The sequence below is a fragment of the Cyclopterus lumpus genome, chromosome 19, assembly GCF_009769545.1.
Source record: "Cyclopterus lumpus isolate fCycLum1 chromosome 19, fCycLum1.pri, whole genome shotgun sequence".
Taxonomy (NCBI): Eukaryota; Metazoa; Chordata; class Actinopteri; order Perciformes; family Cyclopteridae; genus Cyclopterus; species Cyclopterus lumpus.
This window is the reverse complement of record NC_046984.1, coordinates 9,693,982-9,970,366: the sequence shown is the minus strand read 5'-3', so window position 1 is coordinate 9,970,366 and position 276,385 is coordinate 9,693,982. Positions and strand designations below refer to the sequence as shown.

The 276,385-nt window shown below is 39.7% G+C and overlaps 19 protein-coding genes across 33 annotated transcripts in view; 7 read left to right on the top strand and 12 right to left on the bottom strand.

Annotated features, from left to right (window-relative positions):
- Positions 1–38,477: 38,477 nt before the first annotated feature.
- LOC117748571 (G protein-activated inward rectifier potassium channel 1-like) lies at positions 38,478–47,765 on the bottom strand. Its single transcript, XM_034558458.1, has 3 exons — positions 47,097–47,765; positions 39,530–39,746; positions 38,478–39,151 (listed from the first exon to the last, which is right to left on the bottom strand). Exons 1-3 carry the CDS (start codon positions 47,763–47,765, stop codon positions 38,478–38,480), a joined length of 1,560 nt encoding a protein of 519 aa, XP_034414349.1.
- A 2,567-nt stretch (positions 47,766–50,332) lies between these two features.
- znf281b (zinc finger protein 281b) lies at positions 50,333–56,852 on the top strand. Of its 3 annotated transcripts, none has more exons than XM_034558457.1 (7): positions 50,333–50,481; positions 52,657–53,178; positions 53,326–53,439; positions 53,606–53,729; positions 54,624–54,707; positions 54,807–54,925; positions 55,112–56,852. In XM_034558457.1, the coding sequence occupies exons 2-7, from the start codon at positions 52,729–52,731 to the stop codon at positions 56,726–56,728; spliced, it is 2,508 nt and encodes an 835-aa protein (XP_034414348.1). In that variant the 5' UTR covers positions 50,333–50,481; positions 52,657–52,728; the 3' UTR covers positions 56,729–56,852. The 3 variants fall into 3 exon arrangements, with proteins under 3 accessions (XP_034414348.1, XP_034414345.1, XP_034414347.1); XM_034558454.1 differs by having other exon boundaries at positions 54,615–54,707; XM_034558456.1 differs by having other exon boundaries at positions 50,342–50,449; positions 54,615–54,707.
- Positions 56,853–62,695: 5,843 nt separating this feature from the next.
- Positions 62,696–65,574, top strand: LOC117749005 (melanoma-associated antigen E1-like). The gene is made up of 2 exons (XM_034559186.1): positions 62,696–62,798; positions 64,419–65,574. The coding sequence occupies exons 1-2, from the start codon at positions 62,744–62,746 to the stop codon at positions 65,540–65,542; spliced, it is 1,179 nt and encodes a 392-aa protein (XP_034415077.1). The 5' UTR covers positions 62,696–62,743; the 3' UTR covers positions 65,543–65,574.
- Positions 65,575–65,662: 88 nt separating this feature from the next.
- On the top strand, positions 65,663–69,856 carry muc13b (mucin 13b, cell surface associated; the record flags this gene model as incomplete). The annotated part of the gene is made up of 10 exons (XM_034559313.1): positions 65,663–65,780; positions 66,263–66,372; positions 66,868–66,926; positions 67,046–67,209; positions 67,822–67,950; positions 68,060–68,105; positions 68,310–68,347; positions 68,841–68,925; positions 69,090–69,369; positions 69,598–69,856. Coding segments are annotated over 10 exons (1,248 nt in total), but the record flags the coding sequence as incomplete, so codon positions are not given.
- A 2,554-nt stretch (positions 69,857–72,410) lies between these two features.
- On the top strand, positions 72,411–113,338 carry lrp2b (low density lipoprotein receptor-related protein 2b). The gene is made up of 80 exons (XM_034559312.1): positions 72,411–72,477; positions 73,334–73,444; positions 73,658–73,780; positions 73,986–74,102; positions 74,314–74,424; positions 75,189–75,305; positions 75,826–75,942; positions 76,221–76,364; positions 77,059–77,175; positions 77,548–77,676; positions 77,941–78,110; positions 78,339–78,562; positions 78,897–79,103; positions 79,232–79,434; positions 79,765–79,905; positions 80,180–80,389; positions 80,569–80,761; positions 81,670–81,795; positions 81,903–82,033; positions 82,502–82,639; positions 82,889–83,167; positions 83,259–83,498; positions 83,633–83,755; positions 83,943–84,059; positions 84,330–84,707; positions 85,047–85,295; positions 85,626–85,834; positions 86,002–86,186; positions 86,365–86,593; positions 86,877–87,054; positions 87,520–87,648; positions 87,749–87,915; positions 88,161–88,304; positions 88,573–88,682; positions 89,214–89,391; positions 89,680–89,730; positions 89,773–89,902; positions 90,660–90,896; positions 90,999–91,190; positions 91,345–91,817; positions 92,463–92,910; positions 93,080–93,245; positions 93,337–93,495; positions 93,590–93,879; positions 94,271–94,474; positions 94,807–95,049; positions 96,107–96,232; positions 96,379–96,498; positions 96,918–97,049; positions 97,330–97,531; positions 97,641–97,936; positions 98,506–99,022; positions 99,366–99,521; positions 99,874–100,044; positions 100,176–100,399; positions 100,492–100,669; positions 101,605–101,801; positions 101,966–102,211; positions 102,767–102,895; positions 103,270–103,389; positions 103,733–103,849; positions 103,934–104,050; positions 104,498–104,635; positions 105,055–105,177; positions 106,338–106,466; positions 107,325–107,456; positions 107,648–107,773; positions 107,947–108,090; positions 108,205–108,370; positions 108,646–108,774; positions 108,913–109,133; positions 109,360–109,542; positions 109,970–110,089; positions 110,964–111,129; positions 111,351–111,384; positions 111,896–112,036; positions 112,358–112,438; positions 112,717–112,800; positions 112,921–112,977; positions 113,297–113,338. Exons 1-80 carry the CDS (start codon positions 72,411–72,413, stop codon positions 113,321–113,323), a joined length of 13,653 nt encoding a protein of 4,550 aa, XP_034415203.1. The 3' UTR covers positions 113,324–113,338.
- A 9,098-nt stretch (positions 113,339–122,436) lies between these two features.
- Positions 122,437–130,978, top strand: LOC117748813 (MAGUK p55 subfamily member 3-like). Its single transcript, XM_034558901.1, has 19 exons — positions 122,437–122,547; positions 123,737–123,855; positions 124,135–124,212; positions 124,371–124,451; positions 124,891–125,028; positions 125,752–125,833; positions 126,031–126,116; positions 126,222–126,296; positions 126,385–126,581; positions 126,704–126,768; positions 127,323–127,340; positions 127,620–127,661; positions 128,705–128,770; positions 128,993–129,151; positions 129,303–129,383; positions 129,605–129,698; positions 129,775–129,883; positions 130,150–130,269; positions 130,417–130,978. The coding sequence occupies exons 1-19, from the start codon at positions 122,511–122,513 to the stop codon at positions 130,594–130,596; spliced, it is 1,827 nt and encodes a 608-aa protein (XP_034414792.1). The 5' UTR covers positions 122,437–122,510; the 3' UTR covers positions 130,597–130,978.
- A 28-nt stretch (positions 130,979–131,006) lies between these two features.
- psmc5 (proteasome 26S subunit, ATPase 5) lies at positions 131,007–135,228 on the bottom strand. The gene is made up of 12 exons (XM_034558902.1): positions 135,165–135,228; positions 134,225–134,296; positions 134,057–134,126; positions 133,840–133,937; positions 133,692–133,748; positions 133,201–133,431; positions 132,583–132,709; positions 132,287–132,477; positions 131,752–131,850; positions 131,555–131,665; positions 131,387–131,473; positions 131,007–131,158 (listed from the first exon to the last, which is right to left on the bottom strand). Exons 1-12 carry the CDS (start codon positions 135,186–135,188, stop codon positions 131,105–131,107), a joined length of 1,221 nt encoding a protein of 406 aa, XP_034414793.1. The 5' UTR covers positions 135,189–135,228; the 3' UTR covers positions 131,007–131,104.
- Positions 135,229–136,108: 880 nt separating this feature from the next.
- On the bottom strand, positions 136,109–144,989 carry smarcd2 (SWI/SNF related, matrix associated, actin dependent regulator of chromatin, subfamily d, member 2). Its single transcript, XM_034558361.1, has 13 exons — positions 144,417–144,989; positions 142,980–143,176; positions 141,435–141,477; positions 141,210–141,332; positions 140,841–140,960; positions 140,150–140,245; positions 139,540–139,641; positions 139,272–139,433; positions 138,900–138,997; positions 138,487–138,622; positions 138,232–138,354; positions 137,452–137,553; positions 136,109–137,329 (listed from the first exon to the last, which is right to left on the bottom strand). The coding sequence occupies exons 1-13, from the start codon at positions 144,561–144,563 to the stop codon at positions 137,276–137,278; spliced, it is 1,503 nt and encodes a 500-aa protein (XP_034414252.1). The 5' UTR covers positions 144,564–144,989; the 3' UTR covers positions 136,109–137,275.
- A 1,501-nt stretch (positions 144,990–146,490) lies between these two features.
- Positions 146,491–149,934, bottom strand: si:dkeyp-118b1.2 (uncharacterized protein LOC559983 homolog). Of its 3 annotated transcripts, none has more exons than XM_034558533.1 (9): positions 149,826–149,934; positions 149,246–149,293; positions 149,013–149,138; positions 148,748–148,880; positions 148,379–148,550; positions 147,966–148,066; positions 147,837–147,859; positions 147,668–147,713; positions 146,491–147,415 (listed from the first exon to the last, which is right to left on the bottom strand). In XM_034558533.1, exons 3-9 carry the CDS (start codon positions 149,061–149,063, stop codon positions 147,336–147,338), a joined length of 606 nt encoding a protein of 201 aa, XP_034414424.1. In that variant the 5' UTR covers positions 149,064–149,138; positions 149,246–149,293; positions 149,826–149,934; the 3' UTR covers positions 146,491–147,335. The 3 variants fall into 3 exon arrangements, with proteins under 3 accessions (XP_034414424.1, XP_034414426.1, XP_034414425.1); XM_034558535.1 differs by lacking the exon at positions 149,826–149,934 and adding an exon at positions 149,755–149,782; XM_034558534.1 differs by lacking the exon at positions 149,826–149,934 and adding an exon at positions 149,644–149,720.
- Positions 149,935–150,197: 263 nt separating this feature from the next.
- Positions 150,198–155,293, bottom strand: LOC117749189 (nucleolar transcription factor 1-A-like). Of its 4 annotated transcripts, none has more exons than XM_034559429.1 (16): positions 155,049–155,293; positions 154,776–154,951; positions 154,314–154,391; positions 153,918–154,073; positions 153,749–153,813; positions 153,579–153,651; positions 153,326–153,369; positions 152,570–152,711; positions 152,436–152,477; positions 152,285–152,353; positions 152,109–152,164; positions 151,837–152,026; positions 151,674–151,721; positions 151,519–151,596; positions 151,114–151,179; positions 150,198–151,026 (listed from the first exon to the last, which is right to left on the bottom strand). In XM_034559429.1, exons 1-16 carry the CDS (start codon positions 155,068–155,070, stop codon positions 150,982–150,984), a joined length of 1,350 nt encoding a protein of 449 aa, XP_034415320.1. In that variant the 5' UTR covers positions 155,071–155,293; the 3' UTR covers positions 150,198–150,981. The 4 variants fall into 4 exon arrangements, with proteins under 4 accessions (XP_034415320.1, XP_034415322.1, XP_034415321.1 ...); XM_034559431.1 differs by having other exon boundaries at positions 152,294–152,353; XM_034559430.1 differs by having other exon boundaries at positions 153,326–153,366.
- A 1,123-nt stretch (positions 155,294–156,416) lies between these two features.
- On the bottom strand, positions 156,417–165,389 carry slc4a1b (solute carrier family 4 member 1b (Diego blood group)). The gene is made up of 18 exons (XM_034559470.1): positions 165,301–165,389; positions 164,204–164,244; positions 162,824–163,004; positions 162,064–162,199; positions 161,533–161,605; positions 161,004–161,046; positions 160,728–160,912; positions 160,165–160,375; positions 159,849–160,052; positions 159,620–159,768; positions 159,243–159,437; positions 158,890–159,138; positions 158,677–158,766; positions 158,088–158,254; positions 157,757–157,998; positions 157,472–157,641; positions 157,102–157,275; positions 156,417–157,013 (listed from the first exon to the last, which is right to left on the bottom strand). Exons 3-18 carry the CDS (start codon positions 162,978–162,980, stop codon positions 156,933–156,935), a joined length of 2,526 nt encoding a protein of 841 aa, XP_034415361.1. The 5' UTR covers positions 162,981–163,004; positions 164,204–164,244; positions 165,301–165,389; the 3' UTR covers positions 156,417–156,932.
- Positions 165,390–173,780: 8,391 nt separating this feature from the next.
- On the top strand, positions 173,781–202,765 carry ngfrb (nerve growth factor receptor b). Its single transcript, XM_034559489.1, has 6 exons — positions 173,781–174,113; positions 178,134–178,275; positions 183,233–183,589; positions 195,442–195,676; positions 197,731–197,891; positions 198,762–202,765. The coding sequence occupies exons 1-6, from the start codon at positions 174,060–174,062 to the stop codon at positions 199,103–199,105; spliced, it is 1,293 nt and encodes a 430-aa protein (XP_034415380.1). The 5' UTR covers positions 173,781–174,059; the 3' UTR covers positions 199,106–202,765.
- A 16,443-nt stretch (positions 202,766–219,208) lies between these two features.
- Positions 219,209–220,991, top strand: LOC117748931 (neurexophilin-1-like). Its single transcript, XM_034559079.1, has 3 exons — positions 219,209–219,268; positions 219,645–219,721; positions 220,328–220,991. The coding sequence occupies exons 1-3, from the start codon at positions 219,209–219,211 to the stop codon at positions 220,989–220,991; spliced, it is 801 nt and encodes a 266-aa protein (XP_034414970.1).
- Positions 220,992–222,891: 1,900 nt separating this feature from the next.
- On the bottom strand, positions 222,892–235,671 carry LOC117748827 (speckle-type POZ protein). 6 transcript variants are annotated; one of them, XR_004611665.1, is made up of 11 exons: positions 235,560–235,671; positions 228,805–229,008; positions 228,606–228,727; positions 227,775–227,926; positions 227,512–227,639; positions 227,232–227,409; positions 227,026–227,081; positions 226,120–226,242; positions 225,438–225,580; positions 224,148–224,495; positions 222,892–224,029 (listed from the first exon to the last, which is right to left on the bottom strand). XR_004611665.1 is itself a non-coding variant. In XM_034558921.1 (10 exons), exons 2-10 carry the CDS (start codon positions 228,880–228,882, stop codon positions 224,351–224,353), a joined length of 1,125 nt encoding a protein of 374 aa, XP_034414812.1. In that variant the 5' UTR covers positions 228,883–229,008; positions 235,560–235,671; the 3' UTR covers positions 222,892–224,350. The 6 variants fall into 6 exon arrangements, 5 of the variants coding, with proteins under 5 accessions (XP_034414812.1, XP_034414816.1, XP_034414815.1 ...); XM_034558921.1 differs by having other exon boundaries at positions 222,892–224,495; XM_034558925.1 differs by lacking the exons at positions 228,805–229,008; positions 235,560–235,671 and adding an exon at positions 228,148–228,198 and having other exon boundaries at positions 222,897–224,495; positions 228,606–228,718.
- A 2,453-nt stretch (positions 235,672–238,124) lies between these two features.
- Positions 238,125–243,826, bottom strand: cenpt (centromere protein T). 2 transcript variants are annotated; one of them, XM_034559188.1, is made up of 13 exons: positions 243,513–243,826; positions 243,101–243,221; positions 242,877–243,021; positions 242,696–242,789; positions 242,355–242,491; positions 242,121–242,187; positions 241,887–242,023; positions 240,516–241,604; positions 239,949–240,260; positions 239,759–239,858; positions 239,403–239,573; positions 239,147–239,251; positions 238,125–238,494 (listed from the first exon to the last, which is right to left on the bottom strand). In XM_034559188.1, the coding sequence occupies exons 1-13, from the start codon at positions 243,596–243,598 to the stop codon at positions 238,365–238,367; spliced, it is 2,694 nt and encodes an 897-aa protein (XP_034415079.1). In that variant the 5' UTR covers positions 243,599–243,826; the 3' UTR covers positions 238,125–238,364. The 2 variants fall into 2 exon arrangements, with proteins under 2 accessions (XP_034415079.1, XP_034415081.1); XM_034559190.1 differs by having other exon boundaries at positions 239,403–239,570.
- Positions 243,827–244,636: 810 nt separating this feature from the next.
- Positions 244,637–247,530, bottom strand: ndufa4 (NADH:ubiquinone oxidoreductase subunit A4). The gene is made up of 4 exons (XM_034559191.1): positions 247,379–247,530; positions 245,857–245,945; positions 245,652–245,712; positions 244,637–244,964 (listed from the first exon to the last, which is right to left on the bottom strand). The coding sequence occupies exons 1-4, from the start codon at positions 247,418–247,420 to the stop codon at positions 244,908–244,910; spliced, it is 249 nt and encodes an 82-aa protein (XP_034415082.1). The 5' UTR covers positions 247,421–247,530; the 3' UTR covers positions 244,637–244,907.
- Positions 247,531–249,373: 1,843 nt separating this feature from the next.
- fam117ab (family with sequence similarity 117 member Ab) lies at positions 249,374–256,353 on the bottom strand. Its single transcript, XM_034559196.1, has 8 exons — positions 255,673–256,353; positions 254,663–254,808; positions 253,930–254,025; positions 253,454–253,570; positions 252,712–252,840; positions 252,344–252,548; positions 251,331–251,493; positions 249,374–250,327 (listed from the first exon to the last, which is right to left on the bottom strand). Exons 1-8 carry the CDS (start codon positions 255,794–255,796, stop codon positions 250,141–250,143), a joined length of 1,167 nt encoding a protein of 388 aa, XP_034415087.1. The 5' UTR covers positions 255,797–256,353; the 3' UTR covers positions 249,374–250,140.
- Positions 256,354–258,906: 2,553 nt separating this feature from the next.
- rundc3ab (RUN domain containing 3Ab) lies at positions 258,907–267,546 on the bottom strand. Of its 2 annotated transcripts, none has more exons than XM_034558651.1 (11): positions 267,157–267,546; positions 262,932–263,047; positions 262,309–262,436; positions 262,033–262,118; positions 261,858–261,947; positions 261,669–261,749; positions 261,375–261,540; positions 260,934–261,091; positions 260,702–260,821; positions 260,164–260,264; positions 258,907–260,046 (listed from the first exon to the last, which is right to left on the bottom strand). In XM_034558651.1, exons 1-11 carry the CDS (start codon positions 267,261–267,263, stop codon positions 259,904–259,906), a joined length of 1,296 nt encoding a protein of 431 aa, XP_034414542.1. In that variant the 5' UTR covers positions 267,264–267,546; the 3' UTR covers positions 258,907–259,903. The 2 variants fall into 2 exon arrangements, with proteins under 2 accessions (XP_034414542.1, XP_034414543.1); XM_034558652.1 differs by having other exon boundaries at positions 259,958–260,046; positions 260,127–260,264; positions 267,157–267,463.
- A 3,740-nt stretch (positions 267,547–271,286) lies between these two features.
- The window catches only part of pth3r (parathyroid hormone 3 receptor), a 6,934-nt gene continuing 1,835 nt past the window's right edge, over positions 271,287–276,385 (bottom strand). Inside the window, exons 2-13 of the mRNA XM_034558943.1 lie at positions 275,760–275,865; positions 274,209–274,319; positions 273,942–274,066; positions 273,661–273,755; positions 273,388–273,541; positions 272,953–273,106; positions 272,808–272,868; positions 272,652–272,718; positions 272,467–272,561; positions 272,214–272,355; positions 271,846–271,887; positions 271,287–271,763 (exon numbers count right to left, since the gene is read on the bottom strand). Coding sequence (XP_034414834.1) covers positions 271,287–271,763; positions 271,846–271,887; positions 272,214–272,355; positions 272,467–272,561; positions 272,652–272,718; positions 272,808–272,868; positions 272,953–273,106; positions 273,388–273,541; positions 273,661–273,755; positions 273,942–274,066; positions 274,209–274,319; positions 275,760–275,865 — 1,629 coding nt within the window. The remainder of the gene's footprint in view (positions 271,764–271,845; positions 271,888–272,213; positions 272,356–272,466; positions 272,562–272,651; positions 272,719–272,807; positions 272,869–272,952; positions 273,107–273,387; positions 273,542–273,660; positions 273,756–273,941; positions 274,067–274,208; positions 274,320–275,759; positions 275,866–276,385) is intronic.

The window sequence follows — 276,385 nt, the reverse complement described above, 5'->3', positions numbered from 1 at the left end:
TGTTCAGCGTCATTGAAATATGATATCTATTCAGGTGGTTGCACTTACAACACCATAGGGCACGACCGAAAGGGTGACGTGCCGATGCACGCACCCGCCCGATCATTCCGCAGGGGAAGGATCTTTCCTCTTCCGTGTTCCCTTGTTCGCCTGCTGGTTGTCTTTGAAGATCCAATCCCGTGCAGAGCCCTCACCCGTCCACGGCCGTACTAATGTAAACTCCCATCTGAATCGGATAGGTATTCAATGACAACCCTGCTGAACTCAACTAAAAAAACACAATGTCTCTAGGTCTAGTACCTAATGGCACAAGCCTTCTCAGTCACAGTGCGAATATTTTTAATATTTTTATTATTTTTGTTCATGTTTGTGATATATTTTAGAGATCAAGGTCACTTCACAGAGACTGTTCTCACATTTCAAAACGCTTTAGTTTTAAAGTTATTAGCTTTGATGTGGCTGAGGCGGCTGCCCCTTGGAATTGTGGGTAATGGTAATGACCAATCGGATTAGGGCTGTGCAAAGTCAACGCACAGACGCGTTTAGGCGCGAATTCGCGTCGGGCAGCGCGATAGACGCGAATCGGGCGAAAGCCAATCAGTGTTGAGATGCTCCGCCCGTCACTGTCCTGCCGTTGTTGAATCAGAAGAAAATGGAGGACACGCTGATCATCGCGGTTTGCGGACACCCCAAGCTCTTTAATACTACTTTGGCACCGATCAGAGCCAACAGGTCATCAAACTGGCTACAGGTTAGCCTGAAAGCTAACCTGTAGCTGGAAGCGGCAGTCATCCAGACGCAGTTCCTGGAGAAGACGGTGAAATTCACGGAGCTGTGTGCGGCGACGGATGATGTTATGAACCCAAATACGAGGGCGTCTGGTGTTCCGACGTGTGTGGTATTTCCACAACAAGTATAGAGTAGAAATAGTGGATATTTATTTCATGGCGGACGGCGGAGGTTATAATTGTTTTTACCGAGATAAGCCACGCCCCCTTTTCGCGTTAAACGCGTCTGTGCATTGACTTTGCATTGGATCTGGAACACAGTATACAAAGTATTTTATTACACTTTATCGATATCGTGCTTATTAACTAGTGTTCGATAAGTATAACATATTAGTGTGATATATAATAATACATATCATATTATACTATTATATACTATGTTACCCACTGTATATTTAATGCATTGTTATTATATATTATATTATTATATATAGTGGCACATTTACCGATTTTTTTTTATTAATGTGCACTGTCCCTTATTAAATAAACAACTATAAAAAGTATATATAATACATATTATATTATATGTTACCCACTGTCTATTTAATACTGTCTATTTAATTCTTCATGATCTTGAAGTATTTACTGCTAATCTTCCTCTTTATGTTTAGATGGAACATCCAACATTCAGGAGGGCCCCTAGTGGGACCCTCATGCTGAAGGCCTCTCCAGCGGCCAAGGCAAAGAAGCCCGAGGAGGTGGATGTGGAGGCCTGAGCCCACGTCGCCTCCGAGAGTAGCGACACCACCAACGCCACCCTTGTCCTGAGCCAGTGTAAGATCCGGTTTGATCGGTACCAGGGCGAGACCTTCCACTGGATCTTGGAGAACGACGTGGGCTACTGCGTGAATCTGGTCTCCTACCACCAGAAGGAGCAAGAGAGGAACGGGTCTAAGTCCCCACTGATGGCCAAAAAGGTGGAGTCCTTCAGTACAAGTTCATACGATAAAACAAACACCAGTAGCACCAGCAGCAGCAGCACAGCCTCTGTCCCAGCTGCAAGCCAGAGAGCCAAGAGTGCATCACAGTAATGTGAGTATTTGTAATGATGGTGGCCCCTAAGCATGCCTTTACAGGCAAGTCCAGCCTAAATTATAGCGTTAATTCATCTTTATTGAACTTCCTGTGTGCACTGTTTATTTCCTGTTCCTTCTCACCGTGTGTGTGTATAATGGGTCTGGAGACACCTACTGTAGCAAGAACTGCCACAGAAGTGGATTTGAGTGCTTGGGGACAGATTTTGTTGCCACGGTAATAACCGTGCTAGAAACAGTTATGAAACTGTACAGGTGTGTGAGATCAAAAATGAAGGACGAGTTTGAAGATGGGTGTGCTCTGAGTAGAAGTAGGGGGTGAGGAGATGGGGAAGGAGTCTTTGGCTGATTTGGATGTGATCTCGCCGCAAGATGGTCTCTAGTTATAAATGTACTTGATCCCCAATGAACAAAATGTAAATGATAGTTTTTTACAGCAGACATGTATATTTAAAACTGGCATGCAGAATCATGTTCAGTGTAAAGTCAGTGAAGAAAATAAAAAGTGTAAAGTATAAATTCTACAGAAGACAGTGAAAAGATTTTAAATGAAATAAAACCAGTGTCATTTCAGCCTCAGTAAATTGCACAGCGCCGTAATACTTCCAGCAGCAATGATCCATGTGGCCATATCATGTGGCCATATCTGTTATGTACCATGCATAATTCTTTTTTTCACAAAGAGGAAACTGCAATTGTTCTGTTTGTCATTTGTTTACACTATGAAAACAGTAAAAAGCCAAAACAGTAAATCTGGGGGCATTGAAAAACAGAACTATAAATAAAACGGCGCTGAAAAGCTTCAGAGCAGAGGGGAACTAACATAAAAGCTTTGTGTGATACTTTCTGTGGGTTTGTCACAGGGAGTGACCCACATCCCCTGCAAAGAGCCAATGAAACATGCCACGTGCAACAATCTCTGACTGTGCTGCTGTGTATTGAGGGGAGAACATATTTGTTCACATTTTTCTGAGGACCTTCTAAAGCAGTAATGCTTCTTTGCAAGCTCACACATTAAGTCGACAGTAACAGTGGTGTTGATATTTAACCACCAGGGGGCGATGTCTGTCCAACCTCTAGATTCTGCAAAGCTCCTCCAGCCTTTTGGGCCGTAAGTAATCAATAAGTGATGAGAAGAACATCCAACATATAAAACAAACACACCCAGGGTCACTGACATACTGTTAATACACAGAGATAGGTGTGTATTAAGTGTGTATTATTAAGAAAGAAAACACATTTTCAAACATGAACTGCTCTCTGTTCTGTCACATTAATGCCATCAAACATGCAGCAGCAGAGTTATTTCCACAACAGATGGCAGGAGGCAACCGCTGCTTCCTCGAACAGCAAATGGGCAGCTTGTCTGTTTATTTATTACCTACTCTCCGTCCTGTGAGTATTAATCACCTGCATCGCTCATGCCTTCTGGCTCAGGTGCCACGGCGGCCCACAATACAACTGACATGCAGGCAAACAATGAAGCTGCCAATATAAGGCCGATTACCTTGAGTAATAACTCTCTGGATATGAGATGATGGAGCTGAATGAGCAGCGCTGGAAGAGAAAAAAAAGATCCAAATGTTGACTGAGCATGAGGCTGAATTCATGCCTAAGTAATATTTTATAAACTAAACCCAATTAAAAAAGAATTCTCCCTTCTACAAATTGGCACAAACCTAAATGTTGAACAAGTCACCAGTGCATCTGGCTGCATTGTCCTCATAAAGTGGCTCATGTACATTGTTGTCCAAGTTAAACCAGCTGTCACTGTTGACCGACATCATGTGTGTTTGTGTTCACCCCATTTCACTCTAAATGGGGTGAACTAACACAGCGGAGTACATTCTAATGCGGGGAATGGGTTTAAATATACTGCCTGTCCCATTGCATAAGCTGGGGCTCGACTGGTTTGGTTTAGGTGGCCATGGGTGTACGTCCTGCATTACCAATTAGAGGGGTGGATATCATTCTGGGTAACGAGCTGGCTGGTAACCGTGTGTCAGCTGACGGTCCGCCACCTCCTATAGTAACATATTTTCCCTCGGTACCTGATGAGAATGAGCAGTCGTTCCCACTCGACTATACAGCGCAACACATTCAAACGCACGCATAAGTGTTTTCACACTTCCACCACAACAAACAAACCAGAACTAACACATTCATAACCTACACATTCCTAAGCCACCCTCTGACAAAAGTGGGTACCTAATACACACACACACACACACAAAGCCTGCATGTATCGACCATGACATCAGTCCTGTTTCCTGCTGATGAGGGGAACTACGGATGGCAGATTGATTGAAAGATCGTCCTTCCTCACTTCAGCCTGTTGATCGTCTTCTTGCAGTTCAATCCATCTGCTGGAGAGATAGAGAGATCCATTTAGACCAGGCCTGACTATCAAGTCACCCAGAGGGGGTTTAGATCAAATATTGCTGTGACTCTGGCATACCTACTCACATGGGACAAGAGGTCCACCATTTGTTTGGCTTGAATTAATACAAAGTGGCATTTACTTGACCATGGCTTCCTAAATAAGGTAGCAGACGTCCATTATTGTGGTAGTTGAGCTATACTTGATAATCAAATGCCACGTGTTCTGTATCTGATTCAGTTTAATAAAAGCCCAACATTTAATCTGAATTCTCAGCTGACTTTATTTAACGCAGCAAATAATAATGTTGCTAATGTATTGGACAAAACCATTACAACATGAAACATCATGTGTGTTTACCCTGACCACGTGCCCACACCCCCAGCAGACTCTTGGTCGTGGCTTGTCCTGCCTCTCCTCTCAGAGTGGCAGCCCTCACAAGCTGGGTTAGCTCCCCCACCCAGGCAGACTGCGCCAACAACTCCATTTCAGTCTCACAAGCAGTTCTCCCCTTTGGTGATATTTCAACCACTTATGGAGTGTTTGGATGAGCAGGTCAGCAGGCAGCAGGGCCTGGGGGAAAAGGTCCCTCGCTAGCTCGCTCTGGATGGAAGGGGGCATGTGGGCGGTGAACAAGCCCCTCAATAGTTCAGAGCGGAGCAGGCTCGTCATATCTGGGGCTCTTCATTGTGGCCGGAACCGCTTCTGTGTGGCTCAGGGTGTCATTCCCATTCCTCTACGGCCGCTACGTCCACCACCGGCGCGGCCCGAGCGGGTCTAACCACATGGTCTGTGCTCCGTCTTCCGCCAGGCCTCGGCTGCGCCGTCCCGTCCTTGTCCGTCACTTCCTTCTTCCCGCTTAAGCGCGAGACGAATCCCCGACCGCATGTTTCTCACCGCTGATGAACGTTAGCCACTTAGCTTCTGCGCTGCTAGCCTGCGTGGCGATGTTGATGAACAGCGAAAGTTTGACTTCTGACACCAAATATAGTGACCCTGGGTCAGGAAAGCTACGACACGTTATCTTGTTTATTCGGGGACCGTACACAGGCTACTGTGGGCCGACAGTCAAAACCGTTAGACATTATACTCCGTCTGCTAACGGTCACAGACGAACTCTCAAGGGCCAGTAACACAAACAACGACATCCCAAGTACGTTCATGTCCCACCCCCATAGGTAGCTAGGATGATTGACAGGTTTCACAGCTATACAGAGGGCATGATACCTTCACTGACCTCCTGAACTCAGTAATTGCCATAACCAATCTTCTTATTACTTATTATTATACTTTTATATGGACCGTATATATTATAAAAGCATTGAACAATGGAAAAAAATAGTGTTGTGTTCAGCGTCATTGAATTACGATATCTATTCAGGTGGTTGTACTTACAGCACGAAGAGTGACGTAAGATGCCCGCCCCCTTTAGATCACTCCGCAGGGCAGAAAATTTACCATGCAGAGCCCCCACCGGTCCATGGCCGTACACTGTAAACTCCCATCTGATTCGGATAGCTATTCAATGACAACCCTGCTGAACTCCACTACAATAACACAATGTCTATATGTGTAGTGCCTAATGGCACAAGCATTCTCCATCACCGTGCAACTATTTGTATTACTTTTGTTCATGTGTGTGATATATTTTAGAGATCAAGGTCACTTCACAGAGACTGTTCTCACATTTCAAAACGCTTTAATTTTAAAGTTATTAGCTTTGATGTGGCTGAGGCGGCTGCCCCTTGTAATTGTGGGTAATAGTAATGACCAATCGGATTAGGGCTGTGCAAAGTCAACGCACAGACGCGTTTAGACGCAAATTCGCGTCGGGCAACGCGATAGACGCGAATCGGGCGAAAGCCAATCAGTGTTGAGATGCTCCGCCCGTCACTGTCCTGCCGTTGTTGAATCAGAAGAAAACGGAGGACACGCTGATCATCGCGGTTTGCGGACACCCCGAGCTTTTTAATACTACTTTGGCACCGATCAGAGCCAACAGGTCATCAAACTGGCTACAGGTTAGCCTGAAGTAGCGCTGGAAGCGGCAGTCATCCAGACGCAGTTCCTGGAGAAGACGGTGAAATTCACCGAGCTGTGTGCGGCGACGGATGATGTTATGAACCCAAATACGAGGGCGTCTGATGTTCCGACGTGTGTGGTATTTCCACAACAAGTGTAGAGTAGAAATAGTGGTTATTTATTTCATGGCGGACGGCTGAAGTTATAATTGTTTTTACGGAGATAAGCCACGCCCCCTTTTCGCGTCTAAATGCGTCTGTGCATTGACTGTGTGAACACAGCATGAGAACGGTGAGGCGTAAGTATTTTACTTACGTTTACACCTGTTATTCACATGTTATTCAGCTCCTGGCTGCCAAAGGACCTGATAACATACCACTGTCTGTTCAATGCACTATTTATTATTAATTATTTTATATTATATATTATGATATATAATAATACATATCATATTATTATATTCATTTCCTGTTCCTTCTCTCTCATTATGTGAGTACAGCCTCTCTTTTTAGTCCCTTTAGACCAGCTCCATCCTCCTCGAGGTCGTCTGAGGAGCCTTTGGATGAAGAGTTGGTGAAGGCACTCGTTGGCTTGGAGAAATTTCAGTAAAAAGTAAAGTTATATTCAGGTAACAATTTGTTAATAACAGAAATACTTGACTTTATTGTTGACCTTTCTATTTGCTCTCAAAGGTTTCTATCGTCGGCTGTAGACGACTGGTAAGTTTGGGTTGAATGAATAGCTGATGTCTGCATGGTGCTGATCTCAGATCACTCACCCACCTGCCGGCCCAAACATCACTAATGGTGCACCTGTAGAGTATTAGCTCCTTCCCCACTCTTTCCCTCAATCCTCTGAGTGACTCTGTTGCCTGCATCCCTCATCATGTCTGATCTGGTCTCATCGTTTTCTCTTCACCACCTTCTTTGCTCCTCTAGTTGTAATTGCAGCTTGGCTCAATGTGTGTCTGTCTCTCAATATTAACAAAAACCCTCTCATTGTGTCATCCCACTGAAACCTTTTATTTCTCTTTAAGCCTCAGATGTACAGCCAGGCCACTCTCTCGCTCCTCCCTCCTCCTCCAGCTTCCACCTCCACCACCTCAGCATCACATCCTGGAGCTGGTGACTCTGCTGTGCTGAAGTTTCCTTTATTATGTCTGCTCTGTCGTTGAAGTCTACCAAACACCATATGAATGGTGATGACACAACAAAAACGTCTTGCTCACAAAGCATGGTAAACAAGACAGGGTCAGTGCTTCAAAACCATTCCTTTCACTCCCCACAGGAAGAGAGGGGAGTGACACGGCCCTAGGAAGCGGCAAGGTCTTGGCGACGGTTGCTGTGAAGCTGACAAAGCCGCAAACCACTTTCCCAGCTTAACTATAGCCGGTCACAGAGACTGCCAGACAGGTTGAGTGTAAAAATATTCTCGGTTTATCATGAAACTCTCGCGGTAAAAAAAGACTTTTATGGGCCGCCAGAGTCTGCAATTAATGGGAAACAATGGACATCACTAAACTGTTGATCCAACAAGCCCTGGATGTCTGCAAAGTGAGATGAACAATTTTGGTAGTCGATGGCATTCGAAACTCCCATTGAGCACAACAGCAAAATAAACCACAAGCTCAAGAGCACCGATTGAGACACCAGTCTGAAAGAAATGCCAGGGCCAAGGCTGTAGATGTAAATGCATGTCCCTTCATCCTTGAGCATAAGGACGAAGGATTGTCAGTCATGGAAAAGCCTTGATAAAGAAAGTTCAGTTAGAGCTTAGAGCAAAGTGTGTATGAAACAAAAATACGAAAGAACATTTTAAACATTGGCATCTACACTGGTTGGTAACAAATCCACGTAAATGTGGCCTTTTAAAGAAAATATCACTTGTTATATACAAGTCTGCAACAAAGTATTTTATGCTTTTGGAAAAAAACATAAAAAAGAGAGAAACATGACTCAATTCTAAATATATTATATTTTCAAAAAACATTGAATATAGAACTCTATGTTTGATTTACAGTAGATTAAAGTAGAGCGAAAACAGAGAAGACGGAAAATTTAATTTTAAAAGAGTGAATGGAAAGAGTAAAAACCTTTCAGAGATGAGGTTTTGTATGGTCAGGCTTTTCATGTTCTCATATATATACACAATCACAACATAGTTAATCCCTTTTCGGGTGAGTGTTGTTGGTGTTGTGCTTGATGATGGGGATGGTGACAATGATGATATCAGTGATGTTTGTTGTGACAATGTTTCATGATGTCTACGATTTTTCTTGGTATTTCACTGTAACAGGTTTGAGTCTCGGGCAGGCACCAAAGAGGGCAACACACACAATCGTGAGGGCAGTAACAGGTTTTATTTGTTTCGATTACGCTTCTGGTAGCGAACGATCCAGGCATCCGCTACCCACTCTTCTCTCCTCTCCAGCTACTCCTGCTCTTATATGGAAAACAAAACACACACACAATTGATCCCAGCTGAGGCTGATTTACACATCACGACATCGTTCCCTGAACCACACCCCCGCTCCACCCACTCTGCAGCTGAGCCTAGCCACACCCCGCTGCCACATTCACTTATATATGTTTGTATTTATACTGTTGATTTATCTATTGACATTACTAATGATTGGTGGTTTTAATTGATGTTCCCAAATTTAACGTTTTTATTCTGGTATTTTCTAATTGCTGGCACCTGAGTAGGACCTCAAGTCCAAAATATTCCATCCCCTGGCATTGTTAATTTTTTTATATTGGGTTTATTTAATAATGAATCTGACAGAACATTATAAATGGTAAATGCTAAGTACTCGTACAGCGCTTTTCTATTTGTCCAATCACTCAGCGCTTTAACAATTTGAACATTTTTAATCTGTGAGAATACAAAATAAACTTGTTGTTTTCTTGCAGAATGGTATTTGTTAAGGATACCCAATACATAATACAAAATACAAAAAAGAAGAAAAAGAAAAATACACAAAGTGCAGATAGGAGGTTCCCCCCACTTTTCCTGGATACTTTTGCAGATAGGCGGTTTTGCACTTTGGCCATTGACATGTCATCATTCACCCATTATTCACATCCATTCATACGGGATGGCAGGGGTCACGCAAGGTGCTGCCTGACCATCAGGACAAACTAACATTCATACCACATTCACAAACTGCAGGCAAAGCTTTGGCAACTTTGGCGTTCAGTGTCTTGCCCAAGGACACATCGATATGGACTGAGCTGGGGATCGAACTGCCGATCCTCTGATTGGAAGACAAATAATGGTAATTATTATAATATTTTTAATTGTGGTGAAAACCGAGAATGTTTTACAGATATTTGTTGGACTCTGGAAGATTGAAACTCGCTCCAAACATCCACGGGCTCTTCTGAACCAACACGCCCTCTCAGCCAATCGGCCACGACTCGGCTCGCACATAAAATGGAGTAATCTTAAAAAGCTTCTTATTTAAATCACTATGATCAGAATCAGCAGCCTCAGTTACGGTGCTGTGGGTCGGTCGTGGGTCTTTCAGAGAACATAGTCATCGTTAACATCACTAGGCTTTTTGCTCTTTATGTCTTGGAGATTTTAGCAGGAGGGGAACGCTTTGTAATTATATAATGTTATACTTTCAGTATGATGATGGGACTCTGTTCTGGCTGTACTTATTACACATTCTCTGTAGCAAGGGAAACAGAATCAGGTCTGCAAGGACATGGGCTCTGTCCTGCCATTATTATACTCCTTTCTTCCTCACTTCCTCACTTCCAATCTCCATAATACCTCCTCTCCCGTTTTTTATATCAATGATTAGCTTCTATTCAGTGTACAAACGATGTGCACATCAATCGAATTCACTTTCGGCAAGAAAGTGAATCAGTGTATCTCCTAAAAGGTTGAACTCCTCCTTTGAGTTCACTATTGTTTAGGATGTACCACAATATTTGTGATAAATACTTGATTATTCAAACTTTCTCACGGAAAGCTCATCTCATTTGAATAAAAAACCTTAAAATCCAATTCCTCTGAACCTCTCTAAAAACCAATCTGCAGCAGAGAGTTTGATGAGGAGCTCATATTGGACCGAGATTTCATCAAGGTCAGCGACACACCGTAACATGGAGTGTGGAAAGAGGATACTGAGTGGTGTGTGCTTGTTCGAGTGAGGGGGGGCTTTGGCCTTCAGTCATGTGTTTTGTACTCCAAAGCTGGGATATATTTCCCTAGATCAGATATTTACCCCAGAGTATCTGGCCAGGTCCTATTTCTATGCCTCGGCACTGGCAATAGCTGTGGCTGGAGGCCTTGTGTTTTCGGGTTGTGCATCTGTCCAATTCTCATGAACAAGATATCTCAGGAATGTCTGGACGAAATGTCTTTCCATCTAAAGTCCACTTAGGCTTAAGAATGAACTGATTTTTTTTTCCTTGTTAAAGATCGAAGTTTAAGGTCACTGTGACCTGATGTCTGTCCCATTCTTGTGAACGCGATGTCTCAGGAACACTTTACTTTTGCCCAAACATTCACATTATTTCAATAAACTGATCAAAATGTGTCAGTCAAAGGTCACTATAACCTCACAAAACACGTTTTTGATCATAACTAAAGAATTCATATGCTAGTTATGACAATTTAGGATAAAATGCTAAAGTGATGACAATTTAGATAGACATGGCTGTAAACTGCTCCATGACTGGTTGGCAAAGGCAACCAACCGCAAGGCAGTAGTTCTACTTTATCCCTTTTACAGCAATCTTCATAATAATGTATCTCAGCTATGTGAGCCTTATGTTTTATACAAACTCATTCTCCTACGCAGATGCTGTAAAATTGCTTTTATAGGTGTGTTTACCGTTGCCGGTAATGCTTCCTGCACTCACACACACACACACACACATTAACATACATATATTTTTATCAATCAGTATCTTTGCAGATGGCTTTCAGTGTCACTGCAGGTGTTTTTGCAGTGCAGCACGTCTATCATTTTCAAAACAGTGTTTCCTCCCTCCCCCTCCATTTTTTCCCTCCATGTCTATCTTTTCTTCCATTCTTTCTCTCTCTCTCTCAATATGTCAGCCTCCGTTCCTCTCCCTCCCTCCTCTCCATACTGCTCCTCTTCTCCATCTTTTTTAAATCTGCAACAATCAGCACCTGTGGAAAGGCTTTTGTTACAGATGTTTGCCAATGCCGGCATCTGCAATTTGAGTTAGAGGTGCTGTTGTATACACCTTCTCGCACCAATAATGTAATGCGACATTGGTTGGTTTCCCCATCGAACTGAATATTTATCAGTGGAATTTGATTCATTTTGTTTGAATAAAGGAGTCTATGATCTTTATCTCTAATTGTCTCAAATGATTTCCTTTAACAGGCGTTTCGTATTTGTGAAACACATTTGCAAAGTCACAAGCCACAATACGTATAAAAGCGTATGCGCTATTTAGAACGGTGGTGACTGTATTTGTGATGAATGTTGTGTGTCAGTGTGAGTGACACCGATGGAAACGCGAGCCTCTGTGCAAACTGACCAGCTAACCCTCCTCAATGGGCCGGGCCCATTGCCCAGCATGTGTTAGCACGCACACATGTCACAAAGGATTTTATATAACATATATTGTGATCCCTGTGCGGCCCCATCTTCTCCCTTTTGCAGTTTCCCCCTGACATTAACATTTCCAGAGACAAGTCAAAATAAAATTCCTCATCTTCACATATCTGCAGAGCAAAGAGACAGTTAAGTGTGTTCACAGCCACAGACCACACACAAGAGCCGTCTCCTCCTCTCAGTCCCCAAACCGTCTATTTGTTTCCTCCACTGAACTTCAATTTTCTTCAGCAACGTAATTGTCTGTGAGCAGCACGATGCCTTGCCTCTCATGTCTGAGCTAATGTTGTTTGTAAACCCAGTCTGTGTGTTTAAGTAGAAAATGTGACCGTGAAATGTCCAGAAGATGATTTAGATTTTTCATTATTCACTTTCTCCTCAATATCTACAAATGTTCAGGGTGATTTGTTTTGGCAGGATCTAATACAATATCAGCAATTTTCTCTGTGGTGCTGGCGATAGCTGCAATTTCTGTTCTGTTTTTCTTACATCTCACCTCACTGCAGTCCATTATAAGCATTTGTTTTCAAGAGAGTTTATTACAGCGGAACGAATCCCCCTGATGCCTCCATTTCCACCCGCTAGCATATGTGTTACCCATAATAGCACCCATGCGCTTTGAGATGTTTGTAAAATATGTTGTATCTTGCTGACAAGGGGTTATGAGCAAAACCATTTCCCTGCTGTTTTACAGCCTCCCCGATGGTTTGCGCTTCTGCTGTGCCCCTGATCCGTCTCAGCATCACCCCGAGGTCATCTTATTATGCTACGACAGCGTTTTCACCCACAGAAAAGAAGCCCAATCGGTGTGTTTGTTGTGCTCAGTTAGGTTTACTTTGATGGATGGTATGCAGGGCTTGAAAAAGACTGTCAGTCCTGTAAAGTGATAAACCACAGTTGTGCAATTCATCACTCGCATGTGAACACATACACACATGTATTGGAACTCACATTCACTATTGCTATCCTCACTTTTTTCCCCCACAACCTGCAAGCAAGCGATTGATGAAGTAAAATTATTCTTTCTTTCACAATTTCCAATTACAATTATTATTGTGGTGCTGTGTAGCCAACAGTGTCCTTATGATACACATTGCATAACTCTTAAACTATAGTTTACAGTTAGCAACGGTCCACCTTTTGAGCTGAACCTTGAAATTATTGAACTGAAATGTCAATTTCTTTAAATAAAACTTTGAATGCACTAAATGGGGTTGGAAGTGCTTATAAACGCATGCCATCCACTCATAACGCCATACAACGTCAAATTAGGAGCAAGCTCTTCTGCTCAAGCCGGATATTTTATACACATTTGTCTGACCTAAAATAATTAAATTTAAATTACTCTGAAAGTACATTACCGGTGATCCGAGCACCCAAGGCTTTTTAGAGCGATTACCCCACAAAACCTTTGCAGCCAAGTCAAGTGGGCCTCCTCCATCCCTCCTCCCACGGCATCGTCAGTTCCAACGATTATTTTAGTCACCCTCTGAGACCAGGAGGATGTCTGGCTTCAGGGTGGTCGTGGCGACGTGCAGCGTGCACTGTGGTTTGGCCTGCCAGAGATCAGTCCGTTTGACTTTTCGTTCTATGACCTTGTTCAGCCATCCTGCTGCAACGGTTCTGCTGGAGCCTCTCCTCCTCAACTGCTGCCCTCACTTCCTCTTGGACCAGCCTGTGCCCCTCTGTCCTTGCCATACTGGGGACCATTCTGTCCAGGAAATACGAATTTGATCAAATGTGCCTTAAAGGGAGATTTTATATCATTTACACAATAACAGCGTCTCTCTCTGTAACTAATATGTCATATTTTCCATCTGTGTAAAGTGAACTGATCCATTACAGGAGCTGCAGTGTTCCACCTCGCAGCTCCTCGGGCTCAACGGCTTCTCTGCTCCTCCGTTCGTCTCGGCCATCGGGGCGCTTGGACTCCTTCGTCGGCCCCGTTGCATCCACAGAGCCTCCCGCGGAGGGTTTGTTTGCTCCTGGCCTGATCGCTCCACGCTTTCCATCCCCTCCCTCTGGTCGGCCGAGCGCATCGCTGCAGCTCGTCATCACAACAACAGTCCCCAAGAGCGAGATGGTGGCACGAAATTAGGAACTGTTACAGCTTCCCCAGCACCCTCTACTCTTCCTGCTGACTCCACTCCCCAAAACCAGACTGGTACACCTTTTATTACCTCCAAGATTTTGTCTATTTATGCAGTTCTTTGGTTCCCCTATTTTAGTTTGTCTGTTCTGCTTTATTTTGTATTTGTAATTTTCTATTCCTCTATTGTGTTCATTGCCTAAATGGCATTGTCTCCTTTGCCTCATGTATTTTCTGAAATGTTTACTTGTATTGATGTTATGTTGTTACCTTGCTTCTATGTAGAGCACTTTGTAAACCCTGTTTTTAAAGGTGCTATATAAATAAATGTATTATTATTATTAGTATTAAATGTCACCTGCTCATGCATAAAATGCGGTCATGCTGGATTTCACTGACAGCTCTCATGGACACCTCATTCCCTGTGGTTAGCCACTGATCCAGCCATGGGAGGTTCAGTCCTCCCACAACACATGTAACACACACACACACACACACTCACACACACTCACACACACTGGGAAATACACAAAACACACTTCACTGAACACTTCACCTCCTGTGTGGTTCTCCGCTGAGGCGTCTTCTATCCTCTCCATGCTGAGATGCACACAAACACACACAGGCAGTACAAAATACATTGATGCAACTGGACCCATACTGTATCCACAACACACACATACACACACACACACACACACACACAAACAGAACATACACTTACTGCACTTAAATAGAGAAAGACTCCCCATTCACACATATTCTGTTTAAAAATGCATGCACGTGCGCTCTACACGTCTGTGACTCTGCAGGTACACTACAGTAGCGCAGTATAGGTTCCGGGGGAGTGGGGGTGGTTCGAGATTTAAAGAAATACACCACGTTTTAAAAGCATTGGCCCATTTCTTCAGATTACTGAGAGAGACAAGACAGAGACAAGCAGTCATGCATGTGTCCCCTGGTAGCTAAACTGATGTTTTTAGGCACGCTAGCAGCTCTCGGGTTGGCTATGTTGGTTGGTCGGTCGATCACTTTGGTGCAGACTGAAATATTTCAGCAAGTGTTGAATGGCTTTCATTTAAATTTGATAAAGACATTCATGGTCACCATGGGATCAAAACCACTGACTTTGTTGATTCCCTGACGTTTGATCTCGCACCACCATCAAGTCAAAATTGTAATTTGTCAAATAAATCTAATGACGTTCTAATTAACTAATTTATGTTTAGTGCTAACTTTCAAATGTCACCATTTTAAAAGGTTGAACTAATATACAACTTCCCCTTACATCACCATGAGTTGCCACATTTTTGGTTACTATTGAAATATCTCCAATATTTGGATGCATTGTCGTGAATTTGGTATAGATGTTGATGTCAGCACCCAACTTTGATCCCTTGACTTGTCATCTAGCACCACGGACAGGTCTAATTTTCAATATGTCTAATATTTTGTTTATGACCAAACATAGTCGATGCAGTCCGTGTAGTCCTTGAATTGCTGATGATTGTTTCTGCTCTTTCACTATCACAGAACTCTATCTGGACCTACAGGTGGCTAATACAGCCTAGGTGACAGATAAGTGGCACTTGTCATTAGAAGTTATATAATTTATTTATATAATTTACTTATTAATTAATCAGTCTCCTATCCAATGTTATTTAGCATCTAGTTCTAGCTTGATTTTATTTAATTGTTCTTATATGACATGGAGCAGATTTCAAGGTGCCTCAGAATTGCTGGGTGCTGACACATGGATGATTTATTCTGATCACTCAACAATCACATTTTGTAGATCAATCATCATTTGGCAAAATCAGCTGTACTCGGGATACACTCTGGCATTCTGGGATATTTGGCTGTACCAAGTACAGACAAGTCACCTTCGCTGCGTCCCTCATAAATCAGGCGGAGCAAGTTACATCAAGCGAGTTTCAAGCCTTGCATATTGTGTCCCCTCTAGTGGGCGTGGTTTTGTCAGTATGACACAGCTTTCTGTCTATTTACAAGCCTTGTGCAAACTGTCATGCCATACATCTAAAGCCAGTTCTGTATGTTTAAGGGAAATTGACTGAAAGGGATTTATCCCCCCAAAAACTTGATTTCATTAACGTGTGTGTGTGTGTGTGTGTGTGTGTGTGTGTGTGTGTGTGTGTGTGTGTGTGTGTGTGTGTGTGTGTGTGCCAGGCTTGACGGATCCTTACATGAACAGCAACATGGGCAGAGTGTCACAGCCATATGGTGGCAATGAAGGAGCTGGTTAATAGCTCGGCTGTGTGAAAGAGGAGCGTTTTTTTTGTCGGAACTACTGACTGAGTGAGAGAGCATGCAGCGGACGTGTTGGTCTGTGTGTCCGTGTGGATTCTGAATGGCAGTATGTGTGCGTCGACATGAATGTGTGTGTCATGTGTCTACCAGATGGAGCTCTTGACAGTGAACTATATGGGGGGGGCGCGACATTGAAATGATGTTACTCAGTCCTCTTCCTGTCTCCCCCTAATGAAATAAGCTATCTCTCCCTGTCTCCCTCTACCTCTCTCTCTCTCACTCTATCTCTCTAATTCCATCAGATCTGTATCCCCTTGCGTATATTGCAGGGGCAGGTGGTGTGTGTGTGAGTGTGTGTGTGTGTGTCTTAGGAGTGCAGGGGGTTAAACATGCGGATAAGATAGCGCCTGCTGTAAATTAATGGCCTTTCCGGTTTGACAAACGACTCTGTCAGCCTTCCGAAGGGTAGCGGCCCTCCATCGACCCTCAAGGTGCCCTTCCACTCAGTCAACAGTGACTGAGAGGATCAAAACCATAAGTGTGATGAACTTAATGAACAAGTACACAGCTGCTGCCTCTGAGGAGCACACTTAATGCATTTCATTGTGTCCCGCAGTGCCTCCATCTTCGTCATGGTTGACTGCAGAGAGAATCAAAACTGTTTCAGTTTATGCTGACTTCTCCAAAGCGAGAGCACTGACTAGGCGAAAGCGGCTGTTGCAGAGATAAAACTTGTGTCCACTCAGAATTAATAAAAATGCACTTGTTGCTGGGTTCTGTGGGTTGAACTTTGGGCGCTTGCGCCGTGCTTGACGCAAAAAAAAGCTGTCATTGCGTGGTGCACGGCATGGGAAATAATGGGTTTCTTGTTTTACTGCAGATAATATAAATATTGGTGTACATTTTGAACCTGTAATGAAGTCACAGCCTTTTTCTTGTTTTCCTACAAAACTATTGACACTGTTCTTCTCCCGGACTACTTAGTAAAATTAATCACTTTCATTCATCACTTTCCAAAACATTATTGAAGAACGTGTTTTCGCTGATGACATTTGGGAATGAGAATCTAATCAAAATCATCAAAATGCTAAACTCTCTAATATTGACTTTTTACACCCTTCACATAAAAAGAGCGGATTGGATTTTCAATGCAAAATGTAGCTGTTCCATAACAGTATGTGGTTTAGGTGAGTGAGGGGAGGCGGCCTGGCTTCCATTAGACACTGTGAGACAGCTGGGGAAATGAGAGTTGGATTTGAGTAGGCGGTCGGGACATGACTCCCCTTGTTGGAGAGGGATGAGGAGCGACATTTGATAGAGTTTGGTCAAAGCGGGCCGGTATAGTTGAGCTTTACGGTTATGAAAGCAGCACCGAAATGGAAGCGTGTGGGTGCCAAGGGCCTTGTCAAACACTGGTTTATCTAATTGCATGACGAGTAGAGTGCATAAGAGAAAATTAGCTAAGTGCATATGTGTGTGTGAGTCCCGTGCCTATTGTAATCCCATCATATGAAATCCTTATTATTACCTGTGTGTTTTGTGGTTTCCAGTGCAGCTCGTGCATATGTTGTCACTTGCTTTGAGAATGTAATTCGGCAATTTATTTATTCGTGTAGTTTTAGTGTGTGTGTGTGCGTGTGTTTGTGTGTGTGTGTGTTTGCTTCAGCTCTAACCATATTTTCATGTGGATAAGCTCCCTCTCTCTCTACTCATCAGTGTAACTGACTAGGATTGGAGGCCTCAATAATTGCTGTGGGGATTCAACACAACAACTCCCCCGTGGAGGGTGCCAGGTCAGATTGGAGTTTTACACAGCATTGAAAAGACATTGCTCTGCTTTCATTGTCAAACTAGAGCTGACCCTCGCTCTTAATGCTCAATGCCTTAAGGGAGCCCAACTAGTGCCTCAAACTAAATTAAACTAAAATGCATCCAAAACGACACAGTTAAGGACTTGTGGATGGGATGCAACATATTGGGGAAACAAAAAATGTTGTCATTGGCTTCTAAAATAATTTAAATAACTTTAAAAACCAAATGCAGATTTAGGCACAAAACTACGTTGTTGAAATTACAGTTAATGAAGCATGGCGTTCAGGCAGCTTCACGCTACTTTTTTACAAATAAACATAGGAAAATATAAATATAGCTTATTGAATCTGAGTAAATGCAGAAAACATTAATGGGACGTAAAAATTCATTTTCAAAATGTGTTCAAAACCTATGTGGGCGTGGCTGTGAAGAGAATGAAGATCCTTAATACATATGCTATGACACTGCCCAAAAACAAGACCATTTTAGTTCCAGAGATGTTGTGTTTAATAATAAATGCAGATGTATCGCTAAATGCCCAGTAGTGCGTCTTTTGGGAGTGGATGACCTGAAATCTACAATAATCATGATACAGGAGTTACAATTCAATATATTGCTAAATATTGTGATAGTGTAAGCAAGGTGATATAATAAAACATTTTAAAGTAAAAATCTTTGAATAACTCATAGTATAAAGATCACACCAGCATTTTGAGAATCAATACAGTATCACAAAACAAAGGAAACAATCTTTTAACTTTTAATCTGTAACATCTAATGCATGTGTTCTTTTTCCTTTCTGTTTTGTAATCAAAATGTAAATAAGTATGAAACATTTTTGAACAAAAAATGATTTTGGAATATTATAATGTATTTTCCTAATAGACAGATTATGTAAAACTGTCCAACAAATCAACAGCAACTGATTCAAGGATTAGGCCATTGACTTCTTCTGTGGAGATTAATGCTGAACATTTGTGCAGGCATTATTATTCTTATAATTATTAATAATAATAATAATAATAATAATAATAATAATAATCCTTTATTACAAGGAAAGATATAGGAACCATTGGCTGACGGGTCAAAGAGTATTCACATGTATGTGTGTTTCAGTGTGTGTATTTCTTTCTTGGAAAGGACCAATTTTAGGAGAGTGATGACGATTTTGAACTTTTTCAGAGGTTGTTGAAAAGTTCAGAGGTGGGGTTAGGATTACGTTTTATGTTAAGGTTAGGCGGAGGTTTGGGGTTATGGACTAATGCCTTTTCTCAATGCCGAGTGTAAAGATCCCAACACGGGTGAAGGGCGCTCATCTGTAGAATATTCACACTGATGAACAGTATGCTATAAGTCCTCTGCTGTGAACAGTATGTGTGGCACAGTGTGCACCTGCTGCATTATTAACAAGCAATATGCGGATGTGTGTGTGCACACTTTTAATGTTTCTACCTTTCTAATGATATAGTCTGGGTTGTTCAGTGATATTGATAAAATACATGAATATCTTTACTAAACACAACACACAGGAGTCAGTATGTCTCTCTGCATCGTTAAGTCAGTCAATGCATTTCCAAAGGTTGCATTTTGCACTGAAAATTAGAACAGAGCATATTATAAATAAAAGCAAATATAATATAGTACAAAAAGTAGAGAAAATATCGAAAGCATTAATTGCGTTCTTTTTCAAATGCAAATATACGTTTTTTTTAAAACAGGTCACTTGCTGCCATATTGGCTTCTATTGTTGTGAACAGGGACTCATCTGTGGTATTTTTTATAATGCTTAAATCCTGATTGATGAGTCGACAGTTATAAACAAAATAAACGATGTGTTGGGATACTGAAGCGTTTATTTTTCATTTATTACTATAACCAGGAGCGAACAGGAAGAGCAGGAGATCAGGTGTTCATCTATGTGCTCTTTATGTGTTTGAAGTTCAAGTTTATGCATCTGCTTTGTGCCTCGGAGAAAACTGTGTTTCATATGCGCATGAATGAACAGTGGTCGACAGGAGCTAAACCCCTGGGAGGAACGCTTGTGTGCATGTATGTGTTTTGCATGAGTGCACATTTGTGTGTGGATGCTGTTTGTTTAGCTTGGCTGCACGTAAGAAACACACATGCAAGCGTGTTGTGTTAAGGCTTGTGTTGTTTGAGTAGCACTGCTAAGCCCTCGGATCATTCGTCTTATGGAAGACGCGTCTTGACTCCTTTTTTAATTAACCACTGAAGGATTGATCTAGGACAAATCTCCAACTGTCATTTATTCATGAAATCCTCAAAGCAAAACTACAGCATACAATTTAAAGTGATACCCATATCCTGTCTTTTAAGCATTAAATACTCATACTACTTCGTAAAAATAGGTTTCCCTGTAGTGAAGTGTCTTTGGAAACTGGTAGTGTCAAAGAAATCCCATTCTACTTCAGTTCAGGACATTTAACTGGACTCTTTGATAGTTTACCTCCTTAGTGTTCATACTAGTTAATATCATTGAAGAAGAATATCAGTTGAGACAGCTTTTTGCACTTCATTTGTATCTGTGTTGCATTAATAACTGCAGGGTATCCAATGTCAACATAGGTAAACCTCAATATAACCATGAAACATTACATTTTGGGCTCATCTCCTGTAGTTGAATATTGAACTAATGGAGCTCCAGAATTCAAGTGAGCTGCTTCAAGCCTGCATGGTGAATGGTGAGTGTGCCTCCGGGCTATTGGCTGTATCTGCAGCTGACAGTGAGACATCCTAAACTAAAAGTGTGTGTTGTTCTGCTACAGTTTAGCCTTGATGTGTGTGTTGGGTTCAAAAGGGCTCTTTGATCGTCTCCTGACTTCTATGATTATTCCTATTCATTATGTCCAATGAAACAAGAAATTGAGCTTAAAGGATGAGTTCATCCAAATTAATCCATTCACCAACATCCAAAAGAAATATCCCACTAGATATCCCACTAGATATCCATGTATCTTATCTTAGTAAATAACATGTATATGTTGGTCATTAGCAAGTATGAAAACGAAATAATTGATATCAATAGGATTATTTACATATATTAAAAATAACGGTGCACCAGCCTGGAATCAGGGACCAATAACCAAACTGTGGATAAGTCTCAAAATGTGTACACTCAAAATGTCAATAGTCAAAGTACTATTCCACATTCAGAGTGAACAGTGAAGGTTTGAATTTGAGCACTGACTATCAAATCCAGCTATTAGTACAACACACAGAAACTGCTCCAACCGTGTGTGTGTGTGTGTGTGTGTGTGTGTGTGTGTTTGTGTTAAGTGACTACACTGCGCAAAACTCTCACTTGTGAGCTTACGCCACAGTGGAGGAGAGAGCAAAAGGGGGGTGGGGTAGAATTTATCCCCCAAACCCCGCTGAGCAACGTAAAGGTCCTGAAAAATACATATGTAAATGTATTTTTCATGTTCTTTCTGGGTAGTACTGCACAATTATAGGAAAGTACAGACACATGATTTTATACATTCTTTTCATATATTAGAGAGAATGAGATGAGAGAGAGAGACATGACATACTACCACATAAAGGATGTTGCAGTTATACGCCTTATGCTGCTATTCCACAGGGGCACCGTGAAAAATTCCCCTCATCAACCGCACTGTGTCTTCTTTATAACGGTGTCCCAGTTACTCAGGATAATCCACACGACTCGCTGTGGCTGACTTCCACTGGCATTATCATACAGTTCCTCTAAAAACTGTTGACAGGGTGTGTGGATTATGCAAAGTACATTGTTTATGGAAAAAGATGTTGCTGTTGAATTGTATGTGTAATGTTCCAAACAATTAATTGTATTTGCGAGGATGCAGGAATATCAAGAGATAAATGTCTAAAAACCTGAGCAAATAAAACCAAAATAATCTGCATGGCTAGATAACACAGGAGGCAAGAGAGAAGAAAAGGGAGTTTTGTTGAGCTCTGGTTAAACTTACACTATAATATGTGTTTCTACCACTTAACATCTTTCAGCCTGATGGTGACATAACACAATATAGTCGTTGTTATGTAATACTTCTGCCACCTTCACCTGAAGAAGATATGAATTAAAGTAATCTGTCTTTCAATTGAACTGATCCTCTTTAGTGGCGGTTTGAAACCTCAAATACTTTAACTTCAGCCCCAGGTCTGGGCCTAGGTCCAACCACTGCATCATTTTGAAAGAAGTGGTTAAGGGGCAAAGCGATGAAACCACAGCCACTTATGATGAAAACCTAGACACAGCATCAACAAATATGACAGATTCAGAAAATAGCTTAGAAAATAGCGATATGAGGCACTGAGCTTGATTAATTTATTGTTTATCAGACCGCAAATAAGACAATAATTACACCCCGCAGCCCCTCCACCTCACTGGGGGACTACTTTGCCGGGAGGAGAGTGGGTGTCAGCTTCAGAGACAGACCGTTGCGGCTGTAGAGGCTTGTATACAACCAGTGTAACGTCAACGTATCCTCATACGAAAAGTTACACCTTATTTTTCATGCGCTTCCATACGACAGCCAGCAGCAGGTGTCAATTTACGCTCACTGCATGCATATGGTCTTTGTAAAATATACTTCCGTCTTCACAAGAAAGTCATCAGTTAGGTTTAGGCAACATAACTCTAGTTAGGTTTAGAAACTGATTGTTGTTTGGGTTAAAATAACCACGAAGTTACATGACAAATAAATCAACATTGACTTCTTGTGTTAGATGGGGAACAAGCGGTCTCCTGGCTAAAAGATCTTTGGTTGTTGGAGGCTGATTTAAAATGGTTAATGGCATTTTTGACCATTATTTTTAATAATGTATTTAGTGTACAGCGTTGTCCCCTCTCATTGGCCCTTACTACAGAGACACATCTGCCCTGTTTCACTTCACCACCTTACAGAAACCCAGCGGTCGACTTACAAATAGATGTTCTTGATAGAATGAGACAAAAACAGTGTCAGCTGAAATTCAGCTGGAGCCGATGATTTGCTTGAGCAATCGTGTATTATCTCCGACAGGGCCGGAGCAGCACTGCTCGCTGTAAGCTTGCAGCAAAATATTTTTGTATTCTCAAGTCAGAAGGTACAAATGAACATGTTTTACTTAAATGGCTTATGCATTTTTAAACATGTCTTGTGCTGAGTGCAAGAGTGTCCGCATGTATTATTTTGTTGGACCATCTCTGTGTCCTGCAGTCCAGTTCAGCAATTTCAAATGTTGTGGAGGAGAGCAGAGAAACCTTTCTGTGTAATGTTTACAACATGCACCAAGCGTTGAAGAGGATCTCTATGAAATTCTATACACACACGGTGCCTGGACAATGAATCCTACCAACTCTGATGATTCCTTGACTTTTTTCTCAAAGTTTACATTTGTGAAATGCCATTTTTTTAAAACATTGCCATATTTTGCTTCCCTGTTGTATGTGAATGGGTGAATTAATTGATTTTGTTTTTAATATGATTCAACTACCGCTGGCTCATTGAAATGTAATAAAGTCTTTTAAATGATTCTCTGTCTTCCTCCTTCAGCCTCTTTGAAGCGTATCTTGCCCAGTCCTCAAGGACGTCACAAGATCTGTGCACTCACCAGTGTAGTGATTCAGATATTAGCATGCTAATAGCATATTGGAATAAGGCTCGGGAAATGAATAGTGGACAGAAACCACCAACCAACCGCCACTAGGCCTTGAGGGAAGAATGGTGACCTTTCTCTCGTTTAGCCAACCCAGGGGATTTTTACCTTGAAATTATAACAATTGTGCTATGTGAGCACCTCTGGGAGGTCACCTGGGGCACACATTTGCTGCAGGCAAAATTCTGAAAATATCCTCAGACGATCTGCACAGTGTGGTTTTAGTTAGAAAAGGTTGTTTCTGAAATGAGACACATGTGGAAACAAAATGAGGATACGGATGAGGTGACTGAGTCAGTGTCTGTACATGATAGGAATACAAAAAAGACATTAAGTTAATAAATGTTATATAACAAAATATGGGATGCTGCATAACTTACAGACAAAGAAAGAAAAAGAAAAAAACAGATGAAGCCCCCACCAACATAAAAGTGAGTGCAGCCAGACTAAATGCTGCCCACATAGGCAAAGGATTCAATTCCCCCCAATCCAGGGTTTGCAAAAGCCTTTAAAAGTTGCGGCTACATGACTACAGACGTTTGTGTAACTGTTTGACCCTGTTTTACTTTGAATATACGTACTTCAACGAGGCAGTGAAGCTGTTTGGCTCGGGTTTTGTGGGGAATTAATTTCCTTTATTGAGAAGAGTTGTGTCAGACTGACCTCAGAGTCTGACCTCATGATACTTATTCAGCGGGTTGTTCCTGGCTTGTTACTTTGACATGGTTCTGTCGTACATGTTGGTGAGAGAAAGTTTGGATTCAAGAAAGAACTTTGAAGGTGAAAATTATTAATCACATTGCTGGTTGTTTCATTCAATTGACTTTAAATATTCATAGTTATTGAGATTTATTTTTCTTAAAGCAGTTGCATCATTGTTCCAATGCACATGGAAAAATACTGACACTAATGAACGCTATTTCCTGCATTGATATACATTTTTATAAATATATTTTGTTTGCGTTCTATAACAATAACTGTCTAAAAAGATTTGAATTGAAATAAATGGCTGTATTATTAATTTACTTAAATTCAGATGTGCTTTAAAAGGATTAATTACGACACAAGCATTGGTTATATAAGGTTAATAACTCAAGTCACCTATTTGCAACATATTTACCACATCATGACTTCCACTGACTTTTAAAAAGGAAGTAATGAACTAATTATCATGCTGAGCTCACAGCAGTGCTTTCAGTTAAGTTAGTTCAGCTTGAGGTTGTGCTGTGAATTTGTACATGTACGTTACATCTTTACAAATGTGACCTCGTTTTGTGACCAGTTCATTATTCATCAAGCTTTGCATGCAAAATGCTCTTTTACTGCAGATACTCCTTAAGTAAATATTGAAAGATCACTTTCCACAACATACAGAGTGACAATGAGTCTTAGAACTATGCAATTTTATACTTTAAATTCACTTTTGTAAAGTTTTGGAGAGACATTTGTGATTTGTGTTACTATTGAAGTGGGACTGAACCTTTCTGCACTGTGTGTGTCTTCATTCTGTACGTGTGTTGCTTGCTATACTCAGGTCTTTCTCTCAAAAGAGATCTTAATCTCAGTAAGTCTACCTGATTAAATAAAGGTGATTTACTGTACATACTTTGTTATCTGTCTTCCGACATAAACCACAACATACTTACTCATGATTAGAAGTGTAGTTTTAGGTTTGAAGCAGGCAGAAAACAATTGCCTTTTAAGGAATATGTACTTTGCAGTCACCTAAGGACAAAATAAATAATCAAGTTATCCTTCTTCTAAAAGGTAACAGTCATAAATATAAGATTGAATTATGTGAACATGTAGGTTCATGCAGATGGTAGACCAAATGTTAATGAGTCTTTTATCACGCTACAGATCTTTATACATTTGTATTTATTAGGCGCCAGAGTCAAGGAGAGCTTTGACAAGCTAAACAAGTGTGCTAGTTTCTTTGTGGTTACTTAGTTGACTAAATCAGCGAGTAATTAAATCAATCAAGTAATCAAATCTAAAAAGTCCCTCTATTGATGGAGCACACGGTTGCATAAGAAACCACAGAACACCACAGAACACACAATCAGATTAAGCCCCGCCCAAACACAATTTGCCCGCTGTTAATGAAAATGAATGTAAACAGCCTCCACTGTTTCAACAGCATGATGGTAAGGATGCAGGGCACCATAGTTTCTCCAATCACGTTTACTTCAATGTAACACATATCCCTGCTGTCTGCATAGAGTCTAAGTGTCAATATTGCCTTATTTATATTGTTCTAGTCTAGACTCGAGGCTCTTTAAAGCATTTGACTAAAACAGACACGGGGAGGAGGCCGTGCTCAGGATTATGTGACCGCTGATCCTGGACGTTTATAGGGGTTATATGTTGGATTCTGTTTGTAGAAGTATACCTTTAACCACCAAGTTACCTTAAAAATCATGTCACTGACTTGTATCTTCCTTGTCATAATGCCGATGACACACTTTTCAATCACAGGTAATGACACCACAAAAAGAAGTCAGTCAGCAAACGTCCCACATCACAGATTTTACAGACTCTCTGGGGAGCTCTGAAGGACCCGTTGATGTGAGGAATTACCTCTCTGAGTTGTGAACAATGCCCTGAAACATAAGGTAATTATGCCGATAATTCCCACTTTATATTCCCAGTCCAAAGAGTACAAAATCTGTTGTTCCACCTGCTGTCATTGTACAGCGCTTTATACAACTCACTGTGAGATTTACATTGACTTATCAGTATGGAAAAGGTGCTGGGCTGCAGGCTGATTTTATGCATTTGTGTTTACACAGTTCTGTGTTGAGCTCTAACACGAATAAGCCTACAAAGGATTCTCATAAAAAGTGCAGTGTACATTTCTATTTATTGGAGCCGTTGCTTGTGTGCCTGTCAAGCTTTAAGTTCTCGCACAGCACACATGCAGTTCACACAGAGATGTAGATCCATGTAGAAGGCATGAAATGAAAACGTATTATTTTATGTTGCAGTGAATAGCTAATTAAATATATTAAATATATAATAAATATGACCAGGGAAAAAGAAGTCATTCTAGACTTTCATCTTGTTCCAACATAACCGTATAGTTGAATCTGAGCATTTTGAGAAACCCAAAGACAGGCTTTGCCGGTTATGATTGGGAAATATGTCTTAAGAGGCACAACAGTCATGCACAATACATGGCCCTGGCCTACCTAAATTGAACAGGGCCATCATTAATGTTATTGATTACACCTGTGTTCGGCCTGCAACGTCATGTCAAAATGGCTTCTGTGAAAAGGGCCTATTGGTTGCTTGTTTTATACATGCAGTCTGAACCTGTCTCTCCTCTTATTAGTGTGTGATAGTTTTAACCAATGGGTTTTAAAATCACCACTTTATGTTTACAGTAGTTCAAAAGGTCACCCTTGGAATAAAAAAAAAAAAATCAAACAACCAACTTTAGTGGAATATTGATTTGTCATGGGAATGATATTCTGAGGAGCAATTGTATCCGCCTGTTTCCCCTCTGTGGTCAATTAGAGCGTGGCAAGTCTTATCAAGTGCATTTCAGGACATGAGACTCATTGTGAATACCAATGAGAGAGAGAGAGAGAGAGAGAGAGAGAGAGAGAGGGAGAGAGAGAGAGGTGTGTAACTACTCCACCCCAAAACTAGAGCAGAGTCATACGTGCATGTGGTGGCTCAACTAAAATGTATGATAGACTTAGTTAACAATGCCTTTTTCTAATCTGCTATTCGCATCTGTTAATATGTTCATTGGAATAACTAGAGATGCATATTTGCATACCATGCATATATGCTCTCGCACTGTAAATGTGCAAATCTATGAGCTACAAACATCTGCAAATCAGTAAAAGCTAAAGCTAAAAGCTCGTTAGCAGCCATATATGTAATACATGCAGTAACCTTGAGTAAAAACCTCCTTTATCAAGCAGCACAACATAACATTCAGGTTGACATTCACGCCTCCAAGCTGATGGAAGTGGTTATGAAAGACAGCTGATTTGATTTACAGAATTGCAATGTGATTTATAAGCTGTAACGTGCATATGTGCTGTAGGCCATGGTTACACAATTTAAGTTTGGCAAACATCTTAATTGCACAAACCTGCTTCTTTGGAACAATTACCGTACAGTTCAATAGAGCCAGATGGCAAATAACCACCATTTTTCACCCTAACAACATCTCAGCTGACATATTGTCTTGTTATAAACTCTCGTGAGCATACTGTGCATGCAGCATTTTAGTTTTTCCTCAAAGGCATTTAACGTATAAGCCACTCTCCTCTTCTGATGGTAATTACCATGATGTACTGTGCCGAAGTAACATTGACACAAGACTCAGGATTGGAAAATATGGCATCAAATCCTGGTGTGAGCAGATCACCCGACCCACTTTACTGCCACTAGATATTAGACATTGTCACTGAAGCTCCCTGAGGACATATTTTAATGTTATTTTAAGTTGTATTAAGTCCCCTGCAATAATCTCACCTCAGCAGCAGATATTGGGTTGTAACAGGTTGTAGCTGCCACACTCATATGTTATGCTTTAGCTGTTATTTGCTGTGGGGCTTTGGGATTCATGAGCTTAAATATATTTACCAATAACTCCATTAGTGTCGTGCACTACATGGTCACTTTTAAGAGGTCACTCTGCTCTGCTTTGGTTTTCATAAGAATAACATTTGATGAAAATAATCAGTTAAAAGTAAAGTAATGCTGGGTTTTGTGCTCTCGAGTAGTTTTGTCACAATGTTCCTCAATGCCGGAGGACACGACACATTAAGATTTGCTTTCTAATCACAGATGGCCATCTCTCTCACCAACTGGGGACTAATGGTATTCCCTTGAGTACAAGTCTTGTCACTGCATTAGTTGCTTTTGCATGGCCCCCCTCGTCACGGCTGGCAGTGTAGTCACAGATGGCCAGTGCAAGTGGATTATGTGGATTATTAACAACACGTAGCCGAGAACAGTCTACGAATAAGAAAATAAATGTCATTCTAAATGAAAAAAAAAATCAAAATAGCTTTTTGCTAAATGTTCCCTGAGGATAAATATCCCTTTTAAATGCAATGTCCTGTGTGCGCAAGAAAATGTTTGCTTTATTCAAGTTTATTACAAATTACAAAATTTTCAGGATGATACTCCTGTAACTTGGCAGACTGGTTAACAAATAATAAATGATATGCGCCAAGCGGGAATCATGTATTAGCAATCAGTTTTCCTGCCAGAGCACCAGGAAGAGGACGACAGATACAGTAATTGCTGTTGTCCGAGTGACTCCCATAGGGACTCGCTAGGGAAATAATGCATAGATAATTGATTTGAGCGACTCCCAATTGATTGGGATACTGGAGCCAGTGTAATGAAATAGAGACGTCACTTCCATTGCTGAGAGACATTAGGTTAAGGCTCAAAAGAAGTGCCGGTTTCCTTTAATGTATGTTTATTGCAGTACAAAGAAGCAATAGCTTGTCAAGCTTAAAATTCCCTTTTCACACCTGCCTGATCTCACATACCCGCTCACCAAGCTGCTGGCCAAACAAATAAAACGGGCTGGCGTCACAGTGTCACCTCTGTTTGAGAAACGATTACCCTGATAAGCGAATAATTTGCCTTGTCAAGTAAGACTAGGATGGAAAGGTTAGTACCCATGGTACAAATGACTCACTTTCCTGCCTTACCAATTTGTCCCCAAACCATGCAATGATTAACCTCACCCAGAGGCTGTAAATCTGCCTGGCAGGAGTTCAGGACACAGATGCAGCTTCTGCACAACTTATGTGCTGGCTAGCGCTGCATGATTTCTCTGGAAGACAGACTGGCATTGTGGTCTGGGACATGTGCACTCACCATTTGAGTGTTTGCCAGATTGGAGAGTGTGTTTGCTCAGCTGCTGTTTTGTCTTGAAACTGGCGAATGTGCAAGACGGCATTTTTATTGGTCATTATTATGCTGCACTGCTGGCAAATCTGTTCAGAGTTTTCAGTTTGGCAGTCAAAGGCTTGTAGTCATGACAAGTATTGTGTCGAAAAAATTCACAAACCAACTTTTTGACATGAATATTACTTTGTTAGTTGTTTTCTTTCCTTTCATGTGCCTTCAGATATGAACTACAACTTGTGTAATTGATTCTCAAATATACATGTACCACAGAGGGGAATTCATTCTGCAGTTTTGCCAGGGGGGTAGATGGAAAAAAATAGTAGACCAACTAATTTGTTGAAATAAAAACTATTTGAAAATATATCCAAATAATTAGTCAGCAATGACCCCTGGTACATGTTGCATTTACCATAAGATGATGTAAAAATGAGTTAGTAACGAGCAGGGAAGTTGTAAGTTAACGCATAAATGGTTGAAACAGTAAATGAAGAATGGTTGAAATAAATAGCTAAAAGTAGAAACAAATTAAATGGTTTGCTAAAAGTAATAGATAAACAGTTGAAATAGTAGAATAAACTGCTGAAATAATTAGCTTAAAGTAATGGATAAAGGTTGAAAGAATCAGATAAAAGTAACACTATAGATAAATAGTTAAGATAATATGCCAAAAAGTAATGGATGAAAGGTCCACCTTCGGCCGCTTCAAGTTAAGTATAGTAGTAAGAATGCAGCCAATTGACATTGACAGTACAAATGTATTAATGTTTTTCTTAACATTTCGGGGTACTTTAAATAACGCCACGTTTTTAATTAATTAATTTCAAATGATTGAGGGGTTCATCTGTCATGACCATGGGAACCACTGACCTGTAGGATTTCACATGTTTTAGTTAAACTCTTCAACACTTCAAACTGAACAGCTCAAAACATACACGTTGCTTTTCACTTATTGAAGACGCAGTCGGTTGCAGCCTCCTCACTTTCAATAGTAGTTAGTCATCATCTCATATCAGCTCTTCTGGGAATTGCTTCCTTGCATCTGGAAATATAAAAAGTTTTAATTATTTCTCAAATTTAGTGTGCATGAAACATCCAACTCTCAATCAGCTGTCACAGCACTGTGCTAAATAAGTTTGTGTGCTCAGGTAATCCGATTTATTTGTGTTGGAGACAATTTAATTTGATAGGATACACCTGAACAAAGCTGGGAAATACTGATCAGTCAATATTCAGTCGAAAATATTTAAACCAATTTAAATTACCACCTTGATAAATAGGAGGGAAGTTGGAGTCAAAAGTTTGAAAAACAACCAGCAGTGTTTAGTATTATTTGAATGCTTCTCATTTGCAGATGTTTGTGTGCATCTTATAATTGCTGAAGATTATTGCATTTTTAGTAAATAAAACATTCACTAACTAACATCTTATGTCACAGACAAAAATATCCTGTCTTAAAAGTTATGAGAATGATGGAAATCAAGAAGAGGAGCTGAGAAATCTTCATGTCCCAGAAAATATGTTAATCTTTTGAAGTTATGTTAATGTTCTGGGCCATGAACAAGTTTTCATTCTCCAGCCTCTCTTTGAAGATTACTAAATTATCCCACACAGTATTTACTGAATGTATTACTTAGGTAATCCAGAGAGGGAAGATGAATTAATATGATGAAGACCAAGATCAAATATTTTAGTCACTCACCGAAGGTCTCACCTGAATGAGGGCTTGAAGCAGGGTTGCTGTGTGGGAGAGTGACATAAAAAGTGCAATTTTAGATGAATTCATGATGAATAACACAAGTTTACAACTTTGCAAAGAATCAATAGACAGAAACTATATTCTTAAGTGTGAAAAATATGTCAAATGATCTCTCATTCATTCATCTATGCCCCACAAAACTCTCTGAGGCATTGCACTCAATCTAAAATATTCAATCTTTTTTATTTAGTGGTAGACAGATGAAGTCACACATTACAGGAATGCCTTCCCCAAGCAGTGCTTTTCACTTATTAAAGGATCAATCAAATATTTATTAGACAAGCAGGCATTTTCACAAGAGAGATTAACATGCTCATGCATTTTCAGTCGCGTAGCAGTTTGATTCAGACAGACCATAAATGATTCGGTCTGCTTCACTAACTCTTCACTAAAATCACAAAAGAAGGGATTTTTAAAGAAAAGAAAGACACTCAAAGCAGCAGCCAAGGTTAGCAGCTAATGTGTTGAGTGATTTTGTATCCACAGTAGGATTGTAATTCAGAAGGTTTGAAAATGTCTTGGTGGGAAAACCCAATTAGGATGGCAAGAGGGGGCATGTAATAAGATGCTGTCACTGTAATGGAGTGACAGGGCTCGTAATAAGGGCAGCCATGTTGAGCTCTCTCTCTGAGCAGATTTCAATCAGGCTCATCCCGGGAAGCATGACCTGCTTTAAGAAGAGGATACAACCCCCTCCCCTGCTGGATAGATTATTGTGAAAAAGCGCACAGTATCTTTTTAAGACAACTGATTCATTGCACAGTTATACAGTTCACAATAAATGTATAACAATTAGCTAAAATGTCCACAATCTACATAATATATTGATTGATCTAATGCTGCAATGATTAGTTTATCAATTAGTCAGTAGTCCAAAGTAAATCAAGGAAGAAATTCATGCATAAATGACTCATTTCTGTTTTGACAGTCCATTAATGATTTATGTGTTGAGTGCTAAACAATGAGAAAATAATAATGAGTAGGGCTTGTGATTTTTTCGTTGATTGTTACTTATTTGATCATAAATATTTTAACCTGCATTAACCAATGATTTAGCAGCGGACACCAAGACTGACATATTATCCCCTTATAAAGTTGATGTGGCGAACTTATTAGCAAACCATTCCCTATGTTCACAAGCAGCCGATACAGAGCAACATTAGCATTCATTTGGAGTCTCATTTCCGGTGACCTGCAGACCAATATTTACTCTCCTTTTAGCTCTGTTTTTGGTCTCCTCTAATTCCTGAGGGCTATATCTAGCTCTTTAGCTGCTAACATCTCCACTATGTTCACTAGCTAGTTGCTAACTGTGTCTGAGTGTTGTTTGGTTCTGTGCAGGTTGTGTACGGTTGTTTTTTTATAAGATGTGTCACTGAAAACAGCTGCAAGCAGTGTCTGAAACAACCCTGGGAAAAAGAAAAACATAAAGTCACTGGCCCGAAAATCAAACTGAACTGGGGCGACTATGGGTCAGTGGTTAGCATGCCCATCTTTCAATCAAGGGGTTGGCAGTTCAATCCCTGCCCTAGTCGATGTGTCCTTGAGCAAGACTCTTAACCCTGCATTGCTCCCCGTAGCTGTGTCTACGGTGTATAATGTAAAGTGTCTTTGAGTATCTTGAAAAGCACTATATGGATTATTATTATTAACTATAAAAGCTCCGTAGAGGGGAACCGGTTAGTGGGGTGATACTTGTCTGTGGCTTCGGAACTATGAGTGACCTCTTTCACCTTACACGTAGTGATGTGATCCAGCTAAAAACGTTTCTCTTTATTAATCAATTTTTTTTTAAATGAGGTTATAACACTGCAGACAATTCAATTCAATTTAGTTTATTTTGTATAGCCCAATATCACAAATTACAAATTTGCCTCAGAGGGCTTTACAATCTGTACACATACGACATCCCTGTCCCAGGACCTCACATCGAATCAGGAAAAACTCCCCAAAAATAACCTTTGACAGGGAAAAAAGGGAAGAAACCTTCAGGAGAGCAACAGAGGAGGATCCCTCTCCCCAGATGGACAGATGCAATAGATGTCATGTGTACAGAATGAACAGCATTACAAAGTTACATAAACACATTACATGAATATGACAATGTATGAATGGAGCTCCAATCCATGAAACAGAAGGAGGTAGAGAGGAGGGGGGGGGGCGGGGCATCAGCAGGGCCAACGCGAGACCGGCTCACCAGGCATCAGACACCTCCAGGTCCAATGGACCCTATGAGACATGAAGTCACAACGACTCCGGGGAGGAAGCAGAGTTAATAAGGTGCAATGGAGAGATGTACATTCATCCATAAGGAGAGAGAGAAGAGGAGATAGGTGCTCAGTGTATCCTAAAACATCCCCCAGCAGCCTATAAGCCTATAGCAGCATATCAAGGGGCTCGACCAGGGCAAACCTGATTCAGCCCTAACTATAAGCACTATCAAACAGGAAAGTCTTAAGTCTATTCTTGAATGAGGTGATTGTGTCAGCCTCCCGGACTGAAAGTGGAAGCTGGTTCCATAAAAGAGGAGCTTGATAACTGAAGGCTCTGGCTCCCATCATACTTTTTTTGACTCTATGAACCACAAGTAGCCCCGCATTTAGTGAGCGCAGCTCTCTAGTGGGGCAATATGGTACTACAAGCTCATTAAGATATGATGGTGCATTTTAAATGTGATTCTTGATTTTACAGGGAGCCAGTGCAGAGCAGCTAATACAGGAGTAAGCTAATACAATGTAATTAATTGGTGTAAAAAGACCTGAGATTGCATTGCTTTCCGTGTATGTAAAGTTAAAGAGCTGAGAAAATGAATCTTGAAATAACCCCTTTTCCAGTTAAGAATGCCTTCTTTTTATGAAAAATAATTATTATATCTCTGTCTGAAGAGAAATCATAGAAATAAAGAGCACTTGAATTGGTATATGGTGTCTCACGGAGAAAGCAAAGAAGGAAAAGCAATTGGGAGAGCTGAGCACTATTTACCTAGGCTGCCCAGAGCTAGCCTGTGGCCACAACACAGCTGATACCACATGTAAATAAGGCAGGCTCTCACATAGTCATCAAAAGGAAAGTTTAAAAATCTGGTAGGTTCTCTCATGACCTTTGGGACATTTTCTGTTAAATTAAATAGCATGTGGACATTTGGGAATTACTAAGTTTTATACCCTGTGATATTTCTGTCTGTTTTGAAGGCACATTTTTCTGATATTTGTGAACAAAAGCGTGCTGTGCATTTACAGTAAGAGTGTCCAGGGAAACTCCCACTCCACCTTAATCAGTGGTTTGAGCAAACTCGCTTTACTTTTTTAAAGTGATATTAGCTCATAGATACAGATTTATTTATAGCTGCTGGTATCTGTAAGTGACTGTATCAATGTCAAGAGGTCAAAACCCAACAGAGCTGAATCCTCACAACCCGATGATCACATGATCGACCCGGCTCACGTAGCTAGCTAATGGCGCCGGGCTTTAGAAAAGCGACAGTTTTCTGTTCTCATTGACTATGGATGAGCATCTGGTCAATATGGATGTGTGATCTGATCACTGCGCTCCCTCGCTGTGATTCCCTATGCACACAGATAAACATGCAGACATACAGAGCCCAGAGTCACGCTTTGCACTCACATCTGCATCTCTGATGGCTTACAAATGCAACTTTAGACTACAGGCCTACGTGACATTGACTCGAACTCTTGTAAACAAAGGTCACAGTGATAATTTATGGTTTTGGACTGGAAAGGTTTGTGAATAAGTGTCTTTACAGTGTAGAAAAATTACCATTATTCAGACCACGTTTGATGCAGCTGTATCTGATAGACTTAATTTCATACTGCTCTGATAATACACTCAAATTCAATTCAGATTAAATGGGATACAGCTGCTTGTTGTACTACCTAATGCCCCAATCTGCAGTGAATCTATAAAATTGAAACATCTGGACATATGCACTGTGAAGAGGAACCGCTCCGTACGTATAAACATCATATTCTACGCTAACGATTCTTATTTCAGGTGATTATACTACTTATTATTTAATTTCTGCCAATAGATCTCCTTTAATGCTATACACTTCCTATAATGTTGATTATTTGCACTCAACACATTTTCCTTGAGTGGATGATAGCCTTTTAATAGTTTTGAGTGTTTGCATGTGTATGTTTGTGACCGTGTATCAGTCGCATTGTAATGCATATACAGACTGATCCAATGGTCCATAATATGTTCGTCAGTGAATACGAGTTAGTGAACTTGTTCGTTCCTCCATGATTTTCGATAGTGTGCTAAGGAAATATTTTTGCCCACTTGCTTTATAAGTGCTCAACAGTTTATGCAAATGATGTCAATGGTTATAGGTGATATGGTAATGATGCACATTCTGGATGAATCAGAAACAGCACAGTGCGCTTAGTCAGAGGAGAGAGCTCCAGGCTCAGTGTTTTATGTTAGTTTCGGTTTTCCACCTCTGATGAAGAGTAGCGGAAAAAAGTTTTGGGACAGATAATCACAAAACGTTGTCTTATCCAGAGAGTCCCAAACAATGTTTGGTTTCTGTCAGAAGCTCTGAAGGGGATATTACATTATCAGCGGAGCAATGACGTAAAGCACAGCAGACTATAGGGCAGGTCGATTTCTTTAGGGAACATAGACATGTGCAAATGTTTTGAATTTGCAGAAAGGGTTGAGCATCATCCAAAATCTTGTTGAAACACATTTGAGTTATTAAGGTCCAGGGGTTAATACATGAATGAATGTATCATTAAGGTGAACAGGTGCCACATGATTTAAATAGGTCACTTCCCCAAACAAAAGACACAAAAGAGGATGGTAGACCAAATAATGACGACATGTGTGTTGACTCAGCAGAGATAACGTTAAATGAGAAGCACCCATTGTTCCATTTACAGGATAATAAATATTTGAAAACAAAACAGAATGCTTGAGAGACAGTCTTACTGCATGATATTCCATTATATTTTTCACCTGGTGCCTGAACTACACAAACAATATGTGGAGTAGCTTATGCTACTATATATATATATATATATATATATATATATATATATATATATATATATATATATATATATATATGTGAAAATAGTCCAGACTCACAAACATATTTTTTTTTCCTAATCTACAATGACCTTCATTTCACCTAGGAAGTACAATTGAAGTGGAAATTAGATTAACCCAACTTAAAGCTCAATGTAATGATAGAGGGCTGAGCTAAACAGATTTAAATCAACCGTTTAAATCCATAATTATACAGTATTATGTCCGTGTGAACAATGGTCTGTGTTTTATTCTTTCCCCCCTCATTTATCTGAGTTAATTGTAACTTAAGCCTGACAGAGGTCATTTTGCAATGTCAACGTTTTACAGAATCACAAAACAATATTCAGTTTTATGCTATTTTTGACTAATTAGCTCTGGATATCCTCTTCTGTCTTCTGTCAGCAACAGGAATACTAAAATGGTTAACTGGATCTGCAGTCATAGAAAGGCTCAGCTTTGATTTCAAGTGAACTTACCAGCCACAGTTTGAATACCACAAGAGATTTTGGTCTAGAGTTTTCTTTCTGACCTCTTGACCTCCTGAAATTTGCTTCAAAATAGACTTTAATAATTAATGAACGTTGGTTTAACTATCACAGCAGCTGAAGTACCACAGGGTGTTGAAATGCTGAACTCAGTCCCACAGAAAAGCATTTCTATATGGAAAAAGAATATATACTCACATTTCTGATTTCAAATCATTTATTATTCAGCACTTGCAGTGTGAAGTTTTATCTTGACTTTATATTAGCAATAATACATGTGTCCCCTGATGTCAACCCTGCATTCCCAAATATTTATTTTTTACATTTTAATAAATCAGTTCTTAATTTTCATTAAGAACTGATTTATTAAAATGTAAAAAATAAAATCTTTCCAAAGTCCAAAATTGATCTCTCTTATATTTTGTCACCCATGAATATTATAGGCCAATAAAAATACTACATCCAGAGGTAAAAAATAGTCAGAATTGTACAGTAGTTCAAATAAACAAATATTCAGTACAGTTGATAGATAAATTATGATATCTTTTAACCATTTCAGGTTGATTGACCGTTAGCTAAGCCCAGTCTAACTTAGTGACTGTTGATACGCCTGTCAAGTTCACATGGCGTGTAAGCAGTTTACAATGATAACGGTGGCAGATTTACCACTCAAAATAGTTTTTTATTATTTCTCACAGAGGTAAACAATGAAGGTTTCAAATGTTCTAGTCAGTAACCATCGACTTTGCCAGCTGTTGCTTAGCTAGCTAACTAATTAGGCTAAAGTTAGCTCCACGAGTTGGCTTTAAACCGCTTTTAAAATGATATAAAAGCGGTCATAAATATACACTTGATGGCTAAAACACAGAGGCTAAAGCTAACAGGTCTGCATACAATGTCAGCATCCTCACTAGTTGAGCAAGACATGTTTAAATGGAGAGGGATCCACTGAGCGAACCAAGCGAGTGTTGCCAACATTTACATAAAGTTGCAAAAGTTTAACTTTCAAACACTCAGTTTTTTTGCATCGCTGGTCAGTCCTGCATCGGCAAGAAGCCCACAACACCTTGTGAATCGATTTGCTTGTGTCCCCTAGAAAATGATTGAGGACCAACTTAGTGTCGCACTGCGTTCAGTGGGCCTTAAGTCACACTAAAGCCCCACATACGCTGCTTGAGGCATGTGGAGGAATCCTAAACTTGACCGACCTGCCAGACCTTACAGTTGAGAAGCTATGATAGGACAAGGGGTTTAGCAAATGGTCAATTCAGGTCAGTCTTAGTCAGGACTGACACTTTGGTGCCTGATACAAAAAATAAAAACTGGAGTTGTTTGAGATAATAAAGTCTTTGAGGAAACTCTATGAACAGAAGTGAAAGAGGGCCGAAGTGTTAGAAGTCAGTGGGTGGGGGGGGGCACAGATGGTGATCTATCAAAAATGACTCACAGTATGAGCGGATGGATGGCTTATTGGTGTTGTCCTTCTACTTATGGCAATAGACAACTTAGTAGAGAGCCCATAAGTAAATGTAAAATACTGGCAAAAATCGGCAGAAAAAGATTCAACTTATATCACAGTAATCTTTATTTGTATGCAATGCCCATATAGCCTGATTACATTTTCAAAAGTCTTAAAGGTAGTCTGCAGAAGTCAGCGGTCAGCATTCATTCTGCGTAATTTGGCGGGCAGGTTGTCTTCTGGCCGACTCCCGACCAAGGGGATCTGAACTCGGGTTGGGGTTGGAGCACCGATGGTGCTCATGGCTGTTGGCAGTCTGTGTTTCTCCAGCTCATCCTCCTGGGCATTTCCATCCAAGGACAGCAGCTGGACCTGCTCATCCAGCTGTCCTTGCCTCACAACCGGGATGGAGCTTGACCTCAGCCTCTGAATACTAAGCGGAAGGTCTCCTGTGCTGGAGGCCTTCCCCCCAGGCAAGGCTGGCCCTGTCTTCAATCCCCTCCAGTGGAGGTCCTCCTTGGTGGAGTTCATGCGCTGGAGTTTGCTGGGCAACCTGAAGGCTTGGTCTTCTGCGTGGTCTGCATAGTCAGCTGACAGTAGTCTTTCCCTGCGGCCTCCGCGGCCACCGTTACCCAACTGAGGGGAGGAGGGGGTGGCTGCGACAGAGAGAGAGTTGGGGGACGTCAACGAGGACTTCTCCTCCTGCTCTTTGACGCTGTAGGGAGGCGTATTGACCTCAAAGGTGTTGTGGAACTGAGAGTAGTCGACTCTGAAGAAGCCCTCCTCCAGTGACATGACGGGGAGGAAACGATGGGCCCACAAAACTTCATCTTCAGTGTACGATGTCCTCGCCTGGCATGTCATACCTACGATGGAAAACAGAGACATAACTGCTGAGAAATATTTTAAAAACAGACAAGAAAAAGAAGAAAACACTGACATTTGGAAGAAAATTGTGGAAAGAATTCAAACGGACAGACAGCCAGGAACAGAAATTAAAAGTGGAGAATGGGGAAAAAGACAGGAAAAGACAGAAAGCTAAATGAAAAAAGAAATATGTCATATATAAAAAAAGAGCTTGTGCTATTGAATAATTAATGAATATGAAATGTAATATTGTATTAGATATTATTGAGACATGCTCTTTACCACATGCTTAGTGATGATGAAATAAATGATTTGGGGAAAGTGTATTAAAAGTTATTACAAAAATATATATTACAAAAATCATAATTGGCTCTAACCAGTGGTTTCCACGATGCCCTCCAGAATGACAACAATCTCAAACTGCTCGTTCACTAGTGAGCGCTGCGACAGATCAAAGAACGGGCTCTTGGTGTTGATCTCATGGCAGATGGTTAGAGGCGACACCAAGAAGAGCTGGTCCGCTCCTGTCCCAAAACCCACGTCCAGCTCACACTGGTCCAGGGGCAGGAACTCGCCCTCTGGGGTCTGCCGGGACTGGAAACACAAATGATCAGGACATATATAACATTTACATTCATATTAATGAGGATCATTTAAGATCATTCTTCAATTTAATTACCAATACATTTGTAGCATTTCATTATTTAATAATAAAAAACAATGTAAAAATGATTGGTAAATGTAGTATATGGTTTAAGGTATCCTCTTTAAAAAATGTAGTAGTCTAGTTTAGATCATTTGTTTTTGATTTATTTTTTGTTTTAAATTTTCATCTTGAATTCTCAACGACTTGATCTGAATTTATTCTCATATCTGGTTGATAAATAAAAGGCCATAGTTTTGATTCTTTCATCTGACTTTCAGCAAGAAAGCAAATGAGTATATTTCAACGATACAATGCAAAACCCCTGCGTTGACATTCACTTTTGCCACTCTTTTATATTTAGATTAAGTTATACATTTCTGGGAAAAACAAAAGTAAATAATGTGTTCCCGAGTTTGTCACACCACAGAAAAATGTGTAGTTTTCCCAATTGTTGTAAAAGAAATTATCAAATAAACTCAACTTGCGTTTCTTTCTTTTTTTATGATTCATGCCATTCAAAAAAAGTTATTGATTTGTCTCTATAGCCATGGTTGTGTTGTTGAATAAATAGAGGTGCAGGACTTATATATTGCACTGAAAATCAAGGCCATGGAGACAAAAATGTGACAAATTACGCCCTGAAACTGCTTGAGGCATAGAGGGTTAAAGGACAAGCAGGTGTTATGGCTTTTTACAGCTTTTCTTCTCGACATTTCATATTATTTCCCCAGGCGTCTGTTTAAAAAAAATCTGCCTCTGGCTTTTGGAGTTTAATTTTCAGTTAGGTTCAGTGAACATGCGACATAGGCTCTCTGTCTGCATATTCAGGGAGCACCCATAACTGATACAGCATGATGAGGGACACCAAGCCAGGGATCGGTGAGCACAGACTTCTTCTTGTGATATGTCACACCCTTCTTTCCTCAACATCCCTGTGAATACAAATTGACAGTTTGTTTGCCATCTGTGGACCGAGTGGCTCTTCACTCAATGGGCCAGGGAGGCTACTCTGTATACAAGTTATCATGGGGCAGCAGGAGAACCATTTGAATTTAAAAAATTGCAATTAAAAAAAACTCATCTTGACCCCACTATCCAATTCTTGTGGAATTGGATAGTGGGGTTGGAGCAGGGATTTTATTTGTGGCCTGCTGGGTGAAACAAACATATTTTCCTTTGTAAATCATTCACCCCTTACGTATCAACTGCAGTAAGAGGCTTGCAATTGACAGGAAAAGTGCTTTTTTAAGCTCATTGAGAAGTTCAAGGCTCCCTAATTCCATGTTTTAATTTACCGGCTAAAAGAGTACTTTATTTGATTGAGCTTAGTTTCCCAAGAGCGAGCACTAGTGTCTTCTCCATAATCTAATGACACTTGCCTTAGAGGCTACCACAGAGGGTTTTAAAGTGCTCTAATGTACTGGCAATGAGAGTGAACGATTAGTGTCTCAAAGTATAAACGTTACCAATGCTAGTGTTTTTAAACCCTCTTTATCACCTTTACCCTGCAAATCTAACAGTAAGTGCACCGAGAGGAACATCAAGGTCCTATAACACCTTTTAGTTTTGTTGCCTCCCCTGGGTGTATTATCCTGGCAACTATCATGCCAAAAATATGTCCAAATATTCATTTCTTTTCTTTATGGTTTTACATTCAAATCCATCCACGTCTCTGCAAGGTTCTTTTGTTGAAAAAACTGAGTCTCAGAGGCAAATACATATTCCATCCAGTAAAATGTCATCATAGATTTTTGGGGAAATTCAGCCGTCTCTCCCCATTTTACAAAACATGCATGGTCGGGTAAACGAGCATTAAAGCAGCTGGTCGGCGGTGTGCATTTAGGCACCATCACGTTGCAGGAGCATAAGACACAAACATGACCCTCTTCTTCTCTCCACCGCTTGTTTGAATGATGGAAGCAATCCTGAACAATTACAATGACTTTTCTGCCTGCTTTTGTGCTCTTAAATTAACTCCTTCTTCACTTTAACTCCAATCCTAAGATCCCATTTCATGTGGAACTACGTCTAATCACAGAGGGAAATTGCCCTCTTAAAGCTATTATAGGGATCCATCGCACAGCTTCAGATGCATTCCCATCAGGGTAACACCTGCAACAAATACATCCACTCATTAACTGTCCTGGCTGGCCATGGGGCCTCGTAGACTGCACACCAGTCATTCTCAGGGTCAGAGGACCACTGAAGCCACATGGATACAACTTTTGTTTTGCAAAACTAAAAGACAGAGTGCTTGATGATGACACCAGCTTCCTGGCCCATCCCCCCTGCAGCATCTCTTAGACAGGCAAACGTGACAGTTTAATAAAAGTGTAATATATTTCCATATTGCCATGGATCTCCGCTTTCGGTAAAAGCTTCCTCCGTTTCCTATAAGTGGGAGAAACACATGAAATCATTTTTTAAAAGCCTGATTATTTATTTATTTATTACCATAAATCATTCCAAAATGTTAATTGTCATTGAGATACTGCAGGCAGGTGTCCCATTTGTCAGCAATGCTAATACAAGTTAATGAGTTTGGAAACCAATTTCCTGGGAAGTCATTTTTAAGACAATTGTAGTCATTAAATTGAAGCTGCAATTTTTCACATACCGTTCAAGGCTCCATTGCAACAAAATGATACCTCTGCCAAGGAAGGAGAATCCTGCTTGGCACTGAGTGGTTTAAACAAGGTGAAAGTTTGGTGTGTTCTCTTAATGCCGTTAAACAGCCAGTGCAACAAGGGAGGAATTAATGGCTTTTAGAAGATGTCCTTATAAAGAGGCAGCGCTTCATTTACCAAGCCCCCTGAGATTCAGGTTGAATGAAAAGCAGCAAGAACCTCTCCCTGCGACTCGCTTTCTCCTCAGTGACAGCGCGCACGCGCACATGTGTGTGTGTGTGTGTGAGAGAGAGAGCGATGCAAAGAAACACACACACACACACAAGCAGTGATGTTGAAAGTTAGAAAGAAGTGCACATTGGTCCCTGTGTCTTTAATGTAGCTGTGTGTTTTTTGTTTGTGTTCGCATATATGTCCGTGTGCATCCAGCTGCAACTTTTGAGCTGGAGATCAAACGTAATGCTCACACAGATTTCACATCTGAGCTCCCGATTCCAATCTCTCGACAGCACCATTAAAGCTAATTCAACAGTCTTTCTCCTCTACTCTCTTTCTGCCTGTCCTTCGGAGGCGTTGCAAAGGAGGCGAGTCATGCTGACATGTCTGCCTGCCTTCTGGCTAAACGCCTGCATCCATGGATGTCTATCCACTACAACGAGCCCTTATCACGTATCACCTGCTGCGGACCAAACTACTGAGACAAGCATCTATTGACATTGACAAGCACCACTCGTATGTCCCACTCTCGCTCTCTGTCTTTTTTTGTTTTAGCATTTTTTTTATTCTCCAATTGTAACAAGTATGTTTCCTCCATGCCCTGCTGGCATACCACATGTTCTTTTATTTGACAATCATATTTGCCAGTGCTGCAGGGGTCAGTGCACCACTGCATTCTATTGATTTATTAATGAAAGCTGCGTTATAAATAATTCATACTCAAGGACAGTTATCTTTTTAAGTTGATATACATTATTGATGTAGAGAAATGTCCTTCCAAAGAATAATGTTTATGCCAATAATTACATTTTTAACGCAAGTCACATATTGAAGTGTAGGCTCTAACTCAGGGATGGCTGGGTCCTGCCTGTTCTTTTGAGGGTCAGTGCATACATCTTTACAAATTTTGTGAATAAGTGCCTTGAATTTTTTTTTTTTCACAAAACATTTCCTCGTCTGTATTAATTACAAGAAAGATCTTTCACTCCAAAATTGTTTGTATTGTCGTATGTGATCATAAACTCCCAATCCCTTGTAGCCAACTCATTTTATAGAGTTGCAAAGTGAAAGAAGTTATATTGGGCACCCCTGGAAGTTGAAGTCCTTTTCCTTTTTCACAAAGCCAGTCTTACAAAAGATTAACAACTGTGTTAGAAAATATCTGCTTCTCTAAATAAGTTGAAGGTTTGAGCCCAGAAGAGACAACTGAATTTACGTCTGGGTTCTGGCTACATGTTGGATTCATTCAGCAGGAACTATGTTTTATTTAGCTCAGATGTGCTCCTCTGACTGGCATCTTCACGGGTGTTGTTGTTTTACATCATCCAGGAGAGTCCTGCGTTTCCATATTAAGTAACATCGAGGATATCGTGGGAAGTTTTTGAAACTTGTCAAATTCATGTCGTAAAACCAGCCCAGACGTCATCATATATATATATATATATATATATATATATACGAAAACATAGCCCACGGAATAGCAGCACCATATGGATGCTGATAAATTGAGTAGGCAGAGTGCAGGATGTTTTGGTTCTTACAAAATATTTAATAAAATTTGGCAACATCAAGGGTGACACTGATGTTGATAGCAAATGGAAACATACTGCAATGCGAGCCTTTAGAAAACAGTCTTCTATGAGCAGTTCCTCAATCATTATGAAAAAGTGGGAACAAAATATAGAAGAAAAGAGTCAGAATACTGCACCAAAGTATGCTTCACCATAACGTTCTTACTGTATGTGAGGATTTTATTACGTACAACCCGTCTATTGTGAGCAAGTTTCCTGAAAGGTTTTCTGTTTTAACAAATGCTAAGAAGTTAGAGACACAGTCCTGCTTAAAAACCATGTTGCAATTGAAAAAAACACGAGTGCTGATCAATCATGTGACACAACTTCATATCCAAGTATCCAGGTCCCATAAGAATTTATAACCCAAGCCTTTCCTGGAAAATAGATTGCAGTAGCCATGTCAGAGTGCGTTTATACAGCTCCATCATTAGGATTTACTGCAGCATGTCTCATGTCTCCAGTCAGCTTTGTGGGCAACCCATCTGACAGTGACCTTGAGCAGTACATTACCTGTACACAAGCCGTAGCATTGTTCCTACGGTGTATAGTCCTACGGGGTGATGTATAGTCAATCTACTCTACAATAGCCCGCTGTAGCTTTATAAGCTCTAATAGATCACTGTGTCTTTAAATATATACTTACAAAGACACATTAGCAGACAGCATCTATTCAGCAGCAGTATAGCCTTCTCAACAACACATTCAATCTGGAATCCAAAGAAATAGGGGTTTGATCTATATTTAAAGTATCATATATTTATATGTGTGTCCCACTGTCCAGGAAACATATGAAGCTGCACTGTGAAAAAGTGAGATTGGAAAGCACAATTTGACAATTTAGCAGATAATTAACAAAGTCCTGGATGTCTGACCTTCCACCAACACATGCATAACTGCTTAAAGGTGATTTAATGAAAGAGTATCATTTACTGGCAGAAATCCCAGATCAGGTTCATGACATAAATCTAACTGATCTTTGAAAGAGAGCCACGGATACATATGAGTGAGAACCCTTCAGACAACAAACGTTCCCCTTTCCAGTGATTAGATTATTCTCATGCAGGTTCATTTACTTCTTAAAAAAGACCTTGGAGGTAAAGGCAAGATTGAGTGAGGTGCAGTGTAGCCAAAGTACTGGTTATGTATCTCCTCTGCAACAGTGCTGCAGCAGCTTGTTCAGCTTTTCATGTTGTAAATCAGACTACAAGTTTACTCCTTTTTACTTTAAATATAGACCATAAACTAAACTATCCCAGCAATTCTTCTTTAATAACAAATGTGTTGTGGCTCCATGTGCTAAAAATTGGTACATTTTACTATGGCGATATATGTAATATTGGCACACAGACAATTTTGACCAAGGTCAAACATGAAAGCATGCCCCATGGATAAATGTGCTACTGCTTTCATTCTGTTTTAAATCATCAATTGAAAGCATCATGAGTATTAGAGGATATTAATCTCTCTCTATGTAACTTTTAGTCTCTGTAGAGGGAGAAAACCTGATGATATAGCATTTTGTGCTATATCATCAGGTTGATTGTTATTTTCTTTGCCTATATAGGCTTTTAATTCAAAAGTAAATGATAGTTAAATTAAATTAAATTAAATAAAACTTGTGGAAAAAGCTGAAACATTAGTGATAATAAGTTATTGAGTCCTGGCTTTTAATTTGTTAAACTGAGCGACACATCTCTCATGGAGACTTTTACACTAATCAGATTATAAATGAATGAACAGAACACATTTAAAATATGCCTGGATGAAATCTAAGAACAGAACATATAGCCATATACTACTGGGAGCTTTCTGATGGTTCTCCCTCCAGGTTGAGAGAGTTAACTGTCACTAGAGATCATCTCGCTAGTCCGGAGAGACGACAAAACCACCACTAACTCTCCCTGTCACAACAAAGCACCGCTGTCCTTCAGATACCCACTACATGTTTGGACTGGAGAGAAGTAGTTTCCATGTTGCAGACCTTCCTGCTACAGTGAGAAAATGTGTTGCTGGCACATAAAAGACTCAAAAAGATCAGCTTCTGATTAAATTATATGAGACTTATTAGACGTTGTAGATAATGGGTGCTGTCCAGCTATCGGCCACGAAGTCTGCAGAGAACAAAAACATGTTGTTTGTTGAGCCTTCAGAAACACATTTGGTGAATGAACAACCAGGTGTGATCCAACCGTTTCAGTCTTTTAGTTGTCAAGTTGACACAAAATGTTTCCCTCTTATCTTAGCAGCAGCTGCCTCAGCTGCTTTCATCCTGAGGCTTCCCTCAGCTCTGAAACCCACCGACATTTCATACAGAGGTACATCACTGTCCGCTCTCAGTGCTTCCGATTTGTGGCATTATGTCTTTCGGCAAGACTATCCTCAAGAAAAAAGTATTGTCCACTCAGTAAAGGAATCGGTTCAATAGATCTTTTAGTCTATATGCTTAGAGTTTCCCACATGCTGTCCCCTGGAGGCCAATTCATCTCATCTGTGTACAGTTGGAGGGGGGTACCCTGCAACACACTCAGCAGAAACACTGTGTCCAGGACAAATCTACTGCTGCAGGGGGCAGATGCAATGTAACTCATTAAAAGAGCCTATACGTATTATGTTGGAGCCTCATGTAAAACCATAGCCCCAGCAAATCAGAGACCCTCAGGGAATGCAATCAATTCTGGAGATTAATGGATATTCAACGCATGACTTGAAGAGCACTCATAAAACACAATCAGCAATTTCAAAACAAATCAAGTGACTGTGTCCAATAGCCTCATCCTTGATCCACATTCCAAGAGTCCAAACGCTAATTGTGGCCAAAGTGTGCCGAAATACTTTCATTGTGATTTGGGATGTAATGCGCACCTCGGCTGCGTTAACGTACCTTGATGAGTTTGCACCTGATCTGCGCCGACACCATATGGCTGTTCCGCAGGTTCCCCACGCGGAACATGAGGCACAACTTCCCGTCCCGCTGCGAAATGACCGCGTCCTGGCTGAACATCAGCGTCTCCGCGCGCTTCTTCGGCTGCGACATCTTGATGAACATGCAGCCGATGAGAAAGGCGTCCACGATGGAGCCCAGCAGCGACTGGAAGAGGAAGAGGATGATGCCCTCCGGACACTTCTCCGTGATGTAGCGGTAGCCGTAGCCGATGGTCGCCTCCGTCTCGATGAAAAACAGGAACGCGGAGGGAAAGTTGTACACGTTGGCGACGCACGGGGTGTAAGACGAGTCGTGGCCGCCGTGGCTCAAGTCGCCGCGGATGTAAGCGATCACCCACCACATTGAAGCCATGACAAGCCACGCGACTGTGTATGTGAGGATGAAGATGAGTAGGTTCCAGCGCCACTTGAGATCCACCAGCGTGGTGAAGAGATCAGAGATGTATCGGCTGGTCTCACCGCCAAGGTTACCGTGCTGGACATTGCAGCGGCCGTTCTTCTCCACAAACCGCTGCCTCTTTTTCTTCGCCGGTGGGGAAAAAGTCATGTCCCGGTCGGTGTTTACCACCTGGTAGTCCACGCCAAATGTCCTCCGTAAGACTGACATGGTGTCAATCACCTTGCGATAGGCAAGTCAATACTTGAGAAGAATCGGGCTTTTTTGCGCAAGTTTGGTACCCCGTGCCCAAAACCATGCGGTAACATTCAGAGCGCGACTGGCATCCTGTAGGTGGAGATGCGCTTCTCTCGTGTAAATCATTCGTAAGTGAGCAGAGATTATGCGCAAAGCATGATTCAGACTCGGTCCTTTAAGCAAAGGAGTCTGCTGCAAGTGCCAACTTTTTGTTCAGGTGTCATCCATGGAGGAGAAGAAAACAGCTTTAACATTACATTAAATTTTTTAAAAAAAAGCTGCTTTCAAACCGCTCGATTGAATGGCTGTGTCCTTGGTAGGTCCAGGAGCTGCTTCAATAGACCTGACAACGTGAATAGAGGCTCCAGTGCTCACTTCTGCTCAAGGGAATTGCGCTCTGGCAGGAGTGACTCGAATTAAAGGCTGGAGAAGAAGTGCAGCAAGGTTGGGGGGGGGGGGGGATTGTGGTGATTTGCAGCTATCTGGTTCCTCCTAGTGTTACTTCAGGGGAAGTAGTTGTTCAGTATAAGTAGTGTAGATGTCAATGGAAACAAATGAAAATACAATTTTGGCTGTTTTGGGATTTTTACATAATGATAACGGTGTGTTTTTTGTATGAACATAATACATGGGAATTGAACAGAAACCGAATGGCTGCTCAGCTATCCACTATTTGTGTTACCACCATACCATAATGGACGCATCATGGAAGTGTCAGAAATATGCTATGATTCACCTGCTGTACATGACAGGTCTGTTTACTTGTATTTGTAATAAACAAGGGAGTGATCTGATGAGTCAACTCAATGTAATATGCCACATCACATGTAACTATAGTTTTGTTTTTTGGTGTTATTGCATTCAGCTCCTCCGAAGCACATGCTATGGCATTAATCGGATAACTGGTAATTACAAGTTGATAATGAAAACCACACATGTTTGTTCAGTTAGTGATTTTAAATTAGATGTTTTGCTTTAAGACTGTTTTTGCTCTCACAACAGTGTACTCATTTTGTTAATACTTGCTGATATGAAAATGTTTAATGAAAATGCATCAGTGGGAAAAAGAACGCTCTCAAGAGAACCAATTCTGTCAAGCCACAAATGTTGTGCTTCAACACTTAATTAAAAGGAAGGATACACTCATCAGAGTGAATCCATCACCCACCAACAGAACATTGTCTATTCAATCCAAGGACTAGAACAGTGAGAGGGCAAACATTGGGACCCAATTTACCAACCACAGTTATTTATGAATATGCACAGTGTGAAAACAATATAAACATCTTATTAGATTTTGACACAGGAATATTCTACAGGAATATTCTACAATGCATCATAAGGTCATAATGCAGGACTCACTTTAATTGATTTTTACTACAATTCCCTGAAGAAATTTAGAAATAAATCAAATGACCGAAAATCAATTCACAGTGAAGCTGTGTGAGAGGTCTGGGGCTCTGGGTGGTTGTCTATAATCCAGTGCTGTACCTTTGTGTGGGGATGCAACAATCTGACACACCTGATTGGTTTTGGCACAGATACTGACTTTTTTTAAAAGAATAAGGCAACTGCAAAATGTGACTATTGCACATTACAAACAGTTCCTTCATTATGCAGTCTGGTGTTTCCACTACCATTCATTCATGGCCGGCCACTATCTCAAAATTGTGTTTTTGTTTGTTGTGATTGTGGCCCTCAACAATCCCTGACATTATGTTACCTCAGTTGATGAACATTATGATTGACATAATGAGTACACTGGTATCAGATTGTGAATCTGAATCAGCAGATTGCGTTGAGGTATCTGAAGTTAAAAGTTGGATCGTTGCATTTCTAGTTTTGTCTCTGTGAAACAAATCGGTGCAAGCCTCAGTAGGATGTGAGTTTAGCTAATCTGTGCTGCCCCTTTGACAAAAGCCTATTTATGAACAAAGAACATTAAAAAAGTACAAAATACAGACTACATTTCCACCACAGTTCATTCAATACCTGTATGATACAGTCTTAAAATATTAGAACAAAGATAACATTGGTGGCATTGTATTTTGCTTTTTATTTTATTTTATCAGGGTCCCCATCAGGTTCATAAAACAGACACTCAGACACTCCATCAACAGAAAACAGAAAATCTTATTCTAACACACCATAACAACTACTCACAATGTACAAAACCAGAAAAAAAACAATGATAACAAACAAAATCACTCCAATAACCAATATTTCTAAGTATCTGACTAAAGGATATTATTCTTTACTAAACCAGCACTTGGAACAATGTAGGCATGATACTTGCGTTTACAACAACTGTTTTAAATCTATATTAGAACATTGTAAATACCAGTTTTAACGTTTTAGATGCTTTTTAGGGAGAAATGTCAATGTATCTTTTCTTGTGTTCTGAATTACGCCATGTCTCAATTAATTACAGTATCTGTCCTCGTTGATGTGTCGTTACTGTAGCGCAAAGGACTACTTGAGCTGTCCGATGAGGCAAACCTCTGAAACCTCAGCAGCCTTCGCCTGTCTCCTCTCACGACCCGTCCGCTACACCCACAATTCCCCGCGCCAGGACAAGATGGACGAAAGCAGCGACCGCCGGAGAACAATGTTTTGGCAATAAACCCCCAAAAGCTGCGAATACGGAGCGAATACAGGCACGTTTAAAACCAACTGCGGTCATGTGTAGGTGAGTGGGGGAACTCAATTTACTTTGTGTTCGTGGCAAATGCGTTGTGCTTTGTCGAGATCCACGCGACGGGATTGTGTGGCTCGGCGCAAAACGGGGAGATGCACCGAGACTCAGCATCATTGTTTCTGTTGCATGGGCCGTAATGCGGGCTTTGAGACGGAGCGGCTAGCAGCTAACCAGCTAGCTCGTGGCAGCTCGATTGTTATAAACACAGCTGCTTTAAAGCGAACAGTTTTATTTAGCCAGGTCACTGGATATGAAGTCCACGCGTACCGCAGTTGCGGATGCGTGATTGCTCGCTAAATGTACCGGTGAGCGCCGTCCGGCTGTAATTACAGCTAAAGTTAGCTAACAATAAATAGAGCGCCAGCGTTGCTCGCAGCCAGACAGGTTTGATTTCACGAGCGTCATCAAAGCTTGGGAATAGGAGAATGAGCAATTTATGGCGTTGACCTGACCCTTAAGCTAACTTTTCGGTTTTTAGTTTCACTTTATCCACAGTTATAACATTTTTTTTTTTTAATCCGCTGGTGTATTCGTGCGGTTGTGGTTTTCAGGGTGCTTCCTCTTATAGAAGTGTCGTTTAAAATAGCGAATAAATCCGTGAAATCATGGATCCTGTTTTAGCGTAAGCTAGCTTTTATAGCACCACTCCGTAACGAGCTAAACGGCACGTCGCATTGGTCATAACGGTTCAAATTAGACGTTCATTGACTCCATACGCGGCTAATTTGAGACCACGCGACTTAACGTGTTCGTGTTACTTTATTTGAATGACTGATATTGGCTTTTAAGGCGTCTTAGCCTCTTGTTTTGATTGAGGACGTAAAGGTGCGTTGATTGTGTCTCATTGTGGCTAACCAACCAACTAGCTCGCTATGCTAACTAGCTTGCTAACTATTATGCATCACAAAAGCTCATATCGGTGTCACGTCGCCAAATGGTCGGCGGGTCGAGACTAAACAATGCCTTCTCGCTCCAGTCTTCTGTGCTGGTTTCGATACACGCACCACTCAAGTCACCCGACTACGCCTTCCCAATTTGACCGAAATGTCTGTCTGTGTTTGACCTAAATATCGTTTGTTTTAGGTGTAGTGAAGCGGTTCATTTGACAATATTGGAACCAGTGCCTCCAGCTTCTTCTTTCATGTTGGCTTATTAGCGAAAGACGCCGAGCGGTGTCGTCCAGCGAGCATCAGAGTGCGAAAACAATAGGAATATCTTACTAAAAGCTATCGAGCCACTGCACATATTTTTAGTTTGGCTACTGTCCAAGACACATGTGGTGCTAAATGCAACTAGCAGAACAATACGGGATGGGATTGAATATTTCAGAGGCAGTGTCTCTTCTCTCTCCCCCCCCCCTTCTGTTGAACTGAATTTATATAAATGTTCCAGTGCTGAAACCTGTATTTTGTAGTGCAGAGCGTCACACTCTTACATTAACAATCACTTCATCAAACCATCACACAATATGGATCATTGGTTTATTGCATTTATAATAGTGCGTCTCTCTGGAACTTTTACCACATTTGATTTATTCTAGACCTGAATTTACCTTCCATTAACGATGAAGGAAGATACGATTTGTTATATTGTCTATCATTAATATAATGAATCTTGTATGTTGATGACATATTTGACCTCATTCTTTTAATTTGGGGTTTTATGTGGAAATGTGACTGTTGTTCATTCTCCAAGTATTTGTGACATATTGATTGGTAATAGCATTTAATCGTAGGCATGTTAAGTAAACTGTGCCAAAAGTCTTTTGCTCATATTGAGAGAAATGGTTTGCCGCTGATTGCCTTTATTTATTTAGTAATGTGTACAGTATATTGAGTATTGTGTATTATCTCTTCTACACATTTAAATATATTTTAACAGATAGGCTTATATGGGTTAATATGCTCTGCTGTATTTCATAAACTATTAAAGTTCCATTTACTGTAAGCAGTGTTTCCATTATGTAAGCGTAATAAATCCAATTAAGTAATTAATGGGCGACAAAGAACATTGCAGTTCACATGCTGTAAAAGCTATGTAGTTTACTTCACTGGCAAGAGATGAGGTCCTATATTAAAAACATGAATATGACATTTACTTTGAATTGTAAACTTATTCATGTCTAAAATCATCAATTAACATGACTTTATTTTATGTCTCTTTCAGGATATTCCTCTCCTGCATTCCTCTTTAGAATTATTGCCCTCCTTCTTCCCTGCACAAAGCAGACCCACCACTATGAGTATTATCCAAGACAAATTAGGCAATGAGTTTTTGCGCAACGGTGGCATGGATCCCAATTTTGCACCAGGTATGCTTATGTTCAGCCACCTGCCGCCTGTCACCAGCTTTACGCGACTGTCCTCCCAGTCCGTTATGGGCGAGCTTCCTCAGGAGATGATCCTGAAGAAAGAACGGGATTCGCCACCAGAACACCAGGGTGCCACTGTGAATACAGGGGGCTTCCTCCACAGCATGGGCATCAAGCAGGAGCGTCTAAATGAGCTGGATTACCGTATGCCGCTCTATGGTGGGAGTGTTGGGGTAAACTGTGCTGGAGGGGGCGCGGGGAAGAGTAGTACTGACATGCAGGACATGTCTTTCGGCGACCACCACCACCACCAAAATCACCAGAACATGCTCCTGCATGACCTCAGCCTCAGCAACGTCCGTTCCCTTGGAGAACAGGTGAGAAGAAATTGTGGTTCTAAATATTGTTTCAAGTGGCATAAATATATATATTTAACTATTATCTGTAGATACTTGTTTCCTCTTATAGTAAAGTTTTTATGTCCTTATTTGCCATTTTATAGACGTTAACTTGTTTGTCCATAGATGCCTGGAAGACCGGGTAAAGAGCCAAAAGAGCCCTCAGGGAGAAAAGGGAGAAGGAGCAATGGCGATGGGCAAGGAGGCAAAGCACGAAGAAAACGCAACGATGCTGCAAAGGTCATATCTGTTTTACTAATTTTCTTCACCAGAAAATATGTTTTCTTTGGACGAAAGATATCTTTTCTTCTATCTAGTTTGACTTTTACACATCTGCGCTAAGATTATGTGTAAAAGTCAACAGTATCTTACATATACTCATGTATTTTTATTTTTTTCCTTGCAGGCCATGATGTTGGATGCAGATGGAGCCTGCATGTCCCCCAACTCAAAACCACATATCTGTGAGCACTGTAATGCTGCCTTCCGCAGCTCTTACCACTTGCGCAGACATGTGCTCATACACACAGGTGAGAGACTTTCGCTGCTTGTCAATGCTTTACTTTTATCTTAAGCTTTTATTTTACTAGAATAACATTTAAAGTTTAAAAGTTAAAATAGGTTTTAACCAGCTACTCCTACTACTTATTCTACCAAATGCACTATTTCTCCTATGCTGATAAAAGTGGTCTAAAATGCACTCGGGATATGTTGGGATGGAAGCAGAAAAGATTCAGCTACAGAAGGCGATGTCTGTTCTCGCTCTGCTGTCGGACTGTAATGTAGCTGGAAAAATCTATATTTTAATGAAAATATGCCCCAGACGCATTTTCATGGAATCTGCTATACCACACTGTTCACGACCCTCCACTTTTACTAAGTTCCCCGTCACCATGAGTGCCTGGGGCCTGACTTGAAACCAGACAATTGCTAACGCCAGGGATGACTCAATGATGACTCATGTATTTCTGTGTGTCTTAGTCATTCTTCTTGCTGGGAATTCTTCACTAGGCTCTTTGAACTTGAACTCGTACGTTATTTAAAGGAACACTTTAAACTCACTTTACAACCTCCGTTTATTTAAAACTATTTCCATTATGTTATTTCTTAAGTGTAACTATCTGACAAAGGTGTCCAATATATTACAATTTAGACATTGGAAATATGGTGTTTCCATTTAAATAAAACATCTGTAAAGCTTCTGTGCTGTGGTAAATACACAACGTATGTCTACATACTATTAGTGTTGGACTGCTTATTATGCAAGTCTCAAACATCTTATTTTGATGTATATTTGTGCACCAGGTGTTTGATTAAATGCCACAGGTTCATGTGTCATGGCGACCATATGGTAAACACGGTTATGTGACAGGCTGGGAGTTAATTAATGTGGTGAGCGGATTGTTGTACTCTTGATCGCACAGGTGAGAGGCCTTTCCGGTGCAGTCAGTGTAACATGAGCTTCATCCAGAAATATCTGCTCCAGCGGCACGAGAAGATCCACAGTGGTGAGTTTCAGCACCTGGAAGTGGTTTGATGAATGCTGTCACTAGTATCGGTTTATATAAACTGCTTGTGTGAAACATAATCTCGTATGTCTTTTGCAGGAGAGAAGCCTTTTAGCTGTGACCAGTGTAACATGCGCTTTATCCAGAAGTACCATATGGAGCGACACAAAAGGACACACAGTGGCGAGAAGCCATACCGCTGCGATACTTGCCAACAAGTAGGTTATATGTAATCTGTACCGTAGCACTGTTTTGTCTTTTTAATATGAATTTTGCTAGTTGGCTCTATAAACTTTTAATAACTTTTAAACATCCGGTTTTGAATAATGTGTATGAGTAACATGCTTTATTATTATCATCAGCATGTGGGCACTTCTAAAGTTTGTCGTTTTTTTTTGTTTTAGTTTTTCTCAAGAACAGACCGGTTACTGAAGCACAAACGGACTTGTGGAGAAGCCATAAAGAAGGGCATGGACCCAAACATGCTGGAGCTCAGCGAAGCAGAGCTAGGCCAGGGAAGCTATGCACTCACTCAGGGAATCTCTACCGCCTCCGGACGTAAGAGGGCCAAGTCCAAAAACGGTGAGGGCGGTGAGCGCAAGAGGAAGAAGAATGCATCAGCAGCTTCATCCTCTGGGGGGATGGCCCGTGACCTGGGCCTGCAGGACTTCAGCATGGAGCACCCTTCAGGCTCTGGCCCCACCATGCAGGGACGTTCTCCTAAGTTGGTCTTTAAGAAAGCTGGCCGCAAGGCCCTGGACAAGGGCCTGCTCTCCCTGGACGACAGTGCTGATGGACAAAAACAGCTGTGCCAGAAGCCTGGCTCCATGGATCATGTGGAGGTTTCTGGCCTTGATAACATGGGTCTCCTCCAGGGAGGCGGGGTGAACAAGCAGGAGCCTACCACCAGCAGCAACTACGATGACGCAATGCAGTTTGTGAAAAAGCGGCGCTACCTCCATGCAGTTAACAATGACTATGGAGCTGGCTCACTGCACATGGCATCCCAGGTCAGTAGTGTCATCCAGGGCTCCCTGGGGCCTGAGCCCACGCTGGCCATGCTGGACTCCTCGCCTTTGGAACTCAAGCACGACAAGTCGGGCATTCCAGATGAAGTACTGCAAAGCCTGCTAGAGCATTATAGCCATAAGCCGGATGGGACACACCACCATGACGTGACTTTTGACCTGTCAGACCACCCTCATCATGTAGACCTCCAGCCTGCAGCCCCTGTTACCCCGGAGCTGGAGGATGACTCTCCCAACGGTGGTGATAAGACAGCTGTGATGAGTGAGTACTCAAAGTTCCTCCTGCAGGCCCTGGAGCGCACCAGCCATAGTGGGCCCTTCCCCAGCCTTGGCCCTACAGGGCCTTTCCCACTCCTGTCCAGCAGCTCCAGTCCCACAGGGCCCCTGTTCTCAGACAAACATGTGTACACCACATCCCCACTGGACTGCGTCTACCCACCTGCTGTCTCCTCCCCACTGCCCATCGCCGCCCCTTCATCAAACTCCTCCTCATCCTCCTCTAAGTCCCACTATGGCATGCTCGTCGGCTCCCCCTCCCAGGCAGGCTACCACCTCAGCTTGGAACCCACTAGCCACCAGCAGCTGACTCCATCTCAAGAGCTGACCGAGCAGTTGGAGAAGCAGCACTCCCCCGGTACTTTCAACCTACCTCCCCAGGACCTGACTGCCTCGGCAGAGGGCTCCAAGGGGCAGCAGCCAAAGGCCGGAGGAAGCGCTGCACCCACCAACGGTTCCAGTTACCCTGACCTGTCCCCACTGAACCCCCCTAAAGAAACCACATACCAGATCGAGAATTTCGCTCAGGCCTTTGGCTCCCAGTTCAAGTCTGGGCGGGTGACCCCTCTGGGCTATGGCAGTGATCCTGGGGCAGAGGTCGACCATCGAATACGGACTCCAGTGTCAGAATTCTCAGGGTATACCAGTTTGTTAGCTGACGTCGGTGAGCCAGTGAGTACAGGATCAAAAACCCAGACAAGCCAAAGTTTCAGATAAGGGTCAAACGAGGTGAATCCAGTCGGGGGCTGTTCTGTTACTGTCCATACAGTCCCATCCTAATTTTGTTCTTGTAGCAAAGTTTGTTTTTAAACACTGCCATTAAATGTTGATACAAAAATGACCAGGGAGGGTCTTTCATGGCCTCAAATGCAATTTTTTTTAATATTCTCATTTTTATTATGTATTTTTGTTTAAGAGTAGTGATTTTGATATGAACGTACCGTAGATTTAAATGTAATTTAAAACATTTAGAGGGTAGCTATAAACTTGCTTGACTTTTTTTCTTTTTCTTTTTTTCTGAACCAGTGTTTTATCAATCATCAAACCATTGTAAAGTAATAATGTTGATCATTTCAATAATACCATTTGTGGCAGGGAAAGGCCCAGAAATCAAATTGCAAAAAAGTATATATTGTCTGTTACAAGAAACATTAACTCAGGAAAATAGGCAAAATTGTGTAATAAGACTTTGTATTATGAGATGCAATTAGCACAGTTTTTACAGGTGTACTTTGAGACTACAAAGCTTTGATTTTGTTTTTGTGTTTTGTTTTGTTTTAACTTGTCACAACAACAAATTACTATAGATGACCATGTTTGGTTTCTACTGCATGTAGCTTTGTTGAGATTATGGTACTGTTGTGTCAATGTGAAGACATCCACATTTCTTTGGAGAGCCACATGTACGTGAGGTAGTATACATTGTCGTGGAGTTCAGCACGCAGCATGTTCTGAAGTGACGGCGATGTTCGAGCATAAGTAACCGTCTTGTCTGCATTAAGCTTCAGTTGATGAAGTCTAACCATGCGCTCCTCTGGTTGTGACCATGAGTGGCCAGTAGAAAAGACACGGCTTCGACAATATTCAACCTATTGCTAATACGGCCGTCTCAGAAAGCAACATCCATCCCGGATGTTTTTATCATGATGTTGCTGAAGGGATTTTTTAAATTTAATTTAAATTTTTTTTTTTAAAATAAGTCACCACTTTTCTACTCTACTCCACTCCTTCCCGTTGTCAGTGGAATCAAACAAGCACTTTTTAAAAAACAAATCATCATTGGAAGCAAAAACAACCCATTCAATTTGCATATGTGATACGTGATTATTATGCTAATGCTTATTATTATTTTAAGAGGAGAAAACTGTGAACTGGTCTTGGGGGGGGGGGGGGATTATTGTTTGATAGGGGTTGACTTGGCATGACCATGGGCATCTAAATGTATTTTGTTGCTTTTTCTTAAGGGGAGGGGGGATTGTTTTTCTTACGGTTTGTTGGGTGATGTTGTAAAAAGATGATTTGCCATAATTTTGTTATACAATATTTTGAGTACCTCTTTGTATTTAAGTGTTTTGAGACACGGGCTGACATGCTGGAACCCTTATATCTTTACCCCTGGGTATGTTGGATGCACACCCAAACCCCTTTTTTATTTATTCTCCACTAGCCACATCAGAACTCAGTAGCGGATATCTTTGGCAAGTAATCACCGGACCTGTTCCTCTGCTCCCTCTTCATCTACTTTTTTATGATTTTCTTTAACCTCACTATTGTAGTAATTGCAAGAAACTGCTTCAATAATACAGTTAAGAAACAAAAAAGTTAAGTTATACCCACCCCCTCGCCCCAAATTGCAGCCCTGCACTCGCAAGAATAAACAATGGCCTTCTTTGTCTTCCGTGGCTAAAGCCATTCTATCCCGGCAGCCAGGGTTGATATTTAATTTAGTTGATTTCCTGTGAGCCAACTTCCCCCACCCCGCCGCTTTCCCTTTCCTATGTCTGTGAGCTCCACAGCCAAGAGACTTTGAAGCTGCTCAGATCACAGGGAACAAAGACTGACCCATCCACCTCACTCCAAACACACACACTGTGCTTTTAATGGAGAGAAAAAGAGTGGGTGAGAGATGGAGAAAAAACAAGACAATAAGATTGACCTAAATATACCTCATATCACTAAAGCGTAAAAGCAGGGACACACGTTTCATGTATGTAGTGGAAATATTTGTAGTATAGGTTCGACATATTGTATAATCATTTAACACTGCCTGTGTTTACAATTATAGAGCAAATGACTCGTCAAAATGCAAATGTGTTTTCTTTTCTTTTTCTGTTAAACATCCACGCCAAGCAGTGTTGCATTCTAGATGCCTCATAGAACATTCATTTTTCTCAATTATATCCCTTATTTTTGTTACTTGCCATAATGTGTTTTGATATGATCTCTAGAAGGATATTGTTTACAAAATGTACAAAAACACTAAAAATGTGTGTTCTCAATTTCTTTTGAGTTTTTCTCCAGTATGCATGATAAAGACATTTTTGTATGGCTTTTTCTGACTGTCACCTCAATACCAAATTTTGTAGCAGAGGCCTCCCCATCCCTTTGTCTTATTTGTTCTAGACCCCTTGTGATATGATTTCCCAGGCTGTACCTGTTATTGAGATGATGAACGAATTAGAGAAGCCAATAAAACTTTTTGTTAAAAAAGAAAGTACACTGTGTGATTGTTGTCTTTCAACAGCACTGATTCGCCAAGAAACCATCCAAGATATAGCGGAAAAAATGGAATATAATTGTTTACGTAATTTAGAAAGGGGAGGGGGGAAAGCACATTCTCCAACACTAAAATATGATACAAAGTATTGTTTTTTGCAATTACTCGATAATAGTAAACATGTTAAAACAATTGTTGTTTATAAGCTTGGGTGTCCTGGTAAAGATAGCAGCATATGAGACAGAAAGCAGTCTGTCAATTAGATTATAATATGAAGAGAATAATGAATTAGAAAACACAAACTAAAAAGGATAATGTATTGATAAAGTAAGGCAATAGATATATAATAACAAGATAGTTAAAATCATTCTGTACATTCGTAAAAAATATTTTTTTATATGTGGTGTTTCAGGGAACAAACTTATTCGGCCTCTTAAACGTTTTTCTATTTTTGCGTTACAGACAGAACGTTGATGGATAAAAAGATGACGGTGAATCATCTTATTGTTTGGACACGAGGCCGTGCAGCCAGAGGATGGAGCTGTAGTCCACCAGTTGTGATCTTCAGACATAAAGTAGAGTTCTTATGGCCATTGGCTCTTTGTCTTCTGTTTGGTAAAGACCAGCAGCTTCAACCGTTTGCACTGTTTGACATGTTTCAGTAGCCTCAAATTAGAAGTAGTATCTCCAGATAAGTTAGAAACAACGTCTATCCCAAGTGTTATAGTTTCCTGGCATTATCCATAAATTAATCTGAGTTTATTTGCCATAACCACAATCTTGCCCTGATCTAAACCACACACTAGTTGTCATGTGCAAATATTGTAGAAAGGCATCATTTTAAAAACATTGTCATTCAATATATTTTTGGCTTTTAAGCATTTAAGAGCAGGCAATCTCAGGCAATCAACCACCAAATATGCAAAATGTGCTTACACGTAGGCAAGTTAGATATTCTGCTGATAACCACTGAAGTTGGAAAAAAGTAACCGAGTACATCTACTCAATTACTGCATCGAAGAACAATTTTGAGAAACATGTATTTTCTGCTACTTAATATTTCTAAGTTAGTTTACATGTTCAGATGAATAATATAAAATATAATCAACATATACATAAATGATGATGTAATATTTCTACTCTAATATATATATTTATACACGCACACACACCACTAAAGTGGTTTATTATTAATGCAGCAATAATTATAATGTAATAATATAATATACATTAGTCTAAAATGGGCCAATCTGTATAAGTATTTAGACTTTTGATACCAATACTTTAGTACGCTGACTTTTAACGTACTTTTATGTGTCACCCATTTTCATAACTGAACCATGACGTTGCAGTGCAATTGGTGTGAACAAATATTCTCCTCCTTCTGCCCTTGTTTACTTTGTGTCGTCTCTCCTTGTAAAAGCCTTGTGTTCAGAGTCAAGGGTCTTCAGGGGAATGACTGGCACTGCCACTTCTCCAGTCTTAGTCCTCCCTCCCGCCTCCTCCTCCCTCCTCCTCCTCCCTCCTCCTCCTGCCTCCTCCCTCCCGCTCACGAACATCATGTTGAAATTGTAATCACAACCGTCATTGCCTTGAACAGCAGGTTGGGTGGGGTTGAGGGTGGTCATGACACTTTGGACTCACAGTGTGCAAGAGGACACAGAGGCAGTTATTGCGTTTTGATTGCACCGATGGTGACATATTCATAAAACTTCCAGGAATTAAGGCGGTATCTGCTCTGAAACAAAAAATAAAAAAATAAGTGATAATAAGATGAACCCAAGTTACAAAAGTATTATTTAAATGATGTATTTATATATTTAACTATATGATTTGTTTCTATTTGCATTATTTAATTCAATAATTTGACATACAGATTAAAAATAAGTTTAGGCTCCAGCGCCCCCGCGACCCTAATGAGGATAAGCGGTATTGAAAATGGATGGATGGATGGTTCCAATCCAGACATTTTTCAAAAGACTCTTAAATTATTATTATTATAAAAAAGTATTGTTATTTTAGATACATGTGGAAGCCCCAAATTGTGTAAACAGACTAGTTTCTGTTTGTAAAACACACCTGTTTTTATCTTTAGTTAATTTTAGCCCTTTTTCCACTGACGCATTATCACACGGCTCATATACCTGATGGTGCTGAAGTGGAACAAGACTTTAGTCTTGTGTTCATTCAGATTTGCATCTGGGATCAAAGTCAACTTGAAGATAATATAATTGTACTGGTGGTGATGGAACGATAGCTCACTTCTCATTGAACCGTAAAATATTTTTTTGCAATCTTAAGGGGAAGGTGTAAAACACACTTTGATTTTCCAAATGTTCCAAATATCACGTTGATGTCATGTCAACCTTATTTCTTTGGCTGTTAAACTGTTTAACACCAAGATCTCACATCCTATGACGTCATTGTATCAAAGGTCACGTTATCCTTTGTCCCACCCAGTTTTATTGGCCCCCTAGTTTTCGATAAGGCAGCTCTAAGTGAGTTGAATCATTTTCATAAATTCATAAAATGACTGGCAAGGAATGTAATCTTTGTCCCTCTCATTCATTACGCCCTCCATAAGTTACGTATAATGTCCGAGGCCGAGATGTAAGAAAAAAAGTGCTAAATGCTCGAGAAAGAAGCACAACATATCCTTTGTATTTGAGCAAGTAAACGTGCACTGTTTGCCATTACAGTGAGGTAGTATTTTAGTTTTTTGGTTCTTTTTGTACAAATCCTCCAATTCAGTTTTACATGCTTTCAGCTATGCAGATAAATTCAGCCAGGAAAGTATGTACTTTATTTAAGATGTAAATTACATTTGAGACATATACATAATTAAGATGTTTGTTGCAACCTCTTTTCCAATGATAGCAGCGAGCAGCACAAGGTCCAAAAGTTGCTAAATCTAGCAAGAAAGGGGCAAAGTCTGCAACACTGACAGCTGTCAGTCTTTTTTTTCGTTTCGTTGAGACTGAAAGCTATTCAGCGAGCAGCTTGTGGAAGACTCTGGTGATGAGCAATGAGTTGACTGGTAGAAAACACATTGTTTTAGAAGAACTGATAGCTTTAACACAAATCATATTTTCATCATAATCCAAAACCTCAATGGTTATTATGTTATGTTATTTAAAGTTGTTGTTTGTTATGTTACCATCTTCTATTGTGTAATTTTAAGATGGTTCCTGGTGATTCAGTAAGTGGTTGCTAAAATAATTCCATACCAGCGCTTCTTTGGATTATATCTGGCACACTTTCTGGAGATTAACAGAAACAACCAAACAGATGGAGATCTATACGACGATTAATAAACAAATAAAGGGCTTGTTAGTAAGTAGGCCCACGAGTCTTCCTTTCTGGGGGTAAAGGTACTTTGGCACACAGTGCCGCCCTCGGAGGAGTGGCTAATGATTACAACTTCCAGTTGATGACACCTGAGCCTTCAAGCCTCGTCTACTCAGAGCCCTCTCTGGCTTGCTTGTGGTGAAGGTTTGTCATTAAGTTATTTTGCAATGGCTCGAGAATTCAAACTGCTCTTTGTCCTTTGGCTAGTTGGGGCCAGTTTTGGTAAGTAACATTTACTCTAAATACCTAAACATTTAAAAGAATCTTTGTCAGTCGTTAGTCTCTGAGAAGTGGAATAGGGGAATACAGGAGCATTTTATTATCATCGAGGGAAATATTCCTGTCTTTTAGAACATAGAGGCAAAAAAGATTCATCGTATGGTTTATTAAATCTAAATCCAATGATACTCGTGCAAGTGAAAAATGGAAAGTGATAATGCAGACTGAGATCTGAACATTGTTCCTCATACTAGTGTACCTATTCTCTCAATAACCTGTTGTTTTCATATTTAATGTTTTTTATCTCAGTTTTGTTACAAATAATAAATCCAGACATCCAGATCCTCAGAAACCAATAGTTAAAAAAGTGCACATCAAATGTTAATATTTAAGTATTGTGCAGACAATCTGACTGTACTTTATGACTTTGTTGTTATCTTCCCATCCTTTAGCAGTCTATTCCAATAAGGAAGTCTCATTGTTCCCCTAAAAACCTCAAGTCTAGTTCATGCTTTATATGTTTAAAGCCTAAATGAGAGTTATGAGGCAGACATGGAAACAGTTATTTTTAGTTTTTGGGATTCATATGAAAGGACCTAATTAGTGTGAAAGATCATATTTGGCCCCTTTGTTTGTATGCAATTTGCATACATAAAAAGGAAAAATGTGTTTTTTGTGTCTTTGTTTGATATGTTTTCAAACATGTCCTTACATCCTCAGTATAAATGTGACATACTGCTCAGAAATCCTTGATGTTTTTTGGAGTTGGCACACGCTAATAAACTGGTTCTAAATGTGTCATTGAACTGACACTTTTGTATCTGAGAGCTAAATCACTGTCTCAACATCAACGTATGCAACATTTGTCTGTGGCACTAGTTACTATTGAAGCCACTAACCTAATGATCCAATTATATTAACTATAATAACAATGAAACCACAATGCACAGTCTTTCACATAGTAAACAGCTGGATCTTTAAGCTGTAATTATCCTTTGCTGTGATTAGTCCTTTTTAGCTTCAGGTAAATAAAAAGCAATGCCTGTAAACCTAGTGCCTGAACTGGACCAAAAAATCCCACTTCAAATAAATTGTTGTGTACATTTCATTAAATACATTAAGCCTACGTTCAAAATATACTTCCACAATTTGTACATAAAAGTTAACTTGGTTTCTTGTAGCTATTGATACAAATTAAGTTGTACAAATATACAAATATATATTTTTATTTAAATTGACAATGACTACAAATAACAAAGGCATTTTGAGGGCTGTTCTTTCAGCATTCGGCTTTGTGTTTACACTGAGACGCAAGTACACAGGTGTTTGGGGGTGGCATGGCGAAGGCATGATCCGATCTACTCGGCTTACCCTGATATTCTTATTTGAATTATAACCAATCCTCATGCCTAAACCTAATTAACACAAACAACAAAGACAATGGGTATAAATAAGCCAGTCAGAGTAGGGCGGGTCATGACTTCGACATCCTAGGAAAAAAGATAATAATTCATGCTGCTGTATTGTAAAGATGTGTATGTTTCTATTTCTGCATATTATTTCATGACACCAGGATGGCTGGCATTAGCAGTTGCTAATAAGTTGCTGTTTTAACCCAAACAGGTGGTCCAACAATAGCTACAATAGCAGGTGAGCCCACTACCAACATAACACCTACACTAGCAGGTGAGCCCACTACCAACATAACACCTACACTAGCAGGTGAGCCCACCACCAACATAACACCTACACTAGCAGGTGAGCCCACCACCAACATAACACCTACACTAGCAGGTGAGCCCACCACCAACATAACACCTACACTAGCAGGTGAGCCCACCACCAACATAACACCTACACTAGCAGGTGAGCCCACCACCAACATAACACCTACACTAGCAGGTGAGCCCACCACCAACATAACACCTACACTAGCAGGTGAGTCCACTACCAACATAACACCTACACTAGCAGGTGAGCCCACCACCAACATAACACCTACACTAGCAGGTGAGTCCACTACCAACATAACACCTACACTAGCAGGTGAGCCCACCACCAACATAACACCTACACTAGCAGGTGAGCCCACCACCAACATAACACCTACACTAGCAGGTGAGCCCACCACCAACATAACACCTACACTAGCAGGTGAGTCCACTACCAACATAACACCTACACTAGCAGGTGAGCCCACCACCAACATAACACCTACACTAGCAGGTGAGCCCACCACCAACATAACACCTACACTAGCAGGTGAGCCCACCACCAACATAACACCTACACTAGCAGGTGAGCCCACCACCAACATAACACCTACACTAGCAGGTGAGCCCACCACCAACATAACACCTACACTAGCAGGTGAGTCCACTACCAACATAACACCTACACTAGCAGGTGAGCCCACCACCAACATAACACCTACACTAGCAGGTGAGCCCACCACCAACATAACACCTACACTAGCAGGTGAGCCCACCACCAACATAACACCTACACTAGCAGGTGAGTCCACTACCAACATAACACCTACACTAGCAGGTGAGCCCACCACCAACATAACACCTACACTAGCAGGTGAGCCTACCACCAACATAACACCTACACTAGCAGGTGAGCCCACTACCACCATAACACCTACAATAGCAAGTGAGCCTACTTTGGATGGTCCATCCATAACACCTGCTAGAACAACAACACCAGTTCCTACAAAGCCTCAAGGTAATTCCATCTGTTAAAACCGTTATTTCCTCTGTTTCCATTATGTCATTGTTTTAGTCACTGTGCCATGCTGTAAATACTAATTGTTGTTGTGTGCGTTTTGTGTTTTTTAACATTAATTTGACTTTAAAGGGCCTTGTGATGGAAACCCATGCAAAGATGGGAGCGCCTGTGAGCTTCGTAGCAATCAAACCTTTGTATGCTTGTGTTTGGCTGGGGATGACTATGATTATCTTAACAGAAAATGTGTGATTGGTGAGTATTTGTTTGCGTACCACCATAAGATTGTTACTCCATGAGAAAGGGATTTAAGAAATGATCATACCAAATTGTAGGCCTGTATGTATCTGTGGGATTTATAAGATCCCTGTTACACAAGTTACTGTAGTCAATTATTTGTAATTTTCTCAGATGCATGAAGTGTATCTTCCAGCGCCTCTTAATTAAGGTGTTAGAGTCTGTTTATTTAATCAGCAAAGAAAATGATAAAAACCTGCTAGTTGGGACTATATCGTCGACAGAACCATTGACATCCTTAAATCAAGAGAGGGTGTCATACATGTCTTACGTCTAAATGTAGCCTGTATTCATTAGACAGATATGAGATTGGGTGTGTCTTCTCATCTATAGTATTGATCAGCAAGAAAGTGAATTTCCTAAATTGTTGAACTATTCAATGAAAGGTTTTGACAGGAGTGTATCTACAACCTCTCTAACATGATATTGTCCTTTTCAAGCCAAAGTTTTCCCTGGACAACTCGGTCTGCCGGACTTACCATACGAAACAAATATGTCGTTCAGTGATTCACCAGAATTTCAAGAAGTTTCGTCAAAAATTACTATATTGGTAAGCAATACGTTCTCTCCTCTTTTTATATGGCTGTTATTATTAGTATTATATTTTAAGGCCTTTTCAGGTAATGCAACCAATTGCTTCTGTGTTTTTCATATTCCTCATCTTCTTTACTAATAGTGATACATATATTTAATAATCATATATTTTATTTGTGTAGCGCTTTAAAATGTATTCACAGGAGTGAGTGAGAATATCTAAGGGGTTCCCGGAGAGAGTACCAGGTGGAGGAGGCAGCAATGAACACCAAGTCCCCCTGGGATTTATGCACATATTTAATTTTAAACCTACAGGAAACTATAACTAAAGTCTATATGCCAGTTGTATCATAATAAGAATTCTTAATGTTCCTCCTTTAAACACATTTTGATATTTTTCATGCAAAAATACCCTAAAAAACTGTCTGTAGAGTTCAACTGACAAGCTTTCTATTCCCGATCAGATGATGTCCTAAACAAAATTTGATTTTCTTCTCCTCCTCAAACACAGCTCAATAAAGTTTTCAACAGCTCTGGTGGTTTCTCTCGAGTGGTGAGACTCAGTGAGCTGTAAGTCACAATTTTTTTTATCATTTGTCTGTCAATATAGAACCTGCAGCACACTGTTAGCATATTACACTTAATTATGGCAGAACATAATCATGATTAAGTGTGATTTGTGTCTACAGGGTCTCTTATGAAGGGAAATTTGGGTTGAGGTCAAAGAAAGGGGTCAATGCAACTGTAGACATCATCTTCAAAGAAAGTGCTGACATCAATACAGAAGAAGTTGAAGAAATGTTCAAAAATGCCACAGGTTGTAAATGTCTACTGTCAAATGCAACTTTTAATAGTAAGTTTATCTTTCAAGTACGTCAGTTCTTTATCTTGTTTGAAGGATGAATTGTATCTAGATAATACTCAAACAAGACGTAAATGTAATGTAAATGTCACTGTTAGGGCTTTGAAATGCAGAACAACCATTCAGCACAATACATTTCATTGATTATTATTATTATTATTATTATTATTATTATTATTATTATTATTATTATATTATGTCATTTGTTTAGTTTTTGTTGTTGTGGAGTGTACTTTTTATTTCCTTCAGCAGTTTCTTGGTGCTTAAACGTAAATCCTCCTATTGTTGTGACATCGTGGCCCATCATTCTTTAACATAATGTAGGTTATTGGTGAAGACGACCAAAGAGTTGAAACTTCTAAAAACTGCCAAACTGATGTTAAAATCTGATTACACATGCATTTCAAGGCCCTCTAGCATTTTACATATAGAGTATCATAACAGAGCCAATAATGTCTTACTGACAATGCCATTTCTCAACTTCTACCAGCATACTGAACATTCATATCTGTTTAAATAATGTGGTTATTTTTTATTTTGTACCTCTGTAAGACTTATTTGAGTTAGGTGTACTGACTGTCTTCTTTCCCCCTTAATCTTAAGGCACGGACCAGTGTCTTAACAATCCCTGTGATGATAAGACTTCAACTTGCAAAGCAGGAAATGGATCCTATAGCTGTACCTGTCTTCCGAATTACATTAAGACACCCTTCAGTACCAGAATGTGCATTGGTAAGGGTAATTCATTCGTGAGAAAGAGATACGGTGTGGGTTTGTGTGTGTTATAATAACCTTTGTTCATCTAAAGCTTAAACTCTATCAACCTTTTCTACTTTTGCAGCTTGTGCTAGCGGTTCAACTACTAGCGACTCCATAACATGTGAACGGTGAGTGTTTAAATTTCACATCATGTTCTGAAAATATAACAATGAGTGTCAATCTAATCATCTATCTAATTATATTTTGACAACACATCATGTAGATCATAGTGAGAAGTGGGAAGATGAGAGGCTCTGCAAATATGATCTGTGTCTATAGAAAGCTTGGTTATAAATGAAATCATAAACCGAATCATTCTTCCTGTCTTTCAGATGTGATTTTGGTTTTTCTGGTGTACACTGCAAAGAATGTGAGTATACAGTATAAATGTGTTTGAAAGTAAAAGGCAAAAATGGCAAAGAAAAAATCACAAATAGTAAAATCAATATTTGATAAAAGTTATACAAAATGCAATGCACTGTATGTACTCGCTGCAATACAATATTGCTACATATTAGACGTAAGAAAATGTACGTATGCATGCCCAGTGATGTTTGCATATATTCTTTATCTATAGCAACTGTATTTGCTGTTAAATCATTTCCATGCTGTCAGAAACCAAGGAATTTGTTTGCAAGCCTTCTGCGATATTTTTAAATGCTGACTAAATTGAAATCACTTGAGGCAATTTCTCAAATTTCACACCTCTCCCTCTGGAAAGGCTTTATAACTGTCATATGAGAAGTGTAAACACAGTTTGATGGTTGGCCTTTATTGTGAATCACTTTATAGATTTTGTTTGAAAGGACATATTTTATTAGCGTAGCCTTGTTATTGACGTCCTTGTCGTTGTGTTCTGTTAGCATGGAAGCTGGCGGTGGTCATCGTCGGCTCCTTGCTTGGGATAATGCTGCTCATCACACTCATTCTTCTGCCATATGCATGCAAGTGAGTTTCTCATCTATTCATTTACCCATTCATGATTGCCTGTGCCATTTCTTTGTCATGTTTCTTACGCTACACATTAACTTTTATGCAACACATCAGATTAATTATGATAATGCAGATAGTAACAGTAGAGAGTCATGTGTGCTGTTTTATTATCTTGTTAGATCCGTAAAGAAGAGCTCCAAGACACAGGACACAAACGCTGACATGGGTAAGCCTTACGTCAGCCACCCTCCTGCCCAGCAATCATTGGTTAATAGCAACTTTGCTAAAAGCCAGGCGGCCTCGTTTAATGGGCCAACCAACGGGCTGTCAGCCTTTGCCAATGCTGGGGTGCCTAGGATCCCAAGGGCCACCACCACAAACAACTGGGACAGCAGAACCAACCTGGAGATGAATCTGAGTAACAGCCGACAAAACCTGATCCCTGCGGGGAGGAACTCGGTGAGAGAAGCAACTCTTGTGTTTAAAAACTTATGTTATTACTTAATGTAATGTAATGTAAAAACTTGAGTTTCTACAATTCTCAAAGTTCTGTCTAAAAACAACAGAAAGTAGAATGCTGAGCAGAAAATAAATTCAAATATTCAGCAGGGTAGGAAAAGAGAAAATCTGGGACATGCATGCTTGGTATTGCAATTCTCTGATGAAGACATTTTCTTTTCATTGTAGCGGTTCTACGACGACCATGATGACATGAAACCAAATGCTCAGGTTCGACCTCAGGGCGGCCAATATGCTCAGGCTCGCCCCCAGAACAACCCCTATGCCCAGAATCAACCTCAGAACAACCCCTATGCCCAGAATCAACCTAAGATCAACCCGTATGCTCAGAGCCAAGGCAACAGCAACCCTTACTACATGCACGACAATGGAAGACGGTTCAATTAATGGGGAAGTACAAAGATTTATCCTAAAGTGACATTTGCCCAGATCAAAAACTGGCTGTGGTTTTGTTGGAAACACCTCAGAATTATTATTTTTCATCTTGTATGCATAGATAACTGAATACCATTAATACACCATTATGGTCAGAGTTGTATACACAGATGCAAAATGGTTGCATAGGTCTTGTGCGAAGGCTGAAGAAATGTGCCGTAGTGTGAACTTTATTCAACCAATTATAAGATGTCATAAATAATTCCTGTCCTTTGTTAAAGTTAATGATATGAGATATAGTGTAGGTCTTTTCCCAGGTTTATTATTATATATTTTAATTGTTGATCAATTTAAATATCACTCTCTTAAGAATGTTTAATTATTAAATGGCATTGAAACCCAGAAATTATGAGTTGTTAGATATCATTGTCTTGCCCAGACTATGTGTCGCTCATTGATGAATTTACAGGTAGTAATTGTGTCTGTAATATGTGTTGTGTTTATAATGAGTAACAATTTTCTGTTGCACTCTTCTTCTTCTTTCACTGTAATTTGATGAGTTATACCTTCAAATTAAGGCATTTTAGAGCCTTCTATATATTTTAGTATAATTTGTGTTAAATGTTTACATTAAAATAGTTTGATGTTCAATTTTGTACAACTGAATGTATATTTTGTTTATTTGTAACCACTTTCATGTCCAAATGATACCAAACTCGTATTCAACAAGAATAAAAATTAAAAATGTATACCACTTATTGTATTGTATAAGTTTGTCATTGTCTCTCATATATATGATTTTAACCATAACATGCATAACCAGTACATCATTTATCATAAAAAGGGCTTTCCACTTTTTCATGGATTCTGTCAAATATTTTCTTCTTCTTTTTGGGTGGGTCTCAGAGCGCCATCTATTGGGCCACAGATGATAACATTAAATTGAAAACATATATTTGTAAACCTTACAGCTGACAGGGGCATGACACATATTTCCACCCCACTTTCTTTTTTACTCTCCTTTTTGTAATGTTTTTTCTTCTTCTTTCTTTTCGCCTTAACAATTAGAAGTGGGCCTTCCGTGCAATGCTGTCTGTTATATTGTCACTGGAGGGCGCCAGAGTATAACCAATACAAGTAATCGTACAGTGATGACAGGATCATCACACAGTGTGATGCATTCTGGTTTGTGCGTCCACGGGCGTGAGGTGCCTCAGGTTGACCAATGTGTTTATCTGCAGATTACATTTTTAATGGCATATAGTCCATAAGAAGGGACAATGCTTTAAAGAAGTAGACATTCAGAGTGTCTCTTTGTCCAAACATATTTTGTTTGACCAAATGCTGTTTTTTTCTTAAATCACTGAATCGTCCAAGTCTATCTCAAGAACAACCTTAATCTACAGTAATCAGGGTACTTGAGTTAAAAGCATATCAAGAGTGTCAGTTTTCAAAGCATTGGAACAAACCATTTCTCAGTAACATGCAACAAGAGATATTTCTCAGTACAACACACAATTTTAAGCCTCAGTGTCTGGGAACACCACCGAATTTGTGTTGTAAGAAGTTAACATCTGATTTGTTGAATTGTTGATATACCCCTTGCCAGAGCAGATAGAATATATAGAATATCCCTCTCTCTCTCTCTCTCAACTCTCTCTCTCTCTCTCTCTCTCTCTCTCTCTCTCTCTCTCTCTCTATATATATATATATATATATATATATATAAATATATATATATATATATATAACCAAATGTTATTATGCTTTAACTGTAGCTCGTCACAAGGTCACACATTATAACATGTAATAAAGAAGCCAATAGAGGCTGCTATATGCAGTTTGTTTGATGTAGCTCTGATAATATCTCAGTAACGTGACATTTTAAACAGGGTGGAATGTATGTTTACCATGATCATAAACATCTGAATAAAATAAATTAAGCAATGAGAAAGATACAACATGTGGTTGTGCAAAAGAAGTTTGTATGTCGCATTTATATAAAAAATATAAAAGTAGTATCTACAACTTATTATTAAAACCAACCCCTTACCTGTATGCAATTATACATGTCCTTTCAATAGTACAATCAATTTGTTGCAGAAATAATGTATTTGGTTTTAATTCTTTAAATGCCCATCATACCACATTTCTTTCCATATACACTATATTTACCTGTGTGTACACAACGCTTACAACTTTAATACATTGTGTTCTTAAGGGCCCTTTATAGGATTTAAAGAACTGATGAAAGGCAGCTGAAAAACACCTATTAATACTGTTCTCAGGAACTATATAGTGTGTAGTAACACTGGTTTTAGCTGCAGACATGTTAACTTCCTGCCACAGTGTTACACAAAAATGTGTGGTTCAATTTTATTGCTGATGCAGACAGCAAACCTCCAGGTAAAAGTTAATCTTAGATGATATTTATGTAAAGGAGCCAGCCATAAAAAGCTGTATTCCTCCATGTCACATTATTGCTCTGCTGGTTACTCTGGGTTATACATCTCCGTCCCAAAGGCAGTATCTTCCCCAGGGTTATTAACAGAGTCAGATTTAGCATGAGTGTACACACTTTGCCAAACTAATACCGAAGTTAAATGATGGGCCTTAAAGGTCTTCTTATTCTGCTTCTTGTACTGCTGTCCCAAGGAATTCAACTTATTCAAGGTATGTGTACACTTACAATATGTTTTCTAGTCACAAATATGTTAAAGCTATGTAATGAGAGAATAATACAAATGCTTGACAATGGTCAGTTGTGTGTATTTTTGCATCATCACAGTGTAATATTGAGTTTTAAGGGATTTCATCTTTCACAATGATGCTCATTTGTGAGTTGCAAAAATGCAAATAGATTTTTGCTTCTATGACATATTAATAGTTTGACATACCAAGAAATTATTACAAAAACAAATCATCAGATGTATTGGAATTATATGACCTTAAACAATTGATATAACAAATATAAATGTTGTGATAATAATACAATGTTGTTTCAAGTATAAACATAAGCTTCTTATAGCATTTGCAAGGTTTTCATTTGTTATACATTTACAATACAAAATAAAAATGTTGTATTGTGCTGCAATCGAAATTACACTATAAAATACTGAAAAGTTATGAATGCAGAAGTGATACAAAGTAGCCGTCTCTCTGCTGTTTCCAACTTCAATTATATATATAAAATGGTTGATTGTCTACTTCAAGATAATGGAAATGGCCTGTTCAATCATAGTGAAGAATTAACTATCCTTTGATGGCCGAATCACATGTTTGAAAGTTCAAATGTTGCATACAATGTGTCAGCTGTCATAAACATGGTAACTCATTTGTCAGGAAACTGTAAAAAGCACTTTTTCATTTCAGCAACATGGACATCTGACATTGTATCTTAAAATATTAAATGTGTTAATGAACTGTGTTAACATAAAAGGATGAATGATCCTTCTGCGTGTGTGTGTGTGTGTGTGTGTGTGTGTGTGTGTGTGTGTGTGTGTGTGTGTATGTGTGTGTGTGTGTGCAGGAAGTTGTAGCAGTGGGGAGTTTCAGTGCACTAGTGGACAATGCATCAACATAGCTTGGAGATGTGATGGGACTAAAGACTGCACAGATGACTCAGATGAGCTGAACTGTCGTGAGTATTACGCGTAATCCTTGGAAACAAAAATAGCACCAAGCAAAACCATTCTTAAAACCCAGTGTTTCCAATGATTGTATAAATTCTGTCTGTATAATAATCTGTTAACCGGGAAATAAAGTTTGCCAGGAAAAAATCAACAAAGAGAACAGTCGTACATAACATAAAGTCATGCTATTAACTCTTCAATGGTTTTGTTATTTGTGGCAGCAACTCCATCATGCACCTCGCAGGAATTTAAGTGCGTGACGAGCAGTGAATGCATCTCTTTGGGATTTGTCTGTGACGGAGAGGAGGACTGCCTCGATGGTTCGGATGAAAGAAGAACCTGCGGTATGCAACGTGATTGTTTATTAGCTGTTGTTAACAATGAGAGAAACACAAACTTGTTCATGACTTTCCATGTCAGAGTGAGATAAGTATTCAAGACAAACAAATTTGACTTCTAATAAACTGCCCTCGAAGCATTTTGTAATTTTATATTCCAAATTGAGAGCCCTTTCATGCATTTTGACTCACTCGCATGCTCTTGGTTCAGATGGACGGACCTGCAGCCCAGACCAGTTCACCTGCCAGGAGGGCCAGTGTGTCCCCGACAAATACAAATGTGACCATGTAAAGGACTGCGTGGACAACTCTGATGAGAACAACTGCAGTAAGACTTTTACATCTAGAGTAAACCTGAGGCTCTGTACTTTGATGTCAGTCATGAATTCACAATACAGATGTATGTCACATAGTCCCCGCCCCCCTTTTTTTTGCATACCTTTACTATCTATAATAAGTTGTTTTGGTATGGATCATTTTATTAGTATTATTGCCAAGGAAATGTATCGTTCTTTTAATGAATACACTTTTTTTTGCAGACTATCCACATTGCACTGAGAAGACGTGTGCCAATGGGGCCTGTTACGAACACCCTCAGCACTGCAACGGACTGCAGGACTGCCGAGATGGCTCTGATGAATTCAACTGCAGTGAGTAGAAGAAACTTAGAGCAAGCCACATTGTTTAAATATGGACAATAGGTCACACATACTTGGACCACAGCCTATCACATAATGTTTCCTGGAAGCTATTTTCTTATTGCATTAGGTTAAAAATGAATAGATAATTTTGTTTGTATATTGTATTCATTATTTTCCATTTTATTCTGTATCACAATTCACATTTTTCTTGAGTTGTACAATCAATCTGATTGAATATGTGGTACAAGGTAGGAGGGAGAATGTCACTTCCCACCGCCATCTTTGTTTGGTTAAAGTTAGCTAGCTAAATCTGGGAATAGCAGCTGTAAGTGTTGTCAAACAATTGTACTTTTTTGGGTTCGCTTTTATGTTTTTATAAACGGTTTTGTCTATCTTTTGACACGTAACATTAATTTGACTGTATCGTCAGCTAGCTAGCTAACGTCAATGATCAGTGCGGATTAGGGGCACAAACTAGCGTTGAAAATCGCCATATCATGTCTATCTATTTGTTCAATGCGTACCTCTTATGCGGTTTTATTTTTCACATACATTTATGGTAACAAGAATAGTCTAACCTTAACGTTAGCTAGCTACATTATCGTTACTAAAGTTAAAGCTCAACCATAACATTAACATCACCCTTTGTGCTTTTTATTGTTTCATTGTGACACTGATACATGGTCTACAGTCGCTTCAGCCCGTAGTTGTTTCAAGTGTTGTTTCACTGAAAATGTGACCTCTTCTGATTTCGGTCTGTGTTTAATTCTCAGCTACACAGCACTGTCCCATCCACCAGTATCAGTGTGTAAATGGCCACTGCATCCCACATTCCTTTGTGTGTGACCACTGGAATGACTGTGGAGACAACAGTGATGAGGAAGGCTGTGGTAAGGATGATGTGACTTAACATTTTAATTTTAAAGTTGATTGTGTTTTCTCCTTTTGTCTGAAACCAAATTCAGTGTTTTCTTATTTTCACATCCAATGGAGTACAGTATCTAGTTATTGCATATTGAAACTATTCAAACATATTTATTAATTGTAACATCAAAAGTAAGATATGGCCCTGTTTTTAGTCACTGTGGATGTATAAAGATGGACAACAGTTATTTCTATTTAGAGGACACACTGCTCATTATTCTGAATAGATTTACACATGTTTATGTCAATATGACAATCCAAAATAATGTTATACCTTTCTGTTGTACATGTACAGCAAACAATGGCCAGCAAACAATGCTTATCTATTAATGTATTATTGTGTTTTTATGGCCAATTTGATTGTCATCCCCAGGAGCTATATAATAATAATCACAAATATAAAATGTCCATAATACAAAATGATATTCTATAGTTTTTTGTGTGGAAAATCAGATTAAATCAGATTCCTATCTATTTACTCTTAAGTGTACCAGAGCTGTAGTGGCAGTGAGTTCACATGTTCCAGTGGCCGTTGTATTCCTCAGCGCTGGGTGTGTGACCATTTCAATGACTGTGGGGACTACAGTGATGAGAGAGGATGTGGTGAGAAAACGTTAAACATTAACAGTTGTTATCGAAACAATGCACACGAGTGAGTCGTGTTGGTATATTTCATTCATAAATGTTGAAAACACTATGAGAAACAAGTAACAAATGAATTCTTGAAATTAATGGAATTACTTATTTTGAAAAGCATGCCAGCAGGAAACTTGAACGTGTAAAGACTAGTCTAAAAAAAAAGAAAACTGCATTTTGCATAACTTAAAGAATAGCATGTGGAAATGTTTCTACTTCATAATATGTGTTTTTGTGGTTTTTAGATAGTAACTCTCGAGACTGCTACCCTGGTGAGTGGGGATGCCCAGGGTCGACAGTATGTATACCAGTGGGCAAAGTGTGTGACAGCAAACCTGACTGTCCTGGAGGAACAGATGAGACCAACTCCACAGCACAGAAAACCTGCAGTAAGTCACACAGATGTCCACACAGCCCTGAAACCACGGCCCCCGCTGCTGCACAGGGCTCTGTTTGCTTTTCTTATTAAAAGTTTATAATAATGAACGTGTCGCAAATCCAAATTGCACCAAACTGGACAGAGCACTCAATGGGGTCCCAGCAATACTTCTTCAAACTGTGAAGTCAATTGGATGTCTTGAGATATGTGAAGGACACAACATAGATAGACGGGCGGGCAGACAGATATTCCTTGCTTTATAATTAGAAGTCTATGGGGAAGATAGCTTGATCAGGAAAATTAAAACTGAATTACTGTTTTATTACTTCTGGTCGCATGTAGAGCATCCCACAGATGCAGCACTTGCACATGTTATGAATTTAGTGCACGAGTTTTAGACATTAAAGTTTATTGTTCTCATGAATGTTTGTCAGAAGTCAGCTGTTGAGACTGCTATGTGATACTTAAGCCTTCCTTATTACTGCCTTCACACCCACACCTGGTTTAAGATTAACCTTTATTCGGTCATTTTCTTAAGGTTAAAAATGATGGCCTCCTGGCTCAGTTGGTGATAGCTATAATGCTGGTCACAATACTGATACTGATGTTCTGGCAGCTGTGTAAATGATAATCCCAAATAATAAAAACATACATTGCATCCTAGATGAGATCACGATGTTGATTTACATGATTTTCATTCACAGGCCTGGAGCAGTGCTCCGCCTTGAGTTGCGAGTTTCTCTGTCACCTGTCTCCTCAGGGAGGTGCTTGCTACTGCCCTGATGGTTTCACTGTCGCCAATGACAGCCGTTCCTGTGTAGGTGAGTGCCATATATCATATTGTGTTTTCTTGAAAACATAATATATATTCTTTGAAAGTGTCCTGTAGTGAAGCAACAAAGCAATACTTAGTAAGAATGGGACAATTGATGGAGTTGGATTACTTTTTTTTAAAAAACTTTTGTATCATTATTTTTTACTCACAAATGATCCCAGACCTTTAGTGGTGAGTTTCAGAATAGAGCTTTTGGTCAAATAGTCTCAGTCTTTTAGTCTTGGCTTTTAACATGAGTCAGTTTTAAAGAGTTAAAATGACTTGCTTATTTTCGCCGTACTCTGGTTGCAAATTATTGGTATAGCTCCTTACCCTAATGCCTATAACATAAAAAATGGCTGTTTATTTTATTGCCTAGACTATAATGACTGTCAAATATGGGGGATCTGTGACCAGCTGTGTGAAGATCGTCCTGGGACACACCACTGTAGCTGTGCTGATGGATACTTCTTGGAGCAGGGTCATGTCTGCAAAGCCAATGTGTCAGGTACATGGACTCATACATCACACAGATACATCATACGATATGTATCTGCTGCTACATCATTTGTGGGTTTGTGTTAAAGATTAACATGAAATAGATAAGTAGAAAATACTTTAAAGTGACAATGCAATCTCTGGTGTGTTGCTCAGAAAGATAAGAGACAATATCTATTATATACTTGGTTTCCTAAAATATGCATAATTCTATCAAATATCTAAGATGGCCATACATTTTTTAAATAAATTCACTTTTTTTGGTGTTTTCCAGCTGGAATGCCACAGCTCATTTTCACCAATGGTGGTGATGTGATGATGGCTGACATACACGGACGCTTTGTCAGAACTCTGGTGCCATCGCAGGGCAAAGGATATGCTGTCGGGGTGGCATATCACTGGCACAGTGACACCGTCTTCTGGAGTGATACAAATACCAAAAAGGTCAGTCTGGATCACAGGGACCTTTTGTGATGACGGTATTCATTCCCCTCAACTTTTGTACTGCTTCTTTTTTTTTAAATGATTGAAAAACACCAGCTACTTGTGTTTTGGAACTGTACCACTATAGTTCAGCAGCAATATTTTCTGTTCAGCCTCTGGGAAGCTGTGTTAGAGCAGCTTACATGCAGAAAAAACCACCAGTCCTAAACCCTTAAATCCTTTTGCCAGGTGTACTCTGCCAACTACAATGGGGGTAACATTAAGGAGGTTCTGACGACTGCGGTTCAAAGTGTCCAGAACCTCGCTGTTGATTGGATCAACTTCAAACTTTATGTCTTGGAGGCCACGATGGAGCGAATCGACATGTGCAACTTTGATGGAGATAATCGGGTCACGCTGATGGCTGAAAACCTGCAAACTCCCCATGGCCTCGTCCTGGACCCTACAGTGGGGTGGGTATAAATGCTCATGTGAATAACATCTAATTTTAATAAAGTAATGCTCTGTAAAAAAGTATGTAAGTATGGAAACGTAGATAATGCAATATGGTAAATCCTGGTAAATACCAAAGTCTGCTCATTTGCCAAAGATTATGTGTTTAGTCGTTGTCATTATCATTTACGCAGATCAGTTCAAAGTTATTTATGGTAAAATACAGTAATTCAATTCTACAAGATTTCAAAAGAATCCTGTTAAAGAACTCTATGATTCTATTATAACAATGTGTTTTATATCTGGTAGCTTCTATAGAATCTCTTTACATCTCTATTTTTCATTTGTTTGCAGCTACATGTTCTTCACAGACAAGGGGGTTGCTAATCAGCATATGAAGCTTGAACGTGCCTTCATGGATGGCAGTAATCGTGTAGAGCTGGTGAAGATCAGACTTGGCACTCCAACAGGGATTACCCTAGACATTGTCACCCAGAGGGTTTACTGGTCCGACAGCCACTTTGACACAGTGGAGACCGTCACCTACAGCGGTTTGGACAGGTAAAGGTTGCACTGAAAATGTTGTCAGTCTTTAAAGATGTCTCTCTATTTGTAGAATAACTTTAAGCGAGAAAGGGAAACAATGACGCTGTCCTTGATGGTCATTCTGAGGTGTTGTTGTGTCCCAGGAAAATAGTCCTTAATGGTGGAACCCAGGCTCCATATCCTTTTGGAATTGCTGTGTTTGAAAACCATGTATTCTTCACTGACTGGACCAAGATGGGTGTGGTGAGAGCCAACCGGTTCAACGGCAGCAATCCAGCACTCCTCTATCGTACCGCAAAGCGACCGGGCCATGTTGTAGTGTCACATGCTGCCCAGCAACCTGTTGGTACGCACTTCCAACCTATAACACGTTAGATTAGAGTTCAGTGGTCAGAGATTTCCCAGTGTTTTCTTCTGCTAGCATAGATTAATAAATGTTTTCCTTCTTAACTTTTATTTGCGTTCCCTTTGTAGTTTTCCTGTCATTGCTCTGTAAATAATTATTTCGAATAATGGTGGACAGAAAATCCAACCAGTTCTTTCTTTTCTTTTAACAATAGACTCATAGACATATACGATTATATGTGATAGAATTACATACAAATATATTTTGTTATGTTTATACTCCAATATGAACAACAACAGTGCTGTCATAAAATAAGTACATGTCTTTCAGTGATGAACCCTTGTGGCAGACACAATGGTCGTTGTCAGCAGATTTGTGTATTGAGTCACCGCTCCGACAATGATGGTCTGGGCTTCCGCTGCAAGTGTCGTCATGGTTATGACCTGCAGCCTGACCGTCAGACTTGCTTTAGTAAGTTTCCTTTTATTGAGGGCAAAATGCTCTGCTGTAAAATCATGAAATTAGCAATGAAATTATATTGTTCAAATATTTCAAAAATGAAAATAACATATCCCTACTTGGTGATTACCAAAATGATTATTTCATATATATAATACAAATGTTTGAATTACTTGTAGGTTTGCATATAATGTAAGCCATAATGAACCTGAACCTGACACTATTAACAGCTACAATGATATTAATATAATATCCCCATTGTTTTGACTTACCTCTCTTTGAACAGAGGTGAAGGACTACTTGTTGTTGGCCACCTCTCTCGGGGTGCGAGGAATCCCACTGAATGTATCCCTCCAGGAGGACATCACCCTGCCCCTCTCAGGGCTCGGGACGTCTTTCTCTGGCTCTGCTGTGGAGTTTGACGGCAATGAGGAAGCCCTGTTCTACAACGACAGGTACAGAGGCCTCGTCTATAAGTCGAACCTCAATGGCACTGGTGAGTTTGTATTATATTTCTTTTATAAGGCACCATTACAAGGGCTCCAAGTGAGATCACATGTACAATATTTTTTGTTTCTGTTATAGAAAAAAACATTGTATTACATCCTTTCTTTCAAAGCTCTATTCTTAATCCTGTGTGTCACACATCATGGTATTGATTTACTCCATTCTCAGTCCAACAGATTTTGACAGGCTACAGAGTGGGAACGATTGACGCCATGGCTTACGACTGGACCTCAAAAGTCTTGTTTTGGACAACAAGCACCTACAAGACGGTGGTGGCCTTCAGAGTCCCAGACAAGTCCAGGCGAGACATTGTGACAGGATTAAGGAACCCAAAAGGAATTGCAGTGCACCCCAGTGCTGGGTGAGTGCTTTGATTTATAATGTGTAAGTACTTGAGAGTGGGAGAGGAGATTTCAGGTTTCAGGGACAGCAACGGAATTAATACAATGCACACCATTACTGTATTGCCTTTGTACAAGCCCTGTAGAGAAATAAGTTAAATATTACATGCATTATAAAGAAAGATTAAATATCCCGTAAACTATATGACTGGGCTGGCTAAATATTTACTCCGGTTTTTAAAGCATTTAAAAGAGAACTGTCATTCTTTTTATAATCCCATGACTTGTAAATAGTGCTTTTATGAGGTTTTTTTGGAACAGTCTTATGATCACCTCGTGCCTGCTTCATTACGACGAGTATCAACTAGGCTTAATTATGGCAATAATATCCTGCTTATGCAGTATTTTCAGTATCTTTGACTTTGTAAATGGTAAACGGACTTGCATGTCAACATTCACCCATTCACACCCATTCATACACTGATGGCAGAGGCGGCCATATGAGGAGCCACCTGCTCACCAGGATTTAATCTCAACATTTCTCACACACACACACACACACACACACACACACACACACACACACACACACACACAATGGCACAGTCTTCATCAAGTGGATTGGAGAAGCAGGAGATTGAACTGCCGATCATCCTATTAGTGTATGACCCCCAACAGCTCCTAAACTACAGCTTCCCAAATCAGTTTAAAAACTGATGTTTTTTAATTGTGATCTACTGGAATACTCAAGTTCAGTAATTTAGTAAATTGCTTCTATTTTCTACAGACAAATTACAGGGGGAAAAAAATACTTCAGGCTTGACGTTACAGTACATTGAATGACATCAAGGTTAACTGATTTCATTATATTGTATTTTTGATTGACACTAAACAGATCTGTGCTCTTGTGTATCTCGTTAATCCACAGCTTCTTGTTTTGGTCTGACTGGTACCGGCCAGCTGTCATCATGAGAAGCTTCACTGATGGCAGCAATGCTGTTCCTCTGGTCAACACAACACTGGGATGGCCATATGGGCTTTCTGTTGACTTTGTGTAAGCACCGCGATGACCTAAAAAGAACAATTGTCAGGCTTTTTCAAGGAATAAAAGAATGTATGTTTATATTCACCGGCTGATTGCTTGTGATTGGTCTTCAACAGGATGGACAGGCTGTATTGGGTGGATTCCCAATTGGACCAGATTGGTCACATTAGCATACAAGGACAGAACAGACAGACGTTTACTAACATTGGCCAGATAACTCAACCCTATTCTCTAACAATTTATTCAGGTGGGTCTTTTGGTCTCTCCTCATTACTCACACTTATTCTAGTAAACCTATAATATACATGCACAATATAATTCCAATTGTATTTGGTATTATAGAGGTTTATCTTCAGCTTTGACACACATCATATACCTTTAAAGATTCCTGAGCTCCCTTATTTGTGGAAATGTTTGCATTCAGACCAAAACTGTGCATTTCTAGTTGCCTTCTGTTTAAACCCGGTAATTCTGCAGATAAAGATAATGTTACATTTATCACATTTATCAGTGTTCCTCCTATATTTATTCTGCAATGGTTCACTGCGAGTATCAATATCCTCTACTCGTGTTTCAAAGTTCCATTCGAAAACCTCAATATAAGCTTTGAATATAAAAAATGGCATTCAGTGCATCCCTAATATTTTGTGAATATGGATTTTTTTTAATACCTGTGCTAGTCTTTGTTAAAATGCTAAACCATCTATTGTTATAGACTACCTGTATGTGTCTGATACAAGGACCAGAGCAGTATTCGAGATGAGGAAGAGGGATGGAGGAGGTAACATTATGATCAGACAAGGAATCACGGGCATCATGAACATCAAGGCCTACACAGCCGACCTCCACAGCAGTAAGTTCACACACATCATTGGAATCTGCAGATTGTGTACGACTAAACAGGACCAAGAGGAGTTGACTCCCAGTAGGCAAGAAGAGCAGTGACAAAAGGGAGCTAGAAAAGAAGAGAATGATATACTTGTCACATTCTGATACCAGACATTCTGATACCAGAATATTAAATATAGTTGTGTGTGAGTGAGACAGCTAGATATTATAATTCAGAAACCCGCCAACTGCTTTTTCATCATCCTTCTGACAGCATTCACTAGCCGCTGCAATCTGGTGTCCAATGGACGCTGCAGCCACTTCTGTTTCCCGACTCCCGCCTTCAGTCGAGTGTGCGGCTGTCCCTACGGCATGAAACTTCAGGCCAATCAGAGGGACTGTATCAAGGACGATTCTGTTCCCCCACCTGACAACAACTGTGGAGAATTCGCTTTTGAGTGTGATGAAGGACGCTGTCGGCCCAACTCTTACCGCTGTGATGGAATTGCTGATTGCATAGATAAGACGGATGAGGCCAACTGCACTGATACAGGTAAATGTATGAAATATGAAATACAAACATGTTGGAGGAGTAGTGGAAGGAAATTATTAATCCATCTGCCTGCCTCATGTGTCTTTACCAGGAGCAACTTGCTCTCCACGAGCGTTCACCTGCAACAACAAACACTGCATCATGTCCAGTTGGCGTTGTGATGGCGTGGACGACTGCGGCGACGGTTCAGATGAATTGAACTGTCCCACTCGTCTCCCTACCACCTGTGCCGCTAGCTACTTTACCTGTGATAACAATAGGTGTATCTCTAAAATATGGGTGTGTGACGGTGACAACGACTGTGGCGATGGCTCCGATGAACACAACTGCAGTAAGTAGGACTGTCCATTTTTAGCTCAGTCACTTATGTGATGTGAGTTTACTTCTGAGTTGGGCAAACAAATATTAATTGGTCAATGTGATGTCAAAACATTTAGTTAAATAAGCAGTATCTGTGATTGACAGATTCAACCATCACTACTTGCCCTCCTGCCTACTTCCTGTGTCCCGACCACCGCTGCATCCACAACTCCTACGTGTGTGATGGAGACCAGGACTGTCTGGATGGCTCTGATGAGAAAAACTGTGGTAGGAATCACTATGACTTTAATATTGGTTATGTACTGTTTTATTAATGGGAATGAGTTATGTAAGATAGAACAACTTATTGATCCACAAAGATTCATTTTTGGGGTCTGAAATACCTTTTTTGTTTTTGTTTTGATATTTCAGTTTAATTATCTCTTGCCTCTTAATTTCTCCTTTCCACCTTAAGAGTTTTCCTGTGCCTCCTATGAGTTTGCCTGTGCCAGTGCGGACCAGTGTGTCCATTCAAGATATAGGTGTGACGGAGTGTTTGACTGCAGGGACCATTCTGATGAAAGAGACTGTCGTAAGCTTGCAACCCTAACTGACGTTATAACAAATATAATAATTGTGTTTACTAGTGATGTAATTATGACTAATTGCACCACTTGAAATTATGTCAGCTTTATTGTTGATATTATTCATTCAGATAGGAAATTAATTTTGAACTGAATAGTTAATTTTACATCTCTGTCTTTATGTTCAGTGTTTCAGTTTCCTGTTGGTAAGTAACTGTAATTTTTTCTGAGAAAGCAGTTTTAGAAAAATAAAAATGTGTTGCTCCTCCATCCTCTAGCCACTCGAAGTCCTGGCCTCTGCCACAATAACGAGTTCCAGTGCCAGGCAGATGGTTTCTGCATACCAGATGAGTGGGAGTGTGATGGCCACCCAGACTGTGAGGATGGATCAGACGAACACAACTCCTGCCCACCTGTCACCTGCCGACCAAACTCTTTCCAATGTACCAACCAGCTCTGCATCCCGGCAGGCTGGTTGTGTGACGGCGACAACGACTGCCGGGACATGAGTGATGAACAGAACTGCCCAACCCCTCCATTTAGTTGCCCCTCGGGACAGTGGCAGTGCCCCACCGACCAGCTTTGCATTGAGCTGGACAAGGTGTGCAATGGCCAGAGGGACTGTCCCAATGGAGCAGATGAGTCACCGATCTGCAGTGAGTTTTTTAAATATCATGCATTCCTATCAAGTATCCCTTCAAAAACGGAATTAACCGAATGGTGCTGTTGTATAGTATGTAAGAGTGATATGAATCCTCAAGAGTGATTTGAACAATCAAAAAATAATACAACATGTTATAAAATCTTAGACTGCTGTTAAAGTAGAAATGTAGAGGACTGTAGGATATTTGCACAAATGCAACACAATATATTGAGAATAAAAGCATAAAGACAAACACCATTGAAATAACCCGATTTTAAAGCAAAAAAACAACAACAATCACAGCATGATGCCTAATGAATGCATTATACTGACTCACTGTAATTTCATGAAGGCCAAGACGACTGTGCACTGAACAACGGTGGCTGCAGCAACGGCTGTGTCCAAGGACCATTTGGGGCTCAGTGCACCTGTCCTGCAGGATTTCAGCTCCTCAACGATTCCAAGACCTGTGAGGACATCAACGAGTGTCTGATCCCAGGTTTCTGCAGCCAGCAGTGCTTCAACGAGAGAGGGAGGTTCAGGTGCTACTGCTCATATGGTTACCTCCTGGAGCCTGATGAGCGCACCTGCAAAGCTGCAGGTGAGCAACAAACATTACATTCCAAAAACATTGCAATTAAACAATGCTGAATTTATGTAATACCTATATTTTTCTGCAGGGTTTATGTTATTGGATGCAAATCCATCTGTTAAATGCTCAGTGCTACAAAACAAATAAAGTCAAAGTACAATAACTAAATGCAGCATATACAGCAACTTAAAGCAACTAACAATGTTATTACATCCATTCAAACAAACTACTATTAATTTACACTTTTCTTTGTGTGTAGTATTTGTATTTTCAATTATTCACAAAGATGCACCTTAGATGAGATGCTGGAAGGGAACAAGTTATTTGTTCTGTCCTTAGACCCACTAGCAGCTGTTCTTCTGGTTGCCAAGCGAAGCCAGATCATCGCCAACCGGATCAACATGAGACCCCCCCAGATGCGACCAGTGATCAGTGGTTCAAGCATCGTCACCGTGGACTTTGATCGCATAACTTCCAGAATCTACTGGGCCGATGCCTCGCAGAAGAAGATATGGAGTGCCTACCAGAACGGCACCGACAGACGGGAAGTAAGAGAACTTATTGCAAAGAGAGAGAGAGAGAGAGATTTCCACCACTGGTACCAAAGTTTCTCTGAAGAGTAGAGTTCAAACATCGCTGCTTCACATCAACACAAAGACCTACATATCTAAATCAAACTGGGCAATATTCTCAGTTCAATGTGTAATTGTTCTAGGTGTTCTCCACTGGTTTGATGGTACCAGAAAGTATAGCTGTGGACTGGGTGGGTCGGAACCTTTATTGGACCGACTCTGTCATGGAAAACATTGAGGTCTCCACTCTGGACGGTCGCTTTCGGAAAGTCCTCCTCACCAAGAATGTCACCAGCCCCCGCGGACTAGTTTTAGATCCCCGTAACTAGTAAGTAGAGACTCTTTGGGACTAACTGACATCGGCATTTAGATGTTTTTTAATTTGATATTACATTGCTATCTTTTTGATTTTAGGTTTAGACTTTATACTTCACCTTTGTGCTCCTAAACAGCAAGTCACAAGACATTGATATCACATGTACTTATCACACTGTCATCCCTTTCAGCACCAACCTAATGTTCTGGTCAGACTGGGGTCAGAACCCCAGGATTGAGCGGGCAAACATGGATGGAATCATGAGACAAGTCATTGTCAGCACCAAGCTCTACTGGCCAAACGGCCTGGCCCTGGACTACACCACCCGCAGGGTCTATTTTGCTGATGCCTACCTCAAATATATTGACTACTGTGACTATGATGGCAATAACCGCCATCAGGTCATGGCAAGTGACGTGGTAGGTTTAGTTTGTTTCAGTTCGTTTGAGAATTGTTTTTGTCACTCATGACGCAAAATCATTGATCAAATCAGACTGGACGACAACAATTGATTCTTGTTTTAGTTCATGAAGAAAAATGTACCGCTTGTCAGAAGTAGTTGTCATGTCAGAGATTATTATCGCTGTTTTGGGACTATATTTAAATTGTAATCGACTAAGAACTGACAGTTGTTTACTTTCTTAAATAAGTTTGGTTCCGTCAAATAAATGAAAAACACCTTCCCTATGCACCTCACACCAGGTTCTCCAGCACCCACACGGAATGACCATCTTTGAGGACAACATCTACTGGTCGGAGCGCTACACCAGAAAAGTGATGAGGACGAACAAGTTCCATGGTGGTAACATCACCACTTTGATGAACAATGTCTATCAGCCTATGGGCATTGTTATGGACCATCCCATCAAACAGCCCATAGGTAACCTCCAGTTAAACTGGACATCTTACTTGCATACATTAACATTTTTGAAATCTACTGAAACGATGCAGTGTAGGAAGCTTGTCTAATTTGTAATCAGGGAGCATAACTTAAGCTCTCTAGAATTGTTAGAGATAATTGGCCAATCGTAGATCTTTTTGAAAGCAAGCTCCTAAAGTTATGCAAACTACATGTTAATGTATTTAAGGAATACAAGTGCACCGACAGCATAAACAACAGTTAAAGCCATAGCTGAAGAGAAAAAAAATGACACAAATAATTAAATGTAATCAACAGAAAATCTAAAACAAAAAAGCCAGAAATATTTACTCCAAACAGCAAACTGTATTTAAAAACTCGCTGCAGCAAATGATAATTTTACTGTGACAAATTGAATAGTATGTGAAAACACATGTCAAATGTAATTTGAAGCCTGGTTGAAGGTGACACTGGTTTTGTTTTCAGCCATCAACCCATGCAGAGAACACCTGTGTTCTCAACTGTGCCTGCTGTCAGGCATGAGACCCAGATACTACACCTGCCACTGCCAGTCTGGCTGGAAGCTTAGTGCTGACAAACGCACATGTGTCAAAGGTAAGTTTTTGTTACAGTAGCTTTTATTTTTTACGGTGCTCTCCTTGGTTTAAAAGAAAAAAATATTGAACCTTTTATCATGTGCTCTATTCTATTCTAGATGAGACTCCCTTCTTGATGGTGGTGAGAGATTCTGTGATTTTTGGCATTCCTCTGGACCCCGCTAACCCTTCCAACAATGCAATGGCCCCCGTGTCAGGCATCAGCCAGGGGCAGGACATCGACTTTGACGAGCAAGAGCAGTTCATCTATTGGGTGCAGAGCACTGTGAGTGGAGGTTAACTTGAACCTTGTATGATTGATGATATACAATGTATTTATGTAAATGATGTACTGTGGAAAATGTTATCCCATGTGAATGGTATCCCCGTAGAAGATAAGTACAAGTTTAGGCTTTCAATGCCTTGCATGAGTTATTTCCACAATCAAATGGAGGTTTATGGTAAGTTAATGATATTGATATTGATTGATATCGTTTTTTGTTTATCTTTTACGTCTCTATTTTGTATCAGGGTTCTATTTGGCAAGTGAAAACCAGCGGTACCAACAGGTCTGAGTTTGCTCCAGCTGCTTTCATTGGCTCGCCGTCTGGGTTGGCTTTTGATTGGATAAGCCGAATAATGTATTACACCAATCCTACTGTTAAAACCATAGAGGTAAGCACCTTTTGAGACACACATTATGATGAGTGTTGATTCTTGATAACTGGCAGAGCGGATACTGTGGTGTTGAAAATAATCCCTCCCTGTTTTCTTATCGCACATTCAATCTCAATTACATTCATTACAGATGTATCTCGGATTTCTTCCTGGTCTTAAATCAATCAATTTGTATTCCCTTAAATGTATTTTTTTCAGTGTATCACTTAATTTCAGTTTTTGCAACGCCATTGTGCAAATAAATAAAAGTGTACACTTCACCAAGGTTATCCGTGTGGATGGAGACCAGCACTACAGGAAGACCCTCATCACCTCCACTGGTAAACCCGAGGGAACAGGAGAGCCCTTTGGAATAGCCCTGGATCCAGCTCGGGGGTAAAACCTCTGTTTAACCAATGAAGCATTTGCTCTATGACTTTTATTCAGTGGAAGGGCAAAACAATGGAAAGAACAAATCCGTTCTGTCAGTTTCTGTGTGTGAAACGGCCCAACATTTAAATGACTTATGTGTTGTTCATTCGTATGATCGTTCTTACTGGCACTGGAAAGACAGAACCAATAGACCAGGGCCTGAATAACTAGACAGCATTAATTAAGCAGACAATAGCAGGCTGACAAGGATAAAGTGGTATAATTGTTTGAAAGACGATCACGTAATTGGAAATTAGGAGGATTTATTTCTCCAGCCACAACATCTCCATCTCGATCATGTTCCAATAAACAACCCATCCAAAACCAGTAATATGTAACACAGTAAGACACTAGTAGCTGCATCCCTTTTTCTTTGTATATTCTGAATGAATTTACACATAGATCAATTTAAACACTGTTGATAAGAACAGAATGATGACTGATTAATTTGGTACTCTTCATTTGTTTCTCATATTCACATATTTCCTTTCACAGGAAATTGTTTTGGACAGACAAGGGGTCAGACAATGGAGTTCCTCCAAAGGTTGGCAGTGCTGACATGGACGGAGGAAACGCCATAAACCTCTACACAGGCAACCTGGCAAACATAGGATTCATCGCCGCTGACATCTCTACCATGAAACTGTACTGGGGTGTGGCGGGCTCAGGGGTGGTATGTACACTATACCTGCTCAACATATAGACTATGAACACACATGTTGTCATTTACTGTACATCTCAGTGCTATTTTTTCATTTCTATTTACCTTTCCATTTGTGAAAAAGGTTATCCTTTTAATACTCAATGTCAAACTATTCAACAAGTAATTTATATATTTATATTCATGTTCTCCTTGTTCTCATGTTACTCTTCTGCTATTAATTTACTCATAGTTTCAACTCCATACTGGTCCTGATTTAAGTACTTTCATTAACCATGTCCTCTTTGCTCTCCGTCCTTATTTTTCCAGATTGAGTGTGGCACCATGGACGGAGTAACCCGGGTGATTTTGGTGAGTGGCCTGTCCCATCCATGGGGGCTGACGGTCTACCAGAGCCACCTCTACTACACCGACCTGGACTACGAGGTTATTGAGAGGGTGGACAAGGACAACGGTGCTAATATGTTGGTGATGAGGAGCAGGATGTCTGGTCTGCGTGCCCTCAAAGTGCACGCCAGAGACAGTATGTGGACTTGCTTGTTTTTAATTGAATGCAGAGATATCTGTCCTTAAGTTTTTATGGTGTTTTCTTCTGGACTGTTGTATTATGCAACAGATAATTACTGCCAGTGAGCAAGCGAGCAGTTGTGTCCTCCTCAAGGACAGCATCATAAGTATTTTTCTTTCACATGTGTATTTTAAGAATATTTTGTTTTATTAATTTAATTACGAAGAAATAACAAGTTGAATAGGTAGTGATAAAAACAGGGATTATTATATTTTGAATGCTCTAGTCTATTAATTACAACTGTGCACAATAGTGCATAGTAAAAAGTCAGACACGTTTTTCTGAATATTCATAGTGCAACATATATTTTCATACATGCACACATTTCAAACATATAATAATGATAATTATAGCAATTATAATAATACAAAACCTTTTTAATATTGCTTAAGCAAAACACAGTTACAGACCCTAAAATTTAGGGCGGCAAATAAAAAACGTTAAGGTTTTTGTGGCATCGGGCTAAACCTCAATCCAATCTTTTTCAGTTTAGATCAAAATTAAACATTCTTTTTATTATACTATTGAAATTGTTTCCGCACAGCACAAAAATATTTGGAACCTGTCAAACATTTCACACACGATTAGAAAAACTGCACCCTCCTTGCCTTCTTCAGATGTTTATTTAAATGTTGATAGCATCACAGTACTATAGGCTCATATGACCCAGTAATGTTAAATTTCACCAATATCTTTCTCTCTCCCACCTCAGTTTCAGCCGGGACCACCAACGCCTGCAGCTCCAACAATGGGGGTTGTCCCCACTTATGTCTCCCCAAACCAGGCAATCAAAAAACCTGTGCCTGCACCACAGGCTTCAACCCGTCTCAAGATGCCTCCCGCTGTGAACAGTATGAATCTTTCGCAATTGTCTCCGCTACCAAGTACATCCGTGGCTTCCACATAAACAGCTCTGACCACTCTGAGGCTATGGTGCCTGTCGGTGGAAGTATGTTTGCTTAATGTTGTTCTGCATTATGGTGTTGTAAATTGTTGGCTGTAAATTTACCAAATTATCAGTTGATACAATTAGCATTTACATTTTTTGCAGCTTCCTACTCCATTAAGGGCACGTTGGACCTCCATATTGAATCTGGCTTTGTGTACTGGGCTGACAACAGCACCTCCACCTCATACAAGGGCATCTTCAGGGCCAAAACAGATGGCGGGCGTTACAGCACCGTCCTCAACTCGGGCGTTGGAAAAGGAGGCATCCACGGTCTTGCTGTAGACTGGGTTGCGGGTATGAAGCCATCCAACCTTCCCGTCATTCATCCATTATCATTACAAATAGAGGCAGATTTACAATTCACAATTCAAATTGTATGGTACTGTGTCAAGTACTATAGTTGTGTTTCTCTCTGCTTGCAGTAATCTCTATCCATTAACTGTCTCAGGTAACTTATACTTCACCAATGCCTTTGAGAGTGAGACCTTCCTGGAGGTGCTTGCCATCAACACCACGTACCGAATGATTCTCCTTAAGTCCTCCCAGGACAAGCCCCGTGATGTGGCTGTCAGCCCCAAGCTTCGCTACCTCTTCTGGACTGACAGTGGCCAAACACCCAAAATTGAGCGTGCCCTGCTGGATGGTACCAACCGCACTGTGTTGGCATCAGAAAGCCTAGCGTCACCTCGTGGCCTTACCATTGATTACACCAATGATTTCCTCTACTGGACAGATGATGTTCTTGATATGATCTCCCGTATGGCCCCAGATGGCACACAGAGGCAAATTATCCGGTATGGGAGCCGGTATCCATCCCCAACAGGGATGGCTATATTCGGAAACTACATGCTCTGGGTGGATAAAAAGCTTGGGAAGCTCTTACAGGCCAGTAAGAACCCAGCCAATACTGACCAGCCAGAGGTGAGAGTTAAATCTGCATGATTTAATACAGATTCAGCATTCAGGATGATGCTGTTTTTTGATCTTCAATGAAGAAACTAAATAATGTGTTTTATTTACTTTGTTTGTTGGGGAAACACATACGTATGTAGTGTCAAGTATTACATGGACTCCATTCAATGTATGTCCCAAATTTGCTGTTGTCAGAACTGATTGCGTATAAACATTGATTAGTTAGTCGGAAACAATATTGTCATTGTTTTATGGACAACACAAGGGCTGCAGTTAATGCTAATTTTAGTATTAGTAAATCTGATAACAAGTCTGATTACTTTCTCAATGAATGGATCCATGCATATGCTGTAATTTCTTACAGTCAATGGTAGGCCTTTAACAAATATTCTAAATTTGAACTAATTGTGAAAATAAGAATAGTATTTTGAAAAAAAAGCAGCAATACTGCAGCTTTCTGCCTCGCATGTTGCCATGTGGGCATGGACAGGAAGTGATGAATGACAGGAAGTCACTGAAGCTGAATGATGAATAATACAACAACAACAACAACAACAACAATAACCGTAATGATGATATTAGGAGAAATGTGTGATCCTGCTGTGAATGTGCTATGCCTATGCCACTAAACACTGTTTTCCCCAATGCTACCAGGTAATTCGAGACAGTATTGAGGGGCTGATGGATGTCACTGTCTTTGACACTCATGCCCAGCCTACATCTGCCAACCAGGTGGGCTTTAACCCATGTCAAGAAGATAATGGACGTTGCCAACAGCTATGTTTTGCCATACCGGGCCTAGAGCACCCAAAATGTGGTTGTGCACATGGGTCGCTCATGAGTAACGGAGTAACATGTGGTTACGGACAAGATGAGTTTTTAGTTTTCACCACAGATTACAAGCTGAATAGCCTGAGGTTAGATCCTTTGGATCACAGCACCCCTTACCCAGCAGTGAACGTGGGCTACAACTTGATGGCTTTGGATTATGACTTCAAGGACAAGAGAATTTTCTTTACCCAGTTTATGGGAATTGGTCGAAGCAGAATTGGCTACGTCACCACTACATCCATCACTAACCCGCCTGTCTTTATAGCTACAAGTGAGTTAAGCATTATTTGTTGCTATGATCCCTTTGTTGGGACTCCATCTTCTCATATGTTTTTCTTTCCTGTTTTATTTTCACTCTCTTTTTCTAATTTGTTTTCTAATCTTGTCATTGTTTTATTCACTTGTATTCAATACCATCTCGTGTCTGTTACACTGCTCAGATTTGAATGACCCTGAGGGATTGGCTTATGATTGGGTCAACAAGCGTCTCTACTTTACCGACTACTATAGCCGCAATGTCCAGTCCATGGGGGTGGATGGGATGAACCGCTCAATCATCGCACAAGCAAATCGTCCCAGAGGCATCATTGTTGACCCTTGCTATGGGTAAACACAACAGCCCATTATGTCACTAGATGATTTCTGTACTCACTATGGAGCTTGTCTCCTCCCTTCTTACTATGTTCTGTCTTCCCAGTTACCTATACTGGACTGACTGGGGCTCTCCAGCTAAGATTGAGAGGGCCACACTAAGTGGAAACTTCCAGACCCCAATTATTAAAAGCAGCCTGACGACGCCCAACGGCCTAACTCTGGATTATGAAGAAAGGATGCTTTACTGGGCTGATGCCACATTGTATGTCCAGTTTTTGATATATTCTGTGTTGCAGCAGATCCCATAGTACTAAAATAGTTTGACAACTCCTCTTCTCCCCGTCTGCTTCCCTCAGAGATAAGATTGAAAGGGCCACTTTAACTGGTGCCAACCGACAAGTGATCGTGCAAGGGGTCCAGTACCCGTATGCCATGACCGTCTTCCAACAGGACATCTTCTGGACTGACTGGACTGAGAGAGCCGTCTTTAGGGCTGGGAAGGATGATGGCTCTGGCTTTGCAGTGCTGGCCCAGGACCTGCAGTACCGACCAAACGACATCCATGTGTATGCCGCATCTAAGCAAGAAAGCTGCTCCAGCTCTTGTCAGCAGTTCAACGGAGGCTGCAGTAATGTCTGTGTTCCCGGTAAGAATACTTCCTTGTGAATGCTACAATGCAAGTCACTGAATCCCCTTGAATACTCAATTTGAGTTACACATCAACCAACATTGATTATAGAGGCTTTCCTAAAAAAAATCCCAAATTGTGAATTCTGCTTTTTTTGGAAAAATGTTCTAATTTACTGCTGGTCAAGTCTTATTTCATACATTTGACTCATAATGTTTTGGTGCCTGAATTAAATCTAAGAAAAGTACAAGAAAGTCCACAATAACGAGACAACAGCTAAGTGTTTTGTATTTCAAGTGCTTTTGCTCACTCAGACATACGATCAAGTAGAGAACGTTTTGAACATCCTAAACAACACAAAGAGACACACAGTACTACTAATTAACAACACTTCTCATCTCTCCTGCAGGTCCATTGGGCCCAGAGTGCCAGTGTCCTCATCAGGGGAAGTGGTACCTGGCCAACAATGGCAAAGACTGTATCATAGACACAGGGAAACGCTGTCAACCGGAGCAGTTCACCTGTCTCAATAATAACTGCATCTCAGCACGCTGGAAGTGTGACGGCTACAACGACTGCCAGGATAACTCAGATGAGCTGGAGAGAGTATGTGGTGAGAGATGGGGTTTAATCTGACTTTAGACAGTGGATGGTTACCATTTTGAGTGGACAGATAGAAGCAAGCAGATTGGTTGCAGATAATGTATATACACTGATGATTTTTGGCATTTTAATCCCCCATTAGTTATCAATTGTGGTAGGCAATGCCAACTTGAGTTTGAGACACGCATTTTGTTATCAGCTTTGAATGTTGTTTTTTTTCAATATTGGTAAAATGATTTGTCAATTCAACTTTGGGTTGCAGCAATTATTTGAGTTTTAAAAAGAGAATAAACAGAAAAACTAAGACATAAATATCACAGCACTGTTTTTATTCCTGCTCAGCCTTCCACACCTGCTCAGCCATGGACTTTACCTGTGACAATGGCCGCTGTGTGCTGCTCAGCTACTCCTGTGACTACACAGACGACTGTGGAGACAACAGTGACGAGCGAGGCTGCCCCTTCCCCACATGTAACCCTGCTACTGAGTTCACCTGTGCCAACGGACGCTGCATCAGTGCAGCCTTTGTCTGTGACGGCCACAACGACTGCCGAGACAACGCCACCTCTGACGAAATCAACTGCCGTGAGTAATGAGTAGGCTAATCAAGGGATTGATTTATGAACTGATGGATTGATTATGGTGGGAAATGAGATACACATGTTCTAACAACAAGATTGAAATGTGTCCTTCGAACATCACAAGTGCTTTTTCTTATTAGTTGAAGGTCTCTTGGATCCCCACAAAAGAAAAAAAGGAGCAATAACATCTTTTCCTATCAATACCAAGTGTACATTATGTTTTGTTTTAGCTGGTATACAACATTTAATTTCAACCACTGTCCCAAACATCATTTAAATTGCTCTGAAGTTAGTGTAATCCATGAAAAGTTCTTAATGTTATCCTCTTACATTATTATAGTCATCTATAATGGTTATTTGTATAACAAAACGAAAATGATTTGGGAATAAAACTTTGTATTTTTATTGAAAAAATATAAATATGAAATCTTTGAATTAGTCGTTTTAATTATGTGTTATAAGCTGCTTAGAGCTACTGTTAGGAAGTTAAACCGATCATGATTCCCTCTCTTAATATCTACTTCATAACGCTTTGAAAACATCTCCTTCAAAGAATATAATTTTTTATAGTGCCAATAAAAGTGACCATGACAACGTCATAATTCACTTTTGCCCAACACTCATTTTTACTGAACCGAGCCTGAACGCATCATAATGTTACTGAGTGGAACCTCTGAATGTTTAGCACCTTTGCTGACAACTTTACTAGCTTTCTACTTGTGCTTATTTCAACACAGATTTGTTGTTCACAATGTATATTATCAGAGATCAAAGACTAGAAAGCATTAATGCCAACGCCTTGATAGCATATTTTTACTGTATATCTGTTAACGATTGCAGTAAAAGTTAATTCACACTATGCTGGTTAACTGTATAATAATCCGCGATTCACATGCTGCTGAACTATGGATCGACTACCGTCCATCCCACCACTAATTACAGTCGTTATCTCCACCTTCCAGGTGGGATTCTTTTCTGCTGAATAAGTACAATGTGTGCTGTGTTTTTGAATCTATGGTTGATGTTTTGATTTTTGCCCGCCTCTCCCCTCCCCTCTCCAGCTAACAGGGTGTGTCCTGCAGGCCAGGTCAAGTGTGACCGCAACAACATCTGCATCTACTCTGACAACCTGTGTGATGGCTACAATAACTGTGGAGACAACAGCGATGAGAATCCTCTCTTCTGCAGTAAGTTTGAAGTATTTGTCCTGCTGCTGAGTGAGAGAGCGTAAGAAAGAGAGACATGCTGGGAAGAAGCGTATCCCTTACAGAGGTTATGTACAGTGATTCACTAGATTTGGATATATGGAAGAGTTTGTGTTACTGTGTTACAGTGGGTCGTACGTGTTCTCCGGATCAGTTCCGCTGTGACGAAGGGAAGTGTATCCCCAACTCCTGGGTGTGTGACTCCATCCAAGACTGCAGTGATGGGACAGATGAACCTCTTTCCTGTAGTGAGTTCTCTGCATTTACATTTGATTCAGTATTGATATCTTCGTCAATGTCATCAGACTTTTGACTTTGTAGTTACATGCCATTATTTTAGTGTTTCTAATATGATTTTAGTTGGTTTAATGAGTTAAGCCATTGCATCTGGATGATACCTTTTTATATACAGTAACTCACAATTGGAGTTTTTTTATTTGAATGCCCGCAAATTTTAGTCAAAATAAGACAAAAGGTGTGTCATTAGCTATCCTATTAAAATAAAATTCTAAAAATGATTTAGTTGTGCATTTTACTTTAAATCCAGCAGTCAGTTTGCCAGATGCTCTATATTTCTAAATGATGGTTTATCGATCAAAATGTTGATTAATGGTCTGCGATAAGAGTAGATCTCTTAAGGCGATTCTCTTCCTTTGTTCCTGTGCAGAGGATCAAATCAAAACATGCAGTCCCAGCCAGTTCACTTGTACAAATGGAAACTGTATCCCCCAGTCAATGGTCTGTGATGGAAACAATGACTGCTGGGACAACAGTGATGAGGCTCCTGAACTACAGTGTGGTAAGATAGCACATAGTCATTTATTTCAGTGTGTGACATGACTACTGGTAATCTATGTATTATGTGTGTGTGAGAGGAGAGCTAATTTTTTTATTTTGCTGAGCTTCATCCCATGTCTCATCTGTTTTTTGCCTCCAGGTACACTTTTATCATGTATCCTCTTAAAAACTTTCCAGCTAAATGTGTAATTTTCCACATGTTAATGGTATCATATACTGTAGTTCTAGTTATAGCATCCATCTCTAGTCAAGCATACTCATCTTCTCTCCGTCTCCTTCAGGCCAACGTACCTGCAGTTCCAACCAGTTCACCTGTCCAACCTGGTTTCCCGGTTTCCCACGCTGTGTGGCGTTAAGCTTTGTGTGTGATGGAGAGAAAGACTGCGCTAATGCTGCTGATGAACTCCAGAACTGCCCCAACCGCACCTGCCATATGAATGAGTTTGCCTGTTCCAACGGGCTTTGCATTCTCCTGCCTTACCAGTAAGTAGGGAGAGTGTGAGCGTGAACAAAGGTAGACATTGTTTTGTCAGTCTGGAAACTAATTATCTTGTTACTTAATAGAGTCTAATGAATTGGTCCTCCTCCCCAGCTGTGACCGTGTAAATGACTGCGGGGACGGCAGTGATGAGTTGGGCTGTACTTATGACACATGCAGCAGCAACCAGTTCACCTGCAGTAACGGAGCCTGCATCCCCGCCTCCTTCACCTGCGATGGACAGAGCGATTGTATGGATGGCTCAGATGAAGCAGAGAGCATGTGCATCACGTCACAACCCACCTGTGCTCCTCAGCAGTACATGTGCAAGTCAGGCGAGTGTATCGACAACAAAAAGGTGTGCAATGGACAAAAGGACTGCCAGGACAACAGTGACGAAAAAGCCTGCGGTGAGAGATTTGGAAATATGACATTAAGTCAAAATGTTGCTTGATGTGAGTTTACAGGAGATTAAAAAACAGCATATCCCTCACACGACCAAGCTATCACTAACATACAATTGCATTGTTTTAATTCTGTGGTAAGAAACAATAAGGTTTCTTTCCAAGGTTATTTGCTATTCTTAAATACATTTCCAGTTGGGTACATTTTGTGGACCATCATTAGTTTTTATGATATTCAAAATGATTGATTTTACATTTAATTATTTATTTGCCAAACTATTCTACATTGTGATGTCAAACATCTTCAAATGTTTGGTTATGTTTCACATAGGTTTTAATGGAAAAAAAGAGTAGCAATAAATGCTCAATTCTGAGAAGTTGGATGAATAACTTTCCACATTTGTTAATAACAATTCTAGGAATCAGTTCATTGACTAATCGTTTCAAGATTTGTACAGTTGCAACCTGATCTGTTAGACTATTTTTCACTCATTTAAATTCAGAATGAGATCCCTCAAGTAATTTATCACCTTTTTTCCTGTCTTTTTTCCACTCCACCTTCTTTTTCTGTGTAGGAGTCAATGAGTGCCGCAACCCATCAGTCCACAAGTGTGCCCAACTCTGCACCGACACCCTCACTGGTTACTACTGTTCCTGCCAGCCTGGCTACCGACTCATGCCGGATGGCAAAGCCTGTGAGGACCTCGACGAGTGTATTAGCACACCCGCCGTCTGCAGCCAGATCTGCGAGAACAATGTTGGCTCGTACCACTGCAAATGTGCCCCTGGATATATTCGTGAACCGGATGGACGCACCTGTCGTCAGAACAGTGGCATTGCCCCATACCTGTTGTACAGTAACCGCTACTACATCCGCAATTTGACCACTGACGGGTCACATCTGAGTTTAGTCCTGCAGGGGCTGTCCAATGTGGTGGCATTAGACTTTGATGACTATGATAAGAGGCTTTATTGGCTGGATGCAGGGGCAGGAAAGATTGAGCGGATGCGTTTTGACGGGACCGACAGGGAGACGCTGGCGAATGACAATTTATTAGGAGCTGAAGGCCTGGCACTGGACTGGGTGGGCAGGTGGGTGAAGCGGGAAGAACTTCATTATTAAACCTGCCTTCTTTCATAAATGATTAATTATTCAATAATGTATTGAACAATAATAGGCAAAATACCAGAGTCAAATTCCTTGTATGTGTTCACACTTACTGTATTTGCCCAGTGAAGCTGATTCTGATTCTAATTATTAGTCTAATACATGAATACATTTGTGGAAAAAACTATTTTATAACTGCAGGAGAACTTTATTCCTTTAACTTATATCTCCTTTTTTGTAAATACTGTTGTCATGAGCATGGAATCAGTCTGGCTGACCAAAACATGGCTGCAGGGATCTCAGTGAAAACCTTTGTGTCTGCTGCAGGAAGTTGTACTGGGTGGACGGTTATTACGGTTCAGTCCATGTGATGGAGCTGGATGGACGCTACCAGAAGAGACTGCTGTCAGGAGAATTCATTGATGGAAACAGCACTTATCTTATCAGCCGGCCTCGTGCTGTGGCGGTTAACCCTAAATATGGGTACTGACACGCACACACACACACACACACACACACACACATACAGAAGTAGTTCATCTGTGGCTAACACCAACACCAGATGTTGTTGATGATTAATATTGCAAAAAACCTTTCCCTGTCACGGTTTATTGTGGCTCAAATGGAAATACACAATAGTAAGTATTTACATAGGCTTTGTCATCTTGTGCTGTTTACACTGGTCCATTTAGGCATAAGAAGAGGAAAGGTAATACAATTCAAATAGAATAGAATATGAGATATTTCTACTGTAGCTGTTTGATAGATTTAAAATACTAAATGTCAACCACAATTTACTCTTTAATCCTTTTGTCTTTCCTCATCTCCTCTCCAGATGGCTTTACTGGACCGACTGGGGTGACACGGCGTATATCGGCAGAGTTGGCATGGACGGAAGCAATGTCAGTGCCATTATAACAACCAAGCTGGAGTGGCCCAGTGCTCTCACCATAGACTACACCACCAACAAGATCTTCTTTGCTGATTCTCACCTTAACTTTCTGGAGTGAGTTCAGAGATTCAGACACAAGTCCATTTTGAGTTTCCATCAAGTACACTTCAACAGGTTTTCCTGTACCATAGTAACAGTGAAATGTCTTAAACGTGTATTAACCCTCCACCGTATCAACTTTTTAGCTTTGCCGACTTGAACGGCCAGAACCGACACCGGGCCATTGCAGGTACACTTCCCCATGTCTTTGCAGTTTCCCTGTTCGAGGACTGGGTTTACTGGACGGACTGGAACACACACACAGTAGAGAAGGCTCGCAAGTACACTGGCGAACAGCGCACAATCATGGGCAACAACACACATCGACCATATGACGTTCGTGTATACCACCCCTACAGGCAGCCTCGCAGTACGTACATTTGAAATGTAGTTGCTTATTGTATCAATTGAATACAGCCCAGATTTGACCAATATGTCCTTTTTGATCAACTGATTACCCAGGTGAAAACCCCTGCTCCTCCCATCACCTGACCTGCAGTCACTTGTGTCTGATTGGCCCTGGTGGGCAACAAGCTACCTGCCAGTGCCCAGATCACTTCATCGGCCTCATGGTGGGCTTTAAGATCCAGTGTGTCGCCGACTGCTCCAGCACCCAGTTCCGCTGTGGAGACAATGAGAAGTCAGTCAGATACAAAATCACTCGTGTTCCCATTCCACAATCCTCACAACTCAATTCATCGAGCAAGTCTCACTGTTCTTTCATAGTCAACTTTTATCCCAAAATTATGGAATTGAATGGGATTATTTCCAGAGCTTTATATTAGATTAGATTTGATTTAATTCATCCCCAGGGGGAAATTACTTGAAGCAGTAGTAAAACATTTTTTACAAATATACAATACAATAAAATAAAATAGCAGGGCATATAATATAATAAATAATAATAAAGGAAATGAAAATGTAAAAAATTAAATTTAAATTAAAGTGTATACAGTGTCTCTAAAGTATAAAGTGACAGCGGTGCAAGGTTTATTGATATATTGAGGAATTGTCCATAACATCCTGTGTGTTTGTTACAACAACAAAAAAGCATACATACATTCAAGGGCAAGAGACACCAGGGACGCCCCGCCGAGTTGAATCCCTCGGCAGAAGTGGACCGGTGTAAAAATATATTCAGTTCATTATGAAACTGTGGTGGGCCTACCAAGACCGGGGGTAATTAATGGGAAACAATGGATTAGGTATAGAAAATTAGATCTTTGGCAGTTTTCTTTTTGTATTGTGCAGCAAAAACGTTGTCACAGTTCATTTGTCTTTCAATGTGACGATTGTGCCCAGATACAGATCGTTTTACAGGCTGCTAATTTCTCTTGCTGATTATTGCAGTTTAGTGCAAAAATAATTGGTAGATAAATATTTTAGAGAGAGTTTCGGTTGATTATATCATGCTAATTTATAATGATGAATCGCAATGGAAACAATACTTAAGATCTTTTTAAGCAAAGTTCTCAGTAGTAGAAAACCGTTACTGTTTTATTTTTATAAACATATAATACATTTTTCAATTTATATTCTGTTAGCTAACCTGGTTGTGCCCTGCCTTGTCCGTAGGTGTGTTCCCATATGGTGGAAGTGTGACGGCCAGTCAGATTGCGGTGATGGCTCAGATGAACCTCAGACCTGCCTGCCCCGTCATTGCCCCATTGGCCAGTTCCAGTGTCAAGATGGCAACTGTACCTACTCTGGCTTCATCTGCGATGGCCACTCAGACTGCCCTGACGGTTCAGACGAGGATGCAGCTCTCTGCAGTATGAAAATTAACAATTGTTATATTTAACTGCAACAGGGTAGAAAAAGCCTTGGCCCGGCCTTTATCCCATGAAAAGGCTTCACACTTAGTTCAGGCAGATGTTTCAGTTCGGACTAACCTAACCTTTTCAAACACAAGTAAAGCTGCCGTCTCTTCCCTTAGGTGACCACCGATGCCAAGAAAACCAGTTCCAGTGTAAAAACAAGAATTGCATCCCTGTGTCCTGGCACTGTGACGGAGTGAACGACTGCTCTGATGACAGCGACGAAGACGCAGAGGCTTGTTCCCAGAAGACGTGCCGACCGGGACAGTTCCAGTGTGCCAACGGGCGCTGTCTGCCGTCGAGCTACGTGTGTGACGCCCAGGACGACTGTGGGGATGCATCTGATGAGCCGTATGAAACCTGCAGTAAGTGGAATATTAGGAAATGGCAGATTTATATTTTATTGTCAAATATTTAAATGATACAATACAGAACCTAAACCGAGAGGTGCAAAGTCTTGTTCAGTGGCAGGAATTAAATACTCTCTCCAATAAATGAATAAAAAACACTTCTAAATCCTTATTTTTGATAAACGGAGATAAAGTGAAGACCAGGTAAGTAACTTTACACCAGTGACTTCTGATTTTCCAGTACTTTAATGATGAGCACATGTAAGAAAGGCACTGCTGTAATGGATGAGAGCTTCGCACTGTGGCAAAACAGAGCTCACCGTTTATTCAAGCATATAGATTTATGTGTTTCAGTTGTGCATGTAATTAATCTAGACTCATCCATGTCTCAAGAGATTTTATGACGTATTGTTTTCAAATTTTAGGAGGCACAAACTATTGATGATATCCCCCCTCATCCTACTCTCATTTCTTGTCATTTTGTTTTTCATTTCCTGTGTCTAACTCTCTCTCACTCGCCATTCTCACTTCTGTGCCATGTCTCGTGTCTCTCTTTCTTTATCTGTCCAGTGGGTCCAGATTACAAGTGTGAGGAGGATACAGAGTTCTCCTGCAAGACAAATTACCGCTGTATTCCTCAGTGGGCCCGCTGTGACGGCACCAATGACTGCATCGACAACAGTGACGAGCAAGGCTGTGGTCCGTACTTGTGTGTAAACAGATGTGCTATGCTATGCTATGCTATGCTACGTGTGGAAACAAGATTTGTTCACAGTTACACACCATTAACACAGTATTTCTGACAATTATTAAATAGGCAGAAACATTTCAGTCAATATACTAAAACAAGTAAAATAAAGTATATGAGTATGATGGAAACAACAAACGATGCAAGATGATGGAAGATGATGGAAGATGATGGAAGATCTAAACATACCACTTTGCACACTGCATAGCCATTTGTATATATGTATTTGTTGTATGAGCATTTATGAGGTTTTGAACATGTTTTCTTTTTGTTTTTATCCTTGACCATATGTTGAATCATCTTTTAATCTGTCCATTTCCAACAGAGGAGGTGACCTGTGATCCTCTGGGAGATTTTCGATGTGACAACCACCGCTGTGTGGCCATCCGCTGGCAGTGTGACGGCAACGACGACTGTGGTGACAGCTCAGATGAAAGAAATTGCCGTGAGTGTCATACTCATATTTTTTACAGCTCAACCCATCACAAACGAGCACAAGCATGTGTCTACCAGGGTAACAACATGTAAACAATTATTTCCCCTTCAGACTCCCTTCAGTTTAGTTTTTTATTTGGGTTATGGTTTAATGCTGGTTAAGCTGGCCCAACCTTTCCGTTTTATTCAGATTTACTCACCCGGTTTTCTAAAAACAAATCCCACACTATAGACTTAAGCCGTCTTTAAAAAAAAACGTATTCTTTATGTATCTTGAGCCTGTGCAGTGTATGCATGACCAGTTAGACCTTATTCTGATGACATCTCTTTCTCATGGGGATTGTGGTGGATAGAGCCAAGGCCTTGCTCTGAAAGTGAGTTTCGGTGTGACAACACACAGTGCATCCCTGGAAACTGGGTGTGTGACCATGACAACGATTGCGGGGATAACTCAGACGAACGAGACTGTGGTGAGCAGGCGGTGCACACCAACTCATTTCCTTGAAATATTCTCTGTCATGAACAACACTCCTCACCACCTGGCTCTCTTCCAGAGTTGCAGACGTGTCGTCCAGGTTTTTTCCAGTGTGACTCGGGTCACTGTATCCCTGCTGCTCTGCAGTGTGATGGCCAGCCTGATTGTCTGGACCTGTCAGATGAGACCAGCTGTCGTGAGTAAACAACATGAAAACTAATGGCTAGGTGCCTGGCCCCTACAGTGTTTTAGTGCACTGGTCTTTTTTTTTTTTTGTGAGTTTGTGTTACGAGATTTCAGCATGTCAAGTGTAAAGTGTTAAAAAGTATATAAATGTCTAAAACACATTATAGTAGGACAAACAGCACAAGCAGGTAAATAAACCCACTAGAAGCACAGAAACAGTTTAACAGTTATTTAAATATGAAGTTGACAACATTGTGAAACTGCATACGCACACAACGACAATAGAACCAAAGAGTAGCTTTACAAGATCTAATGGACTATTTCAAATGACAGTTTGAATTACTTGTGTAATAGTTGCCTTTGTTTTTACATCCAAATATATGGTCAACATCTTCGAAATGTAAAAATCTACCAACAATTGACATCAGTGATTAACTATTTTTTCATACCCCAACAGCTACTCGTTACCCAGGAGGCCGTTGGTGCCCTCAAAACCAGTTCCAGTGTGCAAACCATCTTTGTGTGAACCAGGGCTGGGTGTGTGATGGAGTTAATGACTGTGGCGACCGCTCTGACGAACAGCTCAATTTATGCTGTAAGAAATGTTTAGTTTATTGTATATGACAAAGTCCTGTGAAAAGTATGTTATCTGTATTTCTCCCTGTGTGATTGACATCATCAATCATCATTCACATCTCAATTCTAACCCCAATCTTAACTAGGGAATGTAATCTAATGATTGAGATTGAGGTGTCAGTATTTCTTCTCATACATATACAGGTAAATACAAACAGATTATCATTCCCCTCTTCCTAAAATACGATAAAGTGACCAAAGAATCTGGAGCTCTGCAACCGTCTTCCCCGTTGATTCTACCTCATAATTAAGTCAACAAAGATGTAAAGCGAAGACAGTTGAAAGCATGAAAAGCTATCTTGTTTCAAAGTAGCAGTGTGTTTAAATAATGTATACTTGCAGAGGTTTGTCTGAACTCACATTTGTGTGTTCGACCAGTGACTGTCACCTGTGAGATGCCGTTCAGGTTCCGCTGTGCAAACGGCTACTGTGTCTACTCCGGCGTGCTGTGCAACCAGAAGGACGACTGTGGAGACGGCAGTGACGAGAAGGAAGTACTCTGTAAGACTCGAACACATGTGCCATAATCTGTTTAGTTCATCTTGGTTATTGTGTATTGGAATATTGCTCTTTAATCAGTGCCAGTGCTTTGTGGCAGAATAAAAGCAATTTAAAGCACTGTTTCAGAACAAAGGGGCCAGAGACTGGAACAACCTAGGCTTTTAATGAAGTTTCAGCTGTTGTTGAGGATAATAATTATGACTAATTAGCTCTCAATAAACTTGAAGACAGTGCAGGGGACAAATATGCAGACACTGAGAGACAGCTAAACAAAGATATCTTTGTTTAATTTAACTTCATTTAATTTACTGCAGCTTTTATTTACATCAAGAGCTGAAAACCAAATATTGTTGCTATGACATTATCAATTTAAAACATATATTGGAAAAAATGTTTTTATTTATATTTGAAAGATGTTTTTTTGTTTATACTTTTAGTCATTCAAACACAGTTTTAGGGAGGCATAACGATGTTAATATACAGAAACAAGCAGAACTGCAATAAGCAGACACACAGAGGTAAATATAGATTGTGTGTACGCACAATGAATTAGGCTTTGTGTACAATTTGATACGGTTGTTTCTTTATAATAAAAAATGTTCAGCTTTTTCTTATTATTTTTAAACATAAATATAACCAGATTTGTAATAAGTTCAGGTTTGGCAAATGCACCACTAATCAGTTTCTGGCATCCCCAAGGATTAGTCGGAAACATCACTAATGCCTCCTGAAATATCTTCTCTAAGGTTACTGAAATGGGAAATCCCAAAATGACATCAGGGTGTCTGTAAAGCACACAAAGCCTGAAACATACAAGGGATAAGAAATTGGTCTGTTTTATGGAATTGTTACACAATCAGCTTAAACATCAATCATAGCAAATTATTTTGAGAGGAGATTAAATAGTTTGGTTTAGAGAGGAGGTGGACATCGGCTAGCTCATCCAATGCCATTGGTTGAGCTCGGCGTGGAGAGGCCTTGAATTGGATAAGTGATTTATTGAATTTTGTATATTACATTTGTCATGTTGTAGTATATGCCTACATAGTATTTATAGACAGTTGGGAAGTGAAGCGCGACACTGTAGACAAAGCTCTGAATTCAATGTTAGACTAGAAAGTGTACTTATGTGGATGACTCATTGTCGCTGCGTCCCTCAGGCCGCGAGCCCACGCTGCCGCCCTGCACACTGGAAGAGTTTAAATGCACCAACGGACACTGTGTGGCCCTGCCATACGTGTGCGACCACAATGACAACTGTGGGGACCGCACTGATGAATTAGGTTGCAGTGAGTATCACAACAACACACTCCTGGAGATGTCCTCTTTTAATGTCCGTTTACATTCAGTTATAATATGTTGCTATTTAATGTGACCCTATAACAATCCCCTGAGAGTTTAAAAGTACAGACTGCTGCATCTTCAGAATTTTTAAGCAGGGATTTAAGATGTTTTGGTTCAGTATTGGAAAATCATAATCCTAGCTGGGTTACGTGCACAGATAGCAGATCAAATGTCAAGACTAGAGCAGTGCATTTCATTCACCAAAAACTGGATTGTATATATAAAAGATAATTATAATTATGACGTATGTTTCATAATTCTGATAATGGGAACATGGGGTCTTACGTTCTCCAATAAATATAATGGAAATATGTATTATATTATTATAGCTATAATGTACATATTGAGTAATTTTGACTATCCATCCATCTATACAATCTTTTTCTGCTTCTCCAGGCCTGTGCATGACCTGATTTTGACTCATAATTACAAGAAGAGATCTCGTGAAAACTTTCCTTATAATAATGCTGGATGGATCTGAATGTCATAATATTTTCTCTAACCTGGTAGCTCTAGCTTCTTTTCAACATAATTTCTGAACAGAATATGGCAGTTAAACTCTGATAATGACTCGGTCTACAGCCATAACACCACAGGTGGACAGAAATGTCCCGTTGGCCGATATATTTATGAATATATGAAGGTTCGGTCATAAAGTTGCAGAGAATCATTGTGACTTTGAATATTGTCAATTGTTGAATTATTCTGCCCATGTGAACAAAGCCATTGTTTCATTTCATCAAGCAGCCCTTACATTATTCATTACAGGTGTCACAAATGTGCTTTGTGTTGTCTCACTCCAGATTTTGGGCATGAACGCAACTGTGAAGAGAAGCTGTGCCAGCACGAGTGCACCAACTTGAACGGCACCGGCTTCATCTGCTCCTGCAGGGCCGGATACGGAGTGGACCCAGACAGCACCTTCAACTGCCTGGGTACACACACGCACACACACACTCTTTGGGAGCCCTTGATAGTATTCTTTAACTTCAGCACACACAACTGCACATGGATGAGCACATTAAAATTCTACTAAAAAGACTTATGATCATCATTCCAGTTAAAGATCTGATGGGTTCAACTGTAGACCTGAACACTTTCTCACAATCTCTTCTTCCTTCCACAGACATCAATGAGTGTGAGGTGCACGGCACCTGTCCTCAGGTCTGTAAGAACACAAAGGGCGGCTATGACTGTGAGTGTGCCACCGGCTACCGGAAAGTGGGCAACGGCAACATGTGCGAGGCTGAGGGTGAGAACAAACTTTTAATGAACTTAGGTTTAGACTAGAGCAATATACATGTTACTACTTCACTGAGATATAATTAAGAGTCCTAATGAGATCTATCTGCTCCCTCTTCTAAATAGATATTTTTTACGAATGCCTAAAGCATTTTAAGGAGTAAATGTCTCTGTCTCCCCCAGGAGCGACTCCCTTGATGCTTCTACCAGAGAATATTCGCATCCGGAGGTTCAACCTACAGACGAAGACCTACCATGACTTCCTAAAAGAAGAGGAGCGCATTATGGCTCTGGACTATGACTGGGACCACAACAGCACTGGATTCAGTAGGTCACACACATAATAATACTAGGTCCTGCACAAATAGACACAAAATACATTAAAGACACATCTTAAAAGTAAATAACATATTTGCTGATGTCTTTGGTTTTTCTTTTTAGGTATGGTGTATTTCACTGTGGCCGGTAAGGACTCTGTAGCAGGTGCCATTAAGAGAGCATATATACCTTCAGTGGATGATGGCAGTAACAACATCGGTGCTGCTGTTGACCTCGGCATCAAATACATCACCAGACCAGACGGCATCGCTGTGGACTGGGTGGGCAGGTGCGTCTGAACTTACTCTTTAGTTTATTTAGGATTAGTTTATTACTTGAAAATTGTTTTTTTCATTTACATGAATTTGATCAAAAAATATATTTTTTTAAATTCAAATCAATAAAGAACCTTTATTGGTAAAAGTGCTGCCCTTAAAGTGAAGCACTGATTGATAAAGACTTTTTATTTTTAGAAAGAAATATATAACTCATTGATTGAAGGTTTCGATGTGTCAAAACATATTTAGTGATTCGTTTTGTGATTATTGATTATTTTCCACGTAGGAACCTTTACTGGGCAGATTCCAGATTGAAAAGGTTAGAGGTGGCCATGTTGGACGGACGCTACAGGAAGCAACTAATCAAGACTGAGCTAGGCCACCCGTCTGCCGTGGCCGTCAACCCACGACTGGGGTAAGACAGACAGCTACCACAACTGATTTTAAGGAACAATATACTGATTGCATTAAATTAGGGAATATGTTTATTCATTATCATAACATTAACGCACCAGACCTTAGAGCCCAGAACTCTAACCTGTCGTTTCGACAGGATGTTGTACTGGGCAGACCGTGGGGACGCAGCCAAGATCGAGTGTTCTTGGCTGGACGGTCAAGAGAGGAAAGTCCTGGTGGCCGATGGCCTGGGTTGGCCCACTGGTCTGTCAATCGACTTTACCAACGATGACAGAATCTACTGGTCTGATTCCAAGGAAAGCCGCATAGAGTCTGTTCTGCCTTCAGGAGATGGCCGTCGAACTGCCGTCTACATAGGTGAGGATTAGGAAGGACGGTCATCAAAGCCAGAAAGGAGAAATGTAAAATGTGAGACTGAATTATTCAGTGTTCATTTCAGGTTCATATGTTATATTAGTTTTAAGAAATTCCAGTAATCCTCAAGAACCCTCATCATTGATCCATATTCCATACATTTAGTATGTACGTATCTCCATCATTGGGGCTGTGTTAAATTGTTCACATTTCATTGCATTTTGTCTAGATGTGAGAAACCCCTTCAGTGTGAGTGTGTTCGAGGACCACGTTTACTGGAGTACTCAGGAGAAAGGGGAGGTGTTCCGGCAGGACAAGTTTGGTCGCGGAGCCAAGACCAAGCTGTTGACCGCCGGGCCGTGGCTGACTCAGGTCTCTGTGTACCAGCAGCAGAGATACAACTCCATAGCTAGTAAGCTGCACACTTCCTCGCTTCTTCCTATTCAAACAAACACATACAGTACTGCATTAAGCATACTTTTTTTGTTTTTTTTGTTTACAGTCGGCCTAATAAGATCATGTTTGCATTTTGTTTTTCTGTGGATAATTTTGTATGTAGAGATTATTAATTGATTGATTTATTGGTCATTCATTGTTGATTTATGACATTGGTAATCCGCTATTATACAGTACAGTAGAAAGTATTGGGTCTTCACAAGAGAGAAAACTTTAACTACAGTAGCTGATTCAACTGTGATGATGACATGAAAAGGTCATCACAGTAATGGCCACATCAATAAAGAAAAGAGATGGCAAAGTCCTGCACGCAGAATTGATTTCAAACTCCAAAATGTAACGCACTTTATCTTATTGAAATGAAATAATCAATGTCTCTGCAGTGAACAATCCATGTAAGGACACTTGCAGCCACCTGTGTTTGCTCCGGCCTGGAGGCTACACCTGCGCCTGCCCCCAGGGCACCATCTTTATCCACGGCAGTAACACTGAATGTGATGCTGGTGAGAAAAAAAAAAGTATTTTCCTCAACAAGTGACATAAAAACATGGGGCACCAAGTATAGAAGTTGGTAACAGAAGGTAATCTCAAGACAATGTTCTCCTTTCTCTTTGCATGATCTTAGCCTGCAACACATTCATTCATTTAACAATATAGAAGTCAGTTAAACCAATGAGGGCCGAAATTCAAGAGAGCCAAGAACTGAAAGTAGTAGTAGTATGTTTGGCCTAAGAGGGAGGATGTTCCTCTCTCTTGGCAGGGAAAGTGTCAGTAGTCTTTTAATTACAGTGGACAGTGGAACTTTTATAAAGCCATGAATCTGTAGTATACATGATGCTCAGTTACATACCTATAGACGTTACAATGATATCATTTCTGTTGCCATGGGGCAGAGAGGTTCCTTCCAATGTTCCAAATGTTGTTCCAAATGTTGTTAAATTGATTCAGGGTTTGATCCACCGCCCACCATGCCCCCACCATGTCAGTGTCAAAATGGAGGCACCTGCTACTTTGATGACAACAAGGTTCTATGCATGTAAGAAATGTTTAATTTTTATATGCATACATTTTAAATACATATCCAAAAATATATTCATACACAAGATAATACAAATAAAATCAACTAATAATTATTGATGCACAAACAAATAATGGACTCGGTCTACAAATACTGCAAATGTTGCAACTCTAATGTTTTGTATTTTCACAGATGTCCTCCAGACTGGAATGGAGAGTACTGCCAGAAAGACATATACAACGTGGTTGCATCCTCAAGTATATTTGATTTTAAAGCATTATAACATTACAACATTCAAACTTTAAGTTTGATCTCATTATTAATGCGCTGCATTTTGCCCCCTCCTCCTTCCATCTCAGTTGGAATAGCGATCGGGGTGACAGCCGTGATTGTGGCTCTGCTGGTGGCTCTGGTCTATGCTTCCAGGAACAAGTCCAACCTGCTTGAGAGACTAAGGAGCAGCTTGCCCAGCATGCCCTCCTCTATGCCCTCGATGCCATCCATGCCCAACCTCCCAAGCTTCAGGTGAGATTCTGCAAGAAAATGTATTTTTATTTTCTTCTTCGACTACAAAACAAGACTAGAGTGAAAATAAATGATATTGTTTTACGTTAATGCAAGCTAAATAATTTTATAGTTAAAGTATTCGACTCACTGTATAGGTTTTCTTATTACCTGTTAGTATGCTATGTACAGGATCATCTTACAGCTGAATTAATTATTTTTGTGCCTTGCTAATTTTTTAGAAATAGTTCGTCTCCAAATGCATCACCAACAGAGAGTGAAACGAGGCTGAATTTTGAAGGGGTAAGAAGCAAAAGAAAACAGCCTTTCATGAGAAGAGATGGGTATCGTTTGTATTTTATCGAAAAGTACGACTATTATTTCTACTATGTATTAGTCTGTTTTTTTTATTGATACTCTTATTGGTTCTTTTATATTGCTAAAACATTGAATTCATCCTCGCTCTTACTGCTATTGTGGATTAAGGGAGGAGGAGCTGCCTTCACAGAGCACTCTTAATAATATAGAACTGTTTCCCATTAAGACCCAGGTTTAGGGGGGCATCTATCGCTATGTTCCTTTTGCATAATGTTCTGTGCATTTTTAAGTATTGAGTTAAATATTCAACATTTTTAAATACAAAATATACGCTTCTGCGGGTCTTATGGTTAGGGTTAGACTTTTCAAAAATGTTTCTAAACTTAGTTTGACAATTGAATAGAAACATGGCCAATCGGATGCACAAAGCGCTATTATGGTTATCAACTCGTTGTGTCTACTTGTTGTCGGATGTCAGGTTCCCTGTATGTCTGTGTCCATGGCGGAAACAGATGGGAAGAGTTTTGAGAACCCAGCATATGAAGTTGGTGAGCAACTTGCTGCCCCGACGATGGTGGCAGTCACCGTCGCTCCTGATGTATCAAACAAGGTCCGTAAGCCGAGATCACTGCTCGCCTGTAGAGTTATGGTTCTGCATATATATGACATACTACATGGCAACAGTTTTAAAACAAGAAAATGTTTTTCCACTGCTGCAATGTCCAAATAATCTTTTAGATTTTTCACATGAACTTGCTCTAATTTTTGTATCTTCTTTTTTTGTTTTGTTTCATCACTCCTCAAGTTGGATACCTATAATTAACAGATATGCAAAAACATCACATTGTGCTTATATAGTGTTAGATATAACATTTGAGATTTTTCTATATTTTCATTAGCTAGTCTTGTGATTATGTGTCTCCTTTCTCAGGAGAACATAAATAATCCGTTGTATATGGAAGACGTTAAAGTTGCGGACCAGCCCACAAGAAGTGCCGCCACTGTCAACAAGGTCAGTTTCATATTCACCAGTTTATTGTCACATAAAATGTGTTTTATATCTTATAACTCCAAGGCTTCCATCTAGTATATCACACCACACTATAAAAAATGCAGAGAGGGACATATCTTTGATTATAATACATGGTATTGTTTTTGTCAATCACTGAATCAAGAGTAGATGTCAGGTCTTCAGTTTTTACTGACTGAACCCCAAAGAGTTTTATTTTGTTGTGTGTTGATATATTCTTTTAAATCATTTAGAATTTGTCTAACTTGTGGCCATTTTAGGAGCCTTTTGATAACCCGGCATACGGCTCGGACATAGAGGACGTTTACATGACTTCTGCAGAACCAGTCGCTTCGAGCACACAGGTAGCCTTATATTCATATTTTAATATGAGCAGCTAAATGTCTAAAAAAAGGATGTGAAGGCAGTACAATTATCTGTTTTTATCCTTATTTATTGAAGCATTTAATTTATCCCTTTTTCAGCAATTTGAACCCATTGTGGACGACAGTTTTGAGTCTTTCCAAAACCCAACATATATGGTGAGTTGAGAATGGCCATGAACTCAAGTGTCTCAAAACACTATCCATGGCTCTGGATTTAATAGGACTGTATAGATTTTATTTTGACATGCAGAGTTTTTTTGGCACAATATACCCATGAAATCTTTAATTTGCCGACTTTGTATTGACAGATCGCAGTTTGCACTGTACTTTTTTTAAATTATGTAACATGATTTTATTGAGTCTGAGACTTAACCGGCCTATTTACGTAATTGGATATGACATGTATGTATATGACATAAATCTGAAACCCAATATCTCATTGCTGGCATTTTTAGTAATTATGATCTTCCAACAGGAGCACACACCAGATTCTGACATTTGATGTGACCTCTACATCCAGAGATTAGACTGATCTATGTTTCAGATCTGAAACCTCACTCATTCTCATTGGAGGATGTAGCATTGCTGAACTAACCTCACTGACACACCCGGAACGAATCAACCAAGAGCTTTTGTAAAAGAAAGATATATTTGTTGTCTATATTTGGATGATATTAACTACAATTTACATGTAACTATTTGTGTACAAAAATAAAATAATCAGACATGAATTAATTAATGTAACTAATATGAGACTTCAATAAGTGTATAAAGTGAATAGAAACTTGTAAATTACATTGTAATTAATTGGTTTCATATCTTTATTTACCTTTTTCATTTTGAAGAACTTGATTATTAAAACTGCTATTATCATCACTTTATATCTGTGTGTTGTTTTTGAAGCCCCTTAGATGAAGCCCCTGATGCTGAATGTTATTACTATCTGACTCGCACCTTTCGTTGTGCGACAGTGAACCTTTCACCGGAGGATCTGTCACTACAACACGTCTGATGTTATCCACTCGCTCTTCACAGATAGGACTCTGATCCCCAGCTATCTGACCCACTGAGCTGAGATGAAATGCTTTCTCATCATCCATTTAATAACACAGAGAGACACAATTTGAGACCGTAATCACAGGGCAGCAGCAGTGACTCTGCTCCTCTCTGACTGTCACAAATGTCTGAACACATCAAGGTCTTGAACTTGCAACAACTGGGCCAACCAGATGAGCAAATGGACAACAGAGACAAGTGGGAAACAAATCTGAGGCACTAAAGAATAGTGAAAACACAGAAAGGAGGAATATAGATCGGTGTGTTTCTATGTTGTGGTCCATGGTTATTCATAGTCCATGTTTCATGCTGCAGGTACCTCACAAGAAGTCTCTGACCTCAAACATGTACGTTACCGCTCACTGAGCGACAAACATGGAGAGATCGAGGGAATGAATAGCAATAATTGGGTTTCAGAGGGGCGGACCAAAGAGGCATGCAGCTTGCAGCATGTGTGCACACTGTGCTGCCTTCATGAGCTGTCAGAAAAAGTACAGACACTCATGAATGAACCAACAATGATATCTACATGATTCCTGAATGGTCAGGAAGCTGTTCGGTTTTCAGTCAAGTTGGGTTATGTGTATTGGTGAGAGTAAAATAATTCGAGCAAATAGAGTTTTATTTTCCTTACAGAATATGTAATAAAAGAATATAATCATATGTTTCAAATCTGTATCTAACTATGTACATAGGAAGCCATGTCAGCAGCCCAAAAGAGAAAGGGTGATTGGTTTTACATCAGGTTATAGTTTGTGTGGAAGCCCCTTTGTGCGGAAGTCCTGACCTGGACACCGTATGCTGGCCACCTCCAGAAGAAAGCCAGCAACATCTACAAAGACATCACACACTCTCTGTTTGTTCCACTGCCATCAGGAAGAAGATTCAGGACTATTAAAACTCGGACTAACAGGCTGAGGAACAGCTTTTTCCCCAGAGCGGTTCCCTTTATCTTTTCATTTGAGCCAACTTTGCCTTTAATTTTCACAAAAACTGTACAGTGAAATCTCAATAAAATAGACATGAACATAACAGGGGACCTCATGAACAACAAACCAGTGAAAATAGAATATAACCTTTTAAGGATCTGCTTTAACGACAGTTATAATATTGAGAATTTGAGCTGACATTCATTGCTTGAATAAGGCTCTATCTCCGTGCTTTTGGGCTGTACAAGCCTCCGCACTTATGTAACGGAGTTAGAAATACACTCTGTTATTTCTTATTTTTAATGTATTATATCTTATTTTTGTTTATTATTCAACGATCCTGTTGAAGTGTGTGTTTGTGTGAATTTTATTTTGAAGAGTTAAATCTGTTTCCTGTGGAAATTGCGTTTCACCTCTTCTTTGCCTCCTAGGCTTCCGTAGTCCCGTCTTTCCTTCACAAAAGTTTTAATACTATTCGTGGTAAGTTGTGGAGGAAATGATGTCGCACTATTTTGTTATATTCTTTTAAAAATGTAACCGTTTGCTACACGCGGTAATGGTCGTTAGTACGATCATGGTGTTCAGCTGTTGTGTCATTATTTTAGACGGTAGAAGTTTATGTTTCATTTGGCGCCGTTTGTATGAGCTACATCCGGTCGCTCTGATGTATACTTTACCTATTATAAATCCTGTTTTACGTGTCTAGGAAGCTGATGTGCAGCAAGACAGACCAGAAGGCAATGTGTGTGTTTTTATTGTCTTCTGCAGGTATGTGTTTTCTTTTGTTTAATGTAGTCCCGTCTTTCCTTCACAAAAGTTTTAATACTATTCGTGGAAGCTGATGTGCAGCAAGACAGACCAGAAGGCAATGTGTGTGTTTTTATTGTCTTCTGCAGAAATAAATACAAGAAAGATCAACTTCTGAGTCGACTTCTTCCATGCCCTGTTCACGTCCGTTACACTTATACAGTATACTCCACACAGTATAAGATATTAGTGTGATATTAGATTCATAACCAGATTCACAAAAGCCACATTATGTAAAAATGCAGAAAAAACTTGATATTGTACTTTAGTGGGGTAAATGTCTTTCTCTCCTCATGCTCGTTTTCCCTTCCTCATTTTTCATCCAGCAAAAAAGCAGCATTAGTCTATTTTCATCTGTGAATCTTGGGTGATGGAGATTTCGAGGAGCACCTGAAGGCAGCACAGCCAGAGAGAGTGAGGGCGAGAGCAAACTGACTGACAGAGGGGGAAGGGGCGGCTCATTGGGCGGTAGACTGGATGGAGCAGAAAAATACAACCAGTCAGCTGAAGACGGAGTGAACAGAGCAATACAGACAGAAAGAAATAAGAAAGAAACAATACTCTCGTGTTATAAACAGAGGCCGTGTCGGGTTAAAACGCGCGCGCTGATGCTGAGAGGAGCCTCAACAAGGTGAGGATGCTTTCTAACGTGTACGGACTGAACTCTGCAGCTCTTTACCAATGTCCATGTGTGTGTCTGACAAAGAGAAATGAATGGCTCCAGGGAAACTGTCAGGTAGTCTTAGTTTACACACATGTAGATAAAGGAAATGCAAAACCGCGGTCTGTGTGTTTGTTGTTGTGTTATTTAGGCTTCCAAACACAAGTCTGAGTAAAACCATGTGGATGCGTGCGCGTGCTGCATGTTAATGAGGGGTGTGCATCACCTGTGATGAATCAAACTCCAAATACTAGATGTTGTGACGAGTGTTAAGAGACTCGTGCATGTGGCCGTGCACAGCTGCGGACGGCAAGCTAATTAAATGAACATTCTCCTGCTGATGCATTTAAATGGGGAATAATGTCTTGTTGGTTAACAGGACAGCTGTGACTTCGCCCGGCTTTGCTGCAGGTCAGGAGAAGAGTTTCATGTGTTATGGCTAGGGTGTTGCACAGTTTAGTAAACAAAGACTCGAGGAAGAATTTGCACCATTCAGAGGTTACGGGGGAAGTCAAGAAACGTATATTGCGATGATTATTTTGCCATGTTTGAGGTAAAAATATAATATTTTGCTATGCAAATAAATGTAATTGATTGAGAAGAGGTCTTTGTTTGCAGGCCCCTTATACACTCTGTTTTTTCCGCACATGTACACTCATTACAAGCTCAGTGGGAGTTTAACATCAGCCATCAGTCAAAAAGCCTGTGAAGTTTGGCTCGCCAGCAGACAGATTGGCACTTTGTCAACCATCGCCTCCTCTGTCCCTAAATACCTATTTGGCTGTTGAAATCCTGAAATGAGACACAGCATTGTCGTTCTTTTGTCCCTCAGACATGTGAGCCAAATCCAATCTCTAGAAGTGATTCTTTATCCAGCTGAGTCTCAGAGTGGGCGAGCTGAAGGTGTACTGTAGTGGTGTTCTTCTTATAAGCCTCTTAAAAGCCGTCTGGCTCTTGACCTCTTCTGCACTGTATATTTCAATAAAAGCGTTTTTATTCTAGCACAATTAAAATATGAACTAACTCTCTTTTTATTTTAGATTCTACACACTATTTCAGCTGTTGACCGACTTTAGGATTAGAGCTGAAACAATTAGTTTGACAGATAAATAAAAGTGTACTATTTTGTTATTTGGCTCAGCCTTTCCCCCCCCCCCCCCCCCCCCCCTCCAAGTAAAAACAGTGAAAAAATGGCAAAGATCCTGCATGTCATTATCACATTTTATTTTAAACTTAATACATTTAAACGTTGGACTTGTGGTTTTATTGTTTGACATGTCATGGATGTATAATAGGCTACTTTTGTTTTGTCACTTAAGAGAATAGAAAGCATTAGATTTTTGGGAAATTATGAAAACACTATAATTGTTGAGTTGTGGTAGATTATCCTAATACCCTAGCAAAATGTACAGCAGGCAACTTTTTTTTTTCCAAATGGGAATTGGAATGAAATCTGTCATATGTCAGATCGGCCATGTGGGTGGCATTATAGGTGGTGGTGCATGGCCACATACACACAGAGCGGTAGGCAGATGGCATCAGCAGTGTGTCGACGACCTTGCCCCTCTCTGTTTCCCTCTCGAGACCCCTCCAACAGCAAATGAGTCCGGCAAACAGGTGGCGTGCATGTTTGCTTGGTTTTGTGTGTATCGTGTGCGAGTAGAGCGCACGGTAACATAAGGACGAGCTCTCTGAACACAATGTCAGTTTGCTAAAGTGCTACACTGAGGACTGTAGAGTGTGCTCGTGCCGTTTAGTAATAGGATGAATAATCTTGTCACAATCAAGTTCTGTGAAGATTGATGACAATGAGGCCAACATAAATAATACTATGGACAAAGTTAACTGCTGGGAAACTAATCGGTGAGGATTGTACAGTCAGTCATAAGACTGTGAGAAGAGGCACGTGGATATGGAATTTGTTATGATCCAGCACACTCATGTGAGGACTAGCAGCCAGGGGAAGTCCATGAGTATACATGAACTAATATTACAAAACAATAAGGAACACTCAGCTGACTGCTGGACTATATCACAATATTAGTGAGCCTTTAGTAGATGCAGTAACAACAAACTATCAGTATAATATTACATTGTTTTTATTGGAATATAAGCGGACACCATGCTTGTTCAAGTCTTCCTGAGCAACTTGACGTCAACCCCTATGTTCCTGAGATTAAAAAACAAAAAACTTGGAAATTAGAGTAAACAAATGATGGATACATTATCTCTAGATGAATTAATATTGTATTCCTGCTCGTACTGTGAGTTAAAGTCAAGATGAGTTAAAGTCAAGATGACAGCAATATCTTACATCAAGGACAGGACTGAGGACATCCTACAGTTTGTTGTGTCCTTGTCTATAACTGTAAACAACATAATTGAGCATCCGAGTAAGGAAATAATACACCATGACATTTTTTGTAACCTATATTATATTACAAATATATAATTACAAAATACAATTAACCTCTTCTAACAGGAGTAAGAGGGTCTAATAACAAATTACAATATGAACAAAATATTGGTGGCTCAACTTTCTTGATTTATCCTGAGGGGGAATATGGGTGTCTGAACCTCTGCCAGTGCGGCTACAAACTGCAGTTTTTAATGTTATGACATGGAGAAAAGCTGCAAATTCTCACACTGAAAAAGCAGACATCTACATGTTGATATGCCACTTCAATTAAATAAATTACTCAAAAGGATTAATCCCTTATTAAAAGTGGCATAGATACATTTTCTGTCATCCCTTACGATAATCAATTATTTGAATACTTGTTCAATTTTCTGTATAGTTCTTCTTCCAAAGGACAAAGTACATAATCCATTTCCTATCGATTCATATTAGAAAAGATGAATGCTGAATGCTTCTCAGTATAACCTCTGCTACATTATTGCTGCTGTTCAGTTTCTTTTCTAATCTGCTTCATTGTATTCATTGAAATCCTCAGTGATGCACACACGGCGAGCACGGCCGTCTTAAATCAAGGAGGCTATAATACCACCATATGGCCAGTGTAACCTGGTAAGTATTTAGTACGATAGACTCAGTCTCAGTCGATATGTGAGTGAGTGACAGGGAATACACAGAAAGAAGTCGACGTTAAGCTCTTCTCAGCCTCTTGTAATTAGAGAGAGTCGGATGGAGAGAGGAAGACACGGAGTGAAAGAAGGTCAGGAACGTGGTTCTTGTGTGTGGGGAGGCGGGCTGAATGACAGCTCAGCTGTTAGCTTTGTTGTTCTCAATGGAGGGGAGTTGTACGGTGACCGACTGATGGCAAATACAAAGTCAACATATTAAGACAAGGAAATGATAATTAACCTCTGAATTTGGAAATAAATAAAAAAGTTATGGGACACTTCTTGTATAATGTCATCATTTCTGTATTTCTCTCCTGAAAATGCTGCTTTGTCAATGCAGAATGAGTGATGGTGGGGCAGCATTAGACTGAATCAATCTGGGGATATTATTATTGATGCCTGATTGAGGCTCACTGATGGGGACAGGTAAAAGGTCATGACATGCTCCGGCAGTGATGCTGCATGGACAACATGTAATTACGAGACACTAGTGATGTTGTTGTAGAACACACCATAAAACCAGTGTTTTGTTTTTGTTTTTTTACATTTAAGTATTTATAAAGATTAAACTATTTAGATGCAATGTGTTATACTGAGCTTTAGAGGTGCTGGTAGGTGGCTGTATTTACTTTTGGACAGAGCCAGCCATTTACCTTTTTATTTGTGTATGATAATATGCCATTATGTTTTTTTTACACAGTAGTATTGATCTTCTCATTAAACTCTTAGAAATAAAGCAGTCATTGTATTTCCTAAAATGTCAAACTATATTCTTTTTAAGCAATATATTATGGAATCAAATGCTGAATGAAGAGATGTGAGTAGTAGATGACTTATTGTTCATCCTCCAGTAAGTTTTAAGTTGTTTGGAAGGTAATTCATATCTGACTAATGTTCATTAGTAAGCACATGCTGTTGCCGGATTACAGCAGCATTTAACAGGCAATCAATTACAACGTGTAATTAAGAGCAGCTTCAAAAGCTTGTTGGTCATCACCACTCATCAGTCTAATGCACAATTTAATGCATTTTATTTAAACATGAATTCAAACTTGGCTTTATGAACACTTGTTACCAGCTTAACAAAGGTCGGTCTGTGCCATCGCTGTTTATTTTAATTGCCACTTTGGCACTATGCCAGCCTGCCCCCTCAATCAGTTTCCTCCAAACTAGACATTTCCATGGCAGCTGTTTTCTTTGTTGTTTTTTTCACAAGCCCACCAGGGGAAAATGTGACAGAACATGACGCATGATTAAGTGAAGACAGTTGTAAAGCACTGTTCTGATGAAATTGTCAAAATATTTGACATAAGATGACAGAAAAACAAGACAGAATAGTCTTTTTTATTATTTACTTGGGTGTTATATAGACAAACCCTCATTGCCAACATGCTGATCTGCGTCTGGCTTTTGTTTATGGACGTCAGACATGTTTGTGGAACTGTGGATGTCTAACAATGAGTCGGAAAATGCTGCAGTATTATTTTGTAATTTCAGTCTCAAAGGAAATGTTGCTTTAGCTGTCAGTCAGTTCTTTGTAAATCACCATTTCCATGTAATGTTTACCTTTGGAAAGTTGACTGTCAAGCTTTGCAGAAAATGCCGAGCCATAGATGTCATGTCTGGGAATAATAAAAAATGAATATACAGCTGTTTCACATGATTTCTGTTGATTAAAAATCTAGATCATTGTCTTTCCCCTGTCAGCTGAAGAAATACAATATTGTAATATAATATTCATATTATAGGCCAAGTGTTCTTGGGAAATAATGTTAATAAAGTTCATGATTTAATTCAAATTAAGGACAGTCCACACAAGTTTGTCATTTGTCAGAAGTCGTTTGGTAATATTACCAAAGTCATGTTTCTTATTTAATACCTTAATCTACTAATTCAATACAGGAATTACTGTAAAATGTAACTGCATTTTTTCATATTGTTTTCTTTTGTCTGACAAACCGTCTAAATTCCAAATATATTTAATTGACGATGATAACAATAAAAAAGAACAGAAATACTAGAAATATAGAAGCTAAAACCAGAAAATATATCAAGCAAAAAATGCCAATCTATTATATACATAAACTAATTGAATTGAAATTGAATAAATACACATTCAAGCCTCTTTCTCTTTTTTATTTTTTTATTTGAGTATCTGTAAAGTCTGCTAGTTATCGCTATTAAAACATCCTGTGTTGTTACAATAATCAACCATAATCCGTGTCTCAAACTCTGCCTGGTTGGGTCCTTGAATGTGAGGGAATTGGGCCTAGAAAGTCCTTGAAATGTCCTTGAATTTGAAGAAGGTGAGGGAACCCTCCAGATGTAATGGAAATGAAAATATTATATTGATGCCAGATTGAAGCTGCAAGCTTCACAGCACATGGTACCAAACTAGGGAAGTGAATAATGTGACACAACCCCTTTAAATTAATCTAATCTGTGAGACAATGGAAATGTAAGCACAGTAAGAGTGTATTATATATGTATGGTTGCCGTGGTGAAAACAAGGTGAAGCATTGTATTGGACTAAAGTGTAATCTGACCTCCCTTTCCTCTCGTTTGTGAGTAACACAGTTTGAAAAGAAATGAATGCTCATTAATGAAAGCAGGTATTCATTGTATTGAAACTTGGGCACAGTGATGGGTTGATTCATCACTGTAGAAGTGCGGCTGGCTGGTTCCTTTTTTAAAACGTGATTACATTCAGAATACATTTCAAATGAGAAACTAAGTGAGCTCCAAGGTACCAAAACCTATTTGTATAGCCTCAATGTGCTCTCCATTAGTACCACATGAGGTCATATTTGGGCTCATATAATCTGTTTATAACCCTTTTATTTTGTGTTGCACCAGCATGAACATGATCTTCTTTGTGTCTTTAGGAATCAAACTCATTTAATTTATTATATGTATTCATTTTCAGAATATTATCACAATTGTTGGGAAAACCCTAAATCCTAAACAAAATCTTTAAATGAATCTCCTTTTTTTATAATGCAAATGTAAAAGTCCCATTGTGTTTTGTTTTTCCCGTTCCTAGCTGCCTGTGACTTTCCACCTTTGGTCTTACACGAGGAACAGAAGGAGCCAGTGGAGAGCGCTACCAGCTTTGTTTTCTGTCCCTGCCTGTTACCCTGCTGCCTCTCTGAATGATTGAAGCCATGCCCATCGTGTCTACGAGCACAGGTACAGCCGGACATAAGCTCAAGCTGCTTGTTCATTCTGTCGGATGCCTTGTGTGTGTCAATGTATATGGGGGTTAGGGGTGGCGGGGCAGAGACGGCCCACTGAGAATCAGTTTATTGTATCTGTGTCATGTGGGTTTCACCAATATACACGCCAAGTTACTTCTGAATATGTTGACACTCAAATGGCATTTTTCATAAAAATCGGGGAAATGTTTACTCTGTGAGAGACTTTTCTCTGTTTCGGCAACACAATCTCACAAGATCTGGGGACTCACGTTCGTGAACACCCTTGCTAACTATTTTTTGTAATATGGCTGTTAGCTATGTCAATATATATTTGCAAAATAAAAAAATATGAATACATTATGCAATTCTAACCAAATCTGCTTTCACACAATATTCACAAAACTTTCAAACGAGGTGGAGGGATGGGGGAGTAGAGACCAATACAGAAAGTGGATACCATTTCAAACCATAGGTGGAGCTTATCCTGGGTTATCTTTGTTAGAGAGCCTCTTTGGACCATTTTCTAATTCACATAGAAAATAAGTAAATTCACATTGTCTTATTTACATTAGATGTACACAACAATTCCAGAGTGCTTATGATCCCCCTGACACAGGGCTGAGCCCCTGTTATGTGTTTATTAACTGGCCTCTGGTCATTATGTAAACGTGGCCTCCGGGTAAAGCAAGTTGAGTATCTCTGAACTACAAGAACACTTAAGAACACAGAGGTGTATTGCTTCAGAAATTTACTTCACATAAATTTAATCTAACGTCTAATCCAAATGTTCGCACCCCGCTGATTTTAATTTGCACGAATGTTTTGAAAAAAATATTTTTTTAATTTGCAATCTCAGGTTTTCTAGCAGGCATCCCGAGAGCTCCCCCTCGTTAGAGCTCAACAGGCTGCACCTGTAGTGGTCGAGTGGTGATTGCACCTGGTGGAGCGTAAATTACTGGGGCTTAAACTGAGAGAAGATTTTAAGAATGCCTTTATTGGAAATTGTATTACAAGCTAAAAAAGAAGCTTAAAGAACCTTTTGAGGCAAAATACATCATCTCAGACTTCGCAATGGAGCTGGGGACGCAGCTCCATTGCAGTTATCGGGGTCAGTATAGGCCCGATATGAGTATCGGTGCATACTTTATTCAAACATAGCTCCTGTTTTCTATGATTCATAGGGCTGCATGAGACCCTGGCCCTGCTCACCTCTCAGCTCCATCCTGATGCCAACCATAAAGAGGACCTGGCCTTCCTCAAAGATGCCTTCAGTGAGAAAAGCCTCAGTTACCTCATGAAGGTACAGCAGATATGTTTCAGTAGAAGGGACTGCTGGATATTTGTGATTTATGGCCAGACTGTGGTGTTCAAACCATGTTTGAGGGATAGCTTGTCACATTAAAAACTATTTTGAAGAAAACCAGAAGTTGCTTCTGGTTATATCTCTCTAGATGATAGAAATTCCAGATTTTTGTTTTCACCTGAATTAAATCAGTTGATTCTTGGAAACTGCCCTTTAAATGTCATGTGTAATGGTCACTTTGTGCATACCTGTATGTCTGTTCATGTGCTGTTCCAGATTCATGACAAACTGAAGCAATATGAGAAACACAGGCCGACTCCAGTTCTACACAGTGCCACCTGTCTGGCAGAGGATGTAGGTGCAATCTTCCCTCAATGTTTCTAAGCCAAACTGAAGCGGCATATTGTAATGAATTAGTATAAGTAAACATGTATTGTAATTTTCTAAAGTAAATGTAATTCATGAGGAGATTTTATTATTTCGAGCAGTGATTTTCTGATTCAAATCGTCAGCTGGCAGAAGAGCTTCAGAACGGGCTGCTGGAGGATGATGAGAGAGAACTGCTTCTCCTTCTGAGCACCCCCCACCTCAAGGTTACACACACACACACACACACACACACACACTTGTGTGTCTTTCCTGATACTTTCACTCAGTAATAAATGCTCAACAGTGTTTCTCTGATCTGTCTAATGTGTCTTTGGGCTTTCACCTTGAGCTGCTCTGATTTTCCTCTAAGTTAATCATATATTACATAACACCAGCGTCAGAGCTGTTTGTACCCCTAGACACAGACAAGAAAGCCTAATTACTCATATCAAGTGATTACGCTCAATTGATTGGCTTTCTGGAGAACGGGAAGAAATGATTGTGGTGGAAAACATTGCACATCTGCAAAAGAAGCTAGTGAAGAAGAAGTGTATCATCCTTATTCTTAGTTAACATCCTGTCTGACTTTCTTGCTTTCTTTATATCGTTATTCAGGCCCTTAAATCCTTCTGTGCATTTGTGGTTGTGTATTGTTTCGTGCAGGCGGTGCTGTCAGCCCACGACACAGTTGCCCAAAAGAACTTTGACCCGGTGCTGCCGCCACTGCCGGAGGATCTGGACGTCGACCTGGAAGAAGAGTCGGTCAAGATCGTCCGCCTGGTGAAGAACAAAGAGCCCCTGGTGAGAGCCGCCTCACACCTGAGGATATGACAAAATAAGAGCTCGTCCTTCCCTCAACAGCTATTATTATTGTGCCCTAAAGTTGGGTTTTAAAAACTTCATTTATTTTAATGGAGCAGCTTTGAAGCTTTAGAGAGCCCCAGGGTGTCTCAGTGTGACGCTGTAAAAAAAACACAAATCCTCTATTTTCTATGCTAAGCTAAGCTCACCATATCCTGTCTGTCGCTTCATTTTGAGCATACGTACAGACTTAAAGGTAGTATCTTCTCATCTAATGTTTAGCAAAAAAAAAGTTTAAATGGTGTACTATATCATTTAACTTTAAATTAATTACTTGAAGTACACTCCGGAAAAATCACTGAGCTGAAACTGATGGAGCTGTAACTCTGATGAACAGCATGAAAGTGCATTGTACCGTATGATGACAGTACAGCAGTAAGAAATGATCCGACATCGAGAGCATGAAGCAACAAGAAGCATCTCTTTTCAGTGCAGCCAGCAGAGCTAAAGAACAAAGCAGGGAGGTGCTCTTTATGGTATCAAAATCTCCTGTGCCGAATAGGGATTCACTCTAACAAGTTATTGATCTTTCCAGCAAAGCCACCAACCTGCACATGAGGAGTATCTCTTACCTGTCGAACAGAGGGTTGCGTCAGCTTCAGTGACCTGAAGATAAGATACAATATGTACTGGAAATCAGATTAATTGTGTCTTTGTGTCCAGGGAGCGACCATCCGGAGAGACGAGGTGACAGGCGCTGTAATCGTGGCCAGAATCATGAGGGGAGGGGCAGCTGACCGCAGTGGTGAGAGAAACGCTGTTCGCAAAACATTCATCACAATGCATATGTCCGTCGTATTGTTTTATTTTCTCTGAAGGAACTAAACTTCCTATCCAACAAGACTTCCTTATCTCTACTGAAATGCTGACAGAGATGTGAGATGATGTTGTGTAACCCCATGAACTGTTCACAGAGATCAAATATTTGTGTTGCGTTTCCAGGACTGGTGCATGTCGGGGATGAGCTTCGAGAGGTCAATGGACACCTGATAACCCACAAAAGGCCAGATGAAATTAGTCAGATTCTGGTAAAGAAAAAAAAAAAGCTTTTCGTCATTCTAGTTCAGATACTGTATGATTGTTCACTGATGATTAGTGCAGATACATGATGCTGCTGCTCTGTGTTTGATCAGTCACAGTCACAGGGCTCCATCACACTGAAACTCATTCCAGCTGTGGAAGAAGAAGACAAACTGAAGGAAAGCAGGGTGAGGACTCTTTTGTCTCCAACATTCTTCCTAAATACATAAACAACCTTTTTAAGTTACCATTGCTGAATATTCCTGCTCCTGAAAGGTCTACCTTCGGGCATTGTTCGACTACACGCCCTATGAGGACAAGGCCACGCCCTGCCAAGAGGCGGGACTTCCATTCAAGAGGGGGGACATTCTTCAGGTTGTTAGCCAGGAGGACGCCACCTGGTGGCAGGCCAAGAGGATTGGTGACTGTAACCTGCGTGCTGCGCTCATCCCCTCTACACAGTTCCAGGAGAGGTAGTGAGCAGCATACTGACAAATAAATAGAGCCAATGTGTGTTGATTTTGGAAAAAAGGTTGCCTTTTTCAGATCGAAAGTAAATCTTTGCCTCTATTTCTTTTGTATTTGTTCTTCCCAGGCGTCTACGATACAGGATGAAAATGGGTTCTTTCCCTGCCCCTATGTCCTCCAAAGCTCATACATGTAAGCCTAATTCACTTTGGCAAAAATTGGTCCCATAACTTACAGTATAAATCTAAATGTACAAGAAGCTTAGATCTACAGACACGGCTTGTATTGCAGGTAAAATTTAATCTAGCCGAGGAGATCCTGAAATTGGGATAATGACTAGAGGATAATCTTTATTTAAAAAAATGCATCTTTTATTTTATTTCCTAATCCAATTTTAAAAGTTGTTTGAAAAGCCATGGCAGGTTAAGTCACTTATTTTCTTGTATGTACTGCATGTATCTGCAAAAAGCTAAACTCCCTACCTCTCACTGGGCTTAAAAAAAACTATGTTTAAGTGTAGTTGCTCTTTTTAAACTGAATGACATGTCAGGAGACGTACATAAAGATTAGTAGATGAGTGTGTGTGAAGGATTCCAATGCGTAGATGCTGCATAGATATGACATTTGCAACTTTAAGATTACGGTGTACACTAGAATCAGCACAGTGGTAATATCAGTCTAGCAGGTATAATAATCTGTCTCTGTATAGTGATGCTTTATCTTATTCCTTACATTGCTAACCTCAGATGATCGAGCTGAGAGAGGTAAGCGGACAAACCTTCACGTTAGAAAAAAATGTCCAACACTACATTGACTACATGGTCAGAATGTCTAGATGAAATTCTACCAGAATCTCACTTTAAACAATCTCCACCACACACAAATGATGCTGCACTTATCCCTCCACAATTTACCCCTTTACATTTCCCTTCACACATGCAGGCACTGCACTTAAAGCTGCTGTGTTCTGACGTTGAAGTACCTTCAACATCAACTGCTCCTCCCTCTTACCCTGTCTTCTCTCCCTGCATGCCGTCCTGCAGAAGACTGTGACAATGAGGGTGCTCTGAATGGAAAGGACATAGGTGAGGAGGCCCGATTTAATGAGTTTATATTAATCACTGCAACATCACATGTGTGCTCAATCTGTGTGCAAATCCATCGCTTTCTTGAGTTCAGTGGTTCCCAAAGTGTTGATTCAGGCAGGCAGCATATGACCGAGAGCTGCACAGGAAAAGTGTTTCACTTCCACATTAATAAACTGTGGAGTTGTGAATGAGTGCAGTTTGACGCAGTCAGCAATAGTGTATTAATGTAAAAGTATTGAAATGGGCCAAAGATGGTTCAAATATAATGCATGCATGTCATCGTTCAGGTTGTGCACTACATTCTTCTGAAGGCTGCCATTGGCTGTTTTTTCTGGACTGTAGACTAGTCTGACATTTTGACAATGGCATTATATATATTCAGAATTTTGTTATGGCACAATATATTAGTAGACCTTTTTTTTTATATACAATATTACTTTTTCTGACATACCATACTATGGCTTAAAATAAAAAAGTGTGACATTAAAATATGACTTGATCACATTTTAATGGCATGCTCCACTGTAATGAAAAGTAATTGGATGGTATTTGGAAAAAAGTCCCAATAGTATGATAAATGTTGAAAATATATATATATATATCTCTATATATATCTCTATATATATAGATATATATATATATCTATATATATATCATAGTGTACTATGTCAAAAAACAACATAAAACCAAGTAGTATAGCATGACAAAAAGTGAGTAACACTTCCTGAAAGCAGTATGTATTTCTTAACATGTCAGGATCGATAGTGTGTTTGCATCTTCTCGTCCTTGCTTTCGGTTTTGAAGCTCATCACTTTGAGGCTTTTTGTGCAGTACGCTACAGCCACAGAGCTTCTCAGCGTCTTTGTGGCACCTCATGGCAGCTTGTTTATCTCACTGAGCTTCACCAATGGCCTCTCCTCACACTCCATGCCGGAGGTGTTTTGTTTGTGTTTGGTGAAGAGGTAGACGCAGCATGCATGGCTTCTATTCTGTTGGTGAGATTTAAGCCGGTTGAATAAATGGTCTAATATGAGCTGTAGTTTCTCCCAAGAGTAAGGCCGCCCCTGCCTTCTGTGGCCAGGCTCTCTCATGGGATTTTTACTCAGGTACTCTTACGGATTTCTCATGGTGTCTGTTTTGTGACGTATGGCAGAGGATTTAGATTTTAATCAGTGAGAAATACTGAATTGAAATTGATGGCATTTTCTGTTTGACATTAAATGACTACTTTAATAAACAGCAAAGTGTGACTGGCAATACACTTTTAGGATTTTAGTATATAGATCTCTGTCCATTCTACATTTGTATTTTCATTTCTTTGACCACAGCTAGCCTGCGCAGAAGTTTCCGACTCAGGAAAGATCGCCACAATTCACCCGGAGAACCTCAAACTACGGAGACCAATCACACAGACTTCCTGATTTACGAAGAAGTGACACAATATCTGCCCCGCCCTGGTGAAAGGCCTCGTCTTATAGTACTGATAGGTAAGTTCTGCCATGTGGAAAAACACATTGGAGAGTAGAATCCGATGGTTTCGGAGTGCCGTCCTTCTGCATGCAGACTATGTTCCTCGGGCCGTGCTTATATATTTATTACTCTCTATTCAGCTGTTTATTCTGTTATTATGGATCTCAGGTTCTCTGGGAGCTCGGATCTCTGAGCTCAAACAGAAGGTGATTGCTGAAAATCCTCGATGTTATGGTTTGGCTGTGCCTCGTAAGTCTTTTTACAATTTTAACACAAAGTGTAACACTTGTGATTAATATTCTGTATTGACATTATTACCATTTTGCAATGAAACTGGTATGCCTTTCTTTTAGTGTGTGTTTTGTTCCCTTATTATGAAGAGTCTACCCCCAAAACATACAACAGTCCAGTTATTATCTTTAATTTACACCCCATCTTCCTGCTGGCTGTTTTAAACTTGTGACTTGAAGATACGACTCGAGCCAGGAAGGGTTATGAGAGAGAAGGAGTGGAGTACCACTTCATCACAAAAGCAGCTTTTGATGCTGACATGCAGAGTGGCAAGTGAGTATTGGATAATACTTAATCTTGTACATTCTGTTTATATAATAATTACCGATTGTCTTGTTCTTTTTTGCAGATTTATTGAATATGGTGAATATAAAGATAATCTGTACGGCACCAGTTTGGATTCCATTCACAGGATTTCGGATCAAAACAAGATCTGTCTTGTGGATGTGCAACCAGAGGTTTGTATCGAAGCTGACCTGCAGTACTGTGAACCAAATACATTTAAAATTATAATTGCATCGCCTGGTAAACCTGTAATTTAATGCAATAAATAAGAAAAACCTCTACAGGAACCTGTGAAGACAGTCAGAAAAGGATTTGAAACAGTTCTCATCTGTCTAGTGTATCCTACATTATTGTATCTGCCTCCAAAAAAATCCTGTGTGTTCATAAAGAATAGAAGAACGTATATTTGATGCTGTTTTTTTTTACTCCCTACATTCAGGCACTGAGGACTCTACGCACTGCTGAGTTCAAACCATATGTTGTCTTTGTACGGCCTCACATCTATGACAGTCAACGCAAACCACTTGGCTCCTCTTCCTCACTCAGCTCAGTTGTCACGGTGAGTTATTTAAACGTAATACTTCATCATTGAAGTCCAAATGCAGCCTTTTCTGTTCACCTCCTGACTGAGTAACATGCTGCAGGCTTTGTACAAGTTACTGTCAATCAAAATAAGTGTAACTGTGTTCTCCTTCCTTATGACTAGGAGGACGAGCTGCATGAAATGAAACAGTCAGCTGAGAAGATGGACGAGTGCTACAGCTCTTGGGTGGACTATGTCTTGGTGAAGGAGGACCCAGTCAGTGCCTTAGCTGAGCTCCAGGTCGTCCTGGAGAGGGTGCAGATGGAGTGTCAGTGGGTGCCTGTGTCCTGGGTGAGGACCTGAACTGAGCTTGACTGGTTCAAGTTGGATCCGTGGACCCCATAATAGGCCGATGTGGAGAACAGATTAAACTGAGTGTTGGAGTCATCTAGTATTACCTGCCATACTCACACAAACAGGTGTGTGTGATAGTTGACAATTTCATCAATCTGGAAATCAAGCAAGGTTGTAGATTTATCACTAACGGCTCTGACGAGGCATGTAAGCCAGTCAAAATCTACACTGTAAAGCAGCTAATGTGTGAAGTGCCATGTCAAGCATTTGGGATGGTAAATCTGCAAACATCTTCTCTCAGACTGTACTTATGTCGTTACCCAACTTGGCTTTGACCAAAGTATGTATTGTGTTGAATCTCTGTTGGCACTATTTGAAGATAAGGATTTACTGATAAATAAAACCCATGCGCCATCCAGTAGTTGGGGTAACCATTTACTCTAGAATGACAATTATAAACCAAACCATAAACAAAAGAAAGAAAATATACATGTGTTCGCATTGTGCACAAGGCTTTCTACTTCCACAGCTTCTTGATCGACATGTTCTTCTCGCTGTCTTTCTGCATCACCTGGTGAAGAGAACATGGAACAGTATTAATAAGCAGGTACTGGTAGAACATTCATAAAACTATACACATTAAACATAAGTAAGGGATTAGCTTAATTCTAATTGAGACACAGGGAGAGTCCATATTTACATTTTTAAAAAGTCAGAGGATACAGGGCCAGCGTGAAAGGCGCCTTGAAAACATGATTTCTGAGCTAAGATACACTGTACGAGAGATGGTTAGACAAACCTTTGCAACAGCCATCTCAAAGTCCTCCTGGGTGACATGCACTCTCCTTTCTCTCAGAGCGTACATCCCTGCCTCTGTGCAAACACCCTAAAAAATACATACACAAAATTAAATAAAAGGCCCTCCTTTAAACACCCAAAAGCTACCATTTAGTGGGCCAATTCTCACCTTAACTTCAGCACCAGAGGCTCCAGGCATCAGCTCTGCAATCTTCCTCAGATTGATGCCACGTGTCAGGTTCATTTTCCTGGAATGGATCTTCAAGATGTCCAGACGGGCCTAATTGTTCAGAATTGAGAAAAGCTTAAAACAAAACCGCCCACAGCAAGTATGAGTTTGTGTGAATATACTGTGCAATTGACTACCTCTTCATTTGGAGGGGGGAACTCAATCTTCCTGTCGATCCTGCCTGGCCTGAGCAGAGCCGAGTCCAAGATGTCAATACGGTTGGTGGCCATAATGACCTGAGAGAAAGTGATTTTAAGTCAAATTAAAAACAAAACAAATTGATGCATATTCATTTATTTTATTTCTGTGTCAACCCAAACACTTGGCCCATCCATCACGAGATTACACAACACCACTATTTTACACCTTCCGGTCTTGCAGACCACAGCTGGTGAAAAAAATATTGGTTTCCCAAATTAGCTGTTCCCATAAAATATCTACAGATCTCTGTAAACAACCCGGCTTTGTGGAACATGCATATATAGATAAAAGTGTAATTGGAGTTTTGTGTAAATAAATACAGCTCACGCTTTTATAGTGTGTGTGATGAAATGCATAACAATGACACTAACTATATAATGAAAATGCATAATGTCTTACTTTAGTCAGTAAATGCCTGAAAGTTTCACGTGACCAAAGATAATTATTTAATGTTTTGTGTGTGCGTGGTACCTTGATGTTCTTGGTGGCCTCGAAACCGTCCAGTTGATTGAGCAGCTCCAGCATTGTCCTCTGCACCTCGCTGTCACCGCCTGAGCCGCCCTCCAGGCGAGATGACCCGATGGAGTCGATCTCATCCATGAAGATGATGGAAGGAGCATGTTCTCTGGCCATGACGAACAGCTCACGCACCATACGGGCACCTACCACAAGACAGGAACAATGATTAGAAATTCAGATAGTTTTGAAAAATAAACCAAGAATATTAATTAAATAATTTGATGAAAGTATTAAGAAGAGAGTCTCACCCTCTCCAATAAACTTCTGGACCAGCTCCGAGCCAGACACCCTGATGAAGGTACAGTCAGTGTGGTGGGCCACAGCTCTCGCCAGCAGGGTCTTCCCTGTTCCCGGGGGCCCGTACAGCAGCACGCCCTGCACATTCAAGGCAAAACAGAAATCAGAACCAACTGCACACTGACAGATGGACCAGAGTTAAAACAATTACTTGAATGTCAGAAAATGTATCTGCAACTATTTGATAATATATTACACATAACTAATTGAGAAGTTAGAAGAAATTATAATTTGTTGGAGCACTACATGTCATCGTTCTCATGTAAGATTTTTGCATCGTCAAGTAAACAAAATACTTTTTTTGCTGCACTCTCTGAACTAATCTCCAACTGTGAATGAACAAAAATGTATTTTTAAAAAAGTTTAATTCAAAGCAACAATACACTCATCTAAAAGGCCTTGGTTTGTGTTCAAGTGGCACCAGCATATTTGCATTGCGGAAATGTCTTTCTATCTGATTCACACTTGTATTTGTAACGGTGCCTATTCTGATGTTCTGATTATAACAATTAAAGGAAGCAGTACAACAAAAGCTATTGTGCACTATAAGCTCTCTCCTCATCACTCACCTTGGGCTGCGCAATGCCTAAAGCCTCAAACAGCTCTGGGTGCTTCACAGGCAGCTCAATCACTTCTTTGATCTCCTTGATCTGCTTATCCAGGCCACCAATCATTTCGTAGGTAGAGTCTGGCACCTTCTCCACCATCATAAGGGATACCAGAGGGTCCACCTTGTTGGGCAAGATCTTGTGGAGGGTGTAGCTATCGTTGCGCAGAGCTACGCGGCAATTGGGAGTCACCTGATGCAGAAATTACAAAACAAATGAGATAATAGGAAAGGATACTTCTAGTCTAAAGTTTACTAGCACGAAATAAATTCTCTTTTATCATAAATGACTTAATATACAGGGAGGCTTGCTTGATATTGTATTCAGTCTTGTGCTATGGTGGTTACAAACGAAAGGCATTATGTATTCTTTGTTATTGGAAAAGAAAAACAGTGGGAAAACTATTCTATTTGAATATTAACCATTATTAGGTTAACAACTATAATACTAACATCATTGATGTCAATGTTCTTGTCCACATCAACGACAAATTTTCCTTCTGGATGAACCTAAAAAAAATGACGAAAGAGACATGTTAATTTAAACTGTCAGCTAGTGCTCAAGATATAGTGTGGTACAAAGGACAAGTACACAGCATACCTTAACCAGCACTTTCTTTTTGTCCATGACCCTAACCACTTCCCCTACATAGGACCCCTGCTCTTGTAGTAATTGCAGCTCCTCACGAAGGAGACGCACTGAGAGACAAAAAGTATAACTTTATTATTTTTCACCTGTGGGGAAATAGTATGTCCAGTCTATGTGATGGAATGACATATTACTAAATATACAGATGTTGGAGTGGTGACAAACAAACCTTTGGCATTGAGCTCATTTCTCTGTGCCTGCAGACGTCTGAGATTCTGGCTCTTGTCATTGACTGTCAACTGTCGAAAAAACATTGGTTCAGGATCGACAGGCAAGCACAAATTGGGCAATATGGTCAAATAACGGCTGAAAATGTGCAGATATAATATTTTCTTACTTGTAACTCTTCTATCTTAGATAAGTAGTACTGTCGGAGACCCGAACCACCTTTACTCTCCCCCATCTCCATCTGTCAATGGAAATAATCTTTATTTAACTCTTAACATAAAACAAGAAAAGAAAAGAGAAAGTGGTTCATCACAAGAGTTCCAGTATTGTCCAACAGTATAAAACCCAAAGATATCCAATTCATATTATGAAAACAGCACAAAATGGTTGTTGATAGAAAAATTACAATTTGAACAAAAGACGTAAAAAATAAATAAAAAGAAAGCCAAACTAACGTTACATTGTCTACATATATGTTATGAGAATCAGTGAACACCCACACATCAAACGGGGTTAGTAACGTGAGTGCTCAAATGTTCACTCCGTTAAGCGGAACTAGTTAACACCAAGTACAACAATACAAAAATATAAAGGGCTAAAGGTTAGCGTTACCCTCCCAAATTACATCGGTAGTTTAAATCGGATGACTAGCATTAGGTTAGCTCGTTAGTGTTAACTTTGCTAAATCGCACGACGAAGGCGTCAAACGAGACAGCTTAAACGCTCGGTGATCCTAAAACTACTAACATAAGCTATGTGTGTTATGTATGTATGTGTATGTATTAACCTGATTAAAGAGAACACAGATACTGACAGTCATTTATAGTAGCTCGCTCAAGCTAGCTGTGCGTTCAATTGACAGTGAGCCATGGCTAGCCAATTCATGTTAGCTAGGTTAGCTACAATGAGACAGCAAACCGGCAGAAATATTATGTACACATTTATAGTTTGGAATTAAGTCATATTTCACTATTCACAGAAGACTCGCACAGTCATTCCTCTTCGCACCCACTTTAAGATGACTATTCGACTTAAAAAATAATAGCGACGTCTCTTTGATTATATATTAACAATAAAACCAACAAAACGACCGAAAAAAATACACCTACATGATCAGCTCCGTCCACCTCCATCTTGGATTTTTCTGCATCCGCTTGAGGAAAGGCCTATTTCCGGAAGACTTCTTCTTCGCGGTCTTTTTTTTCCATTGCGAATATCGCCACCTACAGGCCTAATCCGCTTTTCGCTTCTGAGTTCCCGTTTTCTTGACTTTATAACACTTTTGAACTAACTTAACGTTATATAGTCGAGTTTTAAAGCTTAATTTACTCTTAAAAACACACGTGGGTGGTGGAGAAGCACTGAATACTTGGATAACCTGGACCGCCCTCTCCACCACTTCCTGCAGGGACAGCGCAGCACTTTTTCCAACACTCTTCCAGCTCTCAAGAACAGATACAGTAGAACCTTCCTGCCCACTTCAATCCCCTCTGGCTCTCTATTACACAACTGTAACACCGTTACACTGTCGTTTGTTTGATTACATCTTTGCACTATTGTTTTTTTTATTTTATTTAATATTATTCTATTTTTTTTAAATATATTGGGCAATTCTTATATTAAATATACCTTTACCTTTATGTATACATGCTGCTAGAGCGAAGAAATGTCCCCTTGCGGGATTAATAATTAACTATCTATGTAGCCTTTAACAAGAGATTCAATTCAGTGTAAACCTTTGGTCACATCTTGCTTGCAAGCTGAAACGCAGATCTGTGAAGGGTGTAGGATGTATTTTGGTTGGCCGTTATTTGAGGAGCGTTATACCTGTCCAGGCAGTTAAAGACAGGTAAGGCGAGCCCGACCTGAAAACATAAAAAACACATGAAACCGCTGCTCTCAGAGGAACCTGAGCTGTTAGACCCGCCCTGACATGCACACTCATGGCCCAGCCTTTAATTACACAGCTAAGCTTGCACAGTAAAGGATATAAATATAAAAGTCTACCCCATTAGTTTGTTCCTTGTAATATGTTCTATATCATGAAGTAACAAACATTTGCAAGCATATTTATTGTAAAAAATACTGTATACACGATAAAACATGCAAACATTTTACAGAGGCGGTACAAAAAACATTTGAACACGCAAGTGCCTTTTTCACAAAACTAATTTCGGCACAGTGATACATACCTCTTTTAACATGGAATGTTTAAAGACATTTAGAAAACCCTCTCATACAAAACCATAACAAAATAGCATTTCGTGAAAAATCCACCCACGAAACTATAAACTGTTCATAACAATGTGGTACATTGTTTAGTTGACACACTACAACTGCATTCCTATTTTGTTAATATCAGTTAAACTTCTTGGGGAAGTATTGATCTTCCAGAAAAAATCCTTTAATCTGAACACCCTGCCACAGTTCATATTCCTTATATTATAACAATAACCCTACCAACCCCAATAACAAATGAAAACAGCATGTTAAGATCAACAAAAGAGCTGCTGAATTACAGCTAGACAGAGCAGACTGAAATAAAGAGCTTTCTTACACAGTAAAGACATGTTTCATTAAAAATTAGATACCCACCATTATATAACAAAAACAGCACCTACAATGATTGTTGGCATAAAAAGCTTATTATTAATTTCTATCAGTCATGGGAAATCTTAAAAACTCCTATGTTGTTGCTTTTGAAAGAAAATAATGCATATTTAAAATAAAAAAATTGTTTTGGTGTACAATGATTTCACTACGGATATATATATTTACACAGCTTCTCCTTTAAAAAAAATTATGGCTTTTAAATGTGAAGGTAAACAGACACCCTTTTCAAAATGGCACACATTGTGATGGAGAAAACCACCTACACAGCACGGATGCTCACAAAAACGTTCAAGCTTATTGTACCATAAACAAAACATATTGCAAAACAAGGCAAAGGTTATTTGAACAGGCTAAAAGTGATATACAATGCAAAGCAGACATATTATTAGGGACATTTTAATCATTTTGGTCCCATATACTTGATTTTAAAACTATTATCTTTTATGTATCTCACCTAAATGCTGGTTTATCATACCATGCAGTGTGGATCGGTGTGAGAACATCTAGGCTGCAATATTAACTTATTTCTTCCCTGGCAAATTCCAATTCAGATTGAGTAGACATTAACATTTGATTGATCAACTTAAGCTGGCAGTGGAAGATGTCCTTAGGTGAGTCGGATACCCAAAACCTGCTCCAACTCTTGTCTTCTCTGCTGCAACTGAAAAGGAAAAGCGATGGCGTTGGTGCATATCAAAGCTAATAACAATCTACACATTACAATAAAACACCTATCAAACATGTACATCATTAAGAAATGCATTAGGCTGTGTCATTCCTTACTCTGGAGTAAACGTATCTGCCGACTGCCTCTGGTACCCAGGGAGCCTGGTAGAACTCGGTTCTCCTCTCCTCCTCTGGGTTTCCTGTCACATCCGTCATCAACTGACAAAAACAAAATAATGTTTCTTTGAACACGAAGAACCATAATGCCATGAATACAGAAAACTTTCATTCCCAAATGGCAAAATAATGTTGTAAATTATCAAGTTACTTTGGCAGTCAAGACAATGAAGTCTCCATTTAATTGAGCAAACAATGCAGCAAAATACTGTTGTTTTTGCTTCCATTTGACCTTTGACCTCTGTTCTAATATGTTAATTATGCTTGTTTGTTTTCGGCACAGTAGCGTCAGAGGTGAAGGGAATTATAGGATTTATCGGCTGTTAATGTGCCTCGGCGAACTGGCCATATAACTTGCTCCAAAAATACTTTTGAAATACAATTGTTCAAATTTGGGAAAGAAAACCACAGACTGCACAAATTATATAAACAAAAACAAACATTGTTAGGGTTGTCATGAAGATAGTGATAACACAACAGTCATATAAGCTTAAAGAAGCGGAGAATAAAGTGAGATATCTACACAACAACCTTACTGAAATATTTCAGTATCAATATTTTCCTAAAATATTAAACAGCTAAAGATGTTGTAAATAAATTTAAAAAGATTACGCATTGAGCAATACTATGTGTAAAATAAACGGTATAGTACAAGAAATCCTGTAGAGACTCCTTTGGAGAAACAGGTACAGTACATTATTGGTAGGAGCCATTGTTCACCTTCAGATCTCTGCACTGAGACTTGAGCCAGTCCTGGATGAAATCCTGAGGTTTATTGCTGAAGCTCAGCATAAAGTCTCTCTCAGTCTTCAGCTGGTTGATGTACTCAATCGTCTCGTGAATCTGGAGTAAAAAAAAACAAAACAGTGCAGTAATTATTTTAATTTCAAGTTAAGATAAATGTGAACACATGATTTCCCTTTTATTACCATTCTCCTAAAAGCAAGTGTCTAGTGACTGACTGGCAGGCCTTACCTTAATCTCCAGCGCAGCAATTTCCTGTTGGTTGGTTGTAGAGGACAGGAAACTGTTCATTTGGCCCTTCAGTGGATCGTCCACCTCCACATCAATGTCATAGCACGCCGTCTTCTTCTGATCTGTGGGGTCCACACTGCTCAGAGACGCAGAGACAGCAACAACGAAATCAAGTCAAGGATGCTGTTGAGACAAACTTGTAAGAGCAGCGCAGTAATCACTATTCATTGTCCAAATTATGGAAAAAAACTGTTCATATAAATGCATTACGGCTAAAAATCAAAGCTTATAAGCAAAAACAAAAATTTAAAAAAATCATTGAGATAATAAAAAAGATCTGGACAATGCTGGAATGTCAACACATTACACATGCACAAACACAGAACAAGGGATAATGATCAACATTCCCCTACCTAATCATGTGATTGATAATGATGGGGTCAGGGTGCTGCAGAAGGCTGGCCAGTTTCATGGGAATCTCAGAGAACCTCATGCGAGGACAGCCGAAGATCTGAACAGATTTGGTTAAAAATGCAATTTGGACATGAAGGTAAAGTTTTGTTTTTATTTTGTCTCTCCACAAGCATCAAAACATAACTAACATAACACATGCTGCACATTTGAAGTCCTATACAGTCACAGAATGCAGCATGTATTGGGGGAATTTTAAATACTTTGTTTTTTTGCACATTTGATAATATACATTAACAAATGAGTTTGAAAGCATTTTGAAATGTCAAAGCAACAGCGAGAAATGCCTAAGTGCTGAGCCAGCGTTCCATTACCTGTCTGAAATAGCGGTTGCAGTTGATGAACTCCTTCTCATGACAATCCTGCAGCTTGTTGTTCTTGATGTAGAGCCACAGGGCTTGCATGATGCTGGCTCGCGTCTGTGTGTGCACACCCAGCAGACGAGCCAACCGTGGGTCCAGTTTGTACTGAGGGGGCTGAGAAAAAGGCATTGGAGCAAAGAAAGTGGTGGTTGAAAAATGTAAGCCAGTCATCCCATCAAGGCATACGACTATTAGAGAGACGGTAACTGAGCAAATGCACCTGGTGGTCGAGCATGAGCAGGAGGGTGCATTTAACATTCAGGTCGCCGGGCCTTTTGACTTGGAAACCATCCGTCTCCTGAGTAGTGGGCATTCTGTGCCACTGAAAGATAAAGTCAAAAGATTAGATTTTATTCATTAGGTCCAATGAGATCTAGAACTAAATCTCAGCGGAAATAAATACAGAAATTGGGACTCAAGCAAAAGCAAAAGCTCCCAGATAGTGCTAGTATTTTTAAATGGTGCAATATATATATATATTGCACCATTTATATATATATATATATATATATATATATATATATATATATATATATATATATATATATTGCACCATTTAAAAATACTAGCACTATCTGGGAGCTTTTGCTTTTTGTCAATATATATATATATATATATATATATATATACACACACACACACACACACAAACGTGAAAGACCAGTTACCATTACACTGATTTAGATTATGGATTTAATAAACATCGTGGGATATCTTCAGGATTCAAGAAAGGATTGACTCCAAAAGTTTTAATGATTCCAGCTGAACTCTCTTTTTTCATTAGTGCCTACAATGTTCTGAGGTCACATGCCTTTAAAATGTTGTCATACCTCTACTAAGTGGTTGTCAGGTCCATAGAGCTCCTTATCAAGCTCAATCACCAGGCTTTTGAAGAAAGATGAGAATTTCCTCTTCTGCTTGCCAGGCTAGGAACAAAAAGTGCAAAAGAGTAAAACTGTAGACAACTAGAAAAAACTGTTGCATTCCCCCCCCCCCCCCCCAAAGCCCTGTTAAAGTCTGTTTGCACAACATGACCCCTTTCACTCCATCCCTCATTTCCCTTTTCCTTTTCTGTTACTCCATGCAAAACTCCTACACATGCCTAAACCAAATGAGCCAGAGAGGAAAAATTAACTGAAAAGAAAATCCTCCCTCATGTGGCCACAGATGACACAATGAGTTGAGCTGGAATTGATGGAGGGAGGGGAGGCTTGTCAGCTCTTGGTATGTAACGGCCGGTGGTTTCAATTCCTCGTTTCAAAAGAGAACATGAGCTTGTGTGTGTGTGTGTGCGTGCGTGTGTGCGTGCGTGTGTGCGTGTATCTGAGAAGAGGAGTGGAGAGAGCTGTAAACACACATCTGGTTGCGTGGTCTGAGCCAGGGACACAGGCCAACAAGAGCTGAATGGCTAACGTTTTCACAGAAACTAAATAACAGACTAAAATACTTGGGAGTCAGACCACGCTGGGACAATGGAGAAACAGAGCAAGACAATTCAAATGAAGGACGTTGTTCACGTACTTCCTCCAGAAGTTTTCCCTCCACTCTCAGTTCCCAGGAGGACACCTTCTCTGCCTCCTCGCCCTCGGGTTTGCTGGGGGTGTACGTGTTAGAAATGTAGATCCTGAGCTTACGTTTTTGCTGTGTCAGAGATGAACAAGCACATATATCAGGAACTCCAGTTAAACAAAAATGAACCATGACAAATCTAAATAAGATACATTTGGATATTTTTTTAAGCTGCATTCGATAAATGGTTAAGACAGATAAACAAAACATGGTAGTCCTTAATTGGTCAATCAAGACAGTTTATATATAAGCCTGAAAGTTATTTCAAATGATCTTTTTTAGTATTGGAAAATCTGACAATGCGCTCTTGTGAAGAGGTACCATAATAGGCTTCTTGATGGCTTCCTGAATTTCCATACGCTTTCGGGCAATGGTCTGATCCAGTTTCCTCTCAAATGCCAAGAGATCCATGTAGGCCTGGGACTCTGGGACCAGGTCTCGGATCTAAAGAGCCAACAGCAACGCATGAATATTAAGGGGATGTGGCTAACTGTGAACAAACTGAATCCATCTAAAGTATGATTGAAGGGGTAAACCCTTTCTTACCCTCTGTGGGAGAACCTTATCAGCCATCTTGCGTCTTTTTGCTCTATATCCCATAGAAAGCATAACAAACAAGATGATTTCCAAAGCACTATATGTACATTTGACAAAAAATAAATACAAACTATATGCTTTCTCTAAAATATAAAAGATCCAATAACTTCAGTCAAACAAGGACATACTGTACTATGTTAACAAAATGTCATCATTAAGGATTTGCCTTTAGAAAAGAATGACCTTCATTCACCAATAAACAATGGAATGACACACAACAGATTAACAGACAGATCTCATTGACTTAATTTGATTAGTGATTATTTTTTAAGACTTCATAGTGTAATAACAAAATCTTGGCCAATGCTACCGCTTCATTAACTTCCCCTGAATGATCGATCACCTTGGGCTCTGACCCATCATCATCGCTATTGACTTCATAAAGGCCGTTTTGTTTCTTTAATTTAACTACACAGTTCCACCTCATTCGGACTAAATTTAATTCCCAATCTCATTGTTAAGAATTTAGATACACCGCTCCTTGTATAATGAGGATTTTTGTTCCAAAATAAAGTTTTATAAAGACAAGAGGTTCATTGTGGATCATGGATCGCCACATTTAGAAGCGTGATATCAGTTTAAAGTCAAAAGGCATCTACTTGTGTCTGCTGCTTTGAAAGCCAAGACCAGTCATGAGATACTCCTATCCTTGTGTCTGTGTGATCTGAGCTGTGCTTTTAAACAGCAGTGACTTCACAAGCACACTGCTCAGAGAAAAGAACCATCCTGAATGAATAGGGTGTTGTTATATTGTTAATGAGCCATAACAGGCTAAATCTGCCACTGAATGACTCAGTGACTTCTACGGTGTTAAGTATGGAAATATATATTTACAATTCAATGATTTTAGTTTTTATATGAACGATAATTTGCATAACATTTCTAACTGGAGGTTATGTTTATTCAGAATCGTTTAAGGAACAAAAACGTACCGCTGTAGTTGTTGTCCTGGCTGAGGAAAACATTACCAGAAAGGTCCTTAAGATATTCATGTTTGTTATAAACCAGTGTTGTGAATGAAAAGCCCCCATTTTCATTATGAGACGGCCCTCTTCTTAAAATCATGATCTTCACGGACACTTTTCTGGTATCATTTCGTCAAAACAACAATACTATAAAGAAATCAAACTCTTTGCATTTTATAGACTTACTCTACACCAGTATTTTTGTTTTAATCAGCCAAAGTCAGTAAATGAGGGTTTGTATCACTATGTTTTGAAAAGAAGAGTACGCGTTGCAGGAAGTATAATGTGCATTAAAGAATTTGCAGTATTTCTAGTGTATTGCAAGGATATACTTAATTGTTGTTTATTCACTTTCACTATTAACTTATTTTTTTTTTTTTTAAATCAATCGATAACACTCTTAATAAATGAATAAATAAGTTGTTTAATAAGCACATTCCCGGATTCGTCCCGAGGCTGTTTTGATCAATCAAGCTTCACTTTATTCATTTCCCTCTCACAAAAACACTCGCACTTCTTCACAGTTTACCCTCGTCTTAGGCCTCCCAGTGCCTCTTGCTGCTGCTGTTGATGCAGATGAAGGAACCGTTTCCTCGAGGCCTCCATGCTTGGAGGCCCCATGCCTTGCCTCATGGGCATGTTCCCACCACCATAAGAAGGACCAGGCAGCTGGCCCCCCATTGACCCCATGGGGCCCCCCAATCTGTTGGATGGCATCCCTGAGCGCTAAAGAAAAAAAAAAACTGAAGCTGATTTCACGTTCAAAATAATGTTAAATTACTGAAAAACTACATTTTTTTTCTCCAGACATTTCATTACTCTCCTTTTAAAGAAAAGTGTTGTTATTAACATAAGCCTGCATGTGAATGCTTGATTTACTTTTTGTTCCTGCAGAACTGGTTTATGAAAGATGGGTTTATGATCCCTATGTGATGATTTAAAGCCAAAAAGATGATGAAGGATTAGATGGAGAGATACAAATGTCCTGTAGTACATTGTGTGTGGCATAACTACTAGTCATAGTATAAAAACAAATCGTACAGTCAAAAGGAATATTTTTGTATAAATGTATAGTGTTCGATAATGTAGAGAACAGCAATTAAAACATGAACACGTTTTTTATATTGTTATGTTTTATTGTGACGTGCATGCATGTATAATATGTTTTTCTGTAATGTTGTCTGGGGTATCCATGTGTGTATAATGACTAATTTATTGTTTTTCCAACGTTTATCTTGTTCTATAATAATTCAGTAATATGCTGACAAACCATATTTAATGGACTTATCAACAATGTGTGTTCTTTCTTAAGAGTGCTGCTTACTTTGTTTGGTCACTCCTATAACAAAAAAAACAAAATATCTGACCCCATATGGCTCTAACAAACATGAGACAACTGTAATAAAGCATATTAACTAAAGACCTCATGAAGCTGCAGATGGTGGCAACACTGAGATGCTATATGCAGCCTTAGCTCTGACAGAATGTAGTGATGATGAACTCACTTTTGTTTTTAAGCTAACTGACAGGAGGCTGAGGTCAGCCACGTGATTCTCTCTTTCACACGTGCACAACACATTGATTTGTGTTACTAATTATAAATTAAACGTCCTTAAAAGTACTTTAAAAAATGTACAATACTATCAATCACTATAAACGCCATGTGAAAAAAAATGTTGCAGTTAATTTATGGCGGCAGTAAGAAAGAACATACCATATTCAAATGCGGAAGTAGCGTCCACACCTTGGTATTTAAAAAAATATAATAATAATAATGAGCTTTTACTTTGGTATGTCACGTGACGGTTTTCAACTAGATATTGGTTTTATATTTTCATCAAAATGTAGAACTGCGTGTACTCTTAAAAAGCAGCACAAACTTAAATAACTTTAAAATTTAACAGATTTTGTAAACCTCCTTTCACTGAGTTACCAAGTTTCCCTATTTATTGAGCAGAAAACCAACCTGGGGGTACAGGGGCGCGTTGCTCATGCTCCGGGGGTATCCCGCCGGAGATTGGGGCAGACCTGGCATCCTCATACCCGCGGGGTGCCCAACATGCATGGGGCTCACGTTCATATTCATCGGAGTGAAGCCTCCTCTTGAAGCCATCTTCTGGATCCACAAGTGGTTAAAAGTGACGGAAACTTCGACGCCGAGTTTCGGTCCAAAAAGAAGTCTCTCGAGCTCCTAAACCACCGTCGCCGGTTCAAATCCGAAAGTAGTTGGCGAGCCGACGATACGGTTACTTTTAATGAGGTCGGGTTGTGGTCTGACAGCAAAAAGCTAGCTACCGTTAGCTCGTTTCCTACCGTTTCAAGTTCCGGGATTTTGCTTCTGCCAACAACTGCTTGTTTTCTGGACAGCTCGTGGTGTGCGTGTGTGTCACCTCCTCCTCGCCTTGTTCTCGGGCCTGAACATCGCTAACCAGCAGCTATCTCACAGTGAGGCTGACTTATGACAAACCGAGTGGCTCTTTAGCAAATACCGGGAAGTATTCTTGTTGTAACTGCCTGTACACGCGCGCGCACACACACATACACGTACACAATGCCAAACGCCGCCTTCATAGAAGTCGGACATTTTCGGTCACATACCCTCGACACACCTCATACAGACTTTCGGATACTAGTATTTGTTAATAAAACATTGCTCGAATTGAACGAATGCGCATGAATTGACCTCAATGCCAGACACGGACTTTGTATGACTACTACAGCATTTGCACAGAAACCAACCAGTATATAGTTTTTAAGTATATAGCCCCTGTGGCTCGACGATTTTTGTGCGTCGATTAATTTGTGGTAATTCGATTAAACACATTATTTAGGACGATGCACCATGTGAGCACAGTGTAAGATAAAACATACATTTAACTATAGGAGCCTCTCTAGAAGGCATGGCAATTAAATTAAACAATAAGGCAGAGATATTAGTTGATGTCGTTGTGTGGTGCAAATTGAAACGTGGCTGTTGATACTGATGTATCAATGAGCAGTTTAACCAGTGGTGGGAGACTATTGTACTTCAGTAAATGTGGTGTGTATGTGATATAGTGTAGAAATACACTAAACGTCCTGTATTAAAATGTTTACAAGTAAAAGTATTAGCATCAAAATATATGCTTAAAGCACCAAAAGGAAAAGTGCTCATGATAGAGTGGCCAATTTCAGAATAATATATACCATATTACAAATAATGATAACTTCTTTATAGGCTACTGACTACAAAGCTGAAGTGCAACGATGATAATGCCTTGTTTATTAGTTGATCATATTGTATGTCACTGATTTGCAAAGTAACTACAGCTGTTGTGAATGTAGTTGAGTAAAGAGTACATTATTTATCTCTGGTATGTTGTGCTGTAGAAGTATATAGTATTGCATATCATAAAATAACCTCAAAACTTACTACCACTTAAGTGCAGCACTAACTTACCTTTCACCACTGGTTTTACCTGCTTTATCTGTCGTTTGGTAGCTGGATTTGTTATACGATTAATGGTGTAAAAAGTACAAGTTTGCAATAAAGAAAACTGCATTCATATGTTAGACCATCATGCTCTGCTTTGCTTGTTGGGGAAATATTGGGCAATTTGACCTCTTTGACCACTGGGTCAACACGCATAGCTCTTGAAGGATGGGTTGCCAAATGTACAAACACTCTGTCAATGCCACCAACACACAAACTAACAAGAGCTCAGATGTCGGAGTTCAGGAGGAGCACATGAAGGTAGCATAACTGGCTCCCCTGGCAGTTTTCCCATTCAGGGAACTCGATGCGGAACACTTTTCTTTGATTAAAATCTCAAACTGTGAACTTTTGTGTTTACTATATCTCAGTTTCCTAAGAATACGATCTACAACAGCACATCACTGAAAGAAAAAAAACGTTCACAAAGCAACATTTAACTGACAATAAAAACTGAAGCATCTTCAGACCTCTTCTTTTGATCAACAGCACCCCCTGGCGGTCATCAGTCGTAAGTACTTGAGCTGGGTTACTAAAACCACATTCAGTTCCACGTTACCACCAGACATAACGACAGGTAACAAATCATTTATTATGTTAGACAGAAGAAACAAACTTGAGCCATGATAGCAGCAATTCAACTATTGGAATATTTACACTATCACATCACACCAAAGATATATGTTACCCTTTACAATGTAAACACATGATACAAAGACATTTTGAATGCTAGAAAACAAGCTGACAAATCCACCAAAAATGTAATTAAACGAAACAAATCTGCAGTAAATACCCGTTTGTACAATTAAGGGCCCATTTACTGAACTGTTTCCACAGGTGAATGACAAACTGAGGTTTGCTTCTCTATCAAACACTGTATTGTGATTCAACTGAATAACGGTGAGCCTGCAGTGAATGTTAAAATAAAAAGACAAATCATTAGTAATGATTGTCTTTGACATTATTTTTCAAAGAATACAATTTTAAAAAAAGGTGAGGAAATAGAAGTACACCTAAAGTCTAATCATTTATGAATAAAAAATAAAAAAAGTGTTTGCTCTTCACACAGCCACCTCTGCTTGGCCACTGCATGAATGACACCAGAAGCTACCTCTGTGCAGTGAAATCGTACATAGTGACATTTATTATTTTGGACTCCAGCAAAAAAAATAAATCGTAGACAAAATTAACTAAAAACAAAAGAAGAAATGAGTGTTGTTACGTTGATGTTGTGGGGAAAAAAGAAACAAATCTGTCACGTATACAGTGGGAGGTCTAGACTGCTTCTGCAGAGCAGCAAACGCCATGAATGTCACCTACAACATGGACGTCGTTGAGTGTTACTGGTCTTCCTGTGTGTGTGTGTTTGTGCAAACATGGTGGTAAGAGAATGTGTGTTTGTGGCCGAGTGTGTTATTGAGGGAATGCCTCATCTTTCATCAGCATGCGCGGGCTCTCCTGGTTATCCATGCGACGTCTCGGACCCATCATGCCTATGGGATGAAACAGCGGACACCATTCAGTCACTTATACCAGATAATTAGTGATTTAAATACACATTCAATTCTTAGACAGATTTTCAAAACTATATCAACAGGGCTGAACCAAGCCCTCATTTAGGAATGAATTTATTCAACACTAAGTGGGTTCACTTCTTCAAATTAAATAATTTAACCATAATATGTACAAACTAATTTGCCAAACTGCAGAAAAAAGAATAGGTTCAAGGCTTCATTTCCACTTACTGCTCTTATGCTTGAATGATTTAGATCTTCGGGGTGAGTTTGGATTCTGAGGTGGAATAAGAAAAACATAGAGTTTGAGTTAACAAATTAAATATAATCCATGCGTTTAAAATAAAAACAGTGTAATGCTCCACAAGATTGTTATAGTAGTCGAGGAAATAAGAAGTACCTTGTCAGGTTTCCTTTTCTTGGCTGTAAAAGAAAGACGTTACATTTTAGATTCAAAGAAACATTTGAGTAATTGTATTAGAAATGATTATTCTTGGCTATCAAGTCCAACATAGCACCAGTACGTCACCTTTCTTTTCTGCACCGTAAGACCAGTCGTTATCGTTGACGTCGTCGTTGTCCTCTTGGTCGCTCTCTGACTTGTTGTTGGTGTTGTTACCGGTGACTATTCTGTAAAAGAGGGAAGCAGGAGGCATGACACGCACAATGATTCAGCATTACTCGCTGCACACAAATATATTCTGACCTGACACTATTTCACAAGATTGCTTCAAGGTACTGCATCATTACATTTTGTGAATACATTTAAAAAGGGAGCACAACTTCTCCAGCTACAAATTGTGGTTACACTTCGACAACATCTTAAATGTTCATGCTTCAATAAATTTGAATTTGACTGAGCTTACGGGACAAAGGAACAGTTTATAATCTTGCCATGTGCTTGTATTGGTTTTCAGTGGGGTGGCCGTCTCACTCGCCTACCTGCGGTTGGCGATACGGCTGCTGTTGCGTCCCATCCCCAGGCATTTCTCCAGATGTGGGGCAAAGCGTGAGGCAGCAATGCTCCGGTTGCAGTTGGGACATACACACTCTTTGTTCTTCCACTGGTTGTACACCTGGCCGAACACGTCCAATCCTGGCTGGTCCACGATTTCTAGAAAATGTAAGAGCAAGCTATAAACGGAAGACGACATAAAACACAAAGCTTTTGTTGCTTTATTGCCTGGATGTGTTGTTCCTTTGTCTTTGGCCTTCTTTATTATCGACCGTCATAAATATGGGAGGACAATTAAAACTTAAGAAACGTGTCAGCTTTATGTCAATATGGAGAAGGAACAACTGTGAGCTCACCAAAGTCCCTCATGCTTTCCTGGTCCGTGTCATCCAGGAAAAAATAGCCCTGCTTGACGGCCCGGTGGACCTCGAAGCAAAGACCCAGGCATGCATCCTCCACCAGGTCAGACAGGATGTCCTGAGCTAGGCCCTGGCAGGGAAGGGCCGGAGGAAACAGAGGCACAAGTCAGACTGTCTCATTCCTGCATCGTGTCGACAGATGTAATGTGCCTTTCTAAGGCTGCTTGAACTAGTGCCATACTGTGGCCTCGCTCGAACGTACCTCCAGCTTGCTGTTGTCCAGGCTGGACATTGAAACCTCCTCCATTTTCATTTGCCAGAACTACCAGATGAGCCGACGTTGCTGTGGTCATGCTGTAGCGCGCAGCACGCAGTGGCCGGAACAAGGCTGCAAAGCAAGGGGGAAACGCACGTTAAGCAGCGCGGTGGCATTACATCCTGTACAATCCTTGCATGGTCGACATTTGATGCCTTGGAGGTGCTGCAGCGACTTACAACTGCCCGTTGAACACCGCCGGGGACTTTGCTTCCCACGTTTACAACCTGCGAATAAACACAAAGCAGAACAACAGCGTTGGTGTGGCAGCACTGCAACATCCCAGTAGCCACAAAGACGCAACGTGAGCTCAGTCATCAAACGCAACACCGCGCTGGTCCGAGCACTGAGGTTAAATGAAGGCATAGCTTAGCCAAAACCTTGCCGAGGAAAACAAAGAGCGTGGCTATGAATAGGCTCGAGGAAATTGAACGTGCCAGGAGGCGGTATCACCTCCTGGTCAGCAGCAGCTACAGCTACGAGCTAAACGTGCCAAATGTATCAAACTCGGCGGAGTAAATAGAAACAATGTAACACGTTTGTAAGTGACTGAATGGTTTTGCTGTTGAAGTATTACATTTGACCACAGCGAGGCTGGTCCCCGAACCCAACGCCGCTGCTGCACTGCGGCTGTTCGCCTTTCAACTCCCCGAACAAACCCCGAATGGTTCAAAACGACGCTCGTTACCCGATTTAAATGGGATCTGCGAGGAATACCTCAAGCACGGCCACGCAATGTCCCCAATTGTGTTTATTTACCTATGTCGGCAGGCATCCATCTTTACATCACAGAGATCAGACAGTAGCAATCGATCGCTACACGAGTCTCCAGTTTCCACTAAGCGCTTCCTTTGCAGCACTGCCGGGTTTTCCCAGTTAACGCCACTGTGAATGCATTTATCAGCCTGGCCAGCATGTGACTGCGAGTTACCCCGTGCAACGTGAGAGTTAAATTGGCCCTTTGTTCGGCTTTGTAGTATTCATAAAAAACATGTTTTTCTTTTTTTTTAAACCCTGGTCTGTCTTTTGTGCATGTTATGTGTACAGATTGTAAAGCCCTCTGGGGTGAATTTGTAATTAGTGATATTGGGCTATACCAAATAAAGTGAATTGAATTACTTCACTACATCAGACAATCAAAAATAAATGTTTATTTGATTTTTTTTTTTAAGGATTTACAAACAATGCTTGAAAAATGATATTCTTGTTTATCCACACAAATAAAACCCATAAATGTTGACCCATGTACATTTTCCCTGGTCCTGCATTCTCTCAAATTTCAGACATACATATTGTCAGTCAAAAGTAGAAGACACATTTACTGAGTTATGTTTGAATAAAGTGTATTAATTAAAAACACTACCTCAGATGCATTATGTTGCGGTATGGATTAGATTAATCTGACCCTGGAGCAAAAATGAGATCCTCGGTAAAACATCATTTAACTCACTCAATGTGTGCACTGTGAACAGCATTCCAATGGCAGATTATCAAATAGACCCAGATTGTATAATGCATTAGTTCAAACTAATTAATACAGAAGATGCAAGGACAAAATATCACTGGTGCTAAATGATCTTTCCAGAACAAACCTATTTTCACAAGTTCTCAAAGCTAGGTAATAAAGCAGGATGCACATTTAAGAACAAAGACGTGCATTTCTCAAGCTTCTCAACATATGGTCCTGCATAAACACATACTTTATTTCTGCTTTTTTTTATTTCTATTTTCCATTATAATTATACATAAGGGTGTTAACACAGAGGAGTACTGGTGGCAAGCTTCCAGCCAACATGGCCACCACACAATGTGGCATTAAAGTCAGCTACTGGAGCAGCCAGTTTATTAAGTCAAATCCAGATTTCTGCTCTGAACTTGAGAAGCGCGTGTGATCTGCCGTCAATCTAATCGCCAATTAGAACAACTCAAAAAAGATGACTTCGTCTTCTTCCTCCAACTCCTGTAGATAAACAGGTGATATTAATAAAATCTGGATTAGCAAAATGAAACAGAAAATCACAAAAACATATATGTTTAGTGTTCTAACCTCATCAGACTCCAAATTGTTCTCTTCTTCATAATCGCTGTCCTCAGTGTCTTCATCTTCTGAATCCTGCATGGTATAAAATAAATGTGAATTGGAAATAAAGCTTCTTAAACGCGTGCTTTCTTTATTCTAAGAATGATATAATTTTCTTCCTGATTATTATTCCTTCTGTACAGAAATTAGATAGTCGACTCAACACTATTACTTTTCTTACCATGTACTATTGACCGCACACTTTTCAGCATACATATAATGAATACATTTAAAAGTCACAAGTAAACCGCATGCATCAATTCAGATAAAGTATATTTACTTCAAGGAAGCCTGCAGAGAGTGTTGCATTGGTCACATCATGAAAGGGCGGTTAAGAAGAATATATTACTTTGCATCAAAAAATCAACTTACTGATGGTCTATAGATAGAACCACGTGGTTTTCCTAATTCATAAACTTCCATTTGGGCGACATCAAGGTATCGGATTTTCTGCAAAGATAAGCATATTATCAAAAAGAAATGCTTTTAAACAAAACTGGGACTTGAATTTGTGAGTAAGTGCTTACACTGGGGTTATGTCTCCGATAAAATTGCTGCTCTGCTGCCGACAATGTCTGAAGAACGTAAGACATACACACACACACACACACACACACCTCAGTTTAAAGTAAAAAAACAACAACTTCATAGAATAAAAAAAAAAAAATAGTAGGAGAGGATTCTTTATACCTCAAACCACTTCCGAAGCTCCAAGGAGTATATTTTATTGTATTCAAATACTTCCTCATGGTAGCGTTGCTTCTCCACCGCCGGGAGGTCCAGCCACATTTTGCTGACCTTGCAAAAGCGTTCCTTTGAGTTTAGGATGCTGTCCCTCAGAAGAAACATTTGTTTTGTGCGGAAAGTGTCACAACCAGATCTGCGAGTAAATAAATATTCAGTCATTTTCATTAATTCTGGGTCTCTTAAGGGAACAAATGTTGTATGACGATCATGCTCACCGAAATGGCATTTTGGGCTCCCCAGGAATTTTCTTTTGATCTGTTCTTTTAATGCCCTGCATATTAATAAAATATGGATTTAAAAAAAAGGAGATCAATCCAATGATAATTTCTAGAAGTGAAGGGAGCACAACAAGCTGATTTTCTGACTGGAAAAAAAGAAACAACTGAACAACCGTAAGCACTTTTGGTCTTTTGATGCCGGTTTCCATTAGAATGCGCTGCTGCTTCTCCTCATCAAAATTCTGAGGGGCATAAACACAATTGTTACACAATGTCTGACAGCATCAGCTCAATGCTGCAACTGTAGTTTTCTAAATGACTTACCATAAGATATTCATTCAGCTCAACCACGTACTGTCTCTTCAACTAAAAGAAATACGCAAAGTGTTTCATTCAGATTCAAACTGTGATCAAACATCCAAATCTATTGTATCCGTCTCAAAAGTTTGTGTTCCTACCTCTTTGCAGCGTGTGTTGTACATTTCCTTCTGTTTCTCAGTCATATCTCGCCAACTTTGGGCCCACACATTTACAGGTTTACATCCTTCGACTTTCATCCCAGAAGTAGACTGCTCTTTGCAGAATAGTATATATCCATTTCTAAAAATATACACACACAAACACGTGATCAGCTGCTGGTGAATTATCTGCTGGTTGGCATTAGTTGTTTTTTGTGTTAGTTTACCAAAAGATAAGACATATCGCAAAGTTCAAAAGGTATGGCTGGTTCTCCAAAGGACTTTTTCAAACTTAATGACTAGCAAGAACTATTGAGAATGAATCCCCTGAAAATGTCATGCCCCCTAGTGGATGAGGATGTAAATGAGGGCACCTTTGAGGGCACCAAGGCTGCGTTTGAAATCGCACACTAATGTGCTCTATACCACATGCTCAATCAGTATGTTTCATACATTGATGCTGGTAGAGCTGCCATGCAATGCGCCGGCCTGCCCATCAGGAGCAATTTAGGGTTAAGCACAAGGGCACTTCAAGAAGCAGTCAGGAGAAAGCAAGAAATAGAACCGCCATCCTTAGGATTAAAAGGATGACCCGCTCTATCTCTCGAGCCATAGCCGGGCATTTATCGTTTAAAAAAAAAAAGAAGGTGTAAATATGATAAGTACAGCGAAAGGCGCCAACTGCCGATTTAGGAACATGCAACAAAGCAAATCAAATGGACCTAAATAAGTGTCAATGTGGAGTGTGTGGCTTACGTAGAAGGCTTGGGAGGCATGCCCACTGTATCTTCAGTGACCTGCTTTAAGAAGAGAGGTCACACATCAATTTAAAGATACTTAAAGTAAGAATGTGAACCTTTCCAGCTGTGTTATATAATTGTAATCCAGTATGTGCCCTTCCAAATAACCACTGCCATACATACAAACTGTATTACATCATATGAATAGCCATTTGGGGTAAAAAGAATAAGCCCAGCTAACTAACAGTACACTAGAGTTAATGACTTACAGTTTTACTGTTTGCAGGGAGCTTCTTCAATGTGGTCTTGGGCTTGCCACAGTCAGCGTTTAGATATCGTTTACTGAAAGACAAATAATTAGTTTGACAGTGAATTTTAAACATGCATTCTGGGCCAAATCACGTGTTCGTACGGGCCGTTACGCGTGTCAATTTACTACCTGAACACCTGCTTTCTTCTCTTGTATTCCTCATTTACAAGCTGAAATTTGTCCTCATACGGAGCCTGGAAAAGGTCAGTTATTCATGATCAATACAAAAGTTGAATCCCAAGGCAACACCAAAATGATAAGAAGTGTTGTTTTAGCGGTAGCCCTTGACTCACTGTACCTTCTCTTCATCTGGGAGACTCTTATACTTCTTGCATAGCTTACTGAATATATTTTTCCTGCTCATATTTGGGTGTTTCTTTTGATAATTAGACACATTTTCCTCAAAAAAGAAAGCAGTTGGAGGGGCGGGTCTCTTTGGGCACTCTGGATGGATCTGAGGTACAATAAATCAAAGAATGAAGCATTCGGTATTATTAGACTTGTGTTAGCAACCTTTGAGCAAAACATCCAGATTTCTCTCTTTATCCGTAGTACAAGTGAGGGCTCCACAGAGTGCAAGCGTCAAGACTGATGAGTCAGCAATGACCTGAAACTGTATTTAGAATATATACATGCATGTACAGCGCAATTTAGTATTCACAACATGAAGCCGTCTTGATTGTGCTGTGCTTACCTTTGCTCTCTTGACCGGATTGGTAATGACACCTTCCGCTTCAACGATGAGGTCTATGAGGGTCCGAGTCTTACACATCTGAGCAAGACCATTACAAATATTACACTAATTAGACTGACTTCAAGGAATATCTTGAAATGCTAAATTGTTTGTTGTGTTTCTTCACCACGGAAAGGAAATCTCTATTACAATCTCGATCTGTATTGTTGCTAGCACAACAGGAAAAGGGACACAAATGAACTCCATGGTGTCATTACATTGCATAGTTAATCCAAAATGATATAATATTATTTAAGTGTCATTGAGCAAGAGGAAAGGAAATCCATCAAATCAATAATCAACATGGTAATCTGTAACATATAAGACAAAAACAGTTTTCAGACTCAAACATCTACATTTCTTTGAAAACAACTCGCTTAGGTTAGTTGATTATGACTGAAACTAAGTTAAACTGTGACTCACTTTGCGCAAAATCTGTCTCCACTTTTCTTGGCATGCTTCAGGAGAGAAAGGGGGGAAAGCCACCATATTCCAGTCCACAGTTTTCAGTGCTGTGATGTATGAGAGCTGTCTGGCATGTCCTGGGAGGCTGGACTTCATCGCAGCCAGAAGCTGCTGCAGGTTTGCCTGGGTCCACTCTGGTTACAGGAAGAAACACACAGGAGGGACAGCCATGTTGGTCATTTATATATTGTTATACAAGTCATTATAAAAGAAAGATGTATTTCGCGTTACCTTCAGTCACACTTCCACCCATTGTTTCCAATACAGCGTGTTTCCAGTGGAAGTATTTCAGTTCCGGTGAAGTTAACTCAACACAAGCGACTCCCGAAAACTGAACATGAGCGAAAATATCAACTAAGATCTCGCGATATTCAACCTAGATATATATATATGTTCATTAACTGGGACCGTTAGGTTCTTCGTCAAGAGACAAAACACCACATGGAGCCACATTCATTACGTGTGTTCATTCTTCTTCTTCGTGTTTATTGTCCGATGTTTGAGTTCGTGCAGCGTGGAGGTGACGAAGCGCCCCCTAGTGAGCCGGAGGTTGTCGCATCATGGCACGAAATCACCTGATTACTGATATATTACAGAACATTATTGTCCACATTGGATAACCCGGACCACCCTCTCCACAACCTACTGCAGGGACAGAGGAGCACGTTCTCTAACAGACTGCTTCAGCTCCGCTGTCACAAGGACAGGAGAACTTTCCTGATACAGGAGAACAATCATTAGACTTTATAATAAATCATCTCTGGCCAAATCCTCCATCAATAAAACTTGCAGCACTGACACTTTATACTTTAGATACACTGTATATACTTTCATTTTTATAGTATTTTTTACATTTCCTTTATTATTCAAATTCTTAAATGTAATATGCCCTGCTATTTTATTTTAATTTTATTGTATTGTATATTTGTAAAAAATATTTTTCTGCTGCTTCAAGAAATTTCCCCCTGGCGATGAATAAAGTCAAATCTGATCTAATCTATATATATATATATATATATATATATATATACATACTTTAGTTTATCACCTGACTTTTTAGTATTCATTGACTTTCTAAAATTAGCTCGAAATATCTCGGAATAATAAAGTTTATTAACATATCTTCAATTACAAATCTCTCTGTATAATCATTTACTGGGTATTATTTCATTTTATAGCAAGGTTAGAAGTTACATGCAATAAATGTGCCATATAAAGATTGATTTGATTTTAAGCTTTTCTCCGGTGTCTTATTCATATTGTTCATTTGTGTATTTGTGTCAAAGTAAGAAATAATTAATTATAATAATCTTATAGAAACAGTTAAACAGGATCGGCAAAACATGTGATTGGTCCCGGCTTTACTTAAAGCCAATAAAAAATAAACAGCACCCAGTGAAACTAAATGGCTCTTTTGGGAGGTCATTTTTTTAATTATTCATAGAGAGATGACAAGAAGACAGCAACACAATATATATATATATATAAATATATATATATATATATATATATATATATATATATATATATATAAACTTAACAACACAAAGGATTTCCCTCTCAACGAATTGAGTAACAGTGGCGTTCTTTTCACTAAAATATCTACTCTTTGCTTGCATCGTGCCTTATAAATAATGAATTACTTCCTTCAGAGTTGAGTTTTTACTCGCATCAAGCGAGTACAACAATAACTTAAGTGGCATGTGGAACAACATTACATTCAATGTGCGCTTGCTTTGAAAAACCGAACATTTTGGCTACAATAACATTAAAATATTTTCCATCGAGCATCCAATCCATTCATTTTTTTAGCACAAACATGATTGATTTTTTTATTTTGTGTTTGAGTGCCTCTTCTAAATGTTCATGTCTTTCTTTTTTGTAAAACAATGTCAATGTTATATGAATATGTCCAGCTTTTTTACCTTAAGTGACTGTTGAAAACTATTTAGGAACATTTGACCATAATTACAAGATATTAATGTTCATCCATATTCAACTCAAAACATGTTTGTGTTTATAGGTGGATGAAACATTAATTTGAGCCATTTATAAAATAAACATCTATTTGTTAAAATAAAAGTATTTCTGTCATGTAGCTGTCACGGAAGACATCTACAATGGCATCTGAGATTCACAGTATACATCCTGCCCCGGCTCCTCCTCAAATGTCACTTTGGCGTCTTCAGCATCCAACTAAAACACAAACGACACAGAAAAATTAATGCTAAATCCTGCTTAAATCTGCATTGATTTATTCAAATGACGCAAGGTATCCACTTACACATTTCATTTCCAGTTCAGTGAAGAAACGTCCAGTCATAAACATGCGTAGAGGAATGGTGAGGATGAGAATGAAGGGAAGTGCGAGGGATACTGGACTGGATTTAGCAATCCACAAAATTGCAAGGCACACTATCTGGATGGCCGTGAACAGGTGCATTCGTCCTGTGCTCACCTGTAGCCAACATGTCAAAAATATTAATCAGATGGACATGATTGAACATGGTTGTAATGGTGGCCAACACATGTAGAATCAAGTGATATGAGTTAATATGAACACTGTTATTCTCAAGCCCACTACTCAAATAACACAAATGTTGCATTTGAACTGAAGTGCAACAGTGCATGTACTTTAGTCATGGGACTCTTACTCTGGTGGCGTAGGGTTCATTAGGGTGGTATTTTTTAGGGATGAGCAGAAGCAGTATACGATCCCACAGCTGGATGCCATTGAGTGAGGTAACGCCCATGTAGAGAAAGATCCCAAACAAGGCCGATATGGGAATCATCTTCAGGATCGGCTCCATCAGAATTGACAGACCTTGACACAAAATGACATTCAGATAAAGCAAAGTGTACTGCGTTTTAATGAGAGACCTGTATATTTGTAAAAAAAGAAAAGAAAAGAAGATATGTGATGATTAGAGAGCACCTACCAACTAGCAACGCCACCAGAATGCCACTGACCCTCTGCTCCACCACCTTCTCAATCACAGGTTTTGGTCCTTTGCTCATGACGGTGAGAGCATTGGCGTGGGTGACAGATCGCACCGTGGCAGCACTGAGCCACGGCACACCAAATATTGCACTGAGCCCTCCCATGCCGACTAGAAGCAGCAAGTCAAAGTGGAACCCTGAGCCTTTGATCATCTTCCTCTCAGGCTTACTCACAATCAGACTGTTAACAGATGTAACATAAGTGTGGTGAAGACTTTCCGAGGTTGGCACTTCAGTGAGTGATATTGTTGTCGAGATGTAATAACTCACGTTGTGATCTGAGACTCCAGAAAGATCAGAATGAAGACGAGCAGGGCCGGGACACAGCATGCGAACATCACCCACACGGGGAGAGTCTTGTGCTCTCCAAAGGGGTTGATGAGCCAGCCTCTTTTGGATGGATTGGACACCGTCAGACCTTTGGGAACCACTAGTTTCTGTCAAGAAAGTCACCGGTGTTAAAGGATGGATTAACAATTATTCTCTGTCTTAAAACAATATTGCGCATATGTGCATACTGGACATTAAAAGGTCCCTTCCTTATGCATTATCAATGGACGTGATGGGGGTCAACAATCTAGTTTATCTGGAGATAATATGAGGCCTAAGCCGTCTGAGTTAATCGAATCAAGTGAAGATGAAAAGACTGTAACTTTATCAGGTATTCACTTGATTTGATTAATTTGTATAAAAAATATTAGCTTCAGATACACTTTTGAATATGATTTCGCACAGAAAGAGGACTGTGAACTTTGTCCCCAAGACTTACACTGAAATCACATTAAGAAGGCATCTTTTAATGGCCAGTATAATCAGGGTAAATTGCTCCAGCAAGCAAAACCTGTTTATATGAGCCAACCTGAGTGTAGGTATCATCAATGGTGTAGTCCACGACAATCATGAGGAAAATGGCAATAGGCACACCAAAGTCACCAAGCAAACGCCTGACCTGGTAAGCACAGATCAGATAAACTATTATAGTTAATCACTTTATAAAACAGCTGATGACAGCAATAAACTCTTCACTGACTTTACTGAAACAATCTGGTAATGGCTTGTGGACCCAACTCACCTTTCCAGGAAGAAAAGTTCCGTTTTTGAACTGACGCAAAAAGAAAGCAATGAAGAAGCAGCCGAACATGAGGCACATGGAGAGCAGGGCTGTGTTGGGGTATGATGGCTTAATAGTGTTGACAATAACAGTCATGTTGCCGGTAGTGTTGTCATACATGACCACCTCTTCGATCCTTGGATGCCAGGGATTTTCGAGAGTTGCATTCAGATGATCATAATTCCGAATCAGCGGATGAGCCTTAAAAGTCTAAAGAGAGGTCAGTAGATATAGAAAGATTATAATCTGGCCTTGAGAGACAGCACTCTATTCACAGAAAGACAATGTGTGTGAAATGGATGAAGATGGTTTACCCTCCCTAGCTTGGCAAAAGTTTCATAGATGAAGATGAGGGAAATGAGGATGGAGAAGATTTCCTGGGTGAAACGGGAGATGAAACGCACCAGGAAGCTGCCCTCAAAGGCCACAATGATCACCACAATGATGACCAGCCACAGTCCGACCCACACTCTGCCAACAATATACTCAATGTCCTGGGACTTGCAGAACTGAATGAAGGAAACTGGGAATGAGTTGTACTCTGAACAAACAAATTACGTAAAGACATAATGGGCTGTGGCAGTAAAAAATGTCAAATATATAAAAGAAATCAGTTTTAAGAATTAATTTCAGTGGCATCATATATATGAAAAGAGATAGTTCACCTCAATAAAACAGTGCTATAACTTACAGCAAAGAAGGCTTCCTCAAATATTAACAGAGGACCAGAGAAACCGATGACCAGGACGGGCTGAGCAGCGATGAAGCAGAAGATGATCCCCTGAATGCTAGTGGAGATGAGGAGCTCTGAAACGCCCATCATGTTGTCCACCTTATCAGCTGCAATGGCAAAGATGAGGGCAAAGTATTATGATAGCATGCAGCAGCAACACCACGTCTCAACAAATATGCACACATACCCAGCAGTCCTCCGAAGGTGACGGCGGGAGACAGGGCGGCAAAGTAGATGAAAATAATGGCAGCGAGGACCTGGGGGTTAAGAGCATCTGTGATGTCACTCTTGTAGTACTGGTAGCGTCTCTTTATGTCTCGCATCATCCCACCAAAAGGGCGACCAGTACGGGACAGGGGGTCTTCAGGTGGGGGACCAGAAGAGATGGAAACTAGGGGGGAAACAATTTAAATAGTGTTTATGTGTGTAGTATAACACCAGAGCGTTATACTACCACCTCTCTATATTGTATATTGTCTTGGGTGTGTGTTGATAGCACTCACCCCTGCGAGGTTTGGAGTCTTGCCAGACGGCGGGATCAGAGGACTGGATCCTGTCTTGCAGTAGTTTCTTCTGAAAGCTGATAATGGAGCCGAGCATCTCTTCATTCTGGATCTCTGTGGGCGGGATGACAACGCTGCAGTCCATGAAGTCGGCCACGGCGTCCGTCAGTTCCCGGGGGGTCTTTGCCCGGAACGCTGCCTGATTGAACACCTGGGATGGCCGGGCCAGGGAGCATTTCACAAGGCTTACATACACGTTTCGTACAATCAATAACGTTGGTGCAGATTTGCAGTCCACATTCCTTTCGTCTACAAAGATGTCATTATTTGGAGTGTTTTGCAACAATATATCCTGTATAGTCAGAGATATTCTACTAAAATAGTGTTGTGGCACTTGAATCCCGAACTGGCTTAATTCATGTTGACTAAAATTGGGAATTGACTTTTGTTTAGCTAGTTTAGCTTAGACCACCCTGATTTTTTTTTTTACCAGAGTCATCATACATCCTGTTATTGTTATCAGGTGTTTGAGGCCTGCAGAGAGAAAGTGTGAGTTAACTCACTTTGTCAGCCATCAGTGCTGCCATAGCACGGCCGGTCTCGCGGTAGTCCATGTCAGTCTTGCTCGGGCCAACCAGAGCAAAGACGAATCGTACAGGCACCGGGGCCTCCATGGCAGAGTCAAGCTCCACAGCATCCTTCAGACGCACAAACACGACTGTAGGCCTTTCGAGAAAGTCCAAGGCTCCTGGTACAAACAAATAGAAATGCTTCTGCAGCAACAAACACACATACTGTACCCCAGATCCTAAATGAAAACAATGCAAACACTGGCTTACCTACGAGCACCATGGAGGCCTCTACGCGATCAGATTCTTCCCTCTAAATGACCACAGAGTGAGCACACCAAGTGGGTTAATGTGTCTTTCCTATAGCCATCAATATCACTATATCATGCCTGTGTAATTGCCTTGATAATCTGTGTTTCTTGAAAATGACAACTGCTGGTTTAGATGATTTATTTAATCTGTCAATTATGTGAAATTGTATTTTCTCCCTAAAGGAAATTTCAATCTGAGGATTACAGTATAAGTTAACTTACTTAACATATTACACAGCCCTTGAAATTGAATAAGCTACACTAGGGATATAGGTATAGCATTATGTGCAGACATTTAAAGTGAATGTGTGACAGAACAAACTAATCTGAATGTATGCATCTACAAGAAACATAAACCTCTACAAGCTTCTCAATGGACTGACACCATAAATCACGTTCACCTTTAAGTCCACTGCCATCATCACCAGTGTTATGATATCAAATCATGTTATCATCATCACATAGATCTCATCAGTGGAAGAACTTACTCTGTCCTTGACTGAAAACTTCTGCAGGTCCACCCCATCAGTCAGGACTTGGCTCTCCGGGTCATCTGATTGGCTGCAGTGAGAAAACTTAATGTGTCTTTGATGTTTATTTTAAGACTAAATGCAATTCAATTCTCTCTGGTTTTCCCAAGTAGAGGAGTAAGTAATGTGCACATTTATTTACAAAGCAATCATTGAACACAACAGGGGGTTAGGCATCTTGTATGCGATTTGTGGTCTTAGGTCCAAATTACACACAGAAGTTTTCATTTAGATTACTTTCCTTATTGAACAACAGTGAGATTATAGACCCTTTATAAGTGCGATGTAACTACAGTGCACATTGGTCACCTTTACTGAAGGCTAAAGCAGTGGTTTTGTGGTCAGAGACAGTGTTTCATAATTACAAGTTTGATCTCCACAGTAGTTGCGTGTTGTGTTCAACTTTCTCTGAGCTGCTTTGGGTAACAGCATCATAAATGTAGGTCATTTATGTTTGAGTCATTGTTGGGTGATGTCTCGGATGGATACCTGCGGTTTTGAAGCAGAGATTTCAGCACTCCCTCTCGGTCCCCAGGTCTGATCTCCTTCTTGTTAACCATCTCAGTGACCATCTTCTCTGCGATGCCGGACATGGTCCGCTCTTCACAGTTGAAAATTGTCACACCTTGATAAAGGAACATATTGGAAAATATTCAGAGTTGAACATACAGAGGGGGGCCGTGTGGTTGTGGTTTGAGGCGAGGTTCAGATAAAAGGAGAAGAAGCGCAGGGAGAGCCGGTGCCATTTTAAGGGTTGAGTCTTCATGGTGAAACCAACCGTCAGAGAAAAGTTATTTACTTGATTGTTAGTGAGACAACAAGGATACTAAAAAAGTTATGTAATATGTGTAGAACAACATAACACTGAGAAGTACAACAATAAATGCTTCAGATGGCAATATTGTACTTTTTTACTCCATCATACAGCTTTAGTTACTTTTCAGATTCAGATTATAATGATATAATATAAATATAATCAACAAATACATTATGATGCATTAAGAGAGATTAAAATACCCAGTAGTCTCTAGCGTCGTCAAACTTAGCCACCCCTTTACCAGCTGCAACATTTAAAATAGTGGCGTAAAGAAGCATAAACTGGAATTATACAAGAAAAGTGCCTACATATTTACTTAAGTCTAGTACTGTGTCTTTCTTTACTTTCTACCCATGACAATAGTTGTATATACAGTAGACAGACTGGTTTATAGTTACAAACTCCTCATGCTCTCATTGATTTTTCTCTTACCTGTGTTCAAGGTGCGTCGGAGCTGGATGAGGCTCTTGAAGGTGAGGTAGGAGATGCTCGAGGACGCCCACACCCCGGCCTGAGGGTCGAAGCTCTCCTCGCAGCCCGTCCATCGACCCGTCTCCTGCCAGTAGGTTTGCTGCTTTGGATCCTTCATTATCTCCTTCAGCTCCACGTACCTCTGAAGGCCCAGAGATAGACAGAAGTCAACACTGGCTGATGAGAACATGAATGTCGGACACGAGCACAAAACATGCTTGTGTCTGTGAGAGAGAGAGTGAAAATGTGGACGGGGACGGTGGATGAATTAAACTTGAACCTCCCATAATTACAGTCTGAACATGTGGTGAACAGCTGTTCACTGGCCACTTCCTACCTGTGTTTCACTGGGAGTGAATATGTTGTCTCTGTCTAACCTGAACATGGAAAATGGCTGTTATATCAAGTACATGTAAGTTATATTTAGGTTAAAGGATGGTTCACAATATTGCAAGTCTGACTGAAAGCAACATCCCCCGTGTCCCCAAATTCTTTCAATCTATGTCTTAATAGAATTGTTTCTACTGCTACTCAGATATATCAATAGCTGTAATGCAGATGACGCCTTATGAATAAGATACCATGTGTGATGATAATGATACTGATACTGATTCTATTAAACTCAATTACAAAATGCTTCACAGTAAAAACAAGAAAGCAAATCACAGAGAAAGAGTCAAATGTGTAAAGTAATAATGCGGAATGTTAATGAAATAAACTGAATAATAATGATTAGATGATGTCTTACCTGTTTATGTGATGTTAATATTTTCATTTTCATTTCAGGTATTTAGTTTAATCTTTTATTGAGAGTAATTAGCACAACACTAGAGAAAAAATCCCAAGAAAATACACCCTTGTATGTGTACATTATATATATTATATAGATTATACATTTCTGAGCTTGTTGACTTGAGCCAAAAGTTATACTTGTTGGTGCAGAAAGCAACAGAGATGTCATTTTGCATGCCTTCTGCCTAAGAGAGATACGCTCCCTTCAGAGCAGGATCAGATAAAAGCATGTTCATGCTTCACTACATTACAGACACACTGATGATATTTTGGGTGTTGAATGTCAAATGAAATACTGTTATTTCTATAATCCTTTTTGCAGCGCCAGCGTGGATACGGATCAGGCTAATGTGGAAGGTTGGCTCACGTGTGTCTACAGGGTAAACATGTTGGTTGTCCAGCCTCAACAACCAGCGGCTCCATGCTGTGTTTCCGGGGAAGACTTAAATGACTTGTTTGGACTATCAATACAAGTCGTGTGCCTGGGGTTGGCATACCGTGTGAGCATGTGTGTGTGTGTGTGTGTGTGTGTGTGTGATTGCCCCTTACCTGACACGTAGCACTGGGGTTGGCTTTGGTGCTCCACGAAGCTGGAACAGACACAATGGACCCAGTTAATAAACACTAAGGCTTTTGTTTTGATCCAATAGCACAATAAATAATATTATCTGAGAATATGTTCTCCATATGAGCTTTCAATTCAATTTCAGATTTTTTTGTGGGTGGATTTTGTCAATTCAAAAATAATGTAGATCGTCTACAGATCTACACCGTTAGTGCTTAAATGTGTAGTAAAGACATTAATAAATGAAGACATAAAGAAATATAGATTGCTGTTGGTGGTGGACTTAAGTTTTATGTAAGAGGTGACACTTACGTGTGTCTATAGGGTTGATTTTCATTTATCTCAGATTGGACTGGAAAGCTGAAGTTGTCTGAGACAACATAATTATTTATTTCCAAAACACAGTTGACCCACTGGACACTGTCTACTATGTGTGTGTGTGTGTGTGTGTGTGTGTGTGTGTGTGTGTGTGTGTGTGTGTGTGTGTGTGTGTGTGTGAGTGAGTGTGTGTGTGTGAGTGTGTGTGTGTGTGTGTGTGTGTGTGTGCATCTGTGAATCATCAAGTACAAATTTGCGCATTCCTACATGTACAATTAATGAATATACTTTATGATACATGACATGGGGAAACTCCAGTGTGTACACATTGGTGCAGATGTGTCCGCAAATATATATTTGTGTGACACATAAAGAAATAGAGATATTTATAGACGTTTCAAGAAATGTGTGTCCAAAAATTCTCTTGTTATTGTTAACATGCACTTTGGAAGATAATCATTGAGAGCCTCAGTATTATTGCTCGGCATTTAATAATGATGTTTCCTCCTCAATTATCCCAAATTATTAATTTATAAAAATGAGCTAAATTCACTTTCTTGAAAAATGTTTGCAACGCTTTGTAGTCCAGGCATATCTTCAGAAAGACAGAAGAGAGTACATTAATCTTTGAACATATTTCCTACTGCGGCATTGGCCATAAGAAAATAACAGTAAGAATGATATCATGCTTACAAGTTACAGCTTTACTTGTTTTATTACACAGATACAAATTCACAACTGTAGCAGAAAAAGTGACGCTTACCTCCTGCAGGCACTCAGCAGTGACAAGAGACTGGCCCCAGAATGGCAAGAAAGCATGACTTTATAAACACCTCCTCTTCAAAGCTGCTTCTGATATGCACATTATGATTCTCTCTGACCCACACATCCAACAGAGATATGTGTTTGGGTCTCAAACATAATATTGATAGTAAATACAGCGACTTGGTGTGTGCAGAAAACCAGTCGCACTGTGTCATTATCAAACCAGCATCTTATCTTATTTGGGAGGACAACAAAGACTTGGATTACAGTGCTGGGCACACTCACCTTCAATACCCCCGGGGTGGAGAGCAAACCTTTGGATGAAAACGCCCTTTATCTTCTCCTCTTCCTCTCCCTTTACGATGGTCAACATCTTGTATCTGCTCATCTGTCGAAAGTTTTTGAAACGGACACTATTACTCACCTGTACATTATAATATGGCACTGCTGGCCAAACATTTAAGTGACTTACCTTCTAAAGAGATGTAAATGACACACTCAGGTTCATTTTTGCCCCGTTAATGTGACATTTTAAAAAAGCACATTCAACCGTATTGTAACCACATTCTTCATCCTTTAGTGACATTGGATGTCCAGCAATGCAGATAATCTAGAGATTTTACCCACACACACAAATGTTGTATGTTTGCATTTACACATGCATGGCTGCACACATGCATACATTTACAGCACAAATAATCCCATGTGCATTCTTACCGATATCTGATAGAAAATGACTAAATATATGTGGCAGCAGATATCAAAGAACACCTGTATACAAGCTAGAGTGTATGTTTCTTAGTCTGTACATATTGAGAGTTAACACACATTTAACAAAAGCTTTGAATGATTTGATGGCTTTGAAGAGATTCATAATTTCACTGATAATCAACTCATCAATTCTGATCAGCCATGTGCAAATAGTTGCAAATTGTAGAAAACTATGTGTGATTTGCTTGAAGGAATGAGAGTTAAACATCTGTGTTCATTTGAAATGTTCTAAAAGAAAATATTCTCATTCAAGAATTGAGCCAAAGCGAATGAGGAAAACTAGAATTTGTCAAATAACTCAAGCTAACAGATAAATCTAGTGTAGTGAAAAAGTAAAGAAAAGGTACATTTCCTTTTGAATTGTAGTGAAGTAGAAGTCTAAAGTGAAGTAAAATGGAAATTCTTAAGTACAATTAACTCAAATTTGTGCTACTTTTGTACTTCCAGCGTTGACTGCCGTGGTCTCATCATTGTGACCAGTATGACTGACAAAACAGTCAAAAAAATTAAAAAAAAAAAAAATGTAGATGTGATGCCATTGACCAAGTTACTAAAACAATGACACGGTCTTGAAACACAAATTAAATGCTTTATGTAAATTACTACCTTTTTCAGACGTGCAATGGATTTGTTATGGTCTGTGAAGCAGTTGTGATAATTGCATTTATAGATAGAAAAGACTTTTTAAAAAAGGAGCCAAAGGGATTAAGAAAAACTGTAATCTGCAAATAAATATTCTAAATATCTAGAATATTTGACCTCATGCTCATACACAGTAAGTAATTCAACAAATCCAGCGGTCTAATTCCACTGAAGTGTTTAGTAAACATGCGTTGAAACTGTGCAAACTGTAAATAGAGGACACCAGCAGTAACTAATCATTTGTGATGCAACCGTAGTTCTACAAACATAATTATGTCAGAATGGATCATTTTGATCAGTCTCCATTGGTAGTGATCGGGGACAGAGGAAACAATGTATAATCATCCTCTTTAATGGATAGCCCACATTTTCACATCAATATGTGACTTGACACATAAAATGCAACAGTAGATGGTTACAGTAACTCGTCACTCATATATAAATACAAAAAGAAAAAACTAAAAATTCATGGCTGGTGGTTTTTTTTTGCATTGACGATCTATACCTGCCTACACCATAAAGTATCCCTTATCAGTTAATACGGCCCAGCGTTAAGCGGTTTTGGGTTACTAATGAATTTATTTTCAATAAGACAAACGTGGTCAATTAACAGTCAAACAATTAAACTTTTAGCAGCATGTTAACACTCTCTCAGTAAGAGTGAATCAAGTGATAAACACAATTTGGTAGCCGTTTCCAGTTTAATGTGCAAGTTACTACAGAAGGAAATAAAAGCAAATGACAATAATGCTGCTAAAAGAATCAAATAATAATAATTTAACAATTGAAGTCCAGTGGAAGAGATTAGACCCTGCAGTTTGAGCCAGATGAGCTATAACTGAGTGGCGGTGTGCGCATGGTGCTTTGACGACTCACAGGGTTATTTTGATGATATACTAACTACAGGACAGTCTTATGGCAACAAGCCAACATGAGCAGAACAATAGCAGCAATCACAAATCAACAAAGTATGCAGCTGGAGATCAGGCTACACCTGAATTTATTTATCTCTAAATGATAAAACCAGTAAAGCAAACGCTATAATTGTACTTCATGTATTTCTATTGTATGGTACTTTATGACGAAATAATGTATAATTGTTACAAGTTCACCATTTTACAAACACAATATAATTAGCTGTTTTAACTATTTGACAGGAAGTTCAATATTAAAAGACTCAGAGACTTATCCTTTGAATAACACATAATAGTTTTGATACGGGAAAGAAAATCACATTTTCTTCATAATGAAGGTATAAAAAAAGAAGGTACAACTCCTGTTTGTTAGTGAGGATAGTTAGAACATAGAGATGCCTCCCATTGTTATAATCTATACATATTCACTGACTAACACCACAAGTGTTGTTTCTACTAAAGATATTGTTCTATCATAGACAATGTGAAGAGGTCAGAGAGTATCAGTGGGGCCCACACATCATGCAATCTGCAGATCAATTATCCTGGTCTTGACAAGACAATAATACAAGACACAGAGCAGGCCTAACCCTTTGGGACGAGGCAGTCGTTCTCATATGTTCACCAATCGAGCAGTAGTTGTTGGCAGCAGGCGTCACATTAACTGGACACACAACAGAAAGGCTTAAAAGGAAGTGTACTGGCTTAGGATCAGCCTTACAGATGCTCACAGGCAGGCGGGCAGGATCAGGCAACAACAGCTCCAAGAACCAGCAGGCAGGAAGGCAGCTGCAACAGGCAGTCAGAGGAGGAAACAGGTAGAAGGCAGGCAATGATCGCTCGAAAAGCATCTGGAAAGGTGTCGTCTGCTGAAGAGCAGCAGCTGTGCAGGCAGGAGGCTGACGACAAGGGACATCAGGTGATCAAGGGAGGAGAGAAACCTAGTGATGGATTGATGGATATATTGTTTATTGACCATTAATGACAAACTACAGAAAAACGCCTCTAAAGTGTTTCTTTTTAGAAGCTGGTTTCAACAGATATGAAGCTTTACATATTTATAAAAATTATAAACTTAAAAATGATACACACAGAACATGAGCTCTGTTGTTTTGAGGGAAAATATCATGGGTTGATCAAAGACACATAAATATGATGCAAAACACATTATGTTATATTTTTTAAATACCAGATTTGAATAGAATCCTAAGTGTTTCACATTGAGTGTCATCTCTGAACGACTGGGATCTCTGACAGGATGAGCGTCCTCTGCTCAGCAGGTGGCAGCATTGTTTTATTCATAGCAGCGTCATCATCACTGTGTGCAGGAAATCTGACATCTATAAGAAAGACATTGATTCTTTAGTTTCACATACAACCAACAGTTTCTTTTCAGGCTAAATGTCAATACGCCCACAAAAAACTAATATTATAAAAAGGATATACAATTAACAGCAAAAAAATAAACTTCACCTGACACTTTTGTTTAAAAAAAATTATCATTCAAAATGTTTACTCTGTTCAATGGTTCAATTTGTTACCATGCATAACATTTATAGAGTCATCGTCATACCATCCTTTTTTTTTTCAAGTGATCAAATCTATGAACTAAAATGTATATCCAACATATTATATTTGAATCTACTTAAAAGATCCACTGGGTCAGCTTTCACAGTGATACAGTACAACATGAAGCATCCTGTACCTATGTGATGGTTACTATGGTGTCTGTGAGTGCATGTGCTTGCTTCATATTGGCCACATGTGTGTGTGTCTCTGAATGCATAATGGGATGCATTGACAGTTAACCGCCTGCAGCTCATTTTTACGCCGGCGTGCGTTAAACCGAACTTTGTCTGATCAATACAATGCCTGTTCTGCCCCCAGAAAAAAGAGGCATCAATGTTGGCCCTCTTCAGCAACAGAGAAACAAAAAAACTTTGAAATCAATATTGGTTTCTATTGATCCAGTGAGGACAAGCATTTAGACACATGCCTGGATATCATGCAGGATGGAAGTACAGACGCGACTATAGAGAACATCAGTGTGGGTACACACGTTATAAACATGACACTGACACAGTGGGACTTGCCTTGTCTTTGGGTTCAGGTCAGGTCACAGTTGAACGGTCACCATCTCTACAACAGAGGAGACTCATTCATTCATTTATTCATTCATTGAGAGTTTTGGAGGGAAGTGACTAAGGCTCATGGTTAAAGTACAACTTTGCAATAAAGACGCTTCAGAGCATCTTGATCTGTAATAGAAACAATTTCACTGCATTTGTCAACACATTTTCCGTCCCAACTTTTCAAACTCTGAGGCTTGATCAGTGCCAATAAGCTTCAAAATATAATGCTTTGTATAGCTCTCCAGCCAGTGTCCGAGAACCAAATCCATTTATAAATTATAGGGGATGTAAAACAGACTAAATGGACCACATAGAACAATAGAATAGAATATTTTCTAAATACTACCCCCTAGAGCCAAAGATCTGAAATGTTACATATATGTCACAATGGGCGTTTACGTATAAATGTACTCCTCATTTGAAAATCATTCAATTTTACCTTCTTTGTTGGCTTAGTAACAAAGATATGTCTTTTTAATTGCACTTCCATAACACATATCAAAACCTTTCTGGTTGGGTTTAACCCCAAAATATTTTTCAGATTTATTTTACAAGATCTCCTTGGATGATCTTCTGTGCATCATGAACACTGTATTGTTCTTTCTTAACCATACTGCTAAAATTATTATAAAATTACTTTTAAATAGTACCAAAATAGGATAGTTAAATCTTGTTTGTTTGTGTGTTTTATTTGCTGATGTGCAAAACATATTTCATAATACATTTTACTAATAATTGAATCAATTTTACATTAATTTATGTTTACATTTGTTGAAATGTGTTTTGAATTCAACTTATTTTACTAAAAAATAAATGAATCAGCTAAATCAATTGAGCAGCTCATTACTATCTTTCTTATTGTGACCAATACGTCACATTGTTTTGTCTGAGACAATTATAAGATTAAATGTCTGCTTTGACAACCACAATATTTTCATAACTTTTTATCTATTAATTTGTTTAAGTAACATGGTTAGAACAGTTTATATGTAATGTGGTGCGGTTTGTTTGACCCATCCATCTCCAATCCCACCTGCGCTAGTGTGGACTATCTTGCTCTTAATACTGCGTCAGTGGCTCTGAGCGTCCAATAATGACGCGGGTGGGTTGACACAGGAGTTAGCTAAGAAGCTAACGCTCAAGACATTTGGCGAGTTGGGTGTGAGGTCGACCCAATAATATGTGCAAGAAAGAGTTAAACGTCTCATCTGATTAAATAAAACAAGATGATGCTTATTACTTTTTTCACGAGATGTGGCAGCTAGGGAACAGGCAGGGGAGGGTGTACAGTAAAGAGATAGAAAAAGGGGATAGACAGATCAGATCAATAAAGCGCAGATGAGGGAGTCCCACGGGAAGAAGAGGGGTGTGTTGCCATCTGGCCTGTCCAATGTTCACTCTGACACAACATGAGACCAATTGTTTTATCCCTGCAGCAGGCACACAACGAAATAAAGGATATCTGCACCGCCTCACCAGCCCGAACCTTCATTGCACATAATGATGCTGGTTTATTGAACTTGAAGTTGTTTACCGAATACACAACATAAAAGGAATGCACTGCCGGCACTGCAGTGCTCTCTGAACACAACATGATATCACTCTAGTCGTATTGGTGTGAGTGCTCTCAAAGTAATTTAAGGGCTTCCTCGGCTCGTCATATGATGCCTACTAATACGGTGCATTAGAAGAAAAGCTTTGGGCTGTGGATGGCATTTCCAGAGCTGGTTGTGCTCCTTTGTTGTTGATGTTGCTGTATGAGTGAAAGGTGGTCAGTGTTGGTGAAAAGAAAGAAAAACAATTTGCACATGTCGAAGATGGATACTCATGTGTGCATGGGAGATAAAATCATAAAATATAAACATGAACCAGCATGGTAAGCTTACAAAGACTGAGATTGATGTAGACATATGCTAACTAACACACGCACACACACACACACACACACACACACAAACACACACACACACACACACACACACACACACACACACACACACTTTCTTTGCACAGGAACGGTCACCTGGAACAGAATCCTTTTCTCAGAACATGAGACGGGACAGTAAATATCTCCAGGACCACCCATCCTCTGTCCTCTGTCCACTCATGGTGACAGATGGTCAGTGTGTGTGTGTGTGTGTGTGTGTGTGCACATCTGTGTGACTGAATGAGAGTGAGTCCAGACATTTGTCTATGTGGCTATGGGGCAAAATGAATACAGGGTGGTTTTCACATACAGATTTACATAAAGATGTATTGATCCTCTCCCCTCCTTTTTATTCCTCCAACACTGGCAAATGATCCAAGCAAAACATTGCTTGGCTTGCTGTTTTAGTTCCCTATAACTTCTTATAATACTTTTCTGGTGTTTGCTAAACATTTAGAAATGAGAAATTAGACATTTAGAGCTTACTTACTTTAATGTACTGTAGTTGTAAGTAGTCTTCATGTCCTCTCAGAATCAACATTTTCTGAGAGTGATTTCAGATTAAATAAGCAGTGATTCTCTTTGTAAATTACATTACATCACAAATTATAAATTACATTGGGCATACTGAAAATGAGATTAATCTATTGTGTCCCACATAAGTGACTCTGAAACTGATTTGATTTATTTCTGTCTGTCTGTTTCCCTCTCTCATGAATAATCTATCTACTCATAGCAACCCTGCTTCCTCTCTCTCCTCACCCACTGCCCCATGTCCCCCACTGCCCTCAGTCCTTACATGCTCTATATAAATCACTGTCTCATTAAGATGGTACAAGGCAGAAATGTCATTCTTTAATGTTAAAACCACACTGTTATATTGTGTCAGGTGTCATGTTTGCCAAAATAACAGATTTACACCTACATGTAATCATCATTCAAATATGTGAATGCTTGTTAAGTACTTATATTATAATATTTACATTTTCTCGGTCGGGAAAATAAAATGAGGCCTCAACCTAAATGTCAATCCTGTGTGGAACATGCATAATATTGCACACTTTAGTTAAAGCAGATGTATACTAAGCCCATGTGTGGCTCACAAAGATTGCCCTGCACCTTATGTCTCCGTATCTCCTTTGTCCTTTCACATATCAAGTGGTGGGGCTTCGCCACAATTACATTAAGTGATATGAAATCATTCATTTTGGAAATTCATTGTATGAGGACCATGCACAAACATGACACCGTGACACAATAAACCGCAAAACTCATGAACAACGTTGTCAATCTTGTAGGATAACATGTTCGGCAGGGTGGCATGTATAGTCATGATCTAGCACATGGCGTGTTCCCCTGTTTATGTCAGGGCAACATTTGGCCTCAGGTGTCAGCGTAATCCAACAGTGGCTTGCTTCTTTTCATGCATAGAGGCAACAGTGTTTATGTGCCATCCTGTGATTCCACCCAGTGTAACGTTCAAGAAAAACTGCAGGGTGATAATGTGTGTTTTGTATCTTAACTTAGGCTGTGGAATGATGAGAAGAGAGATTCAGGGGTGAAAATACCATCAAACTCTGATAAAGTTTTTATAAATATTTGCTGAGTGGACGCAGACGTGTGTGGATCTCAGGTGTCAGTGTGAGGTGCATTCACTGATAGGCAGTAAAATAGGGTTAGTTCAAGGCTTCAGGGACACTAACATTCACCAAGTAGAAATAGACGGAAATCTGCTGGATCTCCTTTGGGAAAAGTTAACTAGTGAAAGTTGAAGAAAAATTAAATGTGAGCCTTCGTCTTGCAGCGAGACTTAAATTCAGTTGGCACGTGCAGTCTGTGAGCCACTTGCTAAATGGGCGAATTACGCAAGACTACATTTGTCAGGTGTTTAATATTATAGGAGGATGGTTTGTCCAACTTACCAAGAACATCCCAGTGCATGATCACAGCTGTTAAAGACAGAGCAGGTTCGTGTGTGCAGCGTGTGTGCGTGTGTGTGTGCGTGCGTGCGTGTTAGTGGGCGTGGAGAGTGAGATGGCTTCTTCCCTGTAGCTGTTGAGCTGAGCGCGTCCGTCATATGAGCCCAGTTGGAGAAAAGCGCACCGCAGCCGAAATCTTCAGTGGTTCAATCTCAGCGGCTTTTTACACTGACTGGATCCTGCGCGCAGCCACAGCGTCTGCACCGAGTGGTTTACGACACACACGCACACACACATACTTGGTGTCGAAGAGTTAGCCGGATAGTTTCTTTGAACCAATAAGTTAACTTAAAAAGACCGGCAGCGATGACAGCCGAGCTCATTTCACCTCGAAGTGACTGAGACCCGCATCTCGCCGCGTCGCATCCAATCCGGTTGACCCTTCAGTGAGGATGACAAGGACGTACAGGATGAACTCCGCTTTCACACTCGTGCTACTTGGACTGGTGAGTAGCCTCTTACAAAGTCTGTGTTCAATGTTTGCCATGAACTTCATTTGGATATCACCTGCGCATACGTAGTTAGTTAGTAGTATATATATATATATATATATATATATATATATATATATATATATATATATATATATATATATATATATATATTTACACTTCGCACTTTCCTGCTTCCAGCCCTTATAGCCGCCATCACGTTTTGACGTTACAGGTTTTTCCCTGCATCGAAGTGTATTTTCACTTACTTTATGACAGTTTCAATTTGTCCTGTAGTTTCTGCTTGTAAGAATGTCTTTAGTACATCTTTCGGGTCTGGAAACTTTATGTCCTTGCACCTGTGCTGTCTTCAGTCCCGGGCTGACAATGTAAAGCAGAGCGGATGTACGCAGCAGCCATTTAGGTTGATACTCTATACAGCTCCAATTGCTGGATCTGGAGTTCCACCCTTCTCAGTTACATGTGGCCCTGCAGACGGCAGGACAATAACAATGTCACAGTGGCCTCTGTGAAGGAGCTCACCAATAAACCACGTGTTAATGGATGAAGTGAATGTACTGTAATTGTTCGCCATTAGCAGAACTCAAAAACAAATATCTTGATGGAAGCTCTGGGATGTCACATGTTATAGTTTAGTTTGTCTGTTCTGCTTTATTTTGTATTTGTACTTTTCTATTTCTCTATTGTGTTCATTGCCTATATGGCATTGTCTCCTTTGCCTCATGTATTTACTGAAATGTTTACTTGTATTGATGTTATGTTTTTACCTTGCTTCTATGTAGAGCACTTTGTAAACCCTGTTTTTAAAGGTGCTATATAAATAAATGTTTTATTATAGTCTCCCAAATTTATCTCCAATTCCCTTGAGACCGTGCAGGCCCAGGACGGAACTATATTAGTGTTTTATATATCTGACATGACATGGTCCGTCAGGGCTGCACAGCTTGTCAAGGTCCCAGTTAAGGAACAGTCTGCATCACTGATACATGACAGCTGCTTCCACTGATGGGTATGCATCCTCTGCAGGCTCAGCGCATGCAATATTGATACAACCCAAACCATCCTCCCTCACTCTTCCTCTCCTCCTTTCACCTCACACTCACATCCTTCTCTTCTTATCTGTCTGTCTATCTGTCTCCTCCTCTCATTTTACAACAGATGACGATTCAGCTTTGTTTGAGAAGGTTTTAGCTTTAATGGCATTGCCAATGGGGTTCCCACAGCAATTCAGGATCCATGGATTTAAATTAGGCCCAGCTTATTGGAAGGCTGGTATAGTGGAACTCTAATGGTTTAATAAGCGCTGACAGCTGAGGTCCGGAGGTTAAGTGCCTCCAACTTGAAAATTGACTGCAGCATTAGTAAGATTGGTTGCTCTGAAGTTTTGCGTCCAGATGCTTCTGCACATGCTTTTGTGTGTGCTTGTTGATGTGTGCAATCAACTTGCTCGTTGCTTTGGCTTCAGGGAGATCAGCTGACACAAGTTGAACCTTCCATCTAAGGAACGATTTCAGGAAACGTGCAAGTCGAGCTGCAACTTGCTAAGTACATCCTTTTCTTTCATTCCGCGAGCTATTTGCTCAAATCACATTACCCTCTAATTCATTTGTATGCACAATTTAGCAGTCATTAGGAATGCACTTTAATCTGAGTTTTAGGTCTTTGATATGCTATGGTGTTGCACACCCGTAGCTAGAACACAGTCATATAAACACTGAGTAGGAGCCAAACGCTGGAACTTGGATTCCTTTCAAAAGCGTCACTTTGGAGCAGGTTTGTTCACATGTGAGGCAGTTTATGAATTTGAGCAAACGTATGCGTGCCAGTGGGTGTGTACAATATATAAGGGGGAGGTTCAGGGGAAGCGTGTGAGACGGCAGATTTGATTCATCTCAGAATGAATGCTTGTTGTGTGTGAGTTAGAGAGTGTACTGGGGGGAAATAAGGAGAGAAGTGAAGCTCTGAAGACAGACAAATACAATGTTCTGCACTGTAAGAGTGTCATATCTCAAGAAAAATTAATTTCTGAAACCAATTTCCCCATATTCAGTTGGTTTCTGAACGTTTGGTAATACTAAAATGCCGAAACAACAGGATTAATGAATTAAATTGAAGTCAGATTAAGTTACAGTCTCCGCAGAATAAGATCAATGTCTTTGTTTCCCGAAAGTCTTCCTGTTGTAAAACAGGAACATTTATGAAAATGTCCAGATATTATCAGGCACTCCTCATGACACATTTCACATAAAAAGTTTCCCCACAAAGCCAAAGCTACATTTTTGAACATGGACAACATGGTTAAGTGAATACTGGAGATCTGAAGGTGAATGGGGTTGTGACATCATCAAGGTCAAGAGGGAGATGTGACAGCTGACTTAGAAGTGCCTGAGGGGACACTTGATGGTTTTTAGTGCTCCTCACTCTTGTCAGCAGCATTCCACACATACTTGAACTCTGATGCTTGACGATTTATGTTGAGCACACCTCTCACAAATGCACCCCTCAGTATACATATCTCATGCACGTACACAAACACACCCTTAAACTGTGTTGACAATTCTATGGCTTAATCTTACTAACATTCAAAAGGCAAAGAATGTCGCCGAACAATATTCAAATCAGTGAAGAGCAATATGGCTCCATATGAGAAAACTGTAAAATACGTTAAAATCCCACGTTGACTACTTTTTATGAGTTATGGTAGCAAAGAAAGTTCAAGATATAACTTGTTTTTGCCCTCTGATCTGCGGCTTGTCTGTCAACCAGAGATACACTTCCCAACAGAAGAACATCATAACATCAGGAATCAAAACAATGCCTCCTCATTTATCTGGAGGGAATGAAAGACATACCTCTTCTCTGGCTTGGTTTCATACAAGGTTTGCTTTGGAGATTGAGGTGTGTGGAAGATGAGAAAAAAAAGAGCTGATGTGAGAGCTAAAAGATTACGTATGATATATTGCAAAAGGTCACATGGACACAGAACCCTGGAAACATCCAGGTCTGGGCATGAGTGTGTACGAGTATACGCACTCTCATGCATTTGCAAATGCAGAGAGAGGCACACACAAACATCTTCATCAGCGGCCAAGATGAAGGTTACTGTTGACTGGTCTGAATGTGTGATTTGTTTTTACTTGTAGTACTGATGTCTGTGACTTTAGGTGTAGATGGGACTTTTAAAATGCACATATACATAGTAGCACTTTAGTGGCACTTAAATGGCTCTTACTGATAGCACTTTGTAGTTTAACTTTATTGAAGAAATTGTACTTTCTCGATTCTTGTTGTTCTGAGTTTATACTCATGGTTTAATGCATTTATTGTAAGTCGCTTTGGATAAAAGCGTCAGCTAAATGACATGTAATGTAAAATATAATGTAATATTGAATGTTGTATTAGAATTGAAGTTTGGCTTGAAGTGAGTCATACATACGTGTAGCGTCAGGTAAGAATTGTCGATACGAGCAGTGGTTTCCAAACTTTCTGCTTTGTGACCCTTTCAAATTAAGCAAAGTGTATTTGCAACGGTAAATCACGTGTCCTATGAGTCTACAATGAGTCCTCCTTTAATTGTGTTGTTTATACTTTAACAGGCTCGATAAGGAAAAGCTATCTAGTAATACACAAGAACATAGAAAAAAAAGAGAAAGAACCCAGAACAATGGACCAGTTTGGTGTCGCTGAAATCTGCATTTTGGTTTTCCCCATCCCATTAATCATCTCACACTCCCTTCGATTAATCTTGCAGCCTGTTGCACAATCCTGACGCCTACGCTGGGAACCACTGGTCTACCAAAATTAATCTACGGGAATCCCAGATGATTAAAGACAAAGTCTTTCTTTCTATTGCTTTGTCCTGTGAAATACTGGATGTTTTTACCTCTTTCTGGCCTCTGGAAACTAAACACTTTTTTCTGTTAATGTTCTACTATTCTTATGGATGCTGCTGAATCTAAATGTCACTTTGCTTCTCCCAATTTGAATGATCTCTCTCTCTCTGGTGATTGGCAGGTTGGGGCTGTGGCCAATAAGGAGGATTGTTTGACAGGTCAGTATACGGCTGGTGGAGAATGCTGTGAGGAGTGCCAGCCCGGCGAGGGCGTCGTCAAACCATGTGGAGTCACACAGACTGCCTGCGCCCCCTGCCTTGACAGTGAGTATCACGAAACACAGTTGTTATATATACAGGAAGGAGCTGTGTTGGTCACATGCCTGAATGCAGAGATAGTGACACACACATCGTATCATGTATTCAGTTGTGTTTTTTATGAACAGTGGTAGTGATTCAGTGTTTCATATGCTGTCACTGTGGCAATCTCTGTAAGTTATGTCCTCCTCATGAAAATGCTCTTGTGTACTTACTGTCCTTGAGGGAGACACATGGTTCAAACAGCGGTTTGAGCAATGCAGGATCGTAAATTACAGCGATGTTTCCGCAAAGTTTGAATTAAGATTCAAAATCGTCCTGCTGGACATGAAGATGGGTTTCTGTAGTTCTTGGCAAAACAATCTTGTTTTAGTATGACATCAATATTAAGTTGCTCTAGTGCTAGTGCTAGTGGTTGATTAAATGTTAAATGAAGTAACTCTGACAAATTCAGGATCATAAACAAGACATTGTAAAGAAACTGTATAAAGTTACCATATGTAAATGAACAACTAGAGAATTCTGTTATATTTTTGAAAATCTAACTACATTTTAAGGATCTGCGGTCACCCTTTTGAAGGAGAAAGGAGGAGTAGACTAGTACTGCACAGATCAACTAAATGGAAATGGAAATGGATGTTACAACGTTGTTACAGCATGTTATAAAACACACACCCTCGATAGAACACCTCATCAAGTCCAACATTTTGAAGAGGTAATTCCCTCTGTGCGCCGCCATGTTGCTGTGACGTGTGTTTATGTCGGTTTCCGACTTGAATGATCGCTCCGCTGCACTTTTACTTGTCGGAGGACGTTGCCTGCAGATCATTGCACTTCAGCAATGTTACTATAGAATGTGCGCTATAGAAAGTACAGCTAGGGCTGATTGAAATGTCATTCGTTTTTGGATCACACACCAAAGTATTGAACAAATAAAAATGTTGACTTGATGATGGCGCTAAAAAAAAAATTCAGGGGATCACCAAACTATAAGGATAACTCGTCTAAATGTATGACACAACATTGTGTGTGCTGCAGGAGCTGGATGGAAGTTCAGAGGATGATCAAAGTCACACTTTGATTACAATCCAGATATAATCCAGTTTGGACCGACTGTACGACTGACATTGCCCCGAGTGAGGCTAAAGAGCACAGTTTTTTAGATCAGTCAATATCATAGACATCTGTTTTAATTAAATATTATGCAGATTGTAGCCTAAATGTAAATTCTTAGAATAATTCAGTTGTGTGTAATAAAGTAGATGCCAGAGCTCACTACATAACTGCCCTCTTCATGGCCCTTACCATGTAGGGAGAGAAGCTGTGCCGGACCGTAAGACTTCATGAGGACACTGATGTTAAGAGGATACAAGAGTGGGACCAACTCCAAATGTTGTTTCAGTGGAAGATATTTAAGGCATCAGACAAGTTATGTCACAGAGATTAAGATGTAAGCAGTGTAGAGTTTGATTATACAAACATGACTGACTGGTGACTGAGGAGCTTAAAGGGATATTTAAGGATCTTCTGCATTTCTGCTTTATTGTAGGAAAAACAAATAAACATTTCTAAGTTGTTGTTTTTGTACCTCTATCATGGGAGGTCAGCTAGAGCCTGCAGAGACCAGGGTTGGTGCGTCCCTAATAGGAAGTGGTTGTAAACCTCTGTGAAGGAAGCCAAACCCTGAGCCAAGGAGCCCCACAGTCATAAAATATTTCAGACTCAAAGGTCATGAGAGAAGTCACAGAGAATATGGACAGAAAATGATTTATTTGTATTGTTATGGGCTTCTTTGGAATGATTTATGCTTTTATAAGTGTCAGCAGTTACATCTTAAAAATATATTGTTGCCCTGGACTGCTTATCATCGTATGTTCTATTTGTATAAAAATGATATTTTAGGCTTTAGCCATGTCTCTGATGGTCCTGCTTTCTGTTGCACAACATGAAGGCTTTCAGGTGATAACTTTCCCTCTCACAGTGCTTGTTCTGCTCAAACATAAACAAACACAGACAGTGACATGCTCTTAAAACTGCCATGAGGCCAGACAGGCTCTGCACTGACTCATGGAAAAAGAGAAATGCAAAGCGGATAATTCTCCATCAGATAACATCACAAAGATATTTTAAGAACACATCAAAAACATTGATTAGATCAGTAATGCAGGCTGAAAGAGCTGCTGTGTGCGGGGGTGGGGGGGGTTATTTAGTCTCCTACATGTCAATCAATCATTCACTAAACCCGGCCCTGAAACAGTGACTGTCCAATCATAGCTTTGCAACCGTAACCATGCATTGCAGGTCTGTCAATCGCAGTGATACTCTATATATTTATATTTATATTTTCTCAAGTAAACTGCAAACGTTAGCATGTGTAGTGGCTAACTAGCTAACTACGTACAGTAGCCTATAACTCAATCCAGCATTACTGCCATCAATTATTTGTAGAATTATAGATTACGTTAAATTACCTTCTCAACTAGCACATCCACTGTGTGGTATTTACTCACTATTTGGGAGACAGTCTTGCTCCTATTTCAGAGAGTAGGCTAACGCTAGTGGCTCCATCCTGCTCCATTGGATTTGTGGAAGTTCACGCTCTAGTACCCGAGATATTATGTTACGTTTACTGGGCACATTGGTTAGTCTTCATTCGAAAAGCTAAAAGTAAAAACAAAGGCTACTTGAAGTATGAAGATACTATAAACACAGTAAATGTACCTTTAAAAAAAAAAGAAGTAATCTTTCGACATGTCTTTGCGTGTGTTGTTTCAATCATTCCGCCCACTGTTGTGGCGTCTAATGTGCACTAGCATCCATTTATAGTAAACAGACTATTGTTTCCAGACAGCGCTCAAGGCTTAATTTACAAGATAGTTAACAGGGGCCCGGCTGATGTGCTTAAAAGGAGGGCCAGCTGAAACACATGGAGGAGTTTGGATGAATGAACAGATGGGTGGAGATTAAACTGAGCAATTACAGCTATACAGCTGGAACGGAGACAACTTCTCAGCCAGCAGCTAATGGTTCATACACAAGCACACACACCTACACACACACACACACACACACACACACACACACACACACACATACAAATGTGTCCAGAAGAACCCATGCAGACACAAAACTCCCACACATTCACCCAACACACACACCTCCACTGCGCAGTAGCCAGAGCGGATGAAGTCAGGAGTCCTTTTGTGGGTCTTGAGTGAAGAGGCGAAAGTACTGTTACGATACGATATGCTGAGCCAGGAAAAGACCGTCTGTAACCCCCCCCCCCCCCCCCCCCCCCCATCATGCTGCAGGCTAACGTTATTAATGTATTGACTTGCATTATTGATGCATGGCATTATGATAATGGCTCTGAGAGTACTCGTGGGGAGAAAGGGGAGCGAGGGTAGTCTGAGTGTGTATGTCTGTTTGAAGAAAGGGAGGGTGATGCAGGAGATAATGGGGTGAGGGGTGGGGTGGGGGGGGGGGGGGGGGGGGGGGGGGGGGGGGTAATAGTGTGTGACTGGACTGGTGACTGGACTGGACGATAGTTTGTCCACTTCCATAAAGACATAATTAAACAAAAATGTAAAGGACCCACATTGACCCACAGATTCATCTCAAATGACAGAGTCTCTGCTTTTGTTGTCTCTGTTTATCTGTCCTCATCAACCCTTTCAATCTCTGCATCATCAGAGCGTTTGCCTTGGTTGGTGAGCCAGTGACAAAGACTGAAAACTTGATATGCTATGTCACAAACCCCCGCCGTCCATCCGTCTCCTACCACACACAGTTTAATTTTGTTTTGTTTCAGCTGAAATACAAACAAATACTTTACTTTAGTGTTGCAACTAAAAGTGTGTGTCATTGTCAATGATTAATCTGCCGATTACTGTCTCCATTAATCAATTAAAAGTTTAGTCAATGAGATTGAAGAAAATACAAATTACCATCACAAATTCTTAACTCCTAAAATTGTGGTATCATATTGCTTGTTTTGTCTGACCAACACATCATGAATAAATATATGAAGTTTATTATCACAGAAGACAAAGAAAAGCAGAAACATTTTTCACAAATAAGAAGGGGGAACTAAAGAGTTCTCTCTCTCTCTCTCTCTCTCTCTCACACACACACTCACAAGCTGCTCTTACAAATATGTTTAGTGTGTTTCCCAGTTCTCTATCCAGCCGAAATACAATTCCATAAAACATGCAATATTGATTGCGTCCCCTGCAGACATATCTGTCAGGTATACAAAGAATTTATGAAACATATGTGATATATGTAAATTCATCATCTAAATAAGCCTATAAAAACAATGTGTTTGCTTATACAGTACATGTTTTCTTTTAAATCGTTTCTCGCCCAAACTGGCATCTAAGTTGTTACATATTCACCAGGGGAGATGGCCTGAAAACAGAAATCCTAGGTTGCTAAATGTTGCACTTTATGACACACATTTAAAACGACAACTTATGGTGATTTGAAGCAGAGGTTTTCAATTTTGTATACATTTATTTTTCAGCTAACACAATGCAACTGACATCAACTAAATTAGCTGCGACCTAAACATAGTATCAAAGGCAAATCAAGAGAAAGGGATAATTCAAAGTGCATTTCAGAACACACACACATACACACACACAGACACAGATCAGGAGAAGTGTGCATAGTCCTACATAGGCTAAATAAAGCACATATTATGTTTACGGTATTCACATTTGTTGCAATCTATTAACTAACTTTTTTAGTCTTTTTTTTAAATCAAATAATTAATAAATACAAATGTTATATCCGACCCCACTTTAAGAATCACTGGTTTAAAAAAAGCATAGTAAAAAAGCATATATATGATATAATCTAATGATATACTAACCATATTATTCTTTAATAGAGAATGTACTTTTTTGTTGACTCAGGCTTTTGGTGGTTCAATGGCTATTTTCTTTGCCTCTCCCTTCAGGTGAAACCTTTTCAGAAAACTTCAGCCACACAGAGAAATGTAAGACCTGCACAATATGCACAGGCCTATTTCGCATGAAGGCACCCTGCACAGATTCCAACGACGCCACCTGTGTTTGCAACTATGGCTACTATATGAATGAACTCTCTCAGCGGTGTGAACATTGCACCAGATGTCCTGAAGGCAAGGGCATGCTCCTCAGCTGTGAGTTTGACCATGACTCGATGTGTGAGGAGTGCACCGGGGACACCTACTCGGACCAGGAGAGTTCTCGGGAGCCCTGCATCCCCTGCACTACCTGTGATGATGCGGAAGTGTTACAGCTCTGCACCGCTTTCACTGATACAGTTTGTCAAGGTAAGACAATTAGCTCACATATGCTTAGAGTGAAGTGTACTTTAATCCACAGTGTGCCACATTAAGGCCTTCAAAACTCTAAAACCATCCTTCACATTCTTTTGGTTAATTACATTGGGTGGGTTTGCTGTCGACATGTTCACTCATACGCTTGTACAGTACAATTTAAGGCTATACGTGGACCTCTGAACGGACTTCTGCTATGCAGAATCTCGCAGCTTTGACATTTTGGGATATATATACTGTATATATATATAGATAGATAGATATTATCTATATATATATCATCACTTTTACAATATGGGCACTTTCATGCAGACCATTAAGTTCAATATGTTCTACATTTCTGTGTAATGCAGACTTATGAATAATAATAATAATACATTTATTTATATAGCACCTTTAAAAACAGAGTTTACAAAGTGCTTTACATATAAGCAAGGTAAAACATAACGTCAATACAAGTAAACGTTTCAGAAAATACATGAGGCAATGAACACAATAGAGGAATAGAAAATTACAAATACAAAATAAAGCAGAACAGACAAACTAAAATAGGGGAAACTGCATAAAAGGACGACATCACTTGAAAGCAGTTCTATAAAAATGGGTTTTAAGAAGTGATTTAAAAGAAGCTAGTGATTCTGCTAGTCTTATCCCCTCAGGTAGGTCGTTCCAAAGTCGAGGGGCTCTGATGGCAAAATCACGGTCACCCTTTGATTTAAGCCTTGACTTTGGAACGGCCAGAAGGGCCCCACCGGAGGATCTAAAGCTGCGAGTTGGCTCATATGGGGCTAACATTTCAATGATGTAGCTTGGGGCCAGACCCAGGCGTGCGTTAAAAGTGAGCAGCAAAATCTTAAAATCAATTCTAAAACTAACAGGGAGCCAGTGGAGAGAGGCCAGGACTGGAGTAATGTGATGCCGTCTGTTAGAACCAGTCAGAAGCCTAGCTGCTGCATTCTGGACTAGTTGGAGGCGTGACAATATGGGTTTGATTTTTGAGATTATTCTTAATTGAAAAAAGCAGGACTGGACACTTTTTTTGATCTATGATTCAAAATTTAATTGAGAGTCAAACATTACACCGAAATTTCTGGCAACAGGTTTTAAATAAGCAGCCAGGGGACCAAGTTGACTCTTGATGAGACTGGTGTTAGTGTTCGGGGAACTGAATAATATGACTTCTGATTAGGAGTTATTGAGCTGAAGAAAATGTTGAGCCATCCAGCAGTTAACGTCAGAGAGACAATCTAAGACAGCAGCCAGGCTCTCTGGGTCACCAGGTCCCAGTGGAAGGTATATCTGTGTGTCGTCTGCATAGCAATGAAAAGATACGTTGTGTCGCTGGAGGATTTGGCCGAGTGGAAGCATGTAGATAGAAAATAAAAGTGGACCTAAAATTGAACCTTGTGGTACACCACAGGTAATGTGAGTCGTGGAAGACGAGTGATTACCTATGGTGACCGAGTACGATCTTTCTAAAAGGTAAGAATAAAACCAGCCAAGTGCAGTGTCCTTGATGCCAACCCAGGTTTTGAGGCGATCGATTAAAATGGCGTGATCTACAGTATTTATGATTCATAAAAGCTAGGAGTTGTGTTGAAACCACTTTTTCTAAAACTTTTGATAAAAATGGAAGTTTTGAAATTGGCCTAAAATTGGAAACAACAGAAGGATCAAGCTTAGGTTTCTTTAAAAGAGGTTGTACGATTGCATGTTTAAAAATCGATGGGAAAGGAGCTATTTATAATTAATAAAATACTGGGCCCTACAGTGCCAATAACCTCTTTGAGAAATTTAGTAGGAATAAAATCAAGGCTGCATGTGGCTGATTTCATGTGTGATATAAGTTGGGATAAAAAGGGCAATGATACAGGCTGAAAATGACTAAAATAGTTTTGAATGTCCCTACTGGTATGTAAAACTTGGGTTGGGGGGGTAATTTGTTGTCTTATTTCATTTACCTTATTATTAAAATAATGTAAAAACTTCTCACAAATCTCTTGTGAGGCATCAATAAAATGACAGGGGGAGGGGTTTATGACCTTGTCTATGACCTTGAATAAGACTCTGGGGTTTGAATGATTGTTTAGGTTTTTGATAGTTATTCATTGCCTCTTTCCAAATATTATAAAATATCTGGAGGGCAGTTTTTTTCCATTTTCTTTCCTTTCTCCTACAGTCTCTCTTAAGTTCTTTGGTGGATTCATTTAGCCAGGGCTGTGGTGTTCTGTTTAACTTATTGACCTTGTAGGGGGCAACAGAGTCCAGAACAGTCTGACAGGTATGAGTAAAAAGAGAGACCAGTTCCTCAGTATCAGAATGTGGATTAAAAGCAGTTAAAGAAGCAGCAGTAAACACTGTGAGTTGTGGGAAGTTGGGATAAAACCACACTGAATAAAATTGCTTTGTGATCAGACACACAGATATCCTTAATTGTCCATTCAATCATTGAATTAGGCCTTCATGGAATTGTTTTATATGATTTAGGAGGAACATTTAAATTCCTCAAAAACTGATTTAATCTTTTAACAAGTCACTTGATTCATTTATTCAGAGATTCATTATTTATTGTTCAGCTATTTAGCAAACGGCTGTAGGATGACCCTATCAAAACAGTGGTCAAGTGTATCATGAACTTCTATGGAGAGCCAGTAAAGCTCACGATGGCCTGAATAGAGTCTATGTGAGCACATATTGGATGTCCAGCATTGTGCGGACAGCACGATGCACTGGACATCCACATTGTCAGCCACATAACCACATCATGACAGTGCGACACTATAGACGTTGTCGGCCCATCAACCCAAATGCCAGGCTAGGGCTAGTCTCATTGTCTTTACGGACTCATCCCATCCACAGATACAAAGAACACATTCTTTCTATGTTGAGGGTTTGGAAGGAGGTCATATCTCTCAACGCAGCACTGCATTTCTTTTATACCATTGCACCCTGTGGGTATTACACTCCAAAACACAAATTCCTTACAACTGCAGTCACTGCTCATTCTAATGACCTGATGCCTCACAGATCAAATCAATGCTTCTATGAAATGACAATGAAATGAGTGTGTGGATCAGCCATGCAACGGTTTGAAGGATGTTGTTATCACAGTGGTGAAGACAGAGGGAGTCTCAGCCTAAAGGGATTTGTGTGCCTCTCCCATGATCCTGTTGGCCTGACTTACAGTTTACCCCATGAGGCTAATTGAAGGAGCTTCTAATGAGTAAAACAGACACAGATATATTTTGGTGAGTTTTTTTAATTTTGTATTTATAAACTTAAGTCACATGGGAGGATTATTTAAAGGCCCTAAGGTTATGATCTTGAGCATATCAATGAGAGTTGGCTGCTTGAGCTGGGCAGACACTGTATGGATTAAACCTGATTGTAACCACATAACTGGATTTTAGAATCAGGCTTCATTGTTAGGAGGATCATGATGCCAAAGGAATTGCTTCAATGAATTAATGATCCAGTTGTTGAACCATTAGATCCATTTCAGAAATGTTGGTTGTCTGTTTTAGAGAATATAAACTGTAGTGAACTCAAAATATTGAGTTAAGTTTTTGTTGAGAATATGCTATATTCATAAAACTTCATAAAACTGAACTTTGATACAAAACATAAAGACCATATAGTCCTCATTCATCTGCAGGTCCGTATTCTTTCTTTAACTTTACATCCCTACAACGGTCCCTAAAATGGTTATGGTACGTGTTAGCTTAGTGCAGAGGCTAAAAGTGTTGGGAGGCGGCTAGCGTGCTAATGTTAGCCACTGGTAAGACTACAAGCAGCTGAGTTCAACAGTTTCATTGTGAAGATGGAACTTCTGATGTTCTGCTGCATGCAGCCATGGGGCTGAACCCAGTTGGTCGTCAGTAAATGCCTTCAAACAGCAGACCTGCTGTATGTCAAACCACAGGGTCTCCTTTCATATTTCTACGGACGGTCAATACAGAATATTCAACATGTTAATTGTCTAATGACGAAAATGATGTTATAAGAAATGGAACTAATTACTTTTGTGTTTAGTAATTAATTTATTTTGCAATGAGAAATTGATTACATTTGTCAACACTCGTGATCACTCACATCGTAACCGGTCAATTGAGTGGTACATTTTGGCCGTGCACATAATTCACATACAAGGTTAATGAATTGTCTGTCCAGCTTTTTAAGAACAAGGGAAAATACCACAAACAGAAAAGCTTATTTGATAAGCAGAAGTGGACACAACATGTATTGATGTTTTTCTAATTGCTGTAAAAAGCATCTTCCTTTGAGGATGACGCATTAATGCTGCTTAATTCAGCTTGGATGAAGAGATGATTCATCCAAGATCAAGATATAAGGAGCTCCAATACAAAAACATCCTTTAGATAACTAAACCGGTGTAGTTCATGATGAATGTGAATTAGCTATTATTCCAGGCACTGTGACACAGCTCATTGTGTATGGGCTTCATCATATGTTATTCATCATATGTTATTCCTCACTCTAACCCAATCATGTGCTCTTTATTTCTAATGTAATCTTTTTACCGAAGCACAAGCGTTATCAGCACTTACAAATCTGTAGTGCTGCCAGACGTCCATATCCATTAGTGTTGTGGAGTCAGGCGACATGGGCCTGAAGGCTAAACGCAGTCATGAGGGAGGAGGGAGACAGAAGAGAAGGCCACTGCCTGTGAAAAGACAAGTTGTAACTTGAGAGATTGGAGACATAGTTTAAGTGAAGGTGTAGGGTATATCACCTTGACTAAACGGCAGGTTATCGTGAGAGTGAAAGCTAGATTTACTGCTGTCATTTATTGGATTATATTTGAGGCCCCTTTATGTAAAACCTCAGCTGCTATGTGGGGTAAAAATAAAATTTCTTCCCTCACTTCCAAAGGGATTCGTGGTTTGTTTTGATTCTGATGTTGAAAACTACTTTGCTCTCTTCCTCTCTCTGATGGTAAAACATGCATATACTGACAAGACTTTGTTACGATAGACCCACAGAGTTGAGGGTCTGAAGGCAAGATGCTTATCGAAGGAAGTGTGATATGACTTCCACTCTTCTGCAGGCCACCAAGCAAGGTCAGAGGTTGAAGGTCATGTGAGGCTTGTATGTGGAGAGGGGTCTTTCTGGGAAGACCAGGCAGTATGAGTTTCCTCTTGGGACGTGCACTGAACAACATGGTATAATCCCCGCAATCCTTTCAGGGGTCAAAACAACACCAAGACAAGTGAAGTTGATTAGCGCACTCATTATCCACCCCTCAAAAGGAACATTGACTGTGTTATTATAAATCAGCTAAGACAAACCAATACTGTATCGGTCAACCATGTCTGATAGAAATTGTTGATATGCAATTAATCTTCAATTGAATATACATTTTTAAGAAAATGCAATACCATCCAGATTACATTGTCTATTAACGTAATCAGGAAATGTTAATTAACGTTGTAAAATGCATTAGTAACACGTTTCCGCCAAGATATCGTAGCAACCACAGCATTGTTAACCATTATAATAGTTATGTTTAGCTCTGAGTTAAGTTTAGGAAAAGATAATCATTTTCATCTTGGTTTAATACAGAAAAAAGCTGGCAGTTCACGAGACACAACGTGTTTATCACATTTAACTGAAACTACAATCTTTCACCAACCTCAATTCTTGATAAACTTATTCACATGCAGGACTCTGGCAGTAAACCCCGGTTTCTTGCGTCACCGTCCTGAACTTTACACTTTTGATGGTTCATAAATGTAATGAAGCATTTCATTAACTTGATATGAACGGTTTGTTACTTTAAAAAAAAAAAGTGCATACGTTACAAATGCAATTTCAAGGAGGTATGAAGAGATAGAGTGGTTTGCTTTGCAGAGGACAAGGCTGGGTATGAAATATGTCTGTAATATAACTAATAATAGGATGGTTACGCGGTAATGACCCTTAAACCAAAGAGGGATTATATGAAAATGCAAGAGAAATGCCCAACCAATGCCAACGCACCGTGACAAGGCTGTTTCATACCCTGATTTTAATGAGCAAAGTTTAATGAGCAATGCTTGAGTTTGACTGGGAAATCGCTGCGTGCTCTTATCAGCCGGAGGTTTTGGCTAAGAGCGCTCAAGGCGAGGGGTAAACAAAGGTTTTCACCTTTGAGATTGTACCCAGGATTGACTGCACATATGTGGGTTGACCTATCACCCAAAGCGTGGGTTTCTGGTCCTGTGGCAGAGGGGGCAAACGGTAGAGGTTTTGCACGCATGCAATTATCATTCATGCACATACACGCACTGAAAGGAAGTCTAAAGGATTACTCAAATATGAGTCACAAAACACACACAGCGGTGTGGATGCAGACAGGCAACAATATTATTAAATGAACGTTACAGATCCGAGACAGCATATGGAGGACTAAAGGTCGAGAGCGGGCCCAGTTAAGAGGAAGCAAAAAGGGGGGATGGGAGGTTGATTGGGCCAAGTGCATTTGGTTATTGAATTGATAAGTGAGGAGGAGGAGGGAGCTGTTTCCTTCCTGAGTTTGGTTGACCCTTATGATCGACAGGCTGCCCTTCAGAAATCAGAAAGTGTAATCTGTTAACTAGCCCCATGCACAGCACTCAGGGCCAGGTCAGTTCAACTAAATCAAGACAGAAAGACAGAGGAAGGGAGAATGTGAACGATTGAAGGAGAAAAGAAGGCAAAATAAATGGTGAATGAATGAGGTGGAGGGGCTTTCTTTTCTTGATTTATATCAACAGACTGGTACATGTGCAATTTACCATTAAATAAGCCCTGCCAATGTTAGTTACTGTTGCAATGTATGTTTTATTACTGCATATATGCAGTTTAAAATTATGAGAGTGGCATATGTACTAATCAAAATAAAAAATATAGTGTAGCTAGTTGACTGAGGGAGAACATCATAAAGAGAGAAAGACAAATGGGGAAAAGGATAAAGGGGAAAATGCAATGGACATTTCTGATTTCCTGCATCCAGAGCATTACCACATCAATAACTATAAAGAATGGACCGACCAATCTGACTAAACAATTGACAATCTTTGTATTGCACAGTCATTCATTGTGTGGCTACAGCTTGGTCTCCACACGTCTACTGACTTATATCTCTACTGACTTTATGGCCACAATTGACCTTCTCGCTTTAACCCTTCTGGTCCCTGCTAGACACAATACAAGCTTTGTAGCAATGAATGAAGATTTAAAGTCGACTGTGTCTCTTTCTCGGCTGCCAAACAAGAATCAACCTCTTGTGGCGATGACTCAATCTCCTGACGTTGCCTGTCATCCCAGGAATTTACCCTTCGACATTCCAGGGGTAAATATGAGGTGATTTAACATGAGTGGGCCATTCTGGTCCAAGGGTGACCACAACACTTGCGCTTTCGCTCGTGCCATTTATTCTTTGCCAAAAGTTCTGCCTGGAGAGTCAAGCTTTTGTTTTCTTGAGGATTTACAGTATGCTGTAGTGATACTCAGGTTTGTATCTACCATATTGGTCTAGCGCTGCTGAATCACGGCAATGTGGCAAAGAGAAGGAATGTGTGTCATTTGAAGCATTATTTATGTCATAGTGAAAGCTATTTTGTTTTTTGTTTCCTTCAATTTATGAGCAAACACATCACACAGAGATGCTCTGCTTAATCATTAATTTTACTAAAATGCGACTAAACTAGCTGGTTGTAATATTTAACATGTATTAACTGACTTACTCACGTATATGTCTTAAAGAAACAAGAAGAAAAAAAGGTTTGCAAAGAACAATCAATTTTGAAAACTACAGTAAAATATTTCTGAATAAATATTAGAGAATCTGGACCAAAATCCATTTAATAATGAGTTATTAACCATTTATTAATGATTAACAACCATTATGAAATGCTAATAAATAAATACATACATAAATACATGCATACATACATAGAGTCAACTGCATTATTATCAAAGAAGAGTACACAAAGACCAGCCAAAGATAGTTTTCACAAGGCAACTGGCAACTTATAATTGGTTTATTAACCATTAATAAAGACATTAGTTGTTAGAAAGTTGCAAGTATTTAAACATAAAGATAAGCCCTGTGAAGGAAATCCATAGGTGAACTGCATAACACTAAATAAATGACAATGGGAGCAGCACACAGGAAGGAGAATAGAGAGATGCAGAAAAGAAAGAGATGCAGAAAGCTTGAAAGAGCGGAGAGAGAGGACAGATGCTGAGAATGAGGCCTGATCAATAAAAGCGATGGAGTTTCTCCTCTGCACTCTCCGGTTTCTCTGGTTGACCTCTACGAGTGCTGATCACATTCTGCCGCAGAACACACACCAGACACACACACACACACACACACACACACACACACACACACATACACACACACAGACACATAAAAAGGCACAGGCGTGCGCACATATGCACCCTGTACAAATTCACAAAATTCATGGGTGTGTTCAATCTGGAGATGGGTCATCTAAGGTAGGAACCAAGCCAGAGGCCTCCAAGGACAAATGAGACTGATATATTAAAATATATCACAAGTGTTGAATGCAGATCAACGAAACAGGGGCAACCTTCTTCACTAATCTTCATTTATTCTTTCACTTGCGTGTGATAACAACATAAATACTTTCCAAATGTTCGTCATCGGCGAAGGGGTTTTGTTGGAAGAGGTCCTGGCAGCAGTCACAACTGAGCTCAGGTGTAATGACATATAATAAAAAACAACTTGCTCGTGTCGGAAGCCACTCCTTTTTCTTTCCGTTCAACTCTAAAGTCAGCTTTTAAAGTAGACAGCGTCGAAACAACAGCAACACCTGTTTGAGGTTGGAATGGCGAGTTAAACTGAGGCGTGGCTGCTACACAACACCCCACACATACACATTAACATTCACACGTTACACACACACACACCTTCTCTATGCATATGTGAGAGCAATGAGCTGTTTCCATATAATTACTCATCTAATGCTGGCAAGTACACATGTGCCCAGATTTTCAGTCACCCGTTAATCATTAACAGACAATGCCGGGAAGAAAATTCCACAAATTTCTACAATAATTACGATTTGTTGAAAGGATCAGAATCTTTCATTTGGACTGCTTTGCATCTTTCAGTTTTGATGATCTTACTCACAAGCTACTGCCACATTTTGACCGGTTACACAGATCCTCCAAGTTTGCCACCTTTAACTTTATAAATGCCACATTTTATAGCACTTTGAGGTTTAAGTGTGGGTCCTATTTGAGTGTTGTGGATCTAGGATACAGTTATTAAGCATTTCAGGACTTATTATTGTCATCTCTATAAGGCAAATAGGCCTGAGATTTAGCATGAACATGCATGACATTAATTATATTTTTACAGAGGAACAAATAAAACAAACAGTGATGCAACTTTCTTGCTGTCCAGTGAAAACCATGTTTTTTCAATTCTTTTTGACGAATCTTTTTGACGATTATTCAGTAAAGTTTATTTTGTCTAATACATATGAGAATTATATTAATCCACAAAAGAGCATTACATCTGAAACACAAGACTATACAAGTAGTGTGTGACTTAAAGGTTATAGTATAAGGGAGTTGTTGCTGAGCTGATCATTAAAATGTCTCATCATGATAATTCTCCGACTGAGAGCAGCGGTCCAGTAACCAATGAACTCTCTGCATTGTGGAAACAAGCTGAGCTCAGCAGGAGAAGGTCACTTCCCTCTGAGGCCAGAGAACATTCAATGTAAAAGGTTGAGCGAGTGGTTCAGTAAATGCACTCAGGGCCCTGTTTGGACTGTTAATCATAGAGGGAGGGAGAGCAAAGTAGTGTAGACTAAAGACAAGGATGGATGAGATTAATGGTTAATGAACCAAAGGAATAAAAGATATAACAAGGAAGGTTAGACAACAATGATGTCGTGTTTACCATCAGCGGCGCACTCAGGGAGAGGTGAAGAAGATGCAATGAGAGAAAAAAGCCACGTCTAAATGACCATAAGACTGACTGACAGAAAAGGAAACGCCTGAAAGGAGCGAGCAAAAGTGTAGCCTGTGGTAAAATGGATAGAGAGATGATTGAGGGATGAAGAGATGGGGTGGGGTCATTGTGCTGGACAAAGAAGATTTCCGTCAATGAATGGTGTCTGGTTTCGAGTGTGTGTGTGTGTGTGTGTGTCTGTCTGTCTGTGGTGAGTATGTATGTATCTGTGTTTGTCTATGGGGGGATATAAAGAGGATGGAAAGGAATTTGATATGCTGCAGTGCATAGTCAGAAGCATGTCTGCATGTATTCAATGTTTCTATGGCACTTTATTTACAGATGTTAGCGCAGTATATTGGTATTCTAATCAAAAGTACTCCCATTACTCATTATTTAGTATTGCCCTCCTATAACATTGTTGGATTCATATCGGACAGTTTATGGAAGAATTATGAAAATTGATGTGGCAGACCCTGAAATTATGTCTTTGCTATTCCACGTTCTTCTCCCTTGTGGTGCCCACATTACCCACAATGCAACTTAACCTCTGACTTGCTAGTATTGGCTAATGTACCCTTGAGCCACTAGCTAGCCTAAAGCAGGGATGAAGACAAGGCGACAGAGCTCTAGTCACCTCACTTTATTTTAACTCCACACTCCCAGATTTTTTGCTTTTCAAACTTGTAGTCTTCAACCCCAACCCATGCTGACATCCCTGCCCTTAGCTAGCCACTTGTAAGTAAGACCTGCTGTGCTGAGTGAGCTGGAAGCTCCTGGAGGTCACGGCTCATTGAACCCAGCTGGAGGCTTCCTTAACCCGCCTGTCAAAATATAAAGCTGGCTAAGCACTAAGGCCAACAAGCATAACAAACAGGCAGTTATGACAGTTGTGAATACTCCAAACTTATGAAGACAGCAAACCAAACAAATGTACTTGCCAATTGTCGTGTGTCAATTAAAACTGTTGCAGTGAAGTGTATAATAACCCTGCAGGGCAACATCTGTCCTGTTAGGCTTCAGATATATATGGCACCAACATCATCACAAGACTTATTTCCGGTGAGAAAAAAATATCAATGCGGCTTAACAGGTCAAGGATTAAGAGTGATGGACATCCAGCATACTAAATTACCAGGATGTTTATTATATTGGTGTCATAACGTACTTATCACATCCTCAAAAGCCCCAGAGCTTCTCCATGCATCTATCTAAACAAGCTCTCGTTAAACATGTTTTCACCTCACTATTGAACAATGGCCGCCTCACATTCAGCAGCTCTCCTGAAGTATGTAAAGCCCATGGTAGCCAACATGGTGATTTACTGTTGAGGATGTGAGTAACCGTACGTAACTGACAGGCGAGGATAGGTTTCTACATCCGCGGTGAGGAGCGAACATGTCTGCTTAGCGTTAATGGTCGGAGGAGAGTGGGCAGGACTGGATGGACATACTTGCTCCCACCAATGTTAATGGCTCCCCGGGGAGGAGGGGATTTGACCAAGTGTATGAATGTAGGATGTAATGTGTGCGTGGGTGTGTTTGTAGCATGAGAGATATTTAGGGTTACTATGGTTGGTTAGACAGAAAAAAAAGTGATTTTGAAGCGCCTGGAGAAAGATGATCTGACTAAATGTCACATTTGTAGCCATATTTAAATCATGAATAAAAATGTCCAATCGTATCTTCATGTGGAGAAAATCCTGATCCTTAAGGTCTACACTTTGTTTCTCCAACATTTGCTAATAATGGCGGGGCTACCTTTGGCCTGAAGGAGTTTGGCCTTTTTTGAGATTAAAGATGAGGTCTCTTTCCGCTTATTGTTTTAGTTTTTCGTCCCTAAATCTTTCTGTTTGGTTCTATTCTCACAGTTACTACAGTTTACGATTATGTGTCTCCTACGGCCTTTTGGGGTAACTTCACGGCCACTGATGATGACTTCCCACCAGACACCCCCCCACCAGAGGTGCCTAGAGACACCACCACCACCACGAATGGGGATTCCAAGGAGCCGATCTACCATCTGAACGACAAACTCATCCCCATCTACTGCTCCATCCTGGCAGCTGTTGTCGTCGGCCTCGTGGCCTTCATCATCTTCAAGAGGTGAGGACGGAGAAGAAGTGAAGTACGGAACAACATTTAAACACAGCTAAAGAATAATGCATCATGGTACCTGACAGCCCACTTCTGGATTACACTATTAATGTTCTGAATTGCCTTCTTTTTCATTTTTTATTTAAACAAGCATGGGAGATCTCAAGATGAAATTTGAAAAAGTCACACATTTGTTCATTATTTTCTTAATAATCGTGCGATCCCTGAGATGTATCTTCATCTTTCTCTCTTTGTCTGCTGATTAAGTAAAACATTATAATCATATTAATAAAAAGTGTTTTGAAATTCAACCATTCATTCCAATGGTTAGAAAGGGATCCCATGCTCATTATAAATTAGGGTTGCAAAGGGGCGGAAAGTTTCCGGAAAGTTTGCTCGGGAATAAAAAAAAAAAAAATGTGCCTAAGTTTTTTTGCAAGAGCATATAACAGGGAACTTAAATGTAGTTGAGAACAAGACTATGCACGCCGAGCTCAGCTGGACCCTGAATGCAGCTGGTTGGGAACATTGTCTGCCAGAAACATAAACATAAAACGTTCTGTTGTTTTTGAACGTCTTTGTCATCAGTGTTGCGTCTGAACGTTTCAGCCCTATGCCTGGCAAGTGTGAGAGCGCCGAGTTGCGTAGAGGCCAAGAGCGGTATTGCAGACAGATAGAGATTTCCATTATAGCTCGCAACATATTGAAAAAAATAACTGAACTAGTTCAATTTTTGGAGCTGTGAACTTAGTTCAACATTTTCAAAATAGTAACTTAGTTCAACATTTTGAATTATGAACTATGAACTGAACTAGTTCATTTTAAAATGTGTGAACTATGAACTGAACTAGTTCATGTAGAAAGTGAACTTTCCCAACACTGTTTGTCATTACCTAGCATATTGATTACTTGGTAAACTGAAGCCATGTTCATTTTAATACCAAGTTTATTTGTATACAGTAGACTAACTTTCTACAGCAGTGAGGAGGACGCATTTAGACCTGAAAGGATTCAGGGAAAAACACCCACAAAAAAATTTGGGTTGGGGGGTGGTGATCATAGGGAATACACCTTTTTTATTCAACGTTCATGTTTTTGTTGTTCAATGAAAGAATAAAGTTCTACTCACAAAATGGCAAAAATTTCATTTTTAAAAGTTGTATTATAAATGTTTGTATGCATGTCTGCTTATGACAAGGTAAATACAGTTAAATTACCCCAAAATTCCCTGTTGATTCCCGTTAATTCCCGTTTATTCCCGTTAATTCCCGTGGAAGGTTTCCAACTTTGAATATTCCCGGAATTTTGCAACCCTATTACAAATACATACGGACAACAAAATCCGAACAGATTTTAATTTGCGCGTCTTCATATTTAATGAAATCATCTGCTGCTTTTCTGGACCAGAGGACAATTACTGTTGTTCTGTGGGTCACAATATGGTCCGTTTACCCTCTTCTCATGTATTTGAGACCCATGCTTCTCTCTTCATGCCTGCACAGACAGCACAGCGTTAACTGTTACATTTGTTATGTACAATATGTTTATCCAGCTATTTTATATGGCAGGGCAGTGTTGCAAGTCTATACATTGAAGCCCATGGGCTTCAAGAAGTGGGCTAACACTGAAACTGACTTTTTCACAGATTACCCCTTAGTTAGAATGAGTATAATCAATGTTTCTATACTAACAATAGATCACATGATTACTTGTATTTTGGGGTTTTACAATGGCAACTTTATTGTTTTGATTCATTCTCAACACTAATTAGTGTTTTTGGCTGCAGCCAGTAGCTGTTTTCAGCAAAGAGAGAAAAACATGGTACACTATCTAACCAGCATCAAACAGCAAATAGACAAAGCTAGCGACGAGCTGGTCAACATCACAACAGCATTCAGAAGCTAAAGAGCCAGATATTTCCATCAGGAGTCAAGAGGAGGTCAAACATGTGAATTTGACTTTTGGAATTATATTCACCAGGTAGCCAAAAACCCAGCTCAAAAGAAATGCTAGTGTTGCTCCATATATGATGGATGTGAACATGTGGATTCCTTTTCACTCAGGTGGAACAGCTGTAAGCAGAACAAGCAAGGAGCCAATAACTGCACAGTCAACCAGAACCAGACGCCGTCACCTGAAGGAGAGAAGCTGCACAGTGACAGTGGCATTTCTGTAGACAGCCAAAGTCTGCAGGAGCAGCAGGGCCAGACTCAGGCACAGACAGGTAACACACTGATACCTGCACCTAAACAGAAGCCACTCCCTTAGTGATTCCTTTCACCATTAATCAAACTATTGCACTTAAATTGGGCGTATGCAAGTGCAGCACAAAAGTCAATGTGTGTCTGGTGCTGAATCCTTCTGGTAATGACTTCTCGAATGCGACTATTCAAATGTACTGTAGAAAATCAGCAAACTAGGATTACATCACTGACAGAGCTACAGATTTGTTTTTTTGGCAGCATGTGCTGCCGGCAGTTTCCTGTCCTGCCCTGAAAACCAGTTTGAAAGAATACAGGACTTTTAAAACCACATGCTTTCCCAGATTATAGTAAAGGAAGACAACAAAGTGGTGCAAGCAAGAGAAAATAGCATTCAACAGTCTTCTTTTTTTGGGTTTACAGAGTATCTTAAAATGGTAATAGTTGAGATATGTGGGGGCATTTCATGGTACTGAATTATCATTTCTTTCTATTGCCAGTCAGACAGTGTTTGGACAAAGAAGCATCTTTCCCAAATATGTTTTAATGTACGTGGTCAGCCAGAGAGGCTATTTGTACAACTGTTGCTGCTGCAGGAAATGTACACTACATCACTTCCTTTTCACAAGTTATTGCAGCCAATTGAAAAGCTCATGAAGGATGTGGGTGGAACCCTAATGGTGCTATATTGCTATATTAGTTAGTCATAGAGAGCAATTTTTAGGGATTTATCAGAATATTCCTTAGCGTGAAACATTCATTGATGAAATAATTCAAAGTTTTGTAAAAAAGATACATCTAATTAAATGTAGTATTCTTTTAACATCACATCAAGCATACTCAAATATAACAAATTCAAATAATGAAAGGACATGTACTTTTCTTCTCTGCAGTTGTCACCATCGATGAAGAGCCTTGTTTGCTCCTTCCTCTCAAAACCAGAGAGAAGGTGGAGAAGCTGCTGTTCAGTGGCAGCGAAGGAGACGACTGCAAACACATGGAGGACAGCGACTGGTGCAACCTCGCGGGCCTCCTGGGATACGAGGAGGAGCGGATTGCCACCTTCCAGCAGGAAGAGCATCCTGTCCGCTCGCTACTGTCTGACTGGGCGAGCAAGGACTGCGCCAGCATCGACACGCTGTGCACGGCGCTACGCAAAATCAACCGTGACGACATCGCCCAGAGTCTGGTGCTAAGCCCGAGTGCTACGAAGCCCACCGCCACTTCTGTCGTGTGATTGAAGCCCAACTGTGAGCCATGACCACCTTAACCCTAATATTCTTCCATGGCCTCCCTCACTTTGAGCTATTCCCTCTTGAAGCCAGGAGTCAAATACCACGAGTCCTGAAGAATCATTTAATGTGTTAACGAGGCAGAGGCCAGAAATTAAGACAAAAACTGATTGAATATCAATGTACCTAATCAAGCCAAAACCCTTCACGTAACCATCAGGATGTGCTTGTAATCATTCATGCTCACATTATAAAACCCACACAATTCAAAGCCTATGTGGAAGGAAATTATCTCTAATCATTCTGATTTTTAGCATTTATGTCCACCTGCCTTTCCACATTATATGACATCCAGTTCAACGTTCTCCAGCTTTATTAACCATCGAGCAGCAGTGAGCTTTAAACTGAATTCATTGTGGATACCTGGCTCTTTAAATCCCACAGCGTGATCCTCTGCATCTTTATTCATACATATTCATAGTCAATTTTTCCCATAATTATAGCATTCATAAAGCATTGTTGTATCTTTCAATTTTACAAATCTATGCTACCAAAGAGGAGTAAACGTCTCAAGAGCAAACAAGCAACATTATTTACATGCCATGTTAGACTATTTGATTTTAGGTTGTCAAATGACTATAGTGTTTGTCACTGCTGCCCCATGACGCCTGCATACCACAGAGCAACTGGATCTTCGCAAATATGACAACCGGAAGAAGGATGCTTGGACGCTTTTCAAATGAACCGGTTCTCCTTTAGCAACAAACAAAAGTCCAGCTACTTACTCTTATTTTAAATATGTGTATTCGATTCAAGACATTGAGCTGCAGCACATGGAATCTCAACTAACTAGGTATTGCAGTTTATCCGACAAGTGCTATAAGAACTGACTTTGCCAACGAGGTGGTCTGTGGGTCATTGACCAAGGCAACATGAGACACTGTTCTGTGTGCTCAGGCCTATCTGCATAACACAGGAGCTCCCACACAGACTCACTCATCCTGACCCAGAACAGGGACGGACGTGAAATTCAACTACGTATACAGTGTATGGCAGACAAGTGCACACACACACACGCACACACACACACACACACATAAACACACCTACAGTATGTAACAATGCGTGTACTATTCAAACAAACACACACAGAGTACATGTATACATTTACATACTTATTCATTGTAGAAGACAGAAACACAGAAAACTTTAAATCCTGCCATATTCTGAAAGGAAAACGCTCATACATTGTTTAACATCATTATAACTTGTGTGCTCTAGATGGTAAAATGCTACCTAACATTAAACAGCATGCATAAACTAGCAACTCATTGTCAGCCAGTGCATACCAAGAAAAACAAATACACAATCAGGATGCAAAAGTGGTTTGCTTATTTTCTCAGGGTTCTTGAATGATTGTGTTACTGCATCAATACTACACTTATTATTGCACCCTCTATAGACGCTGTGTTTATCTAAAGCAGAGGCTCTAGACAATCCTTCAAACAAGCGAATAAGAGAGGGAAACGGGCCAGAGAATGGAGGAAAAGGGTGTCTTGTTTCCTCATTGTTTGCAACAATGACCTCTGGATAAAAGGCAAGTCAGTGGAGACATAAGTCAAAGGATGTGGGATGATCGGACTGAGGGGAAGCGGAAAAGTTTTGGATTACTTAAATGTAAAGTTGAAACCCAACTTTGCTTTATCAGCTTGTTTAAGCATGCATTGTGTTGTGCTGCAGCCATTTGGTTTGAATGTGTCAAAGCTTACTTCAAAAATTGTATTATGTTGATATTATATTGCTGCCAAATGAGGACCAGTAGCCCCTTTATGTTTTCTTTCTTTTTGGGGGAACATTTTTGAAGGAGCAAATAGTTTACTGTGCTAAACTTACCTAAACCACCAACTTCATCTGTTACATTGAGGTACAGATTGTACATTGTTACTAACCACTATCATACTAAGCATCATGCTGTAGTGTTACTTTAAATGAAGGTTTTCTCACTCTACTCTCTAAGGATTGTTGTATTTTAATTCCTCAATAACAACTGTAAACGGTATTAAGTTTTCTTATTGTCATATAGATTCTAGTACTTAAATGTGTAATTTTGTCTTTTTGCATCCCAAGTGCCTGGGAACTATTTCAGGAGTCCGCTGATGTTGTACATGTGTTGTTTTTAGCTGTTTTTGTAAGTATATTTTCTTTAGTTGTCATTTTTTTACTTGTAAATAATTTGTCTTTTTCTAGTTTTTATTTTAGTTCAAGCCTAGAAGGCTCTACTGTACAATATCTTTGTTAAGGGGATGTTGTTACAATGTCAATGCTGTTCTAGTTTAAAAGGGTACAAAGGACAAAGGGAAAGTAGGTGCCTTTGTGAGGGAGGATACTTTGAACAGATTATTCACCACCAAGTGTAGTTTATTAATGTAGTGTGTCATAAAGACTGTCCACGAATAGGGAACACATTTAAAATACCTTTAAGGCTAATCAGAACTAGAAAGGCTATAATCGTCCATTTGGAAAAACACCACCTGCCACCCAACTCACTGTACAACATTATAAAACCCTGTGGTGGGAATACAGTGAGTCAATCAGTCAACATACAGTATAACATTTTTGCAGAGTTAGCAGACAAGAGCATAACCACTATGTGTACGTTCAATATAAAGACGACAGCCAGCAGCCACTTAGCTTAGCATAAAGACTAGAAACAGGAGAAACATTTAGCATGGCTCGGTACAAAGGTAACAGAATCTGCATAGCAGCACCAAGCCCCCAGCAATTTTACATAGTAGCCAACTGGTTGAATTACAATTTCCTGGTCCGTCACGTGATACCATTGGGCCCAAATATTGTTTCCAACAGACTTACATTGGGAAAGAGACATCTGAAAATCAGTGGCACATTTCTTTCGGGGTGATCATCTTCTATGTACAAATACCCTTGATTAAATCATTAGTTTCAAATTGAAAGTTTCAAAATGCACTAATAGCTAAATCCATTTTCTTTCCTCCGTTCATGTGAAGTAACATGCTAGCTGTTTCCCCCTGTTTTCAGTCTATATGTTAGGCTACGCTAACAGGCTGCTGGTCGTAGCTGTACATTATCAAACAGACATATTATTTGAAAAATTACACAACACTAAATATGACTGGTTGTCAGGATTGAGGACACTTAAAAAAGTTTTTCAATATTAGCCTACCACATAAAAGCCCTTTGTTCATTGTACTCAAACTTAGTCAACACTATCTTCAGAGTTGTGAATTGTGACTGAAGATGGAGGTGTTTTCCTTGGACAGTATTTGTTTAGTTTGATAGATATGAGTTTAATTGAGTTAACAGTGATATTGAATTGCGTGTACAATAAACCCAACTGAAGGTGAACATGTCATGTTATTGCACTTGAGAGTAACAAAGTAGTCCTGCAGATACGGGGTTTGAGGGTGGATGGGGGGGGTAATGAAAAGATAACGTTTTGTTTTTTAAACCCTGGTAATGTAGCTCATGGTAACAAGACTGACAGGGCACCAGAACTGAATTGTATAGATCTGAGAAATACTGAATGTTCCTTGTATACTAATACTGTACTATACTTAATGTGAATTTGCAAAATTCCTACATCAGACAAGCAGTAACCAATAATAAAGGTCTTAAATCCACTTAAACCCTGTATCGATCTATAAAACAACGCACAAAAACACAACATGCAAACACACACATGTTGATTAGCATGGAAACAGTGAATAAATAAATGAGATAAATACAGGAAATTGCATAAATCAACCAATTTTTTTAACTAAAGTATTAAAACTCAACTGGTATGCTGAAATGTTTAGTCATTAGTTTCAGTTTTACTCAAGTTCATTTTTATTTCATCAAAGAATTATTTTATTCCAAAATCCCGCTTCAAAAGTCAGTTTGTATTCCATTATGTCTGTCTGTCTTTTTAATCTTCACAGAGTTGTGTCTTTTTCAGAGGAGCATCTTTAAAATCTAAACGCTGCCTGGGTAACGCTGAATCGTAAACTGAACGCTTAGGAGCCAGTGTTAGCAGCTGCTGCTGCTGCTAACACTGGCTCTTCACATGGATTGATAGATGGTTACTAATCCATGCTCACATGACAACATAGCTAGTTAGGTAGGTACTCTGTTCACGTGAAGCTCTGTTAAGATAAATAAAAGGGGGAGAAATTATCAAATGAAATGTGTCATTAAATAGGAAGTGTTAAATCGACATTGTTGTCATGCAATAAAAAAAAAACTCCAACAAAACGAATTTAGGAAATTATTTAGAATGTATTGGTTTATACATAGGCATATGTGTTACACAATGTATTCATTGGATTATTTATTTCATAGTTACTTATTCATGTATTAATTATTGTAGAACTACACTGTGGGGCTCCACAGATACAGTATGCCCTGGATTATTTTGTATTTTGCCCTCAGGATGGAGGTCTGTGCATTTTCCTCAAGACATGTAATCCCAGCCAAATAAGACAGATTGATTAATGGAAGCCTCAAGAGTTGCAGCCCAACGAGGGATTGAAGAGGAAAGGGGATCTGAAAAGGGGGGAAAGTAGGTTTGATTAGTTCCTTTTTAGCTTCACTAAATTGACTGCATGAGTTATGGCATTGCGTGTGGTCGATGTGGCAACAGCATATACTATAATAATAGAAACCAACAACCTGTCAAGGCAATTAGACTTCCTCTGGTGAGTGATATTGCAAGGCAACGGTGTGTGAAATGACACATGCTGGCACACTGGTTCCCACTGTTTTCATGTGTTTAAGTCACTGTGGGCTCAAGTCAATGGTGGAGTTACCAGTGTGAAAATATTGTGACGAATTTGTATCTTTTATAGTAAAATAGTCAATCTTTTTATTGTTGGAATTCATATATGTGACGAGGTAAGACTTTATTGGCCTCCAGAGGGGGCCGTCTAAAGAGGCAGAAAACATATATACAACTGTTATAATTAATATATACAACAAATGGAAATATTGTATGCATTTCAATACTTAGTGAATGATTGATTTGTATATTGTGCAAACAGATGTATTTACTACATGTTTGGTACTGTATGTGTATAAATACATTTTTCGAACTTTTGCAAAGAGAAGTATCCTGCAATCTTTGCGCTTGATAGAAAATTATCAAAATTTGAAAAGGAGAGAACGGATGAAGAAGCAACCAGTGACTTACTGGATTAAATTCTGAGGGAACTGTGAAGAACATGACAACTACTGCATTACTGGTCTTTCCTATACCAGAGCTGTTTCTGCTTATTCAGATATGAAATGGCATCAACAGGTTCTGACATAGGTCCTAGGTTCAGTTTCTTAGTGAACTATATACATGGTTCAATGGAAAACACATTCCCAAGCTAAATGCTGCTAACCTCCAGTGAGTCGTTAGCGAGAAATCTTTGATGTGTGAAGGGAACCATGTGTGCGGGGACATGTGGTGGTGAAAGAGGATAGGCCACGTTGAGTTGGGCTGACCAGTTGAGTTTTAGCTTCATGTTGAGTGAAGACAAGTTGTCTTCACTCAGTCTGTAGAGCCACAACACCAATAATCTGTGGTTTTGTGTTAATTTAGTTTTATAGAAACACTTCAACATGCGTATTTGTGTTATATGCATTTGACTATTATAAAGTAAAGCACAGTTAGCTAAATGAAAAAAGGGAATACATTGACATAAAAAGAAGAAACAAAAGAGAAACAAAAATACATTATGTTTATTCCTACTCTACATAAAGCTGTAAATAATAAAAAACAGAAAAGGGTAGCAAATACAATTCAGTGAGAAATATGCATGTGAAGATTTTCCCGCTGCACAGTTCACAGGGCTAATTTACAACATGTTATGGTCAGTTTTATTAGTCGGTCAAAGTGTGGTCTCAAAATAACGTTATTTTCTCTACAAATCACCTCTGGGATAAAGTGAGAACGAGGAAACCGGACTCCCTCAGGACTGGCCAGAAATGTGAGGTTGTGAAACCTTTGCCACGTAAAGACCTTTTCCACAGGTCTCACACAAGATAACAGCACAACACATAATCTCTGGAGGTTCATCCTTCACATCTCAGAAGAACTCAAATGAAATACAATTTTAAAAAGCCCTGTTTTTTTGTTAGGTTGTCGCTTTAGAATAAACTAAGAATAACAAACTCTGATCCAGCCTTAAGGCTACAGATTTAACTTTTAGGAAAAGTAGCAAAAGAAGACTTAATTAATATATGACAAATACTTGACCCCGGTCTTATAACCTTAATGCATTTTGTGCCTCATTCGATACAAGTTAGCACAGTTTTGAGATGAGGTCAAAGGTCAGAGACATCTTCATCTTTACGACAAAGTGAAGAGCATCTCTCTGAGGATCTCAGTAGACACTCATCACGATGATGTATGACTGCCTGTATACATCAAGTCTGCAGATTATTCAAGACGACGGAACACGTGTTCTCATTGGACACAGAGGACTTTACCAGGAGATCAAACACACGGTGCAACCTTTGAAAGTAGCAAAATGGTGTTCCCGAGCAGAACAGTAGGGAAGAAGTGACTGATCTCCTCTGAAGTCAAAGGTTGGCATCTCACAAGGTAATAGAGCTGGAACAGCTTTCTTTTCTTTCTTAGGCCGGAATTTGAGGGTCTGTTCCTGTTTTGAATACAATGCCTTAAAGGTACTTTGAAGGTTTGAAATGACATCTTCCTTATAGCGAATTCAGAAACAGTTTATGTCTATGCAAACAGTAACAATTACACACTTATATTGAGAGTAAACAAAAGCCAGGTTTTTTTTAACAGAGGATTGCGATTTTGAAGTTTAAGAAAGTTTGACGCTTATCTCGACTTTTTTAACAGAAACTTTATGAGGTTATGGAATTGTATTATTGGAAATGTATCTGGTATTTTTGGAGCTTGCCCTATGAACTAAAAGTCAGGATACAATGGCCACTGCTGCTTAAATTTTGACTATTGCTTTAATGCGTCTCCCAAGTCCCACAGCTTTTTAAAAGTTTTCAAAACGTTCAAAAACAAGGCAATATGGCAACATATCTTCCATCAATTATTCAGACTCTTTCCTGGTCAAACAATAACAGGTGCAGCCACACAAAAATGTTAGTGTATTTGAGAAAAGTCATAATGCTGGGCACATTAGATTGTCTGGGTAAAATCTTTGTAAACTATAAAATATCAAAACAATTTATGAACAAAGATTTATGAATGAACATACAAAAAAAGAATGGATACAATTAGCTAAGAGATAAGATATGCTTTTCCTTTTTAGAAAAACAAATAAACTGCCAAAAACAATTGTTTGCCAACCTTCTGCGATGACAAATGGACAAACGACAAAAGAAAAAACTAAATGACAGCCTACTGATATGGGATTTGATGACTGCAAACATAAATGGAACATAAATGTAGCAACTTTCACATCATATTTTAACCCAACTTCATCAATATACTGGAAAAGATACCGGTACTCTTCTTGTATTATTTTCTCTTAGGAAAATCAATCATATGTAAACAAAGGCAATAATTATATTACGTCTACATCGATTGTGTTTTTGTTTAACTGTATGTTACTGTGAGTCCATCATCTACTGTATGACACACTCAGATCAGTGAGGGGGATCTCAGTGTTCTGGCTGTGTTTACACTTACTACTCAGAGGGGACCACGTAACTTTTACAAGCTATCCATCTATAAAAATGAAGTGATGTGGTTTCCCACTCTGTTCTATTATTCTGCTCTTCCTCCTCTTCTCCCACCTGCCTCTGTTTGCTGGATCAGAGAGTGAGCCTCTGCCAGCAACGCACACAATTAAGTGGAGAGTGATGAAATTATATCTCCGGCCCGTGCAAATGGAGGGATGAGGGGATAGAGAGGCAAAGTGGCAAGGAGGGAGAGTCCATTCTGTGTCCCTCTGGGGCCAAAGGAAATTCTATTAGGCCTATAATAGAGACATTTTTCACCTCCTTCCACATCACCCTGTTATCTAATACCTCCTCCTGTCCTTTCCTCTCTCCTCTTTAAAGAGCCCTTTTATTATGTTCTACTCTAATGTCTGCATTGTACCTTATCCGCTTTCTTTCCTTTATTTCGATGCCACATGATGTAAATAAGATACGCCTTACTGTGCCTTTGAAAAAAAATGTAGTAAAAAGTAATTAAATGTCTAGTACGTTCAAATGCAGTAAACAATTGGATTAATCAAATCGATGCAGTCAACGCATTCCTCGGAAACAACATCTTTACATCTTTGTCGACTGAAGGGTTATAAAATGTCTGCGGCCTTAAAGCACGTGAATAAAGCTTAATGACGGGTATGTGCTTTGAAGAGTCATGATTTTTATTGTCCACATTTCAATCCATTTTTGGCGACAATGAATAATGTGTTTAGTAGGAAGTGACAAAATATAGAATATTTGACACAAGTCTCATAGCGACTTTCAGAAGTTCTTAATTGGTGAGGCATTCCAGCCAGTGGCTTTGCTTTTGACACACGTGTCATCGCGACTTTCAGAAGCTTTTAATTGGTGAGGCATTCCAGCCAGTGGCTTTGCGGCAAATAGGAAAGGATTTATTGGTTTGTCATGGGTTGGTTCATGGCGGAAATGCCCTTAAAACAGTAATAGTATAATTGCATTTTATGGAAAACCACAAATGTTCCTTGTTCCTATTTATGGGTACTGTCTGCTTGCCAGGTGCCTGACACATGGACATCAGCTGTGCCATTAGAACATGTGCATACACTGTTGAGAACAGGCACACACAATTCATAAGAATATCACCCAAGAAAATATTTTGATAGGAAAATCTATCCAGCCGTCATTACAACAACAAGACGTCAACCGCAGACAAAACCTATTGTTCAATGTTGACATCACACATCCCTGTGAATATTTGGTAGACATGCTACCTGCTTTTGAGTCTTTTGTTAGCTCATCCTGACAAGTGAGTCACTGAACCAACAGAGCCTTCGTGTCATAACAGAAAAAAAGATCAACAGCACGATAACAATTGCACCCTGACAACCAGGATACCTCCAAAGCCTGATCTGCACCTAAAAGTACAAACATACTGCTTGAATGACATTGATACTCTGAGCCAGCTGTACGATTCAAAGGCCTGTCAGAGAAGCTTTGAAACCTTGTAAGCACTTAACATGAAATGCTTTTTATTTGAACATTGTTTATGTTCTAGGCATGTCATTAGAAAATGATATTATATCATGGAGGGGTAGTTTTTTATTGCTATATTAGCAACTACCTCCATGGCATCTCGACTAGAAATTAAAAACTGTATTGCAATGTGTCTTGTTAGAATGAAAATATCTGGGGCAGAGGTGAATATAATACTGACAGCTTGGAAATTAGCCCTTACTTAGAACTGGTTTCATTTTGCAATGATAACTTTGACATTGAATACATTATAATGAAAGAGAGACGATGCTTACCCTCACCCATCCTTACCAGCCATTATTAATATAAATGTAAGGTATTAAGGGTCATATTTCCTCATCAAAGAGTAGGAGACTACATTGAGTTGCATCACTACCCATGAGTTTTAATGGTGATATTGCCTTTGAATTTATTACTAAATACAATACTATTATATATAGGTAACGATACAAATATTACCCTTAATTGCATCTACATTTACTCTGGAATGGTAATATAGATCAGCTAAGCTAATCAGTTGCTGGCATTTGTTTCATATTTACAGTCTTCTCTCTTAACTTCCAGAAAGAACTATTGCTATTGTTTTAAATGTTCTTGTCAAACAATGTATCTGGGGACCTTCTGGGCCCTGCTGGTTATTCAGCCTTGGCCAAAATATGCTTACCAACAGGACGATGTCTTCAAGACGTGTTCAAGACATCTACTATATCTGTTATCTGGACAGAGCATACAGGAAACTGGAACTCCCTATATTTTGCCTTATGAAATCTGATTATCCTCCAGCATAGCCAAGGACAAGCATTGAGGTTCTGCATCTCGTATAATACACAGGCTTCAGTTTCAATCCCAGCCACCAGTCTCTGTGGTGATTGCAGGTATAGAGTGACGATCATGATGTCACATTGATATGGCCTCTAAATAAAGGACTGATGTCATGTTGCACTGTGGATGTGGAAGAGGACACTGTAGCAGATTATTGTAGTCCAAAAGATAATACAGCTCTCTAGGATAGCATGGACCTTTCCCACATCTATCTCGACATCCAAGAAAGAGAAAGAGCCTGTGGGTTTTGTTACTTCATCCCTGTGATTTTTATGTAATTAAGATACTGAATCTTGTGAATAAAGAAACCATTGTGCTAGAGATGCCAGAATATCTTATAGACGGTGATGCAAAAATGATAAAGTAATTATTTGTGACCGAACAGGTTTTAAATGGGCCTCCAAGTTAACAATGTTCCAATAAATCTTGAAAATACCAAGGATCTGATGGTTAAAAGGTCCTGAATATGACCTAAAATAGTGAAGAATTTAAGAACCAAACACCTGTTGTTTCTTTCAACTGTATTGTTCAGGTATGTTCATGGTCTGTGCCAATTGGTCAACATCAATTTTAATGCAGACCAGAGGCAGGATGTGTTGCAGCTTGCCTGTTTGCAAACTACATTGGTGATCTTGAGAGTCAAGAGAGGGAGGCCTGTCTTTAAGTTGTTCTAAAAAAACACAAGTGGAACTCAAAACCCTTGGTTAAGCGTACCCACACCTCCACACCTTGTGAACGGTTGAAAGACAACTGATTAATCACAAGAAAATGTGTGTTTACAGATTGTAAAGCCCTCTGAGGCAAATTTGTAATTTGGGATATTGGGCTATACAAAATAAACTGAATTGAATTGAATTGTATCCCAAGGGATCTTTGGGTAGCCACTGTTTAAAAGACTTTTCTTGCAATTTAATTAAGGTAGGCTCGGATTGCTGATGGCTTTATATTCAGCCAATAGCAGAGCTTTGTAGCTAATGCTGGTGGGGCCCATCTGCAGCACCTGCGGAGGGCTGGCCACACAACCTTCAGAGTCAGACTGAAACGTCCCTTAAGGAAAAATAGAAATATGAGTTATGAGAAAGTTAAGCTCTCTCTTTGTTGTTAAAATGTCTTCTGACATGTTCTGAACCCCTTTTGTACACTTAGACTTAACCCTCGGGCAAATTTAAGGCCCCAGAGCAAAGTTGGCAATCATCTTTGGTCAATCAAAAACAGTAGATTGCAGTGGGAGGCAAGTCCTGATCCAGGAATACTGAACTACATATCCCAGACTGGCATGGCTCCTAACCTCCCAAAACGTGGACATTTCAGTCACAAATTAACTCATAGAATTTGTTACGAGTGGAATGTTATCACATCCATACTGGTATTAGTAGCCTATACATCTTCTGGCCACCAGTGGCAGTACTGAACACTCTGCAGCTGAGCAGCACTGCAGTTACTCAACGAGGAAGAAGTCCTGTTCCATTTTTGATTTAACATGGCTAGTGTTGACTTTAATGAAGGACACCCTTTTCTGTCCAAAGTTCATGTTTTTTATTGCTTTCCTATTGTTCTAGCCACAAATGAATCCACACTCTCGTCTCCTGATGTTTTACAGTCTGACAAAGATGATTTGTCCTTCATTGAATTTTGAAAAGTTTCCAGGGCATGGTTTTGTCTGTATAGTATTCACACTATCTACACACCTCGAAGAACAGAATCCTAGTACAGATGCTGATTGGAATATTGCCATCATGTCCAAGTAAGATTTTATGCATCCATGTGAAGAGATGAAAGTAACAATAACACCAAGAAACACTTGTTAACCCTCAGGGCATTCCCTCCTCTTGGTATGGGCCGTGACCTCGTGGGCTGAGTTTAACCAAGAGGGTCATCATGTCTGTCTGGCACACAAAACAACAGATACTCCGACATTCAGCCGTGCCCGTCTCAATCCCATTCGCTTCTTCCCATTCCAGATATGTTGAGAGGTAGCGCCGAGTGTCAGGTTCAGCTACAGTATCATCTGTCAGGGATTGGAGTCAGATCAAAGTGGAATATTGAAAAGAGTGAGATCAACACCCAGACTCCTAACCATACAAAGAAGCTAAGGAGCAAACCCCCCTCCCTCGGGAGTTGTAATGGAAGCAGCCGATTTCTCCTGTGTACCACAGTCATTTGGGCCAACCCAAGGGAGCCACAGTGGAGGACTGCATGCAGCTAAGGATGAGGCCTTGCATTGCATGGGCCAAAGTAGGCGACACCTCATCATGGCCATATAGTGGAAATGTTCTTTTCCTAATAAGTGACATATATGTCCACCAATAACGCCAAATTCCTGCAACTGCTGTGCAATTGCATTACAATATGTATATTATGTTACAAGTATGTAAAGCTCATTAATTGTAGCAGACAACAAACCAACTTGTCCACGTTAATCTGGTGTTATCCTGCCTGCTGCTTCGTGACAAACTATCTTCCTCTTCCCCCTCCAAAACCAAGAGAAAACTGAATTAGGATCGATCTGCTGCCCAATTTATCGCAAATCCTCGGCAATGCAGATCTTATTTCAGCCTCTTAGTACCTCAAACAGGAAGAAGAAGCCAGTTGATAAACAGCCCATGGTCACTGTTGGAGGGAGTGAAGAAGTGGTGGTGGGGTGGAGGAAAGAGAGTATGGTGACACAGTGGAAAAGGAAAGCAGGAGGGTTGTCATTATCTATTGTCCAGTTCATCACTCACTCCATCAACTTCTGGCCTTCTAATTTGTGTGATAAACCTAATTAAAGTATGTAGGCAAATTAGCTAAAAGCATTTTAAGTTAATTGAAAATACTCACACAAAATACATGTCATCTGATCTGACCAAATGACTTGAAAGCTAGGAATAAGTCATTTTCTCAAATATGAAGCTAATGCGAGCAAGTTATCTTAGACTTTGGTTTTTGTACGGACTAAACAAACAATTTATAATTATGTTCCATAACATAGAGCTTTTTTTTTTTTTTTTACATTTGGAGCTGTTTCCTCCTGTTTCTTGTCTTTGTGATAAGCGAAGCTAACTGGCTATTAGCACAAACAGATAAAAGTGTCATGAAGATCATCTAACTGTTCTCAAGAAAGCAAATAAGCAGATAAAGTTAAATCTCAAAAAAATTCCTCTAAGGGGAATCCCAAATAAGTGCTATTCTTAACAAAATTCACATTAACATTTTGTCAACATGAAAATGCATACAGCCAGAAACAATACTAAACAACTGAGGCCTTAAATATGATCAGGATATAAAACCTAAAACTGCATCATTAAGTGTGAACGGAAAAACAATGAGCACATGAGAGAAACCAGGAGGCTTCCGGATGGATGCAAATACAATTTTAAATATCACTTACTACCGTTTGGTGACAATCATTTTGAAGAGGAAAGACACAAAAAAGCAAAATGCCCTGATGCTTTTAAGATTAATCTTAAGTGAGTCACTGAATACTGAACTGCAGGTCTAAGGACTGGAGGAAGCAGTCATGGGTTAACAGCAGAACCAGATGGCAATAGAAAGCTCTCTGGTAAACCTCTGATCTAATATTTCAAATGGAAGGCTGATGGAAACAGCATGTTTCAGACAATATAGATCTTGATTATGTCATTTTTATTATAATGGCTTTTTATGGAATTAATTAATAAGCATGACCACACACACACACAACGTAATAGTTATTATAACTATAGCAAGAAAGAGGGGCTGATAAGATATGCTAATATGTTTTGTTTTATTTCAGCTTGAATGGGACATAATATAAACACATCAAGACTATAGAAAAACAATATACTTTTTAAACAACCTATATTTCACTCTGGCGGGATGTGATTGTTTGGACAATAAATATGTTACAATGAGCACAGAATGGATGAAATTTACAGTACGTATATTTTACTTTACGAAGTGTTGATTTTTCCCACAGGGTTTGCTAAGACAATTTAATGACTTCTAGGATTACAGCTTTAGTCCCCTGACTGTCCAGCCTTCACAGGAGTATAGAATTCACCAGGGAAATCTAATTACTGTCGACAACAACAGTAGAAGGCTTGATATGTCTTTATCAAGAGAGATCCGATCAAAACAAAAGGCCATGTGAACAAGAAAAACAAACTATAAAAAAAGTTTCTGTTCACACAGCATGGGGTGGACAGGTGTGCTGAAGTATACGTGCTGCTCACAGTAATTTAATAGATTTGTGTTAGAGCTTATTTCTTTTCTATAATAAGAATTAAAATACTTTTGAATTCTTTAATTTAAATGTTTCCATGTTACCACCATAAACTGGTGATTTTGTTTCCATTCTCTGTAAAATCAGAACTTTAAGTTAAATTGAAGTTTTATTATCTAGATGCCATGGTTATGTCACCCTGATTAGTTGTCTCCCGATCTCATAAATTGGCAGAGACCTTACATTTGCCATCTGCAAGCATTCTGGAAACTGCTAAATATTAAAAACAGTAATATCTCGCTGTTACTGGCTGGTGAATAATAACATAGCAACACTTACTACAATGAAAGAGATCGTCAACAAAAGAATAAACATAAATGAGTAGTCAACTTACTTTAAAATTAAGAAGTCCAATTATCATTAGTTTTTACATTAATTACTTTTTTATTATTATTTCCATCGCTTGCCATTTCTGTACGAACAGGTACATCTTTAGCGCTACCTTGATTGATGTTATCTTGTATACAAACAAACAGAGTGCACTACATATCTCACAATACAAATTCATTTGTCCATCCAACCTTATAAAAACATAAATACAAGGTTTTTAAAGCCATAGATTTTATCTAGAAAAGGGATACAGTTGGAAGTAAAATAAAGATTTATATTGCTTTTTCTTCTTCATACATTTGTTGACAGTCATATTCCATTATTATCCAATAACAATGCCTTTGAAATAGCAGCATAAACCCATATTCATCTTTACAACCAGACCCTCAACATGTCTTTCAAACTGGCAGAAAGTAACAAACTGAAGTGCAGTTGAGGGAATTCTTGGTGGTAATTTAGAAAAGTAAAATATCAATAATTAATATTACATTTTTTACCATAAAGTATAATGTCTACTCATTAAAACATATTGTATATACATAATTTCTGCATTGAAAAACCCAGGGGCTGGAATCTGGGATAAATGGACTCAAGTTCAGACGTAGTTACGCTGTGAGCTGCATAGTGGTCAGTGGTGCTGACGAGGGGGAATAGGAGAGGTCAAAGGTCAGATGGGACTATTCATGACCCCTCCAACACACCACACAGGGGACTTTTTGAGCGACTCCAATTAGGCCCACTGAGCCCTCAGCATCTTGTAAAAGTCAACAAGCCATCACTCATATTTCTCTCTCTTCCTCATCCACCATCTTCTCTCTCACCGGCTTCCTCTTTATTCTGTCTCTCTCTAGACGTCCTTTCCTTAGGTCAGAAAGTGGAGCGATGAGTATTCAAGATGTTTTCATGGCTCAGAGTTGGAAACTGCTTCGACAAACTTTGCCAGGAAATTGGTCCAAAGCAAAGGAAAACTCTGAGAACATCCACATTGAATGAACCTTTAGTGATGGCTGTTGGGATAGATCAATACAACTATTCAAACTCAGAAGTACATAACCACGATATTTAAGTAAAGAAATTCATGAAAGTGTGCCATAGTTCATCAGCATGTTAAATGCAACAGCTCTTTACATCAAGCAGGGCACGAGAAAGTGACTGAACGACAGCAGTTTACAAGTGAAAGATAAAGTATGACTCGCCCACATATGGATGTTGTTAAGTTTGACATGTGTGGGTGGGTTCAAAAAGGTGGGACAAAAGCTTCAGGAAATGCATTTAGTTAATTAAATTTGAGTTAAAGAAAAGTGAATGGGACTGAAACGGAGAAATGAGAGAGCAGGGAGGGATCAACGACACATACAGTTAGTGGAGGATGTCTTTGTTTCTGGTTAACCACTGTTGAGTGTTGACCTTCTCTGCAGCCCTGTTGGCCATGTTAGCGGTGTGGCTTTAGGCATGCCTCGTAGTGGCACTAGACATTTGGGATTTTGAGTGAAATGTCTCGATAACTGTTATAAAATCTGGTACACAAATTCATGTTCCCGTCAGGATGATCTGTAAAAACTTAGGTGATTCATAAACTTGTCATAAGTAGCCATCAGGGCAAATGTTTAATTCTTTCAAATATATGGAAAACTAGTTACGTTCCCCTCAGCCTCAGCGTTTAGCTTTGATGCCATCATCAATATTTCCGATAGTTATTTTTCATACATGCACAACTTTTAAGTAAGGATAATTTTCTTCAAAGTATTTGTGTATGCGTTATACACTTGTAGACTACCCTGCCTTGTCATCTTACTGTACGTGGAGCGCAGGAACAGGTTTCCTGCAAAGCCTGGCCATGGCAGTAGATGTTCTCTCGACAAAGGATGCCTGCTAAATAATGACTTGCGCATATCAGTTCCATTGTAAACTATGTATTATTTCTTGTGTGCGAGTCTCCGTTCATTTTCACACATTGACTTTGAAAGCCTGCAAATGCCACATAAGCCCCAGGATTAACCTCCCAATGGTGCACTGTCACAGGAGCTAAGATGCTACATGAGAAACACGGAGAGACCAAACAACTCCAGTATAAAGAGGGTGGATACATTTGAAGTAGAACATGTAAAACAGGTTAGATTATGCACGTTCATTCTTTTTTCCATTGAGCCAACAGATGTGCAATATGATCTGTAAAGTAATCTCCACAAAATGTACCTTAATTGAAGTGGACGGGAGAGCCTGTGTATTGGGCCATGTGGTGCTGGACATATTGCCCCTCTTTGAAGTCTTTGTACTGTACCATACAGTTACACCAATGACACATTACATGTTGAGGGTGTGTGGTAAGTGTTGTTATGTCTCCCTTAAGTCTCATCCCATACTGAAGAAGACACGTTGACTGACAATGATGAATTTAAGCCCCTTTTGTCGGCCTCCGCTCTGAGCCCGACAAAACGAGGTCCAGCACAAAAGAGAGAAACCTGACCTCTTGTAACACCGAAAGCGTCTTACGTGTGGAATGAGAACCATCCTGTATTAATGCTTTGGATTGTGATTATTGTTGTTTATGTGTCCTGTAAAGAACGTGGTGTGATAGCATTGTGGAGTTTGCTTTCTAGATGTTTCAAGGCATAACCCCTAACTTTAAATGAATACAAAAACATGAAGAAAGTTCAACATTTATTTAAAAATGGATACAATAGGATTATTATTTCTCAGATAAATGAATTAATTAATCATCTTAATCTTGATTATCAAGGATTGTCACATAATAATCACTGTAAAAGCCCAGAGGTTACAACTGATAAACATTATATTAAATAACAAAATATGAGAAGCATATTTCATGAAAAACGAGCCAAGTGTGTATTTGATCTCATGCTGCCCTCTAATGTTGTAAAGAGAAACTCCTACAACTCTATAGATAAGACCTCTGTGAGGAACTTTATAGGACACATTACCAAATAGTCTGTAACATTTTCAAGTCTGCAACATCATCAGCGTTCCTAAAAAAAAAGATGCATCTCATTTGTTTAGTGCATCACAACAGAGAAAGATAACTGATCATTATTACAATCTATTCCCTCTAACTACTAAATATGTGCACAGATTAAGCTACTGCTGACTGAATGATATGTTGTGGTTTCTATATATATTCATCTGTATGGTGTATGTGAGCCGATTTTGTATCTCTCTCAGTCAGTTTTGGCGGTCAGCAAACTGACTAGCAGGGTCACCGAAGAGGTCAACTGGACGCAAGCACTGCTCGGTTTCATCCTTTCGTCTGCGAGAGAAACAACTAAATTGAACTTCAGCAGTAAAATAAAGATGTTATCTAATTATCAATCATAGTGTAGCTTAATTTATATGAAAGTGATCTGACATTCAGCCCAACATTCTGCCCACAAAAGTCTAGATAGATAACTTTATTATTACCGCAAGGGGGAAATGTTTCACTACAGCAGCATTTGTACATACATTTTATGCAATAACATATATATATTAAAAAAAGAAATGCATAGTGTATAAATCAACCTATTGTTTATACCAACGCGTTTCGGCTAATAGCACTCATCAGGTTCATGATGTCGGACTGTCCTAAGGGCAATAGAGGCCTACTGTCTTTAATTTAAACACAAACACTTTACTGCCGTCAAAGTGCACAAGACTGATGCATTTCACTTTGAAATGTACGCAATTTTCTATATAATGTATTGGTTGTAATAGACCTGACAAATTTCTCTGTTGTCGAGATCTGTACAGAATGGAGCGGTGAAGTCTTTGGAGTGGGAACATTTGGGATTATCAAATGTTACGTGTCCATTGTGGTTGACCTGGAAATAAATAAAGTAGATTTTTGTTTTACTAACAAAGAAGTGCTTGTCATCAGCTGCAATTCATACATTTGCAGGCTCAGACTTTTCCTGGCACTGGAACAGTTTGAAGAGAACAGTTTGAAGAGGACAGTTTATCACTTTCTATAGTGATCGGTGCTTTTGTAGATGTTAATAATATTTAAATAATGTGTACGCACCTTCAAAAAATTTGATTTCTCATTTAGCTTTTTTAAATGACCTTGTATTTGAAGTAGTCTGTAATCAGTGGTGGCAAATTTAATTTGATGTTAATGGTCTACAAAAAGAAATTCCAAGTTAATTCAACATACATAAATGTGATAATGCGTCCATCCAAAATAGACCAAAGGTCGCTGCAGGTCAATCCGTGGAGAATTTCCATCATCTGATCGACAGCTGGCAGTTCCAGATTTTGGGTATAGGGGTCCTGGAAAGCAATAGAAAGAGCATTTCTACTGTCATTTCTACTAAATAAATATTAAATCTATCATCTTCCATCTGCTGGGTGTTGATACATTTCAAACTTCGCGATAGATGCCTCTGTTTGTTCTTAAAACATTAAACCAACTTCAATCCCACGACCGAATTGAAATGCTTGCTTGTTGCTCAGTGATGCACAACTTTAGGGATGTTTGGTAACAGACCAAAGTGCCTTTCGCTCTCTTAATCTTGTCCAGAATTGCACATTTGATAACCTTTTAATCTCCTTTCTTACCATAACTCTGATCAGTTCCACAATGTTATATTACCTGCAGCCATGTACCAGTACAGACCCTGCAAATAATCTATTTAAATGACTAAGTTTTAGTGACTGCTGGGGGCTTAACACAACAATCTGGATGCCTCAGTGATCCCCAATTCCTTTGACACTTTTAGATGATATACGATACTATGTTTTTCCATCTTAATTACATTTGTTATGTCATTTTTATAACATATTATACCATTAATGTATTTTTTTACGAGACATCTTTATAAGTTTTTAAGATTATTTCTACTTACTATATCATAACATGTTTTTATGATGTTTTTGTGACATACTGTGCTATAAAATGTGATGATATAGCATGTCATAATGGGGTTTTATTCTTAACCTTCATTATTCTTTTAATCAATGTTATAGAGGGGTCTTATTCATAATGTAGTGGCATGGGATAGATAGTGTCATCTAATTTGGCTCCCCTTTTTCAGCTCAGACTGCAGTTTGCTATCTGGCCATGGGGTGGCAGTATCACATCAGTGTTTGCTTTATGTGAATCCAAATAAAATTCTCACTTAAAAAAGTGTCAATTGAATTATTTCATCACCCAAAACATAATGCAAGACATTTTTCAGTGACAAAGAGAGGGGACGGAGGACAACAGGCAGGACATCAGGGTAATACCGAGAGAGCGAGAGAGAGAGAAAGAGAGAGAGAGAGAGAGAGAGAGAGAAACAGAGAGAGAGCGAGGGAGAGGCATTTACAGCAAAACTGAGTGTTAAAAACCTTGAGTTCTGCCAAAGCCTCCCAGTGCTGTGAGTGGACCGTGCAGCTCACAGAAGGTTTACTGCTGGTGCAACTGATCCTCTATCAGCGTTTAATTAAGTTTAATGTTCCACATGGACTTTCAAGACTTAACTCGGCCTGAATAAAGTTCAGGTGAAAGTGGATGGATCTTAATAAGACGGATTTCTGCACTATGGAGATGTTCGCCAGGCAGTGCTTTGTTTGGATACTTCTGGAAGGAGCTTTTTGTTTGGTAAGTAAAAGTAAAAGAACTAGACTGGAGAACAATTTAGCCAGCAGGTGAAAAGTACTCAAGAAGTGTAGTTGTCAGACATTGGCACTTTACTTAAATGTTTTTATTATTATTCTGCAACATTTTACATATAAATATTAATTTGTATTCTGTGAAATTATTATGTTGCAGCTTATGTGCCAAAATACCCAATAAGCTATTTAAATATGATACATTTTTGGATTTTAATCTAAAAGCAGTATTTTGTGTTTAGTTGTCATCAACAAGATTAAAAATGCATCTTGCATAACATTAAACAGTTAGTCTTAAAGAATTTAATATTATTATTATTTATTTATTTCAATGTCGACATTTCTCTCCTAAATTTTCTGTATAGTTGGTTCTTGGGCAACATCATGCAAACTTCACCATCAGCGAGAACGCATCACCTGAACTCAACAGAGACCAAGACTCACCTGAACTCAACAGAGACCAAGAACCTGAACTCAACAGAGACCAAGAACCTGAACTCAACAGAGACCAAGACTCACCTGAACTCAACAGAGACCAAGAACCTGAACTCAACAGAGACCAAGAACCTGAACTCAACAGAGACCAAGACTCACCTGAACTCAGCAGAGACCAAGAACCTGAACTCAGCAGAGACCAAGACTCACCTGAACTCAACAGAGACCAAGAACCTGAACTCAACAGAGACCAAGACTCACCTGAACTCAACAGAGACCAAGAACCTGAACTCAACAGAGACCAAGAACCTGAACTCAACAGAGACCAAGACTCACCTGAACTCAACAGAGACCAAGAACCTGAACTCAACAGAGACCAAGAACCTGAACTCAACAGAGACCAAGACTCACTTGAACTCAGCAGAGACCAAGAACCTGAACTCAGCAGAGACCAAGACTCACCTGAACTCAACAGAGACCAAGAACCTGAACTCAACAGAGACCAAGACTCACCTGAACTCAACAGAGACCAAGAACCTGAACTCAACAGAGACCAAGACTCACCTGAACTCAACAGAGACCAAGAACCTGAACTCAGCAGAGACCAAGACCTTTCTTCACAGAAAAACTGGGCGCTTCAAACTAGGAGTATGATTCAGAGCACCAAGCTACCAATCAGTCCCTTTATTCCTCTTTCAAAGCAGAGACTTCTGGAAATACTTGGAAGCAACTCCAAGTCACACACCAATCCGTCTTTAAAGATAAAGCTTCGTCCCATCATGAAAGTCCAAGGAAGGTCTAAATTCTCCAGAACGTTCAGCTGGGGGGACTTTTACTCAAACATCAAAACAGTCAAACTGAATTTACTGATAATGGGCAAGATTGTGGAACACAGGAACGGGTCTCTTGGAGTCTACTTCCGCCACAACTCCACAGGTGTGGGCAACGTGTCCATAAGCCTCGTCCCACCAACGAAAGAGGTGGAGTTCGATCTGAAGCGTCAAAGCGTGGTCCACCCCAAAGACTCAAAGACGTTCAACTGCAGGGTGGACTATGAGAAGACGGAACGCAACAAAAAGGTGATGCTGTGTAACTATGACCCATCCAAGACCTGTGCTCAGGAGCAGACCCAGAGCCACGTCACCTGGATGTGCTCCAAACCCTTCCAGGTCAACTGCATCTACGTATCTTTCTACAGCACTGACTACAGACTGGTACAAAAGGTGTGTCCAGACTACAGCTACCAGAGCCCAGGAGCCTACCTGCCAACAGGTTGACCAGAGGTCAAGGTCACTAGTGAGGGCAGTGTTTCATAACATCCGCAAAGAAGACATCCAGTGTGAGCAGCTAGTAACTGGTCTGATGGACAGAAGTTGTTAAAAGGAAGTTTAGTTTTACTGTGGAGAATATGTTTATCTTATGAATCCTTCAAAGTAGATCATCTGTTTTTAGTGCAATATCTTACTTGTTGTAGACTACAAGAGTTGTATTAGACTGGTGTTATAAAATGCATACAATCAGGGCTGCAACTAATAATTGTGTTCATTATAGATTGAAGTGACAATTATTGTTCAATATTTGTTTTTTATGAATAGGCAAAGTTGCGAAAAAGGCTCATCACAACCTTTACTATGACATGAGACAAGGCTGGAGCAAGACAATGTTAATTATTTTATTAAAGACACAAACGATTAATCGAGTCTTAGAATAGCTGCCATTCATGTTCTACTGTGTAATCAAATAATCCACTTTGTTTTACATACTTCATCCAATAATATGCTATGTGAACTAGATTATAGCGCGTTTGTAAGGGCTACTATATCAATAGAAACGCTAAATATAATAAAAAGACTACAGATGTATCAATGCTTTTACAACACTCTTATGTTGCATTTAACTTGTGTCATATGTCATCCTTTTTTATTTTCTGTATTTCATTACTCTTTACTGTGTGTTGATCAATAAAACACAAATATGATTAAAAACCAACACAAGCGTTACAAAGAGAGTCCTTTAAAACAGGAGTTTAGCCCCATCTGTGGTTGTTACTTTTCCAAGAATCACCGAGGAGAAAAATGGGTCTCCTTAGGGTTGCATATGTTATGCCAGTCAGCTGACAAAAATGAATATTCCGCTTACCCTCTCATCACCATCAGCATTAGGAATCCAACATTTTTTTATTTGGTATTTTCTATTTGGTACGATCAGTGCTTGGATTCTTTTGACATCAACTCACTCAAAAAGTGTAGATATATCTCTAAACAGTAACCTCCTTAAGAACATACTATTTCAGCTAAGGGAAGTAAATTGTCTTCGAGGACCGTTTGTGTGCGCCCTTAGAGAGCGATAAGGTGGACTAATGTATGCAATGTTTCTGTAAGTTATTACAAAATTATTAAATGTAAAAGTTATGAATGAAGCTTATGATATAGAGATATATATATATATATATATATATATATATATATATATATATATATATATATATATATATATATATATATATATATATATATATATATATATATATATATAGTGTAGGAGATAAAATCCTAATTTAAATACTTAAGTACCTCAGATTTGTGGGCTACTTGAGTGCAGTACCTAAATATAATAAGTTAGTAAGCGTGGAGCTCTCCAAGGCGGAGCTGTGTGTCTACAGGTTGCTACAGGAGTCAGAGCTGGAGGAGTTTCTGGTGAACCTGCCAGAAGCATCCATGATAAGCATTGAACATAACTATAAAAATAGTCAATCTGCTCGCTGATGGTCCCGTTTACTTATGTAGGTCATATCAAAAAAAGGGATCAGTATTACATTGAAACAGTTTCATAACCAGTTAAAAGTACCTAACAGTAAATATAAAGTTTTAACATCTCTAAAAAGTGAACTATTACTACAAGCATTTAGGATTGAAGCGATGACTACAAACGTATATATCGCAAACTGAGATGCCCAGATTGCTTCATAATTAGCTTTATGACACTGAAATTTAAACTTCGTTTGAGTCATTACACTAAATATCATAAATCACACTTGTTTGGGTTCTCTCTGAAATGTCTTGACTTTAGGTGAAGTCCCATAATGAATTCCCAATGAAACGCTTTGTTTTATGGGACAGCGGAAAATAATAAATTAAAAAAACACGAGTCATACAAAAATACCAGACAGAGTTTGCATTGCATTCAATACAAAATAGTTGTGGTTTAATCTTTTGGGAACAAAAAAATGGCAACAACTAAGTGTCACTTCTCATAATAATATCTACAGGAAAGAAACAGCGGTTCCTTCTATGAATTACCATTTTCCACCAGGCTAAAATGATAACTTCAAATGATTTCATGTGGTTTGCCTTAGTATGCATTTTTTTCACATTCTGTCTATTCTGAACATTAAAACGTGTTCATATCAATTTAATTTCCTTCAGTCTTCATGCTTGCAAAGAAAACATATCGCAGCTTTTTCCTCCCAATTTCAAGGTTGAAAATGCTTTTTGTTTCCACAGCTTCAGAAACACTTGTGTCTGTACACATTTCTATGAAAAAAATAGAAATGACAGTTGAGGAAAAAAAATAAATAAGAAATCAGTCAAAAAACAACATTAACATGCCCGATTGATTCCTAATGTTATTTTGAAACCATTTGACATTATTTTCCCCTCCATTTCTTGTCTCCTGATTGGTTCGTCTATTGACACACATTTTTTCTCAAGGGCTACAAAAACAGATCCACAGACAAAATACAATTTTCCCAGGAAGGACATCCAGTTGTGCGTTTCTGTATCCTGCCATGTTTTTCCCCAACTATTTAAAAAAAATGAAACGGCTGCAGATGAAGCAGAGTTCTCTATGGGAGTACATGAGTGGTTTCTGTCACATAAATCTTCTTAAAGGGTACTTGTTCTTGGTGGTCCAGCTGGGTCTTTAGTCCATGAAGCTCGCTTCAATGTGTGCTTACCTACAGTATTTCTACTTTACTGCTGGTAAGAGTTGAGGAAGGGTGACCTGTGACTTTAGTGCAATGTTTTCCCAACTTTCTTTGGGAAGATTGATGATGAGTTGGTCCCATATCTGCTTTTTTGACTAGCCCTTGGTTGTCTTTCTCGAGGGGGGGGGGGGAGACAGGCCCACTTCTTCTTCAGTCCTCACATTAGTCCATTTGTTTGGGGACTCGTCCTACAAACACTAAGAACAGAGCAAAAAGAAGCCGTATGATAAAATAGACAGTTAAAGACTTAATTTATCGGCACTTGTCCTTGAAACCTCCACATTTCCAGACAGTTGGCTCTTTTTGGATTGCTGGGTCCAGTCCGTCCCCCTGAATGGATTCCAAAGTAGGAAAAGAGCACAATGTCAGACACCTCTGAGGAGGAAGGGGGGAGTGGTGTTGTGTTTTTTTTGTGTGTAAACAACAAACATCCACTTCACAAGCCCACCTGCCCCTCTATCCACCTCCACCTCCTCTTCCCTCGATCTTTAGAAGAGATTAAATACAGCAGGTTTGGATGGGACAGATTTGGGGGAGGCTGTAGTAGGTAACAGCAAGGGGGAAGGCTGTCCCTGTGTGAGGGGAGGGATCAGTGTGTCTTTGTATGTAGATGCATGTGTGTGTGTATGTATCAGGACAGACGTCTTGCTGTTAGGATTGTTTGAGGCGCTTGCGTGGGGGTCCAAGGAAAGGGCACTGGGCTGAAGCCAGGGAGCGGTAAGCTTCGGCCACCAGGTGTGGATGAGACGCCACCATGGACTTCCAACCGGCCGTCTCCATGACTTCTGCAGCATGGCTGGAGGGTGAAAACAAAAAAACATTAGTTTTGGGGAAAACAATTGGTATAAATAATATATTATTGATTGGATGTGTTTTTCCTGAATTTCTTGATTTAAAAAGTAAATTCAAGGACAAAAAAAATCTGATTTTTAGTTTTGAATGGAGAGAGGTTGCATTGTGGGTAGTTTGTAGCTTTAAGCCTGCTGGGGTAGCAAATGTCTTCAAGTTTATAGTGTATTAAGAATTAGTAAGCCCTGAAAGTGTTACATTAGCCCAGTTCAATCTGCAGAAGCTTATATAGGCTTATATTTGGGCCAATATGGTCACAGCAGAAAGTGTCAGATAAAACATATTTTAACCTCTCATTAAGCACCTCGTGAAGCCCGCTGATGTATTATGAGACACACTGGAGGGGACTCAAAACCAGGTTGTGAATCGCAAACATAAGACAATGAAAAGCAGGAAATCCTCCCAAATGACCTTTTTTGCTTGAAAAATTACTTTAACAACTAATCCATCAACCCCATATCAGCTTATCTATTAAAATCAACTAATTATTTCAGTTCTCTAAATATAAATGGTGAATCATGTGTAGAGGGAGGGAAATAATCTGAAGGAATATGCACACACACCCACATGTTCAGAGTTAATGTCATACACACTCATCCGAGTCAACAGATAAGGTGACAGCACACCTCGCGAGGAGTCAGGTTGCCCTGATCCCTCTGAAAGCCTCGACAGTGTTTAATAATATCAGACGGACCCCTCCATGAGGGGACATGTGAAATTAAATCATTAACTGTGACAACAAGGGATAAGGCATGGGGGGCAAGGCCGAGTCCTGGATAAAGAAGAGATGCAATAGATGGACACAACATGAGACAAAATGTTCAGAGGACTGCGAGTCTGTAAAAAGGATGCTGGAGACCAGAATACAAGTGATGACGCGTGAACTCACTAGTTGATGAAGTCGACGGCCTGCGTTTTGAGCTGATCGGCGCTGTGCAGGTCAGCCAGGATGAGGATCTCAGCAGCGTTTTCCACAGACAGACTTGTACACAGCGCGTCCTCACACATGACCTTCAGCCTCTCCAGAGCATACTGAACGAGAGAGGACAGCAGATCAGTACACACGTCCGTCTTCAACAGTATTCATGTGCCATTTGCTGTGACGAGTTAGGTGGTTTTAGCGATCATCGTTTCAGCGTTCAAAACCTGTTATGTCACAACTCTAACGAAGACCATCCAGTCCAGAAGCTGCGTTTCAGAAGTCAGTGCCTCATTTGGTGTTTTAGTGGAACTCAGTGTGAAATCATCAAACTGTTTCTTAAAAATCTTGATTGCTTCCTGGGCTAATTGGTTTAGTGGGTACTGTGCCCCTTAATCCATTTCATCACCTTTAGTTGTGGGACACAGCGTATGCTGCCAACAAAGTAATGTGCAACTCTCATCACATTAAATCGAGCCAAGGCGGCAAGATTAACATCTTTAGTAACATATGGAGCTGTCTGGAGTATCAAGGACATTGATACCCCCGAAAAAGAAAATAAAGTAAAATAGCCTACATCCACAGATTTTATCTTTAAAGTAACGCCATCTCAATATGTCAAAATATAGCGATGCAGTACGGTTTATATTACTTTGTCAGCTGCTGCCAGCAAGTCGTCAGCCATCTTGTCCAGGTTGGGAGCCTTGTCTGTGTAAATGAAGCACATCATCTCTTTGAAAACCTCCGGCTCCACATCGTTGATCTCCACTCGGTTCTGACAGAACGAGACGGTGAGTAAGGAAGTTAGATTCTAGCATTTCACCATGACAAGAGCTTCAACTACAGTACTTATGATACCTGCCGTTTTTGCATTATGTAAAAAAAATAAAAAAACTACAAAAATAATATTAGGGAAATTAAGAAAGAGCATTTCATTATTTATGGGGCTGTAAATCTCAACACAGTAGTTGAAGTTCAATTATTTGGACTTTAAACAAGCAGCAACTTGGATTATGAAAAAAAACGATTCCTTGTGACTGAATTATTATTTTTTATTTTTTATTATTATGTTTGCTAGAGTTTAACACATTAAGTAGTTATGTTTTCCATGGAATTTGAACAAATAATTGATTTATAGCAAACATTTAGTTTAAACTTACCTTTAACACACAATTTAAATATAGTTTTTCCCCCAGCATTATATTTGTTGCCTTTCAGACAAAATCGCTACATAAAATCTAAAATATCCTTGGTTTGAAAAAATTGGTTTGAAAACAGCTTCTCCTGCAATTTCATGTCTTACATGTGCTAAGATGAAGAAAAAAAGAAAAAGAAAAGAAAGCAATTCTCTGCTTCTACAGCTTTCTCAGTGAAGGATGAATCCTGACCCCCAAGTACGGCAGGACAATTTCATTTCAGGTGCACTATCATTCAGTTTCACCAAACAGCTCGGTGCTGCAGCCGTTTGACAGCACACGATCCTTCACTCACTTTAACCCCTCAACACAAAACTCATTTAATTCTAGGAATTAAAAAAGCTTGGGGACCAAGGACTCACCTTTTTACTCTCTTCCATCTCGTGCTCAAACATGGCGCTGAATACAGGGGAACGTGCTGAAAGCAGTAATATGGAAAGCAGAAATGGTAATGTGTGAGTAATTATGGCCTGAAACCACAGTCAGAGGGCAAACACACACCACACAGTCACATTATGTTTTATTTAACTGGATGAACAAATAAAAAAGATACAGGGTGTGTCTGTACCTGCCAGGATGGCTTTGTGGGCCTGAAACTCCTGTCCAGCCACGCACAGGGAACAGTCTGTGAAGCGGGAGTTCTCCCACAGGCCGCCCAGCTCATCTGCAAGCCGGCAGTCAGGTACCTTCACCATGTTCATGGTGTTCTGCCCAGATATGTTGACCGAGTCCTGCACCACACTCACCTGAGGGAGAGAAATTAAACGAAAAGCATTACTCAAAAATGGAATTGTAATGAAAGATGGTATAAAGCAAGAGGAGTTGAACACATGGACAAGGCAGTGTACCTCACAGAAGAGCGTGAGCTTGTCGTCAGGTAAAAGACCGTTGGCCTCATCTAGGAGGAAGTCTCTCCGGATGAACTTTTTAAAGCCCCAGTCTTTCCCTTGGACAAAGCGATATGCTCTCTGGCTTTCTGCAGAAAGTCCAAGTAAAGGTGCGATTAAAAATAAGTACAAGCAGAAAATTGCAAACTCGAATGAGGGATGTTAAATCTCCAATACGATGGCCTCTGTTTCAGTTAAAAGCTTGTGCTACCCAGTTGACTCACCCATGGCTTTGGTCTCCTCTCCCTTGGCGTTGAGGATGGAGAATTTGAATTTGGCGCGTACCTCGGCCTTCGGACAGCTGACCAGCAGCAGGTAGAGAGACAGGTAGTCTTTGCTCTCCTCATCCAGGCCCTTGGGATTCACTCGCAAACACCTGATGGTGGTTGAGGGTGCAACAGTTAAGATCTCTAGTAAAAGGGATGGAAGTAATAATGTATTAACTAGGGGTGTAACAATACGTGTATTGAACCGTTCGGTAAAGGACATTCGGTTTGGTATGCGTCACCCTTTCGGTATGCCCTGAGATCCAAAGAGCCGTTTTTTTGTCTACGACCTGCACACAACAGAAAGGAAATTCTGGAGCGAGAGTTTTACCTGGACATGTTGTGGTAGCGCACCAGTTGCTGTCAGCGGCACTGTAGCATGCTTATAATGGAGAATTGCAAAATCAGAAATACTTCTAATTTACAGATGTTTCTATTATTTATTTATTATCGACTATATGCCAGTAGGTGTCTTAACTGTTAAAGTAGGTATTATGGCCAATTAGCAACTGGAACATTTTAAATCATGTTCAAATTAAATTAATCCAAAGTTATTGTCATTTTCCTTGTTAAAAACTTACCGAACCGTGACCCAAAAACCGAGGTGCGTATCGAACCATACATTTTGTGCACTATTACACCCCTTGTACAAACATTAATGGTGGAATTGGTAACAGTAATCAGATGGGGTGGGATTTTCTAGATGTTTCTCAACAGTCCACTTCCTATGCACTGAAAACTGGATGTTAGAATTCACAATGAAGCAGAGCAGCTCTCTTGCCCACCCACCATTTCAGCTTGTCGTTGGCCCCAGAAGAGAAGGTGGAGCTCTTGATGACCTCGCCCATCTCCTCACGACAGAAGCTGAAGTTGTTGATGGTCCACATGTAAGAGAACTTCACCACTTTGATCTGGCAAAGAGAAAGATATTCAGAGACGCTAAGGATGCTTGATTTATTTGAGATGAAAGAGTAAGTGATCATTTTACCTGTGTGTAACACCAGCTCTCGGCCACGGGCCCGCTGGACATTTCCGCAGGGGGAGGGGGACTCGGGACTCTTGACATTGCCAGCGTGACAGAAGGTGTCGGGGGCAAGAGGGTGAGGAGAAGGAATCCGTCACTTCCACTTGTCAATGTTCAGTCCTGACGTCCATCTGCATCAGTACACGCCAGATGGAAGCAGTTTGCCCCCTAGAAACAGACCGTACGAGTGTGATTAGTTGATCAAACCCCATCTCCTTGAAAATCCTGTTCAGCCTGAAACACATTTTTCGAACAAAGAGGGAGGCAATCAGACACCCCCCCCCCCCCCCCCCCCCCCCAAAAAAAGCTCATTGAGATGCAACACACAGGCTCTGTATCTTTCATTAATCCAGTTAAGATTCAATATCATTTAATTCATGTAGCCACGCCGCCTGCTATTGAGGTGTGTTGTGGCAAGATGAATTGTCCCAGACCCATTAGAGGACAGCAGGAGATCGATGGCCCACGCCTGTTCTAAGATCAATAGCTGCTGCAATTGCAATTAAGTCTAAAAAATGAACTGTAAATAAACAAGCTGCCTCCCAGGACTGTAGTGGAGGTTGGAGCCACTGCCCAAATCCAAGGTTCTCAAATTACCTTCAAGTCACACGGCCACAGGAAGGTTGTGCAGATGTGCGATGGAAACTTTGACAAACTTCCACATCATGCGTGTTTACTGTATATTGGTTATTCAGGTCTGATGCCTGGCTCTCTGCGGCCATTTAATGCCACAAAATATTCCATGTACCAAATTAAATTTTGACCTTTGTATCCTTCGCTTAGGTACAGAGCTCCTTTGAATAGAAATTAGAGGAGATTCCATAATGCAGCTATCAAGACCTTTAAAACTTTATAAGTGGCAATAGAAAAGCATTCTGACATTTAAATCTACCGGAAGTTAGAAATGTGAATCTCCACATTGAAAAAGGATAAAACTTAAGATATATCATGAGTATATCTATATTTCAGCTATTGTCACCAAAAGACCAACACAAGTGTTGCCTGTACAGCAAGCACTGATATAACTGATAAGGGGGAGTCATTCCCACTAACACCGTCCCACTGGCATAAATATTTGCTTTATTATCATAGGTTATTAATCCAACACTGTTAACATTTTTTTTTCAACTGCAGTGGACAGATGTTTTAGGAATTTATTGAGCTTATTCTTTTTTTACTGAAAGTCTGCATTTGTGGCCTGTTTTTATTTTCAGTTTCAGTTATAACCAATGCACCTGTGCCAAAAACAAATTAGGGGAAATTGTATTGTAAAAAGTATTGAGATGAATTGTAGGTTTTAGTCTTTTCATGGGATTTTGGATTACATTTTTTTATTTTCCCACACACATTTTACCTAGAAGCATTCATTATTCTTTTGTGTGCTGAGAGGCTCAAGCCGACCTGGCCCATAAACAGAATAAGCAATTTAGGGAAAGGGAGGAAATATAAATGATTGCACTTGAAAAATTATGGAGTATAAAAGACATCCCACCATGAAGATGGTACATTTAGTTCGCTGTAAATAAATATATTATTGAACCCATATTAGCAGCATGAACAGACATCCTTTCTACTACCTCATACAGGAAGATAATTCCCAATTATTCACCTGAGACCAGCCAATAGGGTTTCAGTGGCAGTAGAGAAAACACTGGTCAGACTAGAGGACGGACACAAAAAGTCAGCAACAATGCTTATTTATGGCCAAATGTGTAAAGGTGTACAGACACTGTGCTGCCCTATTTTCTACACTTTTTGTGGGGGATAAGGACACAATACCAAGCACAATACACCTAGCACTGGACATCATCTTGACAGATTCATAAGCCTTTTTCATCTGGCTGCACAATGTTTTTCACTCCTACATAATACTAGTCAATTTCTTTCCAGGCCCTCATACCGTTAATCTGTGGCCAGTCTTTTTTCTATTTGACCATTTTTGTCTCTATTCCTCTAATCCATCTTCCGTCTCTCCCTTCCTGTCACACCCAGAGCCTTTAATGTCTTCATCCATAAATTCAATTTGGGTTCAAATGCAGCGTATCAAAGTGATGGCTGGGCGCTGAGCTTTTTGCTCCTCGTGATGACACTGAATGAAGGCGAAACATTGACAGTGATGCTGCTTAGAGACTGTTAATTGTAACATCTGAACAGATTGAAAACTGAATGTATGACGCACTTAACAGACTAATTTTAGTGGCTTAGTGATGTGAAGTTGTGTTTTCTTCACGCCCGTTAAATCAAAACATTTTTAATACAGCAAACATACTTTAAATCCAATTTTGAGTTTGAAAAAGACAAGCATGTGCACTACTTCTGCTATCAATCCCACAATGCAATGGGTAACATTATATGGATGAACAATGAACCGTTATAATGTTGTACACAACTAGGATGATGATTCCTAAATAGTGTTTAATATCAATTTACTGGTCACTCTGCTGGAACTAAGCAATTACTACGAAGTCACAGTCAAAGCTTGTTCTCCAGGCAAAATGGGTTATTACTGGTAAAAATATCAGTGCAACTAATGAAGTACATCATAACATTACCACTTTGAGTAAGGACATCTTGATTCAAGTCCAAATATTTTGTCAAATGTGACAGTAGACTAAATTCATTTGTTGCGATTCCACTTCTCCAATTACATCACAATAACTAGTCCCACGTCAGAAGGTTGGTTCCTTTCTAAGATCCAATGAATGGAGAACCAAACAATCTTCTTGATTCTTGAACAGACAGACAGACAGACGAACACAAAGGAAGGAGGTACAGGGAAAGAAAATGAAAAGTAAAGTGATAGAGAAGCCAAATGGAAACAGGTGGCAAATGAAAAATGGGCCCCCGTCTGTGGGACCATTCAAAAAGATAAATTGCCACAAAAAGTGGTTTGAAGAAAATCCAGCGGAGGTATGAGAGAGAAATCAAATAGAGATTATTGGACAGGTGGACTCTGATGAAGACGCACGCTGCATGGAAACGGTCCCAACACACATTTTCATCTTCAACTACCCATTGACTGAGATGTGATCGATAGATCTGTTATTGTGAGGAAGGAAATGCCAAATAATCGTTCATCAAAAAAGAACCGAAGTCTATCCACTGCATAATTGTGTACAATGCTAAAAAAGTGGGCAAGGGTCGATGCAATTTCTGTTTGATGAAAAAATGTGACACAGCTACAGTAGCTTGTAGAAAGGTGATATGGGGCACTGAATTCTATGAATGTACAGTTCATTAGACCTGAAAAGGGCAAAATCTTTAAAATAACCACGTTCGTATATGGATAATATACGTGTATGACGGTAACAACCTACACCAACCAAACTCTGAAGATCGATCAAAGTCACCTCAGTTTCCAAAAACCAAACACAAAAAACCATCAGCAACGGTCAAAGGCAGAGGGATCAATTCTTATGGTTGTCTTCTGAACTTTCACCATACAATCTATACACCATTGATTAGCTTTTTTTTCAATATTTATTTATTTTTATATATAAATCACGAGGAGCAAAGAAAAAAAAAATACTATATATATATATATATATATATATATATATATATATATATATATATAAATAAATGCTACAGCAAAATTATCGAACTTTCTTTTAAAGATTTTGGAGATGGAGAGCAAAGTGAACAACTATTCAATCATGGCTGTCTTAGTGAGAAGTAAAGTTATACTCATTTAAGTCCAATGTATCAATTATCTGTAGATATATAATACATAAAGTGGCAGTTATGACCGCAGTGTGTTTTTTTTCTTCTTTTTTTAAACAAAAAAAACAAAAAAAAACAGAGAAATCAATCTCTGCTCTAAATTAAAGACTCGAGGTATGGAGGCATTTCAGGCGGCAATTTCCAAGGTGGATGAAAAAATTGCAACCCTTGTCGAAGTGTCAGTGAACACAATGTCTATTTCCAAAGCTTTGGTCTTTGAGGACTGCAGAAAGTCAAAGACAAACCTTAAAACTATAATTGGTACAGGGATTGGGGATCGATTGCACAGTGCGTGTTGGGCCTCTGTGGGAGTCATATTCTGTCCTTGGTCACGGTCCTCCTTCTTTCCTAAAAACTCAATCTCAGAGGAGGTATGAGCTATTGATTTTGCTACAGCGATCAGCTTGCCTTGCCCTTATCCCTGACTTTGTGCAGACCCACAATTACATTGAAGGGGATTTGAGTGGCCAAAAGAGCATTAGCACCCCTCCTCCCTTTACTTCCTCACTAAAACCCTCCACACTTCACCACGTGCGGGAGGTTAAAAGGAGGTGGGATCTCAATGCATATCTAATGTCTAAAGTCAACTGGTTCACAACTGACGTGTTGACCTCTCAGGGCAGATACTCCTGTAGGCTGCTAAACACTGCAAGTAATCCAGTCATTGTAGCTGTAAAAAGGACCAGAGGAACTTTTATGGAGCTAAATCCATGCCAATAGTTTTGTTTGTTTGAAAAAAAGATTTGAACCTGAAAATTCAAGTTTTGGTCTTGAACATTGAAAAATTCAACAATGTATTCGAAATAAAAATAAGTGTATGAAAAGTTGTGTTGGTTTCAGTTATGTTTTTTTTTCGAATAAAATATATTTTTTCATTTTTCAGTAGCATATTATATATTTTCAACTTTCAATCTTTTTTTTTCGGGTTCAGATCTTTTTTTCACTTTCAGATCGTTTTTTTTCAGGTTCAGACTTTTGGCCGGGATCTGGCATGGGGGGCGTTGTTTCGACTACAGGGGCGTGGTATCATGAGTGAAAGAAGGCTGACGACCTGCCTCAACTACGTTGACATAAATGGTGACAGCCACTGTTGTGGTGTAGGACATTGTTATTGGAGAAAGTATTTGCTTATGGAACGATTTGTAATTTAAGAAAAGTGCAACTGGATCACGTCAATGTCCACATCACAAAAACCTTGATCACAGTTGGGTTAAATTCCAAATGAGACTCAATATCAAAATGTTAATATGTTGAAACCAATCCGACCTACAGCAGACAACTCAACCACTACTAGGTGTAACGACTAAGAGAGGGACGCTTTTTGAGGCCTATTAAGTCTCAATTAGACTTTTATTGTTTTAATTAAACACATTTTCTGTATCAATTCTTTCTTTCCTCTGTAAAGGGTTAACGGTTTTTCTTACAGCCAAAGTTAAAACCAATGAGTTTCTATCATCCATTTCTGATGCATAGAAAAACGTTTTCTGTGTTGTCTTGTCTTATGGAATATTATTGTTGTTTTCATTATAATACATTTCTTCCACCTATCATGATATTATCCAGGTCAAGTGATTGCCTTCCATTGGTTGCTTATAGACTATAGATGATGCCATACCCGTTTATAAATGCCTCGAACAAAGACCTACAGTGTTTGAAACATGTTGGCTTTTTTAACAATGATTTAGCCAATATAATAAATGTTACTTGTTCTACAATTTGGGATAGCCTTACTGTTTAAAGTGGTATGACGATTGATAAACATGGACTGAGCATTTCATTTTGATTTTTTTCTTTTCTTTGGGTCATCACAGTGAAGGGCGGCTCAGCCAAACTGAGTTATGTATACTCAGTATAGCTGCAGGGCCAAGATATAGTTTATTGAGGGCCATTTGAAATCTGCTGCATGCCAGCACTTTGACTTCAATATTAGGCAATAATGTAGCAAGAAGTTAAGTACAGAGTGCAGGTACTGGAAGAAAACCAAGCTTTGCCTCACAGGTTACATTTGTTTTAAAAAGCATCCCAAATCATTAGAATAAAACATTACCACTAATATGTATTAAGTTTAATCAAACCTTCTCAAAAACAGACTTGTTTAAAAAACAACCATAATCTTCATAAGGATACCAATGTTCATGTTACTGTGTTCACCACCAGCATGAGAGACATACACAATCTACCTTCAGTGAGAAGGAATTACATTATACATGTTATCCCTATTGAGAAGTTTGGTCTGTTTCCAGTGAACCTGCACAGATGAGCCAATATTTACAAGACATCACTGACCACACCTAAAGTGTCTCCTCACTTTCTAGCCACACAATTATAACGTAACTTACGAGGCTTGAACATCAAACTACAGTACATTAAATGGCTCAAGTTAAAAAGTATTATGAAGCCCGAGGATATAAATCATCTTGATCCTGACATCAAAGACATTATATATTTTAGTCCAATTTTAATAATAACAATTACGTTGTATTTAATTTAAACGGAACGTTAACCACATTTAATATACACATATGTATATTAAGTAAACTCACTAACATATTAATTGTAGTAGACGATATTGGGAACTGAAACTCACACTTCCAATTAATGTAACGTGGAGCGATGACAGTAGCAGCTAACGTTAGTTAACGTTAACTTGCTAATACTGATAGTCGGCAATGGTATCTTATTTTTAAGTGGCTCTTTTTTAACAGTACATATGTACACCAGTGTGTTCGTACAGAAAAATAAACCCCATACACAAAGGACAAGTTGTGATACTTTTCACAAAATATACAAATACTGCAAATAACCCAATCTGGCGATAGCACGCCAGCTAACTGAATGAGCTAGTTAGCGAGCAGCTAACCTAAAGCAAACCAAAAGGTCGGGGGGCTCGCTGCAAACATTGCAACAATAAATAGGACATAACAGCCTGAATTGTGTGTGTTTAAGTCTTGAGTCCATATAGTACTGCTGTCTGTCGTAATCATCGACGGACTTACCTTTGTCAGGTTAGATTGTGACGCTAGCTGTCCGTAATCTTCTGTTGTTGTGATTGCTAACAGGCTAGCTGTCTACTTCTCATAGACAAGAATTACAGCACCGGTCGTACAAAGCCGCTACTGCCCCCTATTGGCAAAGATGAGTATCACCCTGCAACTACTTGCAGGAGAGTTTAAAAGTCACACAAAGCATTTTAAATGATAAGAACCAAAAAGGAATTGTGGGTGATAAGGTAATAACACAAACTAATACAATAATACAACAATAGTTCCTCAATTAAAGCTGGCTAACTTGGTGTGTCTGAGATTGGTCCCCAATGAGGAAATGTGTTGTTTCGTAGATGCAACACAGAACACACAGACACAAACATGCACATCTTTTATCTTTTATCGTTTCCTTTATTGAAAATCTCCAGCTCTGAGAGTAAGATGTTACATGGTCTACATTAAATGTAGAGCATAACACATTCAATTATTTGTTCGTTGTGTAGTATTAGGTTTTTTTTTTTTATTTTCCCAAATCTTTCCCCATCTTCTTCTTTACTCTTTATCCTCTGTTCTTTTTCTATTTTCTTTAAGCAGAGAAAACTCTATTAAAGAAATAGTGTTCAGCACATACACAGAGAAATAGAGTCCATAGTGAAGGCCCCCTGCTGGGTTAGTTTGATTTATTGTTTTAACACTCAATAACCTAGGTATAGATATATTTATTATATATTATTACAAATATTGTTATTGTATAATTGTGACCTCAATGTCATATGTTAATGTCTTATTCTGTTGTATAACTGTACAGACACCTCAGTTAGTATTAGCTGACTTCCTACTGCATCAGTAATCACCTTTAATACTACATAAGAAATGATGAAACAATAAATAATTGTTTGAATAAGTAGAATAAAGCATTTAAAGAAACAAAAACATTATTGGGGATAACTGAACTGATATTTCTGGAATGTTTTTCAAGGTTTCCTAAAAAAGACTGACCTTTAACAGTATTAAGTTTCAGTCGTGAAAAGTACAGACATCCATCCATCAAACAATATCACAGAACATGCCCTTCTACTCACATCACAAGAGTTTTATTATTCAGTGTCATTGGTCACAACTTCTTTTTTGTTCACCTCAAAGTCAGTTTTGTTAGAATTTTCTTTCTAATCATCTGGCAGTAAAAATAAAGTTGCGTGACCAAAAGCCTGTCGGTCATTACAGCTGTTTGTGTGTGCTTTTGATCCTATTTTGTCCAACAAAGAATTGACTTTAAATCCTGCTGCTAGTTTATAAAGCACTGAATGGTTTAGGGCCTAAATACATTTGTGATCTGCTGCTCCCTTATGAACCATCCTGACCCCTCAGGTCGTCTGGGACTGGTCTACTTCCTGGTCCAAGAGTCAGAGCTAAACATGGAGAAGAAGCGTTCAGATCTTCTGCTCCACATATCTGGAACAAGGTCCCTGAAAGCTGCAGGTCTGCTGAGACCCTCAGAGACCCTCAGAGACCCTCAGCTCCTTTAAATCCAGATTGAAGACCCTTTCTGTTTGCTGTTTTCTTTAATTTAACCTGATTCAAGGATATTAATCAATTCCTTTCAAATATTTACTCAAATTTTTTTGCTTTTTGACTGTTTTTAATATCTTATTAAATGTTCTTAATTGTTTGTAAATCTTGTTTTCTTTTGCATTATGTTTTGATGCTTTTAATGGTTTTATGTGAAGCACTTTGAATGGCCTTGTTGTTGAAATGTGCTCTACAAATACACTTGCCTTGTCTTTTTCATCAAAGGGTAGTGTTTGTCTTTTCAATGATGAACTAATTAATAAAGAAATAATTTAAAAAAACTAAGAAGAGTTTGAGAATGTATTGAAACCAATATTGTCCTGAAAAAATGTAATAGGGCTGATAATGGATGGATGGACTCATCAGTCCGTTGTTCTTGTTGAACCACACAAAGATTACATTACACATTTCACTCGGTGCTCCACAGCAGATCACAAAAACCCAACAACAGCAAAGTTTAGTTATCATCTTATTCAGAGAATTATCAGTATGTTGAATTAAAAAGTGTTGGCTGATTGTCATTTTAACTGTGTTGACCAGCTGTGGCTAAAGATAAAAAGCTACCTCAATATTTAAAACAGTAATCCTTGTTAATACTCCAGAGACGAACGGTTTAATTTCTGATGGAACATTGGGAATTTACCATTTATTCACCAATCAGCCTGCTAGACCATTTAACAATTTGATGCAGTTTCTGTTCTTTAAAGATCAAAAGAAAAATATCAAATTGATTCAATAAAGCACAATAAAATAAGGTCATCATGGTTTACCATATCTATTATTGCACTGTTTGTTTTTATTATATTATGTATGGCTATTGTTAAGCTCCTTTCACCGAGTCAAAATTCCTCATATGTGCAACGTACTTGGCCAATACATTCTGATTTGTTTTCATACAGTTAAGAGATTTAATCTTTCCCTTAAACTTATTTCTTCACATAGGTCAATAAAGCTGCTCCGCAGGGGAATACTAGTTGGTAATTTATTAATAAAATAGGAAACAGAAACTTTATTTCAACATCTCTTATTTATTTAAGCCTGCACACAAAAGAATAAATGAGCCATTAGTGGCATTACATACAGATGTATTATAAATCACACATGACCCCACACAGAAGTGTTTTTAATGTTCTAATTAACAATATGAAATGGAGACATCACTTGTGCAAATAAAATGCAGTGAAAGTAAAATATGTAGCAGTCAAGAGATAAAACCTAAAAAACAACAACATAGCTCTATAAAAACATTTAGCGCCGCTTTTTAGGGAAAATAACATTTCCACTGGTTGCAATAGGGATGAGGAGCTTCCGCTGGTCCATACGAAGATACTTTTCAATCAGCACCTCCACTGGGACCTTGTCGTTCACATAACCCTGCCTGCAGAGGGAGAACACACACCAGTTAGGTTAAATGTAAGACAACTAATGGAAAGGGTCAGATATATTTCAGAATTAAGGTTATTTATGCTTACTGCTCATGTCACACAGTCACCGGCCCTTTATTTCAGACTAGACATGGAGTTTAAGATTGCCATCTAGAGGTCAGTATAATCATAGTTTGGCAATGTTTAATTGTGTTTAATTTAACAAGCACCATTATGTGAATGCTGCATTTGATGTTTTAAAGGTTTTGACCAGGCATTTTATTATATATGTCAATGTTGTGTCTATAGCTTCTTGAACTAACCCCCAGGTGTACATAAATAATTAATAATAAAACGAAAGGCATCTGAGCAAGGCAAAGGTCCTGAAAGATACATACTGTATACAAATTTTCTTTTGTGTATCTTACGATAAGCTGTCGTAGAAATAGCAATGATTAACATTTTATTTTAATATTGCATGCAGAAGTCATATAGTTATCGAGCATTCGTGTTATTTCAATGATCCAAGCACATGGCAAACTATTCCTGTTTTTAATATAAAACAAATTTGTCAGTCTGTATTTTCATCTTTTTACAGTTTATAAATGTAAACGTAATTAATGCTGAAACCGTATGCACACTCACTTGAGCACAGAACACACCTACCTTTTTAACAGAAGCTCCACATCTTCCACCTCTATAGTTTTTCTCTTTGCATGAACAGCATATGTCTCCAAGTCCTCTGCCAGCCGGTCAAAGTATTTATCCATTCTGTTGAAGACAATGAGTTACAATGAAGCAAAAGGACATCATGGTAGAAATCCATGATGTCCTCAAAATGAGAATTAGCCAATGCAACCCACTTGTTGCCTAATAGTTCCAACAGTCTATAAACTCAAAGTCTCTACCGTCAGTTACTTACATTTCTTTTAGGACAGGGTAAACATCTCCAGAGACCTTCGTTTTGGCGAAGTGCTTGAACACGCCCATCAGGTAGCTCTTAGGAAGGTCCGTTTTCTTATTAGCCGGCCTCGTTCTCGTCTTTCTCACCTGCTTTCGTTTAGGTGCAGGAAAACCTTCACCTGTACTACTGCTGGGAAAACAGATAGAAGGACTTGTCCTATACATAAAAGACGATTATAAAATATGTTTAATCTATTGCCTTCCGGAGAAACTTTTTCTACTTTCTAAATTATACGTCTGACATTCCAGTTGGACAATGTTTTATGAGCCTGGGTACATTTTAATATGCATTGTGTATGTTGAAGTGCAACTTACCTGGTTTGAATATTCTTAAAAACAGAAGGTGAGGCCAGAGGATTGGGCTGAAAAAAGTTGATTTTCTGTCTGACAAATGCAGGAGTCTTGCTGGGGATCTCTGAAGATTTCAGAAAACAAAAACATAATTTACTCTCAATGTCATTTTTATAAATAAAATAAAAACACACCTGCACATAAAGAGACTCACCATCACTGTCTTCATCTTCATCTTCATCATCATCTTCATTATCATCATCCTCCTCCTCCTCCACCAGCTGCTCAGCAGCTTCTTCAGGTGAATCGACACCCGGGTGTCTACCATCTTCAACATCATGCCCCGCCTCCGGAGGAGTGAAGGAGTTATCAGCATCAGCATCAGACTCGGCCTCTGTGTAAGAAGCATCCGTCCGTCGTTGAGTTGAGGACTCGGCCAAGTCATTGATCCCAATGTGAAGCCGACCACTCTCATGGCCTCCCACTTCCAGGCTGCTGTGGCCTTTGGACTTGCCATCAGACAATTCTACATGAAAACAACAACACTTGGTTGTTAAACAATAACTTTAGAATACCTTGAGCTGGGAAATAAAGGAGTATATAAATATGTATTTATCATTCAGTCCAATATATCAACCAGGCGTTATATTATATAACTGCCACAATATCTCTTCTTTTTTTTTTAGATTTGTTATATATATATATAAAATCAGTATTTAAGTTATTAATTGCATCCCTTGAATACTGTGAGGGATTACATTATACGTTTTGACATCCTTACCTGCCTCTGTGGCATCTGCCAAATCTCCGCCCACTACTGTGACAGGCGTAATGAGTCCACCCTCAGAGAGATGAGGCCTCCGACTGATGTGTTCCAAGTCAGGTTCCAGCTGCTCTGATGCCTCAACATCTTCCCCCCCTGGCCTCCCATCATGCTCGTCTTCAGGTTGAGAATTGGCAGCAGGATCCTCTTGATCACTTTGATATTCTACAACATCCTCCACGGACTGCAGATCAACCAAGCCTTCCTCTTCAATTTGGGAGTCAACTGCATCATCATCATCTTCATCATCTTCTTCCATTTGAAAGTATGGTGCAACCTCCTCTACCTCAGACTGAGGCCTAGCTTCAAAATCCTCTTCATGCTGAGCATCAACTACACCTTGTTCTTCTACAGATTGAGAGTCTGCTGCAGCTTCCTCTTCCTCAGACTGAGACCTGGTTGCAACATCCTCTTCAGTGTGAGAATCAACTCCACCTTGTTCTTCTTCGGTTTGAGAGTTTGCTGCAGCTTCCTCTTCCTCAGACTGAAACCTGGTTGCAACATCCTCTTCAGAGTGAGAATCTGTTTGAGCTTCCGCTCTGTTGTCCTCTTCCTCAGACTCGGCTGTATTATCCTTTACATTAGTCTGGGATTCAGCTATATCTTGCTCTTCCTCAGCCATGGCTGCAAGAACTTCAAGTTGACCACCAGCTGAACTCTTCTCTTCCTCCTTTTGAGATTCAGCTGTGTTCGCATCTTCCTCCACCGGAGAAAGAAATTCTTCACTCTGAGGTTCAGCCCCCTCTTCAGTTGGGAATGCATACATTGATTTATCTTTCCCCGGCTTGCTGTGCTCTGCCTCCATCACCTCATCCTGCTGCTCCATCTGTCTCTGAAGCTGAGATGCCATCACTGTTGGTTTGTCCTGAGTTGCAATCATGGAAAAGCCGGAGGTCATGGCATCCGGCTGGGCGTAGAGAGCTGTGTTACAGTGGAGGATATCAGTCGTGATATCAGGTTCACTGAGTTTGCTTAAGCCCAAAGTGAAGCCCTCAGAGTAGGCGGTCTCACTGAGACCTTGCTCCACCTGCACAAAGCTGCTCACTCCTGGTTGACAAGTGGGGGCACCACAAAAAGAAAGAAAAAAGGATCAGCAATTATTTTCATACATATTACACAATTTGCTCCAAAGGAAGCTACATCTGCTTCTTTTCACCTGCTTGCTCATATAGTTAGAAAGTACATTTAAAGATATCCTCTAACGGGTCAGAGCACACCAGAGAGGTGTGTCATTCTCTTTTTAATAAAAATGTTAACTAATTAATGTAATCAAAATTAATCACACATGGAACAAAAAGGTCAAAGAGTATCGTAAATCATTGTAATCACCTGCTATCTGCCTTTTATTTACAGCAGCCCCAAATTCTTCCACAGAGATTTTTCGACGGTCAAACACTTTTTTCTGCAGGCCCCTTTTCTCAGTCTGAACATCCACAAAGGGTGTTTTTAGACTCAAAGAAGTGGAACTGCAAAACAAATTAGACACAGCACATATTGTCCATTAAATCATCAACATTGTAACCAGCAATAAAACTTTTTTTTAATATATATATATTTATTTACCTTGACAAAGAAAGTGATGAATGATCACCCATTGATTCTTCATGTTCTTCATTTTCATCCTCAACCTCTGTAAGCACAAGCATCAATCAGCTTGACACAACAGTTCCTGTAGCAGGAGTACACAGACAACACTCCTCCAAAAATGTAAATGTATCGATTCAAAATAACGAACATGCTTCAGATCATAGAAAACCCCATTAAAGCATTGAAGGCTATCAGTGGCTTCAATCGTACCTTCTCCATCTTTAAGACGCTTTTCAAAAGCTGTTACATTAAGACTCTGACGCGGTCTCTTTCGGCTCAGTCCCTTTGCGGTACTCGCTGCGTTGCCAATAGTTATATCAGGCAAATCCAACCCTGACAGCTCAACACTGAAAGTCAAGCAAATAATAAACCCGTTATACATACATAGCATCATTTAGCCAGTTGCATAGTCAATACTGCACGTCAGGGTGGATGTTGTTATGGCCGAGCAATGGTATTAAATGGTATTATTCCTCACAACTAATCAAAATACTGTTTGATAGATATCTCAAATGTGGAGATACAATATGGAATTTCTGTGACGCACACACCTTGGACGCCTCCCAATAATGCTGGAGTCTACTGAAGATGGCTGTGGCTCTTCTGATGCAACTTCCTCATGAACCACAGGAGACTTCACAGGCTCTGAATCACATTACAAAAGATCTGACTAGAAAGGACAACAAACAGCTGCGACATTATGTGGGAATAAAGACTGGCCTATGCATATACCTGTTCGCAGGATGTTCCTGAGTATGTGCCTTGGTGTGTCCCCATCATCAAACATCGCTGAGATTGAGGCTGGCGTGTGTGTCTTTGGGAGCATGACAGAGGTGGTCCTCTTTTTAGTAGCGGGCAGGGATTTCCTGGTTATACTCTGGAGTGAAGGTCGATATGTCAACTTTAATAGAATCAACAGCACGTCCATCATCATTACCTCAGCTCTACTTTCTCACCTCGCGTAGTTTATGTCCCAGGCTTCGTCTCAGGATGGCCTGTGGGGTTTGGGCCCCAGCAGCTTTCTTGCTCAGTCGTTTGCTGCTTCTGGTTGCGCTAGTAGTCTGTGTTGTGGAGGTACTTCAGACAAGACAGCTCATAATTAGTTCAATACTGGATATAAAGTCACTGGGCTCCTTTATATTAAAGTTAAGCATTAAGAATGTATTTGTCAAATTACTCGTAAATTACTTCCGTTTAATTCAAGCTTAGGCGGTATAAAGCAACCACCTTCAGATTCACGTGAAGCCAGATAGACAATAAATAACATTAGTGATCATTTAACTAGCTTTGTTACCCTTGAAACACCGATACTTTGACTTGGCCTGTTCTTTCCCAGTAAGATTTTAATAAAGGTGAAGGTGCTGTTACCTGCGGGTGATGGGAGTCCTGGGTGGCTCCGTGCTGAGGATGTGCCCCAGCAGGACCCGAGCAGACAAGTCCTCCGTGGGGTCCATTTAGACAGTCAGCTGGTTAGCTGATGGGAGCTAACAAACGTTTAACACGGTAAACAGTAGCGTTCACCGTGTTGAACTGCGTTTTTATATATCGGGCAAGTATTAAACAAGCGGCGCTAAGCTGAGGACAGCGTCACTTATTACGACTTGTATCTAGTTAAACAAGTGTTACCCTCCGTTGACTGAGTGTTGTCACTTTCAATTCAACGGATTTATGACTCACGTTGTCCCGCGTTTTTTCAAGTGAAATCTCGCGAGAAGACGATTTTCTTCTTCTATTTAAGCAGAATGTTGACACCAACCAGAGCCACCTATTGAAGGCTCAAGGAATGACATGGATTTCAGTGTTTTGTAAAAAACATACAAATATATTTTTATTTGAGTTGAGTTGGGTCAAAACATTGTTTTTAAATTAGTTCCCGTGCTCACTCAACGTAACATTATGTCCCTGAAGGATACTTGTTGATCTCACCATATTTCTATCTGTTACTGTAACTGTAAACACTTACAAAACACTTGGAGATGGTCAGTTCTCATAGCCAACCAGGCTATGAGAACTGACCATCTTATCTCATTAATAGCAATTTAGATCGTTGTCAGTATATTCAAAATCATAGTGACTTATCTTGGTGTTACAATTTGAAAAACAAAATTATTTGAATGCCATAATAGAAAAGATGAAACATTGATCTTATAGGTGGTTAATGAGAGATCCCTTCTTATGTGCCCAATGTTTATTCAGAATCATTAAAAAAAACTGAAGGTTTATGAAAAGCAAAATCAGTGGTGGTCACCTCTCCTCACCTGCGTCACTGACGGGACTACAATAATGTCATGAAATCAAAGCCGCAGCAGATTTCATGCGCCACTGTCCACCGTGGATATATTCTCCAGACTGCAAAAACCTCAAAATGTGACAAGGATGTCACTAGATGACAGAAATTACTGGACGTATAGGTGTGCTTTAGTCTTTTATCAAAGCTACTGTACTTAAACTGTGCACAAATGTTAATACACACACACACACACACACACACGTGAGATTGCAATAGTTTTAATAATTAACACAAAGTCAAAGATAAATACTTTAATTAGTAAAAACAGGTGGCTGCCTGTTTTATTCATGTAGTCACTGATAAGTGAATGATCCCTTTCCCCCTTCACATTGGAAATTAATTGACTGAATGAGTTCAGCGCGCAGTGCGTCTCTTCATTCAATTTCATGAGTTGGTTTTCTATTCAGCAAAAGGTGCAGCGGCTCCCCACACTGACGACAATATCAGAGACGGAGGTGCGAAGACACAGTGACTTAGAAATCAGGCCTGTCCTTCTTCAGCTTGGAGTAATCAGTGTTAATGGAGAAGAGCTGCAAATACAGATAGAAACGTACACAATCAGTATGAGGGCGGCCATATGGACTTTGAGACAAGATAACAGCACTGTATATTGTATAACTGTTGACCAACGTGTATCAAAAGTAAAGAAGCAATTATATATATATACAGTGTATACATATATACATCTACACTGCATATATACAGTATATAGTATAGTATATACTGTATTTATAACGGTTGACCATGAAAAGCTGTATCAAAAGTAAAGAAGCGATTATATACAGTCTGTATATATATATATATATATATATATATATATATAAATATATATATATATATATACAGTATATAGTATAGTATATACTGTATATTTTATAACGGTTGACCAACGTGTATCAAAAGTAAAGAAGCGATTATAGATTATACACTATATATCTATATATCTACATCTATATCTATATATATATATATATATATATATATATATATATATATATATATATATATAGAGAGAGAGAGAGAGAGAGAGAGAGAGAGATATAGATATAGATGTAGATATAGATATATAGATACAGTATATTTTATAACGGTTGACCAATGTGTATCAAAAGTAAAGAAGTTATTTGTCTGAGGAAAAATGAAAGTACTGTTGATTTCTCACAAGGAAACTATACATTAATTTCCACCACATTATTCATGAAAAATAAAGGCTCTACTTTGTACTGATGATCGGGCGGCAGGTTGTTCCAGGGCTCTGGGTTGTTCTTGTGATCCCATCTGAGGACAAGAAGATAGGAAATCTCATGAGGTTGTCAGAATTCTTCTCACAACTTATAATTAAACACATAATGAGGTTTCATAAAAAGCGAGAAAAAAATAGTTTTCAAAAATAGTTTATACTTTCTCAGATTAGACACTTACGAGACAGCAGGGTTTCTCAGAGCCAGCCGAGCCAAGTACAGCATGCTCATGGTTGCCCCGCCACCGATGAAGATGAAGAGGGGGATGAGCTAGTGAGTAAAGAACAAGAGAAATTAACAACAGTGCCGGTTTCATACCAATTACAACGTAATAAACTACCAGCAGCGAATTATGATTCTTTATTTCTTTCTTTTTTTTTTACTTGAGCCGTTAAAACAAAAGACTTCTGCTTTATTTGAATAATGTCAGAGGTAAAACCTTATCCGGTTATTAGAGGAAGTTGAAGGTGAAAAAGAGGATACGAATAACTATAACTATCATATTTCTAAAATCTCTTGACCTCAGATTTGTCTGGTGATCCCTGGTTGCGGTATCAAAGACTTATTCTATTTCAGCAAAATTACAGGTATTGGGGACCAGTGCTTTTTATGAGATTACCGAATTTAGGCTGATTGTTTGAAGAAAATGTGTAACAACTTCTAAATTTCACTTATCATCAGTGGTGCAATGTAACTGAGTACATGTGCAAGTAGTACTTAAGTACATTTTTGAAGTGCTTGCTTCACTTGAGTATTTCCATTTTATGCCATAGACTTCTATTTTATTTGTATTCTTTATCCTGGAGCACATCCTCATGAGCCCCCCAGGACTGCCATCGCCCACAGGTAACAGACTCTTCAACTTTATTAAGTCTGGCTAAATCAAATTATTGGTGTTACTATTCAGATATATCATAACTCCCTCCCTCCATGATAATAATGGAAATGTCTCACCTAATGGAAAGCTTACAGACTATAGGGGGACACTAACTTGCATATGGTCCAGTGGTCTATAAATATGGACGCCGCCGTAAAGCAAAGTGTTTCACCCCGTCGCCCTTGGATAATCGGACTCTTTCCACATGCGCTGGCCTTGAGTGCCGCCGGTATGGAGTCCATACAGTGTAGTGTACGTGCTGCAGCGACCTGCATACATGGCTGTGTGTGGGCATGACTATCTCTTAGAGAAACGAGATGTTGCACTTGAATCAAGCAAATACAAAATGATTGCTCCGGTATTAATGCATGAATGGAGCAGATGGCTTCATTTTTCGAGAAAAAACAAATCCATATCATGAAGCTCAGAGCAGAGCAACAATATAGCGTCAATTGAAGAAAGGAAAATAACAAGAATGTAGGGGAGAAGATAAATGTGGATGGTGTTAAATTGTCTTTATCGGTCATTTTAACCTGAAATCTATACAGCTATCCTGTCAAGGAATTAGACATTTCTGCAGTCGCAGACATAATCAATCTGTCGCATTTGGAATGAAAATTAAAATACCCCCAACATCTTCGTTAATTGAGGAAAGCTGCAGAAGAGCTGCATGAATAAATAACGGCAGATCACACATCAGACAATTAAGGTGACATTCTGGGAAACGGGCGCGCGCATAACCTCACCATCGCGTCATCACCAGCCCCTTCAATGTCAGCGGGTCGTTCGCATGCAGTAAAGAAAGACTTTAGGGTTTAGGACTCACAGCTGGATGGCTCCTGAGCTGTTTGGCGATGGTGGCCAACATGTCGGCAGTCCGGTGACAAGAGTCCGTTAAAGCGAAGATCGGCCGGTGAACGATGCGCGCTGCGGCGGAGGAGCTCGTGCGTCTTCCTCTGAATGTTGCCGACAGTGAATTGCACAACACCTCCCTTACAGTGAGCCAATCCCACAATGCAACGGCAACAGCTGTATGCCAGACAGCAAATGCAAGATCTTTAAAAAGAAGAAGCCCATACGGTATTTTCCTGTCCTCGTGTTAAAGATCTTATTTTAAATTCATTGAAATCTCATCTGCTATTTTTAATGTATGGGACATTTAGTTCATTTAAATCCGCAATGAATAAAAGCGGTAACTCACATGCTGAAGTATAGTTTTGAGAAATATACTGCCTGCACTCTCAATAGCCAGTGGAACTTTCGATCATGAGCTTCATAAATCATTTCCCAGTTGTCGTGGAATTGTATCTTGTATTAGTTTCCTTTTTTTCTGAGCACTTACTGGATATATATATTTTTTAATAATGGCATAAACACTTTGTTCATCATAACTGGGGAGGAAGATCATACCTGCTATTTCGTTTAGATCTTATATAACCATCAAGTCCTCAAGGAAACGGTTAAAATGACAAAATGCCAATCTAATCTATATGAGGGAAAGATAAGAGCCTCTATAAAGACATCTTAGCTCAGGACTTATACCTGAGGAATGACTTCATGGTTTGCCCACTTATAAAAGGAGGAATTCTGACCTTCCAAAAGAGAAAATGACACCTCTTTTAAAAGCTATAAATAGTTGTCAAACATGTAACTTTTGTATTTGTGAATATTTACTGAACCAATCAATCAATGGGTCTATGAAAGTCAAAATTTATCAAAGCTCAAGGATATAAATAATCACATTTGATTAATAATTTTTTTCTGTACCATTGATAGTTTCAGAATCATTTGCAATTTCAAAATGAGCCAGTTACCAGAGCTGGTTCTCAGATCACAAGAGTACAGGTGCTACACCTCTCTGCACACATTGGAAATCCAGACCAGTGCAGTTGGGACTTCAGACTAGTTTAATAAATCACCATGACAACACGTTATCAATCATATATTTATGTGGACAGAACACAGAACCTGAGATAACAGCACATCCCCCAGCATCCATACAGATTCATAAAAACATTGAAATTGAGGCTTATTTGGAAAAAGACAATGTTTCAAGCAATCAGTATTTTACCAGGATACTAAAACTATAAGTCAAACAATCATACTATAGTTAACTTTCCATCCACATGCACACACACACACAAACAAACAAAAAAACTCATGCCAGAGACAATAAACCCAGGACTAAGGAAAAGACATCTCCTCCACATTAAAACCCTCTCCTGGAAGTGCATAAAAATCCACCCGATACAGTATCTTATGTAACACCGGCCTCAATTATACTGACAAAACTAAACTAAAAGTAACAGGGTTATTTTTTTTTTAGCTTATGTGGCAGGTAATTGAAAAAAAGATGTAGAAAATACACATTACTACTCTTAAAAGTACAAAAGTGAATATAAAAAATAAGAATTGCGACTCAAAAGTAGCAGTTCAATTTGTGCAAACATGTCTACCAGAAATAAAACTATTTGAACAGCTTGGCAGAAAAACACGAACATCTTCAGAGGAATATTAAGGATGACATATCTACACCACTACTGGTTAGGTAGTCAACTAGGCAGTGAAACCTCAAATCTATAAACATACCAGCAAGCAGACATCTACAACAAGGAATAACAGGGTTTGTTTTTAAATCCATTAACACATGCAAAAGTTATGTATCCCCCCCCCCCCCCCCAGTAAACAAGACAACAAAATAACATCTGTACAACTTTTACAGCAGGAATGAATGAGCGGAAGCATTTAGATGCTGATGCTACCCAAGTCCAACAACTGGAAAATTCCCTTCAGTCAAAATGTGATTTCATTGTGTTTTTGTTTTTTTTAATATATATATATATATATATATTTTTTTTTAATCAGGTATATAAAAAATACCCAACTGATTTGTCGTGCTTTGTACACCAGCAACAGGTGCACGGTCAAGTTAGGTAAAAATAATTGCAGATAAATATCTTTGAATACTTAAAAACAAGCAAATTTATCCGGGAAGGGTTTTTCTTACTTGACCCAGACGCCTAACATTTTGAACAGAGATGACGCACTGCGGTCAGAGTTTAAAAAACAGTATCATATAAGTATGTGTCATAGCTTCTTTGGGGAAAGAGAAATATGTGAAGCATGTGAGGGGATCAGTCAGCCAACAAACCTCATTTCAGAGTAAGGAGAAGAATAAGACAGCCCTGTATCTCACACTTGTGTTTGGCCAAAAATAGAAATCTTTGGATTATGAAATGACAGAAATGCCTTAATTTAGAAGTATCACAATGCCCGGACACCAAAAACAAGTAGCTCATAAAGCATATCCATTGGATTGCGTACGAGTAAGATAATATATTTTTTTATCCAATATTATTTTTAAACATAAGATTACTTTAAATCTGGATAGAAAAGGGATGGTCCTTTTCTAAAATAAAGCGACATCAACAAATCTGTCCCAGATCACTGAAATATTTTTGCCTTATGCCTCGGCAGCTGTAATCAGAAAGCGAGACCCCCACCAGAGCTTTCTCCCATCACAGAGGTGGCGGAGGGAGGATCTGGAGGAGCTGCCCGGTTGCCAAAGGACGTTGCCTGGCAGGCGCTTCATTCATGGCCCGAGCAACTGCCTGCTGGAGAGACGGCAAGGCTGCGGAACAACAGGTCCATGGAGGGGTGCAGGGGCTTGAGGAGGCTTACAGGGCAGAAGGCTGAGCCCCCATGGGGCGTGAAGTTTACCTTGTTGGGGTCTGGGCAGGAGGAGAGGAGGGCTGGCTTATGTTGGCGTGGAGTACTATAGGACGAGAGGAGAGGGACTATTAGAAACATACACATCCTCAGCACGGCTGACATTGTTGTTGTGACTGTCAATGTCACGATGCATATACATCCCTTACAAATAAACAAAAAAGTATCCACACCTCACGATGAGAACCCACTAGTCTCTAGTGGGCCAGGCTGTGTTCTACCTCAGATATTACAAGTCACAGATTCACAAGGGGGAAAAAAATAAAAGCATGACAACAGGAAGTTCTTAATTGAAACTGTAGCACAAAGTATTTCACCTTAAGTTCACATAACAATATACTGTAAAACAACAGGCGTTACTTTGGCATTCATGGTACAGGGTTGTAGTAACAGTAAGCGTGGTAGCTGCACACTACTGAATTTCTTTAGGAAAGTGGTTTTAGTTTTAAACATGTAAAATAGAGGATGTCTTAAATGGTGTAATCAAATTGGCTCTAGCACACCGATTAAATGGCTGCTCATGTCTGGATACAGTATAAATCAAGGGTCACCACCAGAGGGCATCCAAACACCGCCTCATTTAACACACCATTTGGAATGAAGTGAGTCCGGTTACTGCACAGCCCTTTATTACTACATGTTTTTTTAAAGTAGAGGTATGGAAAACATCTACAAAAATTATGTACTAGGTAGATGTTCTAGTTAAGGGGGACCCCACCCATGTAACACATCTGTGTCTGTTTACAGGCCATGGGGAGTGCTGCAGCGTGTGTGACTGCAGGGGGAGCTGTGGGAAGTCTGATAAATTGCCTCAGGTGACGGATTAACCTCAAGACTACGCGTTTGAAAATAAAATAAAAACATTTAAGCTGCCAGGTTTAAATGTGTGGAATATTTGTTGTGTTTTTTTTAAAGTCTGAAAATGTTCTACTAAAAAGGCAAGGTTAAAAGGTGGAGGGCTCCTAAAAGCTCCCTCAAACTGGCGACGACCATAGGTATGGTTCAGAGGAAACACGAGAGAGAAGTCTGTCAGTTCAGAACAAACGTACCTGGTTTCCTCCCAGACTCTGATCTTTTCGCAGCCCTCCGGTGGCTCTCTCTGGAAGCAGCAACTCTTGTTGGGCCCTGGGGAGGACGACATCAGCAGAGGCAGGGAGACATCTGCCTCATTCTGGGAGGAGAACGGAGACAGGAGGCACATCTCTGCACCGTCTGATAAACAGGGGGAAAAAAAGAGAATATAATCAAAGATTCTACAGGCAAAACCTCTGAGGACCATTTTTACAACAAGATTTTAGAAAATATGTACTTATCTTACACATATTTACACTTCATTGTTCTCGATACATGAAGGAAATTAGGTTGGTTCTTCGCAAACTAAATCCATTTAATTACCAGTCACCAGTAAGGATTTTAAATTTATTCAAGTTGTGGCCAAGGGGTTTAAGATTGTTTTGACTAAAAAAAGATAAATCCACGCATTAGACATTACTCAATGTAGAAGTAAAAAAGGATAAAATTACCAAAAAACAAATTTAACCATGTCCTAGAATCAATATTTAAAATTGTAAACGTTTTATACAATAGTGTAAACAATAAGTATGCACATGTACAGTATTTTCAGATTTCTTTACTGCAACAAAAGTGCTCCTCTTACTTGGTAAGAAAGTGTGACTGCAATCAGTGCATCACAAGATAATATAAATTAACTATAATGTAAGTGGTTAAATTATTAGCTTTTTTTAATAAAAAGGAATTTGTGAAAAGGGGAAATTAAGTTTACTATTCAAGTACCGGTCTCTTCCAAGAGGAGAAGTCCCCTTTGTTTTGCTGATATTGACGTTAGCCTAAATAAAGCAAACAGAAAGAGCTAAACTAAACTAAACTAAACTAAATGTAACTGATAAAGCATCCAGAGTGACAGTGGACAGTGAAAATGCACCCTTAGAATGATATTGGAGACAAAACTCGACTTTGGCTATATCACACAATCACATATATAAATTAATTAAACCACCATGGAATCTGCAAACAGCGAGCTGACACATTATACTTCGCTAACCTTGGTGCAGATCCAGTGGTGCATCTTCGAGGTGGGGTGGGGAGGTGGAGATGTTTGTTGGAGAGGAGCTGGATGAGGAGGAGTACGAGGAAGAGGAGAAGGAAGAAGATGAGGAAAAAGGTGTGGTGGCCATGTCACTCTGAGATCCACTGCTGCAGCTCTGCGGAGGGACCGGAGCCCGGTGACCGTCTGGAACCTCAAGGAGCTGATAAGACGGAAACAACACGGTGTTAATATCATCAACCACAACAATATTACATGCTACCTTTCAGAAATCTACTCTAAAACACCAGCCAATCCTTTAAAAACAGAACAATTCCTGAATCTTTTCATGTGTGTATGATGTGTGGAGGGTAGGTGACAGTTACCCTGTGCGGAGGATGCAGAGGCTGGCAGATGAACATGCCTTCCAGCTCCTGGTTGAGGCCCTCCACACTGCAGCGCAGTCGAGGGACCAATGTAGACAGGGGAGCAAGGGGGATGGAAATGGGCTGAGTCTGAGGACACAAAAACAAGTTAAATGGAATCTAGGCCGCTTACACATCGTTTCTGTCTTCGTCCGTTTTATTCTTATTGTGAAGAACTTTGAGCTTCATTCCTTGTACGAGTGCTGTATTAAACGTCATCATTGAAAACAAATTCTGAAGCAATCTGATGCGGTTCCCAAAGCACATTCTTCATGGAGTCAAATGTTTAAAGCCACCGATTATAAAGATATCACTGTGTGCTGGTGCTTATTAAATCCCTCCCCCCACAAAAGAAATTACAAATCAGGTTGAAACAGCCTCAGCTCATTTTAGTTTGACACCACACAAGAAGACAGCGCAGACCAGCTGTGCCGAGAAGCAGAACTACGTATTTCGTTGTGAAAAGCAGAAACTGCGTGATATAGTGGGCTTCCTGTTGCTTCGGTGTTTTATTTAATTCACTTCCTGTGATGAGCTGCACTGTCTAGTGCACACTGATGAGGTAATACTTGTCTCAAGACAAACAAGGCCGCACTGATGAAGAAATATCTTTGTCAACTTTGCCTGCAAACAATGTGCACACTCAAGCATGTATGGCATAAGTAGTGCAGTGTGTTTATGTGTGGTGATGATGCTAAGGTACCTGGTTAGTTCCTAGGCTACAGCTCCCTTGAGGATATCCACGCTGGCGGTCTTTGTCATGCCCCCCTGAGACTGCAGGTTTGCTGCGCTGCTGCAGCTGTTGTTTTAGTTTTGCGATCTGCAGTGAACAGAGGTTATTGTCAGTCAATCAGTTTGCACACAAACAACCACACACACACCCAGGGGAAGTCTTTAAACATGTCACACGCTTTACAACAAGAGTCTCGTCTAAAAGCACCATAACTTTTTAATAGTGATTATCTGATAATCTGTAGTGGTTCAGCTAAAAAAGACATTAAGAACAAGGCTCCTGAAAGCTGTCGAAAAAGGGAAGTTTCGTTGTAGATGAGGTCCTTTGGTCTCCTGTTGCCTAACGCATCAAAGTAATTGAGTCAGGCATTTTTCCAGAGCTTGCCCTCTCTTTGCCTGTATTACTCAAAGTGTGTGCGTTTGCTAAACTGGATGTCAAAGATTCACCTCTCGCAGATGCTCAGCGCTGCCCCATGATGCCGATCGTTTGTGGCTGCTGCTACCTCTCCTGCTCTCGGATTTATCGGACCACGTGTCTGGGGTCTGGGGAGGAAGAAAGCGAACATAAGAACTTACACTTTTCATAACATATTAAAAGTTTTAGCCTTAAGCTGCCCAGTAATACGGTTACAATCTAATAAAAGCTTGGAAACAGTTACGTTTAAGTCACACAATTTCACACATCTTTAACCAAAGTTGCACTTGGCAAAGCTTTTCATGCTCAAAGGCTGATCTGCAGACACATCACACCATACACACCCACAGATTCTCTCTTTACACATGTCGACGAGCAAAAGAGTAGGAGAAACTGAAAAACAAAGAGTGTGTGGGGGGGGGGGGGGGGGGATGTGGGCAACCGAAGAGCAGTGGCGAGCGCCTGCACACAGAGCAGAGAGAATGGGTGCAGCCAAAACGGCCTCATAAGCTGACTTCAGGGACGGTTCTCATGGCTGTGGTTCTCACTCTGTAATAGCTATGCAAGCAGCGGACACTCCCTCCCTCCATCTCTGAGCAACTTCCTTTTCATCTATAAACTATTCTGTTAACATGACTCGACCCTCCCAAAGTCATTAATTACTTAAAAAAACAAAACTCTAAATTTGGAAACATCTGTGTTGAGATCATACATTCCATTCATTTCAGCATTATTATGATCACATTTTCTTCATCTGGAGCCGACCTGGGTAGACTTGTCCTTGCGAGACAGGCGGCTCTGACCCTCTGGTTCTTTGGGCCAGTGTCCCTGCAGGTACGGCCCGATGATGGCATCAAGAGACATTGTCCGCCTCATGCCAGAGCTCAGCTGTTGTGGTTTGGGCTTTCCAGCTGTCAGAAGGAGTCACCTTTTTATTCAACATGCACCAACAGATTAATTTATGCTGTTATGTCTTAAGTGTAAGTAAGTAAAGTATGTATGTTGTAGCTTTATGCTCTAATGTTCGACTCATTATTTCCCCTACATACCAGAAACGACAAATAAAATGATGAGTTGATTAATCACTCAGAATATTGAACAAAGTTCACCGGCATACATTTTTCATAATCTGTTATTAATCTAAAGTAATTTATTTAAGGAAACTTCTTAAGTTTAAGTCTCTCAAATAATACATTTCCTGTGTTATTTGTCAAATACAATTTTTCACTTTGGGCTCTGGGAACTTTTTTGCTCTTCTTTCGCCATTTTCTGGTATTTCATCAACCAAAGGGTGAAATTGATTTAACAATGTATTTGCCAGATTAATCAATAATTACAATTATAATTATTGGGAGCCATACTTATATCTATATTAAATCAGCATTACTATATAATTGTTATATATACTTTTTATATTAAGTCTATTTTATCGTGTTGTTACTCAGTTCCAATGATAGTACGATAGGTGAGCATACTCGCAGCTAAATGCACACGTTGTGTTACACATAGAGGTGCTGCAGTGGCTTCCATGTTGACATTATTGATCGTTTTATTGATGCTGCCCTGCTACGTTTGGTTCCCAATCACTGGGGCTTTGCGAAGTCCTACATCTCAAGTTTTAAAAAAGTTATACGAGGTATAACTGGTGTGAAATCATATATTAAGTAGGTCACATATGCAATTGTTCTATCATGGCATCACGTTATATTCTATACACACTCATCCAGGGACATAACTTCATGATCCATATAGTGTGACAGGCGTGGAGCTCATACCTGACTTGCCATCTCTCCGGTGTGGTCGAGCCATGCTGGTCAGCTGATAGGGAATAGTCGCCTTTAGGGGTTGTGGACCTAAAGTAGCTCCCCGGATCTGCCCGACTCCATTTCGACCAGACATTTTAGCAGAAACTAATCTGGGACTACTTGGCTCCTAACGAACTGTAACACAACAGTGGAGGTGCTGCCTGGTGGAGGTCTGGTGGTGGTGGTGGTGGTGGCTAAATGACCAGCTGCAACCCTTCCTCCACTGCTGATGATGGCTACTAAAAACCGTTACAAAAGTCAGTCTTCGGTCCTCTAGATATCATTTCCGAGTAAATACAATCGCCGGTAACGCTGAGCTCGAGCGATGAGACGTTACAGATGGCGCGTGACAAAGTCTTCGGCGGTGATCATACTTCTTTTCTGTCTAGTGTGCGAGTTAGCAGCTTAGCAAGCAAAGTTTCTTTGTGAGGATGTTGAGATATTTCACCCCGTTGTCGAACAAGGAAGCGGCTCCAGTTTTAAAAAGTTACTTTAACGAGAACTCCTACGTCTTCTGAGAAAACCTGGAAGTGTACTTCATTTGAGTTTTTCGGGCTGGAGAGTATTTTAATGGCCCGGAAAGTCGCGAGGTGACCACACTTATTTTCCCATCGACGCTTTCTTGTCTTAACTCCAAACACCTCCACCACCACGCTGGTGTGGATTTAATTATATGGAGGGCGGGGTCCGACTCGGCATCTCACTTTTCATTGGTTGATGAAGCCCCCGACTTCAATCCCATTGGACAGTTTGCCATCAATCCGTCAATCTTCGGACAATGTAGTTGCTGTCCCCGCCCCTAATTCATATTTCATATTAACTGATTTTCGCCGTAACATTTATCCCAGTACATAACAACTTTTGAAGTCTGAAAATGCACAGTTAACAATGTACTGGTATGTATTGGTTGAAGTCACTACTTTACCATGTTGGTCTATGTTGGTCTATGCATGGAAGTTGTTGTTTTTTGGAACTACAAATCATGAAGCCTTCATATTTTTATGACTATTTTCAAATGCATGCTATACAATTTGAGAATTTGAGAATTTGTGTTTGATGTGTTTTTTATACCTTGGTGTCCATTGATTTTACAGCATGAAAAAACTGTTGACTCTTACCATTTTAAGGTAGTTTTTCTTTACTTGAGTATATCCATTTTACACTACTTACTACTTCTACTATACACAACATTTTAGCCAATAATGTAATTTTTACTCCTTTACATTTATTTGACATTTGTTGCTAGTTATTTTGCAGATTAAGATTATTGATACGAAATGATTAAGCCACCCGGCAGTATCTCACATTTGTTTTAAATGAGCTCCACCTTATAGCTGCAACATTAGTAATATCAATAGTGTTGCATTATTAATGCATACTGATTAAAATCCAGTGATGACTATTGTTATATAGTGATGCAAATACAAGCAGATTGATTTGAAGAGTCTGTGATGTTATCAATATTCTAAAACATATATATATATATATATATATATATATATATATATATATATATACTGGTAAGGTTTTATCATGACCATCATGACCTTCATTCACAAATTGTTTCCTAATTCTATCCTAAAGCCTATTAAATCATCCCAGATGGGCGTGTGTGCACCATTTGGGTGGACTGTGAAGTGGTTTTGGGTGGTTTGTGTACATGGGTCTGCGTTTTGTGAGATAAATGTCTAGACACTTTGTAAAAGGGAGTGCCAATAGTCAGACAAGAGAAGGGTGTAGAGATAACGGGACATTAACTTTTAGGGGCAGATCTGGACCTGTGCTAAGGCTCCCATTGTCCCCTCAGCCACACCAAACTGGCCCAAAATATGCACTTACTTACACAAGACTGCGGATCACGCTTAGATAACACACTCCTGAGTCTGGCACACCATAATAGGAGTGAATTCGCTTCATCACAGAGGGGTGAAGTGCATGTGTCCAGCAGCCTTCTCACCTATCTAGTGCAACTACACCAAACAATTGATGTCACTTTCAGAAAACAGCCGTAGACAAAGCCAGATAACTAAAAACAACTTTTCCCCACCCTCTGGTATCCATTTATTTTACAGGCAGGCAGTTAATTGGACAGTATGTCTCCTACATAATGCATTTCCAGCGTTTACCAACGGACCTTCAGCTGCTGTTTGTTTAGCTCTGTGTATTTGTCTGTGTTAATGAATGAATGATTCTAACCTATAACCTCACATAAGATATGTCAGACCCATTTGAGGAGAGACAATGTCAGGCTTCACAAAGTTAAGTTAAAAGGGGGGCATTAAACAAAAAGGGACCTTTTGCACAGGGGAAGAGAGCGTGTGTCCAGTTTCTTGGACATAGAGTAAATCGTTGTGATGTCAGCTATCTATTTAGAGCCAATTCTATTTTGCTTCTCTTGGTTTTTCCAATCAGGCTAGTTGACAAAGCAGTTTCTGAGTGGACACATGTCAACCAACATGACATGCAAGAAAACAATGCTGTTGACTGTAAATGTGCAGGCACTTCATGAACAAACACAACTTAAGAGTCTACAGCTCCATGAGCTACATGCTAACCTCATCATGCTAACATGCTCACAATGCTAATATAGATCTACCGGTAGATGTTTTGCAGGTTTAGACTTCACTGTGTTTTCCATCTTTGTTTACTATGTCAGCATGCTAACATTTACTAAGTAAACACACTAAACATAAAGTGCAGCTGAGGCTGATGGAATTGTTATTAGTTATGCTAATAGCATAAACCAAAGTCCTGGACACAATGTCAACTTCATGGTGGTGCTATAGAGAAAAGTCCTGGGATAATTAAAGTCAGTAAGAAACATGGGAACTGTGAATATCTGTATAAAGTTGTCTGCCACTCTATCTTATGTAATATTCCACTGCAGTTAAGTGAAAACTTTGACCTGCTAGCAATGGAAAAGTCAGGGAATCACCAACCCCATTAGGATGTATCCTCTGATGGATTAGTTTCGCAGGTGTTTCGACACAGGGTCAAATGAAAGTACAAATGGACAGTGTCAATAGTGCTATTGGAAAAGTCAATAGAATACATTACATGGGGATCATATTGGTGGAAAATATGCAGTCTCAGAAATACATCCAATAGTTTAGATGTTCTGGACCAAAGTGGTGGACCAACCGACTGACATTACCATCTCTAGAGCGAAAACACCTGAACATGCACATCCATTGTATACCAACATTTAATGTTTAAAAAAAAGGCAGTTTTATTGCAGTTGTAAATAATACAATATATCCCAACTTTCAAAAGCAATTCATGGGATTGCAATTTACATAATGGTAAATGAAACAAGTAAGTATTCATGAAATTAATAAAAATACAAAAAAAGCACTTGCACGTCAACATTCACTATTTCTCTCCTGCTAAAACTACTCTATCAAGCCAGGTTTGTAGAAAAGGACAATGAAAACATTCATTCTGCATAGTCATAATGCACTAGATATTAAGTCTGCTTTTAATGTTCACATTGTAGTGGCTCTTCAAACCTTTGTAGCAGGTCTTTAGTGTCACATCCTACAATCTGTGTCTAACCTACTGTATGATTGAAACAATTTATCCAAATATCACAGCGCTGCTTCTGTTAATTCCAAATAATCTTCATCATAAATCCCTCCGGAACAGTACACCCCTCTTTATTATCTCTCTTATAATAGTGTAATATAATATGGCAAACCCTTGTTTCTGTTCCCCAAAAGATTATAACTCATGCACCCTGCACTGCCAGTATTATGCAAGAGGCAGAAAAAGATACACAGACAAATGGACAAGTGCATACAGGACAACCCTACAATGAGTTTTGATGAATGTGACCAGTGCAGACGTGACTGTAATTGCACTAAATCAAGCTTCATGACGTAAGAGAGGTCGAACTTGAACCGGTTGTTTGCTTTCCAGGAGACTTAATCGTGTCAAGACAATTAAAGACAGTGAAACTGCAGGAGGCCGTGAGGCAATAGAGTAGCTCTTCCTGCAGTCGCAGACAGGGAAGCTACTCTTTTTACAAATGCTTAAACGGTGTAAGTTAAGACAGCGCCAGGCTCAGAGCATAAAGGTAAAGGGAATCACATAAGGGCCACAAAAGAGAGCATTTGTCCACCTCCAAAAAGTAGTCTTTTTGTATTTATGTTGAATTGTCTCAGTGTCAGTTAAGTGGTTGGCTGTGCATCTTTGGCGCCCCCTAGCTGGGAGAGAGGGCAGGACTGTTCTCTGTGCTGATGTTGACCAGGCACTCGCTGGACTTGAGGCTAGCCAGAGACTTGCAGCTCTGGAGGGAGGCCAAGGACCCACAGAGGCCCATCATGGAAGGGGTGTAGTCCTTTTCTGAAGGGGTGGGACAGTCATACAAAGAGTGTGTCAAATCAAGTGTGTGTTTATGTGTGTGTGTGTGTGTATTTACTCACTTATTATCTTACGAGAACCTATTGTGCAAAATGTCACCTGTGCACCAGGCTCCTCCATTGGGTTTCCCCTCAGTCCTCTGGGAGTCTGAATCCAGGCTGATTTCTACTGACAGCAGCTCTGTGCTGGGGAAACTCCTCCTAAAGGTCAACAGAAGGACAAATTAAGACAGCAGATTTGTGTTTATTGTTAAATTAAAAGTGTGCATATTTAAGTATATTTCTGTTGGTATGTGTTGTTATGGACCCTGGTGTGTGCCACTGAAAACGATATTGACTTTTAAAGTTAGAACTGAAACTATTATTAATTACTCGACTTAAAATGTGTTGGCAACTCTTTGATTGTCATATTTCGAGCAAAACATTTGTTGGTTTCAGCTTCCCAAATGTTAGGATGTAATGTTTTTCTTACAAACATTACATCCTAACAACTTGTTTGTCATATATATACATACATATATGACCCATACAGAAGTAGGAATAAGTTGTATTTCTCGCCATTCTTGTCAATATAACAAAATATTATCTTCAATCAAAAACGCTTGTTGACGAGTGTGTGCATGTTCTGTTACACGAACCTGCGGAACAGCTTGACGTCATCTTGGCTGTTGTATGGCTGCAGCGTCGGCCACTGGTTGACCAAAGGGATTGAAAGGTTTTTGGCCAGGTGGTTGGAGTCACATGGAATCAAGCTTGTCCTGACAAACATGAGGATACAATACATCAAAACGTTCATCTAAACCAATGAAAAGGCGCATTAGATTAAATGTTTTCAAGGGTGGCACACCACCCTCTGTCTACATCACTCACAGCTGCTCCTGAAGCTCCAGGACTATGGCCTCCAGCTCCTTCTTTTCCTGTGTGCTGTGGCCCTGTAGCTCCTCCAGTCGGGCCTTTAGCCTCTTTTTCTCTGTTTCTGTGTTCTTCAGCTGGGACTCACGCAGGCGCACAAGCTCCTCCAGGTAACCCTGACAACGCACATCCACACTGAGTGAAAGAAAATATCCACCCCTTGGACACTCATATTAGACATTGTCCATCTTAGATGCTGAGCGTATTATAGAAATAATTTTGTGATGTTGTAGTTTGGGGTGGGCCCATTTTTCCTCAACCCTATGCAGTAAACACAAAAAAACACTCAAAGTTTACATGCCATGTTTAACATATAACACTAACTAACACCTTTGTTACACGGTTTCTTCAAGCAATACAATCATGTGTGTTTTCAAACACAAAGATATGACTGCACACCTTTTGAGCATTGACAATCTTGAACCTCTGCTCCATCTTGCGACACTTTGTGCTCCAGCTCTCCTCGTCGGTGACCAGGGGGATGTAGGGGTGTTCGGGGACGCTGTCGTCGCTTGTGCTGCTTTCAACACTCTGCCGATCGTCATCGTCACTCATGTAATCATAGCTACAACAGGCGCAGTCAAATTATTAATTTTTAAGCCCTCAAATACATTGTGTTTCCAAGTATTTTAGGTATGAAGAGATTAAATCTACTGTGACGAAGCTTTTCCTGTGCAGTGTCATCGAACATACCTTTGTGTGAACTTTAAGTACGGTGTGTAGTCAATCACCGCAGAAGATTTCCCATCCAATGCCTCCCCTTTCAGACAGAAACTATGGAGGTGAAACCACACAGATATAACTAAAATAAATATGCATACCTGTCTAAAACAATCAGTGTGATGCATAAGATGTCCCAATATGGAGGTCAAGTCCCCTCACCTAAAGTCTATGGCTCCGAGACCTATGAGCATTCCTGTTAGGACCGTGGCTTCCTCTCGTAACACAATGGCTCCTTCTGCATAGAACCTCCTAAAGCGCAGACACAATTACAAGCAGGTGAGAACATGGTTCTAGTAGGGATGGGGTATAGTTAGGTGTGTGCTGGGCCTCCAACCTGGTTGTTCTGCTGTCCCTCAGAGCAGTAGCGAAGTATTCAGATAGCCTCTTCTCCATCAGGGCGACTCTTATCCAGGCTCGTCCCTGAAGGAGTCGCAAAGGGGTCAAGAAATTAACACACACACATTTTTACCATATGTATGTATATATTTTTAATCTTCACAACCACTATACCACAGAAAGTGACTGAATTTGCTCAATGACTGAAATACGTGTGCATATATCCTCTCAGTTTTCTATGATAATTATTACTGGGAGGGTTTATATCACTTGCCTTGGCTGATGAGGTGCTGATGTTCTCCATGCTCTCAATGCTGCTGATGCAGCTGTTGGGGACTTTAGCGCAGGCCAGACGGACGTAGTCCCAGTAACTCCTCTGACCATCAAACCAGCTGCCGGAGCCTAAAAGACATTGTCAACATTAATATTGTTATATTATGTTAAATTGATATGTTGAACTTATAGCTGTCAACATATTTAACGTGTATTTCTTTCAGATAACAAAGGGTGGAGTCTTGGGCAGTATGAGAGGAAGTCCACAGTGTTTGATCAAAAGAATGTTGCCATTGAAAATAGGCTGTTTTGACATTTGTTTTATGCATGTTAATTATGTACAGCTATGTTAGCCTTTTAAATCCTATATTTTGTTTAAAAGCAAAGAGAAAATATGAATGTAAAGAGAGAGAATTAAATTGATTCAATTTAATGTCAAATGACAAATCACTTTTTCATTTTTTTTTATTTAGTAGAAGTAGTCAGTATGGAAACCTTTATTGTCTTCTAAAAATCCATTTTCTTTTACAGCATTTGAGCAACTTCAATATGCTTGTTTGCTATATATGCAATGTTTTTTGGAGTTTCTTTAACATGCAGTCAAATTCCCTGTAGGCTCATTACCTTTGAAACGGTGGCTGAGGATGTGTTCAAGGATGGCTGCGAAATTGATGAACTCCTCAGAGGAATCATCTATTGGCTCGGCTGTGTATTTCTCTAACAGCGTCTTTACCGAAAACCTAGAGGAAAAAGAAGTTTTAAACAAAGAGTTTGGTTTCCAGTAATAAAGTCATCATCGGAAAAGATGAGTCAGTGAACAGATTATTGGATTACTGCTTTCTTTGTTTCAGATTAATGTAGGAGGAACAACTCATATCAAACTCTGGATAAGTCAATAAATAAAGTGAAACAAAGGGAAATAATAATAAAACCTATAAAATGGATAACATAAAAAGCATCTAAATCAGAACCTATGTTAAGTACACACAATGGGTTTATCCCATATGTTTGTTTGTTGATAAGGATTTCTGCCCACAGTCACACTGTATTATCCATATCCGGCTGACTCACCCATTTACTGCGAAGAAGCTGTTTATGAAAAGCTTTCAGGAAGTACCAGCAACTCAGTTTTCTTGGAACTAGAAAGCTTTATGGCTCTAGTCTGATGTAATACCCTCAAGGTTGTAAGGATGCCTGCTCTTGTGATGCACTTCGCTGTAGCCTATGGTTTACATACTTTGAGTATATTAATACATTGGGAAAACAAATTCAGCCAAATATACCAGGATAAATAGTTTGAAGCATAACGACTGTCAGGAGAAAAATATTTGGAATAGTTCTGAAGAAAAAACTAAATAGAATTTAATTAAATTGTTGAGGCCTCAATCTTACACATGTTCATAAATGCACGATGTTATCCTTCTAATCAAAAACATACTATTATGGTGAGAATTAAGTGGATTTTGGCTTATAAATCAAATCCTGGTTTACACAAAGTGTGTACTGTAAGATGAGCTCATTTCTGCCATTTAATTAATCATTTTTATTCAAAACACATTTTTCCACTTTAGGGATTACGTTGCCAAGTTTCACAAGCGTATTTGGAATACATATGGTGGCCTTCAGGCAAGTAAAAAACACAGAAAAAAACACTCTAGAGCCAGTGGTTAGTTTGTCCATTCTGGGCTACTGTAGAAACATGCCGATGCAACACGGCAGGCTCCCTATGTAGATATGAAAGGCTCAATCTAAGCTCACGAAAGAACAATGATTGTTATTGTCAGTTGATTATACACGACTGAAAACATAGTTAGAAGTATTATATTCCATTTATCAATAGATCCCCCAAAATGTGAAATACTGGCCCTTTAAGACATCAAGAGTTTCAGCTAGCTAACAGTTATGTGAGGCTGTAGTTCACAGAGTCTGACACAGTAGCCTATACATATTTACCAAGTTCACCACCTTAGCTTAGTGTGTTAGCATGCTAACATTAGCTTAATAGCACTAAACACAAACTATAGCTAAGTCTAATGGGAATGTAATTTAATTGGGCAGGTACTTGGTCAGAAACTAGAAAAATACATTTTGGGCAGCATTATGTCTGTAACAAATTCATGGTGATTTATAGTTCCATATATTTCATTCTGGAGCATAGTGGTGGACCAAGTGCCCATCATTGCCATCCTTATATGGCTAGCAGAGTTCGATATTACAAATAACTAATGGATTCTAGTGTAAAAATATACCTGCATATTTAAAGGGGTGACCTCTTGCCATAACACATATACCCCCATTCTCTTTATTTAAGGCAACATTATCCTTCTGCTGAAATGACCACCCCACTTAATATTTTCCAAGAGACTAAATAATTCAGCAGGTCCATTTACTGCAAGAAAACCTGCCAAATACTATTTGTCCAGTGACAACGAGATATGCTGTGAGGCAGAGGTGGGACCAAGCCATTGTGTTGCACTAAACTCCTAAACTTTGAGTTTTAAATAATAAATAATGCGGTTTTTTTTTACCACATGCCATTTTAACAACAGAGTAATAATGTATTACATTGTAAAAAAACACAAATGTTCTTTGTACGACTGAACTTAATTTAAGTTAAGTTAAGTTAACTTACTGGGAATTAATAGTGTTAAAGTTGATTCAGGAAATGAATTTACTCGTGGCACACTCTTTCACCTTTGTTCTTTGGGGAAGGTATCAAGTATTGTTAGATCAAAAGGCTCAAGTCCAAGTGAAGCCAGCATGGTGTGGAAGTCCAAATTGAGTTGCATGTCTTTTTTGATTATGTCACGTTGAGTGTAAAGTACAGGGCGCTTGAGTTGAAGTCATGTGACTTGAGTCCACACCTCTGGTGTGGGGTGACAAGGGTATTATGGACCACAGCCCTCGACATGACTTCTGCTGTAGATAGAGAGACACTACTTCTGATATAGATAGTGCTCATGTTTTGCAGACTTCTAACTAAAAAACATCAAAGCATTTTACAGTACACATGGTGTCAGTTTTGCGTGCGTGTCCGTAAGACAATGCATACAGGCTATTGAGCCAAGTGATTTCACTCCCCATTGTTCCAGAAGCAACAATGCCTCATTCAGTTGCTCTGACTAAATACTTGTCTGCACAATCCCCTGTGTTTCACTGTATCACAGACAGCAGGGACAAGACTTGACCCAGATAAGCTTTGTCAGTGGCTCAACCGAGGTGCAGTCTTGTTCACCTGCACCAGATATCTGATTGTGTGTTGTTTGACAGTAAGAACATAATGTATGATGGGACATGTGACTGGAGTCCTGCGTTGTCTGTCACAGTCACATGACTTGGGCTTGAAACAGTCCCATGAAACAGATTTGAGTTATTTGATGTTATCATTGACGTTAACATCAATGACTCGAATCTTGGCAGAACAAGCAGCATATTCAGAGACAGAGCATGAACCTGAAGCCAGGGTTTAGACATTTACTGTGCTTTTACAATTAATTAATCAATGACTGTATCAATATGACACAATGTATTTAAGGTGTCTAACATTGATTGTATATAGGTTATTTAATCTGAATTAGACCCTGCTTATATTGTCTTTATATTTTACTGCCAAATTCAGGGCCTCCCTTGTTTGTAAAAATCTAATTTAATCTAATCTAAACAGGCAATAGGTCTGTTTCATAAACAACCACATTCTACCATTGAATAAACCTGCAAGTAGGCTAATTACCACAATGTGTATATGAGTCATGATTCATGTTTATTTAAACCTGCAACACAATGGAAGGCCAATTTCTTTAAGTTCTGATCTTGGTCCCATGAAATATGGCTCTTTGGCTGCTAAATGCTCCATTATATTCACTAGCTAGTCACTAACTGTTTCTGTAATTTCGTCGTTTAAGAGACATTTATCTGAAAAAAAGCAGCCTGCACCTACGACAATACGAGCCACGGCTGTGAGAATGAACACAAACAGAATTCTAAAACAATGAGCTGAAAGCTGCTCTAACGCTCCATTATAGAGCTGTGGGGAAGTCTCCGTGGGCTCATCACTACAAGTGACCCTCTTCACTTCACACATCATTTCATCCATTGTTATTATAAAAATATGAATTACAGCAGCTTTAAATATAATGACTTTAACTGTGGCTGTTTAAATCAGACTCAACTACAGACAGCATCTCTGGATCTGACAGAAGTCGAATCTTCCTCGAGATCTCCTCAGTAAGTTGGAGAATAAATGCATGTAACTAAATGATAGTGTCTTTGTACACTTGGCTCACATGAATGTATATGTTAATGTCTCTGTGTGTGCAAGCTTCAGCAAAGGGTTTATAAGTTCAAACCTCCATCCGAAAACCCCACAAAGTCCAATCAGGACTTAATGTACAGCCCCCTGCCCCCTCCCTCCCTCCCCACCCCCACTCACCCCACCCTGCGTCCCTGGGGTGCCAGCTACTCCTTGCCCCAGGAAGGTTGTCATCATAGCAACCAAGCCAACAGCGCGAGGGGGGGGGGGGGATAAACCGCACAGACAAGGATGACGCTGCTAAACTCACATAGACAGCCCAGTCTGTGGATGGTCTGTTTGTGTATATATAAAAACAATGCGTGTAAGTAAAGGTCGTGAATGCACACAGGCTGTCGGTACAGAGTTCAGAACACGGACTTTATGATGAGGATGACGTAAGCGTGCATGTCAAAATGTGTCTTACGTGCATTTATTATAAAGACACCATCAGAGCCAAAGACAAAATATAACGCACGCCCACCCACGACAGATCATACATACCATTAATCTATTAACTCGTCCACTCGCATGCACTTAAACAATACAACATGAACTGACCTGCAGACGGTGATGAGGTTTTTTCGCTCCACGGCCACGTTCCGAACCGACGCTTTTCTCGAGACATCTCCCATGGCCATCGCTTCCTGCACACAGCCGGGCTCCATCCAGGAGGAGGCAGCCCTGCAATCAAAGGACCGCTCCCTGTCCACTCCTCATTCACTGCTGGACGCCAGAGAGGGTGCTGCCGGCCCGCACCACAGCCGCGCTGGGGCTTTATCCTACGGCGGAGGATAAAGAGCTTGAGACATCAGATACCTTATTATTATTACTCTTATACACAGAGGACTGGATTACATATCTCTCTCTCTCTCTCTCTCTCTCTCTCTCTCTCTCTCTCTCTCTCTCTCTCTCTCTCTCTCTCTCTCTCTCTCTCTCTCTCTCTCTCTCTCTCTCTCTCTCTCTCTCTCTCTCTCTCTCTCTCTCCGCCTACTTTTTGACTTCATCATGACGTGACTGGGTCAGCTCTCATCATGACTGAACATGACGAATCACCTCAGTGTTTTGAGTGGCACGTGCACATTCTTAGGGTAGTTTCCTGCTTTAAAACACAGCGTTGACATATTTATTGTGCATGTACTTCATTATTATGCAAATCAAATATATTTGCAATAGTCTAGACAATTAACCACATGCTAAATATTAACTATGGATTGTGGAATGTATCAAGTATAAAAACCTCTTAAATGTATTACTTATTATATTATTAATCAAACAAACAGCACTTTACTTTACATTTACAAAGATTTTAACTATGTCAGGCTCAATATTTCAATTTAATGAAATGGTGCAGTCGTGTTAAACACCATATAGCTTTATTAAAGAGTTGGAATAAGGTGATACATATTACTGTCAGTCTGTTTGGCATAAGATGGGTTTCAAACCTTCATGCTACTTCAGAGGAAATGAAAATTAAAGTTTAGAAGAGTTGATCTATTGCTGCTTTTAGGTAGAATGTACTTTTTTTATTTTACATGTATCAAATAATAAAAGACAATAGGTGCTGTAAGGTCATATGTTGTAAATAAAAAATAAAATATATTCCCCTGTATTGCACAATACAATAAACAACACAATAAAGTGCCGATACCTTCCATATTTTTGCACTATTTCTTGTTTTTCATAAAATGTTTCATTATATTTAAATTAATACCTTCTCTTCAAGGGACAATGCACCTATATTATCATGTGTATCTGTTCATTTTCACCTGTAAGCATTGTGATTATATATTGAAACTGAAATTTCTTGTTCAACAACAGATTCTTTAAATGGTTTTGCAATATAACGACAGTGATATCACCTCCAGCACCACCACAGTCATCATGCTCGTCATTTCCTCTTTTGGTCATTTCCGCTCAGCCTCCCCTTCACTCTCCCTTCTCCCTTCTTTTACTTTCTCCTGCTACCAGATAAGGATGTCGTCTATCTGGAGCCAACTGAACTGATTCATGTGGCATAAAATGGCGACCCTTTGGTCCCCAACCTTTCCTCTCGAATGAACTGACAGCTGGTTGCTACCACACGTTGCTTGGGGGGGTGTTGGGCTTTTTGTCCTGGTGCAGGAGCAATTGCTCATGCATATCTGTGTCTGGTGCTTTGTATGTTTGAATGGCTTTCCATTAGTATCACAATAATACACTTGATGTACTTCAAATGCCCTGAAAAACAATGATAAACAAGTCAAACTCTGTTCTAAAATGTTTGTGCATTATTGTAATGTCTTGCATACATGTGTTACGGGTCTGAAAGGGTCATGTGTTCTTTCCACCACTTTTCCCTGTGTGTTCCATATTGTCTGAATGTCAAAAACAGACACGGAAACTCAAAAACTGTGAGGACATTTTAATTTGCAATGTTTTCATTTTTGCAACAGGGGGCAGAGCTTTATCTCGTATCTTCCCTGATAGGCAGTATATTGCACTTCCATATGTATGGAGACTCAAAAGAGATAGATTCAGAATCAAATCAAATCAAATCCATAAATATTTAAAGCAGCAGAGGCAAAGAGAAAATACTTTCTCAACTTCACTTGTATTATAACATATTTATGGTGTGTTTTCCAGTGCTAACATACGGTACATTGTATATAAGCGACCTTTTCTTCTGCTGACCTCACATCGTTCTAAGCTCATATATTTCAGAACTTTGACATATTGAACCATACTGAGCTTCCTTCTCTTCGCTGTTGGCCTCAAGTAACATTGGTGACAAATCGCTTGTACTCAGTGTCGGTCTCAAATTGTGAGACCAGAAAGAAAGGCTTCATGTGTTCTGCTCCAACCGCTCAGAGAGATAGTCTGCAAAAGGAAATTAAATTGATGAATCTGATATCTCTGGCAGAGGTCATGATCATTGTTAACTTTATAATGAATGACTCCATTCTTAATTTAGTCTTTTACTTATTATGAATATTGTTTTTTGGTTGTTGCTAAGTTATAAAAGTATTTGATAACTGCTTGAAAGGTGAATGTATTTTTGTGTTGAAGCAGTTTTCATCACATACAAATACACTTATTTTTATTTCCACTATGTGCTTCTGTACTACTAGTATGACATAATGCTTTTCTGACATAGAGCTAAGAAATAGTAAATCAATCCCATTCAGTTTAGTTCAGTTTATTTGTATTCACTTTATTAAAACCCCTTGAGGCCTACTCCCAAAACATTGATGCATTTTTATTTTACTGTACATGTCTCTATATTTCCAGACACCCAAACGGTCCTTAAGTTTTTACGGGCCTGTTTACCTTGTGAATACTGGTGGCTTGTGCTGCAGGTTTGTCACTCATGCTCGAGGTCTACAAGCGACTCAGGTGCCTCCTGCTCCGAGTCGAGGCCTGAGAGGAGAGTGTGAAATTCTGGACGGTGTTGTGAGGCGTTCGGGGCAGAGGTTACTGGGAGGAAAGGGTTTCGGTTTGGCCCACGAGGTGAAAAAGTCTTGTGCATCAGCGCCGAGGGTCCTGTCAGACAACATGGACAACAACAAAGGTGCATAACGACCTTACCTGTCTAGACAGTTAGAAAGGATCAAATGTTGACAGTTAGCTTGCTAAAATAACCACTAACTACTGCTAACTAGATCATAAATGTGTGGCTGATATATATGGAGGTCAACATTTTGTAAAATGGAGGATTGCTAGAGCAGCGGGCACTCACACTCTCTCTCTCTCACACTCACACACACACACACACACACACACACACGTAAGTGCAGTTTGAACTGGGGTCAACCAGTCTGGCCTTGAAAATACAACACAGGAAAGACGTGTAGAAAGAGACACATCACAAAAATCTATCGCTGTTGAAACAACCAGGTCTGTCCTTGGACTTTTCTAAATTATTTGCAGCATCACATCTTCCCAGATTATCTAACTATCTTCAGTCTATCTGTTCACAACGTTTACACATTAGTTGAAAGCATATCAATATTTATGTTCATATCATGTGTACACAGACAAAAGTTCATCAGTTAAGACTGAACATTATTTCTTGACCTTAAAAGAAGTTGACAAAACAATCTCAACACAAGTATATCCTTAAACTATCTAGTTTAGCAGTTTCTCCGCCTTGATGAAGCCTCAGTTCAGTCAGAAAGACAAACGTTATGCTTCATTCATTCACAGCTCTCTCTCTCTCTCTCAGTTGATTACGGGTCTTCACTCTTTTAGTTTATAGAAACCAGATCTTGCCACGATCTCCATCAGCCAATCGCATTGCTGCTGTCAAACTTAAATCTGTTGTCCTATCTGGTGGCGTCATTTTAAGCAAAATCATTGCGCTCTCCTCCACTCCATTCAACTCAATCATATTCACTGGCCAGGTTCAGCAAAACAGTAGTCTGTGTTCTCTTCATCTCATCACTAGCGTCTCGACTCCAAATGGGTTTTCTATTCTATATATGGCTTCATCACCCCCTCTTAAAACACATGACGTTACGATGGGGTCTAATCGCTAAACACCATGCACAGTTATCATCCGGTTGTGCACATGAAGTCTCTCCTGATTGAAATTGAAATGGGGGCTTTTAAAGATGGCCACTCTCAGAGGAAGCCAGAACAATTCTTCCTTTTCATCATCTGCCTTGAGTCCAGTACCTCATTTAAGCTCATCTGTCTATTTATCAAAACAATCACAACACGGTCTCCAGCTCTTTCGGAGATAAGCAGCTGTCTTGATTTTCTGCTCCAGTTGTTTGGGCTGAAGACGCTGCGTTGGTGTCATGATTTCCCTTGCTGGCTCTGGCATGCCTAGCAAAAACTCCAGACTCTGTCATCCCTGGTTTCCTGACACCCAGCTCCTGTCTGGGGCCCGAGGTGTCAGTATCACCAGGCATGTAACCAGGCAGGCTGATGTGCGGGTGGAAAGAGCCGTGGCGTGGCGGCCTGACCCCTGACCCTCCAACGGCAGCGCCACCAGAGCCTACAACGGCTCCAGTGAAGGAAAGAGCTCTGGGATTGGCAGCAGACAAGCTGACGCTGTGGGTAGTGGTGTGTGACATCATGCCGCCGTAGTAACAGCTGCCTCCGCTGCTGGTCATCCTGGCTTTCTGTTTGATGTCCAGCGCGAGGCTGCGTCTTAACCACGCCTTCTTTACCTCTGCCTGCACCTGAGAACAAGAAGAGGGAGACAAACAGAGAGTTATGTTTTTTACGAGTTCACACTTTAAAACTAAGGGATGGCTTCCTTACCTCTCCATTGCAGAAACAGTAGATAAATGCCACAAAAAAGCCCTGGAAACATGAAATTGAGACTTTGTTAAAAATAAGTTCACCACAATTTAGATATTGAAAATGTAACTCTTTTGTCATTTTCCACAATACGTTTATTTGCTTTCTAGCCGAGATTTTCTCTTTAAGTGTATAGAAGATTATGATTGCAAATATTTGTTGAAATATGTTACGATCAATTCTGAGAATTTAGAGAAATGTGCATTTGTGTTGCATTTGTGCACTTTTCTTTCTTTTTTTCCCCTTTCTCAGAAAAGGTAGTAACAGTAGTTTAAGTTGACCCTTACATCACATTATTGCTTGCAGAGTTCATAAATGTGTTTTCTGACCTGGGATGAATTGAAGAACATCTCATAATGCATTTGCACCTGCCACAGCAGCCCGGTGACATCAGTGTAGGGAAGAGCCATGAACACCATGTAGTGAACTCCAAACAAGGGCATGAGGACTAATGTGGACTTGAGCAGCTTCCTGCAGATTAAGGGGGTAAACATTCATGTAAAACTGTCTTGACGAAGGATGATAGCATCATTTGAAAGATTTTCAGGGAGAATTTTAAACTGAGAGGAAAATAAATATTACCGATATTGCTTTCGAGGATCCAATTTACCAGTGTTTGTTTCCCACAGTTTAGAAGCCAGTACACGTATTATGTTGACGAAGAGGAGGAAATTCACCTGCAGGGGCAGAGGTGTCGAGTAAGGCCAAGGTAATATTTAACCCAAGTCTCAAGTATCCTTTCATCGGATTAACAATGAATTTCTTACAACAATGGCTGCTAGAATGGGAACTTGATAGATCCACTTCAGGTTTCCTGCACTGATGTCCCAACATCTGAAAGAGGAGACGGACGAGTAGAAGTCGGCATTTGTGTTACATGTGCCATGTTGATATTACACAAATAAATGCATCACATGACTCACTGTGTGTCTGCCAGCGATGCTCGAGCACTGACCCAAACAGACACAAACACAGATGGAGCGCCTGAGATGAGTGGAGAGAACATTATTTTAAATTCACTGTTAGCTCTATATGTGACAACAGATAATCTGACCTGATATAACTTACCCCAACCGATGATGGTGAGGGCCCACAGGTAGTTCTTGTCAGAAAGGAAGGCCATGAAAATGAGGCTGTGTAGGTACAACCCCTCCACCAGGATCCAGTAATGATTGGTTGCCAGGAAATAGAGGAAGAGAGTAACAGCAACTTTACAGCCAGCCTGAGGACACAAAGCAGCACACAAGGAAAACATTCAAATTAAAAAGTGCTAAAAAGAGTACTAGCTCATGTTTTCTTTTGATGGGAAGAGTCAGACATTTAGCTTTTGCTCTTTTGCCAAGACGAGAAAGAAGATTACAATGTCAATATGAAGTTGGCATTGCACCCTAATGTGGGCCACCACTGTGCTAACAACATGCTGTTTTTATGATAAAGGTTTATGAAAACAATTCAAATAAAACCTTGTATACATGGTAGTAAATATAAAACCATAATGTTTACCATATGGGACTTCTGTGCAGTGAACTCAAACTCGACCTCTCTATCTTCAGACATGGAGTGGAGCACAGCATCCTTCACAAAAATGCTGACTGCTCGACATATGAAGGAGGTGAAGAGGTGAATGTGGATGTAATTGCGTGTGCAATGGAGACGCCTGAAAGATCACGTACACATTCTTCTTTCAGTTGCATATCACTGGAGATGGTCATCACTGACAATGAATGCTAATGCTTTTGCGGTGGAGTTATGGCTCGTATTATTTTAGTTTCTCACTTGAAATAGCAGAGGATGGAGACTGCCACCAGAAGTGATGCTAGAGAAATGGAGTAGCCAACAGTGTACATGAGGTGAAGTCTCTCAAACACCTTCTGAAACAAAACAAAAACATAAAAGTGTGCATGTGTGCAGATGCACGAGACTCTGGTCACTGGGAAAACACCAGGACAGCATGGTGAAAAAGAACACATGAGGCTAAACAGCTTTATTCTGCAAACATCAGGAACTGAACACTTCTGTGTGTATATTTGCATCAAGACAAACACACATGTGCGTACCTCCTCTTGGCTCCTGTGGTTGGAGGTCAAGTATGTGGTGCACTCGGTGTAGTTAGCCCAAGTGCGGTTGATACTGGGCACCTGCTCCCAGCTCCCTGACGTGTCACACTGGCGGTAGGCTCGCCCTTAATGCAGGACACATGCACAATATTAGCACAACAGTCTGCGATACAATAGTGTAATTTCTAAGTCAGCCTCAATAAGACTCTAGGCTTAGCGCCCACAACAGGAAAAAGCTGTATTATTTCTGCATGTTAGGGTCTCCACCTCTGTGATTGAAGTCGTAGATGTACTCTGGACACAGCACTGACACCAGCTGCCCCGCTCTGCTCCGTGGCCAGCAGATGATCCCGTCCCACTCTGGGATACAGTCACCTTCTTCATACATAATGGTAAAGAGCTGTTAGCTACAGTTTGAGCTTTCTTACAGACTTATGTGCCCTCTATATGCTATACACCGAGGCCTTTCTCATTGGAAAGACACATGGCTAGCTGTTAAAAGTAGGAATGCCAATTAATTTAAATGTATATTGCGTTACACTTATTTTTTTATGTCCTCTTAATACAGTTGCAAGGGCCACACGTAAATTGTGGCGGTCCAGTAAGCCTGTCATTGGTTGAAGACATTTTCAGATAATTTCAGATATTATAATAATAATATTCCAGTGCACGTAAAAGAAAATATGGAGCTAAACTTAACCACTTTAGATACCGTTTTGTGTATGTAATAATGACAACATGTCTCATAAACTCATAGATGTTTTCAATTACAACTGTAATCCAAAATGTAACTCGGAGCTGCCAGGTAAATGTAATGTAGTTAAAAATACAATGTTTCCTTCGGAATTGAAGTGTAAAGTAGCATAACATGGAAATACTCCATGTACCTCAAAATGGTACTTGTATACAAATGGTTTCCACCTCTGAAGCCCACATTCAGACTAGTAAGGCAGTTATTATCTTATCTTATTGTTTGAAAGAAAATACAACCTGTATCACAGGTTTATTTGGTTGCCTATATATAATCTTGTATTTTCATACATAATTATGTTAGAGTTTTTTATGTGATATCTGTGGACAGTAGTGTCATTGTAGAACTGCATTTCAGTGGGCGTCTCTTATACCTCACCAGTCTTCAGACTGAGGCTCCATTTTATATAATTATTCTCCAAATAGATCAGTGAAGCAATTTATTGTCAGCTTCTACGTCATCATGTGAATGAAAAATGCCCCGCTATTGTCTGCACCTAAATTCAACTCTGTAATCGCAGAGATACTGCTCAGCAGGATATTGGATGGGTGTTATATCTGATCCTAAAAAAATAATTGATGTAATAAATATGGTTTCTGGTTATGTATATGGACATGCACTCTGTGACCTTGTGTTTCTATACTAACAGTGGATGTGCTCGCTAAACTAAAGGACCTTCCTTCCATAACAGGGGGAGATATTTGCTATTTTGAAAAGGGGAAAAACAGGCAAAATCAGCATATTCCCAATGGTGACTTTTTACTATAAAGTCAAAGTATAAAGGTGATTTCATAGGTGGATCGTGTATTAAATGCAACTAAAAGACACAATGGAACCAAATCAGTGCTAGACATTTTTACAAATACCAATTTTATACAGTTTCTATTCAGGTTATTGTACACTTTTAGAGGTTAGCTAACATTTTCCTAACAAAGATAATCATTTAAAACATGATCAGGACACAGAGCTGTCGACTTCCACAAACTGTGACCTTTTGATGTCAGGATAAGCAAAACCGAGCACTGTCTACTTTTAATGAATAACATGATCAAGAGCTGCACACAAACCTTTAACCAAGGACATATGTGCCTGGATACTCCTCTCACACTTGGCGTGAGCACCAATCAAAACATAGATCTGCTCATCTCGTGTGATGACATCATCAGAGTCTATCTGTAGAGGGCAGATACGAGAGATGGCAAAAAAACAAGAATGTGAGAGATGCAGTATAGTGTTGTGTATTACCATGCAATTTCTCTTTCTGCATATGGCTTGAAATATACAGTTAATCTAAAACACTGAGATGGTAAATGTACCCATTCTTATATTGGGTTGTTCATCTGAGCATCTATACCATTCATATATTTATTTATCTTTTAATGACCCAAAAGACAATATAAGTTTTCTTTTAAAAGTCTCTCTGAAGTCTTTTTCTAGCTTGGGGCGATCTCTCAACCACAAACCCTCCAAAGGATCTGATGTGCTGCCTCCAGGTGTTATGAAATAGTTGCGTGAGGGTGCGGTATGTCATGATCCCTCGGCAACCCTCTTTTTATTCCCAGCGGAGGGGCTGCCGCTCGCCACATGGGGACCTTGTCCTCGGCACACCACACTGGTGAGAGCTGGTCTATACAGGCAGCGTTGTGTTCCCGGTTGTGTTCTGTTTACCTTTAATAATAATTATACCTTTCAC

Excerpts from the sequence above, each read along its gene's own strand:
- znf281b (XM_034558454.1), top strand. The coding sequence starts at position 52,729 with ATGAGTATTATCCAAGACAAATTAGGCAATGAGTTTTTGCGCAACGGT. Across the intron at positions 53,730-54,614 it reads ACATGTGCTCATACACACAG|ATCGCACAGGTGAGAGGCCT; the intron begins GTGAGAGACTTT and ends GTTGTACTCTTG. Across the intron at positions 54,926-55,111 it reads GCTGCGATACTTGCCAACAA|TTTTTCTCAAGAACAGACCG; the intron begins GTAGGTTATATG and ends TTTTTGTTTTAG.
- slc4a1b (XM_034559470.1), bottom strand. The coding sequence starts at position 162,980 with ATGAAGGATCCAAAGCAGCAAACCTACTGGCAGGAGACGGGTCGATGG. Across the intron at positions 159,438-159,619 it reads TTGAGGAAGCCTTCTTTGCT|TTCTGCAAGTCCCAGGACAT; the intron begins GTAAGTTATAGC and ends TCCTTCATTCAG. Across the intron at positions 157,014-157,101 it reads CTGAACTGGAAATGAAATGT|TTGGATGCTGAAGACGCCAA; the intron begins GTAAGTGGATAC and ends TTTGTGTTTTAG.
- si:dkeyp-118b1.2 (XM_034558533.1), bottom strand. The coding sequence starts at position 149,063 with ATGAAAATGGAGGAGGTTTCAATGTCCAGCCTGGACAACAGCAAGCTG. Across the intron at positions 148,881-149,012 it reads TGGACAACAGCAAGCTGGAG|GGCCTAGCTCAGGACATCCT; the intron begins GTACGTTCGAGC and ends CTTCCCTGCCAG. Across the intron at positions 148,551-148,747 it reads GGAAAGCATGAGGGACTTTG|AAATCGTGGACCAGCCAGGA; the intron begins GTGAGCTCACAG and ends TACATTTTCTAG.
- LOC117748931 (XM_034559079.1), top strand. The coding sequence starts at position 219,209 with ATGGAGATGTTCGCCAGGCAGTGCTTTGTTTGGATACTTCTGGAAGGA. Across the intron at positions 219,269-219,644 it reads TGGAAGGAGCTTTTTGTTTG|TTGGTTCTTGGGCAACATCA; the intron begins GTAAGTAAAAGT and ends TTTTCTGTATAG. Across the intron at positions 219,722-220,327 it reads CTCAACAGAGACCAAGACTC|TTCTTCACAGAAAAACTGGG; the intron begins ACCTGAACTCAA and ends AGACCAAGACCT.
- psmc5 (XM_034558902.1), bottom strand. The coding sequence starts at position 135,188 with ATGGAGGTGGACGGAGCTGATCAT. Across the intron at positions 134,297-135,164 it reads AGGTGGACGGAGCTGATCAT|ATGGAGATGGGGGAGAGTAA; the intron begins GTAGGTGTATTT and ends TTCCATTGACAG. Across the intron at positions 132,478-132,582 it reads CCAGAAGTTTATTGGAGAGG|GTGCCCGTATGGTGCGTGAG; the intron begins GTGAGACTCTCT and ends GTCTTGTGGTAG.
- LOC117748813 (XM_034558901.1), top strand. The coding sequence starts at position 122,511 with ATGATTGAAGCCATGCCCATCGTGTCTACGAGCACAG. Across the intron at positions 125,834-126,030 it reads AGGGGCAGCTGACCGCAGTG|GACTGGTGCATGTCGGGGAT; the intron begins GTGAGAGAAACG and ends TTGCGTTTCCAG. Across the intron at positions 126,582-126,703 it reads TCTACACAGTTCCAGGAGAG|GCGTCTACGATACAGGATGA; the intron begins GTAGTGAGCAGC and ends TGTTCTTCCCAG.
- cenpt (XM_034559188.1), bottom strand. The coding sequence starts at position 243,598 with ATGGACCCCACGGAGGACTTGTCTGCTCGGGTCCTGCTGGGGCACATC. Across the intron at positions 240,261-240,515 it reads GGCAGATGCCACAGAGGCAG|AATTGTCTGATGGCAAGTCC; the intron begins GTAAGGATGTCA and ends GTTTTCATGTAG. Across the intron at positions 239,859-239,948 it reads TGAAGATGAAGACAGTGATG|AGATCCCCAGCAAGACTCCT; the intron begins GTGAGTCTCTTT and ends TGAAATCTTCAG.
- LOC117748827 (XM_034558921.1), bottom strand. The coding sequence starts at position 228,882 with ATGTCAAGAGTCCCGAGTCCCCCTCCCCCTGCGGAAATGTCCAGCGGG. Across the intron at positions 227,927-228,605 it reads GCCAACGACAAGCTGAAATG|GTGTTTGCGAGTGAATCCCA; the intron begins GTGGGTGGGCAA and ends AACCACCATCAG. Across the intron at positions 226,243-227,025 it reads AGATGGAAGAGAGTAAAAAG|AACCGAGTGGAGATCAACGA; the intron begins GTGAGTCCTTGG and ends TCGTTCTGTCAG.
- LOC117748571 (XM_034558458.1), bottom strand. The coding sequence starts at position 47,765 with ATGTCAGTCTTACGGAGGACATTTGGCGTGGACTACCAGGTGGTAAAC. Across the intron at positions 39,747-47,096 it reads TCAGGTGCAAACTCATCAAG|TCCCGGCAGACCCCAGAGGG; the intron begins GTACGTTAACGC and ends TTGTGTTTCCAG. Across the intron at positions 39,152-39,529 it reads GGGCATCGTGGAAACCACTG|GTATGACATGCCAGGCGAGG; the intron begins GTTAGAGCCAAT and ends TTTCCATCGTAG.
- smarcd2 (XM_034558361.1), bottom strand. The coding sequence starts at position 144,563 with ATGGCTTCAAGAGGAGGCTTCACTCCGATGAATATGAACGTGAGCCCC. Across the intron at positions 140,246-140,840 it reads AGGGAAAACTTCTGGAGGAA|CCTGGCAAGCAGAAGAGGAA; the intron begins GTACGTGAACAA and ends TTTTGTTCCTAG. Across the intron at positions 137,554-138,231 it reads CTCAGTGCAGAGATCTGAAG|TTGATGACGGATGTGACAGG; the intron begins GTGAACAATGGC and ends TGTTTTTGTCAG.
- LOC117749005 (XM_034559186.1), top strand. The coding sequence starts at position 62,744 with ATGGCTCGAGAATTCAAACTGCTCTTTGTCCTTTGGCTAGTTGGGGCC. Across the intron at positions 62,799-64,418 it reads GCTAGTTGGGGCCAGTTTTG|GTGGTCCAACAATAGCTACA; the intron begins GTAAGTAACATT and ends TAACCCAAACAG.
- ndufa4 (XM_034559191.1), bottom strand. The coding sequence starts at position 247,420 with ATGTTGGCCACCATCGCCAAACAGCTCAGGAGCCATCCAGCT. Across the intron at positions 245,946-247,378 it reads AGCTCAGGAGCCATCCAGCT|CTCATCCCCCTCTTCATCTT; the intron begins GTGAGTCCTAAA and ends TTTACTCACTAG. Across the intron at positions 245,713-245,856 it reads CTGAGAAACCCTGCTGTCTC|ATGGGATCACAAGAACAACC; the intron begins GTAAGTGTCTAA and ends TCTTGTCCTCAG.
- fam117ab (XM_034559196.1), bottom strand. The coding sequence starts at position 255,796 with ATGTCTGGTCGAAATGGAGTCGGGCAGATCCGGGGAGCTACTTTAGGT. Across the intron at positions 254,809-255,672 it reads CCGGAGAGATGGCAAGTCAG|CTGGAAAGCCCAAACCACAA; the intron begins GTATGAGCTCCA and ends TCCTTCTGACAG. Across the intron at positions 252,841-253,453 it reads GTAGCCTAGGAACTAACCAG|ACTCAGCCCATTTCCATCCC; the intron begins GTACCTTAGCAT and ends TTGTGTCCTCAG.
- LOC117749189 (XM_034559429.1), bottom strand. The coding sequence starts at position 155,070 with ATGGGTGGAAGTGTGACTGAAG. Across the intron at positions 154,074-154,313 it reads ATCCGGTCAAGAGAGCAAAG|ATCCATCCAGAGTGCCCAAA; the intron begins GTAAGCACAGCA and ends ATTGTACCTCAG. Across the intron at positions 151,597-151,673 it reads ATCGGAGACATAACCCCAGT|AAAATCCGATACCTTGATGT; the intron begins GTAAGCACTTAC and ends TTATCTTTGCAG.
- rundc3ab (XM_034558651.1), bottom strand. The coding sequence starts at position 267,263 with ATGGAGCCCGGCTGTGTGCAGGAAGCGATGGCCATGGGAGATGTCTCG. Across the intron at positions 261,948-262,032 it reads AGGGACAGCAGAACAACCAG|GAGGTTCTATGCAGAAGGAG; the intron begins GTTGGAGGCCCA and ends TCTGCGCTTTAG. Across the intron at positions 260,047-260,163 it reads TGGAGGAGCCTGGTGCACAG|AAAAGGACTACACCCCTTCC; the intron begins GTGACATTTTGC and ends CCACCCCTTCAG.
- lrp2b (XM_034559312.1), top strand. The coding sequence starts at position 72,411 with ATGGGCCTTAAAGGTCTTCTTATTCTGCTTCTTGTACTGCTGTCCCAA. Across the intron at positions 85,296-85,625 it reads GCGCACCTGCAAAGCTGCAG|ACCCACTAGCAGCTGTTCTT; the intron begins GTGAGCAACAAA and ends TTCTGTCCTTAG. Across the intron at positions 87,916-88,160 it reads TCTATTGGGTGCAGAGCACT|GGTTCTATTTGGCAAGTGAA; the intron begins GTGAGTGGAGGT and ends ATTTTGTATCAG.
- ngfrb (XM_034559489.1), top strand. The coding sequence starts at position 174,060 with ATGACAAGGACGTACAGGATGAACTCCGCTTTCACACTCGTGCTACTT. Across the intron at positions 174,114-178,133 it reads CACTCGTGCTACTTGGACTG|GTTGGGGCTGTGGCCAATAA; the intron begins GTGAGTAGCCTC and ends GGTGATTGGCAG. Across the intron at positions 183,590-195,441 it reads CACTGATACAGTTTGTCAAG|TTACTACAGTTTACGATTAT; the intron begins GTAAGACAATTA and ends CTATTCTCACAG.